Source organism: Pan troglodytes, chromosome 15, assembly GCF_028858775.2.
Source record: "Pan troglodytes isolate AG18354 chromosome 15, NHGRI_mPanTro3-v2.0_pri, whole genome shotgun sequence".
Classification (NCBI taxonomy): domain Eukaryota; kingdom Metazoa; phylum Chordata; class Mammalia; order Primates; family Hominidae; genus Pan; species Pan troglodytes.
This window is the reverse complement of record NC_072413.2, coordinates 85,234,708-85,478,500: the sequence shown is the minus strand read 5'-3', so window position 1 is coordinate 85,478,500 and position 243,793 is coordinate 85,234,708. Positions and strand designations below refer to the sequence as shown.

Sequence of the window (243,793 nt, the reverse complement as noted above, 5' to 3'; positions counted from 1 at the left end):
CAAGTAAGTGAAGTTTTATTTATATTTACAGCAGCTTCCTATTTCTCACATTACCACCTGAGCTCTGCCTCCTGTCAGATCAGCGAGGGCATTAGATTCTCATAGGAGTGCAAACACTGTTGTGAACTGCGCATGTGAGCGGTCCGGGTTGTGCACTCTTTATGAGACTCTAACGCCTGATGATATGTCACTGTTTTCCACCTCCCCCAGACGGAACTGTCTAGTTGCAGGAAAACAAGCTCAGGGCTCCCACTGATTCTACATTATGGTGAATTGTATAATTATTTCATTATATATTACAATGCAGTAATAATAGAAATAAAGTGCACAATGAATGTAATGCGCTCGAATCATCCCGAAACCATTCCCCTACTCGGTCTATGGAAAAATTGTCTTCCATGAAACAAGACCCTGGTGCCAGAAAGGTTGGAGACCGCTGATGTAGGACATACCTGTTTCCCTTTTGTCTTCCGCCATGATTGAAAGTTTCCTGAGGCCTCCATAGAAGCCACTGTGCTTCCTGTACAGCCTGCAGGACCATGAGCCAATTACACTTCTTTTCTTTACAAATCACACAGTCTCAGGTATTTCTTTATAGGAGTGCAAGAATGGACTAATGCAAATATACAGATCTTCATTTGGAGGCAATAGAAATTATAATAAATAAGTGGAATATATTCCAACAATAGGGCTTTCCATTTAAAAACATCGTAAAGAAATGTTACACAGATCTTTATTTGCTTCCTGTTCTGAAATATTTGCAAAGTTCAGGCCTTTCTCTCTAATGATTGATCAAGTATAACACACTGCAAAGAATGGGTGATTTTTTTTTTTTTTTTTCAAGACAGGGCCTTGCTCTGTTGGCCAGGCTGGAGTGCAGTGGCACAATCTCGGCTCAGTGCAACCTCCGTCTCCTGGGCTCAAGCAGTTCTCCTGCCTCAGTCTCCCGAGTAGCTGGGATTACAGGTGTGTGCCACCACGCCCGGCTAATGTTTGTATTTTTCCTTTTTAAATACCCAGTCAGATTAATTTTGTGTTTTTGTTTTTAAGTCATGAAATTAGAAAGAGGGGCCTCAGTTTTATAGGGCCTCTAACCAATTCATTTCAGATGTGACTAGTTTTTTATCCTAAGAACTGAAATGCTAAATTGTCACCTTTTTTTTCTTTAAAAAACTAAATACTAGAAACACTTTGCTTTGCTGGATAAGAATTATAGCCATTTGAATACAGGCATGATAAAGATCATCTTGAAGCACCTATGCTAAATGATTTTTCCTTTAATAGTTTTCATTAACTTGTTTTTCCACATTGGTGTTCCTCATACTTCTTGTTTTTCACCAAGTGTCCATAAATGAAACAAACACAATGACTTCGAATGAAAACAATTTAAAATTATGTTAAGAGTTAGAGCCACCTTCCCAGCTGGTTGCCTAAGCTAGTCCCAGCCGCACAGGTGGGACTTAGAAAGCTTTCAGGCAGGCTCTTTGAAGCGTGGGGCCCTCTGAGGCGTGAGAGCAGGGGCAGGGCCTTTGCCCAGATGGGTAATATTTATGATAAGTGCACTAATGAATGAAAAACACTCGGAAGTAATATCACAATTTAATATTAAATTATAAAATAATGTCAGCCAATTAATTAATGTATTCATTAGATATAAGTGACTATGATGTGCCAGATAGTGTTCTTGGAAATTTTTTGAAAGTTACTAGCTTATTCTCTGCTCCTCTATTACACATTTAATACATGCAATTGTTATGTCTGGGAGGATATGGTGAGATATATAAATTACTAGAGTCGTAAAAGACCCTGTATTGAAGATAGATTCAATTTGAAGCACGATCTAGTTGACTTTGGGTAAAAACTTGAGCTGATTCTAGTTTTCTCATTTGTAAAATGGGCATACAAATCTTGCAAGATTTTCTAAGAATTATTCACTATGTATACAGTGTTTATCATAATTGGCATGAAGTAGATGCTCTAAAATAAAAATGACAGTTGATGTCTTGCTCCTATGACATCTGCTGGTGCTAATATCACAAATCCAAAATCTCTTCTCATTCATAATTCCCAAATCCACCAATCTTTGTAATATAATTTATTTTCTTAACTTTGGAGCAATATTGGGGCAAAATTGACAACTGATGTGAAGCTATTTACAGGCATATTTGTCTTACCTAGTGTAAATATTCACATATAAAACTTGGAGAAACAGTATTTACTCATGAGATTTCCCTGTGGTCTCTGTTGTGTTATATAATATGTTACATAGGTAACAACTATGTTTTTAAATTCCAAAATAACAACAACAACAATAAACAAAACACTGAATCCTGAAACACAACTGCCTCCAAGGGTTCTTGAAAATGATCTAAGGTCTAGCACTGCATCACTTGGTGTTATACAAAGGCTGATGCCTATGTCTTCTATCACTCAGTATTAAACTCTCCAACCAAGATGTATTATCCCTCCCCGAAGGTAACATTTCTTATAAACAGATGTGCTCAGTTGCCTATGCAATGGAGAGCAATGATGTCTCCAGAAGTGTATTTCTTGAGTAAAAGCTCATTCTGCATAGATTTCATTTGCAATTTTGCATGCTATGGTTGCTGAGTAAACATGAAAAAATAATGAATCTTAGCAAGTTGTTATATTCTGCTCATGTTTTGTTTACTGTGACACATTTTTCGTGCTCCAAAGTGTTTGGGGAGACAGACTGCCATTTCCTTTGTAGTCAGTACACTAACACCAGCAGAAACATAGCAGAGAGAGGTGCTGAAGCAAGCCAAAAAAGGCACAGAGAGAAACATTTCAAAGATGAATGTTTCTGAAGTTCATACTTAGGCTGAAATAGGAGAAATATATGGTGGCTCAGTTTGTGCAGCTTCAGGCTATCTCGTTTCTGTCTTGGAGGAAAAAAAAAATCTACCTACACTAGATTGCGTCAGCCTACCTCATCTAGAAATGGCTAAAACTTCCATGAGTTATAGGTGAGGGTCATAAACCAAGAAAGAATATGAACCAGGGCCCCAGTTTTTAAGTGGCAACAGCTTCTTCTTTAATACCTATCCCTTACAGACTCTTATTTAGTGATAGAAGCAAGGACTGAATTAATGGTTATAGCTCCTTGGTTCATTATAAATGAAATGGAGTATGCCCTGTTGCTTAGATTATCTTTTAAAACAGAATTTCAGGGAAGCTATAGGCTGCTTAGGGTGAGAAGACCCAGTGCTTGATGAGAGGCTCAACGTAGAATCAGGTGTAGGAGCCAAGTTCTCATATTTATATGGAAGTTGATGTGTGTAGGTCATCACAGAATCTAAGCAAAATTAGCAGATGACAATCACAGGAAGGTCCTTGGGAAAGGCCAATATTATTACTGGACTATAAGGAACTCTAGTGCAGAAAGCCATGCAAAAATATGACAGGATTATGTCACATAATAATAATTTTTCACACCCAGTGCTCTGCACTGAGCTACCGCATTTGAAAATTAGCACTACATACTTGGCCAAATGGTGAAGCGTTATTGAACGTTTCCCTGCTTGTTTCATAGAGTTCAAATGATTTCAGAAAAAAATTAAAAATTTAGAAATATAATTTATATCCCTCCTGAGAAATTATATATGTGTGAATTTAGATCCTTGTCTAACACTTGTAAAGAGTGTTTGTTTTTATATAACCTGTTTATTATAATTGTTTCCCATGTTGAATTTTTCCAACAGATGTGTGAAACTCATATATTAGTTGCAAAGACCATCTAATTAAATTTCCTGTAAGCTGAACGTCAAAATAGAATTTTACCCAAATACAAGCAATAGAAATTGAATTTCACTTGAATCTTTTCTCTAAAATTCAAATTTGTTTTAGCAATGCTGCTAAGAAAATCCACAAAGAAGGCAATGAACCCTGGGAACATTAGAGTAAACTGGAAGATAACTTAGGAAATAAGAGTTGTTTGGGATGACCTTCTTATGCAATAATATTATTTGCTTTTGGAAATTGACATCTCATTTCCCTGTCCATGGAGTCATGTCATCCAGCCCAAGAAGAGCATGTGCTTGAATGTGTAACTTGCATTTGTTCGTGTTTGTTTGCTATCTAGTGATGCAAAATGAGGCAACAGCTTCACAAAAAGTTAGAGTATCGAAAACATTTAGGTCCTATTTCTTTTTCTTACTGATTGTCACTGTGAATTCAGTTTTCAGACACCACAGAAAGATGGCTCCAATGTACAACATAATTTAAAAACTAATTCCTAACTGTTGCTTCCAAAACATCTATAGTTATCTAAAGAAGTGGTTCCCAGTCAGAGACCTGCAGACCCCCTAAAGTCAATAAAGATTGATTGAGGACAGGGGTGGGAAGAGTGGGGAGTTGGGAGGCTGATGTTGTTAACTTTTTTCTTTCCACTACACTATGAAGTCTTTTAAAATACTTTTTATTTTCTGTGTTTTGCTCTTTCTTGCATTAGAAAGACTGACCTCGGCATTATTGATTGGCTAATAGAAAACCCAATTAATTATGTTATCATCTTTCTTAAAATAAAATCTTCAAGATCTTGAGTTTTGTGGCATTGGAGTTATGCAGAGTAAAAGGTGAAACAGTGGGGAATTCCTATTCGAAAATAAGACGTTGTTAATTATTCTATTTTTGAAACTTGGGCTCAATTCCTCACCAATAGCTCTGACCACTAGTCCTAAGGCGATCCATCTTTGCCCTCTCATTTCTGTTTTCTAATTTCCTCAGAAAATTATTTGATTTCTTTTCTTTCCTGGCCAGTAAAGTTGTAAGGGTCTGTACACAGCTGAAATAATTCATGGTATATCTTGCCAATTTGTGAAATCAGGATCTGCCTGGTTTCTGTTAGGAAACAGATGGCACTCTTGAGAAGTGATTGAGGAAGGTTAATCAAAGAACTATTTACAAAGTTATGCAGTAGGGTAGAATAAGCAATGAGGATAGTAAAGTACCCAGGAATCATCCCATGCCTGGAAGGGCGAGGAGAAGAAGTCATGACCACCCAACTGGGACTGTAGCACTTGGAGATGGGCCATCCAATGGAAGCCTTCAGTGGACATAGGAAGCCCCTGCCAACCCATGGCCCAGCAGAGAGGGAGCCTGGGGAATCTCTACCCTGCCCAGCGTGTGTTCCTGCCCTCCTATTTACTGCACATGCCTCCCACTGACCAAACCAAACTGGAAGCAAGTATAAGGCTTCCCAGATGATACACCTTGTAGGGCCCAGCTCCAGAAGCACAAGGTGGGTCATGAAATTGTGAAGCTGGCAGGGTAAATAGAATATAAGGTACCATTCTCAGCCTTAGTAAGCCGTAGTGGAAAAGAAAAGACAATGCATGGACCACTGCATCAAACAAATGTATGTTCAAGCATAGGGCTCATCAATGATTGACAATGTGACTGGAAAAGAAAGGACAATGCATGGACCATTGAATAGGGCTCATCAATGATTGACAGTGTGACTCTGGCAAGCTATTTAACCTCTCTGAACTTCCTTATTTTCTGGTATATAAAATTCCATTGAATTGCTTACTTTGTATGGATATTGTAGTTATTAAATGAGATAGGTCTGCATTAGTATTAATAGCAATGACAGTTTTTCATGAAGCCTAAGATGTACTGTATAAGGTTGAATAGTGCCATAGTCCCTTCACTCTCCCCACAAAGTTTAGATATTCCTGGAACCTCAGAAGGTGACCTTATGTGGAAATAGGTTCTTTGCAGATACAATTAGTTAAGATGAGCTCAAACTGGATTAGTATGGACCGTAAATCTAAAGAGTGGCATTCTTATAAGAAGGCCATGCAAGACACAGTGAGACATTAGGGAGAATTCCAGGTGATAACGCAAACAGAGACTGGGGTGTGTGTCCACCAGTAAAAGGACGCCAAGGATTGAAGGCAATCCCAAGCAGCTAGGAGAGCGGAGTTCGAGACCAGCCCGGGCAGCATTGTGAAACCCCATCTAAAAATACAAAAATTAGCCTGGCATGGTGGTGCACGCCTGCAACTCCAGCTCTTGAGAGGCTGAGGCACAAGAATTGCTTGAACCCAGGAGACAGAGGTTGCAGTGAGCCAATATCATGCCATTGCACTCCAGCCTGGGCGATAGAGGAAAAAAAAAAAGAAAAAGAAAAGCTAGGAGAGAGGAAAAGGAGCATTCTTCCCAAAAGCCTTCAGAGGGAGCATGGCTCTGCTGACACCTTTATGGCAGGCTTCTATCCTCCAGAACTGTGGCACTTTGTTATGGCAGTCCTAGGAAATGAATACATGTACTTTTATTATACATTAAAACAAAAAAAAAATCAGAAATCAAGAAATGTCTAAAGTAGATAACATCTTCCAATGGCTATCAGCTAGGCACACTGACAGCTCCCAGAAGTACCTGTGCTAAACCTTACAGAATGTGTCAGCAGTGTTGATAAGACACATACGGGCCAGTTTTTTTTAATTCCAAGAAAAAATGCTGGGGGAAGGGAAGAGAGGAGGTAAGTTTGACAAGTCCAAAACATCCTCAACTCACAAGCTGGAACCAAAATTAGGCGTCAACATAACTGAATGCTCCCTTGGGAGCTCAATATGAAAGACATTTTTTTTTCTTAAAAGAGAAATTCTGTTACCAATGTTCTTTTTAATTTTAATTTTAGATTCAGGGGGTGCATGTGCAGATTTGTTACAAGGATATATTGAGAGATGCTGACGTTTGGGCATCTATTGATCCCGTCATCCAGATAATAGTAGTACAAGATGGGCAGTTTTCCAGCCCTTTCCTTCCTCCTCCCATCTTCCCTTCTTCTGGAGTCCCTAGTATCTATTGTTCCCATCTTTAAGTCCTTGTGTACTCAAGGTTATCTCCCACTTATAAGTGAGAACATGTGATATTTGCTTTTCTGTTTCTGCATTAATTCGTTTAGGATAGTAGCCTCCAGCTGCTTCCATGTTGCTGCAAAGGACATGATTTTGTTCTTTTAAATGGCTGCATAGTATTCCATGATGTATGTGTACCACATTTCCTTTATCCAATCCACCATTTCTGGAGGACACTGAGGACCACCTTCAATGGCAAAACGCAAAGCACCATGACTAAGTCTATAAGAGATTTGAAGATGTGAGTCTTGAATATGAAAAAGTTTAGGAAAACTTGTAAGAATTTATTGTACTTGCATTTTCATTTTTAGTGCATAGTCATGCTGCGTAATCAGAGTTTATTTTAAATAAGTCTTAAAGAGCTATCTCATTATGTATGAAATAAAAACTTCAAATAATGAATGCATTATTTCACAGTTTAACTAGCAGCAGGTTTACTTTTGCAGTACATATGGTGATTTATCTTACAGTTAATAGTGTCTCAGGTTTGATGTTATAGTATTAGCTATTAGTACTCTAGCTCAAATGATTCAGACATCTTTTGCTTATTTTCTGATAGTGATGTTTTTCCCACAAAAATTTACTCTTATAGCTAAATTTTAAAAAGTAACATTCCAGACGCAGTGGCACATGCCTGTAATGCAAGCACTTTGGAAGGCTGAGGTGGGAGGATTGCTTGAGTCTAGGAGTTTGAGATCACCTGGGCAACAGAGTGAGACTCCCCCCATCTCTACAAAAAATTTAAAAAAATTAGTCAGGTGTGGCAGCACACACCTGCATTCCCAGCTACTCAGGAGGCTGAGATGGGAGGATTGCTTGAACCCCAGAGATTGAGGCTACAGTGAGCTGTGATTGCTCTACTGCACTCCAGCCTGGGTACAGAGTGAGACCCTGTGGGGAAAAAAAGAGTAAAATGTTAAAAGTTCAAGATTCAAACTTCTTTTAAAATAGAAGTAAAAATTTCCTTAAAAAATGGTATTGGCTGGAAGACAGTTTTAAAGGCCAAGTTTGTATCTGAGGCTGGTACCATCCAAGAGTATTGTTTGCATGAGCATTCTCCAACATTGCCATTTCAGTAAGAAAAATATCAGATTTTGAATAATATTTTCTGAATTCACCCTATTAGATTGTAACACCTCTCTCTAGCAGAAGGCAAAAGTGTTATTTGCAAACATATTGGCAGCATCTTTCTTTCTGTATATAAAGAAATGGTTGTAAGAAAGTTTCTATTAGGTAAGTAAAATAGAGATATACATATTAATCTATTTTATCACTTTAAGCATAAAATCTCACAAAAATTCTTGTGCATATTTTCTGCATTTTAGACTCATAAGTTAGTCTCTTAATGTTGACTAAGGCAATATAAATTGTTTATGACATAGTAAATTGAAGATGGTACATATTTAAGAAAACATGTTTTAATAATGTTTAAGACTTATCCCATTACATAAAAACTCCCTTCTCACCTTGCATAAAGTGGTAGAATTTTAAAGCTAGAGGGAGCCTTAGATCATCAAGTACATGCTGTATTTTATCATCTAATCTAATATCTTGTGTCTCAAGCTGATTGTCTTTATTTGTAGCATTTTAAAGAAATGATTACTTCTATGTTACCTAACTTTGTTCTCATAACATGTGGTATCCATATCAGTGATCTTTGAGCCAGGGATCTCAATCTCAAATATCTAAATCAGTCAGCCAGGAGAGTGCATGAGTCAAACTGGCCTGGTGATGTCTGAAGAGCATGGGAGAATGTGAGTCTTCCTACACAGAGTGACAGACAGCATTCAGGACCAGATGACAGAGGGAATGCCAAATCCAGTCCCCATATTGCTAAAACTTCCTACTCCAGACAAAACAGAAATCCAGATTTTTAATGTGCAGTTTCTCTATTGAAATTCACAATTGATTAAATGTTTTTGAAAACTATGTGAGATAAACAAAATATATCTTTAGGCCACTGATTTTCAGATTCGGACCTTGGTATTTATATCGTGAAATGTATAGTTTATCCTGAAATAGTCAATTCCTCCACACAGACTGACTGCAGGCAGAAGGGTTTGTGCCCAGGTGAATTTGATGATGGTAAGCTTTCTCCAATGCTTTGGAGACCCAGAAATGTGAATGGAAATGAAAGCACAACAGCTTCTGTTTACCAGCCTAACTGACAAGCCTATCAAATATTTTTTCTTGCTTTGCTGCTTATGTATGGGTTCTATTTTCCAGACTGTCCAACAGTCTTTAAAAATAAGCAATTTTCATTTTGCATCTTTTTAATATGAAAATATGTGGCTGGGCATGGTGGCTCACACCTGTAATTCCAACACTTTGGGAGGCTGAGGTGGGTGGATCACCTGAGGTCAGGAGTTTGAGACCACCTTGACCAACATGGAGAAACCCAGTCTCTACTAAAAATACAAAAAAAAAAAAAAAAGGGAAAGAAAAAGAAAATATGCCACATATTAAGCTAGGTAGTTTCAGTTTAACAAGCAGTTATTCTATATCTTCTCTGCAAAATATACTACTCTATATTCTATACAGTTATGAGTAAGACATGTTTCCTCTGTTCAAAATTTTCTGTGTGACAGATACATCCCCTCAGCCATTCTTTTCTTTGACGTATTTCTTCATTACTCCTTAATTGCATACTGTCTGGTGCTTACAATCAAAATGACAGCAACTTATATTTTTCTGTAGACACTGTCTTGAGCATTGTGCATTAGTATTGCTGGCATTCCTCACAACACTGAGAAGTAGAACCTACTTTATCATTCTGAAACCTGCCATTCCTATTTCACAGATGAAGAAACTGTAACATGAATATACTGTAAATAAATTACCCTGTGGACACACCAATTTCTGCAAAGGATCGTCTGATCTCATTGTCTATGTGCGTCTTTATTTCCATGTAGACTGTCTCCCAACAGGAAAAGACTGGTATGCCAGTTTGCTTTGTCAGTCTCTTATTTTTCTGGAATTAGCATCACACTTGGAAGTAATACACACTTTACACTAAAGCAAATGGAATAAATCATGATTTTCTTTATGCCTATATTTATAAACTCTAGAAAAACCACTTGTGTAGAATCTACAAAAAGAATTACCTTGTTGATAGTATATGATAAGATGTTTACAAACTATGTGTCTCATAGAAGTAATTACCATGAGGAGTAGAATTATAATGAATACTAATGAAAATTTGTCAAGTCTTGACTGACAGCTGACCAGAAAATCTACATTATCACTGACTCTTATTCTTTGAGTTCTCCAGAGTAAGGCTTTGAAGTTGATGGATTAACAAGTCACCAGATCCTTCAGTGACATTTTTCAAAACATAATTTTGTTTGATGTTTGGAATATTATTGTACAGGTGGACAGAAGACTCATCATAGTGGTTCCCGGTTCAATAAATAGTACCATCATATTCCAAGCCCACATATCAGATGCCTAAAAACACCTTCCTGTTTTTAGCCAGCCATTTTCTATCCATCAGTAAGTCTGTCGAACCTGTCTTTGAAAAAAATCTCTTAAAGCCTCTCATTTCTCTCCCTACTACAAAGTAAGTGTTCAATAAATGTTTGCTCTAATTATTACTATTGTTGCTATTTTTCACAGTCTCCAAATTAGAGCAACTTACTATCATCGTTTGCTTGAACTACTGTAATAACCTCCTAGTTTGTATTTTATATCCAAATTCACCCTTAGCGCCCCCACCCCCAATTTTTTTTTTCATGCTCTAGCTAGATGACCTCTTTAAAAAGCTAGTCTTGCCTCACTTCCCTTGGAAACCCTCTCTGGAGATCCTGCAATGACTGAATTCCTGTCTATTTTCCCATACCCTCTCTTAGCATCGTTTACCTTCCTTTTGAAACACTAACCATAACTGTAATTTTACACACATTTATGTAAACCATTGATTAATGCCTCTCTCTTTCTAGACCATAAGGCCTATGAGAGTTGGAGACTATTCAATACATATCCGTTGAATTCATGAATGCTGTGTTATTAGATTCACTAGCTAATAAAAAAGTGTTTAGCATAATGTAATAATAGAAACAGCACATTTCCTTTCATCTGAATGTTTATGGTTGTCAGGCTCTGTGCTTTGCAGGTACTGTTCTAATGTCCAGATATACTCCCATGGAGTTAGGTTTTTCTATTTAGGGCCTCCAGGAGAAATGAGCCTTAACTGTGAGACATCCATAGGCCAAACTAACAGTGTCTATAGTGTCTGCTGTTTGGTTCCCCTTAATCCCTGAAAGAAAATAGACTAAGATTGTTCCATTCATAAAAGGGTGACTTGTGACTTACATATCCCTAGACAAGTGTATGCATTATTCATGTGTTCACAAGTTCATGTAAAGCAAAGAAAGCCTAATGAAGATTTATATCAGGATCTACTTTCTGACTGTAAAATGTATTATTCCTTGGGCTTATCGTGCAAAGAAGTGGTGGAAACCTCATTCTCTGAGCTACTAAGACTCCGTGAACAACAGATTACTCTAGGGACCCATCCTTATGGATTAGGTGGGGAGATGGTCATGGATTTGATGATATAATCAGTCATCTATCTTCTCAATTTTTGCAAGAGGGCAGAAGTAAAAAGTGTGGCCAGTGGAAAAGCTTTAATCATTATTGAATATTCGTGTTAAATAGTTGTATGATATAGAATGGAATTAGCATCCTATGTTAACCTTAATCTTTTGTGTAAATGGACATAAAACCTCTGACTCCCCCAGGCAGATGCCTCTCTACCATGAATTTATAAGCCTAATATGTATTCCTCTGCTGGAGCCCTTGGCTATGTGGTCTTCTGTGCTCTCACCCAGTCCTGTAATCACCTCTTAATATTTCTATATCTTCAGGGACAGCAGGATACCTGTCACAAAGATGGAATTGGTCATTCGTTGGTGGCATGAGTAAATGGATTGATGAATGATGGTACCCATGTTCCTGGGAATTATATTAAGCAATTATTGACTTTGAAAAAAAAGAATCCCAAACATTGCTACTATGGTAAATTATTTTCACTTTCTATTTTGCACTTCTTTTTTTCTGATCCTGATTTGCTATTGTATCTGTTTCTCTTGTTTCTTTTCTCCTTTCATGCTCTCTCTCTCAAAAGAAGTTTCCCATCCTGCTGAATTAAAGGCTAATATCAGTGCCCTTTATGACATCAAAACTTGATTCTGACTGACAAAATCCAGCTGGCTTTTGTATTCTGCTTTTTTAAAACCTTTGACATAGATTGTGTTACTAAGTATTGCTATGTATGTTTTCCAGTTTGGAAATCAGTAGAAAGGAGAGAACTTTTAATTATCTTTGAACTGGCCAGCTTAACAGTTAAACCTAGGACTCAGACAGAAAATCCATTTTTGGTTTGTTTTTGAAAAGCCAGCCATCCATTCTCTCAGCCAGTGTAAAACCTTTTTCATCTGAAATCTCCTTTCAACTTTAGTAGTGTATGAAGGCTGGGCTCTCCAGAGATGGACCACAAACTGAAGTTTAGGGCATTGAAGACATTCGTTTGAATATTCGTGATAACATATTGCAACAGTTACCTGTAACAGCAGCATAATTTGTTCTTTCTGAACATGGTAATATTTTTACTTTTTAATGAAGTAATTATTCTCAGATTGTTTCTTTAATATAGCATGTAGAGTATATTTTAAATGTCTACTTAATAATTAATCATTAAAATTAGAATATTTAGGTTACATAATTTAGTAGTAACCATGAACCTATGACATAGGCATTATTTTTCCCTTTCCGCAGATGAAAAAACTGAAGTTCATTGAGGCTGTTAGATTTATCCAAGGTCACATATTGAGTTGAAGGACTCAGGTCTTTGTAACTTTAAGCCATGTTTTATGCCAATGCCTGTTCTTAACAATTTTAAAGATGATATTACAATTTGACATTTACATTTTGAAAAATAATTTTTATTACCAGATGCTACATGGGTTAGCTGAGACATTTCAGGGACTTTAAAATGATCTTGAGAGTTTAAGTTATACTTAATAACATCATGTTCTCTGAGTGGTGAAACTTCTTTGACATCCATTATATATGCTACGTTCATTTCACAGGAATGGTTGCCTGGTGAACGACTACAGCTTTGCTGGTAGTACAGTATATTAGTCTGTTCTCATGCTGCTAATAAAGACATAACAGAGACTGGGTAATCTATAAAGAAAAAGAGGTTTAATGGACTTACAGTTCCACGTGGCTGAGGAGGCCTCACAATTATGGCAAAGTCAGGTCTTACATGGCAGCAGGCAAGAGAGAGGGGGAGACTCTCTTTGTGCAGGGGGACTCCCCTTTATGAACCCATCGGATCTCATGAGACTTACTCACTATCACGAGAACAGCATGGGAAGGGCCCACCCTCATGATTCAATTACCTCCCACTGATTCCTTCCCATAGGAATTATGGGAGCTACCATGTGAAATTTGGGTGAGGACACAGCCAAACCATATTAGAAAGATTTCATTATGCACCGTCAATGAGTGGTCAGAACTAACAGCTGGGATGTAGATCCCACAAATCCACAAAAGCAGATGCACCCCTGAAATGTTCACTTGGGGCATAGTCCGCGTGGCATCTCAGAAGAGGGAGCTGTATTGATCTTTGCCTTGGCAGTGTACTGTTTCGAGGCTTTTCTTTGCAAGGTGAGTCAAAGAAGAGTGAAAGTGGTTCCTATAATTTATTTCCACAGATACTGTCCATTTGTCTTTATCCTTTTCTTTTTAAATAGCTCTTTGTGTGTTAAGCCCTTGCCCTTTTATCCTTATGTTTTCCTCTGAAGTCGAAACAAAGGGTTTACACAATAATGCTGAGGCATGAACTCTATTGAGTTATCATCTAAAGTCCTTCACTGATTAAGTGAAGTGCTCTTACATCAACTTCAAATTTGGACCTCATCAAAATAAGCACATTATTATGAGCCATGTCATCATAGTCATTTGGGATAATTAGTAAATAGATGAAACAACAAATTTTAAATTCGTGGTTGTCAAATATTTACCACTTTAGCCTGTACTGTGCACAGGTATTATGAGATGGGATTACATGGGTACAGAGAAGAGTAAAATATATATTTCCCCTTAACACCAATAATATAGTTTAACATATATGTCAGTAGAATGGTCTACCAAAATAATGATTCCAGGTAGCAATGCAGTAGAAGACTTCATGGGTGGGAAGAAAAAAAATAAAAAGAATTTCCATGGAGCCATGGAGGATAGAAATGGGGTTAGGAATTCATCCAATATGGCATAGCCAAGAAAACAAAATAAGAGGTTTGAATGCCCTTCAGACTCTTGAGCAAGTTTTGCTCCAAGCCCTCTCCTTCTGCGTCAACTCAGTAAATCCCTCCTCTCTTTCTGAACCCACAATGCCTCCAGAAGTTCCCTCAGAGTCTACTTGAACTGTCTGCTTCATCCATCCACCCATGTAGCAATGAATCCATGTATTCTCAAGCAATCGTACTACAAAATATATATTCCCATTGGAAGACTGGTGTTATTTTATCCTGAGATTCCCCTTCTTGTCTTTCCTTAATATATTTAAAATGGTTTAGGACTCCTATTTACCTTGTAATAAATTATACCTCCATAAGTATCTGTAGTTAATCTCAAATCATGGTGATTTATTTTGAAGGGAGTTGTTCAGTAAGTTATCTATAGTTAAAATAGTAGTACAGATTTAAATGGTAATTGACACATGATTAATACATGTTTATGTTGAATTATTTTGGTCCTATTCTTTTAGCTTTAAAAGGACTACATTTTACAAAGCCTTACATAGTAACAATATGTACACTCTTACATTTCAATTAGGAAAAAAATTAAAAGTTGTTAACTGAACATAAAATGATTCTATATTTAATTTTGTATATAATCCACAACAGGAAAATATAAAACAGGCACAGCTTTTATTAAAACTTGTCAGTACAATTTTATTAAAGGAGGAAAAGAATATTGACCTCTTTAAAGTCAAGTTGTGGCTTTGAAAAATTAAAAATATAATCACAATATGATATTAAGATACCACATCCATTTAAAACGCAAGATACACTTAAAAGGAATTGTTAACACTTTGATTTCAATAACTCTTGTGTTTTCTCAGTGATTTTACCATTTTGGTTTTGGGTGAAACAGAGGGTGCAGTTTACGGAAAGGAGGGATAGGAGGAAGAACCATTTTAAGCATGTGAGGTACTTGCATTAGAGGTACACCAGCTGACCCATAGCCACGCCTCCTATGCATGTGGCACTCAGTTTCCTTTCCCAAGAAGGCTTAGGCATTTTTGCACCACCCAGTTCTAGAGAGAGCAGAGGTAAATGAGACAACGCTGAAGATCCCAAGGGGATGATTTCCTCCACAAAACTGTAACAGAGAAAAAGTGATGTACTCATGTTGTGGAAAGGAGTTCATTCCTTCTCCTACCTGTGTTTATTTTCTATTGATTGGCTGTGGTTAGGAGGGTGGTAGCTCTTCACTGTAATTCACATTCTGCCTGAGTCCAGATTGTTCTTGGCCCCAGCTGGAAGCGTACTTATTGTGTCAGCAAGAATCCAGTGGGCTCTGGAGTGTGACCTGCTACTGGGTAAGTGTAGCTTAGCCGGCTCTTGTGGAGCTGGGATCAGCGTGGCATAAAGCTGTTCTCAGCATGACAGTCCATTTATAGAGAATTACGGGTTATTTGTGGCCGGTCTATTTAAGTTCCAGCTGAAAACATTTTCTCCTTACGTTCTGATTCTGTAATTAGAAAGCAAAATTCAGCTAGATTTTTACAAATCAACTTACCTGTGCTGATTTATTATTTAAAATTTTCTAATTTATTTATCTTTTGCTTATCAGCTAATATGGGGAAATTGAAATTTTATGTATTTTAAATTATATATTTGAAACATTTTATTTTTAAAGAAGAACAGTCATTTAGGAATCTACAAAGTTATGCAACAATATCTTGAATAGGTTCTAGTTTTTTGAACTGTCTTAGTAGCATATAATATATGCCACCATTTCAATAGAAGAAAAGTTTTCAGCGAATACTAGTAAAAATTGGTTTTGCCTAAATTCCTCTCCTTGTTTACTTATAACAGAAGTAAAATCTCGTATAAAAACCATATTGACATTTCAAAGATTCTTCACCCATATTATTTACACTCTTTGGTTTACTGAGTTTCATTAAAACTAATCTTTTGATTTTTTTGTTTAGCATTTTAAAGTTATTGGGCTGAAAAATATGTAACCTTCACATTCCATAATTAACTGTTACAAGATTTTGATACCCTGCGGAGTGGTGTGTACCTGTGGAACAGAGATTTATTAAAGTTTAATAAATGATTTATATCTGCACATCCTATTGAAAAATGAAAGTTTTACGGCCCCCAAGCTAGAGAATATCATCTTTCTTGCTGAGCTAAGGTGATGATGGCATTTGTAAGGCAATAGAAAAGTTGTAATAAAAATACTGGCAGTTTTTGGAATGTTTTTCATCTATGAATCTTGAAGTTATTTACAAATATCAGGTATAATTTCAGTGAATCATTAATTGTCAGTGTTTTATTTCCAGTCATACCAAGTCATGTCATCCAAAGCAATAAGGTAGAACTAAACTACTTATTTTCTGAATTAATGGAGAAATTATATGAATAATATAAAAAATGAACAATAATTAAAAATCAGTCTGGGCATGGTGGCTCACGCCCATAATCCCAGCACTTTGGGAGGCTGAGGCAAGTGGTCACCTGAGGTCAGGAGCTCAAGACCAGCCTGGCCAACATGGCGAAACCCTGTCTCAACTCATAATACAAAAAATTAGGCGGCTGTGGTGGTGCATGCCTGTAATACCAGCTACTCGGAAGGCTGAGGCAAGAAAATCCCTTGAACCGAGAAGGCAGAGGCTGCAGTGAGCTGAGGTTGCACCACTGCACTCCACCCTAGGCAACACAATGAGACTTTGTCAAAAAAAAACCAAAAACCATATATATATATAAAGCCATATATAAACATATATATATATAAACCCATATATATATATAAACCCATAGGTGTATATATATATATAAAATTTATAGTTTGCCTGAATTCACTCTGTTTCTTTAGAGAAAGCAATATATTTGCCATAGTGATGCAATCAGGTATGGCATGTGCCTCTGACTATCATTTCACCAAATGTGTAAACATACTTTGTTATCTATGTGGCTAGTAGGGTTGCCAGATTGAGCAAGTAAAATTATAGGACACCCAGTTAATTTTGGATTTTAGAAAAATAACAAATCAATGTTTAGTATAGCATATTTCTATTATTGCATGTAACATACTTATGCAAAAAAGTTATGTGTTGTTTATTTCAATCTATATGTAGCTATGCATCCGTATTTAACCTCAAAAATTTAGAAATAAATGTTTAGTGTGCCTCCATCTAACTGGTCCCCACCAATCTTCCAGAAGATTTTTAGGAGACGTAGAATACTGAGAAGATAAGTTGAGTAGCATTCAAGGATTAAGGTAAGGATCTTCATGAAAACTTGCTGGATCTGAAGAGAAACTCTCTGACCTCTTCAGGGCAAAGATCTCTATAGCACCGGGCAAAAGCCAGAAATAACTTCTCCTCTTTCAGAAAACTCATCAACGATGATAGCAAGTAGCACAAAAATAAAACAAAACAAAAAATCTTGCTTTTCAGGGGTCTCCTCTGTCTCTGTGTGGTGGAATCCTCAGAGAACTGACTGAAATTCTACCATAAAATTCATTTAAACACTGACAGAGACTGAATTAACCAGGAAGATTCGGTTTAAGCAGCAATAACCATTTCCAATCATAAGATTAAGAGCGAAGCTTTTGATAGATGCTAGGGGAAGTTACATTCTTTGGACTTAAATGGTTTCATCCTAATTTTAGTTTCTAGCTGCTAGTTACGGAATCTTTACAAGATTTAGGCACCTCAGCTCATTATAGTGCTGTACATCCACTGTTTCTCCGTGTATTGTAAATGTTGCATTACATTAATCAGAGGTGGAAAAGAAAGAAAGGATATCAGTTCTGAGAAAGAGCAACGTAGTATAGGTCAGTGTTAAAACTTAACAACTGAATTTATTGGTGACTATTTTTAAAGCACTTACTTAACTCTATTTGCTCTTTAAATTTTAATGTACAGATGTGTTGTCACTTATATATCTTTTTTTTTCCTCTCTACAAATGTAGCATGGGTTCCCCCTGCCTTATCTGTTTGATGTTCATATTTGGCTAGTTGTATTAATGAATAGGGCTCTGAATGCAACAGTTGCCAACCTCATCTTATTCCATCTCTTCTCTTGTAAAAGTTATGAAAACAGAAAAGTACTTCAAAATTGTTTTGTTTTTCTGTGTCTGTGAAATTTATTTTTTCCTTCTGCTATTAATGCAATTATTTTTCAAGCCTTGTAAGACCTCTTCACATCAATTTTTCTGAATATAGAAATTCCTTGATCTTTATTATGATTTGTAGAGTTCTTTGAATATGAATTCGGTAGTCACCATAGACCAACTATAAGCAAATAGAAATCTCATGCTATTTCTCATTATTATTTTCTAGATTAAATACATAGCTTATTATTAGTAGTAAGGATCAATATGTATAATAATTTATGATGAATTTTTATTCTTATATTTTTGATCATAGAACTATTTGTCCAAATAAAATGTTACAATGAAACCTAAGGAAATAATAGCTGTAAAAGTGAGTCTCTTCTAATATATTTGTCACTTACTCCTATCTAACCTGAGTTGGGAATGATGGGAAGGTTTTAGGAACCCCCTGGAACTCCTCAAATCACACTTTGAAGAGCAATGCCCTTTACAAATGTGACAGGACACAGAACATTATTAAAGCCAAAAATAACTGAAGAAAGCAAAAGAAATAGGGGATTATTAATAAGCTTTCTCTGTTTTCTAAGTCTTCTCTCCTATTTAACATTTAAACTGATATTAAATGGCTACAGACCCAGTGGAATATTCCTATATTGATCCACCTCACTCCAGGTTTATCTGTCTCTCTTCAGTTGATGATATCATTTTATTTCAATTGTTTGCATGTCTGCATCTCCTTAGACTGTGCACTGGGGGTAATGTCTTTCTTAACTGCATATTGACAGGACCTGCAAGACCACTTGGCACACAGTAAGACCTTGATAAGTATTTTTTAATTAACATATGAATAGATAAATGAAAAAAAAAAGAAGCCCAGCTAGCACAGATGTTTATTGTGGAGCATCTTATCTGTCCCCCAAATGCCCTAACGCAGCTTCAGCTGCTGATTGGCATAGAAGACCCTAAAACTGTTGAGTGGGATACCCAACATTTCGAGTCCCCACTCCTCTACCTTCAATTGAATTGGGAATGTATCCCTGATGTACAAATTCTGCAACTGCACCGGGCTTCTCTGGAACCTTCCCTCTCCAACTGAAACCACACATTGAGAGTCAGAGGAAAGGACACGGTGGCTGTCCAGACTCTAGCTCTAATAGCCGTTTTAGCCAAATAGAAAGTGAAAGCATTTTCTTTTACGATGAAGTTCTGAATTGTTCTCTAAACTATATTGTTTTTTCTATTGCCGTCAATTTCTCAATTTCTTTGGTAGTGTGTCTTCCTCACTCCTACCAAAACAAACCAACAATGTGAGGGGTAACTCTGCTTCTCTTCTGGGATTTCTTTTTTAAGTTAATTACCTCCATAAGTCATCTAAACTGATGTGTATGCATCATTTTCTGCAACTTTGTTTTCAATAAGTATTGAATTTTGGTCAATTATACTTTTAATGATACAAACTTTAAATTTGATTATATATTATGTTTGTTCATAAATTTAGGACTATAGATTTCTTTTATTTAAAACTATCTGATTTAATTTTGGATAACACAGGAGGATGTCTTTCATGCAGTTAACACACATGGAAACTTTAAATGCTACCTTCAGAATATTTTCCTCACCCATATGTCACTCCTTCATCTCAGCACTTCCATCTGATTTGGCCCCTCAGGTATGTTCACACACAGCACCCACTGCTTCCCTACTAAACTGTAAGCCCCTGGAAGTCAGGGCGAATCTGACATTTTATCCTCAGTATTTAGCATAGGGCCTAACACATAGTAGGTACCAAAAAATTTTTAAAAATGAAAGAGGGAATATGTATTGAACATCGATTATATAGCTTTAATATGATAACTCAAAGATAAAGGTTGGTCTTTGTCCTAAGGGAGTTCACATAATGAGAAGACAGGCATATAAGTATATCGACATGATTTTAAAGACACAAAACAAACTTATTGGATTCATGAGTATCCAAACCTTAGAGTAGGGAAAGTGTATTAGGGAGCAAGGGGTAGGGTACATTGCAGGCACTTGGGACAACACTATATTTTGTCAAATCTAAGACAACTATTGTAAGCGACACAATTAAAACTGAAGTGTGATTTTTTAAAAATGTGTGTTAAGAAAGACAGTGTATGCTTGATTTTTAAAATAATGTTGACTGAATTTGGCCTAATATGCTATCTTCAAATTAAATTGTGTTATTTAGACTTATTTTGAGTTGAAATCAGTTGCAAGTTTGTGTTCATGATGAAAAATTCAAAAATATTTAAGGGTGACCTAATTATAGATTTAACTTGTATTTTTAAGTGATATTAACCATATTTTATCAATTTTTTTTGTTGTTGTTGTTGATACAAGTTCTCGTTCTGTCACCTAGGCTGGAGTGCAGTGGCGTGATCATGGCTCACTGCAGCCTCAATCTCCAGGGCTCGTGTGATCCTACCACCTGAACCTCCTGAGGAGCTGGGATCCTACTACCTGAACCTTCTGAGGCGCAATATGCATTGCGCCACCATGTCCAGCTAATTTTTTATTTTTCTTGTTGTTGCTGAGCTAGGGTCTTGCTTGGTTGTCCAGGTTGGTTTCACTCCTGAGCACAAGTAATTCTCCCAACTTGGCCTCCCAAAGTGCTGCGATTACAAGTGTGAGCCACCATGCCCAGCTGTGTACTTTAGCAATTCTAAAAACATTTTTTTTCATATTCTAAGTGACACACTTATTGCTGAAATTGGAATGTGTCATTTGACCAACAACGTATCATAGTTTAACTGGCAACATTTTTCTTTTCAGACGTGTGTAAAGTGTTGTTACTTCTTATAACCAACACTATTTTAGATTCAAAAAATATAGTAAGTTATTTTGTAATTATTAGTTGAGGCAACATAGTGAAAAACAAACTAAAACATATTAAAATATAAAAACTAAAATATTTGGCCAGGTGTGGTGGCTCACGCCTGTAATCCCAGCACTTTGGGAAGCCGAAGCGGATGGATCACGAGGTCAGGAGTTTGAGACTAGTCTGGCCAACATAGTGAAACCCCGTTTCTACTAAAAAAATACAAAAATTAGCAGGGCATGGTGGCGCACACCTGTAGTCCCAGCTACTTGGGAGGCTGAGGCAGAAGAATCACTTGAACCTGGGAGGCTGAGGCTGTGGTGAGCCAAGATCATGCCACTGCACTCCAGCCTGAGCAACAGAATGAGACTCCGTCTCAAAAAAAAAAAAAAAAAAAAAAAAAAAAACCTAAAATATTTAAAAGTGCTTTATTTTAAAAGTTTCCAAATGGAACACAAAATTATTTGAAGTGTCCTTTAAAGTTATCGCTAAAATCAGCTAAACCTACAAGTAGAATTGAACTTACAAGTTAAACTCAAAAACTTAATGATAAAGTAAGAATTTGAATTGGTAACTTAAAGAAACCCAACATTAATTTTGGAAATAAAAGAGAATATCTAAAAAGTATTTTGTGTCTATGAAAGTCACCCTTCTAGTCAGCTGAAATTGCTCAATTGGGAGAGCATTAGACTAAAATGTCACCCTTAAGTTCAACAAAAAGATAAAATACAATTCAGAAGGCAAAAGTAGTAAGAATAAAGGCAAAGAGTTACAAAATAGCCTGACATCTTCAAAAAACTGGGGTGTAGAATGCATGTGGGGAGAAATAGTAAATCAGTTAGAGAAGGTGGTAGAAGGTAGACAAGAAAGAAATCTTATGCTAAGCGCTTTTGAAATTCCTCACAATCAATAGGACGTCTGATTCAATGTTGATAGAAATATTGAGTGAGCATCGTTGTGTTGTTCTTTAAGGGGGAAACATGCTGTCTTTCACTGGTAAGTGTAATGGTTGGTAGTTGAAATTTTTCATCAATGCCCTTTTTCAGGTTGATAAGTTTCTATTTCTACTTTACTGAGATTTTTATCATGAATGAATGTAGAATATAGTAGAATTTTTTGAATGTATTGAGAAGATCAATAACTTTTTTCTTTTTCATCTGTCGATATAGTCTGTTACACTGATTGATTTTCAAATGTGGAACCAATCTTGTATTCTGAGGATAAAACCCACATGGCTCTGGTGTATAATTCCTTTTATGTTTTGCTGAATTCAATTTACTAATATTTTGCTAAGAGTTTATCTGCCTATGTTCATGAGAGAAATATTGTTTTCAGTTTTCTTATAATGCCTTGGTACAGCTTTTATATTAGGACAATGCTGGCCTCATGAAATAAGTTGGGAAGTATACATATATCTTCTATTTTCTGGAAGAGTTCGAATAAAATCAGTATTAATTCTTCTTTAAATGATGGGAAGAATTCATTGAGGGAATCACCTAGACTTGGAATTCTCTGATTTTTTACCCATAAATTTAATTTATTCAACAGACAAAATGCTATTCTGCTTCTCTATTTTTCTTTCTTGAGTGAGCACTGGCAGTTTGTGTTTGTAAGAAATTTATTCATTTCACCAATACTTCCAAATGTGTTGGCATAAGGTTGGTGATAGTCTTTCCTCATCCTGTTGTAGAACTTACTGTGATGTCCCCTTTCTCTCTTCTGACATTGGTCATTTTTAATTTCTTTTTTTTCTGTTTTCTTTCAAAGAGCCATCTTGGATTTTAGTGGTTTGTCTGTATTTATTTTTCTGTTTTAATTATTTTCCATGTTTTTTTTTTCTTCCGATTGCTTTGTGTTTAATTTGCCCTTATTCTGTTTTCCTAGGGTGGAAGCTTAGTTCATTGACTTCAGAATGTATTGTTTTTTTCAACTATAAGTATTTAATGCTAAGAATTTCTCTCTAAATACTAAATACTGCTTTACCTGTACCCCACAAATATTGGTATGGTATGTTTTTATTTCCATTTAATTCAAAATAATTTCTAATTACTTGGTGCTATGGTCACTGGAGGTTGGTAAGAATTTTTGTTCTCTGCTCCAGCCTCAGTACTAGAAAGATTCCATGTCTCTGGGCCTTAAAAGTAGGGCTTTCTCAGCATTTCTGCTGCCACTTTATTAGAGGTTGAATTGTGTCCCGCTCAGAATTGGTACTGGTAACCCCCAGCATCGCAGAATGAAACCTTAATTGGAAATAAGGTCATTGCAGATGTAATTAGTTGAGAAGAGGCTATTAGGGTGGGCCCTAATTCAATGTAACTGATACTCTTATCCTCCTATCAGAAGTATTTGTTTTTTGCCTGGGTCCCTGTGGCTTGAGTGTCTCCTGTACTCTCCCAAAAACCAACAGTTTGAGAAGGGTGCCTTGTACGACAGAAGAGTCCTGGGCAGTGGGCGAGGCTTTATGCCCCACCCCAGCAGCAGCTGATTTCCACCAGCTCACCTGCACCACTGAGGGGGAACTCATTTCAGTCTCCTGCCCTGCCTGCAATCCCTTCATCTTTCATAGGAGCTTTATTTTTTAGGTGGGGCTTGTGAAAAAGAGCTTGCCAGTGCCTATAAACTTCTTCATGTGAGAGTTTCCAGTCTTTCTTAACTGATATGATAGCCCACATTCAACCTTTAAGAATTATTTTAACATTTGAGCAGATTTCTTTCTTATCTGAGTCTATGGCACCAGCCACTTCCTCCCATGTTCCATCAAAGGTAAGGAGTTTGTTTGTCTGTCTTCGCTCCTCAGAGGGGCTGACCCTTTGGAATTCTGCCCATTTTGTTGCTTTCAAATCTCAGGTTCCGGTGGGCTCAAGAAAAGCAATCATTTTGTGCATGATCTGGCTTCTATCATCTATCTTATTGTTGAGGTGGAAACAATGGTAATATGGGTGTGTGTATTTCTACCTTCTAGGTAGAAATTGAACAAAAGCATTCTTTGCTATTATACCTGGGTTGTTCTTCACTGTTCCCTGGGAATCTGTTACGGAAATTATGCTGAGCTAATAATTCTGATGGGATGATCTTCACTCATGCAGACTGTGGCGTCATGTAGAAGGAAGGCTAATATGGATGTGAGGTTCAAGATCAAGGTAAATTCTTCATCTTACTGGTGCTTATAAGAAGATGGTATGTTTCTTTCTCTTTTAAACTAAAAAGAAGGTCTACCAACGTGTGAAGTCGCAAAATATGGCATGCCTATTGTTCATTTTAATTGAGATGCAGAAGACTGTCACTGCTGGGATATTCCCATTTAACTACTTAGAATAAAGCTCCTCCCAGATTTTGGAGCCAGAAGGATGTTGTTACATTTGCATTTCAGATTAAGTCAGTGAAGTGGGTGGTGGGTTGGACTGGTCCCAGCTTAGGGACTTGAATAAAGTTCTAGAATAATTTGAGTAAATGTACATAGATATCCAAAGTTGCCGCTACACCTGAGAGTACTATCAAGGGTTTTTACAGCAGCATGGTGATGGTTTTCCCACAATGAAGGCATTGTAAAGTACAATGTAGGTTTGTTTAGAAACATTTTCAAGTTTCCACAACATATATGCAGTGATCATATGCCATGAAGCACCATTAAACATTAACATTTTTGGAAAACTTACTGTAAGAGAGGTATTAAATTAATGGACTATACATATTTCACAAAGATTAATAATTATTATTAGTGGTCATACTAAACTAATGTAACTAATAACATAAGCTAATAATATAGCTGATAAAAGTAATAGCTAATAATTTTGTGCTAGGTGTCATGTTAATTGCTTTATAGTTTATCCAATTCTTATGAACAATGATAATAACAATATTGATGATAGCTAATATTTAATCAGTGCTTATTACATGCCCACTATTTTGCTAAGCCCTCTGCCTACTTTATGTCATTTAATCCTCACAACAGCTCTATCACATATGTACTATCATTCTTGGTATTTTATGAGTGAAAAAAACTGTTCCACAGAAACACAGTTTACCTTCAGAGGTAAAGCTATTTTCCAGTGAGACCATGCTCTTATGCTGTTTGTATTGAGCCTACGTTGGATGGGGTGGAAGGACAATAAACTGTCCCGTGAAGTGACCTTCCTTCCAATAGTGTCTCTGATACTTATAAATTGCATTGCATGGGCTAATTACATAACTTTCTTGAGCCTTGATTTTCTAATTGGTAACATGTGTGTGCATAATACCATCTATATTTTGAAATATTACAGGTAATGCATGGGCCAGGTGTGGTGGCTCATGCCTGTAATCCCAGCACTTTGGGAGGCCAAGGTGGGTGGATCACCTGAGGTCAGGAGTTCGAGACCAGCCTGGCCAACATGGTGAAACCTCATCTTTACTAAATATACAAAGCCGGGCGTCGTGGCTGGCACCTGTAATCCCAGCTACTTGAGAGGCTGAGGGAGGCAGAATTGCTTGAACCCGGGAGGCAGAGGTTGCAGTGAGCCGAGATCACGCCATTGCACTCCAGCCTGGGCGAAAGAGTGAGATTCTGTCTCATAAATAAATAAATAAGTAAATAAATAAATAAATAAAGGTAATGCATGTAGAGAAACTATATACATGTATTTCACACCTTTCCAGTCTCTGGACCTAAGACAGCCTTCTGGCTCACAACCCATTGACAGAAGGAGAGGTCAGTATCCATGAGAAAAAATCCTGCAATATAATGGCAAGTGTTACAGTAATGATTTCCCATAATAATGTTTCTGACCCAAGGACAGAACTTGTCCTATATTGGTATACTTGGGAAAAGGGAGCACCCAGTCACTCTATTATTGTTGCATATGGGTCTTAGTTGGCTTTGATACTTGGGGACCCAAGGTGTCATCATGGCACCCCTGTTAGAGTGGAGCTAGATATATGTTAATCAAGTGAAGTATGAAGTTCTGCTGCAAGACTGGCTCACAGTAGGTTTATTGAGGTGGTAGAGGTTAGGCTGATCAATATTGAGAGGAAGGAAAGACTTTCCAGAAGACTTGAAGAGGAAGATCATGCTTGGCTCCAGAAGCAACATATAGTTCTGAATGAAAAGACAGTTGACATAAAGTGGAAGAGTGGCCAGGATGGATGAGTGGATGGAGAGTTAAACATGGAACTCCCATCATGAAGGCCTTGTGTTCTGATTTGATTTTGCAGGCAATGGAATCATAAAATAATTTGAAACAAGAGAGGGATGTGAACATATTTTATACCTAAAAGATCACTCTGGTAGTGTTATGAGAGACGGATCCTGAGAACCAAGGCTGGTGACAAGGAAAGCATTTAGATGACTAATACACAAATACTGGTGATAAAGAGAGGACCTAAAGTAAGGGACACAGACAGAAGTGAAGAGATTCAGGAGATGGTAAGAAGGTAGATGCAATGGTATTTAGTGACTGATTGAACATTCAGGAGAGGAGAAGTAAGGGATGATTCCTAGGACTCTGTCTGGGAAACTGAGTAAAAGAGATGCCGTTAACTAAAAATTGAAACACAGAGAAGAAAGCCTGGCACAGAATAAAGGAGATCAGGTGTGGACATGTTGAAGACGAGAGGCTACACAGACACTCAGATGATGCTGTTCAGTAGGGAGCTTTTGAATTCAGTGCAGAAATCAAACTGTATGAGCAGATTTGGGTGTCACCAGGAAGCAGATGCAGTAACGGTATGATAGTAGATGAGCTCACCTGGGTAATATACATAGCGTAAGAGAAAGAGAGTGAGACTGGAAGTTTGAGTTATGCAACTTTTAACAGGAGAGGAGAAGGTGTGGTCACAACTCCACCTACAGCACCAGGAAAGATCATTGTCAAGGAAGACCAATGAAAAAGGCAGTGAGTTGTCCACAACATTTGGTATGGTGGAGAAGTGAGCTGAAACAAAAGCGGAGGTAGGTGCGGAGAGAGGCCTTGGGGAGAGTAGAGGTCTCATCTGAAACTTTCTTGGATGTCTCACTTGCTTTTGTTTAATAAAAACTAAACACAGTAGTCCTATTCCTGGACATTCCAGTTTGCCAATCGCCCTTCTGCCTCGGGGCCTCTGTATCTTGAGTTTCTCTCTACCTAGAAGGCTCTCACCCAGCCCTCTTTTTGCCTACCTCCGTATCATCTCTTGGTTCTTAGATCAATTCTCAGTGCCTTTGGATCTTGCGTGAGCTTGTACCCTGAGTCGAGTCTCTCTGCCATATACCCTCAAGATACATTGCATTTATTTGTATGGCAGTTTTTACAAGAGTTATGAAATAATAATTGTGAAATTTTACTTTACATGTACGTTTTTCTCCCTACTCAACTGTGGGTTAAAAGGAATAGTGGCTTAGTCTCTTGTGCTCAATGTTGTGTTTCCAATACCTGGCAGAGTGCCTGCAACGTAATAAGCATTGAATAAATATAATTGAGCTGATTTATTTTATTCATTACTAAAATTCAGGTGTTGCTTACTTTGTGTCAAGGATTGTTTTAAGCCCTTTATAAATAGCTCACTTAATTTTTGAGTGTAAAATACAGCAAACACGGAGCCGATTGTAAAATTATGGACCAACTTCCAAACACTTCTTTATGATGACGCTTTTCAGGAGGTTGAGGACAAGTAGGATTTTCGTGACAATACAGATCAGAGGAGAGTGACAGTCCTGAGAGCCAGAATGCCTGGGATCCAGTGCCACCTCCCCCCTCTTAATAATTATGTTGTTTGGGTAATCACTTAATCTTTCTGATCACTCAATTGTCTCCTCTTTATTAATCTGTAATATAAGGATAGTAGAATAGTACTTACCTCATGGGTTGTTAGTTATGGGTACTCAATGATTTGACATGGAGTAGTCCTAAGTGTGACTATTACATTTTTGGTTGATAGTCTACCACTCCTTCTCCCTCCTCCCACCACTTCCCTTCTTGTCCACACCTGTCTGTCTTGGAAATAGGCCATTGACTCAGCCATCAGAAACAGCCTAAAAATTAATTTTACCTCTGGGCATGTCTCCAGTCACATGTCTCATTTATCTTCTGGTGACCTGAGTGGATTTCAAACCCCCAGGTTTATATGAGTCCATTTGGTACTATTCTAATTGAAATTATACTGCTACTCCTTATAAGCAGAATGTAATTACTTTAGCTGGCATTTGGACATGACTCTCGGCTACCCCCATTAAAAATTACATGACCCTTTCAATGACTAGATCCACTTTTTTTTAACATCAGCAATGAAGAGCAGATGAGGGGAAGTCTCCTCAATGCATACAGAAAGATGGCACCATCTCTTTGGCCTCGATCATAGGGTGAAATCTACCATTTATTTTCATTGATGTGCCACTGTAACATTCAAGCTAATGCTATATGATGATATGGGAAGTCCAGAAAAGTGTTATTGCAATAAAATTTGTTTAAATAATTTATAATAGAACTTCAAGAAAATATAGAAGATCATATAAGCTTTTGGATCTTTCTGAGTATAATACAAATAATAAAATTTGAGTAAAAGAGATTGATATATCTAGCCAAATAAAAATTCAAAAAAATACAATAAAATAAAAACAAGATGAATGACAAAATATATCTTAGTTGCATGGTAAAATGTTATTCTAAATATTGAGTGAGTTCATAAAAATCAAGGAAAAGAATAACTAAAAGTCATTACCTATAAAGACATGTAATTAATATACTCACAAAAGAAGGCGGATGACAAAGAAAGATGAATACATTCTACTGCCAAATGAAGTAAATTAATCATACCCCTCCTTTTTTGTATAACATATTATAAAACTTTTAAAAATAATGATTTCTAGAAGCATCTTGAATGCTCAAAAATAAGAAAATGTTAAATTATGTGCCAGTTTTGCTATTTTTAGCAGGCAGCTCTTATCATGAAATGCTTTGTAGCATAAAAAATTTATATACTATGCAACAGTAAAAAGTCATTAAAAAGAATGAAATAGATATATATGCTGACATTGACATAGAAAGATAGGCAACACGTACTATTAAGTGAAAAAATTCAAATAGGAGATGTCATGTTTATTTCTTATTAAATAGAATACAGGCACACATACGTAATAGTATATGCTATTGTGAGTACATACATAAATATATGGATAGATTTGCATGGAAAATTACTAAAGAAATACTCAAAATTTCTGACAGCCATTCCAGACATGAAATGGGTGGAAGCCTCATTAAATTTATATCTTTTAAATCAACTAATCATTATGTTCATTGAAATGATTTTTAGGAAATTTTTTTTTTTAATGCAGAGGATCCGGCATTCTCTTGTTTTCATGTTGCTCACTGAAAGCTTTCTGTTAAGTGATGTGGCAATATATATCGGAGGTCTTAAAATGTGTTGATTCTTTAACCTAGCAAAACCTCTTCTGGACACTTACTTTAAGAAAATACCAGCCAGAAAAACAAATCTATAAGAAGACTCACTTTAATGTTATTTATGATGGTGGAAACCTGGAAGCAATACAAATATCCAACCCTAAAGTATCAATATTACTTAAAGATTTATGAAATGATTGATATGATGAAATACTATGCATTCAGTAAAAATTATGTTGTAAAAAAACACTCTAGGGCATTGTTCAAGGTATAATGTTTACAAACTAGATATCATCTAGCATACAGTGTAATTTCAATTATGTTAAAAATATATTTAGAAAGCCTGGAGGGATGTGTATGAAATGTTATGGTGTTTATGTCTGGGTAATTATCTTATGGCTTTTTATTTTCTTATATGTGTTTTTCAAAATACTCCTAATATTCTCTAAAAACATGCCATATTTTACCATTAAAATAATCATATTTTATTATATAACAAGATATATACTTACTGTAGAAATATTTTAAAATACAGAAAATCAGCTAGAGGGAAATATTATTTAATAGTTCTACATATGTTATCGTAGATATCTTTATTACTTTATATTTGGTAGGGATAAGGTTATGCTATATACTCTGTGTGTGTGTGTGTGTGTGGCCTTTTTTTTGTCTAATGTTTCATGAGCATATACCCTTGTAAATATATATTCATTTATAACATAATATGCATTGAAGTTTTATTTCATTATGCAGATTATCTTAGGTTTTTTTATAGCCGTGATACAATGTTGGCTACTTCAGTTATTTACAGGTATTTATTATTATAAAAATGCTACCAGAAAACATCTGTAGCTAAATCCAATCACAAATCATTCATTATTTCCCAAAGAGAAAATTCTCTAAACAAAGTTGATATCTCAAAGAAAGTGTACAATGTGGCGACTTTTGTTTGACATTGGCAGATTGAATCCGGCAGTTTAAGGCAATTGACACGTCCATGTGCCAGTTTTGCTTTTTTAGTAAACAGGTTTTATTTGTGTAATCAAGTAACACATAATATTGTATTTTCCAATGGTTAACAAGTTGTCAATTCAGCTCCCAAGAGAATTATTGCTCTATAGTAATCCAAATTCTCTAAGGCTTATTAGTAAAATACATGGTGTACTCTAAACTTGGAGCTGGAGTTTCACAAATGACTAAGGTAACATCTCCTCTCCTCAAAATGGTTACACTATAATGGGCATACAGATACAAAATAATGTTCATTTTTGATGACATACAATGGCATAATGTAGTAAAGTTGTCTTACGTTTTTTAGAATCATAATGGTACCTAATAGGGCAAGTAAATTCCTGATTCCAACTTATTTGACAAAAGAGTCAGGGAACATACCAATAAATATACTGACCTATAGATCCATTTATTAAAATAGTAATATGTTAAACACAGTGACATACATATATACAATATATGCATGTGTAGGTTTCATATAAAATCTAGGGATGCCACAACCATTGTTTTTTCTCATTTTTATTCTGTCAAATCTGTTGATTATGCCTGTCATTATTTTGTAAGCTATGTTTGTTTAAAATCACTATCCACTTAACAAATAGTTATTGACTAACTTCTATTAACAAAGCACTGAGAATATAAAGGAAAATGAAATGTGGTACCTGTCCTCAAGGACCCTCATTATGGCCTAGTGAAGGAGACAATGGTCAAAAACTCATATGGATCTCAAGACAGTTCCTGCATTAATATAGAAACTGATCAGCACATGATAATTTTAAACATTAATTTAGTTATTATCCATGCAACATATATTTATTGAGCTCTTATTAGGTACTAGGCTCTGTGCTTAATGCAGTAGTAAATAAGAAGACCGCAGACCTGCCATCCTGGAGAGAGAGAGAAGGATATCAATTTAAACAGCTGCATGCATTCTCCTGAATAATGTAGGCTTGAAAGAATTCTCAGTGGGTTCAGGGAATACATTTTAAACTATTTACTTGTTTTTAAGTATGGGCACTCAATTTATGCTTTGTTATGTGAATATTTCAAATTGGAATATGGAAATGCATATAAATCAATGAGTTTTTAAATGCTATTATAAGTAAAATTGCAGAAATAGAGTTAGCAGGGTCATTTCTACTTTTGTTTAGTTTGGTGGCAAAGAGAAAATTAATGTTCTTTCTCTAAGTGTAAGATTGCAAAGAAAAACAAATGTATTGAAATTATATAATTTCTTTTAAGTTCTTTACAATATACAACACAATTTGGCTACATATTAAAATTTCCAGGTTAGAGGAGAGACAGAGATAAATATATGAAAAGAATGTGCTCACAATGTGAGACATTGTTTCGGTAATAATTCAAGATACATTATTCTTAGTGTGACTTTTTTCCTTCCCCATAAAAGTGTCTACAAGTTGATACTAGGTGTCAAAAGGACAGCTTAGTAAGCATGTTTAATGGTATTATGTTATAATACATGTCTAGCATAGACTTTTTTGTATCACTTATAATGTGCAAAAACTACAATTATGTATTTTTTGAGTATTATATCACTCAGTCTTATGTATATAGTTCCATATAAAGCAGTTATTTTAAAACATAATGCTCTGAAAATCTTTACTTTCCCTGAAAAATATTTCTGCAACTTATTAAATTCTCATTGATTATAAATTTTTTTATCATATGTATTGTTTATAAATTGCCCCAATGCTTTGTGGAATTAGTGTGAATTTAGTAAGTAGATTTCACATGCTGCAATTTAAAAAAAAATTAACTAATTTATGAATGCATTTTTCACACTCCACTTACGTAGGTTAATGGATGAGACAAGTTAGTAATGGGATTAGAAAAAATATCAAACAATCACTAGATCAAAAGGAAAAAAAATCTTTGATAATCAACTGGTCAATGGCCTTAATTAAATAGTACACATCACTGTAATATTATAAAGCATTAATTTAGGAATTTTAGTTGGTTCTTTCTTAGTGCACTGTATTTTAGTAGTGGCATTACAAAATATTAAAAACAGTTTATTTTTCATTTGAGGGAGACTTGATGATGTTGAGAAGTACGTAGTGTTAAGAAATTATAAAAGATATGCTTTCTTCTTTAATGGAGTCATTAAAGACTATTTTGGTTTTGGTGCTTATTTTACAAAAAGTCCTAAAACCAAGAAACTCGAACATTATTTATAAACCATTATATCCTGTTCATAATAATTACAACTGCAAAAGAAGTGGAAGAGGAGGAGGAGGAGAAGGAAATGACATAGGTTGATAAGCTTATTAAAATGTTTAAAAATCTTTTAGGAATATGATTTGAGTGGTATCACTTTTCCAGTCTGCTTCAGCTTTTCATGTCCTTGGAGGTAAGCCTGGAAAAAAGAGACTTCATTAAAAGAGCTTAGAACATGGTAGGTGACTCAGTTGGAAGGGGACACAGATCATGGCTCTAGGGAGAGGGTTTTGTCAATGACTAGGCAGGACCTGACTCAAGAAGGCCAAGGATTTTGTAACTGTTACATTTCCAGGAAGAAAACCTAAGTCCTGACCAAAATCAACATTGAAGTATCCTTGAATGCTCTGGGGAAATGAGAGTAGGAAGCTGAGATGGGATGGACATATTCAATGGCTTGCTCCTGGTTTTACAGCTCCAAGACCATCCTCAGGTCCCATCCTGGAAAAGCTAGACACTAAATCTGAATGTAGGTGATGAATATGCTTCTTACACCTGTGATATCTAAAACAGAGTTCATGATTCTTTGCTCCAGACTCTGACCTAATCCTTTCCATATATCCCGTGTAGAAAAGCCGCACCTTGTTGCTCAAGCCAAGAACCCAGAAGTCTTTCTTCTCTTTCTTTTTACTTTTCTTTCTTTCAACCCAGGAGTCTTCCCTCCTTCCTTCCTTCCTCTTTCTTTCTCTCTCCCCCCTCCCTCCCTTCCTCCCTCTCTTTCCTTCCTTCCTTTATTTCTCTCTCTCTCCCCCCTTCCTCCCTCTTTCTCTCTCTCTCCCCTTCCTCCCTTTCTTTCTTTCCTTTTTCTTTCTTTTTCGTTATTTCTCCCCCCTCCCCACTCACTGTTTCTCTTTCTTTCTCTTTCTCTCACTTTCTCTTTTTCTCTCTTTCTCTTTCTTACTTTTCTTCCTTTCCTTTTTTCTTTCCCTCCCTCCCTTTCTTCCTTTCTCTTTTTCTTTCTTTTCTTATTTCTTTCACTCTCTCTTTTTCTCTCACTTTTTCTTTCTCTCCTTCTTTATTTCTTCTTTCTCTCTTTTTCTTTCACTTTCTTTCCTTTTCTTCCTTTCTCTTTCTTTTCATTATAACTCATTCTGCATTTCTGACTGCTCAAGCTTCAAAATGTATTTTGTATCTTTCCAGTTCCCTCTAGCTCGTCTGCCACCACTCTAGTCCAAGCCAGTTTGGAAAAAGTGGCTGGAATATAATAGTTCCTTCATAAAATATTTGTTGAATGAATAAATGTTATGGTATTTGGACTTGCCCCTACCCCTCTTTTTTCTTATCTATACTCCACACTTCTGAAAAGACAAATCAGATAATGTTATTTCTCTGCTACAAATATTTAATGGCTTCCACCTTTTGGAAATCTATTTTGCTCATTACTGTGACCTACAAACTCTGCACACTCTACTTCTTGCTCACCTCTCCATTATCTTGTTCCATGCCTTAGAATTCTTGCTTTCTACTCTACAAATACACAGGTTTCTTTTCTTCCTTAAGCATATCTATCTCTTATTGCTACAATGTTTTTGGATGTTCAGCTTCCTCTGCCTGAAATACATATATTTTTCTATTTTTGAATGGTTGGTTTAGTCTTATTTTTGAAATCATTGTCCCAATGTCATTTCTCCTGAAAGACCTTCCTTAACCTCCTCAAAAGTTTTTTTCTCCAGTTAATTTACATTACATTACATTTCTTAACTTACAACTCTAGAGGTCACAAATCTGAACTATCTTGATTGGTTCTGGCTTGTACAAGAAGAAAATCAAGGCATTTGTTCTCTGGGCTCTTACTGAGAGACAGAGACTCTGGGAAGAATCCATTTTGCAACTCACTCAAATTGTTGGCAGAATCCATTTCTTTGCAGTTTGTTTGTTTTAGATGGAGTCTCACTCTGTCACCCAGGCTGGAGTGCAATGGTGCGATCTCGGCTTACTGCAACCTCTGCCTTACAGGTTCAAGCAATTCTCCTGCCTCAGCCTCCCTGAGTAGCTGGCATTACAGGCACCCACCACCAGGCCTGGCTAATTTTTGTATTTTTAGTAGAGACAGGGTTTCCCCATGTTGGCCAGGCTGGTCTCGAACTCCTGACCTCAAGTGATCCACCTGCCTTGGCCTCCCAAAGTGCTGGGATTACAGGCGTGAGCCACTGTGCCTGGCAGACAGTTCTTCCTTTCCTTGTTATCTGTCAACCAAGGGATGCTCTCTGATTAATGACCTAAATCACAGGGTTTGATTGAATAACCAGTAGACTGGAATCTTTGGGGGACATATTTAAAATTCTACCTCTCACAGGGAAGGTGATAAAACTTCTTAGAAGTATATGCATTTAAGCAACTGTTTTTCTTCAAAGTTTTATGATAGTAAAAATAAAGGAACTGTTGAACAAAGTAGGACCAATAGAAATGTAGAAATGTCATTTGGTTTGTTAAGAGACACACTAGAAGATAATATTGTCTTAAAGTTAGAGAAAGAGTGGTGAATCTTGTCAAAATGCTACAGAGAAGAAACTATGGCATTTGAAAATTAAGATGTCAATCATGACTTCTGAAAAAGCAATTTCAAATGGGTGGAATGGCCTGATTTTAGTTGTTTAAGGATGATTTGCATGTTATGAAATTGAGCAGGAATGTTTACAGTACTATTTTCAGTGCACTGATAAGAAAATAAAAGAAAAATGGTGAAGTGGCAATGCTCTTTGGTGGGGATAATTGTTGGAACAATATATTTTTCTTCAAACCAGAAGCTTGCTCCTCTGAAGATGCAGCTCATAAAATAAAACTGGGCCTAGAGGTCTTGCTATATTATTTCTTTAGTGATTCAGAAATATCTAGAGCCACATTTAGAAATGTATTATGTAAACTATATCAATACATAAACTTTGGAGGACAGCTTTTATAAAACAAATGAGAGCTCTGTATTAATATGCAAAGATATTAAAACAAAAATTCTTAGTGTACACTAAAAGCCACACACAATAGAAAAGGAAAGCAACAGTGATCTTGGGATTAAAACCAACTTGATTTAAACTCTTATCAAAGTGAGATTTCAAGTCTTTATAAAGTTCTCATGATGTTATTTCCTACCAGTCATTTTCTCGTGAAGCTAAGTCCCACACAATTTTTCTACATTTTTGAACTTTTTTTTTCAGATGGGCAACTGATGGTCAGACTCCAGTGGTTCTTCAAAACTTTCTAGGAGGTAAACAAGATGAAAGGGAAAGCACACAAATTTGCTGGTATGTATTTGCAAGAAGTAAATGGGTGCCATCTGTTAGAAGATTTCATTTGCTGCCTAATTAATTCTCCCATGTTCCCTGGTACACCCATGCAAAGCTCATAGATACAATTGGAAAAGGGAACAGATGGTGTCTTTCAGTTATCTATTGACTACTGTGATCTTCTTGCTAATTAATCTAAATAAAGCACCTATTACTTAATCTTAAACAAAAATTCAACCAGTTAAGATTTTGGGGTATATCATTAAAAAACCGTTTTCTTTTGTTTGCATTTGCAAAAAGCATCCTGGTATTGACCTCAAGTTGCAAGGATTCAAAGAAGTTACAGAAGCATCCACATCAGTCAGAATGTTTTGTCCTCAAATCCACCACAAGTGGATCTTCAAACCTTTAGTATTAGAACTCTGATCAGATGACAGCTGCCAGAGATTGTCTGAATTTTTAAAATTTCAGATTTACTTTCATTAAAAATCCAAGCAATATTTTATTAGTGAAATCTAACATTGTGTACTCCAAGGTTGGGTATTTGAGACGTATATTCCTAATTTGCTTTACTAGTGTTAATAAATGTTTGCTTCTCCTTTAAAATTACTGAATATTTGGGTTTTTAAAAATATCTTTAACTGATTTTGACCTTTACATTTAAACTACATTTATGTTCCTCACTATCCTTCTTTTTAGGAATTTGGAAAACACGAACCCTGGAATTTGGAGGAGTCACTTCCACTGGAAAATACTTTTATATTATTTATAGTAAGTAGAGAATGCTTAAAAATCATTAGTATCATTTCATATGGCTGGATAAATAATAATTGTGAATTATTACAGAAAACAAACTCAAAAATATATTTCAATAGTTTTTGGGGAAAAGGTGGTTTTTGGTTACATGGGGATAATTTCTTTAGTGGTGATTTCTGAGATTTTGGTGCACCCATCACCCAAGCAGTGTACCCCATATCCAATGTGTAGTCTTTCATCCCTCACTGCCACCCCCCCACCTTTTCCCCATGAGTCCCTGAAGTCCATTGTATCATTCTTATGCCTTTGTGTCCTCATAGCTTAGCTCCCACTTATAAGTGACAACATACGATGTCTGGTTTTCCACTCCTGAGTTACTTCACTCAAAAATAATGGTCTCCAATTTATCCAGGTTGTTGAGGATGCCATTATTTCATTCCTTTTTATGGCTGAGTAGTATTCTATGGTATATATACACCACATTTTCTTTAACCACTCATTGGTTAACAGACATTTAGGTTGGTTCCATATCTTTGCTTTTGCTAATTGTGCTGCTATAAACACGTGTGCATGTGTCTTTTTCATATAATGACTTATTTTCCTTGGGGTAGATACCCAGTAGTGGGATTGCTGGATAGAATGGTAGCTCTACTTTAGTTATTTAAGGAATCTCTATACTGCTCAGAAAACAAACTCAATTTAGCTTCAATAGGGCATGATTTTGTTATCTTAAAAGAAGTAATTACCCTAATCATAAGGTGATTCTATTTCAAAAATACATAAAAGCATTTTAACAGCAAACAATTTAAGTTCTTTCCAACAATGCAAGAAGATTTTATATTCTCCGGCCCCTAGAACTTCAGTAAGTCAGGCAGTTTAATTATCTATTTAGTGTAACATTTTTCTTGGGAAATAGCAATTTGGTGAATAATTGATTCCTTAGAAGTTCCATTTTTCTCTATAGTTCAGTTATAACACTCATCATACTGTATTGCTATTCATCTTTTATTTTACATGACTAACTCTTTCATAAGTAAGTCTTAGAGGTTGGTTCCGGAAATCAGAGACCAAATCTAATTTATCTTTTTATCCCCAGCATCTAGAGATGTGCTTGGCACATTGTCGAGGGCCTATGAATGTTGTCCAAATGAATGAATGATCAAATTTTACCTGAAAGGGTGATGATAGGATGTAAGACAACCTTAGAATACATTTTATTCAGGAAAAGAAAAATGAAGCTGATTATTTGGTGAACATGAGGAAACTCACTCAAAATATTTCTTTCTTTTTTTAAAAAAAAGATTCATTCATTTCCATGTTAAAATGTTTCACTTCTGTTGTTTCACTATGGTTTATGCTTCAGAGATGTAATACACCCTAAAGCAGCTCTCTGTAAAGTTCTTAGCTTGGCATGCCTTTTGATTGCTTCCTGCAGTGAAGTGCAGTAGAGAGGAAGCATAGTATTAGCTTCCTCTATCTTGAGCCATTCTGACCATGGCCTGGGACTGCCATCACCCTTATCTGCCACTTGCATCCCAACTTGAACAAATGCCAAGTCCCTGCCTCCAACCTAAAGTATTTTTTTCTTCTCCTCTCTGACCACAAATTAATACATGTCTGAGATCCAGATCTTGTTCTTACCAGATTCTCCACCTACCAGGTTTCTATATGTGGAAATAACTAACTTAACAACAAACTGTCTGAGTAAGAAGGTGCCTTAGCTAGAGCTGTTGCCTAATTATTCTGCCAAATTCACCTGCAGCACTTCCGATGAATAATATCACAGGCTCTTCTTGGTCTGTTCATTAGGAGGGACTTCGTCATCTTAAAAAATTCATTCTAGTGCAATTCAGCACTTTATGACATTCTTTCTAATACTAAGCCAAAATATATTACTTTCTAACATGTTTGTGAGATATTCTCTAGAAGATCATATTACAAATCTAAAGATAGGCCATCCACATCTGAATAGGACTTTCTGATAATTCAAGTTACCTGACATTTAGAATTCTTCAGGAGTATCCTTCATGCAGAGAGGAAATAAGAAGCACTTAATGAATAATAAGAATTGGCAGGAGAAAGAATCCAAAAAAATCATTGTCTTTAATCACATCGAAGTTAAGGAACATCAATTAGACTAGTATTGCATTTAAGACACATAAATGTATAAGACATTATGATTTCTTTGTATGCAAACAAAATTGCAATGCAAACCTTGCCTAAAAATGTGATAATGATAAAAACTAAGTATTTATTAGACTACAATCGGCAAGGAAAAATTATATAGAATTTTTAAAATAGTAAATTTAAAATTTGTATGGGAGGAAAAAGCCACATACTATGACAATATTTGAATGGATAAGCGAATGCATAAATACGTTAATTTATGTAGGAATTAATGGTTAGGGGAAATAATGCAGAGAGGAATAGATGTAGAAGCAGGGGAATTTCAGGCAATGTCAAAATTCAAAGGCAGGTGAACTACGTATAAAATGTCTAATTATAATGCAGTAGACTAATACTTTTGAATATAATTTTTGAGGAATTGTATTTAATTACCAATTGACATTTTAATTCCGGTGCTGTCATTATTTATTTATCTATCGAGATATTTTTGTGACAATTTAATCCTGCAATCAGCTAAAGAAAATCATTCTTCTATTGGTTGAGCTGTCCTTAGTTTAAGCTACTTTTGGCTAGTAACTTACTGACATGGAGATTTAGTAGAAAGAGATTCCTTAGATTAATTAAAACTCAACATTAAGAATAGCCATCACATTTATTGATCCTGTGCTATATGTCAGGCATCATGTTAAACAGTTTGCATTGCATCATCTTACCTAATCCTCACAATGACTGTATCAAAAAGGAATTGTTGTGCAATTTCCTAAATAGTAAAACCTGAGATATAAGGAGGTTGAGTAAATTGCCCAAGGTCACAGTTCATAAGCAGTATAGCTGGGGTGCAAACTTCAGTACCCTGATTCTGGAGCAATAATTTCAAAGTGCAATATCAAGGTAGTTTCACATCTTTGCTAGGAAATCAGGGCATACAGACAAATGCCTTTGAGATATCTATATTTCTACTTTCTAGTCCATTTTTCTCATAACATTTGAAGGCACGTGCAGCAAGGCTAAGGGAATGTAGACAACCACAAGGCAGGGGTGGAGGGGAGAAAGGAACAAAGGGAGGTAAATACTCAAACATTTAATGATAAATGCAGATATTTCAGATATCATATGCAGGTTTCAGGGCTGCTGGTTGCCCCCTATTTGAGGCAGTACCAGATGCTGTGAAACCCAGGGCTCAGGGAGATGGGTGAGCAGTTCACTTGTCCTTGCCAGGCAGAGACCTTCTGCCTTCATTTGTCATGCTTCAGTAGTGACTGGCTCTGTGTCCTGTAATTTTCCCTGCCCATGCTACTGTGGCTTCCGAGTGAGTGCTTTCAGGTTGGACAGTCACGAATCAAGCGTCGAGGAAATCTATCACTGAATGGGTTTGCTCTGCTCTATTCTAAAGAATGTTCTTTTTTAGAGAAGAAACTAGTCCCTGAGAAGTGATTTTTCACTTTGCATAAAAACAAAAGAAACAAGCAACAAAAACCCCAAGCCTTCTAATTTAATTGAATAAAATAAAATTCTCAATCAAGAACAAATCTGGCACAGTGCCTGGCAGGTGGAAAAGCCTCAATAAATATAACTTTTATTGGATTGTAAAGGAGAGATATCTCAATTCGGTCCTGAGATTGTAGAGTGATAGCCGAAAGAATTTTTATACTTATCTTTCCTTCCCCAATTTAAGATATTATCAGTCAGAAGAAACAATTGATGCATTAACATATTTGGGGAGGAAAAACTTATGATAATTACATGTAGATAATTCAGTTTAAACAATGTTAAAATATGAAAATACATGCATCTTAGCATTGACTAAAGAGGGGAACACATTTCTGAGCATTCGGTTACAGTCCCCAACTTTGGTGAAGGCATCATGGTTGGACCAGTGAAGAATTAAAAAAAAAAAAAAAAAAAGCTTCCACTCCTTAATATTATAAATCCTTGAGTAACTGAAAATGTATCTATGAACCATAGTGACTGTTCCCCCTGGTTATTTAAAAACATTGATTTGTAAGGAAAGTAAGAATTTTGTCCATCTGAAGCTCAATTAAAATGACGGATCTCTAGTTTCAGCACAGAAGAGGTACAAAAGAGATTTATAAACATACTGTTATTCCAAAATTGTAAAATCCATCTCCCATTTAGGTACACAGCTTATTAAACTTTTGGATGAGTAAGCCAAGAAAGAATTAAAAACAGCAGTTTTCTTTTGTTTCTGTAGCAAATCCCTAATATCATTTTTATAGCCTGTCTGAGGGAAGGGATTAAATCTTAGTTTATTTCAACATTCTAGTTTCCCTGTTTGTCCATTTATATATTCTAGTAAATATCTATCTTCATCACTACTGAAGATAAACTACTTGTATTCCTATCTTATTCTTCATGAGAAATTCCAGATATTGCTACAAATAAAAGAGAAAAAGGAGAGGAGTCAAGTATGATGATGGTGTTTTAGATACTGTACAGTATATTTCTAGACCATTAACAAGCAAATAGAATATAAACAAATCAATAGCAGAACCTATAAAAGCACAAAAAGGCAGGACATTAGAGTTTAAAGAATGTTCTTGTCATTGTATTACTGGAATCTGCTACAAATACATGCCCAGGGGAGTAGTCAATTTATTTTTATTCCTGTTGTTATGAGTTGACTATTCTGGGTGCAGTATTCAGAAGAGCCTGAGAGAGGGAGCCATTTGGAGTCTCCGGTCTTTTGGTGAGGATTTTTACAGAGTGAGATGCGAAATCACAGCAGGTTCCATATAAGATGTCACGACATTCTCGGAAACCCAGGAATACTCAGAAATGTTTGGCTGACTATGCATAAAGTTTTCTTCATCTGAAAACTTCTAAGCATTTCTCAAGGATTTATACTGCACATCTCAACCTTTGATGCAATGGAAGTACAATCTGTGGTTAAATAACATTACATAATGAGATCACATTAAAACAAGATGAGTTTTGGAGAAGACTTACCTGACCAAGTAATATAACAAGCAATGATAGAACATAGGCTATCATTCTTATTCTTGCAGCCAATTAATGATGTCCTTTATCTTCCACCTATTTTTTCTTCTCTTATTTTGATGGGTAATGCACTGATTGTGAATCTTGCTTAGTAAGAAAGCCCTTACGTTTCTTTTTAAGTGGTTCCTGGTAGATCTGTCTGTCAGGATAATGGCAATCTTTGTTAGGTTTTGTCTAAGTGCTTATTATAACAAGAGTTCATGCTGAGTTCTATTCATACTCCTCCTCCTCTATTTCATAGCAGTAACACTATCTGCCTTTGATCCTCAGGGTACATTAATCTGCATAGGCTGCCATAACAGAATACCAAGGCATGGGTGGTTTAAACAACAAAAATATTGTTTTCTGGTGGCTGTAAGATCAGTGCTCCCACTGTTGGCTTTTGGCTTCTCTATTCCTGGCTTTCAGACAGCCACCTTCTCCCTGTGTTCTCAAATGGCTTTTTGTCTGTGCCCAGGCAGAAAGACAGAGTTCTCTGGTGTCTTTTCTCTTTTATAAGGACACCAGTCTTAACAGATTAGGATCCCATCTTTCGGACCTCAGTCAACCTTGATTATTTTCCTAAAGGCCCTATCTCCAAACACAGTTGCACTGGGGGTTAGGGCTTCAACATATGAATTTGACAGGGAGACACAACTCAGTCCATAACACAAGATCTATCGCCTCAGTCAATTTTTATGAAATACGGTTTTCTTAAGCCTAGTTTTGAGGATTGAGAACACTTGTGTCAACATGTCTTAACTGTTTTACCAGGAAATTCTTGCCAAGAAAGATAAAGCTGTATACTAACAAATAAAAACAAAGCTGTATACTAACAAATAACCCCACTGCTTCAGGAAATTCTTGCAAACCAAATTACCTGAGCAAATAGCTTACTCATCTGGTCAAACAGCTCCCTTATCAGACAACAGTTTCCTTATCAAGAATTGTCTCCAATTCCTCACCTCATTGTGCTTACGAATTTTAAACTATTAGGTCATGAATTTTGCCCAATTTCAACCAGTTTCCCTCTTTGAAAGATCTGCCTTAAACCACTTTGGCCCAAAACAAAAATCATATATATATATATACACATATACACACACATACACATATATATACATATATATATATATATATATACACACACACACACACATATATATATATATATATATTCTTCCCTAAATTCTTCTTTCTGTCTCTATAGAGAATCTGTCAAGGTGACTTTATCCTTTGCTGCTGTGAGTTTAAAACTTTGGTTTCCTTGAGTCACAGGTTTCTTTGGTAGTCTTTTGTGCGGAGTTGAGAGTCAACATTTCATAGTGGTCAGAATAACCAGTTTCCAACTTAGTGGAATCTTTATCATGCCACACAGGTAAAAGCATTCTTCTGGTATGTACTAGCAACTTCTAAATGAGATCACAGTATGACAATGGAAAATAAAACTTTAGAGGCCGGGCAAGGTGGCTCACGCCTGTAATCCCAGCCCTTTGGGAGGCCGAGGCAGGTAGATCATGAGGTCAGGAGATCGAGACCATCCTGGCTAACATGGTGAAACCCCGTCTGTACTAAAAATGCAAAAAATTAGCCGGGCGTGGTGGTGGGTGCCTGTAGTCCCAGCTACTCAGGAGGCTGAGGCAGGAGAATGGCATGAACCCGGGAGGCGGAGCCTGCAATGAGCTGAGATCGCGCGACTGCACTCCAGCCTGGGTGACAGAGCAAGAGTCTGTCTCAAAAAAACAAAAAACAGCAACAACAAAAAAACCCTGTAGAAAGCAGTTTGTTAGGTATAACCAGGAGAGGTTCCACTCTTATTTTCATCCTTTCCGTTCCTTCACCTTCACCTGTATATTATGACTATGAGAAAAATGACTGCCCCAGTTCCATTAACCTTCAGTTTGTGACTATTTTCATTTGTAAATTCAGAAGAGAAAAAATCCAATTGCCATATTTTGAGTCCATGTCAATCAGCTATGATTCTAGTTGCAGGGTCATCTACAGGAACCTCTGGTACTGCCCAGTGGATTGAGGCTGTTTCTACAAAATTGTGACAGAAAAGGTGAGGAACAGTGACAGTTGATGTTCACTGTTGGTTTCATAGAGCTAAAGAATTGCCGTCTAAGCATATATGTTTACTATACTTGTAAAGGCCGTGCGATGCTTCTCATTGACTAAAACTCAACTTAATGTCTGTAGTGTGGGTTCCCAAACTGTGTATCGAGGCATGCTGGTATGCCAGTGAACTCATAGGGTTGTTGCTGGCATAGTTTAAATATTTGAGGAAAATAGTGATACTTGACATTTGTCGGACACTATGTAAAACACTGGCTCAAGGTAATCCATAGTTTCCACATTAGCATACGTTAAATTCTTTCAATGACATCATTTCTTTTGAAGCTGTGTTTTTGGTGATTGCAGCGACTAAAAAGCAAATGCCATGTGAAAACTAACATGTAACAGGAAGAGTGATGGCATCCAAACTGATTCCAAGGTTGAAAGATTGTATAGTGTCCCCAGGTACATAAATACCATTAGGCAGTAATTGTGAATAAGAAGGAAACAGATTTTTGTGACTACTTTATCAAACTGCTACTAAGCTCTTAGGATATTAAATTCTTATTAGGTTGTTTGTATCTACTTAGTAAGTGAAACCCTTAGATGTTTCTTGTGGTCATTAAAAATTTTCTGGGACACTAAACTGAAGAAATGTGGTAACCTCTGTCTTGTAGTGTTTCTCTTCTTGTTCCATTTTTTAAAGTCAGAGGTATTCTGTGTTAATAATTTTTTTTAATTTTAAAGTATAAAAAGAATCCCCTGGGGATATTGTTAGAATATAGATTTCTGGGTTCAATTCCCATAGATACAGATACATATTTCTGGGATGGGACCCAGGAATTTGTATGTTAACAAAAAAGCAATTCGATTGTCAGTCTGTTCAGGCTGCCATAACAAAATACTCAAAACTGGGTGGCTTAAACAACAGACATTTATTTCTCACAATTCTGGAGGCTGGGAAGTTCAAGATCAACTGCATGTCTATTCTGTTTCCCTGTGAGGGATTTCTTCGTGGCCTGCAGATGACTGCCTTTTTGCTGTGTCCTCACATGGCTTTTTCTCTATGTGCAAGTGGAAAGAAAACTATCTCTAGCTCACGTAAGGACACCAGACCTATTGGATTACGGCCCTGCCCTGAAGACTTCACTCAAACCTAATTATCTCCTACAGGCTTCACTTATATAGTGACATTGGGGGTTAGGGTTTCAATGTATGAATTTGGGGAAGACACAATTCATTTCATAGCACTCCACCCTGGCCTCCCAAAATTCATGTTCTTATATAAAAATATATTTATTCTATCCCAATAACAAAAAATGTCTAAAGCATTTTGTTATAGCAGCCAGAGCAGACTAATACAAATTTTGATACAGAGAGACAGGATTCTGCTAAATATGTAAAAATGTGGAGACAGCTCTGAACCTGGGCAACAGGTAGCATCCTGAAGAGTGTTAAAGAACGTGCTAGAAATATGAATGGAAGTGGTGATTCTGGTGAGGGCACAGGAAGAAAAGAAGGGAGCTGGAGGAAACGTTTGCTGGGTTCCGGACCTGACACCCATCATCTCTCCTTCCTTGCTCATTTCTCTTTTTTGGAGTGGGCATCTGTCTCCTATGCTTGTTCCAGTCTTGTATTTTGGAAGCAAAAATCTCCTCTGGTTTCACAGTTTTGCAGCTAGAGAGGAATTTTACTCAGGATGAATCGCAACTTAAGTCTTACCCATGGGTAATGTTTACCTAAATATGTGGGCACCCTGTGGCTCAGTTAAGATGATACATAAAAGTTAACCATCCCACGGATGCAGGTGGCCCATGTGCCACACTCTGAGGAACAGGTTTTTGTTTTAGAATTTCAAAACTTTTTTAAAGCAGCTCTGTATTTTAGATGTACTTTCTTCTACCCTATTTTTTTTCCTATTTCCCATTTAATGCAGGAAGCACCTAACCCTGTTGATTCCAACACACTGCATAAAAGTTTTGCAATGTGTCATGCTTTCAAGCCATGGCAATGAAAAAAATCACTTGTATTGTTTCTATTGCCCAATATATAAACCCAGATCCCTACTATTGACCCATAACCCCTGCCTGAGACAACATGGCTAGCAGATTACAAGAGGGCTATCACTGTGTGCTCAGCATATTAGTCACTTCCTGTATATATTAGTCAGGGTTCTGTAGAAGGTCAGAACTAATAGGACAGATGTGTATATAACAGGGAGTTTATTAAGGAGTATTGACTCACAGGATCACAAGGTGAGGTCTCAAAATAGACTGTCTGCAAGCTGATGAGCAAGGAAGCCAGTCTGAGTCCCAAAGCTGAAGAACTTGGAGTCTGATGTTTGAGGCCAGGAAGCATCCAGCACAGGAAAAAGATGGAGGCCAGAAGACTAAACCAGTCGAGTCTTTCCACGTTCTTCTGCCTGCTTTTATTCTGGCCACGCTGGCAGCTGAGTAGATGGTGCCCACCCAGACTGAGGGTGGGTCTGCCTTTCCCAGTCCTCTGCCTCAAATGTTAATCTCCTTTGGCAGCACCCTCACAGACACACTCAGGATCAATACTTTGCATCTTTCAATACAATCGAGTTGACACTCAGTATTAATCATCACACTGTAACACACGATATGGTCTTCCTATCCTCTCCCCTTAAGGTAAACAACTTGATAAAATTAGAAAGACATGCAGAGAGTGACGAGAGGAGTGTGATGATCAAGCTGCCTGTTCTGCAGAGCTGAGGAGTTGGTGGCTCTGGATTCTTTAGAGCCGTCTTTTGAAAAAATTTGACAGCCGTCTGGCTATATGGCACAATATTTATCTTGCAATATTGCTCCTGTTTGTGTCAAAACAAACAATGAGAGAAAATCCAGCACAGAAGAAAATGACAGGAACTGATCCTGCTCAGAGTCAACACAGGACACTGCATTCCTGATGACATTTTTCACCCAGGTGTGTGTGGTCTCACGCTTTTTGTTCTGCTCCTTGATTCTTTTGCACACTGTCCAGTTGCAATCAAGTTCACTGTTTTATTATCATTTTTCTGTGCAAAGCTAGTGTCAGGAAATTTTTATAATAATATAATTTAGTCATATAGTTATCCTTGTATTATTTTGAGTGCCTTTTTTGTGTCAGGCACTGTGTTCAAGGGTGACAAACAAACGTGAGTCAAATAGAAAATATATTTTTTCTGGCACTTATGTTCGTAATCTCAGAACTGTGGGAGGTGGAGGCGGGCAGATCAGGAGGTCAGGAGATCGAGACCATCCTGACTAACATGGTGAAACCCCGTGTCTACTAAAAATACAAAAAAATTAGCCGGGCGTGGCGGCGGGAGCCTGTAGTCTCAGCTACACGGGAGGCTGAGGCAGGAGAATGGCATGAACCTGGGAGGCGGAGCTTGCAGTGAGCCGAGATCACGCCACTGTACTCCAGCCTGGGCAACAGAGTGAGACTCTGTCTAAAGAAAAGAAAAAAATAAAATGTATTTTTTCCAATATGAAATTAATTGGGCACATACTATGTAGCAGGCACTCTGTTCAGTGCTTTAAATATATTTTCTCAAAGTTATAAAGTTTTCAACAAGCTAAAATGCAGGTTCTAATATTGCCTCTATTTTTCAGTTGAGAAAACCGAGGCTTAGCATGATTGCAGGACTTGATCACAGTCACATAGCCAGGTGGGAGATCTACATCTAAGTCAAAGTAATTTAAAAATATATGACAAGTTATTAATAAGTAGATTCTGAAGAATCAGTTATTAACAAAAGCTAAATTGCTCCTTTTATTTATTTATTATTATTATACTTTAAGTTTTAGGGTACATGTGCACAATGTGCAGGTTTGTTACATATGTATACATGTGCCATGCTGGTGCGCTGCACCCACTAACTCACCATCTAGCAATAGGTATATCTCCCAATGCTATTCCTCCCCACTCCCCCCACAACAGTCCCCAGAGTGTGATGTTCCCCTTCCTGTGTCCATGTGTTCTCATTGTTCAATTCCCACCTATGAGTGAGAATATGCAGTGTTTGGCTTTTTGTTCTTGTGATAGTTTACTGAGAATGATGATTTCCAATTTCATCCATGTCCCTACAAAGGACATGAACTCATCATTTTTTATGGCTGCATAGTATTCCATGGTTTTTATGTGCCACATTTTCTTAATCCAGTCTATCATTGTTGGACATTTGGGTTTAATCCAGTCTATCATTGTTGGACATTTGGGTTGGTTCCAAGTCTTTGCTATTGTGAATAATGCCGCAATAAACATACGTGTGCATGTGTCTTTATAGCAGCATGATTTATAGTCCTTTGGGTATATACCCAGTAATGGGATGGCTGGGTCAAATGGTATTTCTAGTTCTAGATCCCTGAGGAATCGCCACACTGACTTCCACAATGGTTGAACTAGTTTACAGTCCCACCAACAGTGTAAAAGTGTTCCTATTTCTCCACATCCTCTCCAGCACCTGTTGTTTCCTGACTTTTTAATGATTGATTGCCATTCTAACTGGTGTGAGATGGTATCTCATTGTGGTTTTGATTTGCATTTCTCTGATGGCCAGTGATGATGAGCATTTTTTCATGTGTTTTTTGGCTACATAAATGTCCTCTTTTCAGAAGTGTCTGTTCATGTCCTTTGCCCACTTTTTGATGGGGTTGTTTTTTTCTCGTAAATTTGATTGAGTTCATTGTAGATTCTGGATATTAGCCCTTTGTCAGATGAGTAGGTTGCAAAAATTTTCTCCCATTTTGTAGGTTGCCTGTTCACTCTGATGGTGGTTTTTTTTGCTGTGCAGAAGCTCTTTAGTTTAATTAGATCCCATTTGTGAATTTTGGCTTTTGTTGCCATTGCTTTTGGTGTTTTAGACATGAAGTCGTTGCCCATGCCTATGTCCTGAATGGTAATGCCTAGGTTTTCTTCTAGGGTTTTTATGGTTTTAGGTCTAACGTTTAAGTCTTTAATCCATCTTGAATTGATTTTTGTATAAGGTGTAAGGAAGGGATCCAGTTTCAGCTTTCTACATATGGCTAGCCAGTTTTCCCAGCACCATTTATTAAACAGGGAATCCTTTCCCCATTGCTTGTTTTTGTCAGGTTTGTCAAAGATCAGATAGTTGTAGATATGCGGCATTATTTCTGAGGGCTTTCTTCTGTTCCATTGGTCTATATCTCTGTTTTGGTACCAGTACCATGCTGTTTTGGTTACTGTAGGCTTGTAGTATAGTTTGAAGTCAGGTAGCGTGATGCCTCCAGCTTTGTTCTTTTGGCTTAGGATTGATTTGGTGATGCGGGCTCTTTTTTGGTTCCATATGAACTTTAAAGTAGTTTTTTCCAATTCTGTGAAGAAAGTCATTGGTAGCTTGATGGGGATGACATTGAATCTATAAATTACCTTGGGCAGTATGGCCATTTTCACGATATTGATTCTTCCTACCCATGAGCATGGAATGTTCTTCCATTTGTTTGTATCCTCTTTTATTTCATTGAGCAGTGGTTTGTAGTTCTCCTTGAACAGGTCCTTCACATCCCTTGTAAGTTGGATTCCTAGGTATTTTATTCTCTTTGAAGCAATTGTGAATGGGAGTTCACTCATGATTTGGCTCTCTGTTTGTCTGTTGTTGGTGTATAAGAACGCTTGTGATTTTTATACATTGATTTTGTATCCTGAGACTTTGCTGAAGTTGCTTATCAGCTGAAGGAGATTTTGGGCTGAGACAATGGGGATTTCTAGATATACAATCATGTCATCTGCAAACAGGGACAATTTGACTTCCTCTTTTCCTAATTGAATACCCTTTATTTCCTTCTCCTGCCTAATTGCCCTGGCCAGAACTTCCAACACTATGTTGAATAGGAGTGGTGAGAGAGGGCATCCCTGTCTTGTGCCAGTTTTCAAAGGGAATGCTTCCAGTTTTTGCCCATTCCGTATGATATTGGCTGTGGGTTTGTCGTAGATAGCTCTTATTATTTTGAGATACGTCCCATCAATACCTAATTTATTGAGAGTTTTTAGCATGAAGTGTTGTTGAATTTTGTCAAAGGCCTTTTCTGCATCTATTGAGAAAATCATGTGGCTTTTGTCTTTGGTTCTGTTTATATGCTAGATTACATTTATTGATTTGCGTATATTGAACCAGTCTTGCATCCCAGGGATGAAGCCCACTTGATCATGGTGGATAAGCTTTTTGATATGCTGCTGGATTTGGTTTGCCAGTATTTTATTGAGGATTTTTGCATCAATGTTCATCAAGGATATTGGTCTAAAATTCTCTTTTTTGGTTTTGTCTCTGCCCAGCTTTGGTATCAGGATGATGCTGGCCTCATAAAATGAGTTAGGGAGGATTCCCTCTTTTTCTATTGATTGGAATAGTTTCAGAAGGAATGGTACCAGTTCCTCCTTGTACCTCTGGTAGAATTCAGCTGTGAATCCATCTGGTCCTGTATTCTTTTTGGTTGGTAAGCTATTGATTATTGCCACAATTTCAGCTCCTCTTATTGGTCTATTCAGAGATTCAACTTCTTCCCGGTTTAGTCTTGGGAGGGTGTATGTGTTGAGGAATTTATCCATTTCTTCTAGATTTTCTAGTTTATTTGCATAGAGGTGTTTGTAGTATTCTCTGATGGTAGTTCGTATTTCTGTGGGATCAGTGGTGATATCCCCTTTATCATTTTTTATTGCGTCTATTTGATTCTTCTCTCTTTTTTTCTTTATTAGTCTTGCTAGCAGTCTATCAGTTTTGTTGATGCTTTCAAAAAACTAGCTCCTGGATCAGTTAATTTTTTGAAAGGTTTTTTGTGTCTCTATTTCCTTCAGTTCTGCTCTGATTTTAGTTATTTCTTGCCTTCTGCTAGCTTTTGAATGTGTTTGCTCTTGCTTTTCTAGTTCTTTTAATTGTGATGTTGTGGTGTCAATTTTGGATATTTCCTGCTTTCTCTTGTGGGCATTTAGTGCTATAAATGTCCTTCTACACACCGCTTTGAATGTGTCCCAGAGATTCTGGTATGTTGTGTCTTTGTTCTTGTTGGTTCCAAAGAACATCTTTATTTCATTTCTGCCTTCCTTTCGTTATGTACCCAGTAGTCATTCAGGAGAAGGTTGTTCAGTTTCCTTGTAGTTGAATAGTTTTGAGTGAGATTCTTAATCCTGAGTTCTAGTTTGATTGCACTGTGGTCTGAGAGATAGTTTGTTATAATTTCTGTTCTTTTACATTTGCTGAGGAGAGCTTTACTTCCAAGTATGTGGTCAATTTTGGAATAGGTGTGATGTAGTGCTGAAAAGAATGTATATTCTGTTGATTTGGGGTGGAGAGTTCTGTAGATGTCTATTAGGTCCACTTGGTGCAGAGCTGAGTTCAATTCCTGGGTATCCTTGTTAACTTTCTGTCTCAGTGATCTGTCTAATGTTGACAGTGGGGTGTTAAAGTCTCCCATTATTAATGTGTGGGAGTCTAAGTCTCTTTGTAGGTCACTCAGGACTTGCTTTATGAATCTGGGTACTCCTGTATTGGGTGCATATATATTTAGGATAGTTAGCTCTTCTTGTTGAATTGATCCCTTTACCATTAAGTAATGGCCTTCTTTGTCTGTTTTGATCTTTGTTGGTTTAAAGTCTTTTTTATCAGAGACTAGGATTGAAACCCCTGCCTTTTTTTGTTTTCCATTTGCTTGGTAGATCTTCCTCCATCCTTTTATTTTGAGCCTATGTGTGTCTCTGCACATGAGATGGGTTTCCTGAATACAGCACACTGATGGGTCTTGACTCTTTATCCAATTTGCCAGTCTGTGTCTTTTAATTGGAGCATTTAGTCCATTTACATTTAAAGTTAATATTGTTATGTGTGAATTTGATCCTGTCATTATGATGTTAGCTGGTTATTTTGCTTGTTAGTTGATGCAGTTTCTTCCTAGTCTCGATGGTCTTTACATTTTGGCATGATTTTCCAGCGGCTGGTACCAGTTATTCCTTTCCATGTATAGCGCTTCCTTCAGGAGCTCTTTTAGGGCAGGCCTGGTGGTGACAAAATCTCTCAGCATTTCCTTGTCTGTGAAGTATTTTATTTCTCCTTCACTTATGAAGCCTAGTTTGGCTGGATATGAAATTCTGGGTTGAACATTCTTTTCTTTAAGAATGTTGAATATTGGCCCCCACTCTCTTCTGGCTTGTAGAGTTTCTGCCAAGAGATCCGCTGTTAGTCTGATGGGCTTCCCTTTGAGGGTAACCCGACGTTTCTCTCTGGCTGCCCTTAACATTTTTTCCTTCATTTCAACTTTGATGAATCTGACAATTATGTGTCTTGGAGTTGCTCTTCTCGAGGAGTATCTCTGTGGCGTTCTCTGTATTTCCTGAATCCGAATTTTGGCCTGCCTTGCTAGATTGGGTAAGTTCTCCTGGATAATATCCTGCAGAGTGTTTTCCAACTTGGTTCCATTCTCCCCGTCACTTTCAGGTACACCAATCAGATGTAGATTTGGTCTTTTCACATAGTCCCATATTTCTTGGAGGCTTTGTTTGTTTCTTTTTATTCTTCTTTCTCTAAACTTCCCTTCTCGCTTCATTTCATTCATTTCGTCTTCCATCGCTGATACCCTTTCTTCCAGTTGATCGCATCGGCTCCTGAGGCTTCTGCATTCTTCACGTAGTTCTCGAGCCTTGGTTTTCAGCTCCATCAGCTCCTTTAAGCACTTCTCTGTATTGGTTATTCTAGTTATACATTCTTCTAAGTTTTTTTCAAAGTTTTCAACTTCTTTGCCTTTGGTTTGAATTTCCTCCCGTAGCTCAGAGTAATTTGATCGTCTGAAGCCTTCTTCTCTCAGCTCATCAAAGTCATTCTCCGTCCAGCTTTGTTCCGTTGCTGGTGAGAAACTGCATTCCTTTGGAGGAGGAGAGGCGCTCTGCTGTTTAGAGTTTCCAGTTTTTCTGCTCTGTTTTTTCCCCATCTTTGTGGTTTTATCTACTTTTGGTCTTTGATGATGGTGATGTACAGATGGGTTTTTGGTGTGGATGTCCTTTCTGTTTGTTAGTTTTCCGTCTAACAGACAGGACCCTCAGCTGCAGGTCTGTTGGAGTACCCAGCTGTGTGAGGTGTCAGTCTGCCCCTGCTGGGGGGTGCCTCCCAGTTAGGCTGCTCGGGGGTCAGGGACCCACTTGAGGAGGCAGTTTGCCCGTTCTCAGATCTCCAGCTGCCTGCTGGGAGAACCACTGCTCTCCTCAAAGCTGTCAGACAGGGACATTTAAGTCTGCAGAGGTTACTGCTGTCTTTTTGTTTGTCTGTGCCCTGCACCCAGAGGTGGAGCCTACAGAGGCAGGCAGGCCTCCTTGAGCTGTGGTGGGCTCCACCCAGTTCGAGCTTCCCAGCTGCTTTGTTTACCTAAGCAAGTCTGGGCAATGGCGGGCGCCCCTCCCCTAGCCTCGCTGCTGCCTTGCAGTTTGATCTCAGACTGCTGTGCTAGCAATCAGGGAGACTCCATGGGCGTAGGACCCTCTGAGCCAAGTGTGGGATTTAATCTCCTGGTGCACCCTTTTTTAAGTCTGTCGGAAAAGGGCAGTATTTGGGTGGGAGTGACCAGATTTTCCAGGTGCTGTCTGTCACCACTTTCTTTGACTAGGAAAGGGAACTCCCTGACCCCTTGAGCTTCCCTAGTGAGGCAATGCCTCGCCCTGCTTCAGCTCGTGCACACTGCACGCACCCACTGACCTGCGCCCACTGTCTGGCACTCCCTAGTGAGATGAACCCGGTACCTCAGATGGAAATGCAGTAATCACCCATCTTCTGCGTCGCTCACGCTGGGAGCTGTAGACCGGAGCTGTTCCTATTCGGCCATCTTGGTGCCTCCCTAAATTGCTCCTTTTTAATGAATTTATTTATTCTTTATAAAACAAATCTTAAGCCAAAGAAATGGGCTACAAGTGGTTAATTGTAGACATCAGCATCCTAAAAAAATGGATTTGGGGCAGAATGTTATGGGGAGTGAGGGATGAGGAGTACATACCTGCACTTCCAAAAAGATAATACATAAGGCCAGTGTGCTTGTATTTGAGTCCTACAAAGCTCTCACAGGAGGTACCACCCATGGTACCTGCCAGGTTCCACTATTTCTACAGGAACTGGGATGATGACAAATCATGTGGCTGCAAGTAACTTCAGTACTTTGAAGTACATGTTGCTGTGGGTAGAGCAATATGGAGGCAGTTTTGGTGGTCCAGAAAAAAAGATGGTCGTATCTTAGAGCATGTGGTGGGAGTTAGAAAGAAAAGAAGTAAATTAATTTAAGAAATATTGAGGAGGCAAAATCAACAGAACCGAAAGATAGATTGGATATGAGGTGGAAGGAGAGAAAGGCACCAATAATGACTTCTGTTCATGCCATTCCCCAACTAAGGAAAACATATGGGGCAACAGATCTGGTGGGGATGAAAACTGTGTTGGGAACCATATCAAGTAAGCATCTGGGACTATGAGGTAGATCTCAGAGGAAAGTTCTAGAAGGGAGATAAGCACATGTAAGACTTCTACAAGTAGGTGATAAATAAAACCCTGTGATGTACTTGGTTTTGTGTTAGGTTCAAGGAACACAGACATCAGAGAATCAGGGAATATTTCTGTATCTTCTTCACTCCACTCTGACAGGCTGTCAAACTTAAAGAAATGTAAAAGCATTCTCTTAAAATGCTTTCTAAATTACACACACACTTAAAATGCTTTCTAAACTACACAAATGTTGATTTTAATTACTAATAATAAATAAATGACAATAAGAAATTTTTATATTACCTGATTATGTGAGAGAGTTTAATGGAAGGAATTTGGAAAGATTATATGGGTGACATAGGAGATATTTTTTCCCAGATGACCATTGTGCACAAGGAGAGTGCAGGCTAGGCCTGGTCCCAGGAAGGGGAAGTGTTCCTGGGTCATTCTAGAAAGTAAGATATGGACCTTGGGCTGCAATGCTCTCTGCCCAACTATGATTTATAAAGAAGAAGAATTATTTTATCAACAAAAGATTAATGATACTCACAGATTCTGGAGAGACAAAACTCTTGTCCAATCCACCAAATTTCTAATTGTGTTCTGTGAACACTAGTATCTTGTGTAAGGTTAACTAACTGTGTTATGGGGAAAAATGTTAACAAAATTTTTCAAGTATGCAAATGTATGTCAGAACAATGACATGTATTCTTCTAATGGTTTCTTATTAATATCTCGTGTAGTAATTGGCCTTTTAGAAATGATACATATCAAAGAGAATTGCAGGACATTACATAAAATACATTCTCTGAGAAGGATCTTTTGATGGTTAATTTCATATATGAACTTGATTTGACTAAGGGACACCCTGATAGCTGGTAAAACATTATTTCTGGGAGTCTGTAAGGACGTTTCCAGAAGAGATTAACATTTGAATCAGTAGACTGAGTAAATAAGATCTGTACTTACCAATGTGGCTAGGCACCATGCAATCCCTTGAGGACCCAAATAGAATAAAACTGTGGATTAAGGTACATTTGCTCTCTTTGCCTGAGCTGGGACACCCATCTCCTCATGCCCTCAGACACTGGTGTCCCCAATTCTTAGACTTCGGGTCTCAGACTAAGTCTCTCTCTCTCTCTCTCTCATTCTTTGCTCTTGACAAAATACATGCTTTTTCTCTAAGATTTACGTTTTATTATGATTAAAAGAGCAAGGTATTGTGAAGTTCTTTTGGCAGTCTAGATGCTTAAAATCTATACTATCTAATTTTATTTCTCTATTTCCATTATTTTAATCAACATAAAAATTTAAGTTGCTACCTACGAAACAGAATGGAAACTTGAATATGGAACTAGAAAATTTCCATGAAGCTGAAATATACTGAAGCATATTGTCTTGCAACAAAGCACTTTTATTTGAAAGTTGCCGCTGAATGTCTTTAGACAGGATATTCACTTTCCAGAATAATGCAGTTCTCATGATTCTTATTGCCTTACACTCAGACCACTTACAGGACTCTCCTGGCCCTCAAAGGTATTTGCAGTTCTTGAGGTTGGGAGAAAAAGAGGAAAATAAATCAGAGCATCTTGGTAATTGGCATATTCACCACCTCAAACATGTATCATTTCTTTTTATTAGGAACATTCCAGTTCCACTCTTATGGTTATTTTGATACATACAACAAATTATTGTTATCTATAGTCACCCCACTGTGGATGGGGTAGAACACTAGAACTTATTCCTTCTATATATAACTACTTTTGTAGTAATTAACCAACTTCTGTTTATCATTCCCCTCACTGCTCCCCTTCCCAGTCTTTGGTAACCATTGTTTTACCCCCATGAACATTTATCAAAATGTCACATATACCCCAGAAATATGGACAATCATTATATATTTAAAAAAAGAAATCAAAGCATCTTTATAATCTATTCACTGCTGTAATTTAGTGCATGTTTTATGTCCTCATATTAACTGGGGCTAATAATACTAGTCTTATTTCCATGAGACCTTAGTAAGAATCTTAAAGAATAATCAACTTTAATTATTTCAAAAAATGCTTTATAAACTTAAAAATATTATAAGCAAATATATCAAGATTGGTTTGTTCCTTTGTGCAAACAAAAATAATTATAGGAGAAAAGGCAGGTGAAATTATTGCCATACTAAGATGTGCCTCATATGCTCTGCTAGTAATTCCTTTCTCTCAAGAGACTAAAGCTGTCATGAATTTCACAGAGAGTGTAGTTTACTGTTTTATTCATTTGCTTGTTTAGGAAATATTTATTTATTACTGATTACATACCAATTATTTTGTTACTCACTTGTTATGATCCAGGTATAGGCCCTTCTCTCAGAAGCTTATAATCTAGTGTTGAAGAAATGCTTTACATTAGGCAGGGCAGAGAGGGATGCTCTCCTGAGGGAAGGGGAAGGAGTATTTAGTATGAGAAGGAATGAGCCATCTGAAAGTATGGGAGTGGCACATTCCAGATAGCAAAGGAGAATATTAAATGTAAACATCCTTGGGGAGATAAGGTGTGGGTAATTCTGGGAATTCAGAAGGCAATTCCCAGAATGAAGAAACAAGTGACATCCCATCACAAGGAGCCTGTGGCAGAAGATGAAGTAGAGAGGTAGGCAAGGGCCAGGTGGTGCAGGGCTCTGCAGACAATTTGGATTTCGCATCAGCTTCCTATAGTTGTATAATAGATTAGCGGCAATTGAGCAGCTTAATACAATACCTGTTCATTATCTAACACCCATGCATTATCTAACATTTTCAATGGGTCAGATGCTTAGACACAGCGCAGGTCAGCTTGATCCTCTGCTCTGGATCTTACAAAGCCAAAGTCAATGAGTTGACTTGCTGGGATTTTATGGTAGGCGCTGAGGAATAATCTCAATCTAAACTCATTCAGGTTGTTGTAAGAATTCAGTTTCGAAGACGGCCGAATAGGAACAGCTCCGGTGTACGGCTCCCAGCGTGAGCAATGCAGAAGACGGGTGATTTCTGCATTTCAAACTGAGGTACTGGGTTCATCTCACTGGGGAGTGCCGGACAGTAGGTGAAGTGCACCGTGTGCGAGCCGAAGCAGGGCCAGACATCGCCTCACCCGGGAAGCTCAAGGGGTCAGGGAATTCCCTTTACTAGTCAAAGAAAGCGGTGACAGACGGCACCTGGAAAATTGGGTCACTCCCACACTAATACTGCGCTTTTCCAACGGGCTTAAAAAACCGCACACCAGGAGATTATATCCCGCACATGGCTTGGAGGGTCCTTTGCCCACGGAGTCTCGCTCATTGCTAGCACAGCAGTCTGAGATCAAACTGCAAGGCGGCAGGGAGGCTGGGGGAGGGGCACCCGCCATTGCTGAGTTGTTTGATTAGGTAAACAAAGTGGCTGGAAAGCTCAAACTTGGTGGAGCCCACCACAGCTCAAGGAGGCCTGCCTGCCTGCCTCTGTAGGATCCACCTCTGGGAGCAGGGCACAGACAAACAAAAAGACAGCAGTAACCTCTGCAGACTTAAATGTCCCTCCCTGACAGCTTTGAAGAGAGCAGCGGTTCTCCCTGCACGCAGCTTGAGATCTGAGAACAGGCAGACTGCCTTCTCAAGTGGGTCCCTGACCCCCGAGTAGCCTAACTTGGAGGCACCCCCCAGTAGGGGGGGACTGACACCTCACATGGCCAGGTACTCCTCTGAGACAAAACTTCCAGAGGAACGATCAGGCAGCAGCATCTGTGGTTCACCAATATCCGCTGTTCTGCAGCCACCACTGCTGATACCCAGGGAAACAGGGTCTGGAGTGGACCTCTAGCAAACTCCAACATACATGCAGCGGAGGGTCCTGACTGTTAGAAGGAAAACTAACAAACAGAAAGGACATCCACACCAAAAACCCATCTGTACGTCACCATCATCAAAGACCAAAGGTAGATAAAACCACAAAGATGGGAAAAAAACAGAGCAGAAAAACTGGAAACTCTAAAAAGCAGAGTGCCTCTCCTCCTCCAAAGGAACACAGCTCCTCAACAGCAACTGAACAAAGCTGGATGGGGAATGACTTTGACGAGTTGAGAGAAGGCTTCAGACGATCAAACTACTCTGAGCTACAGGAGGAAATTTGAACCAATGGCAAAGAAGTTAAAGGCTTTGAAAAAAAATCAGACGAATGGATAACTAGAATAACCAATGCAGAGAAGTCCTTAAAGGACCTGATGGAGCTGAAAACCAAGGCACGAGAGCTACTTGACGAATGCAGAAGCCTCAGTAGCCGATGCTATCAACTGGAAGAAAGGGTATCAGTGATGGAAAATGAAATGAATGAAATGAAGCGAGAAGGGAAGTTTAGAGAAAAAAGAATAAAAAGAAACGAACAAAGCCTCCAAGAAATATGGGACTATGTGAAAAGACCAAATCTACATCTGATTGGTGTACCTGAAAGTGACAGGGAGAATGGAACCAAGTTGGAAAACACTCTGCAGGATATTATCCAGGAGAACTTCCCCAATCTAGCAAGGCAGGCCAACATTCAAATTCAGGAAATACAGAGAATGCCACAAAGATACTCCTCGAGAAGAGCAACTCCAAGACACATAATTATCAGATTCACCAAAGTTGAAATGAAGGAAAAAATGTTAAGGGCAGCCAGAGAGAAAGGTTGGGTTACCCACAAAGGGAAGCCCATCAGACTAACAGCTGATCTCTCGGCAGCAACTCTACAAGCCAGAAGAGAGTGGGGGCCAATATTCAACATTCTTAAAGAAAAGAATTTTCAACCCAGAATCTCATATCCAGCCAAACTAAGCTTCATAAGTGAAGGAGAAATAAAATACTTCACAGACAAGGAAATGCTGAGAGATTTTGTCACCACCAGGCCTGCCCTAAAAGAGCTCCTGAAGGAAGCACTAAACCTGGAAAGGAACAACCAGTACCAGCCACTGCAAAAACATGCCAAATTGTAAAGACCATCAAGGCTAGGAATAAACTGCATCAACTAACAAGCAAAATAACCAGCTAACATCATAATGACAGTATCAAATTCACATATAACAATATTAACTTTAAATGTAAATGGGCTAAATGTTCCAATTGAAAGGCACAGACTGGCAAATTGGATAAAGAGTCAAGACCCATCACTGTCCTGTATTCAGGAAACCCATCTCACGCGCAGAGACACACATAGGCTCAAAATATAGTGATGGAGGAAGATCTACCAAGCAAATGGAAAACAAAAAAAAGACAGGGGTTGCAATCCTAGTCTCTGATAAAACAGACTTTAAACCAACAAAGATCCAAAGAGACAAAGAGGCCATTACATAATGGTAAAGGGATCAATTCAACAAGAAGAGCTAACTATCCTAAATATATATGCACCCAATACAGGAGCATCCAGATTCATAAAGCAAGTCCTGAGTGACCTACAAAGAGACTTAGACTCCCACACATTAATAATGGGAGACTTTAACACCCCACTGTCAACATTAGACAGATCACTGAGACAGAAAGTTAACAACGATATCCAGGAATTGAACTCAGCTCTGCACCAAGTGGACCTAATAGACATCTACAGAACTCTCCACCCCAAATCAACAGAATATACATTCTTTTCAGCACCACACCACACCTACTCAAAAATTGACCACATAGTTGGAAGTAAAACACTCTTCAGCATATGTAAAAGAACAGAAATTATAACAAACTGTCTCTCAGACCACAGTGCAATCAAACTAGAACTCAGGATTAAGAAAGTCACTCAAAACCACTCAACTACATGGAAACTGAACAACCTGCTCCTGAATGACTACTGGGTAAATAACGAAATGAAGGCAGAAATAAAGACGTTCTTTGAAACCAACGAGAACAAAGACACAACATACCAGAATCTCTGGGACACATTCAAAGCAGTGTGTAGAGGGAAATTTATAGCACTAAATGCCCACAAGAGAAAGCAGGAAAGATCTAAAATTGACACCCTAACATCACAATTAAAAGAACTAGAAAAGCAAGAGCAAACACATTCAAAAGCTAGCAGAAGGCAAGAAATAACTAAGGTCAGAGCAGAACTGAAGGAAATAGAGACACAAAAAAACTTTCAAAAAATTAATGAATCCAGGAGCTGGTGTTTTGAAAAGATCAACAAAATTGATAGACTGCTAGCAAGACTAATAAAGAAGAAAAGAGAGAAGAATCAAATAGATGCAATAAAAAATGATTGATAAAGGGGATATCACCACCGATCCCACAGAAATACAAACTACCATCAGAGAATACTATAAACACCTCTACGCAAATAAACTAGAAAATCTAGAAGAAATGGAGAAATTCCTTGACACATACATCATCCCAAGACTAAACCAGGAAGAAGTTGAATCTCTGAATAGACCAATAACAGGCTCTGAAATTGAGTCAATAATCAATAGCTTACAACCAAAAAAAGTCCAGGACCAGATGGATTCACAGCCGAATTCTACCAGAGGTACAAGGAGGAGCTGGTACCATCCCTTCTGAAACAATTCCAATCAATAGAAAAAGAGGGAATCCTCCCTAACTCATTTTATGAGGCCAGCATCATCCTCATACCAAAGCCTGGCAGAGACAAAACCAAAAAAGAGAATTTTAGACCAATATCCTTGATGAACATTGATGCAAAATTCCTCAATAAAATGCTGGCAAACTGAATCCAGCAGCACATCAAAAAGGTTATCCATCATGATCAAGTGGGCTTCATCCCTGTGATGCAAGGCTGGTTCAACATACGCAAATTAATAAATGTAATCTGACATATAAATAGAACCAAAGACAAAAACCACATGCTTATCTCAATAGATACAGAAAAGGCCTTTGACAAAATTCAACAACCCTTCATGCTAAAAACTCTCAATAAATTAGGTATTGATGGGATGTATCTCAAAATAATAAGAGCTATCTATGACAAACCCACAGCTAATATCATACTGAATGGGCAAAAACTGGAAGCATTCCCTTTGAAAACTGGCACAAGACAGGGTTGCCCTCTCTCACCACTACTATTCAACATTGTGTTGGAAGTTCTGGCCAGGGCAATTAGGCAGGAGAAGGAAATAAAGGTTATTGAATTAGGAAAAGAGGAAGTCAAATTGTCCCTATTTGCAGATGACATGATTGTATATCTAGAAAACCCCACTGTCTCAGCCCAAAATCTCCTTAATCTGATAAGCAACTTCAGCAAAGTCTCAGGATACATAATCAATGTACAAAAATCACAAGCATTTTTATACACCAAAAACAGACAGAGAGCCAAATCATGAGTGAACTCCCATTCACAATTGCTGCAAAGAGAATAAAATACCTAGGAATCCAAGTTACAAGGGCTGTGAAGGACCTCTTCAAGGAGAACTACAAACCACTGCTCAAGGAAATCAAAGAGGATACAAACAAATGGAAGAACATTCCATGCCCATTGGTAGGAAGAATCAATATCGTGAAAATGGCCATACTGCCCAAAGGTAATTTACAGATTCAGTGCCATCCCCATCAAGCTACCAATGACTTTCTTCACAGAATTGGAAAAAACTACTTTAAAGTTCATATGGAACCAAAAAAGAGCCTGCATCGCCAAGTCAATCCTAAGCCAAAAGAACAAAGCTGGAGGCATCACAGTACCTGACTTCAAACTATACTACCAGGCTACAGTAATCAAAACAGCATGGCACTGCTACCAAAACAGAGATAGACCAATGGAACAGAACAGAGCCCTCAGAAATAATGCTGCATATCTACAACTATCTGATCTTTGACAAGCCTGACAAAAAGAAGAAATGGGGAAAGGATTCCCTATTTAATAAATGGTGCTGGGAAAACTGGCTAGCCATATGTAGGAAGCTGAAACTGGATCCCCTCCTTACACCTTATACAAAAATTAATTCAATATGGATTAAAGACTCAAATGTTAGACCTAAAACCATAAAAATCCTAGAAGAAAACCTAGGCATTACCATTCAGGACATAGGCATGGGCAAGGACTTCATGTCTAAAACACCAAAAGCAATGGCAACAAAAGCCAAAATTGACAAATGGGATCTAATTAAACTAAAGAGCTTCTGCACAGCAAAAAAACCACCATCAGAGTGAACAGGCAACCTACAGAATGGGAGAAAATTTTTGCAACCTACTCATCTGACAAAGGGCTAATATCCAGAATCTACGATGAATTCAAACATATTTACAAGAAAAAAACAACCCCATCAAAAAGTGGGCAAAGGATATGAACAGACACTTCTCAAAAGAAGACATTTATGCCTCCAAAAAACACATGAAACAATGCTCATCATCACTGACCATCAGAGAAATGCAAATCAAAACCACAATGAGATACCATCTCACACCAGTTAGAATGGTGCTCATTAAAAAAGTCAGGAAACAACAGGTGCTGGAGAGGATGTGGAGAAATAGGAACACTTTTATACTCTTGTTGGGACTGTAAACTAGTTCAACCATTGTGGAAGTCAGTGTGGTGATTCCTCAGGGATCTAGAACTAGAAATACCATTTGACCCAGCCATCCCATTACTGGATATATACCCAAAGATTATACATCATGCTGCTATAAAGACACATGCACATGTATGTTTATAGCGGCACTATTCACAATAGCAAAGACTTGGAACCAACCTGAATGTCCAACAACCATACACTGGATTAAGAAAATGTGGCACATATACACCATGGAATAGTATGCAGCCATAAAAAATGATGAGTTCATGTCGTTTGTAGGGACATGGATGAAACTGGAAACCATCATTCTCAGCAAACTATTGCAAGGACAAGAAACCAAACACTGTATGTTCTCACTCATAGGTAGGAATTGAACAATGAGAACACATGGACACAAGAAGTGGTACATCACACACTGGGGACTGTTGTGGGGTGGGGGGAGGGGAGAGGTATAGCATTAGGAGATATACCTAATGCTAAATGACGAGTTAATGGGTGCAGCACACCAACATGGCACATGTATACATATGTAACAAACCTGCACGTTGTGCACATGTACCCTAAACCTTAAAGTATAATAATAAGAAAATGAAAAAAAAATTCAGTTTCATTCAGTTGTAGGGTCAAACTCCCCTTTTCTTGGTGGCTATTAGCTAGGTGAAGCCCTTTATACTTGGAGGCCTCTGTCTGGTCTTTGTACTTGTGTTCATGTATCTCAGAAACAGCCATGACCCATACATCCCACTCACAGTTGTAATCTCTCTGAGTTCTCCTGCTGCATCTCTTTCTGCTTCTGGCTGAAAAAATATCTCTGCTTTTAAGGGCTCCTGTGATTAGATTGGTTCAACTCAGACAACCCAGAATAATCTCCCTATTTTAAACTTTATGACGTTAATCAAATCGGCAAAATCTGACATAGATTCACAGGTTCCAGGGATTAGGTTATGGGAAGCCATTATTTTGCCTGCTTCAGATTTAATTCGAAGAGAAAAAGAGCATTGGATGCACTTAAACAGGGTAGTGACAGAATCTCATACATGTTTTAAATTTATGTAGAAGACAATTCTTTCTTTACTGTGAATTAAACAGAATTTGATGCATGACTGGTTTAGGATTATATCCATCATACTGTGACTCTGGGAGTAAGGATTCAGCAAAAGAGCCTAAAGTGAAGGTTGTGGGAGGTCATGCCATCTTTCTGGTCATTGTGGATCCTCCCAGACTAGGAATTAATGGACACAGACATCATAGGGTCCTTTTCTCTAGAGAAGGGCTAATGAGGCCAACAGTAGATAGTGAAGAATCCATCTCACCATGTAACCAGGACTCTCAATTGATGATCTTCCTAATACCCCTTAAAGGAATTAGAAAATTGACGTACCTTCTCTCATATATATGAGTTGACCTCTCCAATTTTTCATTATGATATTACATGTGCAAATACTACATGGTTTCTGTCATCTCCAATATTTTAAAATAAAGTTGCTATATTCTTAAAATATGTCAAATGGAACCTGACCATAATTACCATATACCCACAATAATGTATTTAAATAAATGAACAAACTCTGTTTTTAACATTTGTTCATTTTACCCTTAATGATTTCACCTTAAATTCATATTTCCATTACCATCTCCTTTGGACTTTCTTTCCAAATTATGTACTTTTATGGAAAAGTTTTCTTAGACCAATAAAAATGTATAGCTCATATTTTAGAAGGTACTCTTAAAAATCTTTTGACCACAAGGCACTACATGTTAAAAAAAAGTATTCTGTCTTAGGGGTCATTGCAATTGTTATTAATAAACATGTGATCCAAACACCATAGATTAAATAGTAAAAAACTGTTGGCCAAGTATGATTTCATACACAAATGAGAATTTTCAAGAATGTATTTTCTGTATTCAATGATGCATGTGATTGACTGATAGGATTCCACATTATTTTTTGAAATCTATTTGATATCTTTATAGATGAAATCACTAGTGATCTTGTCCCCATAAGTAAGTAGAGGGAAGAAAAAAGGTTTTGCTGTAGTAATTTCATTCAAATCTTTGAACTTCTTTCACATCATAAATCTATAGCCAAATAGTGCTCTATTATATAAGTATTTCTGGAGATTGACTCAACCTAACTGAGCTATTGACTCAATTAGGTTCTCTGTCATTGAAAGAAAAAGTTAGGAGCTTTCTGACTTATAAAAGGATTTGTTATTCTATACCGAAAAGACTTTCCTAAGATTTACCAAATGACTATTAATCATTTCTGTGTGTCTTTCACAAGAGGTACCTTGTTTCATCAAACGTGCCCATAATCAATTGGGAAAATGGAATTTTATTGTTCATATTTTTGCTAACATCTTTGCAAAAACTTGTTTTCTATTTGATAAAATGCATTTATTTTGCCATGTGCTTTTTGTGATGGACATAGAGATTCACAATTTCTTTAAGGAAGGACTTGCTGCCCAGCCTTGGGAAGTGTGATCAGCACAGCCCCTCCTGCTCCCAGCCCCATCAGGATCTGCCTTAGCTGCAGCGAGCCACCTGCCTGAAGGACACATCCTTCCCAGGGCAGCCCACATCTGGTCCTGAGCCAGGGAAGAGGGTTAAGACCTCTCAACTTTGGCAGACACTTCTTGCTCCAAAACGGCCTTAGGCAATGTTGGACTTTCATCACAGTTCAGCTTCTTCCCGGGCCCAGTCTTGTTTCCACCACTTCTTTTCCACTTTTATTGATTAAAAGTAAAACATTTTGCATCCTAGATTTTACCTGCTTCTGGAGAATCCCAATTGTGGAAACTTTGAAAATAACTTTGTCAAAACCTTGGGCTATGAATTTAGCTCTTTCTATTTATGGAAAATATCTAAGCTATTTAACTTAGCTTATAGCGAAGTTAGTAAGAAAATTATTTACTTTCTGTCTGAAAAATCTTTCTTCATTTTATATTTCAAGTAAGCACATTAAAATGTTTTTTGAGAAAGATTATGTTTAAAAGTACAGAAAGAAATTATTTAACAAGTCTTATGTAATGGTGTATTTAAAATGGTTTAGATAAAATTCTAAAAATTTAATAAAATTTAAGTCTTCTTTTTATGTTACAAATCAAAATAAACTATGTTACTTATTATTACTTAAATGATATTAAATGCAATTTAATGCATAAATAAATGAGATTATTTGGGAAGCAACAAGTATTTAAAAAGGTATATTTTTGGTTACTCTGCATGCTTATTTATTGAACTTTTGTGTTTATCTCCTGGGAATGATTGAATATAAACAAAATTTAAAAATAGGAATATATATGTCTTAAGAACACCATGATAAATATTTTACTATGCATTTAATGAAAGTTATATGATACTAGAAATTAATTGTTCTGAAAATTTGCATACAATTATACTTTCTGTTACTAGACGGTAAATATTATTAAACAGTATATAAGATGACACAAAATAAAGATCGACTGTATTTGGAACAAATATTTTATGATACATTTTGCTAAAATAGTTTTTATCTTTAGTACTGCATAGCAAGTATGAATGAAATAATGTTTTACCCACTGATTTTATATATAGAATATTTGGAACTATTTTGCAGTCCTAGAAAATATTCTGATTATATTTAAAGATTCAGCTTTATTAACTTCCACTGCTCTGGCTGTTTGAAGGAGCTTGTCTTTGCAGCTAGTGACAAGTTCTAATGATGAGGCTTGAAGTAGTTGTAAAAAACTGCTTATGTTTAAGGCAGATCCAAGCTTTGTGGATCCTAAAGTTTTTATAAACTTTGGTGGGTGGTGTTTGAAAGACAAATGATGTAACAAAAATAAAATATAATTACGTGTGAACATGAGTATTTAGAATGAGAAAAAAATTATAACAAATTACAAATTTTAAAAAGCTGATAAAATCACAAACATCACAAAATCCACTTGTGTCATGATACTTTTCTTAATTAACTGACTGCCTGTTACACTTCTATAGTGTTTTTTTTTCTAAATTTTTTTCTGTAAACTCCTTGAGGGCTTTGCCATATAATAAAAATTTTGTAATATAATTTTCTCCATAGAGGAAATAGATAAATCAGTCATTATGTTGTTGGTCATTTTGTTTTTCAAATAGTTGGGCTGTGTAAGGCATATAAATCGACTTATAGACATACTTGCTCATGTTAGTACTATTTCATGGTTGAGCTTAATAAGTATGAGCTTCATGATCAATTTCATTTCCCAGCTTGCCAACAAAAAAGGAAAAAATATTTTTTGATTGTTTTTATACTGAGTTTTCTTAAGAGAATTTATATGTTGATCATATGTGAATATTTGAATGAGAATTGAGTGCTTGTTTTATCACTTCTCAAGTCTGATGATTGGAAGAATTTTCAGTAGACTAACTCTGGCACTGTATAGTTCAAACCTCATTCCTCCTTCACTACCCACATATTTCCAGGTTCTTCAGGGAAACTTTAACATCATGACCTGACATTGCAGACAGGATGATAGGTGAGTCAGCATAGAGCATGGGAAAAGCTTTCCTAGAAGCAATCTCTCCACCAGACAGCTGTTTAAATATTTAACAATATGCTAATGTGACTACAAACCACATGAATACATTCCCAATGACAAACTGAATGTAACTCCAGCTCAACTTTTTCTTGGGTGCATCCTGAAAATGCTCACAGCCAATGAATGCCAATATACATATCAAGATGCATGACTGAAGGAGTTAGTATGGAAATGAATGGTGATTTTAAGAGATTACAGTTCAACTAGCTCCTTCTATAATTTTTACAAATGCATATGACTATGCAAACACACTGCTAGTGCCCCTCTCAGGGTCTTGGAAGAATCCCATTCCAATAGAGGGTCCTTGAAGCTTAAGCCTTAGTAGCTTCAAGGTAAATCTACATTAATATTAAGCAGATAAAATTATTTTAGTGTTCAATATTTCTTAATGATGGTTTGTGCTTTATTCTCAAGGGGCTTTCCCTAAAGAGAAATGCATTCATACATGATAGTGCATTTGGTAGTGGTGGTGGTGGTGAGGAGTAGCTAGATAGAAGGATTAGATCTGGGAAATAAACGTCATTACTCTCACAATCTCACTTTACCAAACATTCATCTCAATTCATTATATTCCAAGTTTCAATGCCTGTTTGAAAAGTTTTGCCTCTAACAAACAGCAATACTACAAGGCAGGAAAATACTGGAAGCCATTTTGTGAAGTATTGATTAGTCATTAAGCTTTCACCTTGTTTGCTCCCTTCATGGAAGGGTGAAGCTTTCATCCCTTTACTCTCCTTCTCCCCCCTCTTCCTCTCATCTGTCAAAGAAAACCAGACCTCTACAGTAGTTAAAGCAGTGAAAGTCAAATTTTATTCAGGACCATTGCAATAAGGGAAATGAGATCTCAGTATAGTACTGGGCTCAACTCTGAATACGGCATGGGCGAGTGGGAATTTATTGCCAAAGAGAAGGGTGAGGGTAAGTGGATGGAAAATTTACTAAAAATAAACATCTGGGATAGAGGGGATTCTGGCTAAAGTGACCTAGCAGGATATTTGATGAAGAGATGCTAGAATGATTCATCATCACCTGGGGGATGGTGGAGGATAAGGAACCTGATTAAATATCCAAGGGTGATCAGATATGGAGGATAAGGGGTTTTTGTTAAACTGACAGCAGGGGTCCAAGAAAGTACACAGGCAGAAGTAAGAGAAGTTTTGAGAGCCTGACTAAAGTTTGGTGAAACAAAGAATCTTTGGCACTCCCTTCCTCCCTCCCACCTCTTCTCTCCCTCCCTCTCTCCCCTCTCCTCCTTCCTCTCCTTCCTTCCATTCTAGCTGGCCGAGGGCTGATGTGACCTCTGAGGCTTTCTCAAGATGGCCTTTTGGAAAGTTCTCAAGAATCTGGAAGTCAATTTTCTGAATACATACAGGGTGCTTGCACAATTTGGAGAGTCCTATGTACCCCATTTTAAAATGTGCCATAGCCAGAAATTGACCAACTCTTTCTATAAAGGATCAGATAGATAGTGAATATTTTAGGCTGTGGGCCACATGTCTCTGTAGCAGTTACTAAACTTGATACTTGTAATATGAGATCAGCCATAGACAATACATCAATGAATGGATTAGCTGTGTTTTATAAAACTTTCTTTATAAGGAAAAAAAAAGCGGTAGCTTGGATTTGGCCTAGATCCCTAGTTTTTTGACTGACCCCAGCCTTAGACTACTAACAGGTCTGATGACAAGTGGCATTATGTACCAGCATTTCCAGAGAAATCACTGGAAGTTCCTCAAAATTTAAAACTAGCACTAATTTCTGTTATATGCACAGCCTACAGACAATTTGTCAGTGATTCCCAAAATAAACATTTCCAATAAAACAAGTCTGCAATGTCCACCTGGGGATAGCAAGTCTGTGATATTATCAGGTTAGAAAACATACTATATTTTTATTTTTTCAAAAAGCTTCATGTCAGAACCTAAGAGGGTCCAGTTAGAAAAAGAATGTGTTTAAACTGATTTTGGCAAAATTTGTAAATGTTGCACAAGGTCCAAGTCAGACTGAAAGTACTACAAATCAGTGTTGTTCAATCAGCACTTTTTTGTGAGGTCAGACTTGGACCCTCTCAGCATCCACTTTGGCTCACATGTGGTTTTATCTCTGCCACCCAGGACACCTACTTGATATCAAGTGACAGCAGAGGTCATTTATAAGAAAGTCCTGGAGAATTTCCCATCCACCAACCAGAGCTATGTTTATTGTAACAAAAATTCACCAACTAGGATAGGATCACAGCTCCATAAAAAGCCTTCTGTGTGTTGGAAGCTAAAATGGAGTCTTTGAAAGCACCAGAGAAGAGACATTCTGGTAAAAATAATTAATAGAACCATGACAAAGATGACTATAGCCCAAGAGGATCTTTCAATATTGATTGAATTTGTGCCCGATGTCCCAGCATGACTGTGCATGGGGAAAGCCATCTGTATTTCATGGATCAGGCTGGCAGGCCACTCAAATCAGGCTTTAATCCAACTTCAAACCAAGAGAGCTGGGAGGAAAACAGCTTCAGACACTTGAGATGATGGCCAGAAATGCTCCAGATGCTTGGCATGAGAAGGATTATCAATTTAACATGGACTTTTCTCTTAGCCACACACCTGACCTGCAATCAAAATCTGTTGTTAAAATACTTCCAGCATGTTCTGGGGTCTTTAATGTTCGGAAGAAGTGATTTATTCTCTCTGAGATATCTGTCCACACTAGTGCTTTGGTAGTATTTCATGATCTGAAAATCAGATATCTATTTGTGTGACTTAATAAGAAAGAGAAGAAAAGGAGAGGATACATACCATGTTTTCTGTTGTGCAAGTTTATTTGTACAAATATAAGCATTTAAAGAAAACAAACATAAGGGTTAATGAATCTTGTTAACCACATTAAAGAATATACAGAATTATGCCTGATTTTAAAAATATAAACTCCTCCTTCAATTGGAAGCTTTGTTTTCTCAATCCAAACTATTAATAATCACTGCTGAAACAAATCCCAAGGCTCTGTCCAGATTTGGGAACTAATTAACATTCAGTTAGCCCTTGCCATATGCCTGTCACCATTGTAAGTATGTAGTAACTGATTTAATGTTCATATCATCTTTCTAGGTGGCTACCATTACTGTGCTCACTTTACAGGTGAGGTTCAGAGATTTATGTAACATGCCAAAGGTCACACAGCTGGACACAGCAGAACCAAGATTCAAATCTGCACAGGTAAGCTCCACAGCCTTCTGTCTTATCTAGGACTTTCCTAACCACCTTGAATATTTCATTTTAAAATTGATACCTTATTGGCTTATAATCTCTGCCAACATTTTGCTAAAACCCTTTCCTACACTATACAACCATTCCATTTGTTTAGAAATTCATCAGAGGAGAAATATTAAGTGGCTTTCTTTGTGACATCATCAGAAATACAGCTTCCCAAATCTTTCAATTGAAGAAGTAACCAAAGAGATATCTGAAGGACAGAGAGATGGAGAAAAGGAGAGGAGATAGAAAAAGGAAGAGAGAGAGAAAGCTCAAAATAAATTAGTGTATATGCTAGCAAGATTCCTCCCAGTAGTTTTCTTTTTCCAATTAGAAGTGACTTGCAGAGTTGCAGTACTACCTCTGTTAACCCCAGCTCACTGCCCTTCCAAACCATGTCTCCTGTTACTCTCAATCTATGTCGAATAGTCCCTCAGCTCTCATAACGGGACCAAATTCATAGCTGCTTCCTGATACAGCTGTGTCCTGTTACAAGGCTTGAAGTTACATAATGTAAGTTTACTCCATTGTAAGTTTTACCAATGCATTTAACTTAACAAGGTTCTAAAACTGTCATAAAGTTATTTACAACAGTTACTGAAAAAGATCATCTCTGAAAACAAGGAAAAGCTGTTCTTTCTCCCACACCCACACACAGCCTGAGGTTCACCAATGAATGCATGCTCAGCTTCTGTCCTCCCAAGCATTTCGTAAGATAGAGTTTTTGGAGTTTTCACCTTTATGCACGTGCAATTAGCCTAAAAATGTCCACAAAACTGTGTAACTTGTAAGCCTTTTTTTTTTTCTCCTTTACTGAACTATATATTGAAATGTGGAATATGGAAGGTTACAGGGTTCAGAATCAACAAACCTAGATACAAGAATAGCTATCAACACTAGACAAGATAGAGGACTATGACAGAATTAGAAAAAGGGGAATGATAACGTGTGTGTGTGTGTGGGTGCGTGTGTGTTTTGCAGTTGAATATTGCATTACTATCCCAGGGCTACTGCAACAAATTACTACAAACTGGGTGGCTTAAAACAACAGAAAAATTATTCTCTCAAAGTTCTGGGGACCAGAAGTCCGAAATCAAGGAACTGGCAGGGCGGTACTCCTCCTGAAGGCTCAAAAGGACAATCCTTTCCTGCCTCTGCCAGCTGCTAGTGGCTCCGGGAGTCCCTGGTTTGTGGCTGCATTACTCTGGTCTCTGCCTTGTCTTCTCATGGCCTTCTTCCCAGTGTCTTCCCATTTCTGTTTCCTATTAGGACCCTATCATTGGATTTAGGGCCCTCACACTAATCTACGGTGATCTCATCTCAAGATCCTTACCTATATTATATCTGTAAAGACTCTTATGTCAAATAAGGTCCCCTTCTGAGATTCTGGGGGTTAAGACTTGGACATATATCTTTGAGACCCAATTCAATTCACTGCAAATGTGTTCTTGTTTATAAGTTACATTTTTCTCTGAATAGTACCATTCCTTATGGTTATGGAGTTAAAACACCCTTTCTTTTATGAAAGGATAGTAATTTTGTTTGTATATTGTATTAGCCTGTTCTGACATTGCTATAAACATTGCTATAAAAAAACTACCAAGACTGGGTAACTTACAAAGAAAAAGGGTTTAATTGGCTTATGGTTGTGAAAGCTATACAGGAAGCATGGCTCCGGGAGGCCTCAGGAAACTTACAGTCATGGCAGAAGGGGAGGGTGGAGCCAGCATGTCCTACGTGGCTGGAGCAGGAGGAAGAGACAGCAAAGGAGGATGTTTGAACAACCAGATCTTGTGAGAATTTAATCACTAGAATGCACTAGGCGGATGGTGAAAAACCATTAGAAACCAGCCCCACAATCCAATCACCTCCCACCAGGCCCACCTCCAACTTTGGGAATTACAATTTAACATGAGATTTGGGTGACGGCAGAGCTGTATTATATATGTATATAATATGTATTGTTATATAATACATATTGTTATATAAATATATAATAATGATTTAATGTTCATATCATCCATATTATATATGTATGTGTATATGTGTGCATGATTACCATATTATATATATGTGTGTGTATGATTATATGTATGTGTATATGTGTATGATTATATATGTATGTGTTATATATGTATTATATATGTATGCGTATATGACTATATGTGTATCATAGTACTTTTTTGACAAAATTAAAAATCGACAATTCAATATCAGTTGTCACATTAAAACAAAAATGCTCCAGGAAATCCCAGTCCAGATGTGATTACAAACCAACCCCACCTTTCTGAGCCTATTTCGTTATCTTCAAATGAGATAATCTCTGATTTTTATATATTTGACTTTCAAATAATTTGCGCTTTTGTACATAATACATGGGGACCTCTGAACACGTTTTCTGAAACACATATCTGACTTTCTTACACCAGAAGACCAATAAATATTTGAAGCTATTCTCCAGTGACACTGCCTGCGATTCAGGTCTTCAATTGGGGCATTTCACCATCTTTTTTTTACAGTAGGTGCTGTGGACTGAATGTTTGTGTCCCCTGAAAAATTCATATGTTAAATCCCTAATCTGCAAGATGATGGTATTTGGAGGTGGGGCCTTTGGGAGGTGATTAATCATGAGAGTGGAGCTTTCAAGACAGAATGTGTGCCCTTATAAGATGAGATACAAAAAATCTTACCTTTCTTTCTTCTTGTGAGGACATCTTGAAAAGACTATCATCTGTAAACCAGGAAGAGGGCCCTTTTCAGACACTGAATCTTCTGGCACCTTGCTTTTGGACATTCCAGCCTCCAGAACTATGAGAAATAAATGTCTGTGGTTTAAGCCACCTGGTCTATGGTATTTGTTACGGCAACCCAAGCTGACTAAGACAGTAGGGTTTGTAAAATTATGTGAATATTTTGTTTGGCATTTAACAATATGTTTTGAAATAAGAAAATGATAACATGAAAATAAGACTCAGTCTCAAACCTAATGGAACTAGACACAAGGAAGAGAAGTAGGTAGGCTGAAAGGCTGACATTTAGTCTCAATTGGACACACAAAGTGTGCAGATGTGAGTCTAAGTTGAAGTAAAATGACAGAATTAATAACTATATATAAGTGGTGGATAAATAGCTTCAATGATTACATCAACAAAGTGCATCATGTTGCAGGTCCATCGTATATGTGCATCTTGAATAAATTTATTTCCTTCGTATAACTGTCATTTCCATTGTCTGACATATTTAGGGATTTTAACGTGGTATGAAAATAGGGCACTTTCTGTGGTTATAGTCATAATCATAGCAATGGATTAGTAGTAGCAGAAGTTCCAGTATTAGTAGAAATAGTGAAAAACAGTACAACAGCAGTAAAGTAAAATAATGCTATTGTATTACATTAAATGTGATAATGCACACAATGTTCTATAACCTATTAAGCTTGAGACAAATGTTAATTATTTTCTGCATTGTTGTATGGTCTCCATTTTGCAATAAATGCTCAATTATGCATTGATTAATTAGGGATGTCTTATTGACCTGCTTGGTAACTTAGTTCTTACTCATACTTTACTAATCAGAAAATTAAGCTCTTCAATCCAAGGTCAGGCCTCAGGAAGGGGTGGATGAGAGCCAAATTTAACCTGCCGCTGGTTAATGATTTTATGTTTGAATATAAAACCTGCAGGCTTGACATGCAGTCACCTTCCTTTTGCCTTGTAGCTGAGTGTTCTACATGTTTATGTCGTATGGCCCCTGAAAGAATTCGTATTTGAAGCTCTGGGTAAGTGGTTAGGAAAGGACCAGCTGCAGGAAACAATGCGAGTGAGCCTTATTTCCTCAACTGTAAGAAATTCCAGCATGTCTAGAGGTTAGCCATGACCTCTCCTTGGTCAGGATTCTGCTGTGATGAGACAGATGATTGCCAATTCACGAAGGCCACTTTACTAAATCTGGGATGTCTGATTTAGTGTCTGCAGGAATCCGTTGCCCAACTATCACACATAGGCTACTCTCCCTGGAGTCCTTCTTTATCTACTGTTGCTTTTATTCTTTTCAAATGTATGATTAAAGGAGTTGATATGAGAGTTACTTAAAACTAGAAATATAAAGGTAAATATATAAAAATTTTAGATCCATCGCTGAGTCTATATCAAGTATTAACATCTGGTTCTAAGTCAAGCAAGGTTTTCTTTCAATCATATTTATTCATGAATACGTTCAGAAACCATTATGAAGCCAAATGTATGCTAGCCAAGCCAGTCCGCTCTATGATGCCTCCTGCTGTTTTTGCTGAATAGTAGTGGAATAAAATGGACTTGTGCTTTGTTCTTTCTTTGCTTGTTGTTAGAAAATGCTTTCTTTCAAATCTGAACTGGATTAAAATAGTCCTTCTGACATACATCAACCTGAGTTCCTTTCTTATAAATGTGTGAGTTGGACACGAGGGAAAATAAATTGTGGGTCAGGAAAGCCCCCAAAACGTAAGCTAAATGAAAGATTTATCTCACTTAGGCCATTGAAGTCATCATCACTCCTTCTAGGGGAGATGGAAACTTGACATTTTATCTTTGTAAGAGTTTTGGACTGAGTAATAAACTTTATTGAATAAATCCCAGTACCCATTAAAAACTCTTGAATCAGCTCTCTTGTAATAATTACATTGATATAACATCTTAGACAATGATTTGCACTCATTTCTTTATCCTATTCCTATTCCATTTTTACACAGAAGAAGTATGTGAATATTTTAGTGAATTAAAGGACATAATCAGGACATTGGAGATAAACTATGATTTTAAATCATCTTAAAGGAGTTATTTGTAGTGCTACTAAATTTTTTAAGATAATCTAGAACCAAAAAGCTTGTATATATCTTCAAGAGATAAGAAGTTTAGATGAATTATTCTGAGAAATGAGGCTTACTTAAGCTCTTTTTTTTCTCCAGTAACAATTGGCAGATGATATCAAAGTATTATAAAGTAAAAAAGCATGGCCCACATATACATAGAATGGTTCTCATATAAAATTATTCCCATGAAATCCATATAGAATGAACATATATCAAAATCTAACTCATTAATGATAGAACCGGAAGAATGGCTGATCCAATAAGCTTTTGAGGACCAAAGGTTTATAAACACGCTCAGGTAAAGCATACTGAAATAGTTGACTAAGTTAAGGACAAAACTGGTTAAGTCTTATAGTGTTTAGTGTTTGGAGTTTTCTTCTCTATAGCACAGATATTACTTGTATCTCTGTAGGAAGAAAACTATGAGTTAACATGTAACCTCCTGGACTCTAGGCTCTAATCAATGGTGAAAAGCAAACTAGATAAAGGTAAGTCCCCTAGAGAATTAAGCATTGCTTGGAAGTGCCAGTGTTAAAATTTGACACTAAAAGAACATGTTGTCATTCTTTTGCCTTTTTTTCAAGTTGGGCATAAGTTTCTTAAATAGTTCTTCCAGGGATCATGAATAACCTTGAAAGGTTATTTTTATTGACAAAAAATGCTGCTCTTATTCTGGTTTTGATGAATTAAGTTACAGATGTGCAGCAAGAGGTGTTAACTAACCATATTAACCTCCTTGCTAATGGTCAGCAAATCCAGAGGCTCACAGGGTGGAGCAAGAACGGAGTCCAGAGAATTAAGTTGGACTGGAAAATTCATAAGGAATCTCAGATTGCATTTTCAATAACATCTATTGTCCTTGAGGATTTTTTAAAAATATTGCTTCTATTGGATTTTCTATTCCAAGGTTGGGAAACCAAATGCAAACCGGAAACATTCATATCTATGGGTTGCACCTGCATTTCCTATAAATTTGGAAGAATTCCTTTCTCCTCAGAGTTTGCCAAATCAGATTAGGTTCTGCTTGTCCATAAAAGCTGAGACCTTTTAAGACAGAGTAGATATTGTTCCTGTTTCTGGGGAAGGTTTTGTGAGCATCAGTTCCACATATGAAATACAATCCATATTCCTTAATGATGTGTTTGTCATATCTAATTACCATGAGATTTATTCTCCAATATGTTACTTCAAGTATAGCCTCAATTGCAGCATCAATTTGTCCAATTATATCCTGGTTAAAAGGAGATCAAATTCTTGCAAATAAGTACATTTCCAAGAAAATACACAGACTCGGAATACATACATATGAATTTACATATATATGTAATATGTATATAAATTAATATATATGAATATATAAATAATATGTATTTAAGAATAAATTTAAAACATAGATATAAATACATAAATTCACGGTCTGAGTGAATAAGATACCATTCACAAAATAAGGATTAGAGAGATATTCGAGTGAGAAGAAACAACTTTTTCTTTTAAATATGACAGTTGAACACAGAGCTAATACCGTGAACATTCTAAAAAAAAATAAGCACAATTAGATTTCTCTCATCCATTCCATTCTTGACTATGTAAGTTAAATTTTGATCTTTTGGGTTTGAGGTTAGCAGTAAGCTTCCATGAGGTCGTCTGCTTCTGAATGAAAATGGGTCCTGGAAATCTTGACTCCATCCCTTTGGACTATCTCAGAGTTACCTAAATGATTCTAGCTCAAGCTTGAAAGACTGTTCCCATGAGATTATTTGTCAAAATATCAATAGTCAAAAGCACCTTATAGAGTTCTTTTAACTGAAGCATGTAGACTATTCTTCTTTGTTAAAAGCTTGATTTCTAGCCTGTGGCTTATAACAAAACCTTCAATCATCAAGCCCAAATGGATGTGGTTAGTTTATTATGGTAATCAACAATATGAGAACAGAGGAGAGCGAAATTCTCTACTGGGTTATAAGATTCAGATCAATGTTTCCTCTGAGGGTAAAAACATGCCAAGGCCAGCAAGGGCATGACAAATCTATGACATTTATAATCTCTAAAATATTTGTACTTGCTGTATTTTACCTACACAGAATTAGTTTGGAGTAGGCTGAGCTTTTCCTTTGATTTGATAAACTCTTAGCATGCAGCTCCTATACTTGTTGGAACAGCTAAGAAACAGGGGACATATTAATTAAGCAAACCAAGTTAGTTCTAACATCTCTCTTGATATAATGTAAAAGAAGAATTTTTTTGAGTACCTACTGAAATATAGTTTTACATGTAAAAGATATTTAACACACATACACATTTCATAAATATGGAGTTTGATCTTGATAAGGCAAAATCAAAAGATTTATCAAAAGGTATTTGGTCTCTTGATGAAGATAGAGGCATAGGTCTGGAGACTATTAGCTAGATTACCAACTCATCAAAGTAACACTGCAATATTTGAAATAAACTTAGAATGTAAAACAATTAGAAGGAAACTTAGCTCTTTCAGAAGTGAAGAAATTAAGTCCTTCTCTTTTTTTCATCTTTTAAATCATGGACATAAAATTCTGCACATAGCACATCTCACAGCAATCTAGTGAGATAGAGAATCTGCTATCTGCGTGGGCGATATAGAATGTAAACACTAATCTTTTACTATCTCTTAGAGATTACTAAATACTTCCAGACCATTCGTCATTTTAACATAGAGAAAAAATTCTAATTTGCATTAATAAAATATTTGGCAGTAAAGGAATGATAAACTATAAAAAACTAATCAAAATGAGTCAAATTTGCAACATTTTGACATATTTTATATTTCTTATGATAATTTCCAATTGTTAGAAACAAACACAAATAAGATTCACTGTTTTCAAAACTTTTGTAACTTGATATAAAAACTCATTTAGTTCTTTATAATAATTTCATATTGGAACAATCTGATTCTTAATATATGACAAAACTACTCTCTTTATCTCTTGAAAAGCAAAAATACAACCCATGAATTATATACACTGTTGTATTACTCTGTCTTATTTAGAAGCTCTCCAGATCTCTCTTTCAGTATTCTATCTCACTTAAAAAGTTATTCAGATGTCCAAAGACTATTTACCAACTCAATTTCACATTATATAAAGGGTTCAAGTTAACTAAGGGTTTTTTGCAAATAATATTTAATTAGATACAGTTTAGAACACATGTGATGTTGATGTAAAAATGTCAGGACGATAACTTAATTAAACATATCATTTTACATTTTGTTAATTTAAATATTTTACAGAAAGACTATCAGCTTATCTGAGAACTCAATAAGTATAAGAACTTTAAGACATTTATAATTATTGTCTTTTCATGGAAAAATTACACAATCTTATAATGTTACAACATTTTTCAAAAAATTATTAAGAAATGAAATGTATACTCGCATTATGTGCCACATTTTTAGCTATTTTTAAACCAATATTAAAAACCAGTTTAAAGAGTCAGCTTGATTAGATGGACCAAATTCTTATGGAAACGCTTCTGAGCTTTTATTTTCTATGAAAAAAAGATTATTTCAAGTCTGGCAAATTTAAGGTATTATAACTTCAGTTTTCTTATTTTCTTGGGATTCTGGAAATATTAATTAATGCTAACACTTAAATCAGAGCAGATATCCTTTATTTGGAGAGAATTTATAATTAAATTTATTAGTGCTCTTCAGAGGTAAGGAAATATTTCACATTTACACAAGAGGGGGTATGGTGTTAGTTCTGTGACAGACACTCAGATGCACAGAAAGGGAGGAGCTTCCACCGTGCAACTTCAGCAGGAGGTCACGTTAATTATAGAGAACAAAACCCATCGGTTCAGGTTGCAAAGAAAAGTTTCACTTTCTAGTGGTTATGAAACTATTCTTTAAATTTGCTTTCAGTTCACAGATAGACAGGTAAACAAATGAAAATGAGTAACAAACTCATGTATGTCTGTATGGACAGACTAACAGACCTTACCAAAAGCCAAAACAAAATTAAACTAAACAAACTAACAAAGAAAACCCCACAGAATTAGAAGGAGGAAGGGGGAGGCAACAGCAAAATTAAGAATCAGTAAAGGGTAAAGCCCTAGCATTGCTTGGGATTTACTCCTAGGACCCAAAGAAGACCTCCCTAGGTTTAAACAGCCCATAGGTGCATTTCTCAGAAAATCAGCTTTGATTGGCCCTGGCAGTTGAATCTATTGGTGGGCATGTCACTGGGAAATCCTCCAAAAATGTCCATGTATAATTTCTAAAAAGTGAAAAATAGGAATCTTATATAAATATTCAATACATATATGCAAAAATTTAACTTATTGAGTGAAACAGCAGTATGAGAAAGCTGATTCAAAAAATCCTTGAGAAGCAAAGTATATATAGCCCATCAGGAAAAGCATACTGAAAGTGTTTGCTAAAATAAAGGCAAAATTGGTTAATGTCCTACCAGGCAATGAAACAATACCATTTGGGATTATCTTCTCTACCTGCCTAAATTATTTGCATCTCTGCAGACAAAAATCTCTAAATGAACATGAAATGTGACAGATTCTAGACTGTCTAATCTATAGTAGAAAGCAAATTAGAAAACAAAGCCTCTAAATAATTATTTGAATGTGTTATTAAAGAATATTCCTGTATGATATTAAAAGACCTGCAGCCATCCTTTCACCTATTTCCAAATTTTGAATAATTTTTCTTAATATTGAACAACTAGCAGGAAATCTAGTAAGTATCCAAAGTTTCTTGGGAAGACTAATATCTTTTGATTGTTGAGGAAAGGAATTTTAGGCCACCAAAGACTTAACATTATGCTGATTCTAGGTAGTCCATATTCATCAAGAAAGTGGACATTTCTGTTGTAAATGATGTAAAGATTGAATGAAGATCTGGAAGTGGAAATGCTTTCATCTTCAACCATGCCTTATTTTTTTTTTTTATAACAAGAACTCTGGAGAGCTATTAGAAACTGGCCAAGGCAAATACCTTGGCTTCAGTCTTCCTTTTGCCATTGTAGCTGTTTCTAATTAATGCCTTCTGAAAATTTTGTGCCCACTTAACTTTTATACTGAAATGCTCATTATGTTTATGTCATAAATCTTGCCCAAGTGCATTTAGTTGCAGAATATAAAGCCACTGCCATAAACACAGATACCTTTAAGGCCAATGATAATGGAATGATATATATTTTTTCAAAACAACTTTAAACAATGTTATTGGAAACCTTGTTAGACATCACACCCTCTCACACACCAACACGCATGCACATCCACCCAGATAAATCAACTAAAATTCTTTCAAAATTATGATGGTTATTTCTATTTTTTTGTGTATATCTCCCCACCCCCAGATTTTCTAATGAACATTTGTCATTTGTTTAATTGAATGCAATATTAGCCAACTGCTAAGAGTTTACTCTCTGTTTCATTTTGATCTCCTTCAACCCACGGCCTGGTTTGACATGCTGTGCTGAAATGTCAAAAATTTTCAAGTAAAGTCCCTAAAACACCTGCAAGCTGCTTGAGCTTGATTGCAGGCAGCTGATGTTAATTGCAACAGGAGCACTGGCTTTTTTTTTTTCCCAGACTTTCTAACTAACTTGTAGAAATAGGAGTTAAGGAAGACCAATTGGATCACTCTTCCACTGTCTCATTATTGTTCCAATGAATATAATTTCCAGGGCATTCAGTTCAAAGGATAAAACTTCAACATTTTGTGGGATAGTTTCTATCTTATTCAAAGGCATTGTGAGAAATACTTCCTCAGGTTAATAAAATCTTTCTATTACTGAATTTCTTCTATTTCTTCTCGTTAGATTCCTCACAATGTTCAGTAATTTATTTTCACTGCAGACATTTGAGGGGCGTACCGTCATAAGGAATTCTTATGATGCTCTTTATTCAAAGAGGTAAAAAAACTTGATTTCAGAACTCAACCCATGGTTGTATATCTAACCCGAAAGTATTTCCCAACAAAGGAGATTCTCTTTAATTACATGATCCCATGCCTTAGAAATGTGTTCTAGCTTCTGAAATTATTTTGTAGCTCACAGAAAGGTTGCAATAAGCATGAGTGAGGATAATAAGTGTCATTATGAAGCCTCTTAATAATTAAAGAGTGAAAATCTTTGGGTGGAGAGTTCCAAGCCCAAATGACTTTAATTTTTCATGTTTCTTTCTAGGAGGAACCTACCTTCTGTGGTTCAATGACATGGCTAATGTGGGCTGTATTATTATTCTCACAGATTCCTATCTCCCATGATATTACTCATTTTTCTGTTTGACTTTTCCATTGATTTTCCACTGATACTTTTCTGATTAATGAGACCCCTGTTATGAATTATGAAGCATTGTGAGAATGCTTTCACTTATCTGTGAATTATATCTGTGGCTTAATTTTTATCTCGTCTAGAGCAATCAGGGACTCTGGCTTCTCAAGAGACTCTCAGCATGGAAGCCTTCCTGAAAGCCCTGTGTGGAGGTGGTAAGCCTCCCTGAAATAGACTTCTTAGAGAAGGAAGCAGAACAGAATGTTCACATAAAAGTGCTAGGTTGGATAATAATCATATTTAGCACTTACGTAGCAGTTTTCATTTCCCAAACACTTTATAAACAGCAACTAAATAAACCTTTCAACATCTCCATTAAATAGATAAATAAGCATTATTATCTTAGCATTCTGTTTGGTGGAGGAAAAAAATCTGTACTCGTTTATAACTGCAGGAGATTATTTCAGAATAATGATTCCAACTCCAGGGTCTGTAAGCCAGTCTCAAGCTCTACCTGTTCCAATTTTCTTTTCAAGCCAACTGATTAATTGGTGCTCATGTTGGTCATTGTGAAACTGCAATCAAAGCCATTTCTCTGCAGCGTTCTAAGTTCAAAGAGTTACTCAGAGATGAGTGCCTGGGAAGTTTCCATTATAGGCCTGACTCGATAAAGGAAAAGGTAAATAAGTACCTGAAATATTAGGAGGATGTGAACTGCCCAAGCTTGTCTGTTTCTGAGATCTCCCTCAGTTAACATTAATGATGCTTCCCAGCTAGATAATGAATCCCTCACCAAGGCCTGGTGGAAGATGGCATACTGCTTGCATTTGGTGAGCCTCCAAGGTTGTGACTCTTTCAACAGAAGCATATTGATTTCCTTTCTTAATATTTTCTCAGAGTCAGAAAGTGTCACTACCTACTTTTTCCAGGCTCACTGAAAATTTTTTAACATGTTTTCTGCTTGCTCTACTTTCTGCTCTTCCTTTTCACTGAAAAAAAAAAAAATTTAATAGCCTCTTTTGATTCAAAGAAGTCATGTGAATGTACTTTTCTGCACTGAAGTACAATTTGTTTACAAATGTTGGCATGGCACAAACGAACCATTATATGACTTCCTTCACTATTTGATGGCTTTGTTCTTAAAAATGTTAAAGTACCAAATCCGTTCTCATTTATATTCTCCCTTTTAAGCTAAAGCCTTCTTAATATGGACAGAGTGGTGGTTGAGGGTGCAGGCTCTGGCATCAAACCACTTTGCCAAGTTGTTTAAATCTCTTATTCTTAGTTTCTCAAGAGTAAGGTGGGACCATTGACAATACTGATCTGAGCAGGTTGTTATGGGGATTAATGAAATTATATGTTTGAAGTGGGAGCACAGAGGTGGGGCCATGGAAAGGCTCAACAGGCACTAGGGGTCAGCTTTACCACCACCATCACCACCATTATCATCATCATAAACCTCATCATCATCTGGCAATGCTACAATGTAAGAACAGAAAAAAAAAATTGTCCTAAGAAAGACTGTAATCATAAACCTGAGGTTAATTGAAATCTGCAAAATTCATCTTAGTTTTCCTTGATCCCTCAAGAATTGGTTTAGCCATCATCACAATGGAATCATGGATTGCTAGGATTTAGAAGGATAATGTTATGATGCTAGGGTAAGTGAGGCTTTAACTAGAAAACTCAAAAGGAGCTCAGGTTTATTTTATCTTAACAACTGGGTACAAGAAGAGAATGAATTTCCTGAGTGTCTGGAAAGCTCTAGGGTCCAGAAGTAGGTAGAGAGGAACCTCCAGCAGTGGCAGATGAGAAACAAATGCCTCACACCCTTAAGAGCTTTAGAAGGTCAAGTCAAGTACATCCTGGAAATCTAGAGGAAGGTGGCGGAGCCAAGGGCACAGGCAGCCTATGGGCAGGGCAGAAATCAGCTGTTTGAAGTTGTCAGCCTCCATGTGGCTGGTAGCTCAGGAGAGGCAGAGGCACTGTTGAGGAGCCACCAGGCTGTGGCTGCTCGGCAGGGCCTGGACAGCACAGGAGGTCACTGTGCTAGGCACTTTCTACCCCTTGTGTTCTCCCAAACAGCCACAACTATGGGAAGTGGGACAAACTCAATGAGAATAAATGAGACTTCACCAAAGATACACAAAGTGAAGAAGCCTGGAGCGATAGAGGTGGTCAAAGTCCTATTCTGTCTCTTAGAGAATCCAAGAAATTTTGGGGGCTGAGCTTGTGGATGAACTTTGTAAGAATTTGGATATTTGAGTAAGCTAGTAGGCACTTGGTGTTACTGATATTTACAATTCACTTCTTAATTCCTTTATTTATATGTTCACTTCAAAAATATTTATTGAATGAAACAAATAAGAGTATGCCTGAGACATTTGGATTATGGTTCTACATACAGCCAGTTATACATTTTGTATTGTGTACTCAGAAACTAAAATAAATCAAAGTGCACAGAAAGAAATCATGGAATTAAAAATATTGTATCTCTTTTTCTGTCCTTGTCATATTCCAGAAAGGTGAAATACTTATTGTAAAAATATTAGGTTTTTATCACATATATAATATAGGGATACTCTCTCATTATACCTGATTCAAAATATAGAGAAGTGATTAGAACAAAACATAAAAATCTTTTTTTATCTGCTCACATTTTTCCTATCCTTGAAGCAACCACTGTCAATGATTCTGTGTGCTACTAATCATCTAGTACGCATGTGTGTGTACATAATTATATACAGCATAAATAAGATTACATTGTACATATTAAGAGACTTGCTTTGGTAACTTAATAGTCTTGAAGATCTTTTCACGTCAATATATTCATACTTCCAACATATTCAATAAAATGTTTTCACTTGTTTACCAGTGAATATGTATTGCCCATTACCTTTTTCTAATTCAATAAATGATACAAAGAACACTTTTATATATACATCTTTGGGTACCTGTAAAGTAGAATTACTAGGTCATAAGCAAAACACAGTTGTAATTTTGATATATACTGCCAAATTAGCTTCTAAAAGAGTTAACCAATCTATAATTCTACTAACAGTGTTTAAGACCAGGGAGAGAGTGAATATTACTGAAATTTAATGACTTTTTTTCAGTACATTTACAAGACTGGTTTAGGATTTGCATTGCTGTTAATCAAAGGAGTCTTTGTAGAATCAATGCTGCGATATTTTCTTCTGTCACTTTTACAATCAGCTTTACTATTTTATAAATATAACTATTGTGCGATATCTTTTCCTTTTCATTTTTCTCATCTTTTACAAAGGGGAAACCAAGATCCAGAGGGAGTAGTTGAAAAGTGCCCAAGTTTTTATGAAAGCCAGAAGTGACCCCACCAAATTCTATTAAGTGTCTGGCAATTAGGGCTAAATCAGTAATTGAGTGAGTATACATATATTTTAACATTTTTATGAATCTACACAAAATATCCTATGTAGATATAACAACGGAAGCAATGAGTGAAAGGGACTATGAGATCTAGACAAGGCCATTGAAATGTAGCAAATAGACAAATTGGGAAATAACATAGTAGTTGAATAATAAGCTTCAAGATGTATGAAATGGACTGAGGAAAGTGAAGTTAAACGGAAATCCTTCAATAATTGGAATGCAATCTACAGGCACCACATGGCATGATTCATCTTGATGGCTTTAAACCAGTGGTGAATAGGAGGGATAACACTGGGCTCAGTGTAGTCTCATGATTCTTTGCACACCAGGGACAATTCTCGTGCTTTTACCAAGAAATTTAGAGGACTGATGGAAACTGAGAAAATAGATCACATGTAAAATCCTTATAAATAATAAGGAATTAATCATTCTTATAGTAAGATGTATTACCGACATATTTTCATTATTTGTATCATGGTAACTCTGTGATGTGAGTAGGGGTGACAGTAACACATTCCACTGATTGATAGGGGAGAAAGCTGAGATACAGAAGAGGTACTTGCTTATACCAATTATATTATTAATCAGCAGAAGACACAACCACCTAAATTTAGGCTTTCTGATTCCTTATCCTGTGTTCTTCCTACTATTAATAACCTGCCTGCTAGACCAAAGCAAAGCTTTATGAGTCAATCAGTTTAAATATCCCAAAACTTCATAGCATGACCCTATTATTACTTATAGAATTGAGTTTAATATAACATGGGGCATCTTTGCACCTCATAAAGAGGTCTAGTTATTGAAGTTCAAAAAGGTCCTTGTTACAGAGTAGTGTGCCTGGAAGATATCTAACGCATAGGTCATGAGAGAGTTAGTATCATAGAGGAAGGACCTCAGGAAAGAGAAAGTACTTCATACCAGATGAAAGCAGAGGGTATGTCTGTTAATACCTCAGCTGGATTGTCCCTCAGATTTTCTAAATTGTCTGATCGTACATTCTACTCTTGAGCTTGCTTGAATATTTCTTTTCTAGGAGCAATAATATATGTGCTTTTCTTCTGGCAGAAGGTGGGTATTATATGAGTTTAATTATGTTTTCTGGAGATTTTTAAAATCAGGTTTGTGGAAATTCATGGTGTATAATCTCTGACCACTTATCTTTTGTTTTCTGAGATGGATGAGTCCATACAATCCTAATCAAAAGGAAAAGTAGACACAAGTTGATGCCTTAGTATCATGGCCTCATCTTTGCAAATTTTAATTCCACTATGCTTATTGAGAGATATTAAAATGACCTAAAAATCTCATAGTATGTCAACAGAAAACTAACTTATTAAGTTTCCTCTTATATTAAACTGAGATTTGAGTGGGTGCTCAGTAAGGTTTTTAGGAGTCCTTTTGTTCCATGTCTCCTTTTCAATGATAGTACCCAGCATTGTGCATGGCAAAGAGCTCATTAACTCATGATAAATAATTCTTTGTTTGAATAAAATATTTACAATGCTTTAAAATGCCTGCCTTCCTTCCTTCTTTCCTTCCCTCCCTCCCTCCCTTTCTTCTTTCCTTCCTCTTTGCTCTGCATATTCAATCATTCATACTTTGTACATTCAATACATCTATATCGAACATCACTACTGGACCTTTATCCTTCCTTTTTCTGGAAGTCCAGAAGCTACTGAAATATCCTAGTAGATAGCTGTGATAACCACTACACAAAGTTTATAGCTTACAAAACTGAGACTTCAATCTCAATCTTGTATTTAATGGGGAGATTTAGACTTTGTTAATTTCATCTGACAAATGGAAAAGGCAAAAATTAAGTAACATACTCAAGGCCACTGGAGAGTCAACAGCAAAGCCAAGACTTGAACACAATTGGTCTAATTTGAAATCCTTGTTTCCTTCCTCTGTGCTACATCGTCTCTCCAAAAACTAAGCAGCATGAGCTATGATCAAACCAATGTTGCCTCTGGTTTTCTGGAGAAGATTACATAGACCATGGCCTTATCAGGAAATGCCTGTTGTTCTCCCTCCTTTAGAGTTTTATTATAAGGACGATTGCATATTGTTCTGGTGTGTAGAAGAGTGCAGTCATTTCAAAATAAAGATGGTTTTGACTTTCCTTGCTAGCAGATGCCAGTTTTCCTTTCCTTCCTTGAGCCCCACTTATGTTCTTCATTCTACTACTAGACCCAAATTGACACTCATAGCTCAGATTTTCCCTCTTAATGTCTTAGTTTTTAATAACTTTCCTACCCCATTATCCTATAATTGTCACTACAAATCAAGTTTTTCTTTCTATACATGCTATTCCTTTAAATTGTAATTAATCCTGGGAAAGGACAAAACAGTGTTGCTGGCTTTGTACTGTCCCCACTATGAAGCAAATCTGTCAAGGCCAAGGCTCTGCAGGGGTTGGGGCAACCTACACAATCTCCTTTTGTGAAAAGATGAAATACTGTTGGTACTAGTTAGTTCTACATCAGCAGACATGTAAAGTTTAATTTTACCCTCTTTTTTTATTCCCTGATTATTCTAATCACAGCTTTAAAAAAAAGTCTTGTTTTTTCTTTAAAAATCAAATACAGCATTTTAAAATGTAAGCCATATTTGTTGGAATGGTATAACTGGTATAATTCTATGAATTCCCATTAAAATTCAGGTTTAGCTTCTTATCATTAGAATATACATTGCATGGCCTAAAATTTTAAAGAAACTTTAGTTGGTTTTCAAATCCAGCCACAGTTAGAATCACTAAAGAAGATTTTTTAGTTTTTTTTTTATTTAAGAAAACCAATGCCCATTTGTTCTTCCCAGAGGCTCAAATTTAAATGGTCTTGAGAGAGGCCCAGACATTATTGTATTTGAAAAATCCCACAGGTGGTTCTGATGGGAAGCTGGAATGGAAGATTATGAGAAATACAGAGCTCATGAACCACAGGCCTTCCGCCCCTTGTACGGACCCAAGAGTTTCTGTGAGAAATAGCCAGAGCATGAGTTCCAATTTAGATATACCTTCCAGTGTTTTTCAAAGAGGAGACCAAAGGCACTCTCTTTCAGCAACTCATTTGATTGTTACTGAATCAGAATATCTGCACTTAGGGCCTGAAGCTTTAGGCTTTTAAAGGATCCTTTATGCCTTTAATGGCTCATGTCCCTTTTTAACCTAGAACATCTTTTTATAAATGCCAATAACCTATTGAAATGATCAGACTGGTTGCTTTATAATATGTTACACCTTTTGAATTTGTCTAATTGTTTCTTTGTGGTGTCATTGACATTGTACCCCTGGATTTCCTGCAAACTGGAAGTCAAGTCTCTAAGCTTACTTGAATCCTGGTTGAACACTTTGAGCAAGAACATCTCAGAAGTATGTTTTATATTAATACAGCATATTCCTTCCTGTAAGATTCTTCCCGGGGCCTGAAAGCTTAAGGGGATGAGTAACTTCTCTCTTCTCAGGCCCAGCCCCAAGGCGCAAGGCCACTTGGCGTCAGCAGCGTGCGCCAGCAAAATAGCAGAAGCAGGAAAAGAGCAGGCTGGAAGACACGAACTCCTGAAGATCAGGAAAGAGACCATCTGGGTACAACGTAGCAGCTACATCAGACTAGGACACTTCTTGTTTACAGGAGACTATAAAACCTTTGTCCTGTCCTCACTTGGTGCTGACGCCATTTTAGGCCTCAGCCTGCCTGTACCCAGGCACTCATTAAAACAGCATGTTGTTCCATACCCCCTCGTGTTGTCTGTTGGCGCACTCCCAGGGTTCAAACCGATATAAAAACCTTACACTTCCTATCAGTGGGCACCTCACGTCTCACTTTCCCACTGTTAGCTGTGCTGTTTTCACTCCCAGGGTTAAACTGATGGTGGCCAGATTCACCCATTGTAAAACTGAATTAGCCCCAACTTGATCAAGAAGTAATGAGGCTTTGACATCACACACTTATCCAATTTCCCATCAGCCTTTCACCTAGGAGTTTTGAAATGATTAATCAATTATTTTTATTAGGGGCTATAAAGTGGTGGTATTCTATTATTTCTTCTACATTATCTCTCTTCCTCTAGAGAAAGAAGAGTGATCTTTTCAGAGGTGAATTAGATTATGTCACGCTTCTGTTCCACCCCACCCCGGTGACTTTTTTCTCTATTAGAGGCCTCCAAACACCCCTCCCCAGCAACCAGTGTCCTCACTGATTTCGTCTCCCATTACTCTCTTCCTTACCGTCGCCACTCCAGCCTCCTTGCTGGAAGGCACCACACATCTTCTGATGCATCACTGTTCCCTCCACCTTCAGTGCTTTCCCCTGGCTTCCTTCCCCTATTATTTCAGGTTCCTTCTCTAATATTACCTTGTCAATGAGCCCTTCTCTTACTCCCTTATTTTAAAATAGCAATCCTTCCAACGCATTCTTGCCTCTTTCTCACTAAATTTTCTCTAAAGCACTTATCTTCTATTGGCATGTTATATATTTACTTGTTTCCCTCTTTGCAATCTCAATGAGATGAATGAATGACTAAAGTGAATGGTGATGTTCAGAAGAGCTAAATAGCAGGACCAATATCACTTATCAAATTAGTAATAAGAAAAAAAAGCATAGTCTTAAGAACTGTCAGCTGGGAACTGTCCTGGAACAAACAGTTAGACCTTAATGTTCTCCTGTTGAATATAAACAATTTTATTGAATACACATCAGAGAAGGTCATTCTGAGACCATGATGGAGTGAGACAAAAAACATACCCCTCATAATTATGTCTGAGCACAGACAAAACATGAACAGTATGCAGAACTATGCAGAACACAAAGATGTTTAAACATCCCCTCCCCCAGCTAACACTTGTCACTTCTGCTTCCTTCCTCTTTCCTCCTAGATAAATAAATTTTCAAGATACTTGCACTAGTTTCCTATGGCTGCTGTAAGAAATTACCACAAGCTGGTGGCTTCAAACAACATAAATTTATTCGCTCACACTTCTCAAGGTCAGAGGTCTGAAATCAAGGGATCAGCAAAGTTGCCTCCAAAGGCTCTAGGGAAGAATTCTTCCTTGTCTCTTACGACTTCTGCTGGCTCTGGCCATTCTTCTTGTGGCTGCCAATCTCTGCCTCTGTATTCAATCACACCAATCTCTGCTTCTGTATTCACATGGCTTTCTTTCTTTCTTTCTTTCTTTTTTTTTTTGGTCTGAGTCTCACTCTTGTTGCCCAGGCTGGAGAGCAGTGGCATGATCTCGGCTCACTACAACCTCTGCTCTTCTTGGGTTCAAGGGATTCTACTGCCTCAGCCTCCCAAGCAGCTGGGACTACAGTTGTGAGCCACCATGCCCGGATAATTTTTTGGTATTTTTATTAGAGACGGTGTTTCACCATGTTGGCCAGGCTGGTTTCAAACTTCTGACCTCAAGTAATCCGCCTGCCTCAGCCTCCTAAAGTGGGGGGATTACAGGCATGAGCCACCGCACATGGCTGGCCTTCTCATTTTATGTCTGCAATCAAATCTCCCTCCACCCCCATGATACTCATGATCACATTAAGGCCTCACCTGGATAATTCAGGATAATCTCTCCATCTCAAGATCCTTAATCACATCTGCAAAGACCTCGTTTTAGAAAAATACAGTAACATCCACAGGAACAAGGGAATAATACCTAGATATCTTTGGAGAGGGGAAATTATTCAGCCTAACACATATCCTGTTATACATCTAGGTATGACCCAATACACAGCAAAGCACTTCTTTCTTGAACCATCATGCCTGACCCTCCCAAAACCATCTACCCAAAGCTAAAACCAATCCCTACTAGCATCTTTTTAAGAACATACCATCATGGTTCCCCATGTTATATGGTCTCTCTTATTACAAGCAATAAGACCAGTTTTGTACAATACAAGTGGAATTCTGGTAGTCTTTAGCTTGTGGGTATGGATACCAACATATGTGTCTTGCATTTATCCATCGCATATTTAGACCTCAGAATTTCAATTGCTTGGCTTTTTTCTCCTTAAAATATCTTATAATCAGTGAGAGATCTAAGTCAGTGGTTTCTGTGGGGCATGGATGGTTGGCATTAAAAGAGTCTTTGCAATTTATGTACAATTATAATACATTTGAAAGCATTTTATTCTTTTAAAGAATTGTCCTGGTTTTCTGCTATTAGATATAATTTAAGTGTTCCTACATACTTGAATCAGAAGTATAAAATATTAAGCTTTTTAAAAACTTATTCTGGAAGTTAAAACTTACCTTTTTTAATGTATTGCCTTGGATAAAGGGCAGAGGCCATCATTCTAAATGACATTTTCTATGAAGTAATACATTATTTCTAGTACCTGTGGTTTTTTCTTTAAACTTTTATCACCTGAAATGACCTCTCAGTAAAGGCTTTTGAAAACTATAAATCTCTGATGTGTGTGTTTTAAATTCAATTATAGAAAAGTATTTTAAGAAAAGACACTGGTGCAGATGTTTAAAAACACTGCATTAATATAAAAGCAGAGATAAAGATACTTGAAAAAGACAGCCTTGACAAAAATTATGTTCAACCAACTGTGCAGCACTCTAGTTTATGAAAGATAGAGAAGCAACAGATTTTGATAGGGACTAAGCATTGAAGTACCCATTTTTACATCATTACACATGAAGAATAAACAATTATTCAATTATCTTAGGGAACCTCTTTGTTTTTCTCCAAGATGGGGGAGTGGTGTGTCTCATCATTTTAATCTTAATTTTGTTATATCACTTGTGTAGTCATTTACTTTAAAAATACTGGAGAGTAAACAGTGTAGTGAATACATATGTTATAAAGCTTAAACTGTGCCTTAAGCCCATTCGTGTTTGAGAACCCAAAGCACACTAAAAGAAAACATGCTAGGGAGGTCAATTAAACTCTTTAAATATTGTTATCAAGCTCCACACCGAGGGGTTTATCAGTATGGGAGTCATTATAGAAATAAGGTGTGTTTGTTTTGATGCTTGGCTAGAAACATTGCTGTTCTCCTAGCAGAGATATGTCCTAGTCAACAGCAGACTTGCCATCTACAGAGCTCTGCAATTATGAATTTCCTCCATCCAGACTTATGGCTAAAAACATTGTGGGACTTTAAAACATAGTAATGGTTAGGCATCCTCCAGACTATTTAAATTTGAGTCTTTGGGGAGAAGGACTGCACACTGAGCCTCACAGAGGCCCTGTGGTCTTGTCACCATATCTCTGTCTAAATTTGTGTGTTACATAAAGGAAAAATGATTATTAAATGGATATTAAAAAATGATTCTGTCATACTCAATGGTAGACAAGTTAAAAGAAAAGTGGCAAGTAGCAAGTTGTTCTGACATTTAGGGGATATTGATTAGCTTGGCTGCTGAAGGTACATCTTTGTTTAAAATGTGAGACAAAAGGATAGAAAAAGAGTAGAACTGGGTTTTCAAATATAGAAAGGGGGGAAATAGTTAAGAATAGAAAATAGCTCTCTAAATACCCAGGTGACAAGAAGCTAGAAGGATGATATCCTTTTAAACCCCAACCAGTTGATTCATTACCTGAGGATTTTAACAGTGTCAACCATCCAAAAAAATGCTGCCTATGGAAAATACAGAAATTAATCAGGAGATGCCACATGATACAGAGAGGTGAAACTGCCGAGTGAGGAAGAAAAGTCTTGCACCAGACTACAGGTACAAACCACATGGAAAGAATACAGTTAGGAACAAAAAGAAAAGAAAAGAATAAAAGCAAAGAAAGGAAGAAAAGCAAAGAAAGGAAGAGAAGAGGAAAGGAAAGAGAAGAGCTCCTTTCTCAGAATATAGATAAAAAATGATAATAAATTATAACATTAATTAGACTCATCAAGAATGAGACAATGTACTTATAGAGCTTACTAAAGAAGGAGATGCCTCCACTACTGAAGTATATACTTGCTTGCAGGCCAAAAAGACTTACCCATAGCTAGAACCACTGTGTAATGGCAAAGGGTTGGAAAAAATATTGTAGAAGTCAAATAAAGGTTAAAAGAAGAAAGCCAGGATGGGAGGGACTTATCAAGAGGCAGAAAATTTTCTTAAAACTTGAGTAGTGGCAGAATCCCTGGGAAATCATTTCTGATGAAGGAAATTATGCTTACAATGGTTCCAGAAGCATTTCACATAGAGATGACAGTTAACATATTAGGGAGTACAGAAACCACCTACATTGTAATAGAAGCCATGCCATTAGAATTCTTGGGAAGATTTGATTACCCTTAGCCATTCAACAACAACAACAAAAATAAGGCAATACATTGACAGAGAGAGTTGAGAAGAATTAGCAGAAAATGAGGTCCTGAAAAATAATAGGAAATTATTATTGTGAAATAATATTATTGTGATATAGTGAAAGTTATCCTAGATTTCAGGAGAAAATTGCTCAAACAGGATGCCTCAGCAGATAGCAGTTATTACATAAACTTACTAACCCCTACCAGCCATACTAAGTCAGAGAAACAGAGTCAACATTGGCACAGGGTACCACAGGGCACAATGGAGGCTCCCAGAACCTAGCAATTCAATGAATTTTACACAGAGAACTGGAGTGCTCCAAACTAGTCATGCATAATCCAGAAAATCACCCATACAATAGCATAAAGATTCACTGACATTCAAATTGTCAATAGTCAAAAATAGCATTAAGTGGTACTGAGACCCATGGGATGACTTTTCTGGTAAATGTAGAGTTCTTTAAAGTTGTTTAAAAGAGTAGAAAAAGTAGAATCCGATATTTTGGTAAAACAGTAATATTTATACAGTAAAAACTAAAGTTAAACTGGAAAAAGATAGGAAGCCAATTAGAGTATTTGAAATGGCATAACCATAACTTTGAACGTGTAACTGGAATGAATAGCTTGGGGGCAAAAACCTACTTTTTGAATTAGGAGAAAAATAAATTGATTACCCAGATGATTGTGCAGGAGACTAAAGGGAAAGTGGTGGAAATGTTTCTTCAAACATGTGACTAACACCTTGTGGCTTATAAATAGGAATAAAAACCTCTTAAAACATAAAAAGGAATAGATAAATACTTATGGATAAGTTTAACAAAATATATGCAAAACATGTACACTGCAAACTACAAAACTTTGCTGTGAGACATTAAAGAAGATTTAAATGAAAATATTTACCATATGCATGAATTGGAAGACTAAATATGGTTGTCAATTTTTCTCAGTTAACTAAAAATCAATCAAAATCCTAATAGGCTTTTTTTGGTAGAAATTAACAAACTATTTCTAAATTTTATGTGGAAATACAAAGAACCTAGATTAGCAAAAACAATTTTTGAAAGACCTACAAAATTGAAAGACTTTACCTGATTTGAAGATTTACCTTAAAGCAACTTTAAATTCTTTCAAGCATGTTAAAAATGAGCAAAATGTATGAGTAAACTCTTAATAGAAGGACACGTAAGATTCTTCAACAAGCACATGAGATTTTTTACGTCATTATTCATCAGAGAAATATAAGTTTAAGCCACTGTAAAGTACCATTACACACAAATTTGCATGGCCGAAATTAAAAAGACTAGCAATACCAAATGTTGGTAGGGATATGGAACAATTGGAACTATCATTGCTGGTGGGCACATAAAATAATGCAATTTCTTTGCATGTACTACCATGCCCAGCTAATTTTTTTTTTGTAGAGATGAGGTCTCTCTATGTTGTCCAGGCTGGTCTCAAACTCCTGGACTCGAGCGATCTTCCCACCTTGGCCTCTCAAAGTGCTGGGATTTACAGTCTGAGCCACTGCACCCAGCTGGATCATGCTTTTAACCATAAGATTGAAAAGCCCTAAGTAAGGAAAGGACTGGGCCAAACAGTACAATGTAAACATTTTATATAATTATAAAATAAATAAAACTCAAATAGAAGAAAACATCTTTTTCTAAAACTTAAATGCAATGTAAAAAATGAACCTAATTGTGTCAAGAGTAGGTTGTTCAATCAGAAATAGAGGATTCTTTCCATGAACAGATACAGTTTATTGTAATTTTTGAAATATCACAAATTGATTTGGGCATCATTTAGAATCTTGCTGTTTTAGCACTTGGAAAATTTTTGAAGGTTTTTGAGAGTCATGAGGTTGTTTTTAACTGCTGTGGCTTACTCAATCAAGGAAGGTAAATTTAATACATATTTATTATTGTATCTTTCAAGAATTAACTAGTTTTCTGGGATTGAGACTGCTGAAAATGTCAGCACCTGGCATTATTTGAACTAAGCAGATGTATTTTTCCATATAAGATACTTGGACTTTTGAAGTGATTCTTTCTGAAATAATATTAATGGGAAACTGATCACACACAAATCTCATCTTGTAATAGAAGCCCCATATGATTCCCTTGATTGTGTTTTATATGAGACTATATGTCATACAAACCATGGCCAATTCTATTTCCCTCAATATTTGTTAACCCAGAATTTTGTCTTTTTATTTGCAAAGAGTTCTCTGCTGAATGATTGAATTGTTTCTGCAGATTTTCTAGAAAGCTTCACAACAACTGCAAGTCCATTCAGAGTGTTTTTGAAGAATTGTCTTCATAAGTCTCATACTAGGAGTGGCAGAGAGAGAGACTATTGTGAGTGACTTTATGGAAAGATTGCATATACAAAGTAGGACATATTCTAAGGAAAACAGAGCCAAAAAGAAAGCTTAAAATATCTTTAGTAATCATAGTGGAAGTAAAAATAATATTGTTACTTCAAAAATATTATATATACAGAAGAATGATACAAATTAGGAACTTAAATATTTAGCATAAAAAGAAATATAAAGTTCATAATTAAAACACTACTATCTCTTTTGCTAGTATTTCTGCGTATATATTTTGCTCACTTTGTCTTGTGTTTGCATTTCCTTGTATGTCCAGTTATTTTTGATTGAATGCACTTAATATAAAACATTATAGATATAATCTGAGACTTGATATATATGTGTACTTACATATACCTATATTACATCTTTATATTTTTTAATTTTATTTTTATTTATTTCTAGATTTTCTACTTAATCTCAGTAAAAAGTTTGGCCAAATTACATAATCTGCTATTCCCAGAAGCTGAATTCTAACTCTATTATGTTTTTCACCAGAACACTGATAAGAGATAATTTTCTTTCGCTTTGCAGAAAAACACAATGTACCTTTTCCTGGATAATCAAGGTTACAGCAACAATCAAATTGTGTAGATAAGTTGCAGGGCTCATTATGATCTTCCAGGACATTTATGTAGCCCTATTGATGACGTTCTGTAACTGAGGCCTAATAGAACATGTACCTACGATCATATAAATAGAACTTCCAACAGCAATATAGGGTTGTTCACACTCGGGATTGTTTAAAGGGGTTGTTCAGTTTGTCTCAATCAATTAAAATAGAATTGGTACCTTCATGAAGGGGCCAAATCATGCAAATGTGTACATTATACTAAGATACTGCTAGTGAACTGCTGGGCCTTCTGTTATTTAAAAAGTGTACTTTACACCAGTAAAATAAAACTTTAAGAAAAGCTTCTTGTTAATTTAGAGATTTACATAGAGAACACAAAGACTATGGCTACAGAAGCTGTGTCCTTACAACAGTAAGGAGGTTAATGGCAAGGCCTGTGCTTTTAACCCTAATACTGGACAGTTCTAAGTAAAGCAAGAACTAGGCCGATTAGTACAGTATCTTGAATTTCAGGAAATCTGGATGGCTGTATTAAGCACAGGGATCCGATTTCTCAGAAGCTCATACTTTTCCAGGTTTTAGATAATGACTGTCTATATGGTCAATAATTGGAAATAGTTTCTAAGTAATAGAAAAACAGTTTTGGAGAAAGAACTAAAGAAAGCACTAAGTGATTCATCAATACCAATTTGGGTATGTGATCTATCAAAACAGTAAAAGAGAGACTTCCAAAAGAACAAATGGAGAGAGTGCATTTCTGGAGGCCTAAAATCTAATTAAAATTGCCTGGGACAACTGGAGATAGTGCTATCCTAAGACCCTTTCACAGGCATGTCAAGAAGAGAACAAAGAGATATCTGGTCTTTCCGGCATAAAATATGCACCATCTCCAATTGTCAAGAAAAGGACTTCCATTTGTGAATGTGAAATTTTCTTTAAATGAAGTAGTGAAGAGTCCCATGTGATAATTTACTGAGATTTTAAAATAAAACTGAAGGCCAAATTCCCAGAGGACTGATTTCAGGGAACCGTTGGATTATACAGTACCTTTAAAAGCAGCAAAATCTGTTTTCTCATTGTGAGGGAGTTACAGTAAGAGAGGGAAACTGCATATTTTCTTCAGCTGTGACTGGCCAGAGTAAAACCAAGAGTGTGAAAAACTGTGTGCAAGATATGGAACCTCTGACACTGGAATTCAGAGATGAAAACTCAAGGCAGGGCAAAAATTATGCCGAATGGGCAAGTAGCATGGATAGTCAATGAGTCATTCACAGTTACATGAAGTAGCCCTCATAGTGGAAAAGTTGAATGGCCCATTAAGGAAAATTAAGAAAACACTTGGCTCCTGAATTTCACAGGAAATGGGCAACATGTTTCAACCCTGTATTAAGGACCTAAATGAGAGGCCATCAAAGGAATGCCACTATTCTGCCACAAGTAGTTATGTCCATAGCAGCTGCCAAAGAACACTAACGAGACGTGTCCAGAAACAAAATTCTTTATGGTCACAAAGGCTGATGGAGTTGCCAACAAATTTCAAAGGTGATTTTGTCTCCAGCTGATATGACTCAATTGAATTTTTCCAAGCCATAGGTGAGACATGTTGAGGAATTCATCTTTTAATTATAAAATTAGGCCGGGCATGGTAGCTCACACCTGTAATCCCAGGAGTTTGGGAGGCTGAGGCAGGTGGATCGCCTGAGGTCAGGAGTTAGAGACCAGCCCGATCAACATAGTGAAACCCTGTCTCTACTAAAAATACAAAAATTAGCCAGGTATGGTGGTGCACACCTGTAGTTCCAGCTACTCAAGAGACTGAGGCAGGAGAATCTCTTGAACCTAGGAGGCGGAGGTTGCAGTGACCTGAGATCACGCCACTGCACTCCAGACTGGATGACAGAGCAAGACTCTGTCTCCAATAATAATAATAATAATAATAATAATAATAATTAATAATAATAAAAAATTAGCTGGCCCAACAAAGTAGGAGGACTATTTAAGGTATTAATGTATCTTAAATGCCATCCATTAGAGAAAGACCAGAGGCATTAGACTTTCTAACCTAATGAAGTGCTAATATGCAAACTCCCTCTGTCTCTCTCTTACACACACAAATCACCAAGGAAATTGAGATGGTGGTGGAGGCAGAAGCAGAAATAATACATTGAACTAAAACCAGACAACTTTCACATGGTGAAGATTAACAAACCAAGGATAAACGAATCTTAATATGAAATAGATAAAATTGGCATTGACTTTTTGGAATGATTTGGACACTTTGAGAAAGGTTGTGGTATCAGTAGCACTTATTGACACACTTTGCGACCCATTGGGAAATTCTCCTTAATTTGTGATGAATGGGTCTAAGCAAAAAATTATTGTGTCAGCTCCATTCCAGCGTTTGTGGATATTCAGGCTGGTTGCTTTTACTGTGGCTGTTTATGTAACAAGTGTTAAAGTTGTATGCATAAACACCTCCCATGCGATATGATGACCCAGATGCACAATGTTAATGACACCGCTACCTTAATTTCTTCCCTCTTCATCTAAAACCAACCACAAACAACAACAATAACACAGGTGCATACACAAGCACAACAGCTAGTTTTGTTTGTGCATAGTGGACAAAATCCTGTGTTACAGAAAGGGCAAAGACCATGTGCATGAGGAGCTGTCAGAGACACCCTATCAATTAGTTCCTTATAAGAACAGGTCTCATCTCATGAATCAGTGTAACAGTTTAGTGTTTTTCAGTCTGGGGAGAAATTATCATTTTGCTTCTAATATTAATTTGGCAACCATATTTTATACATCTTGTTATTGTCGGGTTTGTTCTGTTCTGAATGCTAGCCCTGCACCGAGACATAAAATAGCAAGAAGGGGGATATTGAATGTTCTCAATACAAAGAAATTATAAATGTTTGAGATGATGAATATACTAATTACTCTGATTTAATCACTATACATTATATGTGTCAAGACATTAATACATACCCCATGAATATGTACAATTATTATTTGTCAATTTAGGAATTAAAGTAAATTTTTTAAAAGACATTGAACACTCAAGAGGGAGCTTTTGTGTTATTAAAGAAATGGCCAGTATTGTTTAACAACTCAAAAGTACAAATTACCTAATGATTTAAAAGAAATGCTAAAGGAAACTTGGCAACTCTGAGGACAGTTTTGAAACTGCCTTATTTCACAAATGTAAAATAAAATGAAAAATATCGTGTGTTGACAGTAAGGGATTTCAGAGGCATATGTGTTAAAATTCTACCCCATCTTGATAATAATATAAAATTATATACTTATGTGTATCTATCTGATTATTAGTTTATGTATCTCAAAAATATTATTGCTTGGTTAACTCTGTGCCCAGCAGTTTTGGAGGCATGAGAACAAAGCAGGGAACAAAAGAAGACAAAAGTCCTTGCCCTCATGGAGATTCTACTCTAGTAAGTAGGAGAGAGATAATACACATACAACCATGTGAATTCTATGGTACATCAGCTGGTGTTCAGTGCTAGAAAGTGACAGGTGAGGGATGCAAATTTGAGAAAGACTGGTCCAGAAAGGACTCCTTAAAGGATAAAATTGAACTGGGATATGAAAAAAGTAACATTTATGTTTGTTAGTTTTAAATATCAGAATCAGATGAAGAAATGTTTTAGCTAGACACACCTAATTAATAGTATCTGGATCACTGGAATTTAATCTGTGCACATATAACACAAATAAATGGCAACTTCCTCTATTGATCATGTTGAAGATGAAGTCTATGATGTTAGTTTGGCTAACTAATTAACTATTAGGATCACTGAAAGATAATTGTTCCCCATCCCACACTCCCCACTTTGATAACACCACTTGTAATGAGAAAATATTAAAACAAGTGCAAAACACGACCATTTTAGTAGCACTCAACTGGATATGAAAGTCATTCTGGAATGCATGAGTATGAAACCATAAGTGTACCCATTTATTCATCCAACAAAAACTTTGCTGGAGTAATTCAGGAAATATACAAACTTGAGGACTTGCGAGACATAGAGGCCACATTCTGCACTAAAATATCTACGTAGATAGGATGCCACAGCTAAGATTCACAGTGTTATATAATTTTAGTGGAAGTACAAAGCATTAGCACTTTTATTTCATTTACAGGTCTCTGTGTTTCCTAACTATCAGACTTACTCTAATATCTAACCCATATTTTATAAGTGACATTTAACAATACCCATAATATGTGGCCCAGCAGAATTGGCACTTGAGGTGCTCAGGCTCCCTGAAAATTCAAGTCTGTTATCAAGTTCCATTCTTGTTTTCCATGACACCTATTTGTAAACAGCCACCATCTTGTGGAAAATCCATAATAATTTCCTTATGCACCGATCCTGCCTGTCATACCACAGTCTGTTTCAAGTGTTATGTTGGTGTAAAGAGAGCACATCATATTACTTAGGATTTCAGCAAAACATCACAAAACAAAATGATAAGGGCTTATAATTACAAACACATAAATTGTCCATTTTAGGACCATTTTATAAGAGATCATCCTGAGGTTTTATGCAGATGATTTCTTGGCAGAGATGCTATATCCCTGGTGTTCATACTTTAATGAGTATTAGTTGTCTGAATTATTACTGAGGCCATAGAGAAGAACATGAGCTGGCCAGTCCAGATGTACAGGGATGGCACCAGGGGTGATAGAGCAAGTTGGAAATGAACACTAGGATGAGATTATTATAAGCTTGTGGGAATCAATCCAGTATCCAATAAAGGATGTAATTGAAATGTTTAAGACAGAGTTTGGAAATACCCTGGCAGAAGGGTAGCATTAAATGTGCTGAGTACATTCTTGCATTGGGGTTTATGGGATTTAGTAAGAAAAGTTACCAGGAATACAGATATTCAGGGAAATTTCAATAACAACATGAGGTAAATAAGGGATATGATAAAACATAATTATTTTTCCCAGAGAGTTATTACAAAGAGACCCAGTGAGAATTTTAAATGGGACAGAGTTGATTGGAGGTGTGGAGTTACACTTCAATAACCTATGAGTACTGAAAACTAAGTTTAGAGGTAATTAATGGAAATGAATTGAACAGCCTTCCTGCCTCTCCAATAGATGCTGTTTTTCAAGATAATTCTGTCGAGAGAGAAGTGTCTAATTTACAGAAGTCCAGATAGTACTGTAGAATGAATAATAGAATTGGAAAACAAAAATATACTTTGCAATCACTGACATATAATGTTAAAACAATTTTGTGGTTGGACAGTTATGTGATACCAAAATAATACCCACCAATCACATTCTGGTTGAATGGGGAGAAGAATAATTTTACCATGGAGGAATCGAGTGGCCATTACCTTTATTCAGGGATCAATTTTAGGTTTGGTAATAATCGGATGATTATGTATTTTTGGTGTTATACAATGCAATGTACAAAATGTTGCCTCTCATGTCCTTCTACTAAAGATATTTACCATCAATTTAAGCACATTTCTATATTTAACTTTCATTTTGAAGAAATTATAGGGGATGTAGAAGCAAGTTCCCTGTATTCATACTCTTGTTTTTTTATTGCCTTCCATTAAGTGTGAGCCTGAATTAGTGACTTGCTCCCAATTAATAGAATTCAACAAGGTGATGGGCTGTCACTCCTTTTTTTTTTTTTTTTTTTTTTTTTTGAGACAGAGTCTTGCTCTGTCACCCAGGCTGGAGTGCAGTGGTGCGATCTCGGCTCACTGCAACCTCCGCCTGCCGGTTCAAGTGATTCTCCTATCTCAGCCTCCTGAGGAGCTGGGGTTACAAGTGTGTGCCATCATGCCCAGCTAATTTTTGTATTTTTAGTAGAGATGGAGTTTCTCCATGTTGGCCAGGCTGGTCTCAAACTCCTGACCTCAGATGATCCACCCACCTCGGACTCCCAAAGTGCTGGGATTACAGGCATGAGCCACCGCACCCAGCTCATTTCTAAAACTGCATTACAAAAAGACTCTAGCTTCCATCTTGCTTGTCATCTGTTGCATGTTCCATCTTTTTCACACTCTGATGAAAGCCACCTGCCATATTGGGAGCTGACCTATGAAAAAGCTATGTGGCAAGCAACTAAAAGAGATCTCCCACCCACAGTCACCGATGACCTCAGCCCCTCAGCCTAACAACCCATAAGGAACTAAATCCTTCCAACAATCACGTGAATGAACTTGGAAGAGGACCTTTCCCAGCTAAGCTGTGTCTAGATTACAGTAGCAAAGACATTGTGAGATGATAAATGTTTGTTGTTTTAAGATGGCAAGTTTTGGGTTACACAGCAATAGATAAAATATGCAAGCCAGATAACACCACAGGGAAATTTGGAAGGTGGAACACTATAAATGTTCTATACAACAATCAACATGCATTCTTTTCAAGGCAGAGTGTCATCGCCACTTGGAATAAACAAGAGATGCAATCTAGAGATTTGCTTTGTATCTTGATTTGCACAGAATAGAGACAAAAGACATTCTTAGGACAGTTGGAAAAATTAAATATGGATTGGGTATTTAAGTATATTAAGGAATTACTAATTATGTTAGGATATTGTTACGTTGGCTCTAAAAGAAGATGTTTTCTTATGTATATATAAATATTTAAAGGTGACATATTATATTTTCTATTAAATATAGTACTTTATATTTCAATATAGTCAGATAATGTAGGGGTGTTTCAGTGAACTGCACTTCTTGGAGGTGGTAAGTTAGCATTTTTTTTTTTTTTTGATACAGAGTCTCACTCTGTTGCCCAGGCTGGAGTGCAATAGTGCAATCTCCGCTCACTGCAAGCTCTGCCTCCCGGGTTCACGCCATTCTCCTGCCTCAGCCTCCCGAGTAGCTGGGACTACAGGCACCTGCCACCATGCCTGGATAATTTTTTGTATTTTTAGTAGAGACAGGGTTTCACCGTGTTAGCCAGGATGGTCTCAATCTCCTGACCTTGCCTCGGCCTCCCAAAGTGAAGTTAGCATTTTAAGTACCCTAATCATGAATCTCATTCTAAGTGTGACCACAAATATCATTATAGAAATCTATAGAAGAAAGTTTATTTTTAGCCATTGGGCTCTTAAAAAAATAATTTTTACTGGAGAAACATAAGGAAGGGGAAAGACATGTCTTTGACTAGGATGATATGTGTTTCACCATCCTTGCATGAAAATGAAGTTTAAGGATTCAGGTAGAACAGCTGCCAAATACCTTCAGAGCAGTACGTGTGGTATAGATCTTCATGGTTCCAGTGGTCTCCCTTAATAGCCTGCTCTAGCAATAGAGTTGACTGTTTCTCAAGTGGACACACTGTAGCACCTGTACTGGAGTGAGATTTTTATTCCAGGCACTTGCTTGTCAGAGTATCTGAAGCCAGATAATGGAAATTTCTCAAATTTATAAGGAAAAGTCCTTTGATAGTTTGTGGCCTGCTTGCTAATAAATGGCAGGATTTGGTTGAAAACTTGCTTTTGTTGTATTAAGCCACCTGGTAGCAAGGTTCTGGAGAAGGAGACATATGGTTCCTACCTCACTTTAATTGCCAGAGGACACCTGTGTTACTCAGGGTTCTCGAGAGAAAGAGAACAATATGACAGATGGATGGAGATAGATAGATAGATAGATAGATAGATAGATAGATAGATAGATAAAGGATTTATAATGGGACTTGGCTGCTGTGATTATGGAGGCTGAGAAGTCCCATGATATGCCGTCTACAAGCTCAAGAACCAGGGAAGCTGATGGCATAGCTCAGTTCAAGTCTAAAGACCTGAGAACTTGGAAGCCAATCAGGTAAATCTCAGTCTGAGAAAGAAGGCCTGAGAAATGAGAGTGCCAGTGGTGTAAGTTCTGGAGCCTGAAAGCTAAAGAACCTAGAGTTCTGATGTCCAAGGTCAGGGAAAGATATGTATCCCAGCTCCAGAAGAGAGATGAATTTGTCTTTCTTCCTACTTTTCTGTTTCATCCAGGCTCTCAACCAATTGGATGGCACCTGCCCACCTTCCCTAAGAGTGGTTCTTCCTTACTTAGTACACTGATTCAAATGCCATCTCTCCTGGAAACATCCTGACAGACATGCCCAGAAATAATGTTTTACTGGCTATCTAGATATCCCTCAACCCAGTCAAGTTGACACCTAAAATGAACCATCACAATACCAATTGTGAAAACTGTGTTACTATTTGTCAAAGATTTGGCTTTCTCATCTGGTGAGAAAATTATACTTGCCCAACCTGTTGAAATCAGGCAGGGCAATGACTGACTTAACTATGGCTAACAAAATATAAACAGAAGTGATATGTGTCACTTTTAGGCAGAAGTTTTCAGAGTCGCTGCTTGATGATAAGACGTGTTCTTTTTCACTAGTCTTCAAATATGGAAGCATGTGAAAAGTCTGGGCACCTCACTGACCACAAGGAGCAGAGGTCCCTGGATAACACATGATGGATGTGTGACAAGAATGAGAAATAAACAGTGTTGGTTTAAGCCTCTGAGATTCTGATTCCACTGCATAGCCTAGCCTCTCCAGAATGGCCAAGCAAACCTTCCCAAACAGACCTGATGACGAGTCAGCGGCTGAAATCAGCCTTCAAAACTAGCTCCCAGTGAATGGACAATGAAACTTAGAAATGAATAAACTGAAAGCACGTGAAAGGACTGGAAAAATAGTAAAACGAGTAATCAGTAACAACTTCTGACTTCCTCTGGCCATCCTTCTACTTAACTAAGAAAATTTGAAGCAACGAAAACAATGTATGCAAGCCTACATCACCACCTTTATCTGCCTTCAAGACTCCACTCACACAGTTTGTCTTTCCTGTTGCAATTAGAGTGAACTGGTAGTGATCTTATCTGAGACCAATTTATATGTGTGTTCTAAATCTCATCTCTTCCAGCCTCCTCAGGAACAACAATTCTCCTGCCTTTCTTCTATGCCATTAATTTCTTCCCTTCTACCACTGCATTCTCATCAGCATTTAACATGGGTCTTGCATCATATCCCAATACTCCTGTTAACAGCCAGCCACATGGGACTACTTGTCAGTCACCTAAGCCTGCAATGCATTGTCATTATGTTATGCTTTAGGTGAACTGGTGATCTTCTGCTTGAAATGTTACTTACCCCCTGCAACCATACAAACATAGTTTGTCTCTCAAACCCTCCAAATATTCCCTCTGTGAAACATTTTCTGATTTTCCTCAATGAGAATTATTTCACTTTTGTTTTCTCAACAGTTTTTTTTCATTCACTTATTTGAAGTGCTTACTATATTGCCAATCAGTGAACAAGATGTTTTAAAGGAAATGTGGGCACATTTGGGCATACACACAAACAACACAAGGCAATTATCCTAATTATGTTTTGAATCAAATTCTAAATGTAATCATTTGTGGTTAAACATATGGAACTAATAGTTGAGCACTTTTAACTTTTATTTTGATTATCTCTTTATTTATCCACCTTTCCTTGTAGTATGCTAGTGTTGGATGAAAGCTTTCTTTGGTCACTGGGGTTCATTGGTTATTGGTCAAGACCGTGAGGCTCAGAGTAATGCAGATGTGACTGTAAGTTCTGCTCTTCTGATTATCTGTGTCTCAGCTTCATTAAAACCTGGATTTCTTAGTTATGCAGATGCACAATTTTGTAGGATCAAATGTGTGATGCTTATAACACAATTAGCACACTGTCTAGCACAGAGTTGGTCCCTCATAAACACTGGACATTACTGATTCTGTAAATATTGTTTTATTTTTATCATATTTATTTTCACAATAGTATTGCAGTATCTGGCATATAGTAGTGCTTATTAAACATGTGATGGATTAATAAATGAATGCTGCATGAACTTAGCTGATTTCAAATATTTTTCTCACCAGCAAGTTATATTTTATGTTACTCTATAAGAGAGAATGGTTAATAATTTAAAACAGAATAAAATAATATGGTGTCTTCTAGGAAAATAAAGAAAGGGTAGTCAGCCTTAGTGACCAGCTCTAGTACTTTCTAGAAAAGAAAACAATGAAGGTAATAATTGTAAGCAGTCTCATATGATTGTGAGTTGGCCATAACAAATGTGAAATGTCACCACTTTCTTTTATGTATCCTGGAAAATAGTTTCTGGAAGTAATAGTTTTAGTTTGTAGCCATCTTGGAGTTTCTGTTCATGGCCTATTCATTGTTCTATAACCTCTGGTAGGAAGACGTATCCCAATCTTTGTCCCTACACTGTTAGTGTGAGTTTCATGAAGCCCACTAGACAGTCTGGAATAAACCCAGCGGTTAACTGACTACCTGTGAAGCGGCGCCCCCTTACAGTCAGAGAGAGAACAGATGATCCCACCCACCCTTAGCAGAAATGGAAACATTTACTTCTGCCTGGTAGACTACTGTGAGTCCGCACAGTAGAATCTGACCACCTTCTACTTCTTGTCTTTGACCAGCAGTAAATGAAACCAGCCCAGCTGCGTGCTCACCTGAAACTTATTTTCTCCTTCACGTTCCAAACTCATGACTTGCTTGTGGCAGAAAAAAAGGTAATTATTATTCAGTAAGTTTATGCTCCTTTACAGGGTAGAGTTGTTGCCTAAACAGACACTACATTTCCCAAGCTCTACTCAGTCAAGGTGGGGCCGTATGGCTGGTCCACGCCAGTGGAATATGAGTGAAAGTGATGTGTGTCACTTCTGGGCTGAGAAGAATATGTGTCAGTTGATGAAATACAGACACCAGGATAAGCTAGGAAGCCATGTGTTTCAAATGACAGTATCCTTCAGCCTGGATCCTTGAACAACTCCTCAACTCCAATTTGCCGATCACAGGAGAAATAAACTATTGGGTTAACAAACTGGGATTGTGGGTTTGTCTGTTCTGGCAACTGTTTCCTTAACTTTAATATACCCCATCCTATTATTTATGTACCAGCATAAAATAGTCTCAAGGAGTCCTTCATATTCAGAACCAATCAATCACTATTCAATTGCTCGTAAAGCCACCATTGAGTTATCTAGTGGACAAAATATTTTGTTGGAATCATTTGGACCAGTTTTTGAATATGATTTATATGAATTCTTTACCCTGAAGCTGTCAAAGTTGGCATAGGTAACACTATGTACTGCAATAAACAACTGCAAATTTCAGTAATTTCACTCCAAAAATGAAGGAAGAGGAATTTCCTCAGAAAGGAAGAATAAGTTTAATCTAAAACTGTTAATTGTTTTTTTCCCAGATCTATAAATAAAAATACAAATAATTAAGAGCATTAAAACATAATATTATTAGTAATATAAACTTTACAATATAATGACGTCAGAAAGCATCTTAAGGTCTTATTCTGACAGTTTGTTTTTGCTTAGAACGTTTTGGTGAAGGGTGTTTGGAGTTAATATCATCTTGGAAATCTGAAATACAATTTTTTTTTTTGTCTTCTGTGAGTTGTAGAAAGGGCATTTTGAAACCCCTTTTCCCAATGTGAAAAAAGGAAATGGAGAGGGAGATAGAATTTGCCTAGACTTTCTGAAGATTTGCCTACTTACTTTTGAGACACACAAGACATAGATACGGAAGATGGGCAGGACTTTCATCAATACTGCCCAAATAAGAAGAACACAAAAGCAGGTATCTAAAAATTAGACTAGTTGTTTAAGCATATTTTACCCCTGGGCCACATGAAGAGGAAAAGATTAACAGCAGTCATCGTAAATTATGTTTGATACTCATTTTACATATTTCCTTATTTAATTTTTCTAAGAACTACTTCGGGGTCCGCAACCCCTGGCAGTGGACCGGTACCAGCCCATGGCCAGTTAGGATCTGGGTGACACAGCAGCAGGTGAGTGGTGGGTGGGCAAGCATTGCCACCGAGCTCTGCCTCCTGTCAGGTCAGCAGTGGCATTACATTCTCATAGGAGCACAAACCCTATTGTGAACTGCGCATGCGAGGGATCTAGGTTGTGTGCGTCTGATGAGAATCTAATGCCCTAATGCCTGATCATGTGAGGTGGAACGGTTTCATCCAGAAACCATTACCCACTCTCACCCGCCTGTCCAGGGAATCTTTCCTCCACAGCTCATGCACCTGATTGCCACTATTGATGAAAATCAGCTTACCTGGGAAATAATAATTAGAAATGATGTCTTTCAACCACTATGCAATCCACAGGTCCATCCTTGGTGCCATGCCTCAGTTAAACCAGGAGAAGGAAACCTTCGCACCTCAAACATCCCCTCAACCCTAGTTAAGACTGACAATAGAGAATGAGTTGTAATCCCTGTTTAATCTCAGAAGTTCTGCCTTTAAACGGTGTAGCATAAAAATGAATAAGTAACTTGTGTTCTTACTTGGAAGATTTTGGATAAAGTGTGAGTCTATGAAGTCCCTAAAGCTGAGCTCATCAGCTCTTGAAGTGATGGTGACTTTTGCAGGTGCTGATATTTTAAGGGGTTTTTTTTTTTGTTATAGTTATAAAATTCATGACCATTGAAAAGGCAGAGTGGAAACACAATAGAGCCATAATTCTTCCACCGACACTACTGCAAAAAAAAAAAAGAAAAAGAAAAAGAAAAACATAAAAATTTCTATTTTAATCTTGCATTTTGAAAATACTGATTATGAAAATTAGACTAAGACACTAATCTAACACTTGGTGCTAGAGAGTAGGTAATTTCACAAATTTCAATGTGTGTACATATGTTATTTATTTTATATTCCAATAACTAGGCTATTCTTCATTCATTTTTAACGTCATAAAAATCAGCTGAGCCCTGTTTAAAGTCACATTTTACTCCTTTGTTATCTTATTTAAAAAATTTAAGCATTATGCTATGGAAATAAAACATTGTTCTTAAAAGGGCAGATTTTCATGGACTTATAACTTTTAATCCATTTTAAAGGCTATCATGATAAATATCATTATGTAGTTTAAGAAAGTGAACAAAACCCCCTTTTATGATTAAATAACACTTAGTAACTTGTGACATAAACTAGGAACATATGAAATTTTTCAAAGAAATAAGTGGGAATGGATAATTTTTTTATTCTACAAAAAAATATTAAATTGGTTCCTGCTATGGTGGAAATGTTTATATCCTCTTAAAATTCATATGTTGAAACCTAATCCCCAAGGTGATAATGTTGGTAGGTGAGTGGGATTTGTATTCTTGTAAGAGACCCCAGAGAGCTGGTTTGCCCCCTTCTACCTTGTGAGGACACAGTGAGAAGGCATCATTCTATGAGCCAGGAAATGGGTCCTTACCAGACAATCTGCCAATGCCTTGATGGACTCTCCAGCTTCCAGAATTGAGAGAAAAAAAATATGTTGTTTATAGCTTATTTGTTTTTTTAATTTTTATTTCTTGAAGAAGTCTCGCTCTGTCACCCAGGCTGGAGTGCAGTGGCACGATCTTGGGATCTTGGCTCATTGCAACCTCCACCTCCCAGGTTCAAGTAATTCTCCTGCCTCAGCCTCCTGAGTAGTTGGGATTACAGGCACATGCAACAACGCCTGGCCTTTTTTTTTTTTTTTTTTTTGATTTTTAGAGAGACAAGGTTTCACCATGTTGGCCAGGCTGGTCTTGAACTCCTGACCTCAAGTGATCCACCCTCCTCCTCGGCCTTTCAAAGTGCTGGGATTACAGGTGTGAGCCACCGCGCCCAGCCACTTATTTCTTTCGTATTCTTATTTCGTTATCACAACCTAAATGGACTAAGATAGAAAATTAGTACCAACGAGTGGGGGTTCTTCTGTGACAAAGACCTAAAAATGTAAAAGTGTCTCTGAAACTGGGCCGTAGGTAGAGGCTGGAAGAGTTTTGAGACAAATACTAGAAAAAAGGCTCCTTTGTCGTGAACAGGCTGTTAAGGGTGATTCTAGTAAGGCCTCAGAAGAAAAGCCTGAATATTCTTAGAGAATACCTAAGAGGTTATGAACAGAATATTGATAAAAAAGTGGATGGCAGGAGGCTACTCTGCTGAGGTCTCAGATGGAAAGGAGGAATATGTTATAGGACAATGGGAGAAACATCATCCTTATTACAAAGTAGCAAAGAAACTGCCTGAGTTGTGGTTGTGTCGTAGTGTTTTGTGGAAGGTGGAATTTAGAACAATAAATTAGGATATTTGTCTGAAAAAAATTTCCAAGCAAAATGTTAAATGCGCACCTTGGCTTCTCTTGAGTACTTACAGTAAAGTGTGAAAAGAGAGACAGTTTAAAGTTGGGATTTTTAATCAAAAGAATAGAACCTTAAAAAAAGGGAAAATTCTCAGTTATCTATATTGAAAGAAAAGAGAAAGCTTGTTTGGGAGAGAACAAGGTTGTTCCCAAGGGACCTTTTGATAGAGATTAGTTTGATCTGCCATCTAAACAGAAACCAGGACTTTTTCTCCAAGACAATGGAAGAATATTTCCAAATAAATTTCAGAGATCATTGGGGCTGCCCCTCTTAGCATGGGCCAGACTGCAAGATCCTGGAGGATGCATAGACTTCAAAGCTGCACTCTCCAAATTCTGGTATAGTACTCATTGGCCACCTCAGATGTGACTCCAGCGGGCCCAGATGCAGTTTGGGCTGGGGTGACCACGACACCAGAGGGCACAAACTGTAAACCTCAAGGTGCCATCTCTGCTATCACCACAAAAGTGCCTGAGCAATGGGCTATGGCCACCTCCACCTGGAATTTGAAGGATGGAACTCCTGAGCCTTGGACACAGAACCCAGGCAAAGGGCTGCTGTAAGAGTGGGGCCACTGCAAAGAGTCGCAATTAGGGCAATGCCTAATGGAGTTGTGGGAATGGGGCTTCTCCAAGACCCCAGAATGATAAAAATATCAGCTTGCACTTCCAGCCTAGGAGAGCCACAGGCATCTGAGTCCATCCCATGAGAAATGTGGTGTGGGCTATGCCCAGCAAACACACAGGGGAGCTTTGGAGGACAGAACCCACCCCAGTGTGTCTGGAAGGCAGGACATTGAGACAAAGATTATGCTCAAGATTTAACATCCTTTGCAGTATTAGGTTTTAGGCTTATTATTGCTTTCTTCTATTCCCTTTTGGAATGGGAATATATATTCTATATCTGCCCTACCATTGTGTTTTGGAAGCACAAAATATATTTGATTTCACAGGTTTATAGATAGAAAGCATTTGCCTCAGGATAAATCATATCTTGAGTCTCACTCATACCTGACTTACATGATATTTAGATGAGATTTTTGGACTTAAACTTTAAAGTTAATGCTGGAATGAGTTAACAGTTTTGGGAGCTAATAGAATGAAATTAATGCATTTTGCATGTGAGAAAAACATGTATTTTGAGGAACCATGGATAGAATACTATAGTCCAAATGTTTGTTTCCCCCTCAAACTTATGTGTTGAAACCTACTAACCCATGTTATAGTATTTGGAGGTAGGGCCTTTGACAGGTATTAGGTCATGAGGGCTCTATTCTCATAAATGGGATTAGTGCACCAACCTATTAAAAGAGGCCTAACGGAGCTCCCTTGCCCCTTTTACTATGTGAGGACATGGTAAGAAGGCTCCCTCTATAAACCAGGAAACAGGTCCTCACCAAACACCAAATCTGCTGATGCCTTGATCTTAGACTTCTCAGCCTCTAGAACTGTGAGAAATACATTTCTGTTGTTTGTCATCTGCCCAGTTTATGGCATTTTGTAATAGCAGTCAAATGGACTAAGACAATTCCTTAAGTTTGTTAGACATGTGGAGACTCTTCTGATGTGAGAGCCTCTAGAAACAATTGAAAATTCCTTAAAAATATATAATTTTTTTCAAAGAAAGAAAGCATAGAAAGTACCATAAACAAAATACACGTGTTATTGCTGTGCCTGAAGAGCAAGTCAAGAATTAAAATGAGGGATAACTTAGTGAAAATTATCCCTGGAGTACCCAAAGCCTAGGATAATAAAGATACAGTCTAGAGCTATTGTAAGGTTTTCTTTTTAAGCTAATTTCAGCACATGAAGAAAACCATTTTAGTTCAGGATATCAAGTATATGGCAGATATATATGAGCAACCTTCCAACCAAGCCTCCTCTAGTCTACTACCATATAGATATATATAGAGAGAGAGAGACAGAGTCTCGCTGTGTTGCCAAGGCTGGAGTGCAATGGTGTGATCTTGGCTGACTGCAACCTCTGCCTCCCAGATACAAGCAATTCTCTCCTGCCTCGGCCTCCCAAGTAGCTGGGATTACAGGCGTGTGCCACCACACCTGGATAATTTTTTGTATTTTTAGTAGAGACGGGGTTTCGCCATGTTGGCCAGCCTGGGTTTCAAACTCCTGACCTCAGGTGACCCACCTGCCTCGGCCCCCCAAAGTGCTAGGATTATAGGCATGAGCCACCACATCCAGGCTTGCTACCATATATTAATAGTAGCTTAGAGATTTTACTCATTTTTGCTATTCTAAAATCCCTACTGCCATGAATTTCTTACCATTAAGCTAACTGTAAAAACTGGTAAGGAATGAGTGTGGATTGCTAATGACAAAGACCTAATTCAAGTTAGCTTAAAACAATAGAGAATTTTCCATTTCAAGTACCTAGGAAGTTCAAGGTATGAAATGGGATTCCATTAAAACTGGCTTACTGTTTTTCTCAGAGCAGTCTCTATTCTCTGCTTCATTCTTCCATGAGTGGGTTGGAATGCTCGCCCATAATGTAGGAAAGTAGCCTCTGGAAACTTCAGGTTTGTTGGCCTTTGGCACTCAGGACCAAGATGAGAAAGAGAGTCTCTACACTGATCATTCAAACAATCAACCTGGGAAATAGACTGACTGGCTAATCTTGGTTCAAACATTCACCCTTGCAGCCAGAGGAGTGAAGTCATTTCTAGTTGACCCACAGCGTTACTGATGAGGCAGTGTGCCCCCAAAGGAAGAGAGGTTGTGTTACTAGAAAGGGGAATGGGTACAATGCAACCAGTCAACAACTTTTAAACACTTATTAGAGTCAGAATCTGTGATAGGCATGTCATATGTTTTCTTTTACCATGGTCCTTAAAAATCTCACACGATTGAATTATTATTATTCCTATTATTATCCTCATCTACAATGTACTAACCTGTCACTGGTGGGATGAAGGAACTTGCCCAAATTACTTATAAGCAGAAAAATTGAAATCTGACTTCATGTTTCCTTTGTTCCTGAGCCCAGACTTTGAAACATTCTTCTATACAGAATGGCTTAATCTTGCAGGTTCAAAAGTGTATGTGAAAATTGTACTTTCTTCTGTGTGATGAGTACTTCCAAGGACCTTTCATCTTCTTCCTGCTATTTGCTCCTTCCTATGTTTCCAAAATATTTTTTAAAGAGAACTAGAGACCAAAGCATAATTTGCATTTTATCACTATGAAATCTCTTTTCAGTTTGCTCAGTTTGATTTCTGGGGTTTCGTGGTGTTGGACTCATTTTTATTTTCTTTCAGGCAAGGAAAACCAAGTCAGCAACTACTAGTTTGTATTAATGTATGGACGTGTCCCAAACGGTTAACATTTCCTTTATGAAGATTTTTCTCACTTTACTCAGAAAAGTATATGAAAAATCAAAATCTATACATTTGTCCTCTACTTTTTCCCCATGAATCTCTGTAATTAAGTGGCTATCTTAGCATCTGCACCATACAGCATTAGCTGTACCTCAAAAATAGTTATAAAAGATATGGAGAAAAACTTTAAAAGTACATTGAACATAATTCCTTGGGACATGAAATTATAATTATAAATAAATGGAACTAAACATTAAAATATATTTTTCCCCAAAAAAAGAGACCTGCCTAATGGGAGTTTTACATATCAGTAGGTTTTGTTCGAAAATTTAAATTGCTGGAATGACATTCAGCTCCCCCACTTCAAATATGCAATGAAAACTGATATGTTGAAATTTCTCTATTACTCTAGCCATTGACCTGTTAAAAATATTATGGGATGGTTTACCTCAGAAATTGGCATTAATAGGGAAATGACAAGAAACTTGCTGCCCAAATGCAACTATTTCCAAAATTGTAAAAATTGCATAGGCGTTCATTTCAATTTCTCATTTAGAGTGGCAGGGAAGAGTGAAGTGAAATCAAATGCATCCTCCGATTCTTAAATGGAAATTCACTCAGGCTCGTTGGTTCTGAGAGAGATGTGTGCATAGAAGCTTGCCTATTCTGAGCCTAAATTATTTTCTTCCCTTAATTCTTGCTTTTGCTTCAGGTTTGATTTGAGACATACTCTTAATAAGGGAATAAGAGAGTGATCTTCAGACTTCTTCAAATAACAGTCACTATAAGGCTTATGACTGCGCAATTATTACATCTTCTCATTTCCTAGCTTTTTAGCAGCCACTTAATAATAAAGGTCATTAGAAAACTCAAAAGCAACATTTTTTTCTAGGTAGTATTTCGGCGAAATAAATTTTTAAAAAGGAGGTAAGAAAGAAAGGAGATAATTTCCAGTTTACAAAAAAGAAAGCATTTTCCAGTTTAGGAAGAACTTGTGTATTTCATCACATTTCTCACATTCATCCTCCCAGCGTCTTCATGGGGTCAATGATAACATTCACATCTAGGAGCTTTTTTGTCAACTAAAATAAAATGTGAAATACATTGATTTTTCAGTGAGTTTTAATTAGTAACAGAAATGTGTCGATTTTGTAGAAGGGAGAATGGGTCCTCAGAAAAAAATAAATTACATATAATGACATGCACTGAATGAGTGAAGAAGGAGCAAAGATAGGGCTCTGTTGAAGGCCTTCTAATTCCTAATGTCCTAGCAGACAAGAAGCTCTTTCTGTGTCAGATTTGAATCTTACCTCACTGTGTATAAAGTGCTCTTGTGGGTATTGCCATATTTGAGCCTAATACCAACTTCCTGATTTTCCCATGTTAAGTTTGTCCTAATATGTTGTACTTTTGTCCTCAGTTCCAAATGTCCATGCAACTTGCAGTCTGTACTACACGGGTGATGTATTATTATCCTATTTATTGTGTTCATCCTTGTTCAGCCTAGTTCACTAGACTTTTTCACCCCTGCTTTCTGTTAGACCGTGTGCTTGTGGTATCCATAAGTCTGTGTTACTACTTTTGTATTCTCCCACAGTGCCAAGGAAACTGTTATCAATATAAGATAGGTATAGAAATACATGTACTCTGTTCTGCATTGTAACAATGCATTTTAGTTTTACTGAAATATAGCTACTGTAAACCTAGAATATAACTTTAATGTATTTTCAAAGAAAGAAAACATTTAAAAGTTTACCCATTATTATTTCAAATGTACTAGTAGTGTTCACAACACCAGTCCTAATTATTTTAAAAACAACCGAAAATACCTACTAAAATGTGGTACAGGCTAATAAAAATGCAACATGAATGTCTAATAGAAATATTGTTTTGGGTGGAGCCAAGATGGCCGAATAGGAACAGCTCCAGTCTACAGCTCCCAGCGTGAGCGACGCAGAAGACGGGTGATTTCTGCATTTCCAACTGAGGTACTGGGTTCATCTCAATGGGGAGTGCCAGACAGTGGGTGCAGGACAGTGGGTGCAGCACACCCTGTGTGATCTGAAGCAGGGCGAGGCATCGCCTCACCCGGGAAGCGCAAGGGGTCAGGGAATTCCCTTTCCTAGTCAAAGAAAGGGGTGACAGACAGCACCTGGAAAATTGGGTCACTCACACCCTAATACTGTGCTTTTCCAACGGGCTTATCAAATGGCACACCAGGAGTTTATATCCCACACCTGGCTCGGAGGGTCCTCCGCCCATGGAGTCTCGCTCATTGCTAGCACAGCAGTCTGAGATCAAACTGCAAGGTGTCAGTGAGGCTGAGGGAGGGGCGCCCACCATTGCTCAGGCTTGAGTGGGTAAACAAAGCCGCCAGGAAGCTCGAACTGGGTGGAGCCCAATACAGGTCAAGTAGGCCTGCCTCACTTTGTAGGCTCCACCTCTGGGGGAGGGCACAGACAAACAAAAGACAGCAATAACCTCTGCAGACTTAAATGTCCCTGTCTGACAGTTTTGAAGAGAGTAGTGGTTCTCCAAGCACACAGCTTGAGATCTGAGAACGGGCAGACTGCCTCCTCAAGTGGGTCCCTGACCCCAAGTAGCCTAACTGGGAGGAACCTCCCAGTAGGGGCGGACTGACACCTCACACGGATGGGTACTCCTCTGAGACAAAACTTCCAGAGGAACGATCAGGCAGCAGCATTTGCAGTTCACCAATATCTGCTGTTCTGCAGCCACTGCTGCTGATACCCAGGCAAACAGAGTCTGGAGTGGACCTCAAGTAAACTCCAACAGACCTGCAGCTGAGGGTCCTGACTGTTAGAAGGAAAACTAACAAACAGAAAGGAAATCCACACCAAAAACCCATCTGTACATCACCATCATCAAAGACCAAAGGTAGATAAAACCACAAAGATGGGGGAAAAACCGAGCAGAAAAACCAGAAACTCTAAAAATCACAGCGCCTCTCCTCCTCCAAGGAATGCAGCTCCTCACCAGCAATGGAACAAAGCTGGATGGAGAATGACTTTGACGAGTTGAGAGGAAGGCTTCAGAAGATGAAGATACTCCGAGCTAAAGGAGGAAGTTCGAACCAATGGAAAAGAAGTTAAAAACTTTGAAAAAAAAATTAGACGAATGGATAACTAGAATAACCAATGCAGAGAAGTCCTAAAAGGACCTGATGGAGCTGAAAACCAAGGCACGACAACTACGTGACGAATGCACAAGCCTCAGTAACTGATGCGATCAACTGGAAGAAAGGGTATCAGCGATGGAAGGCAAAATGAATGAAATGAAGCATGAAAAGAAGTTTAGAGAAAAAAGAATAAAAAGAAATGAACAAAGCCTCCAAGAAATATGGGACTATGTGAAAAGACAAAATCTACGTCTGATTGGTGTACCTGAAACTGACGGGGAGAATGGAACCAAGTTGGAAAACATTCTGCAGGATATTATCCAGGAGAACTTCCCCAATCTAGCAAGGCAAGCCAACATTCAGATTCAGGAAATACAGAGAACACCACAAAGATACTCCTCGAGAAGAGCAAATCCAAGACACATAATTGTCATATTCACCAAAGTTGAAATGAAGGAAAAAATGTTAAGGGCAGCCAGAGAGAAAGGTCAGGTTACCCACAAAGGGAAGCCCATCAGACTAACAGCTGATCTCTCAGCAGCAACTCTACAAGCCAGAAGAGAGTGGGGGCCAATATTCAACATTCTCAAAGAAAAGAATTTCCAACCCGGAATTTCATATCCAGCTAAACTAAGCTTCATAAGTGAAGGAGAAATAAAATACTTTACAGACAAGCAAATGCTGAGAGATTTTGTCACCACCAGGCCTGCCCTAAAAGAGCTCCTGAAGGAAGCACTAAACATGGAAAGGAACAACCAGTACCAGCCACTGCAAAAACATGCCAAATTGTAAAGACCATCAAGGCTAGGAAGAAACTGCATCAACTAACAAGCAAAATAACCAGCTAATATCATAATGACAGGATCAAATTCACACATAAAAATACTAACCTTAAATGTAAATGGGCTAAATGCTCCAATTAAAAGGCACAGACTTGCAAATTGGATAAAGAGTCAAGACCCACCAGTGTGCTGTATTCAGGAAACCCATTTCATGTGCGGAGACACACATAGGCTCAAAATAAAGGGATGGAGGAAGATCTACCAAGCAAATGGAAAACAAAAAAAGGCAGGGGTTGCAATCCTAGTCTCTGATAAAACAGATTTTAAACCAACAAAGATCCAAAGAGACAAAGAAGGCCATTAGATAATAGTAAAGGGATCAGTTCAACAAGAAGAACTAACTATCCTAAATATATATGCACCCAATACAGGAGCACCCAGATTCATAAAGCAAGTCCTTAATGACCTACAAAGAGAATTAGACTCCCACACAATAATAATGGGAGACTTTAACACCCCACTGTCAACATTAGACAGATCACTGAGACAGAAAGTTAGCAACGATATCCAGGAATTGAACTCAGCTCTGCACCAAGCGGACCTAATAGACATCTACAGAACTCTCCACCCCAAATCAACAGAATATACATTCTTTTCAGCACCACACCACACCTACTCAAAAATTGACCACATAGTTGGAAGTAAAGCACTCTTCAGCATATGTAAAAGAACAGAAATTATAACAAACTGTCTCTCCAACCACAGTGCAATCCAACTAGAACTCAGGATTAAGAAACTCACTCAAAACCGCTCAACTACATGGAAACTGAACAACCTGCTCCTGAGTGACTACTGGGTACATAATGAAATGAAGGCAGAAATAAAGATGTTCTTTGAAACCAACGAGAACAAAGACAAAACATACCAGAATCTCTGGGACACATTCAAAGCAGTGTGTAGAGGGAAATTTATAGCACTAAATGCCCACAAGAGAAAGTAGGAAAGATCTAAAATTGACACCCTAACATCACAATTAAAAGAACTGGAGAAGCAAGAACAAACACATTCAAAAGCTAGCAGAAGGCAAGAAATAACTAAGATCAGAGCAGAACTGAAGGAAATAGAGACACAAAAAACCCTTCAAAAAATCAATGAATCCAGGAGCTGGTTTTTTGAAAAGATCAACAAAATTGATAGACCACTAGCAAGACTAATAAAGAAGAAAAGAGAGAAGAATCAAATAGACACAATAAAAAATGACAAAGGGGATATCACCACTGATCCCACAGAAATACAAACTACCATCAGAGAATACTATAAACCCCTCTATGCAAATAAACTAGAAAATCTAGAAGAAATGGATACATTCCTGGACACATACACTCTCCCAAGACTAAACCAGGAAGAAGTTGAATCTCTGAATAGACCAATAACAGGCTCTGAAGTTGAGGCAATAATTAATAGCTTACCAAACAAAAAAAGTCCAGGACCAGATGGACTCACAGCCGAATTCTACCAGAGGTACAAGGAGGAGCTGGTACCATTCCTTCTAAACTATTACAATCAATAGAAAAAGAGGCAATCCTCCCTAACTCATTTTATGAGGCCAGCATCATCCTGATACCAAAGCCTGGCAGAGACACAACAAAAAATGAGTATTTTAGACCAATATCCTTGATGAACATTGATGCAAAAATCCTCAATAAAATACTGGCAAACCGAATCCAGCAACACATCAAAAAGCTTATCCACCATGATCAAGTGGGCTTCATCCCTGGGATGCAAGGCTGGATCAACATGAAAATCAGTAAATGTAATCCAGCATATAAACAGAACCAAAGACAAAAACCACATGATTATCTCAATAGATGCAGAAAAGGCCTTTGACAAAATTCAACAACCCTTCATGCTAAAAATTCTCAATAGATTAGGTATTGATGGAATGCATCTCAAAATAAGAGCTATCTATGACAAACCCACAGCCAATATCATACTGAATGGGCAAAAACTGGAAGCATTCCCTTTGAAAACTGGCACAAGACAGGGATGCCCTCTCTCACCACTCCTATTCACCATAGTGTTGGAAGTTCTGGCCAGGGCTATCAGGCAGGAGAAGGGAATAAATGGCATTCAATTAGGAAAAGAGGAAGTCAAATTGTCCCTGTTTGCAGACGACATGATTGTATATCTAGAAAACCCCATTGTCTAAGCCCAAAATCTCCTTAAGCTGATAAGCAACTTCAGCAAAGTCTCAGGATACAAAATCAATGTGCAAAAATCACAAGCATTCTTATACACCAGTAATAGACAAACACAGAGCCAAATCATGAGTGAACTCCCATTCACAATTGCTTCAAAGAGAATAAAATACCTAGGAATCCAACTTACAAGGGCTGTGAAGGACCTCTTCAAGGAGAACTACAAACCACTGCTCAATGAGATAAAAGAGGATACAAAGAAATGGAAGAACATTCCATGCTCATGGGTAGGAAGAATCAATATCGTGAAAATGGCCATACTGCCCAAGGTAATTTATACATTCAATGCCATCCCCATCAAGCTACCAATGACTTTCTTCACAGAATTGGAAAAAACTACTTTAATGTTCATATGGAACCAAAAAAGAGCCCGCGTGGCCCAGTCAATCCTAAGCCAAAATAACAAAGCTGGAGGCATCACACTACCTGACTTCAAACTATACTACCAGGCTACAGTAATCAAAACAGCATGGTACTGGTACCAACACAGAGATATAGTCCAATGGAACAGAACAGAGCCCTCAGAAATAATGCTGCATATCTACAACTATCTGATCTTTGACAAGCCTGACAAAAAGAAGAAATGGGGAAAGGATTCCCTATTTAATAAATGGTGCTGGGAAAACTGGCTAGCCATATGTAGAAAGCTGAAACTGGATCCCTTCCTTACACCCTATACAAAAGTTAATTCAATATGGATTAAAGACTTACATATGTTAGACCTAAAACCATAAAAACCCTAGAAGAAAACCTAGGCAATATCATTCAGGACATAGGCATGGGCAAGGACTTCATGTCTAAAACACCAGAAGCAATGGCAACAAAAGCCAAAATTGACAAATGGGATCTAATTAAACTAAAGAGCTTCTGCACAGCAGAAAAAAACCACCATCAGAGTGAACAGGCAACCTACAGAATGGGAGACAATTTTTGCAACCTACTCATCTGACAAAGGGCTAATATCCAGAATCTACAATGAACTCAAACAAATTTACAAGAAAAAAACAAACAACCCCATCAAAAAGTGGGCGAAGGATGTGAACAGACACTTCTCAAAAGAAGACATTTATGCAGCCAAAAAACACATGAAAAAATGCTCATCATCACTGGCCATCAGAGAAATGCAAATTAAAACCACAATGAGATACCATCTCACACCAGTTAGAATGGCAGTCATTAAAAAGTCAGGAAACAACAGGTGCTGGAGAGGATGTGGAGAAATAGGAACACTTTTATACTGTTGGTGGGACTGTAAACTGGTTCAACCATTGTGGAAGTCGGTGTGGCGATTCCTCAGGGATCTAGAACTAGAAATACCATTTGACCCAGCCATCCCATTACTGGGTATATACCCAAAGGATTATAGATCATGCTGCTATAAAGACACATGCACACGTATGTTTATTGTGGCACTATTCACAATAGCAAAGTCTTGGAACCAACCCAAATGTCCAACAATGATAGACTGGATTAAGAAAATGTGGCACATATACAACATGGAATACTATGCAACCATAAAAAATGATGAGTTCATGTCCTTTGTAGGGACATGGATGAAGCTGGAAACCATCATTCTCAGCAAACTATTGCAAGGACAAAAAACCAAACACCGCATATTCTCACTCATAGGTGGGAATTGAACAATAAGAACACACGGACACAGGAAGGGGAACATCACACACCAGGGAGTGTTGGCGGGAGGAAGGGGGAGGGATAGCATCAGGAGATATATCTAATGCTAAATGACGAGTTAATGGGTGCAGCCCACCAACATGGCACATGTATACATATGTAACAAACCTGCACGTTGTGCACATGTACCCTAAAACTTAAAGTATAATAATAATTAAAAGAAACAAAAAGAATTGAAATGAAAAAAAAAAGAAATATTGTTTTAAAATGCAAATGATTGATTTCAAGTCCAGTTTAATCAGAAGAATGAAAATTATATTAGTGTTTTCAGTGATAAACTTGATTTTATCTTTGAATGCCCCAGCTTAACATCTAGTCAAAGCATATGCCTACTTACATTCTTAAATATAGCATCTTGTGTGGATTTCTTTAATCTGGTCTACTGTGTTCAAATTCCAGAGCACCGGCCATCTTTGGCATGTATGTAGGCCCTACTTATCAGACAGGTCCAGCTCAAGTTCTACTACCTTTCTGAGACCTCCCTTCTGTGTTTCCCTTTTACTTGACTTTAAGGTTCTTCTTTTTTATGATATTAAGAGTGCCTTAATCCATGAAGGTGGCTCTGGCAAAATAACATAAACTGTGTAGCTTGTAAACAAGAGAAATTTATTACTCATGGTTCTGGAGCAGGGAAGTCCAAGTCAAGGTACAGCAGTGTCAATGTCTGGTGGAGACCCACTTTTCAGTTCAAGTTGACACCTTTATTGTGTGTTCTCACATGGTGGAACAAGGCAAGGCATCTCTCTGGGGCTTATTTTATAAGGACAGTCATCCCATTCATGAGGGCTCTACCCTATGACCAAATTAATTCCCAAAGGTATTACCTCCCAATACAATTACATTGGTGATTAGGTTTTGATATGATTTGGCTCTGTGTCCCGACCCAAATCTCACCTTGAATTGTAATAATCCCCAAGTGTCGTGGGAGAGAGCTGGTGGGAGATAATTGAGTCACCAGGGCAGGTTTTCCCTGTGCTGTTCTCCTGATAGTGAATAAGCCTCAGGAGATCTGATGGTTTTATGAAGGCCAGTTCCCCTACACAAACTCTCTTTGCCTGCTGCCATGTCAGATGTCCCTTTGCTCTTCGTCTTCCGCCATGATTGTGAGGCCTCTCCAGCCATGTGGAACTGTGAGTCCAGTAAACCTCTTTCCTTTATAAATTACCCAGTCCCAAGTATGTCTTTACTAGCAGTATATGAACAGACTAATACAGGTTTCAACATATAAATTTGGGGGTACACAAATATTCAGATATAGCAAAGGATAAGATCTTGGAGCATAATACTCCCTCATTTCTCACTTCCTCCTCATACTGCCTCTGCCTTTTGAAACACTACTTCCAGTCATGCCTTTACCAACGACTCTTTCCAGTACCTTCCCAGCCCATAGCTATTTCATGGGCACACAAAGAAGCTAAGTGTTTATATTTCTTTATGAGCAATGAAAATTCAAAGAGTAAATTGGAAGATACATACACTCAGATCCACCTCTGGGCTGCTGAGCAATTTCAAAGACTCCCAGTTAAAGATGGTCATGATTCCTATTAAATGGATCAGTGTGTTAACCAAATATGAAAGCATCAAACAACTAGAAAAACACAGATAAACACTTTATCTGATTCGGAATCAGAAGAATCCCAAGTAATGGATGAAATCACACATGGGCTATTTGTTGATATAATTATTTTCAGTACATGAAAGATACTGTGAACAAATATTAAGTGGCAAATTTGGACAGTTATCTGAGATAAAACATATCTTTCAAATGAATAACTGGACACATCTTCATATGAAGGGCCATTTCAGTCCAAGGAGGAATGGGACACATAGGTGACCACCAAATAGTGAAGAATATGAAAATCCATGGTCATCCCAGAAAAGGTAATGAATTTGACTTCTGAAATCAAATACAGAATAATTCATATGAACCCTTATCTGTTTTTAAGGCAGTTTACAATCTTCCTATTATTTTTATTTTGCAGATGAGAAAAACTGAGGCTCAGAGATGCAAAGTAGTTTTTCTAAGTATTGGACTCAAAAGTCTTCATTCTTTCTGCCACAAAATGCTGCCTTATAGCTGTCACGGCTATGGGTATACCACAGGTAATTTTATTTGTAAAACATTTAACCCTTCTCCAGTACACATTCCATTGATTTTAAACAATTTTGTCTCAAAGAGCTCTTTAAATTATTTTTGTGGGTACACATATGGGTAGGATAGGTCCCAAATCGTACTTTCTGCCAACATTTTGGTTCCCCGAGTAAACAAAGAAGCCAAATAAACTAGCTGACAGAATGGAGTCCTCACCTGTCTGTGAGTGCGGGTGGTGTAGATGCACATATTAATTCATCTTTAAAAGTCCCAATTTGGGAGCAGTAAAATGGGTTATTAAAAATGTCTTCTCTTGGCCGGGCATGGTGGTTTACTCCTATATCCTAGGGCTTTCGGAGGCCAAGGCAAGAGGATCACGAGTTCAGGAGTTTGAGACCAGCCTGGGCAACATGGTGACACCTCGTCTCTATAAAAATTTTTAAACAGTTACCCAGGCATGGTGGTACACACCTGTAGTCCCAGCTACTCGGGAAGCTGAGGTGAAAGGATCACTTAAGCCGAGCAGGCGGAGGTTGCAGTGAGCTGGGATCACGCCACTGTACTCCAGCCTGGGCAACAGAGGGAGGCCTTCTCTCAAAAAATAAAAACTAATTTTATAAAAAGCCTTTTCTATGTCTCTTCCCCTCATAACTATCTCATTCCTCAGAACCCACACTCAAGGCAAACTCCAGTCCTGCTGCTTTTTCCAGGAAATGTGTTCCCAAGTTGACACCAGTCCCTTTCCTTAGAGATTAAACATTTGAGGTTCCATATGGTTACAAGACCCTCATTTTACAGATGTGGAACTGAGGTCATAATTGGGAAAAAGCAACAGGAGCTAGATTCATTTCAAAGCAGCAACAAGCTATGCAGCAACTCTGTGAAGGTGTCAAACTTCAGTGATTTCTAAACACTCATCTGGCTGCATCAGAATCTCTTGGGGAGCTTCACAAAATGCAGATTTCTAGGAAATAACTCCCAGAAAGTTTGTATGAGTGGATGTGGAGTAGATTCTTGGGAACTCTTTTGAAAATAAACTAATAAACAAATCCAGAACAACTCTCTCCAGGTAATGGTAATAGTACCTGATCTGCTTATTGTTATGAGGTTTACACTCATTAATTTTCATTAATTGCCTACATCACACATCAGCACATAGTAAGCACTACAGTAATATTTGTTCAGTAAAATGATTTCAGATATTTTATTTTAAGCCTCAAGCATTATAAGAGTTTTCTTCCTACCCATTCTACTTTTTAAAACATTTCTCTGTATCTGACGCCAAGAATTTATAGTAGCTAAAAGCATTCACTTTTGTTAAAAGAAGTAGAAATTTTTCCTTCAACTTCTCTATGTGGATTTTGGTCGAGATAGGTTGGTGGCCTGGGTTTTCTCATCTTCATGAAACAGATGGAGCACAGAGGCACATGCAATTCTTGCCTTATCCTAAAGCACTGTGAAATGGGAGATTCCCTGATCCCCCTGGCGGGATGTGTGACAGGAGTATGGCTCGCCTGTTCAGTTGCTGACACTGCTCAAAGCCCTGATGGGAGGCGGGGCATGCAGATGGATAGATACAGGAGCCCAGGTGAGTATGTGTTAGTGTGCCTTTCAGCACTGCCATCCGTGGACAGTTTGAGTGTTAACCAGCTCAGTGGACATCTGCCTTTCTGCAAGGCAGTGTGTGACAACTTTCTGTATCCTGAGCTCTTGTCCAGCGTCCCACAAGATTTGGGTCACACGTGGACCTGAAGGAGGTATGTGGGGTGGCGGAGAGGGGGTTATTGAGTGGTGGAGGTGGCTCTCAGCGGGATGGATGGGGATCCCCTGGGGGGAAGGGGTGGGAAGATGACATTCCCCTGGAGCCTGGCTGTCCAGTAGCCCAACTCCTCTCTGCGTTCAGACATTCCTCCTATTCTCTCTTTCTCTGCTGCATCTTTCCACCATTCCTCGGCTTGTCTCCTTGTCTCCTCATCTGCTTGTCTGCCTGTCTGCTTCTAGAGCCTGGGGTTTGGGGTTTATATGGGTACACGATAGTGGGCATGGCAGGTCAAAAGGCAACTTTTTGGGCACAAAAACAGGAATGCCTGTCCCCATTTAGGGCCATGGGTCTCCAGCCTTGAGGGTGGGGCCTTCGCTGGAGAACCACCAGCTTCAACCCAGTGTTTCCCTGTCTCCTGTCCATATCAATTGTAGGTTGCATCAAAGAAGCACAGGGCCACACTAGAGCCCTGAAATCCCCAGTTGCCAGTTGGAGATACTGTGCTGTCTCATTAATACCATCTCCATGACATTCAGGGAAGCTAAATCAACCAAATGCAAGCACATCAGGAGCCTTAGGTTTTGAACACAGGAGGTCGATAATTCCCTTGTCCCAATTTAATAAGACACTAATGCCTAGAGAGGATTTGGCTGCGTTTTTAGGAGCCTCAAATGGTTTATCATCTCCATCAGTGATACACACAAAGCCTTCAGAATGTGAGCAGGTAGGCTAAGCCCGTCCCGTGGAACAATGACCATGTGTATTGCGCCCTGCTTCACTGCACTGTGAGGGTTGTTTAAATGCAGTTCACTCATTCAGATTCAATGAGAAGAAATTAAAACTCAAAAATAAAATCAATACTTATCTCTTTGTGCCTACTCAGTGACTGTGGATGCTGGCTTTCATGGGTAATAGATTCAAGCACCACTGCTACTGAATGCTGAAATTTATGGACTTCTCCATAGTCATTAATTAATAGTGTGCACACACAGAAAAATAACCAGGTGGAACACTTAGAAATAAAATTATTGCTGAAGCACTGACTACATAGTTTTTAAGTGGTCAGTCAGCTGAATAAAATGAATAATTGAGTATGCTTTACAAGCAGGCAGTGTGGACAAGCATCCCAACAGGTTTTTAATTCTCTCTAAAGAACACATATCTTACAGACAGATGTGAATTGATTTTATTCTTATCTACTTGCCAAGGCCTTTTGTGGTTGTATTTTCTCCGTGAGGGTTTAGAAGAGCCCTTGCATCATAGTGTGAAATCTCATAAAGGAAGCTTTGGGGAGTCCTTTTCAGTAAGTAGCTGAGGACTTAATTTCAGGCTAGGAACCTGCAGAGAAGTTAAAAAAAAGAATATGGGTTTAGGCATGATGGAAATTATGCTATATCCTGGCCTTCTTTATACTTGCTGGAAGATAATTTCCATGGGGAACTTTTCTTCGAAAATGCATGTCTTGCTGGGAATATCTATTATCAATTGGGGCTATGTTGATTTCTGAGTATAATTCTTGAGAGAATTCTGCTCCATGTCTGCAAATATGGAAAAAATGATCCTGGCCAGAGGAATGGGAACTGAAATTATATTGCGTTTTGAAACCAGGTTTATCTTGGGCTTCCTTTTATGCTTGTCCTTTCCTCTGTCAACAAAATTTTTCTATAAAGATTAGATAGTAAATATTTTAGTTTTTGCAGACTATACAGTGTCTGTTTCAACTACTGAACTCTGCCATTGCTGTATGAAAGCAGACATAGACAGTACATTAACAAATGAGTGTAGCTTGCTCCAACAGAACTTCATTTACCAAAAAAAAAAAAAAAAAAAAAAAAAACAGGTGGGAGCTGCATTTGGCCCATGGGCTATGATTTTCTGACCCCTGAGCTACCTGCTTTACAGCTAGCAAAGGCTTGGAATAGTTGACATCCCAAGGAGAGCAGAAGCAAAGGTATGATGAGGAAGATAAAAAGTGAACAGCCTTCTCCAGCTCTTTTTTTTCTTCATTGACAGGATTGTTTTCTTCCATCTGTGCAAAGTTCTACTTCCATAGGGCAGGCCTTGTGCTGACCCATGGAGGGCATTGGAGAGGAATCTTACTTGGTTTTTCTTGTAAATTGGTAAGTCTTCTCCCTATTCCTATTCAAGGTCTATAAGAGTAACTCTCAGAGGAGAGACTTGCAGTCAGACCTCCTATTCCCCAATGTTTTGATGGTGGTGTTTCTCTGTTGCTTCTCTTAAAGGTCAAAATCATTAGCCTGAAGGTCTTACATTTGGGGCAAGAAAGACTAAACCACCTGACTTATTTTTGTCACAACTCAAAGGAAAGATGGGAAGATGGGTGAGAAGGACTGATATTCCCCAGGCAGAACTTGACAAGAACAGAAGGAAATGTTTTCTTCAGATGATAATCCAAGGATGTGGTGAGCCCAGACATGAGGGTAGTTGAGAAAGCATGCCAGAGACTGTGCTGAATGCATTTGGATTGCACAGGTTTGCCAGATCCCAAAGCTAATTAGGACTAGGCAGAAAGAAGCTCAGCACTCCACAGCCTGGCTAGTTCCCTTAAGGTAATGCTTTTTTGAAGTCTGAGAATATCCCATTTTTTATTTAAGCTTTAGCCCTTAGCCTTTTCCAAAAGGATTTGAAGGGGCTTAAACATTAATCAAAATGCAAACTAAGATTATTAGTAATAAGCCAAAATCAAGCCTATCCAAATAAATAAATAAAAGAATAAATGTTGCCAGAGGTGGAAGATAAGCCGATTGTTTCTCTGGGTAATGGGTTTAGCACCAGTGTGAGAATACTACCTGGGACATCCCTGAGGGAAGACAGAACCCAGGCACATATCTAACAAAAGACACTGTTAAATTTCAAGGTTGGCCAAATTACAGGGTTGAGCAACATCTGCCCTCCCACCCACCAATTCTGAGATTATTTTTATTTTATGTGGAATTTTGTTCAAATAAGCATCACTTTCAGGGGTTGGTGGTGGTGGTAAAATCAGACATGATTCCTGATGGTGTATGAGGATGGCGAGAGGCACTCTTAACTCGAATTAGTTGAATTTGAGAGGGAAGTATCTGGATGAGCCTCAGCTTTTCCCTTTTCACCCAGAAGCAACAAAAAGAGCAAAGCATCACTCTTCTCTCCTGGGGGACTGGTTGCCTCTGTGACTGCTCTAAGAGCCACAGTATCAATTCTACTCCCTCCCTACCTTGCCCATCTTTCATGTGGAAGGCATTCAACATTCTCCACCCCCATTCCAGGGAAAGGTAAGCAGATCCTGGAGCAGTGTTATTTAAGACACAAGAAAAATTGTACTAAAGTGTGTGCCTGTGTGTGTGTGTGTGTGTGTGTTTGTGTGTGGTGTGTGCTGAATGTCAGTGAACTCAGGAACAATAGAAGCCTACAGATATTTCTAGACCTTAGGGCAAGGTTTGGGCAATTTCTCAAATAATCTTTCTTTCTGTTGCAGCCATCAGCAGAAATTTGATGGGTCATTGGCCAATGCATTCATGAGTTTGGAGGGAGACAACTAAAACTTTACTGAGCTAGGCCAGACCACAAAGGTCTGGACCAGGTTTTCAGATTGCTAAAAATAACAATTCTGACTTATTAATTACTGAGGCAGAACAGGAATGATATACATGAAGGACTAGGCTCTGAAATGCCTCAGGGAGGCTGTAGAAGTCAGTCAATGCCACAGTACTGCTGTGCAGCCATCCCCACCCCCACTCCTCAGCTCGGTGGCTGAAAAACACAGAATTAATTTGTGCTCACACATCTTTGGGCCAGCTAGAGTTTCATTAAACTGATCTGGGTTCCACTAAACTTAAATTTTGGGCCACGGATTGAGGTCAGAGTCTCTTGTTCTGTAACGAGTAGGCAACTCAGGAACTTTCTATCATGGCTATGGGAAAAGTGCAAGAAGAGAAGTCCAATCCTGCATGCACATTTCAAATCACATTTCAATTGTACTAACATCCCACTATCTAAAACAAGTTCCATGGCCAAATCAAAGGTCAGCAGCCAGGGAAACATTTTCTGTCTATTCTGAGCCCATGGCAAGAACGTGGATGGATGATACTACAAGGGAGTGAAAAATTGGGAACAATAATTCTATGCCAAAGGATAATGCCAAATAATACCACTAATGCCAAAGAGGCATTCCTGAATTGGTAGTTTATGCAGCCTATGTGGAGAAAGCAAATTGTCTGGTTAGAAAAGCCCCAAACCAGAGACCTAGGGCTTTCTGTAATGTTTTAGGCCAGTGAAAAGCGTAAGGTTGGAAATCAGGTCCCCACTCAAGGATGTCATATAAAGATGTTGTCATTATAGCACACTTACATCCTCTCATATTCTATTTTTAACTGAGTCATCAGGAGTACCTGAGGTTTCAACATAACAGGGTAAGGTAAAGCCTTCCACGTGTTTTTAAAATCTTTGTTTCTCTCTAGCATGTTTTGTTCCACAAAGCTAAGGGCCAGGAAACCGTTTCTTTTTATTAATGAAACAAATCTGTTCCTTGCTATAGACAATTTTTACTTTGTAGAGATCTTATTCCCTTCTTTGTGAGAACTTTCAGGATGCTCATGGATAGCTCTGGCCATGACAGTTTTAATAGAGCTTCTTTTTCCTCTTTTATTTATGATTTCTCTGTTTCACTACATGGTTTTCAGTTTTACTGCCACTGAACATTCATTGCAGGCTGCCTTGATTCAGTTTTGAAAGCAGACAAGCAAAGAAAGAAGGAGGGAGGGAGTGGAAAAGGAAGAAATAAAAGAGAAAAAAGATTGAAATTGGTATCATGTCTTGTCCTTATGTTAAATAATATTACAATCAGGCATATTTTTTGGTCCTTAATATTAAACAACACTGAGAACAAGCAACAGTAACTTAGTTCCTGGAAGATCCTTGCTCTTGGAAGATAATACCAACAGCCAACTAAAATAGCTTACTTGTCAAGACTAATAGTTTGCTCATCAGAACTTCCTTCTGGATCCCCATAGTCCTATTCTCATCAACCCAAAGCTACTATTGTATAAACTCTGTCTTGCAAGACCCACCTTAAAAAATGACCCAATCTGGGCCCTTCCATAAATATTCTCTCTCATTATTTCCCCTTGACCTTATCGAGATTGTGTTATCCAGTACTGCAACAAATCTAATAAACTTAGATTTGAATAATCAATAGATTTGTGGTCTTTAGGGAAATCATTATTCAGCAGAAAAAAGCAAGTTTTTTATTTGTAAAAATCAGCCATTGTCTTGTACATTTATATACCTGTGTAAGCTACAGAACATACTCTGGCAATAAGCTAAAATGCTACCAATTTCAACTTTGTCAAATACATTAGTCATCTCTGACTTTTGATAGGAAAAGACACATATAACAACTGAAAAAATTCATTAAAATGTGTGGTGGTTATTAAGAAAGATGAAGTTATATTTATAAAACTAGCAAGTCAGTTTGAAATATTTTGACTTAAAAAGATGAATTGGGAAATCTTTTTTTCTTTATTTTAGGGTCAAGAGGTACATGTGCAGATTTGTTACATGGGTAACTTGCATGTCACGGAGGAGGTTTAGTGTACATTTATTTTTGTCACCCAGGTAATCAGCATAATACACAATAGGTAGTTTAAGTGAAGTTTTCTTCAACGCTTTTAGTCAAAGAGCATGGAAACCAACTGTACGTGTGACTGACTTTCTTCCTCCCTCCAGGGGAGCCATCTGTGAGCCACACTCTTGTCTCATTCCTGTGGGCATCTCTCTGCCTCTGTGCATGGCGTTCAGGCAACAGAGCCTGTGGCAGACTGTAGGGCTAATTACCTAAACTGGTGACCCTGTTTGGGTTGGAAAGATTACCAATGTGTTGATGTCTGTGCACCCATTGTTGTGTGTGGAAAGATGGTGGATTCAGGTAAGACAACTATCAGAGATCCAATTAACAGGAACCAGAACATCCAGAAACTCGCAACCTTTTTTGCTTCTACTTTACATTTCAGAGGCGTGAAGTGGTTGATTCTATCCTTGGTTTCAGTTTTAAAATGGCCCTACATGCTATTTCGTAAATTATTTTTCCACATTTATCATTTCAACAAGATGTGCTGTGGGAGGATCCTTCCTGCATATGCTGTCTATTAATGCTGATTTTTGTGTTGCAGTTCTGACCTTCTCATTTATCTAATGTGCAGCTGTCAAGGGCCTATCATGACTTAAAATGTGTAACCCTATGTTGGCTTTTGGAGCCAACAGATTTGAAGTAAAGTTATCCCTAAAGAAAATTTGGCTTCCCCAATTTTAAATTGGTGAAATAATGAAACTTAGTGACCAAAATATGTAAATTTAAGCATTAAAGGGGAAGAAATAAAGAGCTGAACAGAAGAGAGAAAGAGAGAAAGAAAGAAAGGAAGGAAGGAAGGAAAAAAAGAAAGAAAAAAGAAAGAAAAGGAAAGAAAGAGAGGAGAGAAGAGGAAAGGAGAGGAAAGGAAAGGAAAAGAAAAGAAAGAAAATATACTGAATATAATGTTTGGATATTGTGAGTCCCTTAGAAAAGGTGTTAATAATCAGTAAAGGAGAGAAGAGTTCCAGGGAGAAAGGTACAGACACCTTTTCATAGCAAAGGTCAATTATTCAATAAGGAAACATTTAGGATGATGTCTATGTGCCAAGCACTGCGAGAGTTATCAGAATGTCTCATTTCCTCAAAGTTTCTACTATTATTCCAATAGAAAAACAACAGTACAAGATACAGGATGGAGAAGGTGAGTTGAATGGTTTTTTAATTCAACACAGGAATTCTTGGTCCACTGTCCAACTAAATGTAAGGAATTAGGAGATTAGCTTTATGTCGTTCTAATTTTTCCTGAGAGCTCATATCAACAAACACTTGCTGGATGGTTTCTATGAGGCAGGAACTCTGCTATGTTCTGGAATGAGCATATGGAGTTATACAAATATGTACAAGACATATTTCTTGCCATTAAAGTATATATAAGCTAATAGAGAATAAGCATTGATCTGTGAAATAAAGAATAGTCAGATTTGGAAAGTTTCACCAATTTTCAACAGTACAGAATGCAGCATTAGGCAAAGGTCCAAAAGTGATATCATCCAAATGGAACGGGGAAATTGGAAAGTTAAGGAAAATGTCAAGGAGTGAGACAATTAATGAATCACTAAAGAAGTATTATATATGTTCATAGGTGTGTTTATGATTTCATTTTACTTGACGTCACATGCTGGAACACCCAAATATTTTACTCGTGATTGTATTTTTGTGCTTCAGTTACTGGCACCTTTATTTTCTTCCATTAGTGCCCTACATCCATCAATGCCTGTGTGTAGAATATTTTGACCTCAGTAAATTCATAACAGTATTAACAACAGAGTCGCAGGTGTTCTAGGAAGGAAAATAAGGCACAGGTGGACTATAAGAGATGCAAAATTCCAAGCCAAGGGGCTGAGGGTGTCATCAAAGGAGTAATCTCAGGCCCAGTAGCCAGCTGTCTCCTAATACTGATGTTCTTTTCTGCATATCATCACTGTCAGACAAATCTTCAACATATTTCTGAATCAAAGCCTGCACAAATGATAATGTTCAATGTGCAATATTTCCTTTTATTTTAATTATTTTTTAGACAAGGTCTCACTCTGTCACCCAGGCTGAAGTGCAATGGCGTGATCGCGACTCACTGCAATCTCCACTTCCCAGGTTCAAGTGATTCTCCATGCCTCAGCCTCCTGAGAAGCTGGGACTACAGGCACGCACCACCACGCCTGGCTACTTTTTGTATTTTTAGTAGAGAAAGGGTTTCACCAAGTTGACGAGGCTGGTCTCAAACTCCTGACCTCAAGTGATCTGCCCACCTCAGCCTCCCAAAGTGTTGAGATTACAGGCATTAGCCACCACACCTGGCCCCATTTTCCTAATATAGTGTAGGTGTGTTCAATTTTCTCAATAAATTTAAGTTGAAGTTTCATTAGCTCTTTTTTGGAATTCTAAATGGAACTTATTTTTACTGGTTTTGTACAACAACAAGCAGAGCTCACGAGAAGTCACTTAAAATGAAGAGGAATAAAGCAGGGTGCTGGTTTCTTCTGTGACCAATGTCAATTAACTGACATATATTAAATAAAACTTGTCAGTGTATGTGTGCATGTGCATATGTGTGTGTGTGTGTGTGTGTGTGTAAGCATGCACACACTTGACCATGACAAGTAGGGGCTGTTGACACAGAGTTCAGCCTACAGTGTAAATTGGGGGTATAAGAAAACCAGGAGACACTTGCTCTATTAGTTTCCTAGGGCTTCCACATCAAAGCACCAAAAAATAGGTGACTTGAAACAGCAGCACTTTATTTCCTCACAATGCTGAAAGCTAGAATTCCAAAATAAAGGTGTTAGCCGATCCCCCACTCTCTCTGGGATAAGCCTTTCTGTGTCTTCTAGCTTCTGGTGTTTTCTGGTAGTCCCTGGTGTGGCTTGGCTGTGTATGTATCACTCCCTCACAGGGCCATCTTCTCCACTCTCTTTTCACAGCATCTTCCCCCTATATCTAACTGGCTCTATGTCAAAATGCCCCCTTCCTATAACAACACCAGCCACATCAGAATAGGACCCACACCAATTACCTCATATTATTTTTAATTTTTTTAATTGTTAATATTTGTAGGAACAGAGTAGGTGAATATATCGATGGGGTACATGAGATGTTTTGATACAGGCATGCAATGCACAATAATCACATCATGGAGAATATGGTATCCATCCCCTCAAGCATTTCTCCTTTGAGTTACCAACCATCCAATCATATTCTTTTAGTTATTTTTAAACGTACAATTAAGTTATGATTTACTAAGTCACTTTATGGTGCTGTCAGCAAGTAGGTCTTATTTATTCTTTGTAACTATTTTTGTACCCATTAACCATCCCCACCTCCCCCTACACCTCCACCTACTCCCCAACTATCCTTCCTAGCCTCTGGTAACTATCCTTCTACTCTCTATGCCAATCACCTTATTTTAGATTGATTACATCTAGAAGAGCCACTTTTCCAAATAAGGTCACATGCTGATTTACTTGGGATCAGGACTTCAGCATATTTTTTTGGTGTGATACAATTCAGCCCAGAAAACTTGCACATTGATCCTTTAAAAAGAAGTCTAGCCTAGAGAATGACTTCCAGCTTTACTGATTTCACTGCTCACTGTTGTTTCTTTGGTACCAAGTATTCTCTATTCTCAAATTCTTTCTGATTTATTTCTCAGATGGTTGGCTATATCAAATAGTATTTTGGGAAGGGTAATGTGTCAGTGGGATTATTGCCAAATTCTTTTCTTGAGTTTTATCATTTTTCCACAGTAAGACAGATTATTTTGAGGAATAAATTAAGGTGTCAGTATAATTTCTGCCAAAATCATAGCAGCAGAACTTTTTACTTCAGTATAGAGAAGGGCCCTAGGGAAAGGTGATTTTCTTTCATTTGATGAAAGGACTTACGCTCCTCAAGGTTAAGTGACTAGATCAAGGTCACACAGTTAGAGTCATAGCCAGAAAAAAAAATCCAAATGGTCAATGTAGATCATGGAAATGTCCTTGTTTGCAGTCTCTTATTCAGTTCAATGCTAGGATTCACGCCCATTTTTAGAATCTTGTTGGAACTTGACTCAAAAGGACTGAGTTCAGAAGCCAGGCACTCCTCCAACTTCGCTCACATATTGATCAAAGACATTTCCCTTCCACTATTCTTTGCAAATATGACATGCTTTCCACGTCAAAACAAAACAGTGGCCTTACCAGAATCAAGAAATGAAAATATCAAAACAGTTTGAGATTATTCCCATTTTAATGTAAAGAATATTGCCTGGCAAATTTTTGGTTTGGGTTTTCACTAAAATTGGTAGTATCGAGTGAATCGGTGCAAATCAAATGATGTTTGTGTGGAGTATGAAAAGTTATTAGAACCATAGTGAATACTCCTGCATACTTGTGTAATTTTGGAAATGCCACTAAGTGCCAGTTTCCTTGTAAGTAAAATCAGGGGAAAAATCATCATCCTCACTTAACTCATAATATTGGCTTTCTGACTGTAACTTGGCATCCAATAAGCAGCCAATAAACATTTATGTGTTCATTTACATTTTTGGAAATACTCCAATAAATAATTATTTCATCTTGATGCTTCCCTGTGCAGATGACATTCAGACAGACCTATGTTAAATTCCAGATCTTCCTGTTAATAGCTGTGTGACCTTGGGCATGTTTCCCTAATTTCTTGGTCCCTTCCTGCCTGAAATAAAAATGGAAATCATGATAATGACTACATTGTAGAGATATTGTGAGGGTTACGTGCAATCATCCATATAAAGTGCTTGGTGTGGAATCTTAGCACTTAGCGAGTGTTTCATTTGTGAAAGTTACTGATGTCATTTTATTTTTATTTTTCAGTACCATATTTAGGGCTTGTCTACTTTTGTGACTTCTAATTAGTAAGAGAAAATCTACATGTTGAAAGACTATTTTGGTTTGTCTCTCATATCTTAACTTTTCTTATCAGGTATTAAGCATAACTGAATAGGGAATAGATTTTCTAATTAGTACACAATGAGGAAGTTTCTGTGTCATGCATATTATTATTCTTGACCTGAGGTATCCCATTTTGGATTCCTATCCCTAGAACCCTTAGAGCCTGCTACAAATGGAATGTGTGTGTCCCCTGCAAAATTGTATATTCCAACTCTAATCCCCAATGTGATGGTATTTGGAAATGGGGCCTTTGGAAGGTAATTTGATCATGAGGTTGGAGCCTTCTTGATGGGATTAGTGTCCTTATAAAAAGAGATAGGAGAAAGCTTGTTTCCTCTCTCTATGCTGTCTGCCTTATATGGATACAGGAAGATGGGCAATCTGCAAACCAGAAAGAGGCTGCTCATCAGACACCTAATCTGCCAACATTTTGATCTCAGACTTTCCAGCCTCCAGAACTGTGAGAAGTAAATTTCTATTAAGCCACCCAGTCTACGTAAATTGTTATAGCATTTGAACTAAGGGCCTCTGTTTTTTTTCATTTAAAAAATAATAATAGTAACAACTATTTTTACCTTATAGAATAATTAGTAATTATATTTCTAATAATTAAAATGCTTACAAGTTGTAAAAATGGTAACACCTAGTTGGCTATAAACTATCAAATAGATACCTCATTGAGTAGAAGTATACCACAATTATCATAAAAAGGAGAAGTAAAAGGAAGAAGATAAGACTGAAAGATATATATTTATACAGGGCCTTTTATGTCTTAGACACAGTGCTTACATAGTGCTTTCAAATATGCATTTATTTATTCTTCATAACAAATGTGGGTGCCATAATATGAACATCCAGCACGTGTGAAAAGTGAAGCCTAGGGTAAGGAAACTCACTTAAGGTTACATGGCTGGTCCATAGGGATTTTGGTTCTATCTACCTCTTTTAAGATGGCAGACTGAGCACCAAAGTACTTCCTTCTCCATTTTTCCAAAATCTCAAATGCAAATTAAAGGTACAATAAGATACTTCTAAAACTATTTGATCCAACAGCCTTTTAGAATGTCAATTTTTTAAAAAGTTTAAAGCAATATTTATGAGCATATATTATTTTTATTACACAAATTTAAGTCTGTCTGACTCAATTATCTCTATTCTTTCTTCTAAACCATGTTATCTCATTATCTCTTTGATTATGGTCTCCCCTGTGTCTCTCTATAATTCTTACAAATGAACCAGTTGAGCTTAACAGTAAACCAATTATAGTATGACTTTCTCCATTTTAATCAAAGAAGGGAAACCTTCCTGATTATTCGGGGATTTTGATAACTTAATTATTCCTTCAGGTCTTTGTGTATACTTGAGGCAATAATGTAGTTTTCTCCTAAGTTAACTGCACTATCTTTGAACTCTTGGACTCATGTATGCTTAAATTAGGGTTGTCAGATCTAGAAAATTAAAATTCTGAATTCCAAGTTAAATTTGAATTTCAGATTAACAATGGTTTTTTTAGTATAAATATGCTTCATGTAATGTTTGGGACATAGTTATACTGAAAAAATGTTATTTATCTGAAATCTCAATTTAATTGAATATTCTGTATTTTATCTTGCAACTCTCTCAAATACGTGTCACGATTGGCAATCATTGTTGTAATGACTGCTTCATCCAGAAACATCAGTAAAAAGCAAACTCAGGTATATCAGTCTTTGAAATTTCCCATCTAATTTACATATCAACTAAAATGTCATATCGTGTTTTAGTTCTCTGAAGAGATCACAAACTATAGAGGCTGTCTGACGTACCCATGAGATTTTGGGAAATAAATTATATCCTTTTTATAGGTGGAGTGAGAAGTATTAGCATAGGGTGGCTAGCTAATTGTTATATATTCGATAACAATTAGGCTGAAAATCTGACTCTAACCTTGGTCTTTTGCCTTCTTTACCAAAATTCTACTTTTGAAGGAAATTTAAATTACTGTGGCATGAGCACACTCGAAACTCATAACTAAAGGTGTACTAAGGTTCTTAGTTGCAAGCAACAACCAACTCTAACTTAGGCATAAGAAGATTTGTGGGGAGATTATTGAGAGCGAATTGACAGATATGACTGTGTAGCTGAAAGCACTCCATGATTCTTCAAAATGTGAAGTGGGAATCAGAAAACAACATCTTGTAGCTGAAGCAATCTGATCTAGTGCCATGTCACTCAAACCTCCGCTTGCTCTATATTCTGCTTCGCATCAGAAACTCAGTATTCAAATGTCCCAGAAAGCTTGACTGCTTGGCCAAGATTAGGCCACATTCCCATTCCCTCCCTGTACTGGAAAGAGGGTTCTGCACTTATCTCATCAAGTTGGAATTGTCTTCTTCCATGTCTGTCTATAATGGAGAAGAGAGAATTCTGCTGTAAAAATCCGGGCAGGAAAATGGATGGTTGGTGGCAAAAAATCAGTAATTATCCATTAAGCATTTAAGTACAAAAGGCCCTTTTATATCCTTCTCTACGTTGATCCCCAATTTTCCTATCAACAGGAGGAACATGGATGAAACTGGAGGTCATTATATAAAGTGAAATAAGCCAGGCACAGAAGGACAAACTTCACATGTTCTCATTTGTGGAATCTTAAACTTAAACCAATTGAACTCATGGAGATAGAGAGTAGAAGGATGGTTACCATCACTGGGAAATGTAGGGTGGGGGTATTTTGGGGAAGTGGAGAGGGTTAATGGATACAAAAACAATAGTTAGAAAGAATGAATAAGACCTAGTATTTGTTAGCACAACAGAGTGACTGTAGTTAAAATAATTTGATTGTATATTTTTTAAAAACTAAAAGGGTATAATTGGATTCTTTGTAACACAAAGGATAAATGCTTGAGGTGATGGATATTCCATTTACTGTGATGTGATTATTATGCATGCCTGTTTAAAAATATCTCATGTAACCCATAAATATACACACCTACTATGTGCCCCAAAAATTAAAAATTAAAATTAATAAAAAGAAAAAAAGAGGTAACGTTCTGTAGAATAAGGAAGCAATAGCAGCAATGGAAACTGAAGCATGGTAGCTGCCTTGAGAAGTAATCCTTAATATTAGAAGTCATTTTTTTTTTTTTTTTGTGAGGATCCTTCCATGTAGTAGCTTTATTCTTTGCCTTTGTGAACTTAGCCTTCTTTTGGTCTCCCTCCTAAAAGCTCTATCAACTGCAAGGCTAACTGGATTCAAGGATGGTGCATACTATCTCAGTCTGAGTTTTTCTGGGTGACAGCTCTCTGCCTTTCTTGATACAAATTTATAATCGTTATCATCGAGATGAGGAATTTGTAACTTGGAATACATGGGTGGGTTTTAAAGAGTTAGAAAAATCCCTGTAACTTATTATAATTTTTGAGTAAGATTTTATGTGCATATTCCTATAAAAAGACTCCACAGTTCTAAAAGTGTATATTCTCAAAGGGATCTATTAAGGAAAACAGGGTTCAATGACATAAATGAAACCAGGAATATTCAATGTCTTTGCCAATTTCAAATAACTTTTTAGTAGCACAATCAAGACATCAAGTTCCCAATATAGTTTGAGAAATTATTTGAGTTTTGTGCCAATTATGCATGTATTTCTAAAGGCAAAATACAGAAGCCTTTTCTTCTTACTAAATATGCCCTTCATTCTGGGAATGCCACGATGGCATTATCAGCTTCACCTCACTCCCCATGTCTGGTGATCCTGGCAGAGAACCATCTTGCCAAGAAGATGACCGAGGCCAACCCTTCCTCAATTATTTCTTTTTTTGTAGAAATGCCATTAGTAGCTAGTACAATACCTTTTGCAAAAATATATTGTTTTTATGGCTTCTTGATATTTCCACTTGATGTATTTACATATAGGTAAGTTTATTCTCATATCTTGATTGCCTGAATGGTCTCATAGCAGGATTTGAATAACTAGAGAAAACCTTAATTGTATTTGAGGTGGCTTTTATCTTTTGAAAAAGCTTCTAGATTTAAAACATTACTAGTCTTCATTTCTTCCGGCTATCATAACAAAATACCATAGACTGGGAAGCTCATGAACAACAGAAATTTATTTCTCATGGTACTGGAGTCCAGGAAGTTTAAGATCAAGGCACCAGCCGATTCAGTGTCTGGTGAGAGTACACTCTCAGGGCAAGGCTGGAAGAGTCACCCAGGCAGAGAAATGGCTGAGCAAGTGCAGGAGGTGGCCAGGGCTGAGGGAGTCCTAGCAGGTGAATATGGTGTGTGTTTGACACAAGTAGTATTTGAAGGCTTGCTTCCATCCTGAACTGTTGTTTGTGGAATGTTGGGAAGGGCATTTATTCTCTATGGGTCTCAGAATCACCTATAAAATGGGGGAATTAAGAGACCTTTAAAGTCTAAAATTCTAGAATTGCATATACTAGCAGTGAAACATTTTGAATTTGGGATTTATGTCCTCCACCCCCAAATAAATTTTCTGGGGAGGATCTAGGGGCATTAACTCATTCAAATCTTTGCAGGATTCAACATTTATCTTTAATGTAACCCTGAATAGCAGCCAGCTGATTTATAATGGTACATTTTTACGTCTTCAATACATAGTAAGGAAGAAACATGAACTGAAACCTTTAGAACAGTTGTAAACAGCATGGAATCATATAGATGTTTTTTCTCTGGAAAAATCAATCAAATATTAGTTCATAAGAATATTTTGATTCAACTAATTAATCATTTATTAATACTTAGAAGTAAATTGTAACTATACATTGTTGGTTGGATTTTGATGTATAAACATAAATTGAGTCTCCTTGTGACTCTATAATACATGCAATGTATTATATGTATGAGATGGCTAACCTTTACAAACATGATTGTTTTTACCCTTGGTATTATTAGACATATATTTCCAGGGAAATGCAAACCACAGAAGTAACTTACAGAAAGGGATTTCTATGTAATATTATCTATGCTCCCTTTAGTGGAGGAAGGAGTTTAACATGGGAAGTAGATCCAAGAGAGCATCTGCTTTCAACAGAATCTTGCACATAAACTCTGATTCCCATGGGTTTAGGGAACATGCTCAGCATGCGGAGCAATGTTTTCTGTTATTTTCATTTTCAAATTTCCTATTGCAAGCCTCTTCTTCAGAGATGTGTTTCTGTTTTAATTGGGCTTCGTCTGTTGCTCTATACCTGTCAGGTCTCAAATGTTCTTCCATAATTCTTAGATACGATTAAATGGTAACCAATTCATCATTATCTCAGAGGCAATTTAAAGCCTTATGAGTTGGATTTTTGTTCACATACACATGGCGAAAAAGAGAGGTTGTCTATGATGAAAGGTGACTGTTTCCCTCAGGGAGGCAGTATAATGCTGTGGTAAAGGGCACAGGTTCTGGAATTCAAATTTCAACTCAGAGGAATTCCAATTCATTCATTCATTTAACAAATTTTTATTGAATTGTTACTATGTCCTAGACACTGTTGTAGGTGCTAGAGTGTAACAGAGAAAAAAAAAACTGCCCTTGTTTATCTTCCATTTTAATGAAGGAGTTAAAAACAAACAAGATAAATGAAAACAATATATACCTAAATATATTAGATCATGATAAGCATAGGGAGAAAAGGAAATTAAAAGAGGGATTAGAAGGTTAAAATTTTGGTTTAGCCCAGGGAGGTCTTACTGAGAAGATATTTTGCCAGGAGCAAATGCATATTGTCTTAGTCCATTTTCTGAGGCTGAGTAATGTATTTTAAAAATAATAATGATAAAAGAGGTTACTTAGCTCATGGTTCTGGTGGCTGGGGAGTTCAAGGTCAGGCAGCTGCATCTGGCCAGAACCTCATGCTGCATTATGATAGCCGATGGCACCACAAGATAACAGTGTGTGAAAAAGAGGCAAAACATGAGGGATAACTTTATGGTATAACAACCCACTTTTGTGGAAACTAATCCAGTCCCTGGAGAGTGAGAACTCACTTCCATGAGATAGTATTAATCCCTTCATGAGGGTGGATCCCTCCAAACCCAAATACCTCCCAAAGGTCCCACCACCTCTCAACACCATCACGTTGGGGTCCAAGCCTCCACTTGAGTTTTAGGGAGGACAAACCATATTCCAACCATAGCACATGTGTTGTGTTACCTGGAATTTATGTAATACTTTTCTGCAAAGTTTACAATAGTGTGTCTCTGTCAGAACTCTTTGCTGGGCTTCTGCCAGCATTTGGAAGGGCCTTGTGAAAGTGGGGGATCTTAAGCTTCATTTGCTTCACGTTAAGCACACACCTAAATCTGACACTTATTAATCAGGGTGACTTTGGCCAAGTAACTTAACCTCTCTAAAAAGTTCCCAGCTGTGAAATGGAGATAATAAAAGTATTAGTTCACTTTATTGGATGTATTATAAGGCTCAGACAAGATGATGTATTAAAAAAATTCATCATTGTGTTAAGCACAAAATAGATACTAAATTCCTAAATTCTTAAATATATTCTTATGTGTCCTGTTAGTTTTGCCTACTTGCTTCTTACTTTTTCTTTATTTATTTAACTACCCAGGCTATTTATGTGTTCACCGTCATGTTTTTAAAGCAAAATGTTAGTTAAATTAAAAATCCCGATTTAGTTGAGCTTTTTTAAGGTGCCCAAGTCTGGGAAGAAGGTAAAATGACATAAGTGAAGCATCTACCTTTTATATATATTTATTTATTTAAACTTCTATCACACTAGGAGCACTTGCAGTATTATTAAACTCATCTTTTAGATGAAGACGGAGGGGCTGAGAAATATTAAGTAAATTGTCTAGTCACTCAGCTCATAGAGCTATAACTGGGATTCAGTCACAGATATGTGTACTTAAAAGTTTATACTGTTTCCATAAAGTCTGAATGAATAAAATCTTCCACAGAAATGAATTATTCATAAAATGAAGGTGCTATTCTTATCACTCAGTCTTGACCTTACAAAAATTAATTACCTAAATAAGGCATGGTATTTACATATTTGTACCTGGTCCATTAAGGACTCAGAAGCAGAGGAAATTGGCAAAGATAAGAGGAGAACTGAATTTGATTTTCAGCCTGAATTATTGTTAGTATGTTTAATACGTGTAAATAGGCTAAGAGCATTTGCTGAAGAACACTTAGGAAATAAAGCCATATAATGCTACCCAGGTCTCTTTACAAAATGGCTATTCTCTCAAAACATCTACACTTCAGTCTGGCAGGCTCCCCCAGGGGTTGGTGCCTGAGAGCCTGGAGATGAGATCCTGCTCATAGGATCAGCCTACCCATTGCATAAAGGCCTCCCCTCCTCTAGCAGCTGGTCCAGTTCTCCTGATTCCCACTGGGGATCCATCTGTTCTTGAATCTCAATGCCAGCCTTGTCCTGTGGGAGCCACTGAAGCTGGTGATGCCCTTGTGGAGTATGCCTGCCCCTGCTCTTACTAATGTAAGATTAGTGATTAGGCCCGACATGGAAGATTGCTCTTCCGGAGTTGAGCTAAAGGACACAAGAACAAAATAAGCATTTCTGATATGGACACTATGACCACACACTTGCCTGGCAAAGACATCAGCTTATTTCACTTCACTTGAATTGGGGCCAAAAAGGAAGAATATTGGCTGATATTTTTTTGGGAGAGGATGGGGTGGCTGCAAATTACTAACACTAAGATTTTGTTGTTGTTTTAAATTAATAAAATGACTTCATTAAAGATTATAAAAAAGAAAAAGTGTTAGGTGTCTTAACTCTTCTCATAATTCACTTTTATTACTTGACTCCCCATCTATCAAATCCTGAGTCCTAACGTGGAACCTGATATAAATGAATTAAAACAAATTTAACAGTGGGCAAAGTAATTATTGGAAAGACCACGAACTCTGTCAACAAATGTCCATGTACTTAGCCAGATGGAAGAGGTCATTTATAAAGACATGCTTTTTAATAAAGAGACAAATTAGAATTATCGAATACACTGCCAGCAGAGAGAAGTGAAAATTGTGATTTCTCTGGTCAAAAGGTAAGCTAAAGAGTTTGAAAAGCAGGCCTACATCTCTCAAGATCCTCAAGAATTATCATCATATTAAAACATAAAATATATTTTATGTTAATAACAATCATTCTAAATCATGAGTAAGAACTTAGACTATAGGCTTAGGCTTATGAAAATGAGAAAATTATATTGTATTTTAAAAAACCATTTCATTAAAAACAAAAACAAGGAATACCACTCCCTCTTTAAGACAGTGAGCAATGAGCTGCAGAATCCATTTCTTTTTTCTCTCCAGCATCTGTAATGAGCATGAATCATGGAGTCAGTGACTTAGGCTTGAATCCAAGCTCACATACCTATGGAATAGTTAGCAGTAGTGGACAAGATGATTATTGTCATTACGTTTGAGAGTGACGTGTACTTATATCAATAGAAAACATCTGTTTATAAAAGTGGAGGCTAGAGAAGCTTACTTAGCACATTGAATTGTCTTGCTTAGGAAAAAAGGGCAAATCATACATGCTATATTTTTATCAATTATAAAATGGGGACAAAAGTGCCCTTACAACAGTATTGTTGTTATAATTAAACAGATAATATTTAATGTACAGCGAAGGCATGGCCTGTTAATTCCTTTGTTCTTCCCATTTCCTTTAGTCCTCTGCCTTTTCGGATTATTTAGTCCAAATCTTGACTCTTACACAGATGGATGTCTTTGCCTGTCAGTCTAGCGATTATACCCCAGCATACTCTGGCCTGATGTTTTTATGATTTGGCCAGAGCAGCTTTGTTGGCTATCATTTGTTTGTTTGCTTGTTTTCCTGCAACATTCCACCACCTGTGTTGTTCCACAGCAGTCAGGTAATCAGTTCTGGATCCTACTCTTTTGCTCTGATGCATGTTCTGGGTAAATGACATGCTTAGAACATTAATAACAGACATATAAGTATTTACATTGGCAAAAAACAGGACTGGCATCTACCATTTAAAGAGAAACTGACCTGGCAATAGATTGTGGTGGGGGATACTGGCCAGTTAACTAAAATTTAATTCAGGAAATAATCAATTTATAAAGTGTCCAATTAACCAAATTAGAGATGTTCTTCAATGTTTCACTGTGAAAAGGTTTTACTGATGCCAAGACACTTACCAGACCAGCATAGTTGACTTTTGCAATGCTCATCATTTTATTGGGGAATGGGTGGGCTGTTTCTTAAAGGCTATGTATCTCTTGGAGATTTACACTCTGCCTGAAAGCTGTGTCTGTACTAGCTCTAACTGTATACCTCCTTTGTTTGAGAGTTTTGGGAAATTGATTATATGTTAATATTCGCCAAAATGGCTTTCAGTGAATTACATTAATGAAGATCCAAGAGTCGGAGTCTGACATTGACTTCTGGGGTCTTTTCTCTAGGTTCACCACTTGCCAGCTGGATAACCTTGACAATTAAACCTCTCTAACCTTCAACATCTTCATCCATAAAACAGGAAAGATGAGAATATCATTACCCAAAGTTGTGTGGATCTATGAGGTATCCCATGCAATGCACTGAACACGGAGAACTACAAAATAAGGGCTCAAGCACTGTGACTTATCATTGTCTTGTAAGACTCAGATCACCATGATTGTCTCTGTGCTTCTATTATTGGAAAAAGACATAGGTAGGGGTTAAATTTCCCCTTTTTTGCAAGACACTGTGTTAGAAGTTAATTTCACTTGACTCTTACAAGAATCCTTAACATGATACATGAATAAAAATGGGATATTTCCGTGGAGAAATCTACAAAATTGTTCAAGCTTGAACAGATTCACAGGTTCACAGATTTGAACCTGTGTCTAATTCTAAAAGCCCATTAATACGTCATGCTCTGACTACTAGATATCAGTTCTTATTTGTGTATTTTTAGTCATAAATCTGCCCCTGGCCTCCTACCAATTCCTTTTGATTTTTTGAAAATACTGACTTTTATTTAATCATATCATGATTTCTTAAATCAGAAGGGGCTTAGGAAATGTGAACATTTAATGCTCTTATTGCTTCTTTATTACTTTGGGAAATTTGTTATTAATAAGATGATGCTTTACATTTAAGGACGTATACATTTTGGAAAAAGTATTATCCATAGATTCATATTTGCATGTTGAAAGGAAAATGGGTCGACAGGAAACACATACTATAATAGAGACAACCAGAAAAATGAGAATAATAATGAGGATGGCATCACCCCGTATTTTGTAGAGTAGAGTCACTGGCAATCAACTCTTTGTGGGTGCTTTCACATACACTTAACCTAATTTAATCCTTGGAGGATGAAAGAGGAAAAATTGTTAAGCTTGTTTTACTGATGAGAAAACCACATCTCAGAGAGGTTAAGTGATTTAACCAGTCATATATTTAGTACATAGTAGAGCTGAGAACAGAACTTGAGTTTTCCCAGAAAAATTTTTTAACATTGGAAGAAAATGTGATAAGTGCTAAGGATAAAAATGACTAGTGTAACAGAGGCTCCTGGATGTTTCTCAATGTCCATTTTTCTCATTTCTCTTAGAAATAACCTCTATTGCCAAAGAACATCACCTTCCAGAATAGTGACAATATCTCTTGGCCTCCCCTCAGCAGTGGCCAATTGGCTTCTGAGGGCCTTCCTTATAAGATTACTGACACATGACCCTCACCTCTTTTCTTCCTGTCTCTAGTCAACCTACCTGCACTAGAACATGATGTCTCTAGTTCCATCTTGGGCCATGTTCTTGCAGGCCACACACTGGGGATGGTGGAGAGGAAAACTAAAAGTTCTCTGAATCCCACACAACTGGGGAGACACTATATGAGACCCAAATTACTCTTTTCAGTGTAATATTCACAGATATTGTTCTTTGTGGGAGAAAAAATGGACTTTGATCATATTTATGTTGCTGTTCTGTTGGGTCTCTACTGTAACCAAATCCAATCCTAGGTAATCCGGCACCTATCTGGAAGTTTTGTTCCTGAAGCAACAGGCAATACATGAATTTGAAGACCAGAGAGGCTGGCTAAGAAGAATCAAGACCAGAAGACTGAATTGGCTTCCTTTAAGAAAGAAGCTTATTAAGAAAAGTTACTAGATCCTGGGAGTGCCTGAAAGCTGTCAAAACTGCCTGAGTGAAGGAGCTGTGATTAAATGACAGGGAGAGAGTAGGTTTCCCATGTCGAGGAGAAACTTAGAGATTCATAAAGACACCCTCACGTTGACCATTGGGCCCTTTCACATAGGGTTTTGTGACTCTACCCTTGTTGACAAAGAGAGCTGCTGAGGAAGTTAGATTTGGGGAAAGATGGTGTTCTCTGTTTGTTTCTCTTTCTTCCTCCTCAGTTGCTCATCTTACTTAACAAGAGATTTCACATAAGAGACACTTGACTTGCAGACACCACAGTGACCACTGTTCTTAGGCCTACATTCCATGGCCTTCCCCACAAATTTACTGAACTAACTTAATCACAGAAGATGTCTTCTCTGCCAGAAATATCACCTGTCACCTACTTGTATGAGTCACAAACACACACAGGAAATGTCTTTTTCTTGCACTTTGTAGTGTGCAAAACCCTATCATACATAGTGTCTCACTCAGTCATTCCATATCTTTAATATTCATCTTTTCTATTTTTATAAACTTTTCTATTTTAGAATAGTTTTAGTTCTATAGAAAAGTTGTGAAGGTAGTTCCCACACACCCATATTCATAATAGTTTCTCTATTATCATCCTAAAAAATGGTTCGTTTGCCATAATTAGTGAACAAATATTGACTATTATTAACTAAAGTTTATATTTTACTTATATGTCTCTAGTTTTGCCTGCTGTCCTTTTTTTCTCACAGAATCCCATCCAGAATAACAGTATATTTAGTTATCAAGCCTCTTTAGGCTCCTTGTGGCTACGACAGTTTCTCAGACTTTCTATTGTGATGCCCTGGACAGTTTTGAAGGGTATTGGTCAGGTATTTAGCCAAATTTCCCTCTATTGGGATTTGTTTGATATTGTTCTCATTATTACATGGGGGTTATGGGTTTGGGGGAGGAAGATCACACAGGTAAAATACCATTCTCATTACATTTTATCGACATAACATAGTATCAACATGATTGATTACTGATATGTTACCTTGATCACCTGGCTGAGGTAACCTTCATCAAGCTTCCCCACTGTAGAGTTACTCAAACATTAATTATTTAATGATGAATTTTATACCCTTCTTAATTCCTAAAATAAACTGAGTTACACTTATATAAATACATGCAATATGATATGACAAAAATAGGCAAGGCAAGTAGGTGGAATGGGAAAATGAGGACAGGGAAGTAAGAAGAAGAGAGGAAAAGTAAGTATACAGACATGCCCACCAGAACACGCTGTACCAACACCAAAGACAAATTGCAAATTTAGCTCCAAGCTTCTTAAAAGCCAAGTCACAGAAATGGAAATATGATGCATTAGGAGACTCATGTTTGTCCATAAATTTTGTGTTACTGCATGGGCCTGCTGAAATTTCTCATATCTGTCCTTCTCAGAAGGATAGTGGGATATAATGGCCAACATTGTAGCACATTTTTATCTATCTATCTATCTATCTATCTATCTATCTATCTATCTATCTTCCATCATCTTCTCTCTATCATCTATATATCTAGAAATATATCTACAGTAATTCTTTGATCCCTTAATCCTTTGATGTAAGCTAAAGGCATGAAAATTAAGCCAGAGTTCAATATATGATATTCATTAAGGGGGGTCTATTAAGTCCACTCATGTTGTTATTTAAATTTGGCTGATCCAAGGATAAAAGGTATGCTGCTTTTAGTAATAAATAGACTGCTTATGTTTCAGACAATACACATCAATACCGTTCCTCATAAGTGAGCATTTGATAATGTTTAGGTCTCCAGAAATTTAGGTTATATTTTCTAACAAAAAAACAAAAACAAGAAAACAGGAATAAAGATATGTGTGTGCTATCATGTAATCTCAAAAAGAAGACAGAGTTTATACCATCTTATGAAAAACAGCGGCTCTAACTAAGATCACGGGGCCACAGAAGTATTTTTTAGAGAGAGATACACTTTTAGAAAGGTGCATTGATGTACCCAATGTTTTGTAGTCAATAAGAGGCAAGGTCAGGATTCAAAAATTGATTCTCTGTCTCAAGAATTCTCTTTGGGGGATATTTGTATACCAAAGATTTTATTCTGCTAATTATTTTAGTGGCAGATGCCTTGGCCAGAGCAGCTGTACATCCTCATCTTAATTTGGCTTCTCAGTGCAGCATAGCCTCAGGGCCAGCGTGTTGAGCCAGTCAGACCTGGGTTTGAATATGGGAACATTACTGTCCATTATTCTCTTTACCTACCTAGTACGGTGGCTGGCACTTAAGGAGCACTCAATACATTTATGTTTATCATAGTCATTATCATTTTTATTTCTGTTGCATGTGCCCAAAACAGTTATTAACTGTATCAATGAATAAATGAATGAGTAAATTCAGACTTGACCATTTTTCTTTTTTTCCTGGAGATGGAGTCTTACTCTGTCACCCAGGCTGGAATGCAGTGGCGCAATCTGAGCTCACTGTAACCTCCGCCTCCCGGGTTCAAGCAATTCTCCTACCTCAGCCACCCGAGTAGCTGGGACTGCAAGCGGATACCACCACGGCTGGCTAATTTTTTGTATTTTAGTAGAGACGGGGTTTCACTGTGTTGCCCAGGCTGATCTGGAACTCCTGAGCTCAGGCAATTCATCTGCCTCGGCCTCCCAAAGTGTTGGGATTACAGGCATGAGCCACCATTGCCTGGCCAGACTTTACCATTTCTTAGCTCTATCAAGTAAGGATAATATGCATCCCTTTGTGGGGAAGACTACATAAGATCAGAAATGTTGAAGCACCTGATCTTGTGACATATGATAAGGTATGTATGAGGACAAGAACAAACTTACCAGCTCATAGCATAAGCTCCATATAGCTGAGGCACTGTATTTATTCATCTCCAAGTTTTAATCCATTTTTTAACGCACATCAGTCTTTTAACCATATATTTTCAAGGGGGTAGAAAAGAAAACTATAAGAGGCATTTCTATTTCAGAAATGTTAAAACATGGGGGAGAAAAAGAATGCTCTGAGATACAAGCAAATATGGCATTTTATTTATGAATTGTTAAGTTGAACATGTAAGGCTTATATGAGTTTAAATGCTACAAAGCAATTTTCTCAGGGACAGATCACCCTTGAATAAACAGACCTTGAGGTTTCAGCTGCAAGAGGTGAACAACTTAATTTCTGCTCTCCAGCAAAGTAGCAGTGCCCTTAAGACCTTGCCCTGTAATCAGCCCATCCCTGGTTAAAACATCAGGCACAAGAGGCACAGATGCAAAGAGCTCCCAAAGCCTCTCGTAAGAGTTGTTCCCAATGGCATACATGCACAACATGGTCTATTTGTGCTAAACGCATGCAAAAGTTGGTGCCAAATATGCAGTTTGCTTAATGATGGAATAAAGACCACTTAAATTAATGGATATTTGAAACCCATCCTTCCAATGTAATTATTGGAGCAAGAGATGTTAATTATTCCCATTACTTCCCTCCCCACCTCCCAACAGCTGCTCTTTTGACTGGTGAATGCAACTATCTGCTTTGTTCCTAGTGAACTTAATTCATCAGGTGGGTCTGTTTCCAAGCTCTTAGTGCCTCACGTATAACACTTCAATTAAATGGAGAAGAGTAATTACTTAAAGTGACAAACAGAAGAATGCTAATTAACTAAAAAGTTCATTTCAGGGCACTTAAACTAGAGTAGTGCAAAGTAAAGAGGTCGTGATTTAATGTATTTGCCTGACTTGCTTTTGTAAAACACTGTTCTTCGTTATAATAATGCCAAAAGAGCAGAAGTATGTTGCATTAACGAAGAATTAATGACTTTTGGTTACTCAGGAGATTTGATTTCTGTGTTTTTTATTCACCAAGTTATAAGATTCATGATAGAGAATAAAGTTAATGATCTTGGATTTTTAATCTTGTTATAAATTTTTCAAGCTTATCTTAATGTTGCTAATGTCCTGGCTAGAAAATCAAGCCTACTATATTTTTTAAACCCCTGAATCCTAATTGACTAAAATGCAATTATATAAATATTTAGATAATTTTTATTAATGTTATGTTTAATATCACATATACCCATCCTTGGTATTCATATATAAATATTCTGGGAGCTTATTAAAAATATTTAACATTTGGTTTTTGTAATAGGGGATTTGAACTCGGTAAGTGACTCAAATAATGACAGAAGCCACCAATAAAACAAAAATACTGTTGCTAAATAAACGGAAAGAGTCAAAAGAAATATAGTCTACTATTTTGCTAAAACTTACTAATCATTAAATATGCCTTATTTTTAATTTAACTCAACATTTCAATAACAACGTATAGGCATCAGGATGAATGTAGATGAGACTAGAACAACAAAGAAAAGGAGAGATTGCATCAGTTAAAGCCAACAGGTTTAGCTTATTGACATACACTTGATATTAAAAAATAAATTGAGATTCCATTTGCATGAAATGTTTGGTACCTGGCACCACAGTAGGTGCTTGACAAGTATTAGTTGACTGAATTTGGGAATAATTACTATATAATCAGAGGATGGGATGCAAAGGGCTTTCAAAGGTGTTATGGAATGGAAATAACCCCCAGCTATATATTTCAAGTCTAAGAGGGAGTATATTCTATTGGAAATGAGAGGAGGTCTAGGTGGATGTTTTTGTTGTTATATTTTTCAGCCACCAACTATTGTGTCAACTTCAAATAGCTAAACCTTTGGGGACAATACGTTTTTCTTTTCCCACAACCCCACCCCAGCACTCTCTTTCATCGGTATTATTGGCTGAATTGTGTCTTCCAAAAAATCATGCTGAAGACCTAACACTTGGTACTTCCAAATGCAACTGTTTTTGGAGATAGGGCCTTTAGAAAAATAATTAAGTTGTAATGAGACCATGAGGGTCGGCCCTAATCCAATTTGACTATTGTCCTTAAAAAAGAGAAAATTTTTACACACACAGAGGCATCACGGATGCACACATACAGAAAAGGCCACATGAGGACACAGTAAGAAGGTGGCCATCTCCAAGCCAGGGAGAGAGATCTTAAAAGAAATCAAACATTCAGACATCTTGATCTTGGACCTCCAATGTCAAGAGCTGAAAATAAACAATAAAACATAAAACGGTGTTGTCCCAGGAAACTGATGCAATCAGTTACCCTACCATCATTTTGTACTATTCTGTCTCCCTGTCCATTTACTTTTTTCCTCCAGCCTAGACATTCATTCTTTTCTTTTACTTTAAAAACAAAAGAGCCGTATATGTGTGTGTAGACACACACAAGACAAAGCTATCTCCACTTTGGACCTTTCTCTAGCTAACATGCTACCTTTCTCTTTGCCTTCTTAATCGAACATTTGTCTGATGGTTTACAGTCAGTGTCTCCATTACTCACATCCTGACAAGACTTGGCAATCAGGCTCCTGGATGTACCACCTCATGGAAACCATGCAAAGTCAACTAGCCACTCTCTAAACAGCAAATTCAACGGGCAGTTTTCCCATCTCGTCTTGTATGACTCCTACATGGATTTTAAATCTGTCTTACTGCTCCCTAAATCTTGAATCCCTCTCCCCTTGGTTTCCACAATGCTATTCTATTCTGGTTCACTTCTTACCTCTTGCCACCATTTCCTGATTTCTTTCTTCTGATAGTCTTCATCAGCCAGACTTTAAATGTTGGTATTATTCAAGATTTTATATTGAGCCCACTTCTCTTTAGCCCCTACCTTGAATATCTGAGTGATCTTGCGTCTTTAATGAAGCAATGAAAAATCATTTATATCTCTAGACCGAGAATGCCCCTGAATTTCAGAACTTTATTTCTCATTGTTTTCTCTCTCTATGGCTGTTTAAAAATCTCTATGCAAAGCAGAGTTTCTCTCTCCCTCCCTACCATTTTTCTTAAACCTTCTCATACTCATAAAAGCCTATGGCCCAGTCTGGGAATCTGACCTATTTCTTTTTCTTTAGATAAATGTAGATAATCTTTTATAATTGTGAGTCACAAAAGGTGAAAGATTTATATGATCTGAAGAGAAACTGGAGTGTGAGTCACAAAACGTAACAATTTGAATTGCCTTCCATTTAAATAAAGGAACACAAAAGATTTCTTGACAAAAAATACCATGTTTGGACCTGAGTCAGGTAGTGGCAACTCAGTGGTTTAACCAATTCTCTGAGCCTAACAAATAATAATTTTTCTGTTAATGCCTGCAGAGTGCTCTTTTGTGTTGTTGAGAGCGCACCTTAGGAACGGAATCAGAGGTTAGAGCCTTGCTGATCAAATAGTGTGAATAGAATTCCCATCTGATGACGCCCAAAGCAAAAAGTATCGACCAGCCTATTTTTATAGTTTCTGTAGAATTTGTAGCTCTTATTCAAAATGACTGGCCCATTTGGACAGGGGTGAGGATGGGTGTGCTGTGGTTGATTATTCAGGTACCATGGAAGGGAAGAAGTCTGCAAAATCAGTTAAGGGATAGACTTCAGGCTATCCTAGGAAATGTGTAAAAATCTAAGATTCATTGCTGGAACAAAGTGAGAAAATTTAAAACACACACCTATATTCATATACATAAAAGATGCAGGCATGGCAACCAATCAGGACCTCCAATTTTCTGAGATCATACAGCTATGTGGTGTGTTGGAAATGAAATAGTATGTTAAGGAGAAGAGAGTTAATTGAGAGAAACCGTCTATTCAGGTTCTCTGTCTTTCCAATTGACAGTTTCTCATCACAAGGGACTCAATTCAAGGTCAAATCATTTAGTATCTGCCCAAATCAAGACAAAATATGTATGTATAAGGGTTAGGTCCCTCTCTTCTGGAGTCTTCACTACTACACTTTCAAAGAAAACACAGATGGATCTAACTCATTATCTTGACCCCAATCTTCTTCTTCCAAATGGATTTCCTTCCTATGGAAATCCACTTCTCTATTACCATCCACCAGTTGCCCAAGCTGGAAGCCTAGGATTCAAACTCAACATGCTTCTTTATCCACACATGCTGGAGCCTAACTTCCAAATATCCTTTGCATTCATATTATTTTCTTCATCCTGATTACCTGAGTTATGGTCCTTATGCTGTCAAATGGACTATCTTCCTCCAGATCTACCTCTCCAATCATCCCTCTAAGATCCACCAGAATAATAACTCAAGCATTTTAATATTATAATGGAGCTTTTTATTTTATTTAAAAGAACAACTTTCACTGCTAAAACAAACAAAAAAAAGACACAAACAATAAGATATTAGGCTGGATAACTTCAAGTATTCCTTCTGGCTCCTCCATTCCAGGACTCTAAAATCCACATTCATGTCAAAAACAAGGAAAACACTATCACTGTATACAGTGTAGTTATGGTTCTCTACAGTGCCTGACTTCAGCAGGTACAGCTGCAAAAGTTCCCCTTTCCTTTTTGGTTTTCTCATGTCTAATGAGAAACTTTGTGGCCTTAAATTAGAATTCCATGCCGTCATCGTCAAACCATCAAAGAAGAATCCCTAACTCAATATATAGGCAGTATTGTGCTGGAAGCTTTTGGGCATATATGCCTGTATCCAAAATGGCACCTGGTCAAAGGCGCTATGTTCTGGTACAACTTGAGTCATCCTTTTTCCTTACTGGTAATAGTAACAATGTTCTTTATGATGATTCAAGAAAGTATCATAAACTCATGCATTAACAGTGCCTACCCTGTTCTTAGAATATATCCATAATGCATTCCTCCTACAAGAAAGTGGGAGGCTTTGAAGTGCTTATTATGTAACTGAAGGGATTATGCAAGTTTTTGTTGTTAAATGGACTATTTTTTAAAACTCAATTCAAATACGTTAAAAATCCCAGAGTCAGTATCTAACGGTCACAGAACAAGTAAATATAATACTTCACAATACCTCATATCTAGCATATAGCGTATCTAAAATCTATATTCAGTTAATAAATATTACACTTAAATCTCTGAGGTCATTATCTCTTTTTAGATCTCTAAATATATTTTGAGTGCATACCTTAAAGTCTACAATTCTTCAGACTAATTAAACTGAGAAAATTGCATTTGCAATGGATGATATTCATTTCTATTAAGAAAAACCAAAAAGTATACACACAAATATATATTTTGGAAATATGTATACATACATATTTATATATGTACATGTGTATATACATATACATATATATATATATTCATCTTTCCTTTAGGAGAAATTCTGTATCTTTTAGGTATAATCTTTCATTTGCTCTGGATGGAATGAATCTGTTGGTGAGCATCTTCTGGAAAAACATTATTCAGTGTGGCTGCATTTTCTGCTTTTTCTAGGAAGATCATTTCTATGAATTTCATATAGGCAAGTTGATAGCAAGGTAGGTTTTTATGTGTAATTTATTTTAAAACACTTTAGTATGAAGAGTGTGATACACACATATGTCCAAGTTTCTATCTACACCCTAGAGTCAGCCAATTGTCCCTATCAAGAACCCAGGCCAGGCACAGTAGCTCATGCCTGTAAGCCTGGGCAATGTAGCAAGATTCCATCTCTAAGAAAAGACAAAAAAAAGAAAGAAAAATATTAGCCACATCTACACCTGGTGCTACCTGTAGTCCCAGCTACTCAGGAGGCTGAGGTGGGAAGACCTCTTGAGCCCAAGAATTCAAGGCTGCAGTGAGCTGTGATGCTGTGATCGAGCCACTGTACTCTAGCTTGGGTGAAAGAGTGAGGCTCCATCTCTAAAAAATAAAATAAAATTATATTCTACTAACCACCCTCCCCTAATCAGAATGACCACACACTTCAAAGCAGCTACTTTAAATAAACTATTTGGAATTCCTTTATCTCAGATCATCCCTGTAGTATTTTTTTTTAATCAGCACAATGAATGCTAGAGGCAGAATACCTGAAATTAGTGGTATTCAAAATATGTGAATTGTCAAACATATCTTAAGGAAGCCCCTTGCCTTTGCATGAATACAGAGGATATAGAATCTAGCAGACCCTTTATGTTTTGCCCTTGGGAATGGTCCCCTACCTTTGATCCCTGAATGATCTTGTGTTCTGCTATGATTATGGTAGGGTTTTATTTGCCTGACACTGAGAGAGGTTTAGCTTAATCCTGTGTTTGACTCAAGTGACTCTTTCGTGCAATGAATTTTGAGACGTGCCAAGATGGCAGAGATCTGGGACTTCGCTGAGCTGACAAAAGAGATTGCATGACTGTTTATTCCTACTTACTAGAAAATGTTTAGATGTTTTATTGACTATGGTCTGAGGATTTCTTTCATTAAAATCTGGTAACAGGTCTTGTCGAGGAGTAGCTAATTATCACCTAACCTATAGTTACTAGTGGCTAAGATCCACCAAATAGAACCTAATAGATGGATGTGATCAAACTGGCTTAATCTAGTTCATGATAAGTTCTTTTCAGCATCAGTCATGTGACATTCTTTCAACAATATATTTGACCTAATTAGGTATTTATTAAGTACCTAATAAAATTAATTGAGTAATAGTTTAAACTAAATTAAAATAAACCATATACAAATATGCAGAAAGACTCAATAATTGAAATAGCATGGTGTTAGTTTATTTTCAATTCAGAAAATCAGATGCATTTTCTCTGTTGTTTTGGTACAACCAGATGGAAATCATCACTTTGGTGGACATTTGTGAAGTTGGTATTCAAAAGCAGTGATGTGATTTAGTAAAAGGGGAAAAAAATTGGATTTTGAGTTCATAGCTCTCAAACTCTTGTTTAATAGAGGTTTTTATCTTTGAAAAACTGAATGCCATTGGCACTTGCTTGCTTTTAATTTATTACTTTGTAAACGAAAGAGTAAAACTGGTCTTATTGATTGATTGATTGGTTCACTTATTTCCTCATTCTTTCAATAAATGAAAAAGAGGTTCAGCATTCCTAATCAGAAAATTTGAAATTCAAAGCTTCATGATATGAATGCTGAGATAATGGCCAAAGGAAATTCTCATTAGTGCATTTTGGATTTCAAAATTTCAGTTAGGAATGCTCAACCAGGTATAATGATAATGCAAATATTCCAAAATTTAAAAGAATCCAAAATCTAAATCACATCCGGTCCTAAGCATTTTGGTTAAGGGATACTCAAACTGTTACAATTGCAAACACTATTTATTATGTGTTAAACACATCATGCTCTTTGACATATGAAATTTTAAAAACAATCTTGTAAAGTCAATACTTTTATTATCCCCATGTTAGAGATGAAGATGCCGAGGCACACAGACTGTACATGGATTTTCCGAAGCCTTGAGTTGTGTCCCCTCAAAGTTCACATATTGAAGTTCTGAACCCTAATGCTTCAGAATGTGAATGCATTTGGAGATAGGACCTTTAAAGGAGTGGTTAAGTTAAAATGAGGTCATTAGGCCAGGCGCGGTGGCTCACGCCTGTAATCCCAGCGCTTGGGAGGCCGAGACGGGCGGATCACGAGGTCAGCAGATAGAGACCATCGTGGCTAACACGGTAAAACCCCGTCTCTACTAAAAATACAAAAAATTAGCCGGGCGTGTTGGCGGGCACCTGTAGTCTCAGCTACTCGGGAGGCTGAGGCAGGAGAATGGCGTGAACCCGGGAGGCGGAGCTTGCAGTGAGCCGAGATTGTGCCACTGCACTCCAGCCTGGGGGACAGAGCGAGACTCCGTCTCAAAAAAAAAAAAAAAAAAAAAAAAAAAAAAAAGAGGTCATTAGGATGGCTCCTAATCAAATACAACTAGTATCCCCATAAGAAGAGGAAATGTGAACACAGACATCTATAGAAGGAAGACCACGTGAAGACACAGGGAGAAGATAGCTGTTTACAGGCAAAGAAGAGAGACCTCAGAAGAAACTAACCCTGCTGACACCTTGACATTAGACTTCTAGCTTTCAGAATTAAGAGAAAATAAATTTCTATTGTTTAATTCACCCATTGAGTGGCACTCTGTTATAGTTAACACATAAATCTTAGATGATATTTTGATACATGTATGTCACATATCAACTCAACATTTTTTCATATGCACTAAAAAACATCAATTTATATGATCTGTTCTTTTGGCTCAAGGATGTTTAACTCTTTTTTTTTTTAACATGCTCCAACTGTTACTTTGCAGGATTTCCGGGAGAAAATTCTAAGACAGCACAGGAAGGATTCTGTCACACATACGGCCCCAAACTCCAGAGTTTATGGATAGATACCAGATGATTGAAGGATTTAGCCTGATTTATTATCTCTAACTGTGTATGTTTTACTGGGGTTTTTATATTCTGATCATCAAGAGTGGGAAGTATTCCTAAATTATTTTAGGCAATCCAACTATCTTGAAGGCTTTCAATTTCACCAATGAGAGATAATTTTTAACATTTATCATGTTGATTTATAAGTCATTATTTTTCCATAGTTAAAACGCCATAATTTGACATCCAGTATAGTTGTTAGCAAAGAAATAACTAATATTGAATAAAAGGAGTGATCCTAGCAGCCACCAAGGCTGTGCCCTTTCGGAAAGAAAGCTAGCTGACTTCTGAACTGTGCATTCATGATCATGTGGTGGCTGGTCATTTCTCAAATGCACTTCCTTGGACAGCACCTGGACATCGGTTTAGACTAAGTAACACACACATACATAGTATTCCACTGTACAAGCTGAAGTATTTTGAAGTAAATGGCAAGTATCATGACTCTAGGTGTCTCTAGCCAGCAAGCAACAGCGTCTGGATTTGAACCCAAGAAGTCATATTAGAGAGATTGTGCCCCTAAGTCATTGGTACGTGAAGCACTTACTGGATGATAATTCACAACAGGTATAGCAAGTTAAAATCCTGAAAATTATTTGATTTAACCCCACAACAAAATTGAGAGGGAGCTCATATAGATAGAGGCTCAGGGAGTATTTTTTTTTTTTCTCAAGGGTAGACAGTAAGTATTGAAAGTGAAGAGGCAAGGCAATTTTGGGTTTGTGGCTAGTGCAGTTGCACAGAACTAAATGTGCAGATGTGCAGAAGAGAGTCATGCTTGGGTTTAAATGCTCTACAGTTGCCATCTTGGGATTCTAAGTAGTTTTATATTTTACACTGTGTTTTGTGAGTGAAATGTGAGGGGACAATGGATTATTACAGCAAGCTTGGAGCCTCTGTACAGGGGCAACTTCCTTCCCTTTCCATGTCTCCAGGATTGATTCTTAGTTTCCTGCTTCCCTGTTCTCACCCAAGGGCTGAGGCAACCCTCAGCCCTGGGAAGAATAACTGGCAGTAGGTGCTGGGGAAGGTCAGGATTGAGTGTATGCCACCAGCTCTAAATTTTTGAAAGGGATCCTGGATAACTGTGAGATTCTGTATTCACTCTGAGAGTGTGTCTCCATACCCCAGACTGTACAGCATTAAATAGAGCTAAACCTATCAGATTTATTAACAAATGAAAGATACCTTGGCACCCCAAGAGAGAGACCGCAGGAGAAAGGAACATTTTTTTTCTCTGTGTTTTGATCAAGGGACTTGACATTTTCATTTTGCACTGGGTCCTGAAAATTATGTGGCTAGTCCTGTGAAGAGGAGAAAAGTCAGGTCTTCTAAGAGCATGGTCAGTATTACTTGGAATACACTTGTGGTAAAATTGCTCCACAAAAACTGATACTACTATGTGGTGCATTCTCAGGCGGGACCAGAGCAGGTTGCAAGGTTAATGCTGAAGCAGAAAAACTAGGCAGAAGGTTGGCTAAAGGGCAGAAGGGTAGTGCTTGCTTGGTGCTAACAGATTTAATAGACTCTGGTATGTTTAAACATGCTATAGAAACATAAAAATATCATGAAAGTAGGGCCAATATAAGCTTTTGTTTAAAAAATTAACTAAATTAAATTGAGAAAGAAAAAGGGCCAACAAACCACTGCTCAATGAAATAAATGAGGATACAAAGAAATGGAAGAACATTCCATGCTCATGGGTAGGAAGAATCAATATCGTGAAAATGGCCATACTGCCCAAGGTAATTTATACATTCAATGCCATCCCCATCAAGCTACCAATGACTTTCTTCACAGAATTGGAAAAAACTACTTTAAAGTTCATACGGAACCAAAAAAGAGCCCGCATTTCCAAGTCAATCCTAAGCCAAAAGAACAAAGCTGGAGGCGTCATGCTACCTGACTTCAAACTATACTAAAAGGCTACAGTAACCAAAACAGCATGGTACTGGTACCAAAACAGAGATATAGACCAATGGAACAGAAGAAAGCCCTCAGAAATAATGCCGCATATCTACAACTATCTGATCTTTGACAAACCTGAGAAAAACAAGCAATGGGGAAAGGATTCTCTATTTAATAAATGGTGCTGGGAAAACTGGCTAGCCATATGTAGAAAGCTGAAACTGGATCCCTTCCTTACACCTTATACAAAAATTAAGTCAAGATGGATTAAAGACTTAAATGTTAGACCTAAAACCATAAAAACCCTAGAAGAAAACCTAGGCAATATCATTCAGGACATAAGCACAGGCAAGGACTTCATGTCTAAAACACTAAAAGCAATGGCAACAAAAGCCAAAATTCACAAATGGGATCTAATTAAACTAAAGAGTTTCTGCACAGCAAAAGAAACTACCAACAGAGTGAACAGGCAACCTACAGAATGGGAGAAAATTTTTGCAACCTACTCATCTGACAAAGGGCTAATATCCAGAATCTACAATGAACTCAAACAAATTTACAAGAAAAAAACAAACAACCCCATCAAAAAGTGGGCAAAGGATATAAACAGACACTTCTCAAAAGAAACATTTATGCAGCCAAAAAACACATGAAAAAATGCTCATCATCACTGGCCATCAGAGAAATGCAAATTAAAACCACAATAAGATACCAACTCACACCAGTTAGAATGGCAATCATTAAAAAGTCAGGAAACAACAGGTGCTGGAGAGGATGTGGAGAAATAGGAACACTTTTACACTGTTGGTGGGACTGTAAACTAGTTCAACCATTGTGGAAGTCAGTGTGGCGATTCCTCAGGGATCTAAAACTAGAAATACCATTTGACCCAGCCATCCCATTACTGGGTATATACCCAAAGGATTAGAAATCATGCTGCTATAAAGACACATGCACACGTATGTTTATTGTGGCACTATTCACAATAGCAAAGACTTGGAACCAACCTAAATGTCCAACAATGATAGAGTGGATTAAGAAAATGTGGCACATATACACCATGGAATACTATGCAGCCATAAAAAATGATGAGTTCATGTCCTTTGTAGGGACATGGATGAAACTGGAAACCATCATTCTTAGCAAACTATTGCAAGGACAAAAAACCAAACACTGCATGTTCTCACTCACAGGTGGGAATTGAACAATGAGAACACATGGACACAGGAAGGGGAACATCACACTCTGGGGACTGTTGTGGGGTGAGAGGAGGGGGGAGGGATAGCATTAGGAGATATACCTAATGCTAAATGATGAGTTAATGAGTGCAGCACACCAACATGGCACATGTATACATATGTAACAAACCTGCACATTGTGCACATGTACCCTAAAACTTAAAGTATAATAATAATAAAATTAAAAAAAAGAAAAAGGGCCAACAGTTTATAGCCATTTTTGTTCATTAATATGCAATTATGAAAAATCTATAATCTGAGCTTATAAAAAGAGACTCACTTGAGCCTTCCTTGGACTTTGAGAGACTCAATAAGGAAAGATCAAGAGAATACAAGTGAAGTGAAATTAAGCAAACATTGTATGCATAGTACTTCTTCCCTATGGCAGGCAGCAGAAACCAATGGTGTGCCCCAGGTCCATTCATTCAACAAACATGCACTATTTCTTTCTTTGGCACCAGTTCTCTTCTACCCAATGGCACTGCCCAAAGAGAAAAAGACAAGCATTTTGCTTTGTGCCTTTGGGTGGAGAGCAGTCTAGAAGTAAAGAATTAAAATTCAACTGCTGTGTCAGAGACATACTGCTGGCTGGAGAAATGGAGGAGGAAATAGCTAACACTGCTTGAGAATGATGTGTTGCCAGGTTAAGAAGCCACCAGAGCTTCAGGCAGCCGTAAGCTGCACTTGTCTAAGTGGAGGAGCAGAGGCTGGAGAAACAGCTGAGAGCCTTGCTAGGGTTGTTTGGTGCCAGTGATTGGTTCCTGAATCTTGGGCATGTCATTTACTTTGAGTTGATGGAACTTTCATGTTGGCTCTTACTGTAATTCTAAGCTAAGTAGTGCGACTTGGCAATAGGGAATCTTCAGAAGTATTTTAAGAAAGGGAATAACATGATCAAAAATGCCACTGGGTGAAGCTTGGAAGGACTTGAAGTGTTGGAAGACTGGAGAGAGGGAATCCAGGGGGACAACCGCAAGAAGCGGTAGTAAAAAGGATGATGAAGTCTAACACTGCCAGTGGCCATCTGCTCAAGGAAGAAGAATTGCATTTGCGAGAGATTTAGTCATCAATAACAACTTTATTCCTCAGTAAAATGTCAATATCCACTTCATCGATGACAACTTTATTATATAATTATATATCACATTATACTTTCTTAAATTATTTCTATATTATTCCATTTGATCCCTATAAACCCTTAGGTTAAGTGGTAGATGGTATACTATCATTATTGCCATTGCATCCAAAAGATGAGGCTGAAGTCACACAGTCAGTCTATTGGAGCATCAGAATCTCAGACCTCTTGATTGTCACAGGCCTTCCTGTCTACATTTTCTGTACTAACAATCTATACTTTATGCACTTTTCCACATTCTGTATACTTTTAAAAGTCTCAGTGTCATGCTCCTGTACCCACCTCTCTGAATTCTCCAAAGACACACAGCTAAGTATTTTGCAATTCCAGCTTCTAGTTTCACTAGTAAAAGTTCAGAGGTATGAAAATGCATTCAAAAGGCTATGAGGTGGACAGCCAATGAAGACCAGACTTTAAATCAAAGTTTGAATATGTTCTTATTGTAACTATGTAAGTTCATAGGTTAAAACTTTGTTTCATTTTCCTTTTGGCTGAATAGACAGTTTCTCAAGATCCAACTTTAATCAGTATTTTATGAACTCCCAGCATATTAACACAGAAACCATACATGTCTCCAAAGTTAAAAAATAATGTTGCCCTAGGTAGTTATGTTGGTGAGCAAAAATCATAGCAGTGTGAACAGAGAATTGAGACTGAACCACAAACACCTGTTCAGAATCCAAATTGTCTTCCCTCAAACAGCAGCTGAAATGCATTTGGACAAGTTAAATGGTTCTCTATTTTTCCTTCCTTAAGGAAGTACTTTATGTTAGTTATCAGAAGGCAGTACACACTGAATTATGGTGCTACTCGCTATTCAGCCAGTTGCTGGTGGGTATAATGATGCACCTGTTAGTTGAGAAACCCTGGGATACAAAACTGTTCAGCAAGCAGACATCCTCAGACAGACAGAGGGCCTGCTGAATATTCCCGCTGAATTATGCAAGATTTTCTGGTTTATGGTCATTAAAGGCAGTGATAAAGCAGCTGTCACTGAGTAGGATGTTGTCAAATATCAATGTGAAGAATAAAGATGATTACCCCGGTACCACTCATCACATTACTGTGAGCTTTGTGTTAGTATTTCCCTTATAAATCCTTATTTTGATAAGATTATGAATTGCCTGACTAAATATTTGCCCCAGGCATTACCTTGACGCTAAAGGTCTAAAACAAGATATATGTGCAATATGTGTCTGTGCGCTCTAGGCTTTTCATGGCATCTCAGAAGAAAAAGGCTTCAAAGAAAGGCTGAAATCATGGGGTTGATTTTACAATTAAAATGAAAATGGAACTGAGCTACTTGTTGACAGTCTGTTCCTTTTGTATTTAGTCTATCCACCAAACTGAACTGGTTTGAACGGGTTCACAATTGAACAGGGAGAAGCTGAAAAAGGAAGAATATTGAAAAGATGTACATCTTTTTTATGTCTTTAACATCGCCAGCCTGGGATTTCAGAGACTGTTTATGTTGTCTGACATGTGAGTGTTGGGAGAGGGAAACAGTGTGAATGCCTTTAGAGTCACATTGCCCAGCCATGAGGCATGTCTGGCACTTGGAAACACCATGGGGACAGAGCAGTGTACTCAATAAATAACAAGTGAGGGCAATGATGATGGAGCAAATATTTGGACACCTCTGTGACCACAAACAGAGGTAAATGTTTATTGATACAAAACAAAAAAATCAAATACAAAGAAGAGGTTTAGGCAACACATAAAACTGAGTGGAGAACTAAAGACTGAACACTGTATCTTCACGATGTTGGCATCATTTCTAATAGATACCAAGAATTGGGGTTGGCTGATTTTTTTAGAGTTAATTTGATGTGTTTCTTTGGCTTTTATTAAAAGCATTCATAAACGATGTCATATCATAAGATAATAAGAAAATATCCCTATAGAGATATTTGACTATGAGTAAGTCCAAATGACAAAGAAAAAATCTAGTCTTTTAGAGATTACAAAAACATAAAGCATCCCAGTTTCAGTAGAGTTTAACTTCACATTTATGTATCAAATGCACTTAGAGTCTCATGCCAATTGAGAAGTTTAGGCAAGTAATTTAATAGGTAATAGTTTTTATTTATTAAAACATAGAAACTTAGAGACATCTTAAAAAGAAACTGCTTGAGGATTTATGACATTTAAAAAGAAGGAATTGTCTGCAGCTTTGTGACAATTATTTAGTGCCTATTTATGAGTAAGAACATCTTGTTTTCCAAATGGCTTAGTCTAGTATATAATGGGGAGAATGAGGCATATAAAATGCCCACCTATTTCTAGCAGCACATCTATATGTTTTATATGTTTCTGCCTTCTAGATGGTAAGTCATGTCTTACTAAATTATGTTCCTCATTAGGTTAGTATTTTGTCTTGCATATTGTAGGTGCTCAATAAATATGTATCTAAGGAGTAGATGAAGGAGATGAGTAAAGAAAAGCAGAAGTTCCTGGGGTTGGGGGATAGTAATGTATGCAAACACAGAGGCATGACCCTGCCATTGAGCATCATGGGTAACAGGAAGGAAGGAAAGAAGGAAGGAGGGAAGGAAGGAAGGAAGGAAGGTAGGTAGGTAAGGAGGGAGGGAGAGTGGGAGGGAGAGTGGGAGGGAGGGAGGAAAGAAGGGTGGGAGGGAGGGAGGGAGGAAGGAAGGGTGGGAGGGAGGGAGGATGGAAGGGTGGGAGGGAGGGAGGGAGGAAGGAAGGGTGGGAGGGAGGAAGGAAGTGTGGGAGGGAGGAAGGAAGGGTGGGAGGGAGGGAGGGAGGAAGGAAGGGTGGGAGGCATGGAGGGAGGAAGGAAGGAAGGGCGGGAGGCAGGGAGGGAGAAAGACCCTGAGAAGGAAAGTCATTTCCTTTGATATTGGGCATGTTGCAGTGGAGGGGCTTGTGTCCTGGTGGTCATTGGAAATTCAGTTCCACAGTTCAGTTTTTCCAATTCAGAGAAGCAGAGAGTCTGAAAACAAAATTTTATTGCAAACATATGGTAAGCTTGTTTAGTGGTAAAACCTGATCTGATTCCACTAAGTCTCTTTAGATTTTTTTAAATATATTCCACCTCATAAACATTTTCATAAGTTTTTCAGTAGAAATATTACTGTGTTTGATTACTAGGCACTGTTCCAGTCCCCAGCTGGGGGTGTTATTTAATGTATACTGTATGTGTACCTTATTACATTTCTAAATTATGGCCAACTTTGAATTACTAAACGCATCCCATTGCCAAGGGTTTCAGATAAAGGACTGTGGATCTATGGGAGTTCACAAGAGAACATGACATTAAGTCCACTTGCAGAGTTGGTTAAATCACTTGCTCAGGTGAAGCAACTCTCCAGTTGTATACTGGGGTTTGAATACAAGTGTTTCTAACCTTAAAGTTGTGATTCTTCCCTCTCTTCAAAGAATTATAGTAGCAAAAGTGAAAGAAGTCAACAAATATATAGTTATAGGTTTAATATTTGCTAGGCATTGCTCTAATTGAATTTATACATAATCTTTATGTAGTCTTGATGTAGGTATTATTTTTATCATAATTTTACAGATGAGAAAAAATCCAGGGAAATTAAGCAACTCATGTGAGACCACAAAGTTTATTAGTGTCAGAGGTGAAATTATGAACCTAGATAGTCATTCTCTATACCCAATCGACATACAGTACTTTTAAGACAGGATATGTCTAGGACATTGACTGTAAAATGAGGGAATATGAAGGCCTCTTTGAAAAAAAATACATGAAAAGGAGGAGACGGAGAACAAAACAAAGAAGGCAATAAGAATGAAAAATGGGCAGAAATTCTTATTTTAAACACAAGGATGGTGGTATCTGAAGAGTACACCTAAGAAGGGGAGGCTTAGTGGTTAAAACCCAGGAGAGCTGCATGGATTATACCCATGTAACTTTGAGAAGCTTGAATTTACCTGTTTTGCATAATTGGTTTATACTTTATCATGGGCATGAATTAGTTATTCTCATTGACTTTCTTTCCAAAACCTCTTATTAAAAGTTTCAATGAAATATTATTCTAAAAGTACTTTGGTAAACACACTGTATAGACATAAATAATTGAAATAAGATATTCATGGAAATGTCTGGATTTCCCATAAAGCAGAGCCTGAAGCAGCACTGTGTGCTATTGCTTGGCTGGCCAGCCCTGGAGGGCAGGAGTGATGGACAAGGGGAGTGAGGCAGAGAAAGTGAAACAGGCAACTAAGAATGCAGCTGATTTCTGGGTCTGGAGAACGTCCTAGAAAAAGTCACTTTGTCTCAGTTCAGTGAGGTGGATGAGGGAAGAAGTAATCTACTGTTCTCATCTCCCACTGGTCAAAGTTTCGCCCTGCTGGGCCATCCGTCAATTTCCTAGCACTTCCAGGTTGAAGTTGTACAAGCTGTAATAGGGTCTTGCTTGTTGATGTTCACTTCTTCACATCAACAGAAATACTAGGGAGGTGGAGGATTATGTAGCCTAGGCAGGAGGTGAGGTGGGGGCAGGTGGCACTTCCCCGCAATTGGTGGGAGCCCATGTGCAGCAAGGCACCAGTAGCAGCTGGAACCAGAGACAGGCAAGAGAGACAGGATCTGAAGTCATTGGTGATATGTGGTCTAATGGGTCACTGGTGAATTTTAAATGATACTTTCCAGACTATGACCTGCTGTACATAATGTAACAATGTAAATAGGGAGCTATGTGTCAGTGCAGTTGGGCAATAGTTAGGGTTCTCCAGAGAGAAACAGCAACAGTAGAATGGATGGATGGATGGATGGATAGATAGATAGATAGATAGATAGATAGATAGATAGATGAGGGGATTAGTTAGGGGAATTGGCTCATGTAATTATGAAGGTTGAGAAGTCCCACAACAGGCTGTGTACAAGCTGGAGACACAGGGATTCAGCAATATGGCTGGCTCAGTACAAATTTGAAAGCCTCAGAATCACAGAAGCTGATGGTGTAACTCTTAGTCTGGAGCTGAAGGCCTGAGAACTTGGGAGGTGGGGTTGGTAGACTACTAGTGAAAGTCCTGGAGTCCAGAGGCTGGAGAATCTCAAGTATGGGTGTCTAAGGGCAAGAGAAGAAAGATGTTCTAGCTCCATGAGAGAGAAAGAAAAATTTCCCTTTCCTCTGCTTTTGTTCTATCCAGGCCCTCAGCTGATTGGATGGTGTCTGCCCATCTTGAGGGCAGATCTTCCCCATTCAGGCCATTGACTCGCATGCCAATCTCCTCCAGAAACACCCTCACTGATACATCCAGAAATAATGCTTTGCCAGCTGAGACAGTAGAATCCTTACCTGCACTCTTTCATAGGAGTAGCTGCAAATTCTATATGACTATGAAGTTTAGGTAAAATTATCTTTTCTCCTAAAGGAACACAATCCAATAAAATTTTGTTTCATAAACTCTATAAGTAAATTAAATTTTCAGAAATGGGTTCTTATTAGATAATCTGTCTTTCATTCTTTCTGTCCTTTGTTTTTTCTTGCAATTTGTAAGAAATTTCCTTGACATTTAAGAAGTGACTGTAATAAACAAAAGGGAAAATGTATTTTGAAAAGCTAAAACACATGAGTGGCTACTAATTGGAACCTTTGCGTTTTAGCTTTCTGGCATACCCGAGGACATTTTCTAGCAGGGATTATTTATTTCCCCTGGATTTTAATTTCTTTTATGATGATTTGGCTATTTGTTACCCTACCGAAGGCACTGGAATTGAAGAATGAGGGTCATTTAAGTGACTGAAAATAAATCTTTAAGTTATACTCCCCCCACCCCCACCATAGAAATATCATGAGGCCTAGGGTGTCACTTAGAATCGTTACTATGTTGGGAAGACTTCATTGGCTCCCACTGCTTGGCTTTCTCCAGCAATCTTGGTAAACAGCACCTATTCATCTGGATGGAATGGACAGAAGCTCATATAGGAAACTGGGTTATCCTTGCAAAGGCCTAAATGAGATGATTGCCACTGGAAAGCACCAATTAAATTGAATGTTATAAGGGTGACAAGGCCAGGAACTGTACTGTGACCTAACAGATGCCCTCAGTGTGTGCTGTGAATTATGCCACAAGATTCCTAGCTGTGAGGTTTTCTCTTACCCGTGGACTATGGGTTGTACGATGCCGCACACTGGAGGCAGGATCCATAATATGGAAGTGAAAAGCCTGGGATTTTGTGTAGGTGGAGCTTGGTTTGAATAGCAGTTTTTCCTGTTTAAAATTAATCCCCAACAACCTCTGTTATCACATTGTTATTCCTATCCTTTACCTACCTTGCAGAGTTGCAGAGAGGATGAATGTGGTAATACAGTTAAAATTCTTGAGAGCCCTCAACAAGTGGTTGTTGTCATAAAGTTATTAAAAACCCAAATTTACTTAGATACTTCAAAAGCAAACAACCAAACTCATGCCTTTAGCAGTTTTTAAGGTTTTGATTCAATTCCTCCCTTTGTACAAAAAAATAAAGAGAAAAACAACATTGCTGCCAAACAGGCAATAATCAGCTTCACAACCTTGAAAGATGCTTTTTAATTTATCATTTTCCACTTGCACTGAGAATACATTCACAAGATGAAAGAGCAGATAAAACATTTCCTTTGCTATTGAGATAATAGCAGCCACAATGATGTCCTATAGCCCAGCCTCAACTCTCCTGACAAACTTTAAAACATACTACAGACTCCATTGTTAAAGAACATGTATGCAAAATCAAGAAACCCAACACGTTTCAAAGTAAACCTTTGCCCTACCACTTGCTGTCAATTCTTTTTTTCTTGCTCAATGAATCCCAGAGCTAGCTCTGGAATTACATGTTAATATCAAATCCCCATTTTGCAACACAACCTTTCCTTCTGCCCCTGAAAACCACTCAATGGATTCCCTTTGCACTTAGGATAAAATTTGAGCTCCTTTACATGAATTCCAAGGCTGTCCACAGTTGTGCCCTTCCCACATCATCAAACTCTAGTTCATAGCAGATGTTCAGTAAATAGGTGATGTCTGACTAATGATCTTTCTCTAGTTAATTCACCCCATGCTGTGTACTCTAGTCATATTATACTCCTTTATGACACTCATCCTCCCAAACACACTCATAAGTCTAGGTCACAGCACATGCTGTGAACTCTGCCCCTCTCCTTCTAGCCACACTCCATCCCCCTTTTGCCTTCTATACTCCTCAAGACTTGGTTTAGATGTTATTTCAAGGAAGTATTCTCTGATTGCTGGTCTAGAATAAGTCCTTCCTCTATAAATGCCTTATAGAATTTCTCACCATTTCCACTATTTCGGTTTATGGTAATCATAGGTTTATTATGTGACTTTCTGCTATGCAACAAACTCCTGGTACATAGCTGTATGAATCATGGCTTTTTATTTTATGTATTTTGATGCTTTGACATCTGGGACAGTGTTATCACTGGAGGCATGGCCCCTTTAGGGTTACCTAATTCCTAGAAATAAACTACTCCCAGCTCCTCTAATATGCAAGCCAACCAGTCCAGAGGCAGCACCTTAGATCACCTTCTCTAGCAGGCTCTCACACTCAGGATCATTTCTAATCACTCAAAGCCAGGTACCATACAATGAGGGACAGCTCTTCTGCCCAGAGCCTGCTGAACTTACTGAAACCTGAACTTTCTGCCCCGTGCTTCTCCTAACAAAAACCACATTAAAGACTCTTGCTACATTTTCACCAGCCCCCTCTGCCTCCTGTCAGACCCCAGTGCTTCCGTGTGGCCCCATGAGGTGGCCTGTCCCCTCCTCATGGGATATGTGAGTATAGCAAGCTATCTTTTCAACAGCAGTTCTCTTCATGCTTAAAAAATAATGAAACTTACATTTTAAGGCAGCAGAGATTTAACTTCTTTTTTTCACGTTGAATTTCCAGTCCCTACTATGGTACCTGTAAAGGTAATAAATGCCAAATAAATAAATAAATGAACACACACACATATACGTATATACACGAACACATTTCAAGTATTATTTATGTAATCAACTATGATAAACAAAATGTATAATATTTATATATAAGATGTTCACATTTCATTCACTAAATATGTAAAATGTGAATGTTTTGATAGCAATCGGAACTTACTTCTCTTTGCCTAATTTCTATTATTTATAGTTTTTACATTTTCTTTTAAATTGTGTACTTTGAACATTGTAGTTTGCTTGTAACAGAACTACCCTTGTTCCCAAGTTAGAAACTTAATTCTTAATTCTGAGTTTGATTGCTCTTAGACCTTCATCCTTTGACAAAACGTTTGGTTGAGAATAAAATGTATTTTGTACTGACATATAAATACTGTTCACTATGATTATAGTTAAATAAAATTAAATGTTACTGCAACTGTCTTGTGATCTGACATAGTTGTGGGTGATTTACATGTAGAAATATTTTAGGAGATGAATAAAAGCAAGGACAGTCTATTTTGGACGTTCGGGTTGGCAACATTCATATCTCTGCTGGTCACACCTGCCATATGTTGGCTTCTCTTTTCCTCCAACTGTTTTCTTTCCTAAGAGTGACTTCGAGGCAGGAGACATCACTTCCCACTTCTGGACCTGGGAAATGCTCATGTTTGCATATCAAGCAGTTTGCCATTTTCCTGAAGTATCTCAATTCTGTGTTTTAGTCTCAGTATTCTTTCTTGTGATAGCTGAAATATTCATCAACTGAGCCACTTCCTCCAAGTGCCAAAAAGCAAATGTTTTTGTTCCTTCAAATTTCTGTATCATGGGAATTTCTAGCTCCTGAGGGAGGCTGGCATGAGTGGATGGCCCACCTTCTTTAGTGTTCACGCTCAGGGCCACTATCTACCATTTCCAATCCCTCCAAGCCAGGTACCAGACAACTACAGATGTCCCTCTGCTGAACTTATTCAAACTAATCCTATTCAAACTAAGCCAATCCTAAACCTGCTACCCTGGATTTGAGTTGTTTGAGAAGGCAAAATGAAACTCTTAAGACCACACCACAGGCAAAAGGAAAACTCTATTGCCTGTACCCAATAAAATGAACTTTATATCTGTAAGACCAGACCCAAAACAGAGTTATGTGCTGGGTAAGGCTGTTAGCAGTACAAACAGGAGCATGCTATTGGAGCTTCTTTCCTCTCTAATTTTTTGAACCCAAACATTGTCGATAACCTAATATCCCCCAAAGGTAAAGATTAATATTCCAGTTACCAACCAAAACATTATTTCCTAGGTTTCTCAGAATGATTTTCCTTGCTCCTTTCCATTTTCTATCTAACTCTCATTTTTCCAGTCTTCTTCTCTTTTGATGCTGTCTGCTTGATACCTATTCAATATGTATAAAGTAATTCCTTTAAAGTTTTAGCTACTTTAAATAATTAAAACAAAATCTCTTGGGGCAAGAAGGAGTAATAAAAATGCAAGTCATGATTTTCACTTTTAATATAATTATAAATAAAACTAATATGAATAAGAGCCACTAAACCCACTGGGATGTTTTGTCTACTACCAAAGGGTTTTATTAGGGGTATTGCATTTTTAACATTGCCCCATTTGTGCCTCAGAACAGTGTCTCTAAGTATTATACATTCATCAGCTTAGGTAACTATATATAACTACACATGCTGGGATTAATTAACATAGAACTTAACAAAATTGCCTAGGGGAGTCAAGACAGAACCAACATATCACAACATCCAACCAATTCATCATCTGAAAACACAGAAGTAAAACTAGGTAAGAAAAGAAGTCCAAGACAGGAAAGGGGTATGCTATAAGTATGGAATACTCTGAGATAATTGAATCTTAAATGCAGAAATTTTTGACAAAGTGACTGTAGCCTCAATCACGGTCCCGTAGGATGTCATTTGGGACATGCGTCTATCCCTTACCAAGATTTTTATTGATAGTGATGGGAAGTGGGAGGAGAATTAAATCCACAAAATTAAATGTAAGCTATATACCAGAAGCTTTGAAAGCAACCAAATTAAAAAGATGTGTGATTAAGAATTCACCCTGCATCTGAGACAGGCTTGCTACTCTGGACTTCCCTGCTTCCTCCTCACTTCATCCAATCCACTTCACTGAGACCACAGTTTCTAGACTTTGCCCTGCTGGCTAAAAAGTACTTTTTCAGCCTTGGCCTGTAACAGAGATTGCTAAGTACTAATAGTATTCATTTTCTTCTGTTTTATTTATTTATTTAATTAATTTATTTATTTTTGCCCTTGTAGAAGAACCTCAGATTTCTCTGAAGAGACAGTGAGCCAATCTAAATTCTTCAACACCTTAAAACAGGTTTGGCCATGTGACTGGCCAATAAGATCTAAATGAAAGCCTCTTAGTCCTTTTTGAAAGGTTATGGAAGCTGAGACTGCCTGTGTGGGAGATGTAATGGCTGGAATCCCTGCAGCTATTGCAGACTAAGAGGTACATGGATAATGGAAAACATTTGTGTAGAAGTAGAAAACTCTAAGGAGCTTAGGCCCTGGTGGTACTATGCAGAGCCATCAAACAGCTTTAAACTGCTGTTCCCAGAATGCTATTATATAGGAGAATGAAATCTTAGTTGTTTAAAGCAGTATAATAATCCTTTTTCAGCTATTGGTAGCAGCTGAAAGCAATTTCAAACTAATATCAACCCTGGTTTCGAAATTCTTTGTCTTTGTAGCCTAAAAGCCTACATTCATTTCAAAAACAGCCTTAAAGTGTTCACTTCCTATTTCCCACCTTTCCCAACCTTATCTATTTCCTCTGTAACCAGATCTCTGATTTCTTTTTTTCTGTGTTTGTGACTCTTCTGGGTAGACATGACTTTCTCTCTCGTTTTTTTTTTTTTTGAAACAAGGTCTCGCTGTGTTTTCCAGGCTGGAATGCAGTGATGTTCTCTCTAAGTGCACAGTTTTTGCTGTCAGAAAGATGTGGGGTCAAATTTCTTGCTAATCATGTTATCTGGGACAATTCACTTTGTGTCTTTGTGTCTCTGTTTCCTCATCTGGTAAGTATGGCTGCCAATAGGGAGGGTTAGAGGAGAGCATACATGTAAAGAACTTAGAACTCAATAAATTAGTGCTCAATAAATTAAGCTATTATTTGAAATATTTTGACAAGGTTAGCACTCTCACTGTAAAATTTTATGGAGAATCATGAGTCTAGTCAGAGCTGTTTTACTTAATCAAGCAGGGCCCTGTCTATCCTAAATCTCTTCCCTGAGGTGATACCAGTAGGCTGTGTACTTGACAGCCAGTGCTTAAAGACATATGTCATGCCTTTCTTGAAGCTTTGTGTTTTTCCTCTGTGTGACTAAGGGGTCCCTATTTTTTTCAGACTTTTTTTCACATAACTTGCTTTAACAATGCTTAACACTGATTGAGTTGATGATACTAAATGAGGGAAAGGAGGGAAAGAATTTTGAGTAAGAAATATTAGAAATAATTAGTAGTGCAGGCCTTAAAGTCACTGGCTTTGGACTCAGGGGGACTTAATTGTGATTTTGAGTTTTTCTTTCATTAGCTGTGAGAGAACTATGCCACATAATTAATCTTTCCAAGCCTCAGCTTTTTTTTCACCTTTGAAGTGTAGATAATAATAGTTGTGCATAGATGTTAGTGATGAAGCTCAATTGAAATAATGCACGCGGACTACCTGGTGTGTGCCTGGAACCTCTCATATGCTCAATGAATCAGAACTGTGAGCTCTGCTATGATTAAAAGTGATAATGCCAATAAAGAAAATCAATAATCACACATTATGGGAGACTGATAGTTTATCAATCTACTTAAGATCTTCCAGAAATGACAATTTATTTTTAAATATTTATTTCATTAGTTTACGGGGTGTAGCTGGTATCTGGTTACATGGATAAGTTATTTAGCGGTGATTTCTGTGATTTTAGTGTGCCTGTCACCCGAGCAGTGTACGCTGTACCCAGTAAGTATCCTTTTATCCCTCACACTCCTCCCAACCTTCATTCCGGAGTCCCCAAAGTTCTTTATGTCTTCTTAGGCCTTTGCATCCTCATAGCTTAGCTCCCACTTTAACTGAGAATATACAATCTTTGGTTTTCCATTCCTGAGTTGCTTTACTTAGAATAATAGCCTCCACCCAGCTCCAAGTTGCTACAAAATGCATTATTTTGTTCCTTCTTATGGCTGTGTACTGTTCCATGGTGTATATATGCCACATTTTCTTAATCCACTTATTGGCTGATGGGTCACTTAGGTTGGTTCCATATCTTTGCAGTTGTAAATTGTGCTGTTATAAACGTGCATGCCCATGTGTCTTTTTCATATAATGACTTCTTTTCCTTTGGGTAGATACCCAGCAGTGGGATGGCTGGATTTAATGGTACTTCTACTTTTAGTTCTTCAAGGAATTGCCATACTGTTTTCTATAGTGGTTGTACTAATTTACATTCACACCAGCAGTGCAAAACTGTTCCTTTTTCACTGCATCCACACCGACACCTATTGTTTTATGACTTTTTAATTATGGCCATTCTTGCAGGAGTAAGATGGTTATCTCATTGCAGTTTTAATGTGCAAGCAAGGACAATTGACACAATGGTATAAAAGGTGTTAAGAAATGGAGCAATAAGAAAGATTAGCATGTTCATAACTGCAAAACTTTTGGAAAGCTAGAGAAACGGAAATTCATGCCTGAGTTAGCACTTGCATCAGGATCATTTCTTCATTTTGTTTTCCCTACATTCACCTGTTTTAGATTGATTTATATGAGGTTTGAGGAGAAAATGTTTTGGAAAATCTTTTGAAGATAATAAAATCTATGTATTTATTATTTAAAAATAAATAGAAAATAAGTAGAAAGATCAATAGACTTAGAGAGATAAAGGATGATAAAAATGTAGTTGAAATGATATAAACCTGAATTATTAAGGAGAAAAGAGAACATTATGGTTTTGTTTGACTTATTAGAATGAAACTAGGCTGGAGGAAGGGGCTCAGCTGCACTATATACTAGCACAACCTCTAGGGCATATAGAGAGCAAAAATTTTGACTATGTAAAAGATAAATACATATCAGTGTTCTCTGATGGCTTTCAAGTTGCATAGTCAACACTCCAAAGGAAAGGTAGAGAAAGGACTTCCCAAGACCTCTTTAAAATACCTGCTAAAGATACCTTTGAACAAGAAAACCTTAAGTTTCATATCTCAAGAGAAACTTTCAGAAAGGAACCGTTTGCTTCTTGGAAAACTGAAGGAGATTTTGGATTCCCTTATGCTACAGCAGACTGACAGGGCAGCCCCCAGAGGGATAGAACTGGTGATTCCTGGAGAAGAATCTCAGTATGAACTCCTGGGCTGGTGGGATCGAAGAGTTACAGGACGGGAAGATGGGAACTCAGTTCAAACCATTCAAGCTCCTCTCACACTGGCAGCAGTTCCAGCAAAGTAAAATGTTTAATGTTATCATTAAACATTCTGGGCAGAGCTTGAAGAGCAGAGAGATACTAAATAGAAACAATGACAAAGAGAATCCGTATAGGAATTTGCTTATTCCTCTGAACAAGAAGGTTGCTCTCCCCTAATCTGTATAATCAACAATAATGAACGATCAGGGAAAGCCAGAAGAGGATTTTATTAGTCTATTTTCTTACTGTTATGAAGAAATACCCAAGACTGGGTAATTTATAAAGAAAAAGAGGTTTATAATCTGTATATCAACAATAATGAAAAATCAGGAAAGCCAGAAGAGGATTGTATTAGTCTATTTTCCTACTGCTATGAAGAAATACGCAAGACTGGGTAATTTATAAAGAAAAAGAGGTTTAATGGACTCACAATTCCACAAGGCTGGGGAGGCCTCACAATCATGGTGGAAGGGGAAGGGGGAGCAAATGCACATCTTACATTACGGCAGGCAAGAGAGCATGTGCAAAGGAACTGTCCTTTATAGAACCATCGGATCTCATGAGACTGACTTACTATCATGAGAATAGCACAGGAAAACCTGTCCCCATGATTCAGTTACCTCCCATGGGGTCCTTCTCACAACAAATGGGGATTATGGGAACTACAATTCAAGATGAGATTTGGGTGGGGACACAGCCAAACCATCTCAAGCGTGAAATTGGCATGTAGCAAATTTTTATTCTAACCTTATGATGGTACAATTTGAAGCTGTTTACTATGAAAATCTTTATACCTTCACAATAATATGGAGTACAATGAGTCTCAAATACCTGTATCACAGCATCAAAAACCACTCACATGTTGCCACCCTTGATTCATCTATTTCCTACTATCTTTTATTTTGCCTACTGGGGTATTTTAAAGTAAATCCAAAGCATCATACAAATTTATGCTAAACATTTCATCATGAATATTTTATATCTATCTATTTAGCTATCTACTGTCACATGTAACAAATTTTAAAATAATTACTTAATATTATCTAACACGAATATTCACACTTTTCCAACTGTCTTAAAAAAATCATTTTATCTTTCTTATTTTATTTTTTATTTATTTATTTATTTTTTTTGAGACAAAGTCTCGCTTTTTTGCCCAGGCTGAAGTGCAGTGGCACAATCTCGGCTCACTGCAACCTCTGCCTCCCGGGTTCAAGCAATTATCCTGCCTCAGCCTCTCAAGTAACTGGGATCATAGGCGTGTGCCACCAGGCCTGACTAAATTTGTAATTTTAGTAGAGACAGGGTTTTGTCATGTTGGCAAAGCTGATCTCGAACTCCTCATCTCAGGTGATCCACCCGCCTCAGCCTCCCAAAGTGCTGGGATTATATGCATGAGCCACTGCAACTGGCCAAAAAATCATTTTATAATTGGGTTGTTTAAATACGAATCCAACAACATTTACTCCTTTTATTTAGTTGTTACATTTTTTATACTTCTTTCATGCATTTATTGTTGAAGAAATTAGATTAATTGTCCTCTAGATTTTTTTCCATCTGTTATTGTTTAACTTGTTCCTTGCTCACCTGCATTTCTTGTAGCCTAGAGATTTCATTTAAAGCTTGCTTTTTCAAAAAATAAATAATACTTTAATTGTGATGCTGTGACATTATATTTATATTAAACCTCCTTCAAAGGCAAATAATGTCTGACATTTCTATTTTGATGGGTCCAGGTGGGTAACAGCCTGATCCCTTCATTATCGAGTTCCCCATTACTTTTATCTAATAGTTTACTATTGACTTATGGAGATTGAATGAACTGGTTATTTCGTTCTTTTTTCCTATTTCTAAAATTTCTTTGCATTGTCAGTTGGATTTCCATATAGAAGAATTTCCCTTATCTATCAGATGACTTGGCTACCTTGAAACACAGTTCACACCAGGCAGTAACGAAAAGTTAGCATTTTATATTCTTTCCCTTTAATTCATCAACTTAAAGAGTAGTGAGTAGGTGACCTAGCAGACTCTGATAATATTCACAGAGTTTTGTTTTTCTCTTGCTATTTTTAAAGTATTATCAATTTATGATTTTAACAAATTGCTTGACATTTAAATTGGTCACAATCATTATTAATGATAATCAATCATAAACAATTTAATCATAAAAAATTTAAGGTTGGGCGCAGTGGTTCACACCTGTAACCCCAGTACTTTGAGAGGCCAAGGTGCATGGATCACCAGAGGTCAGGAGTTCAAGACCAGCCTGACCATCATAGTGAAACCTTGCCTCTACTAAAAATACAAAATTAGCCGGGCATGGTGGTGCATGCCTGTAATACCAGTTGCTTGGGAGGCTGAGGCAGGAGAATCGCTTGAAGCTGGGAGGCAGAGGTTGCAGTGAGCTGAGATCGCACCATTGCACTCCAGCCTGGGCAACAAGAGTGAAACTCTGTCTAGGAAAACAAAAAACAAAACAAAACAAAACAAAAGAATTCAAATACATGAAAGGTGAAAACATGCAATAATGAATGCCCATGATCCCAGAATCAAGCTTCAACAATTGCAGACTCATAGCTGAACTCATGCCATCTGTATATCCTCACTGGTCCTCCAACCATTTGTTGAAGCAATTCCAAGGCATCATAGGAAATGTTTCTAAATGATAAGGCTTTCATCCAAAATATGTAATCATGATATCACTACCACACTCAAAAATCTAATTCTTTGATAACCTCAAATAATAAAGTTACCATCAAATTTTCTAAATTATCTCTTAATCTCTTTTATTTTTTTTAATAATTTACTTGTTCGAATAATGACATAAATAAGTCCCAAATAGGTCAATGGTTGATGTATATCTTTTACTTCTTTTTTAATGTACAAGTTCATAAGCTTCTCTTATTTGTTTCCCCTTGCAACTTACTTGTTCAAAGAACTGAGTCATTTGTCCTGAAGAATTCCCTAATACCTGGATTTTGTGGTCTATATCCATATTAAGTTTTTTTGCTTTTAATCACCTGTCAATATTTCAGTATGTAACTCTACAAGAATATTTTTATTGAGAGTTAAATTTTAGTGACACTATCACTCCTAAGATAATTTATAATAATTCTAAAATATCAAATATTTACATTGCTTATATATTCTCAATTGCTTACAATTTCTCATCTTTTTAAAGCAGAATCCAAACATATTATATACATTGGGATGCATTGATATATCTCTGTGTCTCTTTATTGCACTTATTCCCCTCTGGCACTTACTTGTTGGATATTCAAGGTTACTATTCTGTGGAGTTTCCCACAGTCTCTATATGGATCACGTCATGTCTGTGGTGTTAACATACATTATCTCCTGTATTTCCTGTCAATTGGTGGCTAGATTTATAGGTTTAATCAGAGTCAGATTAGATTTATTTTTTTCTATTGGGTAAGAATGTTTCATTGGTAGCATTGTGTACTTCTATTTAAAGGCACTTGGTATCTGTTTGCTTCTCTTCATGTTAAGAAATATTCATGCTCAGTGTATTCCCTAATTGTACACTGAGCATCAATGGATAAATAGATCCATTAGTCCATTAGAAGATACAAAATTGCAATATTCTAATTTTTAAAATTTCTTTTCTTTTTATTACTTGGAACATTTCTACTGAAAGACACTCCCCTCATCAACTGCGGGGTACACTGTGGTACTTTTCAAATAGGAAAGGGAGGATAAATGCTTGGTACTTTCTACTTGTTAACTGCTTTGCTAAATAAGGAGGTTTCTTCTAGCATTATCAAATCTTTTGCTCATTTTTTTCTATTAGCTTATTGGTCTTTACCTTCTTTACTTTTAGGAACTCTTTGTATATTAGGAATATTATTTATTTAATGTAATTTAAATATACTTTTTTGTCAATTATCTTTTATACTATTCACTATGCATTTTTAAAAATATTAGTAAAAAGTATCTACATTTTCTTTTATTTTCTCTGGCATTTGAGTCATAGTTCTAAAAGTTTTCCTATTCCTAGGGTATAATGGAATTCACTCATATTTTTTTCTTAGTGTTTCTATGGCCCCTTTTTATTAAAAATATTAATTCCTTGAGTCATTTGGAATTGATTTGGCTATACTATGTGAGGTGTATATCAAATTTTTACCTTTTCAAATAACAGTGGCTCAAACTTCATCTATTTTAAAAGTCCACGTGATGGTGTTTTATAAAGTCTCAGTAATATCTCACTAATTATATGAATTGATGAATTGAGTCATTAATACATTCCTGCCTTAAATCTTTGTTTAATTCTGACTAAGTGGAATACAAATATATAACATAAATTAGACAATTCATTTGGAAAAATATTATCCCGAACCTTCAATTAAACTGGCTTTTCTTAAAAATATTTTCAGGACCTTTTAATGCAAGAGAATTTTATAAACACTTTCTTATTTCTTCTTCATATGAACTCTCTGTTACTAATTGCCTCACTTTACACTTATGAAGAAACTGACTTTTACTGAAACTTGTCGTCTGTCACATTGCTCTCGAGTTAGGCCACTTGAACTTTAGCAGTGATATCTTGCAAGTAGTTGGGGAAGCATTTATTTATTTATCTATCTGTCACTTTTTGATCTAACATCAGAAAGAAACATTGCTCTGAGGTCTCTATCTACATTGTGTTTGCCATTATCATGAGTAAGAAAATAAAGAAGAGGTGAAGATAAGTTCAACGTTGGGCATTTTGATTTGCAGTGCTTGTGGAACATCCATGTGAAGGAAACCCAGCGGGGGCCTGCACATGGCTTGGAACATACGATTTCCATGGCTTACTCCTGCGAATGGCCATAGTGCTAGATTTATAATTGTCAATTTGTTTTAGATATTGAACATTATACGAAAAGCAGTATCTAAATGTATACAATACACCAAAAAAGCAATTTTTTGGATTGTCTGTAACATCTACTTCTAGATTCTCCATTTCCACTCACTGGCAAAGGTTGTTAGATGTTGAGGGGAAGGGTTGAGTGAGTTGCCAATTAAGTACAACAGTAACCTTCCGGTTTGAGTTTCTTCTGAGCTAACAGGATATGATTGAATATGCAGTAAGTTCAAAGATTGCTTTCTCTGTTAGGGTTTCCTTAGACTGAAATTGGTGTGCAGAAGCAGCTTTTCATTCCTCATTATGTAGACAAGAGAGAGGAATCTTTAACTTTATAGGCATTGCTTGGGGCTCTTTTTAGTCACTAGTGTCATGGAATTGGTCAGGCCTGAGCCCTAGTTGTTTTGTATTTAATCTACTCAGGTGCTATTGGGGTCCTATTGTCCCTTGGGGTGTCCCACTGGCCGCTGATAAATTCCCTGGTCCCTACCGTATTTTTTCACTTTGGGAGCGTCTCCGGATATTGCAGCATCTGTAGCCTGACTCTATGTGTATTCAGACTATCAGTTGTCTTTGGATCTATGTGGAGCCTGGGAAATCTTGGCTGCTTTTTGTGAACCACTAGAGAGTGTCCACGACTTTGAGAGGAGTCCCTCTGTGCCACTCATATGGTCACCTTCCTCAATCAGTTTGCCCTCCCACAAAAATATTTTGTAAACACCCCTCATCTTTTGGGTTTCCTCTCAATTTATCTGAGGTTTCTACCTTGCTAGAAATCCCCTCTTCCCCATGTCTGTCAACTACATCCAGTCCAAAGAAGCAAGGCTCAAAGAGGTGAGGGAACTGGAACCCTGGAGATCCTTTGTTTCTTCTTCACCCGCTATCTGTCCTCTGGACCCGGGCCTCCACCCCAACCAGAAAAGCTTCTACTTCCTCTTTCCAGAGTGAGAACAACTATATTGCACTTCCTTCCTTCTTTACCAATTGACGTTGTTCTGGATGATGCATCCCTTTCCTTCTTTAGATTACTACACTTATTACTAAATTCATGGTTTGGTAATAATGACACTAGTCCCTGCAGGAAAATAAAACAAAGGTAAAAGAAAGAAAAAAAACCCATAAATACATAGATCACTGATAGAAAAAATAGATTGCCAAGGATTTTAAAAATATTTTATTATATAAAGTAGAAGTCTATAATTGCTTAGGATTCAACCTAGAAAAATATCAGAAAACAAATCTAAAGGTCAGCAAAAGGGCAGGAGGAAAAAGAGAGAGAAATAAAATAGTCAGAAAATTTGTAACTAGAGAAATGGGAGAGAAACGAGAAGGCAACAGCATTCTAGAATATAAGGGAATGGAGTTCTTGGAGAAAAGGAGAATAGCAAATACTTTTAAATGCTGCAGAGAGGTCAGCCAGTTGAGATATTCTTTTTGCACAGGGAAATAATGTGGCTTAAATGTGGTCTGGTTACTGAAACATTTGGGTTTAGAAGCCTAATTGAGTTATGTATAGTAATACCATGAAAATAATTCCGCCTGAAATGAGCGAGTGACTTAGGTTTCAGTTCAAACTTTTTAAACAACTAGCTGTGTAGTCTTGAAAAAGTTCATTAGCCTCTCTGGGCCTCCTTTTATAAAGACAGAATTAATCAGATGATGTCTCAACTTTTTTTAGCTTTAAAAGTCTGTGAATCTAGGAAGGAACATTTCTCCAGGCAAATGGAGAAAAATAAAAAGATCATATTGCCAGTACTAAATTTTCTGCTCATACATTTCTTCCCTTTTTCTTAAATTAAGGACACACGTATTAATAGTAAAACTGACATGACAACATCATTGATAAAATGCTAACCATGTGCTTAGAAGTATGTTAATTGTTTCATGGACTTAAACCCATTCTGTAGACTTGAGTCCTGATATTTTAAAAGTACAGAACATAAAAGAATTTAAATCTTAAAAAGATTTAAGAACAAGAATTTTAATTCAAAAACTCATTATTACAAAGTTCATTGTATGCATACTTAGGTGTAACTGAGATCCAGTCATAACCCATAGCATTGCTAAACCTTTTATCACTTTTATTCTTCCTTTTAATGTTTTTTTCTTATTTATTTATTTATTTTTGAGTTGGAGTTTCACTCTTGTTGCCCAGGCTGGAGTGCAAAGGCACAATCTCGGCTCACTGCAACCTCCGCCTCCCAGGTTCAAGCGATTCTCCTGCTTCAGCCTTCCATGTAGCTGGGATTACAGGCTCGCGCCACCACACCCAGCTAAGTTTTTGTATTTTTAGTAGAGATGGGGTTTCACCATGTTGGCCACGCTGGTCTTCAACTCCTGACTTCAGGTGATCCACCCGCTTCGGCCTCCCAAAGTGCTGGGATTCCAGGCATGAGCCACCACGCCCGGCCAATGCTTTTTTTCTTGTTGTTGTATCACCATCAACGTTATGATTATTTGCCTTTTTTCCTTTAATCTGATTTTTTACTTAAATATTTATTTGGAAGGGAAATCTTTCTTCACTATAATATAAACCAATGCTACTTTCCATAAAATGTAATACACAAAAACTATATATTTACATACTAGAAATATTATAAAAACAAAACAATGTAATTACATCTTAACTAGATTATATTTACCTGCCCTCTCTTTGTTTAAAAAAAAAAGATGTATTGCAGAGCCCAGTTGCTTTTTTTGTTGTTGTTTTTGTTTTTGTTTTTGAGATGGAGTCTCGTTCTGTTGCCCTGGCTGGAGTGAAGTGGTGTGATTTTGGCTCACTGCAACCTCTGCCTCCTGGTTTCAAGCTATTCTCCTGCCTCAGCCTCCCGAGTAGCTGGGACTACAGGCACATGCCACCATGCCCGGCTAATTATTTTTATTTTAGTAAAGACAGGGTTTCACCATGTTGCCCAGGAGTGAGCCACCATGCCTGGCCCAGAGCCCAGTTTTAACAAGAATCTAGCTAAGACATTTTAGAAAGAATCTATCCAAGCTTGATAGCCATTCAAGACATGCTCTCACCTTGATATCCAACCAAGATCCTCCTAGTAATTTTCTATCCACTCCCTCACCCTGCTATTTGCTATAAATCACCACCTCTCTTTGTTGTATTTTAATTTGAATTCAATCTCTCTCCCCTATTACAATAGTCTCTCTCCCCTGTTGCAATAGTCTCAAATAAAGTTTTCCTTCCCTGATTTCAAAAAAAAAAAATTAAAAAGATAAGTAAGTGCTGGAGAAATGTTTTAGAATAGCTCCAGCTGATACTTTTTTTATGAGGGGAAAATGTACTATGTTTAATGTTAGCTAATGCCTTGTCCCTATACCACAAGATGTCACATTTTTAAATGTGTGGTACATATTCCACATGTTCAGGACCCAATTTATGCACCTCTATAGATCCACTCAATCTCTTCTTTTCTGTGGTAGTAAATTCCCAGATCCTCCTGTCTCATCCTCAGATACCAGCAATTGCAGAAACCTACTCAAGAGGGTAAAGGCTAGGCTAATTGAGCCCTAATAGCTGCATTTCCCCAGTGGCTGCCACAAGGGACTTGGAAACACTACTCAGAATCATGAGAAAGTTACACCCTATGGGGCAGGCTTTGAATACTGAGAGCTAGCTGACACAAAGGAAGAAAGGAAGGAGGGAAGGAAGGAAGGAAGGAAGAAAGGAAGGAAGGAAGAGAGACAGAAAGAAAGAAAGAGAGAAAGAAAGGGAGAGAGAAAGAAAAGAAGGGAAGAAAAGAAGGAAGGAAGGGAGAGACAGAGAGAAAGAAAGAAAGAGAAAGAAAAGAAGGAAAGGAAGGAAGGAAGAGAAAGATACTAGACACACAGTAGTTCTGGGAGGTCTCTCTGGAGTAATCTCACAGAACCAAACAACCAGTTGTGTTTGTTTTTATTGAAAGCCTGTGTCCAGCTTGATAACGTATCACCTGTGCTTGTTTTCCTGATCTTACCTCATTTCTCCTTTTCCCTCACTCTGGCTACCTTGAGTTTTCACATCTCAATAAAGTATTTATTCATAGGCTTTGCCTCAATCTTTCTTCTTCTAGGCCATTTCCCATACTTAGGGGCCCAAAGAAATAACACATAGTTATGGGGAAATGCATGTAAAATGTGTGTGTTACAGGGGATTCCCAGTCAATTGTAGTTGGTTAGTACAGTGAAGATAAAAACACCATTTCTACTACTAAAGATTTTTTTTAACAACAGTTATCTTTTCCCAATTCTTTACACTCCACAGTGAGTAGTATAGGAAAAACAAATGTGTCTTCACACCCATATCCCTAAAGATTGATGCAATACCAAAAACATTTTGAAAACACTACACAGCCATTGAAAAGGACAAAATCATGTTCTCTGTAGCAACATGGATGCAGCTGGAGGCCATTATCCTAAGTGAATTAATGCAGAAACAGAAAACCAAATACTGCATGTTCTCACTTATAAGTGGGAGCTAAACATTGGGTACTCATGGATGTAAAGATGGGAACAGTAGACCCTGGGAACTACTAGAGTGGGGAGGGAGGGAGAGATGGAGGTGACACGGGTTGAAAAACTATTGCGTGCTATGCTCACTACCTGGGCAATGGGATTGTATTCATCCATTCTCACACTGCTATAAAGAAATACCTGAAACTTGGTAATTTATTAAAAAAAAAGAGGTTTGATTGATTCACAGTTCTACAGGCTGTACAGGAAGCATGGCTGAGAAGCCTCAGGAAACTTACAATTATGGCAGAAGACAAAGGGGAAGCAAGCATGTCTTACCATAGCAGAGCAGAAGAGAGAGAGATAGGGAGAGAAGGGAGAAGTGCCACACACTTTTCAAACAATCAGATCTTGTGAGAACTCTATCTCGAGAACAGCAAGGAGGAAGTCTGCCCCCATGATCCAATCACTTCCTACCAGACCCCTCCTCCAACACTGGGAACCACAACTCAACATGAGATTTGGGTGGGGATACAGAGCCAAATCATATCAGAGATCATTTGTATTCCAAACCTCAGCATCATGCCATACACCCATGTAACAAATCCATATATGTACCCCTTGAATCTAAAATGGAATTTAAAATTATTTTTAAAAATATTTTGAGTACAAAAATAGCTGTTGAATGAACAAATTTTCAGAGGATTGTCTACCTGCAGAGGCAGAATGCTTCACTCCCCTCTTACTGAGGTTTCCCCTTTACCGTGTTGCTGCCATCTTTAGGCACACAACCCTGTACCACCAGGATGGCTCATCCACATTTCCCTTTACAGCAGGCCTGGTCCTGCTCTTCTCTTCATTAATCAGTGGAGTAATTCTTGGATATTGTAGTAAGGTCAAAGAGATCTACCCATCTGTACCTCCCTCTGAGACATTAGTCTTTCCTCCCTAATCCGAATACTGATCAATTACCTCTTCTTAATATTCAGTTAAAGAATTATGTTTTCCTTTCTTATCCCTGGAACATTAGTGTAGAACACCAGCCTTATATGACATGTTCACAGTATTTAAATGCAAATCCAACTTTTTACAGGATTTATATGTTTGCTTAACAGGGTAAGAGGTTTTCAAATGCTTAGATAATTTTAATGTTTTAGCAATTTATGGAAATCATGTGGCAAGAAGGTATATTTTGGTATACAAATAAAAATTGGAGGCATTATAAACCATTGAGAAGCTCTGCTGAATTATCTTTTTCTAAAAGTATTGAGTTGTTCACAGCATGGTCTCAAATAATTTGCCTCTTTTTAAGAATAATAAAGAATAATATTTATTTCAAAACTATATTATGAAGACCTTTCAATTTGCAGAGCATTTTGTTAGAAGCAAGGAATACAAAGATAAATGAGTCTATCCCTGCCTTCACATAGCTTTTATTTTAGTAAGAAAAATAGACTGGAAAGGATATCTTCAATATAGTGAAGCAAGGTTTTTTTTTTTTTGAGACGAAGTCTCACTCTGTCTTCCAGGCTGGAGTGTAGTGGTATGATCTTGGCTCACTGCAGTCTCCGCCTCCCGGGTTCAAATGATTCTCCTGCCTCAGCCTCCTGAGTAGTTGGGATTACAAGTGTGTGCTACCACACCCTGCTAATTTTTTTGTATTCTTTTGTATTTTTAGTAGACACAGAGTTTCACCATGTTGGCCAGGCTGGTCTCAAAGTCCTGACCTCAAGTGATCTGCCCACCTCAGCCACACAAGGTAAGCAAGTTTTATATCATGAATTTGAACTTGGTGTTGTGGGACTGCAGGAAGGAAGAAGTAAATCAAACAATCAGGAGAGGATGAGAGAAGCTGTCTGGAGGTTAGCAGAATTATGAGTTAGCCTGGTGACGTAAGGAGTGAGCTGGAAACTCCAGCAAAGGAAAAATGTGAACAAAGTCCCAGAAGAATAAAATAGCATGGTGAAAGGAAAAGTGGCAAGGGTCTGTTATGGGTGAAGTGCAAAGACCAAGGAATGAAGGGTATTGGAAGGGCCTAAAGAGAAATGCAGGGGACAGTTATCACAGAAGACCTCACGTTTGAGGATAAGCAGTGCAGGCATTATCTTGGAAGATACGGCTGGAGTTCTATACATGTTGGGAGCCACAGAGGATATAGTTAGAAAGAAAAGCAAAGACCATACCATGGGCCATCTTTTTTATGTTAAAAATTTTCAGCTTTAACCTATAGGAAGTATTCAGCCACTGAAAGTTTCAAAGTGAAAAAACAATGAACATTATATTTTAGAAATCTCTTCCATAAATTATTTGGACCTAATCAAATTTATGTAAATTATATTTTACAAATTGAGGTACACAGCATCATGCCTATCATTTGCTAATACTTAGGTATCAATGCCATTTGTTAAGGAAAATTACTGTGTATCTGTCATAGCATTTTCTGAGAAAAATCACTTGCAATTATATTAAGCCATAAAAGGGGGTTCCTTAAAATAGCCTATTGACCTACTTTGAGTAAAGGTCTGTAAAAATATAACAAAATATTTTTCAGTAAGATATATATGTTCATGGTTGAAACCATGGAGCTTTTATAAACAACCTAAATCGCTAAACAATAGATTTTCTCAAAACTTTCCAAAGTAGAGTCACTGCAATAATGACTAGAAAAAAATTGTAAAACTTCTGTCTTTTAAAGTTGTCCTTCATTTTTAATTATGTTGTAATTGCCAGTATTTCTGACAGGAACACCTCCAACTATCCCAAAAGATGGTATACATTTTTATCACAGCAAGGAAAACAGGAACCAATCATGGAAAATGAAAGGAAATATATTATCTAGATGAACAGATACACAAGTATATATATTAAGGGAAGAAAAATATAATCTGTTGTTTAGATGTGCCTTGTTCCTAAAGGGAATTCCTTATGTCAAAAGGAGTTGTAAAAAAAAAAATTCTCAAGGGAAATCTCTTGCATTAAGTTACAAATTAATTTCTATAATGTTTAATTCAGAATGTCTGCTCATTCAGCCAGTGTGGCTGACAAGCAAGGAATGAGCCTCTTGGCTTAAACATGAGATTAATGCCTCTTTTGACTTGGGATTCTCATTCCATAATAAGGGGTACTGGTTATGACATTCTACTTCTGGTGGGAATATCCTTACCCTATGCTAGTTCAGGCAGAAAACCTCATGGAATAGATGTCATATCAAGGGTACTTTTACAGATCCTGACAAAGTCATTCTTATTTGGGGAAGACCACTCCAAATCATAGATAACAAGTAGTATCAAATGAAAACATAAAGGAATAAATAAGTATTTTCTATAGTTACAAGTAGGAAAACCATTGTTTTAACATTTTTCTCAGACATGCAACATATTAAATAAGATTAAAATTCTTAGATTGGCATATTCCTACAAATTTGTAATTCCATACCTACTTTATGAACTAAGAAAGTTCTAGAACATTTCTGAAAGTTATCATTGTTCTCTCCACCATTACTGCTCTAAAATCAGCATTTTCTGACTCTCATTTCTACACTATGTTTATTCATAAATCATAGGAAAAGAAGTTTACCCAGACAGATGCCAAGTCCTTCCCAAGATTTCTCATGGTTAGGGCCATGAGTAGAAAAAAATGTGAAGCTTATTGTTAGCAATTGTTACTGATTGGTAACTTGTTATTATTAGTAACTTGTTACTGATAACATTATTAATAACTTGTTACTGACAATATTTATAACACCAAATTTGCATGGTTAGTGAATAATACCTTTAATTTAACTATCCGGCTTTTCAGTAATGAAAAGAACGGGAATTGCATACTCCCAGGGAAGGTGGGTCAGGGAGCGATGATGAAACAGAAGTCAAGGGCCAGGCACAGTGGCTCAAGCCTGTAATCTGTAATCCCAGCATTTTGCGTTTTGGGAGGCTGAGGTGGGAGGGTTGTTTGAGGCCAGGAGTTCAAGGCACTAGTGAGCTATGATTTTACCACTGCACTCCAGCCTGGGTGACACAGCGAGATGCTGTCTCAAAAAAAAAGAAAGGAAAAAAAAAAAGAGAGAAAGAAAGAAAGGTAAAGAATGAAAAAAAAATGGAAGTCATAAATCTATCATGAATCTATCTTTTTTTAAAGACATGAAAACTCACAACTTTTTCAAGATAGGAAATGAGGTCCCACCATGATTGTCTCCAGCTCACTGATGCTCCACCTCTACCCACAACCATGTGAACCTGATTTGAGTGCTACTGTGATTAAGACTTACTTTTAAATCTGCCAATAATTTGAATACCTTATATATGACTAGATACTGTGTGAGATGAATAAGCACCTTGAAAGGGCACTGTCACTGCCTTTAACAAAAAGAAAAGACTAATAAACCCAATAAACGTTGGAGAAAGTAACACACTGTAAGTGCAAAGTATGTAGTATTGATGTTATATGCAAAAAGCAATCAAAAGCCTGGAGGGATTACTGTAGGCCTAAGGAATTGGAAGAACTGGAATTATGCCTTTATGTAGATTTTAAAAAGTAAGATCTGGTAGGTGGAGAGCAAGTAGAAGACTTCATGGGAAAGAGGTATACGTAGCTTTCACAAAAGCAGAGAGGATGCAATAACATTGAGAATTTGGGAAATAGCAAGGGAACCGATTACCTAAAGCAGTGGCTTTTTGTGGAAAATGAGCCTCGAAACCAATGCAGCTTATTTACAAATATGTAGTTATTTTGGAAAATATTCTCTCCCTCCCTCTCTCTTTCTGATCTATCATCTATCTATCTATATATCATCTATCAAGTTTACTAACTCCAAGTTGAATCACAGAAAGGAAAAAAGATAAAGAAGAGAATACTGTATAAAGGTAACAGCCTCTGTGATGTCCTGGAGGCAAATATTTGTGATTTTTTCACTTTTAAGTGAAGGATTACTCATCCTTGATATCTATTCTGCACCTGGGACTGATTTCCAGCCATGGATACAAAAACCCAGGAGGAAGTTGGATAAAAGCAAAAGCCTCCATGACATACATGAGCACACATGACAGCTACATAGTAAAACCAACAGAAAGGAAGCCAAAATTCTAATTCCATTAGCTAAAAACATCTCCTTAATAGGTAGCCAGGCTCTGTTCTAAGAAAATATATCTCATGGGAACACTCAGGGTGAAATCATATTCCATGATATAATCAGCAGACATGAAAATTCCTAATGGTTAGTTTGGAAAATTATTGCAATAGTTGAAGTTGGTGTATATGCCAAATTAGAAGCAAATTATTAATGAGAAATTGCATACATATATTTTAAAATTCTCATTTTACCATTAACAAGGACAGGAAATTCAATTTGAAAGCTTTCAATTAAACGTCAGTTAGGAAGGATTTCATGTGTTATAGGAAATTGAATTTTAATGCCTCTTAATTTATTCCACCAAGTTCTGGGACAATATGGATTATGTAGCCCTCATGAGCAAAAGGAGTCATTGCAGTGAGGTTGAGTTCTGGAGTAGTGCTTTCTGGCAGGCCTTCTGGCACACTGAAATGGGAACTTGATGGCCCATGAGAGCAACGGCCAGGTTTCTCCTTCAGTGAATCGGAGAAATGAGCTCCTTGGCTTAAACATCAGGAGTAAGACATTTACCTAGAATATTTCACCTTTTCATGGAATTCCAGCTTGTCAGCAACTGTGACTGATCAGGACTGGGAGGAGGAAGAATTTCACTTTATATTTAGATGAGCCAGGAAACAAGTTCAGCTCCTTCTGAATTTGACATTGATCAGAGAGGTAGGTTAACCCTCACCACCACCTGTGTTTCTTTCCTTTTTCCATTCTTTTTGGTTGGGAATAAAAAAGATTTAAAACCTTGAATGTAATGACCTGATATAATAAATCTCCATTCCAAATCTCTACCTATCAATCTATCCACCCATCCCATCCATACATACATATATAAATAATATATTTCATATCCATTTTTAAATAGATATTTCATATATATCAGATATTTCATATATATGTATATATGTATACGTATATATGTGTATATATATACGTATATATGTGCATATATGTGTATATGTATATATAGTGTATATATATGTGTATATATATATATACGTATATATATATGCTAAAAACCACCCAAAAATTCACCATATTGAGATTTTTTTCCTTTAAGATTTGCCTGGTCATTTTCCACTAGAGACTAATGGAGCTACACAAATTCAACCTGTGACGTTCCTTTGCACTTAAAATGTATCTATAAAACGGTGTCTGTGGGCTCTCTGCTCAGAATCATTTATTTTTTGATGGGCCCAAATGATGAATAAACCATTATGAGCTTTCTCTTGTGTGAATTCTGGGTGTGACTGTCAATTTCATATGTCAGCTTGGCAAGGCATGCTACCCAGATATTTGGTCAATCACCAATCTAGATGTCTCCGCAAAGGTATTATTTAGATGAGATTAGCACTTGAATCAAGACTTTGAGCAAAGTAGATTACCCTCTACAATGTTGGGTGAGCCTCATCCAATTAATTGAAGGCCTTAAATGAAAAAGACTGAGGTCCCCCAACAAAGAGGGAATTCACTCTCCAGACTGCCTTTGGACTTGAAATGCAACATCAACTCTTTTCTGGCTCTCCAACCTGCTGGCCTGCCCTGTAGATTTTGGACTTACCAGCTCTCACAATTGTGTGAGCCAATTCTTTAAAATCTCTCTCTCCCTCTCTCTGTGTGTGTGTGTGTGTGTGTGTGTGTGTGTGTATATATGTATATGTATATATATGTGTGTGTATATATATATGTATATGTATATATGTGTATATATATATTTATATGTATATATGTGTGTGTATATATATATGTATATATATATTTTTCCCTTCCATATATATGGAAAAAAATCCATTTTGAGAGCTTTCAACTAAAGGTCAATTAAGGATTTCATGTCTCTCTTTCACACACACACACACACACACACACACACACAGTTTCATTGTTCTGTTTCTCCCTAGAACCATGAGGACAGACATTTGTATATGTGTGTGAGTGTGTATGTCTTGTGGCCTGAGGTTTAATTTTTGTCTCCAGATAGTCTGGGTAAAGGGATTTTCAGACTGTAGTGATCATCCCCATCACAGGGAATCAGGACACAAAGTGATTTTCTGGGCCCCACAATCAAAAATTCTGCATTGGTTTGTCTGGGATGAGGTTCAGGAAACCTGCTTTTTCTACCTAGTACCCTGAGATTTTCCCAATGTAATTGTTCTATACAATTTAGTTAGAAGCAATGCCCTCGGGAGCGTCACTTTATCAAGATGTTGTAGGAGATTATACATTATTGGTAACAAGGCTTTCAGAACAATAAAATATTCCCTCAAGTTTGAGTGTGGTGCTAGGGAAATACAACAGACCTCTGTTGTTGTTGTTTTCTCCTAGATTCTGATTCAAACTTTTTAGGGAAATAAAAAGTAACTTCAGAATCAGGTAAATAAGATTCTAAACTCCATGTCACTTGTAGAAGCAAGTTAAAAATCATTGAATTTGTGTGACCCATTGACATCATCCTCCACAGGACAATTTCTCTGTTGATTTGGAATAATCAGAAGAGATTCTAAGTTATTCATGACAGGCAGCCACCCACCTTCAGCCTGAGCACTTCTAATAGAAACTGAGCAGCTAATATGCAGTGTGTAGTATTTCATGCTGTTAGTTCTTCTATAACCATTAACTCACTAACTTGCCAAACATCTATAAAGCATGGACTATATCTCCAGTACTGGGGAAGACATGAGAACGTAAGAATAAAACAGTTCTTATTCATATGCAGTTCATCACTACTTAAACATATAAGGCACTTTACACAAACACGAAGAAATCACAATGGAATGCTTCTAATCAAAGCTTTAAATGTACCAATCTTTTCCAAGTGATGAACATACTGAATTAAATAGTAAAATATGTATAGCATGGATTTTCAAATAAGACAGATCTGATTTTCTAGATGTGACCGTAGTTGAGTGACTTAATTTTCTAAATTGGAAAATGGAGATAATCATAGTCTCTACCTCATAGGGTAAGTATGAGGGTTAACCAAGATAATGCCTATAAAATACTCCTACAGTGTCTGAAATATAATGAGTGCCTCATAAATAACTATTAAAAATGTATAAGCAAACTGTAATTTTCAAGTGTTATGGAAAGGAAAGAAATTATTTATTGATAGTTTACTACATTGCATGCATTCTATACAAGGCATTTTACATACATACTACAATCAAAAAAGAGGCACAATTTACGCTGCCCTCTAAAAGACTAGAAATAATCAGACCGTTGTTTTCTTTTTTTTTTTTTTCTAAATTGTGAATGGAGTAAAATGCATTAGGCTTCCTGAGAGATTTTAATAAACATACTGAAACATACTGAAGGTGTTTTAACCTACCACAATGATTTTATCATACAGAGTGAAATGGTGGTGCCCACAAATTCGTTTTTACAGCATTGATTTTCTACATGTTAGTGTAACAACCAGCAAGCAACTGTCCCCAGGCTGTGATGAAGCGCTGTGAGATGTCTTTCCCAGAAACAGTGTAACTTTGCCCTAAACCATCTGCCTCTTCAGGTACTACTTGTTGCCAAGCTATCACGATGTCATGTGTGCCGTGTAAGTAGAGTATGGAGCTATGGAACAGACTGCTGCTAACTGGGCTAAAAACTTCCGACCTACACTTTCAACATTAAAGAAGCCATCTGCTTGCTAATTAAAATTCCCAGCCAGAGACTCTACTCCCTACCTAATAAATATTAATTAGAGCCTGCAGATTCAAAGCAAGAATTATCTTCATGTTTGCATTTCAGTTATTTGATTCATAGCCCAAAGTAAATCCCCTGATTCTATGCATTATTATATCACTCATAAGTTTACATTCAACCATCTAATCATCTAATCATTCTAATATCTATGCAACAAATAATACCAATCACTTATATGTCTAAAGCAGTGTTTTGTGTGATACTGAAATGTGGAGACCCTCTTTAGGTAGCAGCAATCACTGTGTTACATAAATTAAAAAGGTGCACACAAAACTTCTGATACTCATTTCCATGTGTAATGAGATTCTGTTTCCTTGAAAAGAAGAAAAAAGCTAGATTAAGTAATTCAGACAAAAATCAGATCTTTAAGGTCCTTTTGGGTCTACCTTTCCTTCTGTGCATGAGATCTACTAACATCTGTTTAATGGCCAGTGACTCAGAAGAAAATTGCAACTCTTCATTCATTTGTATATTCAACCAGTAATTATTGAGTGCTTTTCATAGGCCAGACACTGCTAGACACTACATATGCGGAAATAAATAAGAGAGACGTGATCACTGGATTCTGAGTTAACAACCTAGAAGCACAGGCACAAAGTAATCAAGGAGATAAGTAAATAAATATAAGTATTCGATAAGTATTCTGAGGGAAATAACCAAGATGCTGTGATAGAGAGAGCTAACCTACATGAGCTAGACAGGTCCCAGAAGGTGACATTTAAACTTTCTATTTAAAACTGGAAATAAGCCAGTATTGTGAGGGTCACTGAGAGGGTCATATAAGCAAAGGGATGAAAGGTGTGTATGTATGCACATGTGTGTGCATGGAAAGGACAGAAAGTAGATATAAGGTACGATAAGAGTGTGTATGTGAAGGCTGAATGGGAAATTAATAACCTCTGAGATGTATTATAATTTATCGTTCTCTCGACATACCCACATCTGCTTGTCATTGTGTGAATCGTCAACAAAGAACTACCAAGAAGTAAGGATATTTATGTTAAATAAGTCAAAAAGGAATGAAGCCTTCCTCACCTTGATGATAATGGGGCTTCAATACTCATGTTAGAGTCATTGGCCCAGCTAGAGATTTTCTCTTCCAGGTGACCAGCTGGTATAAGCAGGACTGAAGGACGCATCACTAGGATGCAGGCTTGGTGTAGGATTTGCTTTATAATTCTTCAATGAAGCATGATTCTTGGCTTCATTTCAGAAGGGAGCATGATTCTTTTTGCTGCAAGGCCACTGACTATGTTCTCATAAGGTCAAAGCCAGTGTAAATGGAACTCTATCCTGAAGCCACAAAACACAGTTTGAGTTTGTTTATATTTCAGACCTCTCACAACTGACTTTTGCCCAAATCTCTCCATGCTGTTTATTAGCCAGCATCTTGCTGGCTGGGTCGATAACCTGCTTGAGAGCACATTGTAGCTGGAGGCACTATGCTTGGTTCTCCTTTGCTCCATGCTTATTTGCTAATCACTGCAGAGCTGGTATTCAGTCTGTGCCCTTCCCTCCAAAAAATAAATTCCTTTAAACTGAAAGAGCTGGCAGTTACTCTCTGACTCCCCAAAACCTTGACCATTAATCTGATGATTAGTTTTTGGTTTATAGTTAAAAATCCAGTGACTATAATGACCAATTATTTTATTCCCTTTATGGTGTCGTGCACTTAATCCAGAAAGTTCTTCTGCATTACAGTCTAATACAGCAATCCCCAGACTTTTTGGAACCAGAGACTGTTTTTGTGGAAAAGGATTTTTCCATGGACAGGGGTGGGGGATGATTTTGGGATGAAACTGTTCCACCTCAGATCATCAGGCATTAGTTAGATTCTCATAAGGAGAATCTAAATAAGATCAACCTAGACCCCTCACATGTGCAGTTCACAATAGAGTTCATGCTCCTAAGACAATCTAATGCTGCTGCCTGTCTGACAGGAGGTGGAGCTAAGGGGGTAATGCTTGCTGGTAATGCTCACTGGGAACCCCTGGTCTAATAGATTTGTGTCTACATGTTCTTTTGCATAAACAAATCCTCCTTTGCCTAAAACACTGTCCCCTGTAGATCTAAATCCCAAGTACCCCTCCTGTAAGGTTTCCTGTAAGAGAAAGTGAAGCCAAGAATAAGTGAAACCAGTTCCCTATCATAGTAATCTCTTTATTTTAAATGTCCTGTCTCTTATTAGCACTGACACTCATTAGGTAGTGATAACACCATCCATCAGCAGGCTTTTTTCTTATGTGGCCCCTAATTAAGCTGTAAACTCTAAGGATGTAAGACTATATCTCCCACTTTGTTTTGCTCAGCATTCTGTTCCAAAGGATAAGTGCTCAATGGCAGGCCTATCCTTACTACTTTCCTGTAAAAATTATACACATTCTTTAAGTTTTTCTGTAGTATTTATCAACACTGATGACTCAGTGAAATAAAGATCATGGGGTTTTAATTCAGATAGACCAAAGCCTGAAAAACAACAGCTCTGCTCATTAGCTAAGTCACCTTGGAAATTAGATCCAGTGGCATGCCCATGAGTATCTAAAATTCTTTCTAGATTGGGAAGAATATCCATTTCTGGAAGTCCATGTGGGAAGTAGGAAACTGTTTTCAATTGGAGAGCTGAAGGGGAACAAAAGTCTCTCCTTTCTCACACCTATTCACAGTCAGGCATGGATGAGACACAGGCTCCCATCTAGGACTCTGAATCTTCAGTCAGTGTCACCAAGATGAAGGAGCGGTTAATAGTGAATTCATTGCATAGTGTCCAGTGGTCGCTGGGGTGTTGTCTAGAGCTATGAAGAACAAGTGTTGAGCAGAGGGGTCCTGCTATGCCATTCCTATGGTGTAGCCTTTGCTATGGTTCCTGCTTTTAGACTCCCTTGATTTCTGTCCATTTTCCAGGGTAACTTCTCCAGCCTTCGTGCTGTTCTCCTTTGCTGGTTAAGTTAAGCAGAGTTGTTTTCCCAGGTTGGCAACTAAAAATCATGACGATAGGCTTGTTTAAAAAACTGAGATGATAATATCTGCCCCCTTTTTATCAAAATAAAATATTATTTATAGGCCGGGTATGGTGGCTCGTGCCTATAATCCCAACACTTTGGGAGGCTGAGGCAGGCAGATCACCTGAGGTTGGGAGATCCAGACCAGCCTGACCAACATGGAGAAACCCCATCTCTACTAAAAAAAATACAAAATTAGTGGGGCGTGCTGGCAAATGCCTGTAATTCCAGCTACTTGGGAGGCTGAGGCAGGAGAATCACTTGAACCCAGGAGGTGGAGGTTGTGGTGAGCCTAGATTGGGCCATTCCACTCCAGCGTGGGCAACAAGAGCGAAATTCCATCTCAAAAACGAAAAATTATTTATAAAATGTATAAAAGGGAGCCTGCAACATGGGAATAAATCAATAGTTAATAGTTTTTTTAAACAATAATTAAATCGTGTTCACTTTGTTATTTGCCATTTTCTATGCCTTTACTCCAAATAATGAATCTGTAAGCATCAACCTGCTCTTTGGGGAGTCTGCAGATAAATTGTACTTTTTGTTGTTTAATTCTTTTATTAAAGTGCTTTGGTCAACTCTGCTCACATTTGGCTTAAGCCAGCTCTTCTTAAAAGAGATGCTTGGCTGCATTTGCTGCTAGCCCATCTCCATACATCTTCCCAGCCCAGAGAGGCCAGGGAGCTTCACTTACATGACATCATTGCTGCTATTCTGTTGGTGAATGTTCATCACAGTCTGGAAGTGATTATGATGAAACCGTTAAACCTGGGCTATGTGATTGCAGTAGGAAATCCATATACAAGCATTCCTGATGTCTTCCCAACCCCCTTATCTGACAGTTATCCATCTTTCCTCTAGATGCCCTCAGCACTAACTGTGTCATTCAGTGATAATATACCAGCTCCTACTTTGAATTTTAGTTATTTGAGGTGCATTTCTTATCCTTTTTGGACAGAATTGTAAGATTCTTTAAGGTTGGATCTATGACTGCATTATGTAATACATACAATGCCTGATATATAGATGGTAGCTGAAAAAAATAATAATTACTTAAAAGTTAATGTAATTAGAAACTACAGAGGATTACGCTGAAGTATTGCTAGGATGTTCAGCATATTTTCCAGCTTTTTTTCTAATTTGAATAAATTAGAAAATTTAAATAAAATTGTTAAATTCCTGGACAAATATAGCACATGGAGTTTAAATCAAGAAGAAACATAATTTAGGGGTTGGGCATGGTGGCTCATGCCTGTAATCCCAGCACTTTGGGAGGCCCAGGCAGGTGGATCACCTGAGGTCAGGAGTTCAAGACCAGCCTGGCCAAAATGGAGAAACCCTGTCTCTACTAAAAATACAAAAAATTAGCCAGGGGTGGTGGTGGGCCCCTGTAGTCCCAGCTACTCAGGAGGCTGAGGCAGGAGAATCACTTGAACCCAGGAGGCAGACATTGGGTTGAGCTGAGATTTTGCCACTGGATTCCATCCTGGGTGACAGAGTGAGACTCCGTCTCAAAAAAAGAAAAGAAACGTAACTTATGAATATTTCCATCACTATCAAAAGTCTTCATCAATGTTTCCATGAAGAGAACACTATGCTCAGCTGAGTTTTGCCAGTGAAATTTGCTGCGATTATTTATAGATAATAAATTGACCACATATAAAAATACACTATAAAGCTGATAAATAATAATCAATTTAGAATGATGGCTGACTATTAAGTCAATATACAAAAATCATATGCATTTCTAGAGAAATGCAAATTAACACCACAATGAGATACTATTTCACAGCAGTCAGAATGGCTATTAATGAAAAGTTCAAAATAACAGATGCTGGTGAGGTTGCAGAGAACAGGGAATGCTTCTACACTGCTAGTGGGAGTGTAAATTAGTTTAACCACTATGGAAAGCAGTGTGGTGATTACTCAAAGAACTAAAAACAGAATTACCATTTAACCCAACAATCCCACTGCTCAGTGTATACCCAAAGGAATAGAAATTGTTCTGTGATAAAGGTATATGCACACACATGTCTATTGCATCACAATTCACAATAGCAATGACATGGAATCAACCTAAATGCCCATCAATGGTAGACTGGATAAAGAAAATGTGATACATATACACCATGGAATGCTATGCAGCCATGAAAAAGAATGAGGTTATGTACTTTGCAGGAACATGGATGGAAATGGAAGCTATTATCTTTAGCAAACTAATGCAGGAATAGAGAACCGAATATGGCATGTTCTTACTTATAAGTGCGAGCTGAGTAATGAGAACACATGGATAGAAAGAGGAGAGCAACAGACACTGGGGCCTACTTGAGGGAGAACGGTGGGAGGAGAACAAGGTTCAGAAAAAAAAAAAACTATTGGGTAATATTCTTAGTACTCAGGTAATGAAATTATCTGTACACCAAAGCCCTGAGTCACAAGTTTACCTACATAACAAACCTGCGCATGTACCACTGAACCTAAAAGTTAAAATATTTAAAAAATGGTATATCATGCAATAACCTAGCATAATTATTTGAATGTACTGATAGTAGTGAGTGATAATAGTAACAAATGAAATAATCACTATAAGGAATAAACGAAATACAACATAAAAAATATATAATTTATGAAGAACAGAGTATACAGTAAGAAAAGCAATTAAAGGGCCCAAAAATCATTAAAAAATTACTTTGCAGCAAATTGAAAAAGAAGACCTAAAGAAATGGTGATAAATACCATGATCATGACTAGACATTAATTTATAAGGTTGTAATTGTCATTTCTCCCTATACTGCTCCATAAATTTTATGTAATTTCCATAAAAACAATCATAAGGTTTGAAAGCAAGTTACTGGCAAAAGTAATATACAAAAGCAAAATCCAAAAATAGTCAGGATACTAAAGAAGAATAAGATTACCCAGTGCTTAGCCTGAGTTCCCTAGAAAATTTGATGTGCTAATGCTTCATGAATGGATATAATCCCAGATATATATGTGTGAAGGAAAAACAGAAGTGTGGCAAGGAGGAAGAATTTATTTGTGGCCCAAAATAAAATAATAATTTAAAAATGTCTAAAATTTGGTAAGGGGAATGAATCTAAAGAGGCTGCATGAATGCAATGAATTGACTAAAAACACTGATTTTCCAGAATAATCCTTAGGGTTGAGGAAAAAGTGTTTTTCTTCAGGTTCCTTCTCTTCTGTCTCTCACTGGTCAGATTGGTCCATGTAGCTTTAACTTCCTGCAAATACTCCCTGGCTCTTCTGGGCACTTCCTAGGGACTCCAGATGCCACAACAGTAGCAGAAACTACAGCATGAACCATACTTTGGGGTGAGCAAGCCAGTGGACATGAGCCAGCAATCATCCCAATCTGCAGGATCTAACTGCAACCATCCAGGCTTAACTAGGCAAGCCAGTGTTTGCACATAGATGCAAGAAAATCTCAAAGTAACAAGACCCGGCAAGGAGGGAAACTCTTATTCTATGTTGGTGGGATTGGTATAACCACTACGGAGATTGTAACTACTGTGAAAAACAATTTTTCATCATTTTGTAAAGTTGAACATTTGTGTATGTCTTGACCCTGTTTGCAAATGTAAAATTACTTGTTTTTAAACAGCCAGAACAATGACAAAGATTGCTCATAAGAGAAGTTTTCACAACAGCAAAATAACGGAAACAATTCATGATGAGTGGATAAAAAAGTGTGGCGATTCCTCAAGGATCTAGAACTAGAAATACCATTTGACCCAGCCATCCCATTACTGGGTATATACCCAAAGGATTATAAGTCATGCTGCTATAAAGACACATGCACACGTATGTTTATTGCAGCACTATTCACAATAGCAAAGACTTGGAACCAACCCAAATGTCCATCAATGATAGACTGGATTAAGAAAATGTGGCACATATACACCATGGAATACTATGCAGCCATAAAAAAGGATGAGTTCATGTCATTTGCAGAGACATGGATGAAGCTGGAAACCATCATTCTCAGCAAACTATCGCAAGGACAGAAAACCAAACACTGCATGTTCTCACTCATAAGTGGGAATTGAACAATGAGAACATATGGACACAGGAAGGGGAACATCACACACTGGGGCCTGTCGTGGGGAGGGGGGAGGGGGGAGGGATAGCATTAGGAGATATACCTAATATAAATGACGAGTTAATGGGTACAGCACACCAACATGGCACATGGATACATATGTAACAAACCTGCACATTGTACACATGTACCCTAGAACTTAAAGTATAATAATAATTTAAAAAAGGCTTGTTATATTAACACAATAGAATAATGCAGCATTGAGAAAATGAATGAATTATATCTATACACAAATTCATAGATAAATATAAGAATGATAATAAAGGAAACAAGCATTCTTTAGAAGATGGCATACAGTATACCAATTTTATAAGTATCAGAAAACAAGATTGTCATGATATATATGGAAACACCATGACTGTATGTAAGTGAATGACAGATTCAACTTAGTCTTCACCTCTTGGGAAGACACAAATAAATGGAATACGGAAATAGCGCTCAAGTAGCTACACATTAAGGTAATTAGTCACATTCCAGTTCTACAGATGAGTGTTGCCATTATGGTGTTCATTTTGTCACCTTCGCTGGAAGACATTACTGCAGTGGCCATCTTGTGAGTCCTTCAGTGGCCTCCTGGTTTTGTCTCCCCATTGTTTGCTCCCCTCCCAGCATACACGGTAGAGTACTAAGACAATTCTATGAACCTGGACATCACACTTTTAAAAGACTAGCCTGATGTTAACTTTCGCATGACATGAATAGAAAAGTTAGAAAATCTATATAATAATTCCATGACTCCTCCTGTGTTCTCTACCTTAAGGATTAGTACAAACATCTTCCAAATTGCATGAGTGAGAAGCATGGATAACATACATGACTCTTGCCCCACCCACTCCCATCTCACCTCTACTAAATTGCCAACTTTTCTCACTTAAAGCTACACAGTATCTTTTGAATCTGTCTACTTTTCTCCATTTTTTTTCCTGCTACTACTCTAGACAAGACAACCATGTTATACAGCTCTCTAGATTATTGCAATGTAATTGTTTCCCCACCTCCTCCTTCCATGTCCCCCCAATATTTTCTTTATGCCATGTAGCAAGTTCCTTTTTCCCTAGACACAAATTGAATTGCTCTCTAACTTAGAAGATTCCCCATGGGTCTCAGGATAAAATGCAACTTTCCCAACATCTGCTGTATACCCCTGCTAGTTTATCTGGCCCTTGTGCCCCCTCAGGTTTCATCTGTCGATATTATTCTTTGATTACTGCCCAGCTATTCTAAGCTTTTGACTATTCCCATGTTTCTCTTGGTTGCCCATGTTTCACATGCCTAGAATGACCTTCTACAAATCCCTGACTGACTACTTCCTGCTCCTTAGAATAACATAGCTTATGCACATCTCATAATGTTGGTCTCTGTAGAGTGATTACCCATATCTCCTACATATTCCCACACAACTTAGACTTATTCTTATCACATACTTATTGCCAGATTCAGATCTTAGAAGCCACAAGCACTAAGAAGTCAACAGTTTTCTTCCTAGCCTGCCATGTGTAATTCAAAATGAAAATGATACTGAACCATAATGTAAGTACACAGAAATCTAACAAAGTGCTGATTTTTCCCAGCATGACTATGAGTTTTTGTGTTGAAAAATCAACTCTGCAATTTAAAAAATTGATGTCCCTATATTGCTTTGACCCTAATGAAAACTGGCTTTTTCACTGAATAATTTACTATTGCATGCATTTACTGTGATGTTTTAAAATCGTCTGTCTTCTTATATCTTTCTACCTTAAGGGTATAGATTATGCCTTGGTAACTACTTGATCTCAGTGTCTGTCCCAGAATAGCTGCTCCATACACATTGTCAATTGAAGGAAGAAATAAATGAATAAATGGCCATAGATTGTCACATTTTTGCCTTGCAGCTAATTATAAAAATGACCTCTTAGTTTCCCAATTCACTTGTACCCTTCTCAGAAATAAATTTCATGTATGAGAACCAAGCCACCAAACTGAGTAGACAATTATTCCATGACTGCATTTTAAGTATTACTGAAATAGTATTCTTCCAAATGGTGTATGTTTCAGCCAAAATAGTTCAAAAGTGACTTCTAGTTTTTCAAAATTAACAAAAAGCCATTAGAGATGGAAAACATTAGAAGACAAACCTCACCTTTTCAAGTATTTTATTTTCCAAATAGACCATCTAGAGGCATTGTTTTTCAATTTACCATAGACCTCATTATCTACATGTGTATTAAAAAATGCTCCAAATGTAGCAGCTTAAAACCACAAACATTTAATTTTAATTTTAATTATTTATCTCACAGTTTCTGTGAGTCAGGAATCGGGGACAGCTTAGTTAGGTAGTTCTGCTCAGAATCTTTATGTGGCTACTATCGAGATGTTGGCCAAGGATGCAGTCATCTCTGACTTGGCTGTGTCTCACCATGGATACTTACAGGAGGCTTTGTCTTCTTGCACATGGGTCTCTCCATAGGACTGCTGTTCATGCCATGGTTTCCCCCCAAAAAAGTAATATGAGAGTGAAAAAGTGAGTGTGGGTTTTGTGTGTTTGTGTGTGTGTGTGTGAAAGAGACTGAGAGAGACCTGAGACAGAACCCACAGTCTTTTATAATCTTATTTTTGAAGTAGAATATCATCATGTCATTTTATTGGTCCTAGTACACTTCTTGGAAGGGGATTCACATAAAAGCATGAAGATGACTTGGGAGTGATGTTGTTGGCCACCATTGTGGAGTCTACCACAAGAAAAATTCTGAAGAAGTGTATGGCATGATCTGACTTATGTTTAATTATTCTGGATGCATTGTGGAAAAAATAATATAAAGAATCAAGAGTAGAAACATGTAGACCAGTATGAAGCCATTGAAATAACTGAGAAAATAGATGTTAGATTGTTGGTCACGAAAGGATGGTAGAAGTAGTGATATTGAGAAGTGGTCAAGCTCTGTGTATATTTTGAAGGTAGAAACAAGAAAATTTACTGAGGGATTGGATATGAAGTTGAGGAAAATAGAAAAATTAAAGACAAAGCCAGAATTTAAGAAACTGGATGAATGGTGGCAACGTGTATTAAGAAGAAGATTGTGACAGAAGCCAATTTGGTGAGTGGGAGAGGGAATAAAAAAATCTGGTTGAAATGCATTATTAAGTTTGAGATGCCTACTAGACATACAAGTAGCAAGGTCAGGTAGGCTGTTAAGTTTACACATCTTGATTACATGGGAGAGGTTGAGGCTGTAAGTATAAAAAAATGTGAATAAGATAACTGTACTCATCATAGTGCAGAAGAATTTAGAGACACAGGGTGGATAAGATAACATAGGAAATGAGTATAGAGACAGAAAACACAAAAGTCAGAGGGCTGAGCTCTGTGATACTCCCATCGATAACAGTTTTCCCTCTCTATTCATTTGCTGATACCATTCCTTCTACTCAGAATGACTTTACTCACTTTTCCTCACAGAAAAGCACCCATCCTTTACAATCTAACTCAGAATACATCACATTTGAAATGTTGGCTATTTAGCCAGGGTTTTCCAGAGAAACAGAACCAAAACCTTACCATAAATCTACATATTTGTAAGGCATTGGTACACATGATTATGAAGGCTGACAAGTCCCAAGATCTACAGGATGAGTCAGAAAACTGGAGATCTAGGAGAGCTAATGGTTTAGTTCCAGTTTGAGTCTGAAGGCCTGAGAACAAAGAGAGCTGATGATGCAGTTCCAGTCTGAAGGCTGGCAGGCTCAAGACAAAGGAACAATTGATGTTTTTATTCAAATCCAAAGTTAAGGACAAAAATGCCTATATCCTAGTTTGAAGGCCATCAGACAGGAAGAATTTTATCATGCTTGGGGGAGATCAGACTTTTTGATCTTCTCAGGCCTTGACCTAATTGGATGAGGCCCACGTACATTAAGGAGGGCAATCGGCTTTATACAGCATACTGATTAAATGTTAATCCTGAAGGAGAGAAAAAGTAATAACTTTCCTTCACTCATTCCAAGGGTCATGTCTTACACTCCTATTACAAAAGACAAATTAACAAGAGAAAAGCATACTAGGTTTTTAAGTCAAAATTTATGTGACATAGGAGGTTTCAGAAATGAAGACCCAAAACCAGGGGAAAACTGAATTTTTATGCAAAGTCTGATGAAAAAAGTAGAGAAACATGCTTGGAGAAAAAGGGTATGATCTATTGGTAATAAACTGAAGGGGGAACACAGCAAGGCCTGTCTGTTCAGATTCTTCTTGGCCTCCAAGTATAGAGTGGGACTCATCTGGAAGAAGGGTCTTACAACCTACTTGCAGGCAAGACAAGTCAGAGAATTTCTATATGACCATTTTCCCCACAGAAAGGTGGGGGAAGGTCAGAAATTGACCTTTCTAGGTTTTATGGCTTGCTTTGGGAAGAGAAATTCTAGTTTCTATGTTCTGCATAAAAGGGAGAAGAAAGGATGAGGGAGGGTGGGAGAGACCTTGCTTCTGAGGTCCTCCCCATCTCCTTCAGTGCAAAGTACTCAGCAGATCAATGCACCATAGTCTGGAGTATTATTGTGTTCTCAGCCCTGACAATCTCATCCAGAAACGTTCTCACAGATACATCCAGAAGAATATTTGACCAATTCCTGCATACCTCATGGCCCAGTCAATCTGATACATAAAATTAACTATCACGTTGGTCTCGTAGTAGGCTGAAAAACACCTCACTCCACCAAATACTTGTACATCATAATTCCTGGAACCTGAAAATGTCACCTTATATGACAGAAGGGACTTTGCAGTTGTGATTAAATTAAGGGGAGGGTTATCCTAGTTTATCATGGTGGGCCCATGTGAGCACAAGAGTACTTATGAGCGGGATGTAGGAGCATGAAGACTCAGAGAAGGTGGCAGTGTAAAGATGAAGCTGATTGAAGTGATGTAGTTTGAAGACAGAAGAAGAGTCCACAAGCCAAGGAATGCAGGAGGCCACTAGGCACTGAAGACAACTACATGGATTCTCCCCTCAGAGCCTTGGGAAGAAATAAGTTCTGATGACACCTTGGCTTTAGCCCAGTGAAACTGATCTCATAATTCTGGCTACCAGAACTGTAAAAGAATATATTTGTATTTTTTTAAGCCACTGAGTTTGTAGTAATTTGTTATAGCAGCCATAGCAGCCATAGGAAAGAAAAGTCTTCCTTTCATCTACGATTTGCATCTTGCCCTCACCTCATGTAGTATTTATTTTAAAACAAATTCATTGAGGTAAAATTCACCCATCATAAAATTGACCATTTTAAGTGTATAATCTGATGAGCTTTGGTAACTTTACCAGATACCATAAACCATTACCATAAACCACTTTTAGACTATTCTCATCACCCCAGTAAAATCCTCCATGTTTACTGACAATTAATCCCTATTTCCAACCTTAACCCCAGACAATCAATAATCTACTTTCTACCCCTATGGATTTGCCTTTTCTGAATGTTTCACATAAATGGAATCATATAATATGTGGTCCTTTGTGTCTGGCTTCTTTTACTTACCATAATGTGTTTGAGGTTCATTCATGTCATTGTACATATAAGTAGTTGGTTCCTTTTCATTGCTGAATATGTCCATTGTGGGATATTCCATTGCATAGATATACTACGTTTATGTTTTTCCACTTAATAGTTGATGATCATTTGGGTTTTCTCACATAGTACTTCAATATCCATTTATTCCTATAGGATTTTATACCCAGTTCTTTATGGCATGCTACATATTATCTTACAGTTGTAAACAGAGAAGGAAGTACATTTGTTTCACCTTTTTATGCTGGGGCCTACACCTATATCTGGAAAATTGTAGGTATTTAATGAGCCTCAGTTGCAGTTGTGTGCTGCTTACATGACCCTGCCTGTTACTGCTGCTACAAACTCAGGAATCGTGGTCCATCTGGCCTCTACACAGGCAGTGTTTCTGTTCCCAGTATTGCCTTTTTCCATCCACCTTCCATTTCTTTATGCTGGGCTTACTATTGTCAGGTTGTCTAAACCATAGTTTGCTCAAAACTTCCTTGTATATTTTCTTAGGGCAAAGGGCAATGTGCTTTGGAAAGTTAAGGTCTAGATAAGGGTTTTGAAGAAAAATCTTTTTTTTACATAAAGTCAGGTGTCTTTGTCATGTCCTTTCTCTAGGCCATGTTATAGATCTAACTAAAGAATATTAACAGTCAAAACATAAAAATAAATGCAAACCTTTCAGTCTCAAGAGCTCTAAGCATTTAAGAAGAGAAAAAAATAAACCTTTGTGAGTTAAAGTTAAATCCTTTAGATGTTTCCAATGTTCAGCTTTGAATTCCAATAATCAGCACAGAATATTGGTGTATGATTCCTGTAAGTCTTCAGTGAATACTTCTTTTTAAGAATTTAGTTTCTCTTTCACAGCATTTTGCTAATCAGTCATGCTGCTATGAAAAGTGGATAATGACCCACAATACATTCTGAAATAAAAAAGAATGCAAGGGGAAATAAAGCGAGAAAACCCACAACACGAAGGTATTATCAATTCAGGCTCAATCAGGCTTCTCAGGTGGAATCAGTCTTAATTCAAAGGGCCCTCTCCTCAGAGATGGAGGCAAGTGATATTTTTCTCTGTGGTCTTTCAGAGCTTTTCATTCCACACAATCATAGCATACATCAAGTATGAAAGCCGTGCTTTCGGAAATATGTAACAGGACGTTGAAATGAGAAAAGGGAAAGAGACAGAAAGACATTTTATTGAAAAGCATATTGTAGAGCTTAGCTTAAAATTGGACACTTGCCTTTGATGGATCTGCTTTTAAAATAGGAAATTGATTTCCAGTTAACCAACTGAAAGACAAATGCACAGCTACACTCTCGCTCTTAATTCTGCAGGCAGCCCTTCCTTCCTAACCGACTTTCCTTGTAAAGGCATTTGAATACTTTGCAAATAAAAAGTGCATAGGGTTTTGGCATGCTGTGTCCTGAGCGGTTCAGTCTAAATTTCTGTTGCTGTGCCTTCTGTTTTCCCCAGGACTGAAAACAAAACAAAACAAAAAACACTTCCATAAAGGTAGGATGCATTTCAGAGGAAATCGTGTGTGCAGGCCCAGGCAGCTCTTTGAAATGTGACGACATGTAATAAGTGAATTACATTCTAGTATATAAAATGTGACACGTGAATTAATTACTGATGCTAACTTGATTTACATTAAATTGCCAGTGATTTGTCATTTTAAATTATCTATGAAAAAATTATTTTGGTTTATGACCCATTTCAAATGAGGAACTTTAAGTAGGCAAGATAGTGATGTGGAGTGGAAATACTCTAGAGATTTTTGCTTGTTTTCCTTATTCTGCTACTATCATCTCTTTGAACACAGGGGCAATGTGTTTCTTCTTAATTTCCCCAGTTCCTAGCATAGCGCCTAACATATACTAGGCTCTCAAAGGATATTCTGAATGAGTGATTGAATGAATAGTAACTGATAGCTCATATTTCATTTCACAAGGATTTTTCTAAACCTTTAAAATTAAAATCAAATCAAACAATGTTGATACATACACTCTAAATTGCCATCGAACGCCAATAATCAGAAAATATGAAAACGAGAGGTCAGCTAAATCAACCTTCTAATTCCTGATGCAGCATTCGAATAAGTGGTTATCCTATCTCTGCTTAAACCCTGCAAGTGATAGGAGATTCGTCACTTCGTGAGGAAGCCCACAGCATATTTGTAGAGTTTCCTTTCTTAAAAATGTCTCACCTTGTATTGTGCTCAAATATAGCTGCCTACCACCTACTACCATTCTTCCCTCTGAGACAATATACGTAACAAGATGTTAGATGCAACTGTTTCTGTTGTATTGGAGATTTAACAAAGACTCCAACAGCTGAAAATAAAATAGTTGGTGCAAGGGACATTTATACCCTAATGTAAGTTGACGTAGCATGTTATATTAGGATGTAAGTGTGGCATTCAGGACATGCAATGGAGTTGGCTCCAAACTAGTTCTCTCCACTTTGGTCTATCATCTGTGGCCCAGGTATTCAAGCAAATGTTAATGGGGTTCCAGAGGCACTATCCCCAAATACGGCTCATTGGCATTTTAAAAAATAGCAGAAGCAAGAATGTCACTCTGATCTTCCCTATTTTCCCCTGAAGTAGATCATAAGACCTGGAAATGAATTGCTGGTCTTCTCCTGAACTAGGTCATCAGACCTTCAGGTGAGAGGTGCTCACTCTATACCCAGAGGAAAGGAACAAATTTACCTTTGAAGACACAGGGACACAGAGAAGAATCTGAACAAACAGGCCTTGCTAAGTTTCCTCCAAACTAGTACCATTAGATCATACCCCATTTGTCTAATTATACTCTCTGCAACTATCCACTTCATCAAACTTAGGCTTAAAATACACACGTTTGTTTGTTTCATAGGATCTTTATTTCTGAAGGCTGTCATCTCACATAAAGCTTATTTTAAATAAATTGTATGCTTTTCTCTTGTTAATCTGTCTTTTGTTATAGGGGCCTTAGCCATGAACATAAGATGGGAAGAAGATATGTCTCCTTCCCTACAGAGAGAATGTGTTGGCAGAGGCTGAAGAGATTGCAGAGTGAGAATTTTTTTACTTCGTTTTCAGAAACCTGTGGTTGCTATTATCTTCTTGCCATTTCAAGTCAAGTAAGTGGAGGCCTTAAAAGAACCAAATAGCTTTATAGGCATTTCCTGGAGTTTGAAAGACAGAGAACCTAGCATTTAACTTTTGTCTGAAAACTTAAAGGTAGGAAGCTGTGGCTAAAACATCCTTGTCTGGAAATAAAACAGAAGGGCTTGCTTTGAAAATGGAATGAAAAGTCTGAGTATTACATTGGTTTCCACCAAGCCAGATGTGGCCATCACAGAGAAGAGTCCTGTTGTGTTTCTTGAGAGGGACTCTTCCTAGAAGAATAACTAGAAATTAGAATGACTCTGCAAGAAAGGTAAGTTCCTGGAAACCAAGAGTTGGAGAAATTACAAAAGGCTAGTTGGAGGTGGCGACACCCTCATCACAGGATGGAAAATGGAAACACACCATGCCATGAGGCACCACAGCTGATTCCAACTCTTATTAGTCAAGTGTATCTCTCCTTCTCTTTATCTCCCAGTGGGACCCAAAGCATCACCTACTAAATATAATGGGAGAAGAAGCAGAAAATAGAGGTAAAATTGACCATATACCCTTCTCCTCCTGCAGATTTCCGAGTTAAAATAAGGCGTGATCTAGGGAAAAGAAGTTTTAATCTGAATGATATTTAGGGACTTCATATTGCCTGAAACAAGATTTTATTACCAGGAAAAACAAAAAACAACAAAATCTTCACGCATTGCCTGACTGTCACTGGGAAAGCTATGAGCTTTGCCCAAGATTATGGACAGATTTAGAAAAAACAAATTGAAAGACTAGATTTAAAATGGTAGCAGTGGAAAGGAATATAGTTGTTTCCTGCTAATATGCCAGTAAATGAATTAACTCACAAATTGGTTTACAGGTGGAATATAAAATTCCTCTTCTACGTAGCCATTCTTCAAATATTTATTTGCATGTAAGTTGCTTAGTATATCTGCATCTGTATTTCTATTTGTGGGGTAGGTGACTTGATGAGGGATGAGTTTAATTGATGGCATATTAGGACAAGATATGGAAGACTTTAAAGTGGGCAGACAAGATTGCAGCACTTCCTTTTAATAGAATGCTGGGCATTGTCTAGAAAACAACGTACGAATTTTCTGATTCTATAGTGATCTTTGCCTTGGATTATTTCACTTGGTTAATTTGTAGCTCTGTAGAGATGAAAGTTAACTAGCAGAAAACTGATGGTAATGCAAGTATTTCCTGCCTATGTCTTTGCAAATGATTCCCGTTCATAGAAATGCAAAATATTTTTTACAAGTAGACAATACAAATTTCTATCAATCAAATCTTCAGTTGAGCAGTTTGAAACATCTTACCAATGCCCTCATTAATTCATGAGTTATCTATATTTGTGTGAGAGGGATGACTTAACTTACTTTTTAAAAATTTCTCTTTTAGGAAAAGGCAGAGAGAGCTGGTAAAAGGTATTAATCACTCAGAGCTTTGGATTTTCTGAAAGATAACCAAAGTAATGAAGGCTATCTGGTTGGGATCTGAGTAGAGAAACAATGTTGATTAAGTGATTCACCAAATGAGGTACTCAAGGACAGTTACACTGAGCCAGAGTGTATACTCAGGAAGTGGGGAGTAACCACTACTAGATGTACACGAGTCGGCAGCATACAGCAAGCTTTGTGGGATCTGGTAAAAGTTAGGAGAGAAAACCCATTTGCTTCTGACTGGTTCTTGCTATGATATGATGGTCAGGAAAGCTGACTGAATTCAGAGGCAAGGATTGGACAGATAGGCCTGAATGAAACCTTGTGTATAGCAGAAGGTTTCAGAGGCATTCAAACCAGAGTGACTCCATCTTGAATAGGGGATGGGTAAAATGAGGCTGAGACCTGTTGGGCTGCATTCCCAGAAGGGTAGGCATCCTTAGTCACAGGATGAGATAGGAGGTCAACACAAGATACAGGTCACAAAGAACCTACTGATAAAACAGGATGTGGTAAAGAAGCTAGCCCAAACCTGCCAAATCTAAGGTGGTGATGAAAGTGACCTCTGATTGTTCTCACTGCTCATGATACACTAATTATAATGCATTAACATGCTAAAAGACACTCCCACCAGCTCCATAACAGTTTAAAAATGCCATGGCAATGTCCAGGAGTTACCCTATGTCAAAAAGGGAGGAACCCTCAATTCTGATAATCGTCTGCATTCTTCCTGAAAAACTCATGAATAATCCAATCTTTATTTATTACATAACCAAGAAATAACTATAAAAATAGCCAACCAGTGGCCTTTGGGGCTGCTTTTCCATGGAGCAGGCGTTTTTTAATTCCTTTACTTTTTTAGTAAACTTGCTTTCACTTTACTCTGTGGATTTGCCTCACATTCTTTCTTGGATGGGATCTAAGAACCCTCTCTTGGGATCTGGATTGAGACCTCTTTCTGGTAACAAAGGTATGTCTTATTTATTTTTGTAGCCTCAATTTTTATCCCTTAGAACTTTATATATGCTGAACACTTGAAACATATATGTCAGACTGTTTCTTCCGAGTCTTCTTTTGTCTGAAACAAGAGAGTAGAACATCTATTCTTCTAACATTTTCCATTTCATATGATAAACCACAATAGCAATAAACACCCACAAGTAAAGTTTTATTTCCTAATCATTCTCCCGAACACTGCAAATTCCTCAAACATTTGTTTCCCAAGTTATTGCAGGCAACATTATGTTCTGCCATTGCATTACATAGATCATCATTTTTCCTTTGGGTCTCATTCCTGTTCACTGTGCCACTGGTACATATTTTTGTATTTGTCATGGCAGCACACTATTTCTCCTGGTACTGATTTCTATATTCATCAGGAGACACTAGGTCATAAGTAGTAACGAACAGCTTCAAAATCCCCATGGCTTAACACAAACATTTTTATATCTAATTTACACTAATTTCTCTATGTGCCTAAGTAAGCCTCTAGAGCAACTGAACTCCATGTGGATTACCAATTTATGCTTCTTCAGTCTTGTAAGTCTGCCATCTTAATGTGAGGCTTTCTCAAAATGATTCCAGTAAGGAATGATAAATCTGGATAATTCTGCACTGCTAATTCAGCAGCATGTCTCAAGAATGATTTTGGTAACTTCATTTAACAGCCCATCATCTCAACTAAGCACATGCTCCACTTCGCTGAGGTTTGCTAGGACCTATGTGTTCAGAATAGGGTTTTTTGGAATGTGCTTAGATCTCCGGATGGGGAGCACTACCTATCTCCAGATGGTATTTCAGAAGCTCATGAGAGGGCCCTACAAAACTTGAGATCAAGATCTGAGATGGGGCCACCATCTAGCCTTCTCTAGTAAAACTGGGAGGAAAACGAGCTGGTCAGGACAGCACCAAAAGAAGCTGGTGGTTGGAGCCAACAGCTAATGGGTGGAGCCTGACTGACAGGAACAATAAACAAAATCAATCAATCAAATAAATAAATAAATATCTCCCCACCACCACCACCACTTCAATATTCTAATGCTCTTCTACCCTAAAAGTAAGCCAATTGGCCAGGGTATCTGGTATGCATAGCTGGCAGAACTCTAGTCTTGTTTTTATAGAGTCAAGAAAGGTGAATTTGAATTTGAAAGAAGGTAATAAATAAGTAAACCAGCATAGTCCACCCCTTTGGCTGCTGAGCAAACTTACATATCATCTTACACATATTTTACTCTGCAGGCAACAAAATAACAATGACTTCCTCTACCTAATAAGATGGCTTTCTTTGAGCAGATAGAGATGTTCTCATTTTCTTTGTAAATGAGATAAGAACAAAGACACCATGCAAGGTCAGTTTCTTTTAGCTCAGTCACAAAATTACTTAAATATCCTTTAACCCAAACACTAAATTAAAAGATCACCAATAAACTATTCTCATATAAAATAATAAGCAAAAAGCTGAAAAGGGAAAATTGTTGGTATATTATATATCAATCCACAAGTCATTCTTCACAATTTCTGCAACAACTGTGGTGAGTATATGTGCGTAGTTACCATAATCTTCACATGTGCATTGTTTCTGTAGCTAACAATAATGCTGTAGTTTAGTTTTTACTTTACTTTTTAAAGACTATTCATTGCACTTTTTCTTTGTACCTCCAGTGGCCTTGCTTCCTCACTTCGTGGAATGAGCCAAACCACTTCTAGAGTGTCTAACTGTTCTGTGGATTTGTTTTTATCGAATCACTGCAGTTTTTCCCTTAACTTTTAGTATTGGGACATAGAAATATTGAGAGATACCTGAGAGAATCCCCTGGGTTCTAGACCCAGATTTCACTGATCACATAATGTAGTACCAACTCATTTTCCTCTTGATAAACTGAATCAATCCTCCAGCCAACACTGCAACACCTACTGGTGCTGTGACATGAGAAACCCAAAATTATCAGGTGTTAATCTCATTTTTTAACTCAGAGGAACTATTGTCCTATCATTGGCTGGCAGCATTCCATGCTTAAGAATTAAGGGAGTCTAACCAATTGAGTTTAAACTTTCAAGAAAAGATAATAAAATTTGCAAGTGGATTATTTATAAGAGAGAGAAGCTACCTCTACCCTTGGTTCCTTTACTTATGTATTATGGTTATAAGGAAAATAGCATGATATATTAATTACTTGTTTAAAGCATGCGACTCATCCTCTATGACACTAGCATTTCAGAATCTTTAATTCTTGCTAATGTTATGTCTGAATCTGAGTCTTCAGTAGACCATTTCACTCTTGGGTCAGGTCAGCTGCTTCTGGATAATGAGACACATAGTAATACCAGTAAATTCCTTGGGCGTCAACCCATTGTCCTGCTTCTTTGTGGATCTGAGTTTCTAGGTCAGAAGCAATGTTGTAAGAGATGTCATGGTAGTGAGCAAAATGTTCTTTAAATCTACAAGCTGGCAAAGCACTGTGGGCAAGGAAGATGAATGTGTATCTAGAATACATGTCTATTCTCGTAAGAAAGATAAGTTGTTGCCACCTCCATGATGAAAGAATTCAGCAAGAAGTATGCTTCTAGGTGGCTAGTGTGGGGAACACTGACATCTGGGAGACCTTAGTATTGGTCTCTGTTGTGGTCAAGACAGGATTCACTTGAGTCAGTAGCCAGATTAGCCTTGGTGAGGACAAGTCAATGTTTCTGACTCCTTTATATCATTTTTCACTTAATGGTATAGTGTACATATTATTCAATATATTGATTCTATGAAAACAAAATTAAATTCTTTTTTTTGAGACAGAGTCTCACTCTGTCACCCAGGCTGGAGTGCAGTGGGTGTCATCTCTGCTCATTGCAACCTCCGCCTCCTGGGTTCAAGCAATTCTCCTGCCTCAGCCTCCCGAGTAGCTGGGACTACAGGTACCCACCACCACACTAGGCTAATTTTTTTGTCTTTTAGTAGAGATGGAGTTTCACCCTGTTCTGTTGCCCAGGCTGTTCGCAAATTCCTGAGCTCAGGCAATCCGCCCACCTGTCTCCCAAAGTGCTGGGATTACAGGCATGAGCCACTGTGCCTGGCCAAAAATATTTTTAATGAACATTTAATTTGTTTTCTGCTCAATTTTTAAAATAGCATCCTTTCTGTATTAGCAAAAGGTAACATCTGTTTGAGTAAGTTGTAAGCATGAGTCCCAATCAAATGAGCTTTTTTCTGAGTTAAATACAAAGCAATTAATCTCTTTTATGGTTCAGGTTTCTAGAAAAATAATAGTGCTGTTAGTCTTAATTATTGGATGTTGTGTGCCTTTACTGGTTGCAATTTTATTCACTCGTATCGAATTGGGCTTGCAGTTTTTATTCTGTGTTGCCCCCTTTCATTAGAAACACTACGACTAAGGTTTAACTAAAGTAGCTTCAGGCTGCACCAGCAAAGTTGAATTGACTTTGCACAGCTTGACTTCTTAAAGTCTTTGGATAATTAGCTATGAACAGCTAGTTCCTGGGGCTTGTGGTCCATCAGGCTATTTTTAAAGGTGCTTATGTTTCAAAGGAAAACAACATGGGGTATAGCCCATGCATTGCCTTCTACCATTTTGTGTTTCCCCAGATTTTTAAAATAAACTCCAAATCCGTCTTCTGTAGAAATGCTTCCTAAAGAAACTTCTGCTCCCCAAGGCATTTTGTGTACCTTACATGTAACTAATCTTTTAATATATAGTTACAGGTTATGTTTTCTTTTATTGTTGCTGTTGTTATATTTATTTTGCTCTTCCTATCACTCCCTTTTATTCCAGATTCTTCAGTTAGCCATTTGTTTCTCTATTGTGAGCGCTCAAGTTGAGAGTTTTGGTTAAATAAAAATGGTATTGGAGCAAAGACCACTGACTTCAAAATTGCTTACATTTACAATGGAGATCCTCATTTACATCATATCAAATGAGTAAATATTTGCAAAAAGAATTAAACCTTTAATAACAGACTATCATATATTAGCACTTTTGTATATTGGAGGGTATAATTATTGAAGAGGAACCCTCCAGAAATGTATCACAGCAGATTTATGGCTATCTATGTAATTAACAGGCTCGGTGTTGTCACTCATATTTGATCTTTGTCTTTTTCTTCTTATTCTCTGTCCTCCTCGATGCCTTGCCCAAATTGTTTTACATGGTAGGCATTCATCTAACATTTGTCGAATTCACAGTAACTTATTTTTCAAAAGTCCTACTGAATTAAAAAAATGATTATATTGACAGACTTCTCATTCTTCTCAACTGATTTTCTAATCTGTTGAACAAATAAGCAAAATCTCCTTTGACAGCATTACTTCCCACATCAGAATTGTGTAAAGGAATGAGACATTATCATGACTATTCCAAGAAAAGAGTATATTGAGAAAGAAAGAATGCATACTATCTGGTGTTGATTTGGTAACAAGAAAATTTCAATCAAAGTGCCCAGATTTTGAACTAATATCTTTGGGGTATTTGCCAACATCATGTTAATATGCTTTTGGTAAGATGATTTGATTCCAGGAGACTTGCCTGCCTTGCCTGTGTAGGATATAAATATCTGATCAGGATGGGCTAGTAAATGTAACAAACAGAAGACTTAGAAGAACAAGTATTGCAGGTTTCCATCTTACAGTATATGATCACCATGGCACCTACTCTTGCAACCTCATCCCCTCTCCAACTGCCTGTAGTTATTTGACGTGGAATTGGAAATTAGACAAAAGGTTTTCTGGTAACAGAACATATAAATTAAATATACTATGAATTTTCTTATTGATTTTATTTAAGTGAGCATTTTATCATACACTGTTGTATTTTCTTTTGCTATTTTATTTCACCAATAAACTATATGCTGATTAAATACACTGAAGTTTATTTATATGTCTTTTGGTTGTCTCCTGTATTAGTTCATTTTCACACTGCTATAAAGAACTACCCAAGACTAGGTAATTTATGTAGGGAAGAGGTTTAATTGAATCACAGTTCTGCATGGCTGGCAAGGCCTCAGGAAACTTACAATCATGGTGGAAAGTGAAGGGGAAGCAGGTAACTTCTTCACAAGTGGCAGTAGAGAGAAAGAGAGCAGGGAAAACTGCCACTTTTAAACCACCAGATCTCCTGAGAATCCCTCACAGTCATGAGAACAGCATGGCGGAAAGTGCCCCCATGGTCCAATCACCTCCCACCAGGTCCTTCCCTTGACATGCGGGGATTACAATTTGAGATGAGATTTGGGTGGGAACACAGAGTCAAACCATATCATTCCACCCCTTGCCCCTCCCAAATCTCATGTCCTTTTCACATTTCAAAACCAATCATGCCAGCCAGGCACAGTGGCTCACACCTGTAATCCCAGCACTTTGGGAGGTGGAGGCAGGTAGATCACGATGTCAAGAGATCGAGACCATCCTGGCCAACATGTTGAAACCCATCTGTACTAAAAATATGAAAATTAGCTGGGTGTGGTGGTGTGCCTGTAGTCCTAGCTACTTGGGAGGCTAAGGCAGGAGAATCGCTTGAACCCAGGAGGTGGAGGTTGCAGTGAGCCGAGATCACGCCACTGCACTCCAGCCTGGTGACAGAGTGATACTCCATCTCAGAAAAACAAAACAAAACAAAAAATGCCTTCCCAACAGTCCTCAAAGTCTTAACTAATTCCAGCATTAACTCAAAAGTTCAAGTCCAAAGTTGCATCAGAGACAAGGCAAGTCCCTTTCACTGAGGAGCCCATAAAATAAAAACAAGTAAGTTACTTCCAAGATGCAATGCAGGCACAGGAATTGGGTAAATGGTCCCACTCCAAATGGAAGAAATTGGCCAAAACAAGGGGCCACAGGCACCATGGAAGTCCAAAATCCGACATGGCAGTCATTAAATTGTAAAGCTCCTTTGACTCCATGTCTCACATACAATGCATGCTGATATAAGGGGTGGGCTCCCATGGACTTGGGTAGCTCTGCCCCTGTGGCTCTACAGGGTACAGCCCCCATGGCTCATTTCATGGGCTGGCGTTGAGTGCTTGTGGCTTTTCCAGGCATGTGGTGCAAGCTGTCAGTGGATCTACGTTTCTGGGCTTTGGAAGACAGTGGCTCTCTTCTCACAGCTTCGCTAGGCAGTGCCCCAGTGGGGACTGTGTGTGGGGTCTCCAACACCACATTTCCCCTTTGCACGGCCCTAGCAGAGGTTCTCAATGAGAGCTCCACCCATGCAGCAGACATCTGCCTGGACATCGAGGAGTTTCCATACATCCTGTGAAACTTAGGTGGAGGCACCTGAAGCTCAACTCTTGTCTTCTGCGCACCTACAGGCCCAACGACATGTGAATGCCACCAATGTTTGGGGCTTGCATCCTCTGAATAAATGGCCTGAGCTATACCTTGGCCCCTTTTAACCACAGCTGGAGCTGGAGTGGCTGGGATGCAGGGCACTAAATTCTGAGGCTACACAGAGCAGCAGGGCCCTGGGCCCTGGCCCACAAAACCATTTTTACCTCCTAGGCCTGCATGCTTGTGATGGGAGGGGCTGCCATGAAGATCCCAGAAATGCCCTGGAGACATTTTCCCCATTGTCTTGGTGATTAACATTTGGCTCCTTCTTACTTATGCAAGTTTCTGCAGCAGAAAAAATGGATTTTTCTTTTCTACCTCATGGTCAGGTTGCAAATTTTCCAAATTTTATGTTGTGCTTCCCTTTTAAATAAAAGTTTCATTTTCAGGTGATCTCTTTGTGAATGCATAAGACTGAATGCTTTCAGAGTAACCACATCACCTCTTGAACACTTTGCTGCTTAGAAATTTCTTCCACCAGATACCTTAAATCATCTCTCTCAAGCTCAAGGTTCACAGATCTCTGGCACAGGGGCAAAATGCAGCTAGTCTCTGCTAAAGCATAGTAAGAGTGACATTTGCTTCAGTTCTCAATAAGTTTCTCATCTCCATCTGAGACCATCTCAGCCTGGACTTCATTGTCCATATCACTATCAGCATTTTGGTCAACACCATTCAACAAGTCTCTAGGAAGTTCAAAACTTGCCCTCATCTTCCTGCCTTTTTCTGAGCCCTCCAAACTCTTCCAATATCTGCCTGTTACCTGGTTCCAAAGTTGCTTCCACATTTTCAGATCATCTTTATGAGACCACCCCATTCTGCCAGTACCAATTTTCTGTATTAGTCCATTTTCCCACTGCTAAAAAGAACTCCTTGAGATTGGGTAATTTATGAAATAAAGAGGTTTAATTGACTCACAGTTCTGCATGGCTGGGGAGGCCTCAGGAAATTTACAATCATGGTAGAAAGTGAAGCAGAAGCAAGCACCTTCTTCACAAGGCAGAAGGAGAGAGAGATCAGGAAAAATTGCCACTTTTAAACCATTAGATCTTGTGAGAACTCCCTCATTATCATAAGAACAGCATGGGGGAATCTGCTCCCATGATCCAATCACTCCCCACCAGGTCCCTCCCTTGACATGGGGGGATTACGATTTGAGATGAGATTTGGGTAGGGACACAGAGCCAAACCATATCACTTCCTTTCTCCTACCTCCAATTTCTGAGTTATTATAAGCTTGGTTAACTTGTTGAGGAGGGAAAAAGATAGTTTATTTTCTCTGGCCTCAGGGCTCCTTGAGGAAAGATGTTGTTTTATTTATTTTTGTATCTCCAGAGCCTATCTTAGGCCTAGCGCATATTAGCAGCTCAATGCACAATCTTAGAATGAAAAGAAAAATAAACAATTGTAACAATGGATGTACATATGGAATAACAAATATGTCTAGATTAGTACTATTAAGGATTATCTAAGACAGTCATGAAAATAAATGCACGGTAGTGACAATTAGAGGGGTTAGCCTTGTAGGACTGCATAAACTTGAATTTGGAATCCCTTCTGCTATCTGCTTTGAATAAAGACAGTTGATTGGCTGTGTTTATGTAACTGTGTGGTTATAATCTCAGCCTAAAGTAGAAAGAACTTAGGTTTTTGTCTTAAACAAAGGAAAAACAGACTGTATATAAGATGACTAGAGACAGACATAGCCATAGATACATTAAAATTGTGGGACAGGCTAAGAGCTCTCCTTTCTATCCATAAAGTCTTGGACTTGTGCAGCTCTGTATAAGTTATAGGAAAGAGACTTAAGGCTTTATAATAACATTGGCTGCCATAATATTGAGCTGGTGGCTTTAGTGCTATCATTTGGACTTTTGGTCCTAAATCACAAAGATTCCTTCAGCATATGAGTGATGGTATCACAGATGAATGGCTACCAATGAATGTCTTCATCACACTTATGGTAGCGACATGGGTCTCTGATACTTTGCATCACGTTTTAAGACAATATGCTCACCTTTTCAAATGCCTAAGAAATTCTGATATCTTGTTACCTTTGGCCAGGTGATCATGTTATGAAGACTAATATAAACAGTGGTTTTGGCTGCTTACTTGTACTAGGTGGCATGCTCAGAGTCACCCTAGGATTTGGAAGATCTACAACTACCATTCTCACTTCTGGTATGCCTACATGCAGGCACTGAATTCTTTATGTAGAAGATATTATACCAGTGGGCAGTACTATAAAACACCTATGGCAACAATTTCAGGATATACCACCTATGTTCAGGTTTTCCTCATTTGTTTTCCTTCTATTTATATAGAGTTGTTGTAATTCCCAACAAGCAGCACTGGCCTCCCACATTATTTATTGTTTCAATATAGGGGACAATTACATATAATTAGCTGGATGACACTACTCATTTGTTGGTGGAATTTGCTATGAATGCATTTGCTCCTTCTGGGAGTTGCTTTCTATTTCCTGCACCACTGCTCTTCTGCTGTTTAGAGAGACTTACCCTTTTTTTCCCCTTATTTATTGCTTCATTGGTCCAAGGCAGGAAGAAAGCATATAAAAATCACCATGCAGCAGCCTGTGAATAACTATCACAGGAGGCAGGGAAATCGCTGCATACCAAGTAGAAAACACATAAAGAGGCACAGAGTCAGCTTGCAACAACCGCACGTTCATTTGTGAGTGAAGAAATCCAGGGAAATTTGTCAGTGCCTTGTAATATTTTACAAAAATCATCACTTGATGGCATGGAAGATATAAAAATCAAATAGAATCTTATTTCTCCATCATGATGTGTTCCACATAATTTGACTCATCAGCTGGCTGAAGGTTACTATCTTGTCATAAAACTTTAAATAATTAGCATTTTCTAAAACATATTTTCTAAATTCTATTGGTCTTTCTCCTGCTTTCTTAAACAGAATTTACAGAATTAGAACCTACCATGAAATTCTCCAGAACAAGAACTTAAGCTAGACTATGCTCAGAGGAAAGACTCTTTCTTCTACTGAATCTTAAGGAGTTAAGTAGCCAGTATTCCTGAAGTCCTGTTGGTGTGGCTGGCCCTGTATACATGCAAAGCTCTTTAACAAGTTGGGTGGAACATGCCTTAGCGATCCGTTGTTTGCAGTGGTCTTCTTTAGGCCAGAGCAGCCTGTCTTGCCATTCTGTACATGCAAGTCTGCATACTCATTTTTGTTGAGGTCTCCCACAGGGGCTTATCTCGATCTCCTACTTGGCCTCCTTCCATCCCAGATTTTTACCTTGTTGGTTTCCCTTATTCATAGCTCCTTTAAACTGATCATGTTTACCCCTTGTCTCCTTGGTTAACTTCCTGACTTCGACACAGTAATCTTACCTTAACCTCTCTATGAATTGCATCTCTCATATATTTTAGAGATTATCCCAAATGCTTATAATTAGTTATAAGAATTTACTATTTGTTCCTTTTTTGCATTGGCAACCAGAAAATTATAAGAAGTTTCATGCGCGTCCATGTGAAGAGACCACCAAACAGGCTTTGTGTGAGCAATAAAGCTTTTTAATCACCTGGGTGCAGGCGGGCTGAGACCAAAAAGAGAGTCAGCAAAGGGAGATAGGGGGTGGGGCCATTTTATAGGATTTGGGTGGATAGTGGAAAATTACAATCAAAGGGGGTTTTTTCTCTTGTGGGCAGGGGTGGGGGTGTCACGAGGTGCTCAGTGGGGGAGCTTCTGAGCCAGGAGAAGGAATTTCACAAGGTTAATTGCTGAGTTAAGGTGGGGCAGAAACAAATCACAATGGTGGAATGTCATCGGTTAAGGCAGGAACCAGCCATTTTCACTTCTTTTGTGATTCTTCACTTGCTTCAGGCCATCTGGACATATATATGCAGGTCACGGGGCATACGATGGTTTAGCTTGGGCTCAGAGGCCTGACAAGAAGATTGGAAGGTCTTTCTTCTTAATTCAGTTGAGTATACTACAATCTCCTTTCCTCCTTTAGGGCACTGAATGTTATTGAACCGTTCCTAAGGATTGTAGAATATGATGTATGGGGGAGTTAGAAAGAGTTATAGAAATTATATAACTGAACACTCCCATTTTACTCATAGAAAAATGGAACCCAGAGAACCAAAGCAATGGGCGCAAAGACACAGGAAACTGCTGAAACTGGAACCCATGCTTCCTAATTTTGGCTATTGCTTTTTCCAAATTCTGATTTTTTCAGCCTTGTCTCCTAATTTCTGGTATAGAGTGTATTTCTGGTTCCTGCTATTATATTCCTCCTCTCTTGTGACTTTTCTTCCGAGGCTTACTATCCTTGGCCATGGATACCCTCCAAGAATTAAAATAGAGTCATTATATACTTCGATAGTCATTATATACTCACATCTCTGAGACTCACCCACAAGCCAAATCTCTATTATACAGGTTTTTGTGTTAAAAAGTTCTAAATATGGTTTTCCATCTTTACTGGCTTTGTTAGTTGGCTTTCTTTAGTTAACCATTAGAACTTTCTTACTTAAATGCCTCATAATTTATACATGAATTGTTATAAGATTACTCATTTTACAACCAAAACTGAATTTCCCAATATTTGTCATTGCAATCTATGTATTCCAAATTCCTACACAGAGTACAGGTTTAATAATTATCTAAAAATAATGATGGAGATACTGTTTGTATCTGAATTTCTTTCATTGCAGCTATCTAGGTGATTCTATAGGGAAAAAAACAATAATAAATTAATTGGTATATGTGACTCTTCTAGTGCATAGAGCTTATACCTGTTATGTTAGATTAAATGTTGTTGGTAAATTATACTATCCACAGTGTAGAAAAAGAACAGACTCAATTTCACCAAGCATTTCACTGGTATTAGTTCTGTTTATATAAGGCCAGTTGGCTAGACATAATTTCTAAAGATATCAAAAATATTTTCTACTAATTAGTCTCCCCATATTTCCCAATATGGACAAGAAACTAAAAACTATTCAATATATATTTGATGGCCCTCTTAGAGTACAGAGTAAAAGAGATTAGTTCAAATCCCAGCTTTGCCTAGTTCTATAACCTCAAAAATGTATTTAATGTTTTTGTGACTTTCCTTATTTATAAAATGTGAACAATAATAGTACCTAATTTATTGTGGGAATTAATTGAGGGGGCACACCTAACACCTACAGCACAGTTCTTATTTGCAAGACGAGAAATAGAAGCTTTTTATTTGCTTTAATATTGTGAAAATTGTAAGATTCCAAATAGAGTCACTTGGGTTAATTCCTGACAAATGGAGCCAGGCAAGGCCATGAAAGGAAGTGCTCTCATTCAGGATTTGCCTGATAACAGGAACTATCACAAGAAATTTTTGCAAACCACAAGTTACTACACGAGTCACACAAGGACAACTAGTGGCACAAGGACAGCTAGCCGGTTATACAAGAACACTTGCCTGTTTCAAAAACTCTCGCGAACCCAACTCAAAGCTGGAAAGGCTTAACTATAACTTTAAGATTACAAGTCTTATCTAGCAACTACTGACACTCACCAATCAGAGCTCACCAGCTCTTATAAGATGCTGCCAGTGCCAGTAAGGTTTCTCTGAAAACGACTTGTATAACTAGTCTTTCCTGACTAAATTCTAACCTTTTTCTTTGTTCTATAGACATACCAGAGATCACCCTGGTCTGTAGGTATGTCCTGGATTGCAATCTTACCTCCTGTATATTATTTGCAAACAAAACCTTTTTGCTTAGAGATTCACCTCTTTATGTGGACAATATTATATTTCTCTAAGTAACATATAGCAGATAACACTTAACAAATAATAAGGCATTGATTCAACTTGATATCATAAAATACAAAAAGAGTGTTCAAAGCACCATGAGAAGGAAAATACAAAAAATGGCATACATCTTATCTTCAAAGAACTTAAAACCAGAAGTATTTAAAAATATTTTCTTAATGCTTTCCCTTTTTAATACACTCTAGAAACACTTGGTATTTATTATTTTGGATTCAGCCTCTCACTGGGGCAACATTATTTTTCATATTAACTTATTCCCTCTCCCATTTCTCTCCCAATTCATGACCCCTTGGCACAATCACGAAATCATTTCTCATAGGCAGTGTTTAATTTAATTTTATTTTATGAGCACAGTCTGTACACCTTTCCCTTAGCCAGAAGTCTTACCCTTACGTCTGTCCTGGGGAAGTAGGAAGGGACATGGATGACACAGGATATAACTTCACTTCTAATAACACAACTTGAATTTTCAGTACTCTTCATGGGTAAGCCCACACAGCTCTTTAGCTCTGGTTGCTAAGAACAGCCCTTTACCTGAAGCCAAAGCACAGGAAAATATTCAATAATGCATTTCCTATGCCCCTGAATACCAGTCTGAAAACAGAAAGAAGTTAAACACTTTGTTCAATCATTTATTAAAATGAAAGTAGCCCCCTGGGGCTGCAGGAACATGGGGAGCCATTGCCAAGTTCAATTTATTTTTAGCTGTTGTCAATTGCACATGAAAAAGACCCTAGTGTGCAGTCCTGTCCTGTTGACATTTCCACTAGGTAATTTACCTTGTGCTCCACTCTCTCTGGAAAACCCTCCAGTTATTTTGTGAGATAAACAATAGGTGCCTTTGCTTCAGTGAACTTTTGCTTGAGTTTAATGACCTGCACTGACTGGATGCAGTTTCCTCACTTCTGTGAAAAAGAAAATGCTATTACTAACACCCCTTTGCTTAGAAATTGCTTCTTAATGTTCAGTTTATTTTAGCTTTGGGGTAATTCTATGCACTTGCTTCTCAAATTTTTTTCCCTTTCAATGGATCACAGACACCTACATTTGGAAGTCTTAGTAGAAGCCAGCATGGCCTAGTGGATGAGCTCAAAGGCTACACAGTAGGGCAGTCTACATTTCATTTTTTTTTTTTTTTTTTTTTGTGACGGAGTCTCGCTCTGTCCCCCAGGCTGGAGTGCAGTGGCTGCAAGCTCCACCTCCTGGGTTCACGCCATTCTCCTGCCTCAGCCTCCTGAGTAGCTGGGACTACAGGCACCCGCCACCACACCTGGCTAATTTTTTGTATTTTTAGTAGAGACAGGGTTTCACCGTGTTAGCCAGGATGGTCTCGATCTCGTGACCTCGTGATCCGCCCGTCTCGGCCTCCCAAAGTGCTGGGATTACAGGCGTGAGCCACCACACCTGGCCCAGGGCAGTCTACATTTCAATCCTAGCTCCACCATCTGCTAGATATATGATCATGAACTAGTGACTTTCCTGACTTAAGACCCAGTTTCTCTAGCTAAAAATAAGGCAAATAATTATATTCATTTTATATATAAAATAAGAGAAATTAAATGTGATAATCTAGAGTTGCTGTAGTACCAAAGCATACTACTCACTAAATATTTGCTATTGTCAAAATTACTAATAATAAATATTAGTGATTTTCATTATTAATATGAATAGTACAGTGCTCTGGGTAAGAGATTCTGCCAGAATAAAAGATAGGAACCACATTTTTTTTTTTTTTTTTTTTTTTGAGGCAGATTCTCACTCTGTCACCCAGGCTGGAGTTCAGTGGCGCGATCTTGGCTCACTGCAAGCTCCGCCTCCCGGATTCAAGCCATTCTCCTGCCTCAGACTGCTGAGTAGCTGGTACTACAGGCACCTGCCACCACACCCAGCTAATTTTTTTGTATTTTTAGTAGAGACGGGGTTTCACCGTGTTAGCCAAGATGGTCTCGATTTCCTGACCTCGTGATCCACCCGTCCCGGCCTCCCAAAGTGCTGGGATTACAAGCGTGAGCCACCACGCCCAGCCCACATTTCTTTCTAAAAAGCTTTTTCTTCCTCGAAATTGAAGGGGAAAACAGCTGGAGTTTTGGCTTGCGTGCATGTGTATATATGTAGTATGCACTTATTTCATCACTTGAGTATAACATACATCTAGAAAAATCAAACAAATCATGAGTATACAGCTCAACAGATTATGACAAAGTAAACATATCTGGATAACCACCATCCAAGTTTGCACCAACCCAGTAGAAAGTTATCAGTACCTAAGAGGCCCTTCATGCCCCTACATAATCACTAGTCCCTCTATCTCCCCTACAGGTCATTAATATCTTAATTTGTAGCACCCTATATGGTATTTGCCTGGATTCAAGCTGTATATAAACTGGGTTCGCATATAATACACATTATATTGTTTTGGCAATTTTTACTCACATTATAATTGTGATTTTTTTTTTTTTTTAAGATGGAGTTTTCACTCTAGTCATCCAGGCTGGAGTGCAGTGGTGCGATCTTGGCTTACTGCAACCTCCAACTCCCAGGTCCAAGCGATTCTGCTGCCTCAGCCTCCTGAGTAGCTGGGATTACAGGAGCATACCACGCCTGGCCAATTTTTGTATTTTTAGTAGAGTTCGGGTTTCATCATGTTGGTCAGGCTGGTCTCAAACTCCTGACCTCAAGTGATTTGCCCGCCTCAGCCTCCCAAAGTGCTGGGATAACAGGCGTAGCCACTGCGCCAGCCTAATTATGAGAGTATCTTAAATTTATTGCCATCTAGTCTTCCTTTGTATCATTTTTTCATTCTAATGCTGATGGACATTTGAGTTCTTACCACGTTTTAGCTATTTTATATAATGGCCAATGAACACTCTGGCACCTGCTTTTTGGTAAACATGTGGTCATACCTCATTTGAGAATATGACTAAATAAAATCAGATGTATGTTCAACCTCAGTAGACACTTTCAAACTTTTCCAAACTGGAAGTGCTGATTTCCTGTTTCATTAGCCATATGTGGAAGTTTCCACATGCTTGTCTACATTCAGTGTTGCTAGTCATTTTTATTTTCACCATTCCAGTGAATGTGTAAGGATATTGTATTGGTGATTTTAAACTTCATTTTCCTGATAACTAAATTAAACATCTTTTGGTATTAACTGGATGAGTATCTTGTTTTTTGGATCTTATGTTTTAGTGTCTTGCCCTTTCTTTAAATTGCATTATTCATTTTTACACGTTTGTTTCTTATATATCCTTGATATAAGCCCTATTTTGGTTTCAGTGTTGCAAACAATCTTTTTCTTGTCTGAGGCTTGCCTATTCACAGTCTTAATGGTACCTTTTGTTGTATGGAAGTTCTTAATTTCAACATAAGCTAATTTATCAATTATTTTCATCAATGTTAGCTTTTTGGAACCTGTGTAAAAAATTTTCCCCTACCTAAGCAATAAAGATAGTCTTCTGTTATCACCTAGAGGTCTTATTGTTTTACTTTTTACCATTAGATCTGTGATTCACTGAAGCTGATTTTTGTGTCCTTTGCAATGGGGTTGTGAAATGTAATTTTTTTTCTCATATGGATATTCAACTAGCCAGCACTATACACCATTCATTGCAAAACAGTTCTTTCCCATTGCTCTGTAGTGCTAATTTTTGCATGTATCACTTGTCTGCATATGGAGGGACTGTTTTTTATACATGTCTATCCTTACATCAGTACCACATTGTTTTAATTAGTTATCTTTACAAGTTTTACTATCCAATAGAATGAATCCTAACACTTTATTCTTCTAAAAAATTGTCTTGTCTATTTTTACCCCTCTGCATTTCCATATAAAGACATTTATATATTATGGAAACTTTCGAGCATATGCAAAAGTAGAAACACAGGGTAATGATGCCTCATGTACACATCAACTTCTTTCAGCATTTATGAACTTCATACATAAATCCACTTTGTCTGGCTACAGTGGCTTTGTGTACAAATCTAATATAGGTATGTCAATTAGGTAATAGTATTGTACTAATGATAATTTCCCAAGTGTGATCATTGTTCCATGTTTTCATGAAAAATAAACAATGACTTATTTTGAGATAAGGGAAATTATTTCTGCAATGTACTACAAACTTTTGTACCAGTTTCAGAAAAAATATAAACACGAAGAGAGGAAAAGCAAGAGAGAATGAACAAATACTTAAACTAATGTACTATAAGTTTGCACTTGGAGAATCCAGGTGAATAGTATATAGGAAAGGAAAAAGTTGAACTTTTCTTCTAAGATCCAGGAAAAGACAAGGATGCCTATTTTCACCATGTCAATTCAACATAATATTGGAAGGCTTAGCCTGAGCAATTAGGCAAGAGAAAGAAATAAAAAGCATGCAAATTAGAAAGGAAAATGTCAAGCTGTCTCTGTTTGCAGACATATGATCTTACATATAGAAAACCCTAAATGCTCCACCAAAAAACTGTTAACATTAATAAACAAGTTCAGGAAAGTTGCAAGATATAAACTCAAGACACAAACATCAGTAGTGTTTCTCTAAACAAACAATGAAGTATTTGAAAAAGTAATTTAGAAAATAATTCCATTGATAATAGCTACAAAAAATACATAAGCTACCTAGGACAAATTGGACCAAGAGGTGAAAAATCTCTACAGTAAAAACTAGAAAACACTGAAAAATAATTAAGAAAAAAAATCTATTTCATTTGTGTCCTGTTTTCATGGATTAGAAGAAATAATATTCTATGTTCATGAATTGAAAGAAACAAGACTGTTTAAATGTTTTTCTAACCAAAGCAATTTACAGATTCAATGCAATCCCTAGCAAAATACCAATGACATTCTTCACAGAAGTAGAAAAGAGAAACCTAAAATTCATATAGAATCTCAAAAGGCCCTGAATAGCCAAAGCAATCTTGAGCAAAAGGAACAAAGCTGTAGGTATCACACTGCCTGACTTCAAAATATACTACAAAGCTATAGTAACTAAAACAGCATGGTACTGGCATAAAAACAGGCCAGTGGAACAGAATAGAGAGCCCAGAAATAAATTCACACATCTATGGCCAATTGACTTTTGACAAAAATGCAAAAATACATATTGAGGAAAGATCAATTTATTCAATAAATTATGCTAGGAAAACTGAATATCCACTTATAGAAGAATAAAATTAGACCCTTATCTCCCAGCAGATACACAAATAAATGCAAAAATGAGTTAAAGATTTAATGTAAGACCAAAACCTATGATATCACTGGAATAAAACATAGGGAAAATGCTTCATGACATTGACCTATGCACAGATTTTTTTGAAAAGACCTCAAAAATACAGGCAACAAAAGTAAACATAGACAAATTGGATTACATCAAATTAAGAAGCTTCTGCACAGCAAGAAAACAATAAAGTGAGGATACATCCAACATAATGGGAGGAAATATTTGCAAACTATAGATCTGCCCAAAGGTTAATATCCAGAATACATAAGGAGCACAAGCAACTCATTATCAAAAAACCCCACAGATAATCCAATTTAAAAATAGGCAAAAGATCTAAATAGACGTTTCTCAAAAAGTGACATACAAATGGCCAACAAGTATATGAAAAAATCACTGACATCAGGAAAATGCAAATCAAAACTACAATGAGATATCACCTCATTCCAGTTAGAATGGCTATTATAAAAAAAAAGATGGAAAAAAGCAAATGTTGCAAAGATGTGAGGAAAAGGAAACCCTTATACAATGTTGGTGGGAATGTAAATTAGTATAGTCATTATGGAAACTAGTATAGAGGTTCCTCAAATAATAAAAAATAAAACTACCATGTGATCCAGCAATCTTATTGCTGAGTATTTACCCAAAGAAAATGAAACCAGTACGTCAGAAGGATATCTGCACTCTCATGTTTATTGTAGCACTATTCACCATAGCCAACATATGCAATCAACCAAAGTCTTTATCAACAGATGAATGGATAACAACAGGATAATATATATACACAACTACTATTTAGCCATAAAAAGAATGAAATTCTGTCATTTGCAACAGCCTGTATGAACCTAGAGAACATTATAAGTGAAATAAGCCAGAAATAGAAACAAATATCACATAATCTTACTCATATGCAGAATCTGGTAAAACACTCCTCAGCAAATGCAAAAGAATGGAAATCATGACCATCTCTCAGACTGTCTCAGACACTTTCCTAAAATTTTTGTATGGACTTTTCCAGTCGGTCCAAGGTGTTACTCAATGTACAATAGGATGTGTTAGCAATTACACAGACTACATCTTGGCCTGCGAAGAGGAAGTCTAAGTCCATTCTATTATTCGTAACAACCCTGGCCAGTGAAGTAAAGCTGACCTGAATGCCTTTCAGAGATAAGGTGATTTTACTGATAACTCCATATAAGGTCAAGCACAAATTTTGTGCCGTCTTTTCAAAGGGCATAACTCCCATAATTAAAAAAAAATTGGCCGAAGAGCATGAGTACATGGACACTCTAATTACATTTCTATATAAAACATTTTTAAAACATCAATTTGTTGACAGCTATTCCACCACTGTTTATACAAGAACAGGATTTTTTGCTTGTGTCTAACATAAAAAGTACACATTTGGGTAAATACATTCATATTGATATCATTTTACTTGTATGTAATTAACCTGGAAAGGTTGAACTTCTCTTTTGATTTTTCTAGCTCTTCTCATATTGTTGGTTTGATGAGCAGGACAGCCCTTGCAATGATGTTGAGTAAATTAAAAACATGAAAAATGTCAAACTTAACTAATTATTTCTACCCTTCTCATTTTTTAAAGTGAATGAGTTTATTTTTGGCATTGCCCAGGAACAACCTGGGAAACCCCAAAGACAGGTGAGGTGCAAATGATATTCTGTTACTGTGCATTTGGAGCCTGAATTTGAAAACTGTGATATCAAATAGAATTGTCAAAGCAGAAAAAGCATGAACATAAGTTCTAGGCATATAAAGGCAAAAAGTTTGAAGTAATATTCAAACATAGAACCAAGTGGCAAAGATTTTTAGGATCCTTTGCTTTTTCAAGAGTGACTTCTTAAAAAAAATCAGGAATATGCACAAAAGTCACAAAAATTTAAGGTCTCATGGTATAAAATATTTCTTATCCAGACAAAATACAAAGAAGACACAGATTTAAAAAAAAAACTATTTTAACGGAAAATAAACCAAATTACAGTTTTACCCCTTTTTATACAACCAATGTAACATTTTTTTCTGTAGTAAGCCAGGTCTTCATCTTATAAACAAAGCCATAAACACTGAAACAACTCTGTAAAAATTTCACACAGTTTAATACTTTCAAACTCATTATTTGCAAGTATTTTACACCAAAGTAAATAAACATCATAACTCTTCAAACCTTCTACAACTCAACTATGCTGTTTACTATCTTCTTTTCACCTTCTGCCACAAAGAGGCAATTTTACTTAAGACGTAATTAATCTCTTTGTTTCTCAAAAAAAAAAGTGAGGAAAAACACATCCATTTTTTAATTAATATATTGTTTTACAACTATTATAAGGAACATAGTTCTAGCAAGACATAAGAGTTACAACTTTTCACCCAAGTAATTTACTTCTGGTCCCCCACAGGCACAGGGAAAACTGTAAGGCAAGTAAATGACAACTCTTTGACATATTTAAGCACAGATTGGAAGACCAGAGCTCCAGGAAAGACTTTATGACTCATGAGGACACACATATTTTCATTCACTCATACATATTTGTTACACATTTATTAAAGTGGCAAATATAAACATGTATATCATTATGACCCAATGTTGTCTACTCATCCTTTCCAAACTGTTACCTAACATATACTTTTTATATACACTATTTAATACATATATTAAAATTATGTTGACAAACAAGTGTTTTCATAAGAGATATGACAGAAATTTTTACTGACACAGTGCAAGGAATTAAGTCATTATTACCCCTAACATTATAAAAATTAATCCACTTTTATAGGCTAGCATTTATAATTTAATTATTTGAACATATAATTATTACATTTGTCATTTTAAACATTTATTGGAAGCAGTGCAAGCAAACTTGAACAATGAAATGATTGTAGTGCATTTAATTAGTACAGATTAATTTTTAAATTTTTTAATTAGGAAAATCACAACCCTTTTAAAGAAATATTGTTCACATTGTTAACTATTATAAGACATACATATGTTTTGAAACCAGTATTTGTTAAAAAAAGTTACCTTAACTAGAAATATTACTTAAAATGCCCCTTTGATTTTATATGTGAATCAAAAAAAAACCCACACATCTAATTTTGCTTAAAGTGCTAAAATTTTCTAGATTTCTACCCCCACTCTGCTAACATGATGTCAACCATTGCTTCTTAGCTTGCATCAGAGGAAATCAACACTGTAATTACAGGAAAATGGTAGAACTAACATATACAATAATTAGTTCTTAAAACTAATTGAAACACAAACAGACTATGATATTAGCCATTTACTAATTTATTCCAGAAACTAAATTACTCCCATAAAATATAAACTATTACAGGTGGTAATACAGGTGAATTCTACCAAACCTTAAGTAAAAAAGAACTCCAATGTCCTTTGCCCTGTAAAATGAATGTGCCATTTGTTAGATGTTCATTATTAGGACATATATAATGAACCTCAATTTATATATATATATATAATATATATATAAATTTATATATAAATATAATATATATAAAAATTTATATATAAATATATGTTATGTATGTTTATATATTTATATGTGTGTATATATGTATATATACACATATATACATATATGTTATATATAACACTGTCATATGTTATATACAACATATACGTTATGTATAACATATGTAGCACATATTATATATAACACATAAAATATATAACACACATTATATGTTTTATATGATATATAATGTATGGTATGTTATATATCATATATATGATATACATAACATACATCATGATATAAATATGTAAAACATTAAAGTACCTCAATGTTATATACATATGTCCTAATAATGGACATATAACAAACTATACATATTTTAATGCTACATTTGGTACATTTTGATATATGTATATACCATGAGACCATAACCACAATCAAGACAATCGCCACCCTCAAAAGTGTCCTTGTATCCCTTTGCAATCCAGCTTTCCTGTTCCTCCTCCCATCCCTAGGCAACCATTGATCTGCTGTCTATCAATAAAGATCAGTTTGCAGTTTCAGAATTTTATATACATGGAATTGTATAATGCATCTTCTTTCTTATTTGGTTTCTTTTACTCAGAATATTTACTTGCAGATGCACCCATGTTGTTGTATGTATCAATAGTTCATTCTTTGGTGTTGCTGAATAATATTTCACTTAATAGATACACTGCAATTCGTTTATCCATCTTATTAATGGACATTTTGGGTGGTTCCAGTTTGGGGCTCTTACTGATAATACTTCTGTGAAAATGCAGATTTTATGAGTTTTGCTCCCATTTCTCTTTAGTAAATATCTAAGATTGAATGGGTGAGAAATACGGATAACTTTGTATAAAACTACTAAATTATTTCCAAAATCATAGTACTATTTTACACTTCTACTACCAGTAGATGAACAATCCAGTTAGTTACTCCTCATTCTTGTTAGAATTTTTTATTTTAGCCCTTTTACTAATTCTATCTACAGTGGTAGCTCAATGTGCTTTTATCTGAATTTCCTAGAGTTTTGAGTATCTTTTCATGTGTTTATTTGCCATTCATGTATCTTCTTTAAATAAGTGCCTCTCCCATTCTTTTGCCCATTTTTTAAGCAGGGATGGGGTTTTGTAATTCCTGAGTTTTGAGAGTTTTTAAATATATGCAGGACAAAAGTCACTAATCAGCTATATGATTAGCAGTTACTTTCTTTTTTGTTATGGCTCGTCTTTTCATTTTCTTAAAAGTGCTTTTTATAAACAGAAATTCTTAATTTTGAGAACTGTAAATTATCTTTTTCTTTATGGATTATACTTTTTGTGTTGTGTTTAAGAACTCTTTCCAATAAAATGTAAAAATATATTTTCTTTTATTTTTATTAGAATTTACATACATTTTAAATTTGAATTTAGGTATGTAGTAATTTTGAATTAATTTTGGCATATGTTGTGATTTATAGGTCGAATTTCTTTCTTTTTCCCTTTTTCTTTCTTTGCACAAAAATATCTAATTGTTCAGGTATCATTTTTAGAAAAGTTTATCCTCATTCTACTGAATTACTTTTGTATCTTTGTTGAAAACCAATTGGCCATATATGTGTGAATTTATTTCTAGACTATTCTGTTACACTATTGTTTCTCTCTCTTGATGCCAGTACCACATGTCTTCATTACTGAAGGTTTATAAATAGACTCAAAGTCAGCTAGAATAACTCCTTCATCTTGGTTCTTTTCCAAGTGGGTTTGATTATTTTCAGCCCATGCGTTAGAGCGTTAGAATAGACCTTTAGGATGTGTGGGAATGGGTCTTTGTATGTATGTATATTTTCTGATGTGGAATCTTGGAAAAGAACCAATCCTAAAGGGTGACAAATAATTTTATATTTTTGAAAATTTTAATTATAGAATTGGATACAAGATTATGTTATTCATTATAGATTAAAATTATCATAGACAAATTTATGTGTCAAAAGAAAATTAAATTATTAGATTTTAGAAGCTACATGGGGGATTCTGCACAAGCTGAAAGTCTGTTTAATATACCACCTCCAAATGCTGCCTCAGCATTTCATAGAAGGGAAAAATAGAATTCAAAGAATCTAAATAATTTGTTCACATCTTCTCCTAATATTGGTATAATTGGTGGTATTTAGGCTTAAACAGATAGTGTCTGAAATTTCTGCTTTTCACTTACTAGCAGTGTGATTTTAGATATGATTTATTTTAATCTCTTGAAGGCTAAATTCCCTTATTTTTAAATTGGAAAAATAGTTTTCTTTCTGGACTGATTTTGAAGTTCCTGGCACAATTCAAGAATTCAATGTGTTTTGACTATTAATTAATACAAAGTGAAAAAGGTAGAATTTGTGAACCTTGGTCTTCTGCTTTGCAGTTCAGGAATCTTTCTGCTACATCTTACTGCCTTTCAGTACATGGGTTGATAAAAGAACAAGGGAGAGAGAAAGAGAAAGAAACACAGAGGGCTTTGTCAGGCCTCTGAGCCCAAGCTAAGCCATCATATCCCCTGTGACCTACATGTACACATCCAGATGGCCGGTTCCTGCCTTAACTGATGACATTCCACCACAAAAGAAGTGAAAATGGCCTGTTCCTGCCTTAACTGACGACATTGTCTTGTGAAATTCCTTCTCCTGGCTCATCCTGGCTCAAAAGCTCCCCTACTGAGCACCTTGTGACCCCCACTCTGCCCGCCAGAGAACAACTCCCTTTGACTGTAGTTTTCCTTTATCTACCCAATCCTATAAAACGGCTCCACCCTTATCTCCCTTTGCTGACTCTCTTTTTGGACTCAGCCCACCTGCACCCAGGTGAAATAAACAGCCATGTTGCTCACACAAAGCCTGTTTGGTGGTCTCTTCACAGGGACGTCCATGGAATTTGGTGCCGTGACTCGGATCGGGGGACCTCCCTTGGGAGATCAAACCCCTGTCCTCCTGTTCTTTGCTCTGTGAAAAAGATCCACCTACGACCTCAGGTCCTCAGACCCACCAGCCCAAGGAACATCTCACCAATTTTAAATTGGGCAAGCGGCCTCTTTTTACTCTCTTCTCCAACCTCCCTCACTATCCCTCAGCCTCTTTCTCCCTTCAATCTTGGTGCCACACTTCAATCTCTCCCTTCTCTTAATTTCAATTCATTTTCTGGTAGAGACAAAGGAGACACGTTTTATCCGTGGACCCAAATTCTGGCGCCAGTCACAGACTAGGGAAGGCAGGCTTCCCTTGGTGTTTAATCATTGCAGGGACACCTCTGATTATTCACCCAGGTTTCAGAGGTGTCAGACCACGCAGGGACACCTGCCTTGGTCCTTCACCCTTAGCGCCAAGTCCCGCTTTTCTGGGGAAGGGGCAAGTACCCCAACCCCTTCTCTCTGTGTCTCTACCCCTTCTTCGCCTTTCTGGGGGGCAAGAAACCCCCAACCTCTTCTCCTTCACCCTTAGTGGCAAATCCCGCTTTTCTAGGGGAGGGGCAAGTACCCTAACCCCTTATATCTCTGTGCCCCGATCCCTTATTTCCATGCCCCAACCCCTTATATCTCTGTGCCCTGATCCCTTATTTCTGCACCCCAACCTCTTACATCTCTGCACCCTGATCCCTTATTTCCATGCCCCAACCTCTTATATCTCTGTGCCCCAATCCCTTATTTCCACACCCTGACCCCTTTCCCGCTTTTCTGGAGGGTAAGAACACCCGAACCCCTTCCCTCCATGTCTCTACTCTCTCTTTTCTCTAGGCTTGCTTCCTTCACTATGGGCAACCTTCCACCCTCCATTCCTCCTTCTTCTCCCTTAGCCTGTGTCCTCAAAAACTTAAAACCTCTTCAACTCTCACCTGACCTAAAATCTAAGCGTCTTATTTTCTTCTGCAATGCCGCTTGACCCCAATACAAACTTGACAGTAGTTCTAAATAGCCAGAAAACGGCACTTTCAATGTTTCCATCCTACAAGATCTAAATAATTCTTGTCATAAAATGGGCAAATGGTCTGAGGTGCCTGATGTCCAGGCATCCTTTTACAGATCGGTCCCTTCCTAGTCTCTGTGCCCAATGCAACTCGTCCCAAATCTTCCTTCTTTCCCTCTTGCTTGTCCCCTCAGTCACAACCCCAAGCATCACTGAGTCTTTCTAATCTTCCTTTTCTACAGACCCATCTGACCTCTCCCCTCCTCCCCAGGCTGAGCTAGGTCCCAATTCTTCCTCAGCCTCCGCTCCTCCGCCCTATAATCTTTTTATCACCTCCCCTCCTCACACCCGGTCCGGTTTACAGTTTCATTCCGTGAGTAGCCCTCCCCCACCTGCCCAGCAATTTCCTCTTAAAAAGATGGCTGAAGCTAAACGCATAGTCAAGGTTAATGCTCCTTTTTCTTTATCCGCCCTCTCCCAAATCAGTTAGAGTTTAGGCTCTTTCATCAAAAACCCAGCCCAGTTCATGACTCGTTTGGCAGCAACCCTGAGACACTTTACAGCCCTAGACCCTAAAAGGTCAAAAGGCCGTCTTATTCTCAATATACATTTTATTACCCAATCTGCTCCCGACATTAAATAAAACTCCAAAAATTAAATTCCGGCCCTCAAACCCCACAACAGGATTTAATTAACTTCACCTTCAAGGTGTACAATAATAGAAAAAAGTTGCAATTCCTTGCCTCCACTGTGAGACAAACCCCAGCCACATCTCCAGCACACAAGAACTTCCAAATGCCTGAACCACAGCGGCCAGGCATTCCTCTAGAACCTCCTCCCCCAGGAGCTTGCTACAAGTGCCAGAAATCTGGCCACCAGGCCAAGGAATGCCTGCAACCCCGGATTCCTCCTAAGCCACGTCTCATCTGTGCGGGACCCCACTGGAAATCGGACTGTCCAACTCACCTGGCAGCTACTCCCAGAGCCCCTAGAACTCTGGCCCAAGGCTCTCTGACTGCTTCCCAGATCTTCTTGGCTTAGTGGCTGAAGACTGATGCTGCCCGATTGCCTCAGAAGCCCCCTAGACCATCACTGATGCCAGCTTCACGTAACTTTCACAGTGGAGGGTAAGTCTGTCCCCTTCTTAATCAGTACGGCGGCTACCCAGTCCACATCACCTTATTTTCAAGGGCCTGTTTCCTTGCTTCCATAACTGTTGTGAGTATTGACGGCCAGGCTTCTAAACCTCTTAAAACTCCCCAACTCCGGTGCCAACTTAGACAATACTCTTTTAAGCACTCCTTTTTTAGTTATCCCCACCTGCCCAGTTCACTTATTAGGCTGAGATATTTTAACCAAATTATCTGCTTCCCTGACTATTCCTAGACTACAGCCCCATCTCATTGTCGCCCTTCTCCCCAACCTAAAGCCTCCTTTGTGTCTTCCTCTCGTATCCCCCCACCTTAACCCACAAGTATGGGACATCTCTAATCCTTCCCTGGCAACTGATCACATGCCCATTACCATCCCATTAAAACCTAATCACCCTTACCCGGCTCAATGCCAATATCGTATCCCACAGCACACTTTAAAAGGATTAAAGCCTGGTATCACTCCCCTGCTACAGCATTGTCTTCTAAAACCTATAAACTCTCCTTACAATTCCCCCATTTTACCTGTCCAAAAACCAGACAAGTCTTACAGATTAGTTCAGGATCTGCGCCTTATCAACCAAATTGTTTTGCCTATCCACCCTGTGGTGCCCAACCCATACACTCTTTTGTCCTCAATACCTTCCTCCATAACTCACTATTCTGTTCTTGATCTTAAAGATGCTTTTTTCAGTATTCCCCTGCACCCCTCATCCCAGCCTCTCTTTGCTTTCACCTGGACTGACCCTGACACCCATCAGTCCCAGCAGCTTACCTGGGATGTGCTGCCGCAAGGTTTCAGGGACAGTCCTCATTACTTCAGCCAAGCTCTTTCTCATTATTTACTTTCTTTCCACCCCTCTGCTTCTCACCTTATTCAATATATTGATGACCTTCTTCTTTATAGTCCCTCCTTTGAATCTTCTCAACAAGACACACTTCTGCTCCTTCAGCATTTATTCTCCAAAGGATATCAGGTATCCCCCTCCAAAGCTCAAATTTCTTCTCCATCTGTTACCTACCTCGGCATAATTCTTCATAAAAACACACGTTCTCTCCCTGCCGATCGTGTTCAACTAATCTCTCAAACCCCAACCCCTTCTACAAAACAACAACTCCTTTCCTTCCTGGGCACGGTTGGATACTTTCGCCTTTGGATACCTGGTTTTGCATTCCTAACAAAACCATTATATAAACTCACAAAAGGAAACCTAGCTGACCCCATAGATCCTAAATCCTTTCCCCACTCCTCTTTCCATTCCTTGAAGACAGCTTTAGAGACTGCCCCCACTCTAGCTCTCCCTGACTCATCCCAACCCTTTTCATTACACACAGCCGAAGTGCAGGGCTGTGCAGTTGGAATTCTTACACAAGGACCAGGATGGCATCCTGTAGCCTTTTTGTCCAAACAACTTGACCTTACTGTTTTAGGCTGGCCATCATGTCTCCGTGCAGCAGCTGCTGCTGCCCTAATACTTTTAGAGGCCCTCAAAATCACAAACTATGCTCAACGTACTCTCTACATTGCTCATAACTTCCAAAATCTATTTTCTGCCTCATACCTGAGGCATATACTTTCTGCTCCCCAGCTCCTTCAGCTGTACTCACTCTTTGTTAAGTCCCACAATTACCATTGTTCCTGGCCCAGACTTCAATCTGGCCTGCCACATTATTCTGGATACCACACCTGACCCTCATGACTGTATCTCTCTGATCCACCTGACATTCACCCCATTTCCCCATATTTCCTTTTTTCCTGTTCCTCACCCTGATCACGCTTGATTTATTGATGGCAGTTCCACCAGGCCTAATCACCACACACCAGCAAAGGCAGGCTATGCTATAGTACAAGCCACTAGCCCGCCTCTTAGAACCTCTCATTTTCTTTCCATTGTGGAAATCTATCCTCAAGGAAATAACTTCTCAGTGTTCCATCTGCTATTCTACTACTCCTCAAGGATTATTCAGGCCCCCTCCCTTCCCTACACATCAAGCTTGAGGATTTGCCCCCACCCAGGACTGGCAAATTAGCTTTACTCAACATGCCCCGAGTCAGATAACTAAAATACCTCTTAGTCTAGATAGACACTTTCACTGGATAGGTACAGGCCTTTCCTCCAGGGTCTGAGAAGGCCATCGCAGTCATTTCTTCCCTTCTGTCACACATAATTCCTCAGTTTAGCCTTCCCACCTCTATACAGTCTGATAACAGATCAGCCTTTATTAGTCAAATCAGTCAAGCAGTTTTTCAGGCTCTTAGTATTCAGTGAAACCTTTATATCCCTTACGGTCCTCCGTCTTCAGGAAAAGTAGAACGGACTAAAGGTCTTTTAAAAACACACCTCACCAAGCTCAGCCACCAACTTAAAAAGGACTGGACAATACTTTTACCACTTTCCCTTCTCAGAAGTCAGACCTGTCCTCAGAATGCTACAGGGTACAGACCATTTGAGCTCCTGTATAGATGCTCCTTTTTATTAGGCCCCAGTCTCATTCCAGACACCAGACCAACTTAGACTGTGCCCAAAAAAAACTTGTCATCCCTACTATCTTCTGTCTAGTCATACTCCTATTCACCGTTCTCAACTACTCAAACATGCCCTGCTCTTGTTTACACTGCCAGTTTACACTGTTTCTCCAAGTCATCACAGCTGATATCTCCTTGTGCTATCCCCAAACCACCACTCTTAACTCTTAAATAAATAATCTTTACTGGCAGGACTATGCTGAATCTCCTTAGGCACTCTCTAATTAGATGTCCTAGGTCCTCCCAATTCTTAGTCCTTTAATACCTGTTTTTCTCCTTCTCTTATTCCGTTTAGTTTTTCAATTCATACAAAACTCTATCCAGGCCATCACCAATAATTCTAAATGACAAATGTTTCTTCTAACAACCCCACAATATCACCCCTTACCACAGAATCTTCCTTCAGCTTAATCTCTCCCACTCTAGGTTCCCATGCTGCCCCTAATCCTGCTGGAAGCAGCCCTGAGAAACATCGCCGATTATCTGTCCATACCATCCCCCAAAATCTTCACCGTCCCAACATTTTACCACTATTTCATTTTATTTTTCTTATTAATATAAGAAGACAGGAATGTCAGGCCTCTGAGCCCAAGCTAAGCCATCATATCCCATGTGACCTACACATACACATTCAGATGGCCGGTTCCTGCCTTAACTGATGACATTCCACCACAAAAAAAGTGAAAATGGCCTGTTCCTGCCTTAACTGATGACATTGTCTTGTGAAATTCCTTCTCCTGGCTCATCCTGGCTCAAAAGCTCCCCTACTGAGCACCTTGTGACCCCCACTCTGCCCGCCAGAGAACAACTCCCTTTGACTGTAATTTTCCTTTATCTACCCAAATCCTATAAAATGGCCCCACCCTTATCTCCCTTTGCTGACTCTATTTTCGGACTCAGCCCGCCTGCACCCAGGTGAAATAAACAGCCTTGTTGCTCACACAAAGCCTGTTTGGTGGTCTCTTCACACGGACGCGCATGAAAGGCTTATTTTAAGTTGATTGCTTCTAGTAATGTCCTATACTTTTAAAAAAGACAGTATAGAATATAAAGTAAGACAACACAACTGAAACACTGAGCGTGACTAGAAAAATGACACTAGCAGCCTGAAATTTCTTAATCTCAGTCACTCCAGGCTTAAACTGTAAGTGGAGAGTGCAATGTCCAGCAATTTAACCCCTCTAAAATGAAAACAGCAAATATCAGGGCAAATAGTGCCTCCTAAAATATTCTGTTCTCCTGGAGGCAATTTCAAAGCTTTCTTTTCCCCGTTAAGCCATAGGTTAAGTCCTTAACTCTTGCTTATTTTTGCTGTTTTGTAATAAAATTCTCATCTGGGCATCATTGACCTAGTTTAATGAATTTGTGAATTACAATAGCTTAGTCTTTTTCAAACGTTAGTGTATTCATCCGTTCTCACACTGCTATGAAGAAATACCTGAAACTGGGTAATTTATAAAGGAAACAGATTTAATTGACTCACAGTTACTCATTGCTGGGGAAGCCTCAGGAAACTTACAGTCATGGCAGAAGGTAAAGGAGAAGCAGGAACCTTCTTCACAGGGTGGCAGGATGGAGTACAGGCAAGCAGGGGAAAATGCTAGATGCTTAGATCCTTATATAACCCTCAGATCTCGTGAGATTCATTCATTATCACAAGAATAGCATGGGGAAGCCACACCCATGATTCAATTACCTCCACCTGGTCCTGTCTCTAACATGTGGGAATTATGGGGATTACAATTCAAGGTGAGATTTGGGTGAAGACACAGAACCAAACCGTATTAGTTAGTGTGCATGAATCACTTGGACACCTTTTTGAAATGCAGATTCTGATTTGGTCAGTATGAGTGAGGTGGAGGTGCTAAGATTCTACATTTCTAACAAGCTCTCAGCTGATGCTGGTGATGCTGGTCTCCAGACCACACTTTGGGTAGGAAGGTTTTGGTTTCCAAACCTAGGTGATCTCCAAAGTCACCTGGGAAGCTTTTGGGAATACATAGATAAATGGTAACATGCCCAGACTTGCTAAATCAGATTCTCCAGCATCTTAGAGTCTGAGAATTTGTACTTTTAAAAAGTTTGCCCATTAGAAATCCACAGGGATCCAGGAGAACGGTAAAAACAGCTAACGATCCCTGGGGCATGTTGACTAACCAAACAGAAAACAGACCAGCTACAGCACTGCAATGAAGTTCTGAGCCCCTGCTCTCCCAGGTGTCACTGTTTCAGCTGCTGAATATGGGGAAGTAGAAGTGCCCCAGGCTAGGACTTGGAGAGATTAGGTGGTCATTTTGGCATTTGCACTGACAGTGAAAGTTGGGTGTCAGGAAAGCTGTTATTTACTAATTGCTATATTTTAACATTTTATTAACCAGTTTGACCAGCTTTGTTCATTGTGTAAGACTGTCAGCTTAGGGGGTTGAGAAACTTGAAAAAGAAGCAAAAGCATTCATTCCCAAACTTTGGGCACATCAGTTTGTCCTGGGGAGCTTGTTTAAAAAGCAAATGTTTACAGCCCATCTACTGTGATTCTGTTTGGTGGATGTGGGTTGAAGCCAAGGAATCTGCACTTTAAACAAGCCCGGTAGGTGATTTTGAAGCACACTCTTTATGACTTAAAACCTCAGGATCCTCAGCATCGGCAATGGAGCAACCCCTTTGGAACATCCATCTTACAGTTAAGTATCTCATGCCTTTAGTCAATTTGGTTTAGTAGCTGATGAGTATAAAATAATTGAAATCAATTGAAAAACTAATTTCATGAAACTTTCTTGTATAATCCCTTACCAGTACCAATCAGCTGGAATTGTAACACAGGTTTTTCTATTATATGTAACTCGCGTAAATGACCCTTTTCTCATTTTTGCTTCTCAGCTTCTGCCTT

General features: G+C 37.6%; 3 long non-coding RNA genes across 3 annotated transcripts; 1 reads left to right on the top strand and 2 right to left on the bottom strand.

Moving 5' to 3' along the window:
* Positions 1-15,411: 15,411 nt before the first annotated feature.
* LOC134808305 (uncharacterized) lies at positions 15,412-106,175 on the top strand. Its single transcript, XR_010150989.1, has 6 exons — positions 15,412-15,495; positions 24,047-24,224; positions 35,837-35,923; positions 36,605-36,676; positions 70,456-70,563; positions 104,320-106,175. It is a non-coding gene; the product is annotated as an uncharacterized LOC134808305 (long non-coding RNA).
* LOC104002126 (uncharacterized) lies at positions 15,489-242,507 on the bottom strand. Its single transcript, XR_010150988.1, has 3 exons — positions 242,426-242,507; positions 170,608-170,672; positions 15,489-15,647 (listed from the first exon to the last, which is right to left on the bottom strand). It is a non-coding gene; the product is annotated as an uncharacterized LOC104002126 (long non-coding RNA).
* LOC134808306 (uncharacterized) lies at positions 222,311-239,868 on the bottom strand. The gene is made up of 3 exons (XR_010150990.1): positions 239,252-239,868; positions 224,960-225,106; positions 222,311-222,794 (listed from the first exon to the last, which is right to left on the bottom strand). It is a non-coding gene; the product is annotated as an uncharacterized LOC134808306 (long non-coding RNA).
* Positions 242,508-243,793: the final 1,286 nt, after the last annotated feature.